The following is a 288,358-nucleotide window of genomic DNA, read 5'->3' as shown; positions in this document are numbered from 1 at the left end:
CTTGGACCTAAATAGAGAAAGCACCCGGAAAATGTTGAAACGACAGGCGTACTGTAAATCACTGCGTAGCCATTGCATAATGACGTTATTAATTTTGTTTTTCTTGAGTCTTTTAATAATTACTGCAAGTTTATTGTTGCACATATATTATCCTATTTCTAGACATGTTTACAATGTTACTGCTGAACATTCTTTTAGTGAATTACCTCCGCTTGAGTTGTCTTATAGATTTGCGCTGCGCAATAACACGTTTATCAGTATGTTACATCTTTTCCATCAGGTTAGCAATGCTACAAATTGTTGGATATGTGGCCGACTCCCTCCCTATCAGAATTATAAAGGAATTTTACCTCTCTTTCCATACCCGTTCACACACAACGGCTCCTGTGGAGCATGGTTTAGTTTAATTAATTCTCTCGATTCGAATTCTGCAGTTTATCGAGATAACTGGGTATGGGGAAATTTGAACTTAGTTTTGCTTGAGGTCTGCTACCCTAACAAGGAGGGACTTCCCCAGAGAACAGGAACTGATCTAGAAAATGAAGTGTATGGATTAGGTAATTTTACGCTTAATCTTATGATCCTAAATGTCGAATCCGAAGCTACTCCAATTTTGCCCGCTATGTCAATATTCCCAGTAAAGGGTGAACTGTGTGTAAGGAAAAATGGTTCCATACATATGGGCCATAGTAAATGCACCACTGTAGTAGAATTTAGTGATCAAGGCAAGTCCACATTTAGAGCTTCCCGCCATTCCTATTTCATATGTGGTCAGACGGCATATGTACGTTTGCCTCTAGATTGGGATGGTACTTGCTACATTGGATTCCTTTTGCCACCTGTTTTTCTAGCTCCACCTGATTATCACAGAAACACTCATTTAGTACATAATAGAGTAAGGAGAGACCTCCCGATAGTCGATTACACTGAAACAGCATGGGAAAAATACACAGATTTCAATAAAGGTCTTTTTCCTTATATAGGTACCGTTACTAATAGTAAGCTGATTCGTAGGTTAACTAGAACCCTTGAAGCAGTAGTAAATGAAACTATTTCCGCTTTAGGCAATTTAACAGAAGAGCAGTCTGCTATGCGGATTGTTGTGCTGCAAAATCGTCTTGTCCTTGACGTCATCCTGGCGGATAGGGGCGGAGCTTGTAGGGTCATCGGATCAAGCTGTTGCATTTTCATACCAGAAAATTCGCCATCTGTATATAAAGCCATAACCCGCCTTCATAAGATTGTAAGCCAGATACACCAGAACCCAGGCACTTGGACTTGGTCCGGTTGGTTTTGGAGTGTATTATCTACCTTTGGATGGAAGGTCCTATCTTTCCTAGGTATTGGCCTTCTCATACTATTCAGTTGCTGTCTATGTCTACAATGTGGACCAGCGATCTGTGGTCTGTGTGCCACATCGTGTATTCCACCACCAAGATTTCATTCATCACGGAAGAAGAAAGAAGAACAAATGATGCTATATGAACAAATCAATGAATTGATGAAGATTGATATCTCTTAACGGGCAAGTAGGGGACAAGGAGGGAATGTGGAAATATGGATTTTTCTGATCAGTTATGTCCCCTATCTTGGACCCCAACGGTTCCATGTATGAATCACAAGTACATGTATGTCCCCTCCAGTTCCAGTTATGAAGACGCAAACACATGTGGTTTGTTTTTGTAGCTTAATTCGCGCAAAACCTGGGGTTACCCATGTTCTGCGACGGCACCAGCACTTGTGAATTGCATCATAGGAGCTTGCGACTGATTTGGATTTAGCAATCTCTAGATCAGGACTTTCTGCAGTTGGGTAGGATTGACATTTTGTATTTGAACATCACTGACCACACGATTGGGATTTTGACGAAATTCTTGTTTCCAATGGCCCAGCTTATTATAATAATCAATCCCACACCCTGCATTGCACCAATATTTCCTACACGGCTGATTTTGGAAAAATGTCTGTGCTAGCTTAGTCTGCACCAACATAAACTTCTCTTTAATTCTCTTTTGCTTCATTTCTTGCTCATCACTACAGTAGTTCGCATACTCCAAAATCTCATCCATCAGCTTGAACTGCCAACAAATCACATACTGCAGGATACACTTTCTGATAGCCGGGTGCAATCTAAAATCAAACTGTGGAACAAAACTTCCCATATCACCCTTTTCATGATTCTTTTGTCCACTATGCTGTTTAAACACCTGCAACAATCACTTCTCTGCCTTTTGGCTAAGATCATGTGTAACAATCATTCACAATAGATGCACTGATTCTTTAGATTTCTGGGTCGTTCTGTTGATCTTAAGCCAATCGATATTCCTTGCCAGGACCTTTCCCTTAAAAGAATTTATCCACCTCTTCATACTTTGTCATCTCCGTAGGAGACAGCACGTGAGTCTGTGGATCGTCTGGGGTTCCGTACGAATACGCTCTATAGCTATAGTACATTCAGCCCATAAATCACTCAGGACCACAATGTTGACAAAAGTATTCAGATTTGCCCACAAAACCTTTGCAATCTTAACAAAGTTGTCAATTTAGGTGTACCATTGGGAAGGATTTTCTCTCAATTTCAGGAAATTGTTCATAAATGAAGCAAGGTGACCTCAACTCCTTTGCACATGAGCATATCCTCCGCCTGGTGTCTCGCTTATAGGAAATGTCTGAGCCTTATTTCCATCTGGGGGTGTTGGAGGCGGTTTCCCTTTCTCCCCTACACTATCTGTTCATTTCTTTTTCTTTCCTTGTTTCTTTGTCCACATGCTCTCCAACCTGCCAGAATCACTCCATTTTCAAATGCATTTAACCAGTTTGGTAATATGTAATCTCATCCCTCAAAATCACATAGTGACAATCACATCATCATCTAATGTAGCTCTGAAGCTCTTCTGCAAGGGAAGACCTTTAGAAAGATGCACATCATATTTTCCTGCCAATTATGACAGCTTTTCATGGGTCACAGCTGCACGTCTAGTGAAAAGTCTGGGCATCCTCTGATAATATCTTCCAGTACTACCTTTATCTTTGGTGCATCTAGGGATCTAATTTTTGTCTGACTTATGGAGTGTGACTCAATCTCATCTGTCTTTCTTCTCTCAGGATTCTCTATTCGAATCATGGGGGCAAGATTCGGTTATCAAAAGATCCCATCCCTCCTTTGGATAAAAGTGTCATGAAAACAAGAACCCCTCCTTCTCTCAGTGTCTGTAGATTTTGCGGTGTCGTCCAAAAAGTAACATGAACATGTTAAGATGTCAGTATAAAACCTGGTGTGCCCACTCCACCAACAGCTCCTGAAACTGTAAGAATCGGGGCAATGGTTACTGGAACAGGTACAGTGGGAACAGCTAAAGTTTGAGCTGCCATGGCTAGTGATATTGGAACAGGAACAGACACAACATGGGCAGGAACAACAGGGGCAGCTACCGTAGTAGCAGTCTTAATAGGTGCAGCTGCAACAGAAAGCGTTGGCGATGGTCCTCAATTCTGAACTGTATTTGGGTCAACAGGGGCAGTGGAAACTGTACTAATACTGGCACTATCACTTGATTGATTTGTGGACTGGGCAACTGTAGTGTAGCTCCTATAGTACCCCTGCAGGACCTGCGCTTTAGGATAACATACACTGTGAGCCTGGTAGCAGACTGATTCTGAGCACCCCCACTGCGTATGTTGGCCTGTTTGCATTAGCTAGCTCACAGTGCCACTAGAATCTCCTTTTTATCAGAGAGATTAGTTTTTGGCAACCTCAGAACACAACAACCCAGATTCCTCAGACTCGTGGAAACAATGTACAAGTTTTCACCCAGTCACTCGTGCTTGCTCATTTTGGTCTCAGATAGTTACACAGAAGAAACAGTTGATCGTGTTTACAATAAGAATTTATTGCACAGTTGTTCTTCTAGTGTAAAATATATGTGCTGCGACAACTGTTAAACAGTAGCAGAGATATATGATCAGCAGTATAGTGAATAAAAAGGAATAGTACAGTTCTACCATTTTGCAATAGCAATGAACATATACATGAATATAAAATGCATTTATCAAATAAATCGCATACTCCTACGATGCCTGTCTAGATGTACATAAGTGTATCTAACATGTGAGTAGGTGCGAAAAAGCCAAGAATCCAGCTGGGATTTAGTCAAACCCCATTACCTGACTAATTTGAGTGTGGGACCTGGTCCTGGTCTCGAGTTCGACACCCCGCAAGGGATGATTATACCACTGTCAGCTGGAGTGACTGTATGCAGGAGCCTCAGCATCTCTGGTCAGTGTGTTGTCCTGGAAGTCTTGGTTCCCTCTAACTACTGATAGCAAGAGGTGCTGTATTTATACAGAAAAGAATAGAGTCCCTTTGTCCCTTGTATGTTGTATTAGCCATTGTTGGGTATGAAGATGACGTATTGGATGAGCCATTTATGTAGATGTTTATGCAGGTGTATTCTTGCCGCTACCTGGTTTCCTAGTACTCTTATGAATATTTAATCATACTGGATGAGCACATCGAAGATGGTATAGGAGGCCATTGTTCGAGGAAAACCCTCCTTCTGCACCCAAATCACAGTCTAGATAAGGTTCAGCCCTCAGCGCCCGTTATTGTGGATAATAGGGAACTAATGTAGTTGAAAGATTATGCCTATATTAGGGCAGCTCAAACCATGCCTATATTAGGGCATCTATATGAAACATAACACCCACTTCTCTTAATAGTCAACAATAATAAACAATGACAGCAAACCTTTAATTCATACTAGATGTTAGCGCAAATAACTGTCAGTGAGCCACATAAAAACATTTTTATAGTCTTTAAAAGCATATTAAAAACATTTCTAAGAGGGGAAATATGTGTAGAGTCAGTATTCAAATTTGTTCTCAAGCTAAAGTGTAACTGAATTCCTTTACAGAATTTAAAACTTCTATATGCGTTTAGAAGGCCATGCTTTCTCTAGCGATAGTGTCAATTTAGGGGCCGATTCCGGCTGCAAAACTAACCGACCGACATGGACCCGGACCGAATACCGACCGACACGGACCAGCGCTGTACGACCCATGCAGTACGATGCAACGCGAGTGAATTACAACCGACACGTATGGAATACAAGCCGTACGACCGAGCCGTAGGGACAATAGTGATCCAGACGGAAAACCGATGTGAATTTCACCGACCGACACAAACCCGGAATTAACCCGACCGACCCGTAATCGCGATGTCTGATCCGCGCAGTACGATGCAATGCGTGTAAAACCAGACCGACTCATACGGAGACCAAGCCGCACGACCGACGCGCACAGACAACCGGGCCCACAAGTAATGGAGATCTCCGCGACCGACGCGTATGAAACACAGAAGATAGGCAGCGTGAACGAGGCAGAGAAGCCCGCACGAGACAACATCAGCGTCCGTCTCCGTCAGAAGAATGTCTCCTTCATGCCTGGAAAACCCAAAGGAAAAAAGACAAAAAAAGGACCAAACAAGCAATGACAAAGCCAATAAATATCAAATAAAAAAAAAATGGGACAAAGACACACCCACAACTCCAACTATATAAAGGACTACAATCACTATCATCATCCCTTGAAAACAGGAGACACAGCCAGCAGCAACCACCATTACACAGCAACCACAGACACACTCACAACTCACCCATCACACAACCCACACACCATCAGCACCTCATCCAAAAGCACACACACATACAGCCAGCAAAACCAACACCAACCCACCCTCACTTGCACCCTCACACACACATTCCTCACCACCACCACCCATCACCATGCCCTCAAAGAAGAATCCAAAGTTCACAGATAGTGAGTTAGAAGTGCTGGTAGACGAGATCATCAGAATAGAGCCACATTTGTTTGGTACATTGGTCCAAAGGACCCCCATCTCACAGAAAACAAAGATGTGGGTGAGGATTGTGGACAAGGTGAACGCTCAAGCACCAGCAAGGCGCACAAAGGACGATATCCAGAACAGGTGGTATGACGTGCGCAGGAGGGTCAAGAAACTCATAGAAAAAGATCATGCCCTGAGTCAGCGCACCGGCGGTGGCCCTCCTGCCAAACCAGTCTACTTCAGGACCTGGAAGGAGAAGGTGCGGGACATCCTAACACCAGAGAGCGTCCATGGGCTAACAGACATACCAGAGCCTGGTGAGCAGTGAGCACACAAACAACATATCCAAGATTGTGTGGCAAGGGGACAGTGAAACCATGCACCACAACCAAAGCTACAGTAACCAATAGATAATCATCCCAAGATGTGTATGCCAGTCGGACAAACACAATACCTGCCATCTCATAGTGACTCAGAACTGTGTCATGACATGCACCAACCTACAAACAAATAGAGCAAGCCAGTGGCACAAAGCTAAATCGACACTGCCAGACAGTTTGCCACCACAAACCCACTAACTCACAGGGCAACTAACTGACAGGAAGGAATAGTGGGGATGCAGGTGAAGTGAGTGTATCAAAAAAAATGATGGGGCCTGTAGTCACAGATAATGCTCCCCCTCCTGATTGGCCCATCAAGACCTCTCTGAAACATGCCCACATCACAGGGAGTGGAAAATAACTGACAAGATCGCTGACACTGGCTCCTGCTGTGGGGAGCACAAGGCCTCTAAGCCTGTTCAGGACAATGTCCTTTGTGCGCAACCCGTTCACCTTGTCCAATCGCACACAACTCACCCACGTGACATGGAGGGTTCATGTTGGGCCAATATAGCAGATGACTGTGGACTTTACTCTGGACATTTCATCTACCAGCACATCCAACTCTAATGTGAACTTTGGATTCCAAAACCAATGTACAGCACCCACCATCCTGTGCACTTTCCTCACACATTTTCGCAAATAAACTCACCAGTACACCATACTTGCCTCTGTTGTGATTCCAACTTGTCATGGGTCATGGAGATGGCGATCTGCTACACAGCACAGTGCATGCCAAATACTGCTACAATGTGACCAACGTTAGGTGAGTCATGGTGATGTGACACATGTGAGGGAGACACACCACCATGGCACCACAACACATACTCACCATGGCCATTTCACCCATCCCACACAATGATGTTGATCTGAAACACATTGGCATGCACAGACACAACACCAACCAGTGGTAACAAGTCCACAGGTGAGGTAAGCAGATGTCAGTCAGATGTGGGAAGACAGACAACGCACATAACAAAGCGTAGCACAGGTTCATTACACATCAGAAACATGTTTATTCCACAAAAGTTGCAAGGTAATTCTACGTAACAGTGGACACACGGTCACAAAGTGTCGGAGAATTGAAGTACAGGGATGTGTGGTACATCAGTTGATGTGAATTGACAACTTCCACCCTGGGGTTGGATTCTGGGCGTTGGGGGTCAGTGTTGACCAAACAACAGGCAAAGTACCCTGGGAAGGACAGACACAAGACACAGTCAAAAGCACAGCAGAACAGGAGAGAAATGCAATACACATGCACAAAACATATCGCAAGAAACCTACACAAAAACAAGTTAGCAGTACTACCCTATTGTGGAGTACACATCACCTGAATGGACACATCACTGCACGCATCCGGTCAAGTGGCACACAGACACACTCAGACAGCAACAGAGCAGCCACAACATATTCCAGGCTAACTCCATACATTGACATATCAACCCTGGAAACTCACATTCAGGTGAAGAATTTGATGAGCTGTGAGCGGACGTCACCCTCATCCTCATCATCACTGGCATCTTGGCCCAGGCCGGGATCCTCCACAGGTGCCGGAGGTTGGTCATCGTCATCCTGGATGAAAGGCACCTCCTTCCGCACTGCCATGTTGTGTAGTATGCAGCATACAAGGATTATTTTGCACACTTTTGCTGGATCATAGCAGCTTTTCAGGAGGCCGAATGTCCGCTCAATCACCCTCCTGCTCTGATCATGTGCCTCATTGTAGCGCTGCTCGGCTGGTGTCACAGGGTTCCGAAGGGGTGTCAGCAACCACGGCATGTTGGGGTATCCAGAGTCACCTACACACACAAAAATGAACAAGTAGCTGAGTATTGTAGGAGTGCGGAATACAACATTGACAAACACACACAATGAGAAACAGTCAGTACACACCGACAAGCCAGGCATGCTGAGCTGGCATCTGTGACATCAGCGTTGCAATGCGACTACTCCTCATTATGTAGGCATCGTGAGCAGAACCAGGGAACCGTGCACACACATGTGTGATGGACATGTCAGCAGCACATACCACCAGAGCATTGATGGAGTGGTAGTGCTTCCTGTTCCAGTATGCCTGCTCATGTGCCTGTGGTGGTATCAGGGCCACATGTGTCCCATCAATTGATCCGATGACGTTCGGCATCCGCCCCAGCGTATAAAAGGCATCCTTTATTTCAGGGAGTTCAGCTGGTCTCGGGAACTTTATGTACAGGTCTAGGATATAAATAAATACAGAAGTATGCAGTTCCTCAAGAGAGCTAATGGTGAGTTGAGAGATGTATGAGTCCACAAAGTCAGGAGGAAAATCCTCCTTAAGGAAAAAGACCCTCACACATCCGGCAGACTAGCTGTCATATATCGTCAGCACGTGGCCCAGATGTCAAGTTTCATCAATAGGTCTGCTCTGAATCGGGGCGGCGCTGCAATCCCCGATCGGTGACCTCAATGGCGCCTTTTAGTGGAGATCTTTATTCCTTAAAAATGCCGGTAGGTGAGTGCAGGTGAGGGCCCTAAAGTGAAAAAGTGTGTGGTGAAAGAGGTGTGTTAAAAGTAAGTAGTGGGGATCCTAAGTAACGAGGTTTATTAAATGAAAGGGGTCCCACTCTTAATTAAAAACAATAACGTGCATAATACTACAGTTAAGATGTCTGTTTTACGCTATAGTGATGTGTGGTCAACATGTTTCTTGCATTGGTTCAATATAACCGCAATTCTTCAGGACCAGGTGATTCACACACTTATTGGTAGTGGTAGCGACTAGTGGGGCACTTACCACAAGTACCGCACCCTAATAAGTGGTTACTAATGGAGGTGAGGTACAACGCCCTAAGGAGCAAGGCTACGAGTTCCAACGAGCTGGCGCTGGATGTTAACACCGAATAGTACAGTGTCAAAAGTCTGCAGTTCGGGACGCCTTCCCACCTACCCTGTGTCCGTGCAACATCCCCTGCAAGACATAGCGTAGCACCCGACTAAACATCGTTTGCGACACACCACCAGCAGTAGCCACAGTGTACTGGAAGGTACCAGTAGCAAAGAAGTGCAGGGCTGCCATCACCTTCACCTCTGGGGTCAGTGCTGTAGGGTATGTCCGGCCAGGTAGCAGATGTGGCGCCAACTGCTCCGCCAACTCCTCAATCACTGGCCTCGTGAAGCGGTACCGTCTGATGCAGTCGCGTTCCTGCATGGTCGCAAGGTCTGGGAACGGTCGATGGACAGCTGGTGCCCTGTAGTACAGAGATGCACAAGGAAAGATTGTCAGTTCATCCACCCATGTGGCCATGACCAGGCTCAATATCACATGATAGATAATGACATTATACAATGTATTGAGGTGTGTGCTGTTGGGCATGGACACATATGTCACCTACATGACCATCACCTCGCATCTCAATTCCACATGTCCACATGAGTCCCATGTAGTGCAATGGCCAATCATCTGCCTGTGTCACCCGACCTATGTACTGCTGTGAAGTTACAAACACACACCACAGTGACAAGTGAGGCCTGATGTCTCACAGGCATCACAGATCTTTGCCATGCAGAAACCCAGGGTCCCTGTATTGCCACATCGACACTGGCATGGACATAGCATATCACGTACACACCCCAAGACAAGCGTGAGTCCCACAGGTAGTGGCCACTGTTGTTTCTGCAGGCCCTACATGTACGTCTCTTAAACACACACACCATCAAGGTTGATGCATATACCAGATGGATGTGGAGACTGTCCCCCATTGGGCACATTTGATCAGACACATCTGAGACACTACATGCACACAGACTGTGGTTGCACATCAGTACTGTGGCTACAGGTCACACTGTGACGTACATGCCATCACCCCCTGGACGCAGGGTGTATGTGACATGGCCCAAACATATCCAACATGAAACTGTGTCCATGACTCATGCCCATTACTGTACAATTGCACATCATAGTGGTAATGTGCACAACACACAAAGAATTCTGCCCCCATGTACACGTGCATAGCCTGGGAGTGGCTGCACAAAAGTGCCCCCCAACAAACCAAATGTGGGCCCCCCCAAACACACAGGAAATGCAGCCTTACATGCCATGGGACACTGTGTGGTCAATGCTGTAGTGTGGTAGGTGTGCACATGTGTCCCTAGCTAGTAATTGTGTGTTGAATCCGTAGAATAGTCACACCAATGAGGTCAGACGCGGGTGACAATGCGTACGCATTGCACGGTTCATGACCGAGCCGTGCGTACGCTTTGCAATTGATTGCAAAGAGGTCCGACGCGGGTGACAATGGGTACGCATTGCACGGTTCATGACCGAGCCATGCGTACGCTTTGCTATTGACTGCAATGAGGTCCGACACGGATGACAATGCGTACGCATTGCACGGTTCATGACCGAGCCGTGCGTACGCTTTGCCATTCACTGCAATGAGGTCCAACGCGGGTGACAATGCGTACGCACGGCTCGGTCATGGACCGTGCAATGCGTACACTTTGCCATTCACTGCAATGAGGTCCGACGCGGGTGACAATGCGTATGCATTGCACGGTCCATGACCGAGCCGTGCGAAAGCTTTGTCATGGACTGCAATGAGGTCCGACGCGGGTGACAATGCATACGCATTGCACGGTCCATGACCGAGCCGTGCGTACGCTTTGTCATTGACTGCATTGAGGTCCGACGCGGGTGACAATGCGTACGCATTGCACGGTCCATGACTGATAGGGGTGGGCGGAATTTGCGGAATTGCGTTACGCAAATCTCCGCAAAACGGTAAAAAATCTCCGTGAACACGCAGAAATTCCGCGAACACGCGGAATTGCTTGTTCGCAATACTTTTTTCCTGTTCGCGATCGCTGTTTGCGTGCTCGGGGTGAAATATCCCGCGAACACGCATATTGAGAACGCGAACAAGCAAATAATTTCGCGAAGTCGCGGAACGCAGACTTTTGGACAATTTTGCGTTCTCCGCGGAACGCGAAATTACCCAAATTCCGCAAATTCCGCGAACGGAACGGAATTTACCGCCCAGGCCTAATGACCGAGCCGTGCGTACGCTTTGTCATTGACTGCAATGAGGTCCGACGTGGGTGACAATGCTTACGCATCAGGCAGGCATGGTCCGAGACAGGCGTACGCCTTGGCCATTGAATCGTATGGAGACGGGTGCATGTGTATTATCAAAATATGCGTTGTACAGTCAGTTGACCGAGCCGGGCACACCCATTGGCTCTGGACTGTCATGGAGACGGATGCGGATTCAAAACTTGTACGAGTTGTGCACAAGAAATTCTGGATAGGCAGCTGAAGGCCAGACAGCAGCAGGAAGTGGGTAAGTCCATGCATAATCTGTGTACTATGTCTGACATGCTTAATGCAGTCTTTTGGCCTGGTCACACTTCCACATTACGTAGGTCTTGTAGTCCAATACTCAGGTCCCTCAATTGTGTGATGCACCCTCCTCACCTGTTCCACAGGTGTGGTCCCTACAGTCTGTTGCTTGTGTCACTAGGGCACTGTGTCCCTGCAGTCAGCTATGCTTCATCTACCGGACAGCATTTGTTCCCGTGACTCTGTTGTGTGTTTCATGGGTGGGTCAATTGTTTGCCCAATGCCTGAGATCTGACATGTGATATGTGTGTGCCCTCGAGATTGCTGGTCTTACTCGCCACATGTGGCTGGGGTATTCCAAACAAACCCATGCAGAAAGGCACTCCAATTTTGGGGCCTCAGGAGTATGTGTATCAAGTATATCACACTTGCTTAGCCACCTGACTACTGTCCAGGGCCAAAAACAGTTTCATGTAGACCTGGCCAGTCATGCCTCCTCAAGGACATTTAGAAACACTCTGTAATCCCACTCCTGTGTATGATATTACGGTTTGTACTTAGTGACATGTGCCCTCAGGTGTCTGCATCTGTGTCATTAGAGTGTGGCTTGTTGTTACGTACAACTGGGGTGTCCATGATCCAGAGTGTCAGCTGGACATCTGAGATGTGACTGTGAGAGACAAGACCTGTGTGACATATAGGTGTGTGATCATCTGACAGCGCACAATGGTGTATGCAACTGTGTCCTTCATGCAGCTGGGTTACGTGCATGACAGACTGTGATGTGTTAATGTACAGGGAGTTGTGTTTGCAGAGACTCATATGTCTGATTTGCATGATGTGGGTTCTTCTGGGTCCTGTATATGTTGTTGGCAGGGGATGGACAAGTGCGCTGGTCATCTGCAGAGTTACCTTTACCCCTGAGCTAGGGTTGTGAGTCAGTGCATATTGTTGTTGTCTGGATGCCCCCCCCCTGTGACAGGAGACAGTGTTAACTGACTTTCAGGGCATGCCAGTGCCATGGCATTTAACTTGGAATGGGTGATCCTGCATTGTGTTCAAGTGTGCAGCATGCACCCCATTGTGGCATTGCACATCAGGACATGAGAACATCATAGGGTGTGTTGCTGACATGCATCACAAGCATGTGAAATGAGTCCCTGCCCATCCCTTCATCCGGACACCTGTACTGAGCCAGTAGCAAGAGATGTGCTGTGTGTATCGTGACATACTCCTACATGTTCACTTGCATGTCCAACAACTGTGTAGGTGGTGCATGTGGGCACATTGGGGTATTAGCATCCAACAGGCAACTGACATATGTGTGCAGGTCAAGGAGGGATATGTGTGCCATGGTTGATGTTGAGAATGACACTTGGCTTATTCTAAACAGTGTTAGCACTTTCAGCTGTGTTCAGCTGATGATGCCAGGGCTTGCCCTGTGATGTGATGTACTCACTGTGGTGTGTGCAGTCAGTGCATTTGACTGATGTTGTTCTCTTTCTTCCTATTCCTATCCAGATACATCCACGGCCACAGGAGGGGACAGCTCCATGGACCAGGAGGATCCACAGAGTCTGACAGGGACAGAAGGAGAGGAGTCGGGGGGACCCAGTGGCACGGAGGGCGAGTGGAGCCACACAGAGGAGTTGTCAGCATCATCACCCCCAGCTGAGGGCCACAGCAGCGATGAGGATGACTCCCTTGTGGAGGTGGGTGTCAGCAGCCACCAAACCCTCAGCTAGTGAGGCTGTCCCCACCACCGCCACCACCACCACCATCACCACCCTCCCATCGGCTCCCATCACAGAGGTCCCTGTAGGCTCCCCTGTTCGTGAGCATGTCTCCTTTGTACCAGGCACGGCACCCCCTGCCCCTGTGTCCCCTGCTACCCTGAGTGAGGAGTCTGTGGACTTAGACAGATCTATGTAGGGCAGACGTCGATGCTGAAGGTCCTCCATGCACACACAAGTCTGTTGACGCAACTGGTGTCATTCATGGAGGGCATTTCATCGGGCATGTCTGCCCTACAGAGGACCAATCAGTCCATGGCCTCCTCCCTGATGGCAGCAGTGTTCCTCCTCCAACAGTCCCGCACCCCTCCTACCCCTGCACCACCCATGATTCCTAGCAGCCTACCTGTCCCATGCACACAAACACCCAAACCAAGGGCTAGACGTGCACACAAGCAAGCGCAGGGGACTGATACCACACTCACAGGGGCTGGTTTGCAGACACACACACAGTCATCCACAACCACTCCGCAGTCCTCCGAAACCTCTCCCTCCCAGCCCCCTCCCCTTGCCTCACCTGCAACCCCATCTCCCCAGAAGCTCTTCCTCTGTGGCCTTGGCCTCTTCCCCACCGACCCAGCAGATCCAGATTACAAGGGGAAGAGGAAGTCCCCACACACAGAGGGGAGTGCCCCTCACACCCGGACACCCTCCCCCAGGCGCAGTCAGACTGAGACCCCCACCCGCAAGTCCCCCCGGAGCCGGAAGAGCAAGACCCCCCGCCACCACGCAGCTCCAAGGCAAAGTCTCCATCCTCCATCCTCCATCCCCCAGACCACCACTCCAGAGGTTCCCCTGCCACTCCCTTCCCCAGGTTCCCCCACCCACAGATACACCATCCCCAAAATGCTAAGGCCCTCCCCCCCTACCACTTGCTCCTCCACGCCTGGTCAGACGGTTAGTGCCACTGGTATGGGGACCGTGTTCCCCCCCAGTCCTGCCGACCTCACCTGCACCCCTTTCCTTTCCCATGGATGTAGGCACTGCAGTGGAGTCCATGACCACCCCGTCTGACTTGGGCACTGCAGAGGGGACCCAATCCACTCCATCTGACCTGCCCACTGGAGTTGTGCCGGCACCCATACCATCTGACTTGTGCCCCACATTTGTGACTGCACCCACCACGTCAGTCAGCTCCACTGCAGTTGCAAGTGTCTCACCTGCATCCACCACCTCTTCAGTGCCTCCTTCTGCTGTGCCCTGATCCTGTCCCTGTGGTGCCTGGCCTGCCCCCATGTATGCCCCTCCGAGGGGATGACCCCGGTCGTTAGCAGTGCAGGCAAGCAACGTGTGACAGTTGTCACTCTAGTTCACTCCTTGGCATTTGGACATGGACTGGCCATTGGCCTTTTGTTTGAACAGATGTTTAACTGTTAATATGCTGAATTTGTCACTCTAGTTCACTCCTTGGCATTTGGACATGGACTGGCCATTGGCCTTTAGTGTGAACAGACGTTTAACTTTTAATATGCTGAACAAAGATATTTTCTTTATCCCTGTGAACTTGATTTAGCTGTACATTATGTTGATGTTGTTTAACATGCCCTTGCACCTGTAATGCTTGGTTTCCAATGTTGAATACTGATGTGAGGTACTCCATGTGGTCCATGAGATATGTATCCTATTCTGGTGGGTATGCATGTCATCCTTTGCAGCTACCTGGGTGTGTCATGATCAACTATTTGTGGACATCTCTGTGAACATTTCATTTGCATGGTCACATCTCTGGCTTGCACCCATGCACATATGATGTGCTTCCCCTTGTCCAATTTGTCAATTTCACATACTTTGTGCGCATCACCACTGGACCTACAGGTGTGGGCATCATTGGTATAGTAGCAACTGGGTCCTCTGTGCAACTTGCTAGACATATGTTTTGAGTATGTGCAGATGACTTAGGGGAGACTCACGTACCCAGGCTGTTGTGACCAGAGTCTTCATTGTGTGGTAACTGATGGCTGACTGACCACGTGTTCTGCTGACATGAGTGAGACGTGCTGTGAATATGTTTGGCACAGCTGGTCTTCCACAGGAGTTGGGTCCCCTCAAGTAAGTGTGTTATCCCGTGACATAGCCTGGACCCATGGTGTGTGTTGTATGAGCATGTGTGTGTGTCCACATCCCTTTTCATACACAGGCAGTGTTCCCTTGATATGTTCCTGTTGTTGATGCTTGCTGAGTGATACTGGGTTCATCCCACTACTTTGCCATGGGCTACCAGATGTGTGGGTGCATGACACACTACTGTTAATAGGTGTATCATCATTGGGATTTGTCAGTTCTGAGTGGTGATGATGTTGTCAGACACAGATGGGACACTGTCAGGGTTCCCCGAGGTACTTGTTTATTTGCAATATCATGTAGTTGTCCCTAGATGGTACCTTTCAGTGATTGAGACATGTGTATGTGTGTGTGACTGCTCCCACTTGTCGGGTTCATGGCTGTCATGTTGGCAGGTGTCAGCATGTGTGCCTTGTGGTTCTCCTTGGCTTCTGCATTGTCCTGGGACTGTGGCAGGTATTCTGAAGGTTATGTGTGCTTTGACGTCATGGCCATGTACCCCATACTGTGCAGTATGTCTGTCATTCCCCAGGATTGCAAACTGTCCTTGTGTGATGAGTCTGTGCACCTTAGTTCCTCCCAACATTCCTGTGTTTGTCATGGGTGCATGTGCAATGTCAACTGTCCATGTGGGCTTCACAGATGCACCTTGTTGCAGTTCAGGGTGTGTGGTTTTGAGGGTGGACTGATTTAAATGTTTGCATGGATGGTCCCCTAGCTCCCGTTTGTCCATGGATGAGGGGCCATGCTGAGTGATTAGTGTTTGTGTATGTGTGATGTACGTTTGTGGAACAGGACACATGTCTGGGTTTCCCAGTTAGTGCGACATCTGCCTTTGTCATCACAGTGGAGGTGTCATGCACGCTTGTGTCACCCCAATGTCCGGTCACTGGGGGTAGTGCTGTTATGTGTCAGTCTCTTGCTGTGTTGGTTGGTATTCATTCCAGCTTGTGTCACATTTGTCTGTTGTGCTGCCCACTAAGGATGTCCCAATGATGGCTTACTTTTGTATGGCACTGTGTACACATCTGTGTCACTGTGGTTCAACCCCCCTCATGTGTTGTGTAGTTGCCTGGGGATACTGAGACACACACACACACACACATGTTGTGTCAGATGTGCAGTATGAGGTTGCCTGTTTGTGATTGTGCATCTGCATCAGTGCATTGGTATTGCTGTTGTGGGGCATTGTCTGGATGCTGTTTCTGTGATTTATCCTGCTGTCCCTGTGAGTCATATCACATCATTGTGCACATTCATACTGATTGTTAGGTGCCATTGCTGGCATGGAATGGGATTTTGTGAGCTGCCACCTACAGTCTACACAGGTTTTTTTGATTAGTGTGTCTATTTTCGAGATGTGTGTATGCTTTGTGATGGTCACTTCTGCTCTTGTGTCATTTTACACTGCATGCATTGCCAGCCCCATGTGTGGTGCCTGTCTGCACATGTCCGAGAGTGTGTTATGTTTTTACAGAACTGTTAGCCTCACCACATCTCTGTGGGAATGGGACACAACCACTACTTCGCCCCAGAAGTGTTTAATGTGTTGGGAGCAGGGATCATGCATGCTGTTTAGCATTTGCAGCTTTGACCATGATGACACTTACCTTTTGGTCACTGTGATGAGGGGGGGTTTGGACCCCATCACCACAATGCTCGACATTTGCTGCAGTTTGGAAGCCCACACTTAACTTTTGTTCTACACAGTGAGGGGGTGTTATTTTTACATTGACACAGTGCTATAGTGATGCTTGCCTTGTGTAGGCCACACTCATTTTTTGGTCACACATGTGCTGTTAGTAACATTGTATGTTCGAAGTCATATTCACTGTTGTGGGCATTTGTCACAGACTACACACTGTTGTCATGATTTTAGGGGGGATGTATTTTGCTGACATACCTAATGTTGGAGTATGATGGATGTGACGCGCATTACCCATCCTAGGGGTGGGGGTGGCAGGGGTGATGAGCAACAGGTCCCCTATGAGTGGGGGTGGCATGGGTGATGGGCAACAGGTCCCCTATGAGTGGGGGTGGCATTAGTGCTGCACAACAGGTCCTCTATGAGTGGGGGTGGCAGGGGTGATGGGCAACAGGTCCCCTATGAGTGGGGGTGGCAGGGGTGATGGGCAACAGGTCCCCTATGAGTGGAGGTGGCATTAGTGCTGGGCAACAGGTCCCCTATGAGTGGGGGTGGCAGGGGTGATGGGCAACATAAGCCCTATGAGTGGGGGTGGCAGGGGTGTTGGGCAACATAAGCCCTATGAGTGGGGGTGGCAGTAGTGATAATCAAAAGGTCCCCTATGGGTGGGGGGCAGTAGTGATGGGCAACATATGCCTTATGGCTGGGGGTAGCAGGGGTGATGGGCAACAGGTCCCCTATGAGTGAGGGTGGCATTAGTGCTGGGCAACAGGTCCCCTATGAGTGGGGGTGGCAGGGGTGATGGACAACAAGTCCCCTAAGAGTGAGGGTGGCAGGGCTGATGAGCAACAGGTCACCTATGAGTGGGGGTGGCAGGGGTGATGGGCACCAGGTCCCCTATGAGTGGGGGTGGCAGGGGTGATGGGCAACAGGTCCCCTATGAGTGGTGGTGGCAGGGGTGATGGGCAACATGAGCCCTATGAGTGGGGGTGGCATTAGTGCTGGGCAACAAGTCCCCTATGAGTGGGGGTGGCAGGGGTGATGGGCAACTTAAGCCCTATGAGAGGGGGTGGCAGTAGTGATGGGCAACATATGCCCTATGGCCGGGGTGGCAGGGGTGATGGGCAACAGGCCCCCTATGAGTGGGGATGGCAGTAGTGATGGGCAACATAAGCCCTATGGGTGGGGGTGGTAGTGGTGCTGGCGTACAACCCCATATGGTGGCCTGCTGTTAGTGGCCAGGATGTGGATCCCCTGTGTGTGTGTGCCATTATGCAGGTACGTGTTGTTTGTTTGTGTGGTAGGTGTCTGACTTACCGCCTGCACCGTCGGCGTCGGTTCCTGATCCAGTCGTAGATGTAGAGTACTGGTATGACCCGCGCAATGGGATTCATGTTGTGTTTGTGTAATACACGCTGCTTGTTGCTCCGTCTCGTAACCGCTGCAAGCTGGTCCGTCTCGTAGCCGTGGATTTAGTTGTGGCGCGTATCGTAGCTGAAATGCTTGTTTTCCGGATGCTGTGACGTGCCGTACGTGGCGACCCGTCCGGCGCGTAGGTAGTACGCATCGTACTTGTCAGTCTGGAAACTGCTATGGATACTGCTTCTGGCCGACTCGGTTCGGCGTTCGGAGTTACGGCTCGGACGGAGAATGGAGCTTGAATCACAGCCTACGTGTCGGTCGTGTTTTTGGCAGTTGTGCGCATCGTACTTCCTCTACAGGACAGACCGGCTACGGGTACGTGTCGGTCGCACGGTAAGGCTACAGACAGCTCTCGGAGTTCTGTCCGACCCGGCATCGCAATCGGCCCCTTAGTAGGAAATGTTCCAAATGTAATCAGAGTCAAAATGAAAAAGGAAAACTCTGAATTCTTTCCCAGCACACGATGAGCCAATTGTAGATTAAGGTGCCAATTACGATCCGGTAAAAAAAATTCCCGTATGACTCGTATCCGGTCTTTTTACCGTACGAATCGTACAAGTGCCGTACAAACTGGCAATCACGATTCGCATGGTAAAAAACCCATACGAGTCGCATTGGGAATAATTCCCCACACGTCCTCGGGTCGGAAAAAGTGTCCGACACGTCCTCGGACGATTTACCGTACAAACGTGAAAAGCGAAGTCTGACCGGGGAATCACGATCCGTCCCGGGCGTCCGAATGTACAACCGTATGGTTAAAAGACCGTCCGCACCGAACTCCTATAGCAACCATGGAGACGTCCAAACAGGTGCCCGGTACGCGCCGTACCCCCCCCAGCCCCCGCATGTACGCGCCATACCCCACCCCAGCCCCCGCATGTACGCGCCGTACCCCCCCAGCCCCCGCATGTACGCACCATCCCCCCCAGCCCCCGCATGTACGCGCCGTACCCCCCAGCCCCCGCATGTACGCGCCGTACCCCCCGTGTATGTACACCCCAGTACGTGTCGAACCCCCCGTGTATGTACACCCGAGTACGTGTTGAACTGTACGTGTCGAACCCCCCCGTGTATGTACACCCGAGTACGTGTTGAACCCCCCGTGTATGTACACCCGAATACGTGTCGAACTGTACGTGTCGAACCCCCCCGTGTAAGTACACCCGAATACGTGTCGAACCCCCCGTGTATGTACACCCGAGTACGTGTCGAACTGTATGTGTCGAACCCCCCGTGTATGTACACCAGTGTACGTTCGGGGGGGTTCGACACGTACTCGGGTGTACATACACAGGGGGGTTCGACACATACAGTTCGACACGTACTCGGGTGTACATATACGGGGGGGTTCGACACGTACTCGGGTGTACATACACGGGGGGGTTCGACACGTACTCGGGTGTACATACACGGGGGTTCGACACGTACAGTTCGACACGTACTCGGGTGTACATACACGGGGGGTTCGACACGTACTCGGGTGTACATACACGGGGGGGTTCGACACGTACAGTTCGACACGTACTCGGGTGTACATACACGGGGGGGTTCGACGCGTACATGCGGGGGCTGGGGGGCGGTACGGCGCATACATGCGGGGGCTGGGGGGGGTTACGGCGCTTACCCTGCCACCTACTCTGGTCGTTTCGCGCCGTACTTCGCATTTCCTGCACTTTTTGGGTGCCGTAAAAATATTGCCGTCCGGACTGCTGTCGGTTCGAATCGTACTTCCTGGGTCATGAAACGCTGCCTGGAAGCGTCCCGACGTCACGTCGCAGCATTCCCGGATCACATTCGTATGCATATTTTCGTCGGTCGGTGTTTTTTACGATTCGTACGGAAATGGTGTTTCCGTGCGAATCGTAATTCCATGTTTGTAATGTTTTACAACCGGGTACGAGTCGGACGGAGAATACGCTCCGACCGACGGTTCGTACCCGGTTTTTACCGGATCGTAATCGGCACCTTAGTGTCCTGGCTGGGAGATGCAACATCACAGTCACTTGCTGTAGGGGACGGAAATTGTAATATTTCACATAGTATGTCGATGGGGCACAGATGATATTTAGTACTGCCCATAATTGGCATATCGGCAGCCTGGGCTGTAGTCAATACCTCAGTGCCCGTAGTGCTAGTTGAAGCACTTGTGCTAGTGTCAGTGCTAGTGGTGGCTGAGCCGATGCTCACCCCAGTTGTAGCAAAAGGCACCTGCGGGTTTTCAAGGAATGCTTTCATCAGGATAAGAATACGCTGGGGACACAGCCGAGCTTGGGACCTCAGCAGTTCCAGCCTCGTGTTCAAGTCCATAGGCGTCTCCGTCTCAAGTGTCAGACAGATGTCCAACATGCATTCTTCACCACAGAACAGGCATTTAAGAACAGGTAAGATGCAATCCATCCAGACTGATCTAAACGATAAGAACCAAAAAGCACTCAGTTCTCGTAGGCGAGACACGCCCAGATGTTGTACCATGCGCTCACTGTATCTACGTTCCAGAAGTGCTTTTGCCATTTCGTTCTTGATTGGGCCATCCATTGCGTATCAGGAAAATCATGATCAGGATTCCAGCTATTAAAAGCAGTATCAGAAGTAAACCTCCAAAGATGCTTCCAAATACATAATGTATAAAATTTGGGGTAATGCTGAGGACTGTTTGGAAGGTGCTTAGAAAACATGACCCTGTGGTCTTAAATAGGTGTACAATACCACTCGTATCAGACATATAAAGATACGACCCACCATTTCTACAAAATGAAAGGGGCAGTTTGCACGAATAAGTACCTGTATCTCGGTCGGGGTCCTTGCAACTTGAAGAGCAAAGGTTTCTCGAGCGGAGGTTACGGGTACAGTTTGCTGTAGAAGCATAGCTTTCATTCTGCTCAAAGTGTCAAATTTTTATAAAAGATATGTTTAGCAAAGGCCACAAAGGCGCCTCCCTGACTGTACTTGTTGGGGTAAACAATACTTGCATACATCAAGTAACCCTGGCATCCACGGTGACCAGATAGGCGATGCCCGGAAGCATACAACAGCAACCTTGATCGTTCAGCATCAAGTAACTCCCATTCGACAGTAACTCGAAAACTGGTGTGATCACGGCAGCTGGAGTTCCTTTCATGTGGCAAGACAGATTCGCTATTGAACCATTACATGCTTCATGCAAAACAATATCTTGGCACATGAAAGAACCGCTTAAAGCATTCTTGCAGTTTGTACCACTTAGAAACACTTCTCAATCCCCACTCCAGAATCGAAATCTATATGGTAAATCCCAGGATTTCTTAACCCCTTCGCTGCCAGGCCTTTTCCCCCTCCTGTGCCAAGCCTTTTTTTGGCTATTTGGGGTAGTGCGCGATGAGGCCCCTGTAACTTTTTGACCACATAAGGTATCCACGCCAAATTTGTGTCCTTTTCTTACAACATCATGGGGATTCTAAAGGTACTCAGGGTTTGTGGATTCTCCTAGAGGGGTCACAGAAATGAGCCAAAATACAGCAACATTTAGTTTTTTTCGGAAAAATTGGAAAAACGGGCTGCAAATGAAAGCATCTGGGTTTTTCCCTGCAAATGTTATCAAAAAAGGGTTTGTGGGGTTGAAATCACCATTTTCCCAGCTTTTCGGGGATACCAGACTTTTGTCAGAAATCCAACATTTTTTACACAGTTTTGGCATTTTTCTGGGACATAGCCTATTTTTGCTATTTTTTGTGCTTTTGACCTCCTTCCAGTTAATGGCAGAAATGGGTACAAAAGCAATAATGGATCCTGGAAAGCTATACATTTTCGAGAAGAAGACAAAATTCTGAATTCAGCAAGGGGTCATTTGTGTAGATCCATCAAGGTTTTTTTGTAGAAACAAACAGTTAAATAGAGGATAAATTGAAAAGTAGTTGAAAAAAACAGCCTTTTGTGTCAACGTTTTCACCTGTAACTTCTTCTAATTATGACAGCTCTTTGAAAGCAATATACCGTTGCATCCGCTGGACATTACTGGTTGTGGGGATATATAGGACTTTTAGGTTCACCAACAACCCGACGAACCCAGAGCCAAAAACTGAGCTGTAACTTGCAATGATTTTTTATTATGTACCGGGTATAGAGTAATTATTCTGTAAAAATGTGTACATGGAAAAATCGTTATGAAAGACACCTATGTATTTCTGAAATGGGAACAAAATATAGAGTTTAGAAACAGTAGATATTTGCACATTTCTGAAATTGAGAATACTCATACTAGCATGAGAATTATCAGTCATTTTTTAGAATGACTTCTTTTTTACACAATATCTTTCATTTCGAAGGCAGAAATGCATCGAAAGTCAATAGATAATAACAGTTCCTTTACAAATCTGAATTACCCTAAGTCTCCCGATAAAAATGGTACCTCACTTGTGTGGGTAGGCATAGTGTCCACGACAGGAAACTGTGCAAAACGCAACGTGGTCACAACTCAATATCGCAGTGAAAATGTATCCATTTTTTGCAAAGTGCCTAGCTATAGTTTTTGAACCCTAGCTCTGCGGGCACCTTGGGACACCTAGCAAACCTATACATTTTTGAAAACTAGACACCCAGGGGAATCCAGGATGGGGTGACTTGACTGCCTCCCACCAGGGTATGTTACCCAGAATCCCTTGCAAACCTAAACAATTGTCAAAAAAAACACATTTCCCCCACATTTCTGTTGTGGAAAGTTCCGAAATCTGTGTGGATCCACGAATTCCTACTCACCCCGCATTCCCCAAAGTCTTACGAGAAAAACGGTACCTCACTTGTGTGGGTCGGCCTAGTGCCCGCGACAGGAAACGGCGCAAAACGCAACGTGGTCAAACCTCAATTTCGCAGTGAAAAATGACCCTTTTTTGGCAAAATGTCTAGCTGTAGTTTTTGAACCCTAGCTCTGCGGGCACCTTGGGAAACCTAGCAAACCTATACATTTTTGAAAACTAGATACCCAGGGGAATCCAGGATGGGGTGACTTGACTGCCTCCCACCAGGATCTGTTACCCAGAATCCCTTGCAAACCTAAAAAATTGTCAAAAAAAATACATTTTCCCCACACTTCTGTCGTGGAAAGTTCCGGAATCTGCGTGGATCCACAAATTTCCACCCACCCCACGTTCCCCAAAGTCTTACGAGAAAAACGGTACCTCACTTGTGTGGGTCGGCTTAGTGCCTGCGACAGGAAACGGCGAAAAACGCAACGTGGTCACACCTCAATTTCACAGTGAAAAATGACCCTTTTTTGGCAAAATGACTAGCTGTAGTTTTTGAACCCTAGCTCTGCGGGCACCATGGGAAACCTAGCAAAACTATACATTTTTGAAAACTAGACACCCAGGAGAATCCAGGATGGGGTGACCTAACTGCCTCCCACTAGGGTCTGTTACCCAGAATCCCTTGCAAACCTAAAAAATTGTCCAAAAAAAAAACATTTTCCCCACATTTCTGTCGTGGAAAGTTTCGGAATCTGCGTGGATCCACAAATTTCCACCCACCCCGCGTTCCCCAAAGTCTTATGAGAAAAACGGTACCTCACTTGTGTGGGTCGGCCTAGTGCCCGCGACAGGAAACGGCGCAAAACACAAAGTGGTCACACCTCAATTTCGCAGTGAAAAATGACCCTTTTTTGGCAAAATGACTAGCTGTAGTTTTTGAACCCTAGCTCTGCGGGCACCTTGGGAAACCTAGCAAACCTATACATTTTTGAAAACTAGACACCCAGGGGAATCCAGGATGGAGTGACTTGACTGCCTCCCACCAGGGTCTGTTACCCAGAATCCCTTGCAAACCTAAAAAATTGTCCAAAAAAACACATTTTCCCCACATTTCTGTCGTGGAAAGGTCCGGAATCTGCGTGGATCCACAAATTTCCACCCACCCCGCGTTCCCCAAAGTCTTACGCGAAAAACGGTACCTCACTTGTGTGGGTCGGCCTAGTGCCCGCGACAGGAAACGGCGCAAAACGCAACGTGGTCACACCTCAATTTCGCAGAGAAAAATGACCCTTTTTTGGCAAAATGACTAGCTGTAGTTTTTGAACCCTAGCTCTGCAGGCACCTTGGGAAACCTAGCAAACCTATACCTTTTTGAAAACTAGACACCCAGGGAATCCAGGATGGGGTGACTTGACTGCCTCCCACCAGGGTCTGTTACCCAGAATCCCTTGCAAACCTAAAAAATTGTCAAAAAAAACACATTTTCCCCACATTTCTGTCGTGGAAAATTCCGGAATCTGCGTGGATCCACAAATTTCCACCCACCCCGTGTTTCCCAAAGTCTTACGAGAAAAACGGTACCTCACTTGTGTGGGTCGGCCTAGTGCCCGCGACAGGAAATAGCGCAAAACGCAACGTGGTCACACCTCAACTTCGCAGTGAAAAATGACCCTTTTTTGGCAAAATGACTAGCTGTAGTTTTTGAACACTAGCTCTGCGGGCACCTTGGGAAACCTAGCAAACCTATACATTTTTGAAAACTAGACACCCAGGGGAATCCAGGATGGGGTGACTTGACTGCCTCCCACCAGGGTCTGTTACCCAGAATCCCTTGCAAACCTAAAAAATTATCAAAAAAAACACATTTTCCCCACATTTCTGTGGTGGAAAGTTCCGGAATCTGCGTGGATCCACAAATTTCCACCCACCCCGCATTCCTCAAAGTCTTACGAGAAAAATGGTACCTCACTTGTGTGTGTTGGCCTAGTGCCCGCGACAGGAAACGGCGCAAAACGTAGTGAGGTAACATCAAAATGGCCTATCTCAAATCCAAAATGTGTGAAAAAAGTGTTTTTTTCAGCTAAAATTGAGGTTTGCAGGGAATTCTGGGTAAGGAAACGTTGGGGGATCCACGCAAGCCATACCTCCCTGGAAGCCGCCGTGTGTCTAGTTTTCAGAAATGCGTGGGTTTGGTAGGTTTCCCTTGAGGGCCGCCGAGCACCGGACCAAAAACCCAAGTGACCCCCCTTGCAAAACCACGTGGTTTAGCGATAGGCCATTTTGATGTCGCCTCACTACGTTTTGGGCCCTTGCCTGCCGCGGGTACTTGGGCCTCCCACACAAGTGAGGCACCATTTTTACCGGGAGACCTGGGGGAATGCTGGGTGGTGGTAAATTTGTGTTAACCCGGTGATGCCTCAACTTTCCCACACCAAAATGTGTGAAAAAAGTGATTTTTTCAGCTAAAATTGAGGTTTGCAGGGGATTCTGGGTAAGGAAACGTTGGGGGATCCACTCAAGCCATACCTTCCTGGAAGCCGCCGGGTGTCTAGTTTTCAGAAATGCATGGGTTTGGTAGGTTTCCCTAGAGGGCCGCCGAGCACCGGGCCAAAAACCCAAGTGACCCCCATTGCAAAACCAGGTGGTTTAGCGATAGGCCATTTTGATGTCGCCTCACTACGTTTTGGGCCCTTGCCTGCCGCGGGTACTTGGGCCTCCCACACAAGTGAGGCACCATTTTTACCGGGAGACCTGGGGGAACGCTGGGTGGTGGTAAATTTTTGTGAGCCCGGTGATGCCAAAACTTTCCCACACCAAAATGTGTGAAAAAAGTATTTTTTTCAGCTAAAATTGTGGTTTGCAGGGGATTCTGGGTAAGGAAACGTTGGGGGATCCACGCAAGCCATACATCCCTGGAAGTCGCCGGGTGTCTAGTTTTCAGAAATGCGTGGGTTTGGTAGGTTTCCCTAGATGGCTGCCGAGCACCGGGCCAAAAACCGAAGTGACCCCCCTTGCAAAACCAGGTGGTTTAGCGATAGGCCATTTTGATGTCGCCTCACTACGTTTTGGGCCCTTGCCTGCCACGGGTACTTGGGCCTCCCACACAAGTGAGGCACCATATTTACCGGGAGACCTGGGGGAACGCTGGGTGGTGGTAAATTTGTGTGAGCCCGGTGATGCCACAACTGTCCCACACCAAAATGTGTGAAAAAAGTGATTTTTTCAGGTAAAATTGAGGTTTGCAGGGGATTCTGGGTAAGGAAACGTTGGGGGATCCACGCAAGACATACCTCCCTGGAAGCCGCCGGGTGTCTAGTTTTCAGAAATGCGTGGGTTTGGTAGGTTTCCCTAGATGGCCGCCGAGCACCGGGCCAAAAACCCAAGTGACCCCCTTGCAAAACCAGGTGGTTTAGCGATAGGCCATTTTGATGTCGCGTCACTACGTTTTGGGCCCTTGCCTGCCGCGGGTACTTGGGCCTCCCACACAAGTGAGGCACCATTTTTACTGGGAGACCTGGGGGAATGGTGGGTGGTGGTAAATTTGTGTGAGCCCGGTGATGCCACAACTTTCCCACACCAAAATGTGTGAAAAAAGTGATTTTTTCAGCTAAAATTGAGGTTTGCAGGGGATTCTGGGTAAGGAAACGTTGGGGATCCACGCAAGCCATACCTCCCTGGAAGCCCCCGGGTGTCTAGTTTTCAGAAATGTATGGGTTTGGTAGGTTTCCCTAGATGGCCGCCGAGCACCGGGCCAAAAACCCAAGTGACCCCCCTTGTAAAACCAGGTGGTTTTGAGATGGGCAATTTTGATATCGCCTCACTACGTTTTGGACCCTTGCCTGCCACGGGTACTTGGGCCTCCCATACAAGTGAGGCACCATATTTACCGGGAGACCTGGGGGAACGCTGGGTGGTGGTAAATTTGTGTGAGCCCGGTGATGCCACAACTGTCCCACACCAAAATGTGTGAAAAAAGTGATTTTTTCAGGTAAAATTGAGGTTTGCAGGGGATTCTGGGTAAGGAAACGTTGGGGGATCCACGCAAGACATACCTCCCTGGAAGCCGCCGGGTGTCTAGTTTTCAGAAATGCGTGGGTTTGGTAGGTTTCCCTAGATGGCCGCCGAGCACCGGGCCAAAAACCCAAGTGACCCCCTTGCAAAACCAGGTGGTTTAGCGATAGGCCATTTTGATGTCGCGTCACTACGTTTTGGGCCCTTGCCTGCCGTGGGTACTTGGGCCTTCCACACAAGTGAGGCACCATTTTTACTGGGAGACCTGGGGGAACGGTGGGTGGTGGTAAATTTGTGTGAGCCCGGTGATGCCACAACTTTCCCACACCAAAATGTGTGAAAAAAGTGATTTTTTCAGCTAAAATTGAGGTTTGCAGGGGATTCTGGGTAAGGAAACGTTGGGGATCCACGCAAGCCATACCTCCCTGGAAGCCCCCGGGTGTCTAGTTTTCAGAAATGTATGGGTTTGGTAGGTTTCCCTAGATGGCCGCCGAGCACCGGGCCAAAAACCCAAGTGACCCCCCTTGTAAAACCAGGTGGTTTTGAGATGGGCAATTTTGATATCGCCTCACTACGTTTTGGACCCTTGCCTGTCGCGGGTACTTGGGCCTCCCACACAAGTGAGGCACCATTTTTACCGGGAGACCCAGGGGAACGCTGGGAGGTGGGAAATTTGAGTGAGCCGGGTGCTGCCACAACTTTCCCACACCAAAATGTGTGAAAAAAGTGATTTTTTCAGCTAAAATTGAGGTTTGCAGGGGATTCTGGGTAAGGAAACGTTGGGGGATCCACGCAATCCATACCTCCCTCTCTGTCTAGTTTTCAGAAATTTATGGGTTTGGTAGGTTTCCCTAGATGGCCACCGAGCACGGGCCAAAAAGACAGTTGACCCCCTTGCAAAACCAGATCGTTTTGACATTGTTTGTTTCTACAGCGTGAGAATTTCGGCACAATATTGCAAGGAAAATGTGAAAGACATTTTGAGGTTTGCAGGATATTGTGGATAAAATAACTTTTTGGAATTCACAAGAGAGACATCACCATGAACTCCCGTGGGTTTACGACAATATCTACAGTTGGTGGGTTATTCTTACATGGAGCATACACCTTGGCAGAGAAACTAAAAAGACTAAGATTCCTGCACAGCCATCTATTCCTCAAACGCACACACATACTGGTTGGATTTGGAACGAGGGCAAGTGATGGTTCAGTATATTAAATTTTATTAACTAGAGATTTCACAAAAATGAAATGCACTGTCAATAATTAAATGGAGAAAAAACGGAACCAATGACTCGCAGCTCGTGAGCTGTAAAGCCACGGCAAGGCACCAACCGCTTTACAGGCCATTCACTCACCTTTCATACGTGATACACACAAGACCATTCGCACCACCAGGCACAAAAACAACACATTACAAAATTCACAAAAGGGACAAGGTACACCCTGCTTCAGAAAGGCAAATATTACTGCACAGCCATCTAATCCTCAAGCACACACACATACTGGTTGGATTTGGCACGAGGGTGAGCGATGGTTCAGTATATACAATTGTATTAGCAAGTGATTTCACAAAAATTAAATGCACTGTTAATAATTGAGAGGGCGAGAAACTGAACCATTGACTCACAGCTCGTGAGCTGTAAAGCCACGACAAGGCACCAACCTCATTACAGGCCATTCATACACCTTTCATACATGTGAGACATACAAAACCATTCACACCGCTAGCCGCGGGCCCATCACATAACAAAACTCACACCAGCACACAGCGCCATTCAAGGGCCCATCACTTTCACACGCCCACATTCCTGACACAGCAACTACACAAGCTGATGGATTGCGTGGAGTGGCACTTAGCTAGCAGTGTGTGTAGTGACCAGCAGCAAGTCACTACTCACACACAGCCAGCCGAGCGCCAGACCACGCACACCGCTAGCCGAGCGCCAGTCCACGCACACCGCTAGCTAAACACCAGTCAACTCACACCGCTAGCCAAGCGCCAGTCCAGGCACACCGCCAGCCAATCGCCAGTCCAGGCACACCGGCAGCCAAGTACCAGTCCACGCACACCGCCAGCCAAGCACCATTCCACGCAGACTGCCAACCAAGTGCCAGTCCACACACACCGCCAACACATTTAGGATTTTTTTTAGACAAAAATAAAAACACAAACAAATCGCAAATAGATACAAATCTACAAAAACAAAATCAGAAACTAAACACATTGTACTAACGCCAACCTTGAAACAGAATCAAATTTTTCAAAGAATACAGACCAGGACTTTACCACTCATGAATGCTCCCAAAAATGATTTTGCGTGTGGTATGCTCTAAAACAAGCAGGGACACACAGCCCAGGTTTAGAAGGACAGTCGGGGCAGTACATATGAATCTCCTTCCGCGTACCTCTTCGCCAACAGACTCTGCATCTCCTAGTGGGAAAATCTTTTGCCGGTGTGGGAGGGATGAAATCAGGAAAGTGGCGATCTTTCAATCGAACCACATCCTCCACCACTCCAAATCTAGGAACACTTGCCTGTTCCACAACAACAAGGCTAGCTATCACAGAGTGCTGAAACTGAAGAAATGTCAACTTTGACGCAGGAGAACACTCCTTGAACACAATAAAAGCATTGAAAATTGCTAATTCGAAGAAATGGATGGCCAACTTCTTATACCAAACATAAGCCTTCCCAATAGCAGAGTAAGGTTCCAACCTCTGATCTACCACCCATGTGCTTATTGTAGTCTAGAATGCACACAGGTTTGCGCACTTCAGCAACCTGACCCCAAACAGCCACAGGTGACGTACTCTCATCATGGATGGTAGTCAGCATGTACACATTCCTCCTGTCCACAAATTTTACAGCTAGTAGTTCATCACTACGCAAGGAACTGCACTGCCCCCTCTGAAGTTTTTTGCAAACAAGCTCTTTCGGATAACCTTTACGGTTAGAGCGGATTGTGCCACATGCAAAAGTGTCCACTTTATACAATTCCTTAAATAATTGCACAGCAGTATAGAAGTTATCAAGGTACAAATGGTGGCCTCTGTTAAACAGTCTTCTAGCAAGATCACACACAATTTTCTCTGAAACTCCAAAAGTGCACGGACAACCTGGGGGGTCAATAGTAGAATCTCTACCAGTGTACACACGAAAATTAAAAACATATCCTGTCCTACTCTCAGACAACATATACAGCTTAATTCCATAGCGTGCCCTCTTGCTAGGGATGTACTGCCTAAAAACCAAACGGCCCTTGAACAAGACCAAAGACTCATCAATAGATATTTCTTTCCCTGGAGTATAGATCTCAGAAAATCGATCTACAAAGTGATCAAGAACGTGCCGAATCTTAAAAAGACGGTCACAGTCAGGGTGATCTCGTGGCAACGCCATAGAATTATCAACAAAATGCAGCATACGTAGCAAAAGTAAATACCGATTACGAGTCATAACTGCAGGAAATATGGCAGTTGCCAACAAGGGGCTAGTAGACCAATATGAAGCCAAGGTTGGCTTCCTTATCACACCCATCAATAAAGTCAAACCCAAAAACTTCTTAATCTCTTCCAGATATGTGGGGGTCCACCGGGTAGCTCTAGACTGGGGCCTAAGTTTGTCGCTGTTGTCCCTCAAAAACTGTTCACCATACAAATTCGTCTGCTCAACAATCTCACCCAAAAATACATCATCCATAAACAACTGAAAAAACTGTATAGGCAAAAAGTGTTCACAATCCACTGTACACCCTGCATCACCGCTAAAGGCAGGCAACACCGGCTGCACCATGTTTGGATCAACCCAAAGTCCAGCACTTCCGATAGGAAGCCTAGCAGCCTCAGACTGCAATCCAGATGCCTCTTGCACCATCGGCACAGCAGTTTCCTCCTCTAAGACAGGCACTTCATCCGCACTGAGAGTTGCTTCATCCACACCAAGAGTACCTTCATCTGCACTGAGAGTACCTTCATCATCCGATGATTCCATATTGAGAGAAAACTCACTGCCAGAATCTTCCCCTCCCTCCTCTCCCTCAGACGCACTGTCAGTCTCATAATCATGCTCAGAGGAAGATTCAAGAAGCATACCAACCACCTGGTGAGCAGTCATTCTACGGCTAGCCATATTGCTTACTAATAAAAGTAACTTGTCAAACAAGTCAACAACAACAAACACTTTGTAAAATAAGTAATAAACAAAAAGCACCTTTATCAAAAACTCATATATACTCCAAAACAATACCACTCACTTGCCAGAGGCAGCTAAACTACTCACCACCACCTACTCTGTACAGACACAGTATGGATCAACAATATCCCACTAAAAAAGAAAGAGAAAAGCAATTACACATAAGACTATGCAAAACACATCGCAAAGAATTTCATGCTCAAACCACTAACTAAATATGCCGCCATTATAACATCACTTACAAAACAATTCATTCAGACATTACAATATTACTCATTTGGAGTAAATACAACAAAAAAAAATTCTTACCAAAACAATGCAACTACACAAAACTGCAGAACAAGCACTGTCGAAACCGGAATCAAAAGCTTTAGACTAGAATAAAAAGGAGAAAAAAACATTACTGTCAAGAAGGAAAGATCGATGGCCCAATCCTTTACAAGCAACGTGGCGAGAAGCTGGAACTCCGCCTCAGCTCCGGACCACCCCCTCCCTCTTCCCAGTCCTTCTAAACTGACCTCAAAGTTCTCCTCCTGCAAAGACACTTCTAAACTTAATTCACACCCTCTCTATTGTCTGCAGGAAGTCTTTACATTATAGGAAATTCTGTTCTCCATGCCCGTAGAAGTGCCTTCCCAGTGTGTTCCTGTGTTTTGAGTGTCTGCCATTTATTGCACTTTTATACCTCTACTTGTACTCTTTTGTAACTTGCACACATGTCACTTTTCCTCTTGTAACGTATTGTTTGCTACCTCTTGTATTTTGGTTGCTTTTGATACATGCACAATTACCACCATTGCCTCATGTAACATAACGTTTGCTCTTGTTTTCAGAGTGTCTGCCATTTATTGCAGTATTTTACCTCATGTGACATCCATCAGAGAGCTGCGTGAATAATTACCTGGTAATCCCCTCAGCACAATGCAAACACCCACCCGAAATAGGTACCCAGTGAGGTCACACTGTTCGCATCGCCCTAACCTGCTCAAGGTTCATGTGACCTCAGTGACAGTCACAGCGACTGGATCACTGTTGCTCTAGGGTGTGCTGCTTCGTAGGCCTGCCCGCAACACTGGAGATGAACTTCAGTATGGATTGTGGTGGACAGGCCTGCAAGGTTAACCCACAATTGACACCACTACAGTACACCTGCTTGTGCTAAGACATCAAGCCTTCTAAGTTCTAGTGGGGCCTTCTACGGTCTAGCATGGGAAAGTGCTCCCTCAGTACAGTGGTGTGGTGGACTGGTCATGAATGCTGAACCCGGTTCCCCAGTTCCAAATTCGACAGCTCTGGCCATAGTGCCACATCCCCACTGAACGCCATACTTGCCCACTGAGAGAAACTCGCACTGCCTTCAGCTATAACCTAATTGTACCCGCTATAAACACTTGGATGTGGCTCAATTCAAATTATGCACTTGATAAGAGTAATACGCTGCCAAAAAAAATAAAAAAAAGCAACCACTCATAGGGAATGCAAAGCATGTGAAATGTAAGCAGAAACAACATGGTTACCTAAACGATCTCTCACTAACTATTCAGAAATCAGCGAGTGGTTTCACCTGAAAAGTTATGGACATGACTAGAGGGCCCTGAAGGGAACCGTTTCATTGTCCATTGCTTACATCCTTACAAAACATAAGCAGTATGGTATAAAAAGACCACATCCATAAACACAGAGCCATGGTGCACATTGTGTTTTCCAATTCACCCATCAACCAGGTATTGCAGTACCTCCAGGAATGGTACACTCTCCCAACCTGGAAACAACAATGCTGTTCAAAGAAAGACGAGAAAACGAAAGTAGCACTTCACTGGCAAACTCTGTAAAGTGATGCTGGTGTATTTGGATGTAAAAAAAAACATTCTGGCCACTTTGCAACCCCTCTGTCTTGCTTTATTTAGTTGTGTATTTATTTCCCATATAATATCTTCTAACTCTCTCCATCCTGCTGCACTTTGTAACAGTAAAGATCAGAAGAAGGGCATTACTCGGCAGAGCACAATGCTGTTCAAAGAAAGACGAGAAAACGAAAGTAGCACTTCACTGGCAAACTCTGTAAAGTGATGCTGGTGTATTTGGATGTAAAAAAACCCAATCTGGCCACTTTGCAACCCCTCTGTCTTGCTTTATTTAGTTGTGTATTTATTTCCCATATAATATCTTCTAACTCTCTCCATCCTGCTGCACTTTGTAATAGTAAAGATCAGAAGAAGGGCATTACTCGGCAGAGCGTTTTCTTTTTTGGATCCATTTCACATGTAAGCAACAGACAAAAAACACGAACGAAGCCGAGCCTTGCAGCATGGCTTCGACCTCCCACTACATAGTGCCCCCACCATGAAAATAAAAAACCATCACAACGAAATCCCCCCTCCCCAGCCCCAAAACTCACCTTCAGTCTCCGACGCGCAGGAAGCAAATGGCTTCCTGCGCCTCGGAGAACCCAGGGGAAACCTCTGATGACGTCAGCGCGGCTTGCGCGCTGACGTCATTGATGACGCGGGGGTGGGGGGCGGGGGTGGAGGTAGGGGAACGTCTTCCCCTGCCTTCCCAATAAAAAAAAAAAAGATCGACCACTCACGGGGGGAGCGCCAGTGCTTCCCAAGTGGGTGGGTGTCATGACGAGCTGGACTCGTCATGGGCACAGCGCGACTGTGCTCCATGACGAGTCCAGCTCGTCATAGGCACAGAAGGGGTTAATGTATTTAACCTAATTTTTCATATCTGCCTGCCTGCCTGCCTTTGCTCAATGATTTTAAGCAAACAGTGGTCCTCAATTTGGTTTAAGGAATGGGGGGGATGAATATAGTACAGAATCGAAACTATATTTTTAGGAATGTCCAGCCGGACATCCAATTTAATTCTTCAATGAAAAAAGATAACAATACTCAACAGTAAAACAGAGGTGGGACACAGTCCTGTATCCGTAGGGGGAAGAAAACAAATACAGAGCAAACAAACAATACAGGCAGGACAAGCAGAGCTTAATTACGAAATCCAATGTTTTAAGCTTTTCTTTCTACAAACAGTGCACTTTTTTTCATAATGGACTGATGTGCATGCTGTCTAGATTGGGGTCGACGACGTTTCGATCCTATTACAAGGATACAAGGATCATCATCAGGACGAGACAATGAACAAGCCTGGTGTTTAAAGGAATTGCCTGGGGAAAAACATGGAAAAATGAAAGGAAGGAAGAGAGAGAAGGGAAAATTTAGGACCAGAATATGGCAGCGCGGAATAAATTACCGTCATGGTGTTCAGTGCACATGCTACATGTGACTTCATGCAGTTGCTAGAATGCAAACGAGTGAGCTAGTGAACTAAAATAAGACGATCTGGAATCCAAGGGTTGGCAGGCATTAGTTAAACGCCGGTGGAGGAGTCTTACTTTTGAGCGTAACGTGTGGCCGCAAGGAAATTACACAGACGGTGTCCAAGTGTACGCTTACCAGGAACAGACGGCGTGGTCATGTGCCAGAATAAAATAAACGTCTGGAGGTGCCAAAAGGTCTGGAAATATGCTGGCGTGTGCGGCTGGGACCGCGACAGCCGCTGGGGAAGGAAGGGAACCAATTAAGGCAAGGGAGCGAGTGAGGAGGGAAGGGGGAAAAAAGCCAGGGTGACGGCATGCGGATCAGGTACCTGTTAGAATATGGAGACGGGCAAAAGGGATTTCTAGCTCCGGTCCATGGTCAATGTAAACAGTTCCGGGGTAGGTAGGCAATCATGATAGAATTGCGGGTAAAACGGATCCGTGAAATTACACTAGAAGGGAAGATTACAGTTACCTCAAGGGATCAATTTATGAGTGAGCCAAAATGGGGTGGAGATTCAGGTGCTTACCGTTATCGCGCGGCGTCCTCAGTTGCAATGAACGAGTGAGCGGAAGGGCCAGAGAAGCGTGCAGATATACGAGCAACGTGTTCGTGTGGAACACTAGAGCGTGAGAGTACGGCGCCATGATGGAAGAGAATAGTAAAGATAGAGGAAAGACTGACCAAAAAGCGGAAAGTTTAAGAATACATAATTATTACGAATAGACATTTTTGCAAGTGAGACGAAAATACAATTAATTAGAAAGCGAAATTACAATTAAATATAAAGCGAACCAAGGCTCATCAGCATAATTACTGGGCAGAACCCAAGGAAAGCAGTGGAGCAAAATGAGCAAGACATAGGGAAATAATAACGTGCGAACATCAAGAACTGTGAGGAGTGTAGAAGCGAAACAATCCGTTATGTTAGAGTTAGGTATAGATGAGAGGCATCACGTGACATTAGTCACAGCTACCGGCGATCTGATTTACTTATCTCAGGAGACAGTATGAGACAGAATGTGGTCAAAGTTTGTTGTTTAGATGAGATTAGTCCAGTCCTCATTCCGATTGAGACCATCTTTGATGCTGTTCATACGAATGATCATTCTCAGCTCTTCTTTATTTAGAATCTTGGCGATGTCACCGCCCCTTGGGGGTAGTTTGACGCTCTTGATGATTGTCCACTTAATGTCATCCTCGGTGTGTCCCATTTCTGAAAAGTGTTCAACAAGAGGAGCATTGGGAGTTTTACAGCGCAGTCTGCTCCTGTGTTGGCCAATGCGTAGTTTAATCTTTTGGGTAGTTTGGCCTATATAAACTTTGTTACAGGGACAGGAAATCAGATAAATGACATTACTGGTATTGCAATTGGAAAATGACGTCAAGGTGATAAGTACATTATTAAAAAGAAAAGTTTTGCCTTCAATAGTCATGTTACATACATTGCAATTCCCACATTTAGCATGACCAATGAGGGGCGTGAGCCCCCAGTGTTCGTCCAAGGTAGTCAGGGGACGAGTGGTTGGCAGGGTGGCCCTTACCAGGTGATCCTTGAGATTGCGGCTCTTTCGGAAGGTAAACAGGGGTCGCTCTATGGAAAGATTGCCCGCATTTAGCACTGGCCAGTGTTGCAGGATAGATTTTCTGATTGGATTGGAGGCGGGGGAGAAGGTGGTGACACAGACAATCCGGTCCGTCTTGCTTTTGTTTTTAGGGGAAAGAAGGACTTCCCTAGGGCAATACCATGCTCGTTTTTTCGCATTGCTAACAAGTCTTTTAGGGTACCCTCGGTCTCTGAGTTTGTTGCTAAGGGTAGTAGCTTCAAGGAAAAAATCTTCCTTGGTGTAGCAGTTGCGTCTAATGCGCAGAAATTGCGAGTATGGTAATGAGTCTCTTAAGGCTCGCGGGTGATGACTCTCATAGCGTAGTAAGGTGTTTCTCTCTGTGCTTTTCCTAAAAAGTTTAGTGAGTAATTCACCATTGCAGTGGTATATGGTGAGGTCCAGGAAAGGAATGTGTGATCTGTCGTGTGTGTTGGTAAAATTGAGGCCTGAACAGTTATTGTTCAACCAATGATTGAACTGACAGAGTGTTGCTTCATTGTGATGCCAAATTAGAAAAATATCGTCTATGTATCGACGCCAGAGGGTGATACCAGAGAGGAAAGGGTTTGTGGGAGAGAGGATGGAAGACATTTCCAAGTGATCCATATAGAGAATGGCCAGATTCGGCGCGAAAACAGCCCCCATCGATGTACCCTTCACTTGTTGGTAAAATTCATTATCAAAAGAGAAGAAATTGCGAGTTAGACAGAGTTCTAATAACTGGATAATGAACAATGTAGGCACACAGTGAGGGCGTGGTCTGGAGTCTAGGACCTGTTGGATTACAAGGAGTGCTGGGATTTGGGGGATATTGGTGTAGAGGGATTCTACATCCATGGTGCATAGGAGATCACTGTCAGGATCGAACGGGTGGTGTTCAATGAGGTTAATCATGGACATGCTGTCTCTGATATAGCACTCAGTAAGGGGGACAAAGTCCTTAATGAAATGGTCAATATATTGGCCAAGTGGTTCGAGAATAGAGCCGCAACCCGAAACTATTGGGCGTCCGGGTGGGTTACTCTGGTTTTTGTGCACTTTGGGGAGGGTGTAGATGACAGGGGTACGGGGAGCCTTAACATTAAGGAAAAGAAATTCCTTGGGACTGAGGAAGCCCTGTCCTTTAGCTTCAGTGGTGAGTTGGAGAATTATGGTCTGTAATTCCTTGGTAGGATTAGTAAGCAGTCTGCAGTAGTGATCAGTGTTTGATAACTGTCTCAGAATTTCAGCTGTGTATGCATCCTTCTCTTGCAGCACGATACCACCACCCTTATCTGCTGATTTGATGATAAGTGATTGGTTCAGCTTCAACGAGGAGATTGCGTTTTTCTCGGGAAGAGTAATGTTATAAGGGATAAAACGCTCAAGGCAATAGTGAAACTGAAACGTCGTGACCGGGAGAGTGATATGGCCGTGGACTAGCCATTCAGTTGATAATGATTCCACCACTGTGAAGGGTAGACTGTCCGGTTTTTCAATTTGCAGCATTGTATATTTAGCTCCCCTTTGTGCCATTTCTATCTGTTTATCCGTTAGATTGTACTTGGAAAACAGAGACGTACTGTTTATAAAACGCCAAGGCACAAAGCCTGCACGCAAAGATTGCAGTGTCCAGTTTAATAACATAATAGAACGTAACTGAGATTGGCCGTGTTGTAATACGGCTAAATCCTGTTCCAGTATGTCGATAGATACAATGTTGCCCAACGAATATATCCTGGAGGTCAAAGTTGTTAACCCATTATCTACCACAGCTAAAGCTTTTTCTAAGTTGATACGGTCTATTTCCTGTATCCTCTCTGCAGCCTCTTGTTGGGAAATCTTCCAGATTATAGGCAGCATAAATGCCTGCATATATGAAACGTTTATGATGTGTTTTCCTGGGTCCTAGTAAAAAGTCCCTAAGATCCATGTCATGTGAGAGTAAAGATAAGTGTTGTTTCACTTCTGCAAGTCTTGAGGTTTCTAGCCAATCGAGGCACAACTTCCCAACACTATAGGATGTCACTACCCCTGGATGTTCTCTCTGTACATAACGCAGGTCTGGCCTATGGATACTGAGTCCCTCGGTGATGTTCAGGAATCGCTTATGACAGCTATTCGTGTCTAAGGGCCAAACCACCCACAGTTTCCAATTTGGGTTTGTTCTATTGTACTTTAGGATGTCATCTACTATTGCTCCTACTTGTGTAGTTGAATTTTGCTATCCTTGTGTTGGTGTTGAAAACCTAGGACTGTTCAGGTCCTTGTTCTTGGCTAGTCCAAGACATGATGTCTGTTGCACAGTATTATTTAAAAAGATAATCTGCTGTGGAATGAGGCATGCTTTAAATAACACTTCTGTTCCCTGGACTTGCCAGTCCCTCAAACCCCAAACTGATTTTAAGTCAATTTTGTCTTTCCATAGGTCGAAACCATGTGCAGACAATTGGGCCAAAAAGGAAGCAGAGTAAATCTGTTTAGTGTTTGTCAACATAATTTTCAGTGCTGATGTTGGTGCAACCTTATAGTAATATGAGGCTGGATCTGTGGTGTTAAACCCTGAAAAGTATGAAAGTTTCTGTGCAAACGTTTGTGAACTACTTTTTGGTGGTGCTGGGCAATGTTCCCACTGATGGTACTCAAAAACATTCCTAGGTGAAATGGATTTGTGCAGGAAATGATGACCATAATGTTGGTAACAGTACAATGTGTCATAATCTGAAGAACCCTCTAACATTTCATTATTAGAAAATGCAGCAGTTTTCTCTAAATCAGACAACATGTTATCAACTGTTTCAGTGTCCCAATCATCAGAAAATGTACTTGAGGTAATGATATCAATTAATGAAATTTTAAATATATGATTAATTTTCAAAAGCTCAGTCGGACCGAATATGTTAAAATCAACCTTGTCCCATACTATACCATCCGGAATAGAAACTGCTGTAATGTTCACTAATGACAAGACTCTTTCCTCACGATGTGATGATGGATGTGGCTTCAGTAGTATGTTGACCTTTTGGGCTGTGGAACTTCATTGAAGATAGTGTTCATTAATAAGCATACTAAAAGTTAGTACTAAGCCAAGCCAGAACAGAAAAAACAACATCCCAGAAATTACCCAGAGTTCAATCCAAGGCGATACCAGGTATGTCTTTTTTAGAAAGTGAAGAAAGTTCTTTATTTTTTGCTTGAATGGTGTTTTGGCTGGCGTTGTTTCCGGCTCGCTTGGATCCAGAGAAAACGTATCAAAGTTCATGAAATAGCCAGAAGCAGTTTGATCAATTGTAGGAATTGCATCGGGATTCGTTGAAATGTTATTTTGCTCTTGACGAGGCATGTTGATGTAGACTCTATATTAGGTCTAATTGCAACTTATGAATTATTCTGATCTTCATTTTGAATTTGAATGTCTGGTTCAAGTGGAACAAGTTTCATAGCATTAGTCCTTCATTCCTTACAGGTGGCTCTTCAAACGTGATGAGTATTTCTGTTTGAACTTCTTGGATTGTAGTGGGAGGAGAGCGCCTGCACCTGTGGAGACCACGAGGCCTACTGCTCATTATTGGCCACATAGTGTGGTTTGATGAGGTCGATTGAGACAAATATTTTCTCCTTTTTCCCGGCAAGAGGCGGCAAAAGTACAGTTCTTGTTCCTTGTACTGCAAAGACTGGTGCAGGTGTTCTGTATGAAGATCCAAATTGCTTTTCGTCCGCAATTTTCTCTCTGACCACATCCCCAATTTTTGGGATCCAGACAGGTCATGCTGTGTCTGCCTTGACTTCCCCAGTGGCGGTCTGCTTTGTTTTGTCCTGGATTCATTTAGATCCTGTAAAACAGCCAAACTATCATGGATATCAAATGGTTTTTCATCCCCCACTGCGCCTTCACAATCAAGATCAGGTACCCACATTCATGTGCCAAAGAGCACTTCATATGGAGTGACACCCCCTAGAGAGTTTCTTGACTGGTTGTTTAACACCCGCTGTACCCCATAAAGGTGTTTGACCCAACTACCGCCCTTGCCTAATAACCTAGCTGTTAAAGATTGCTTTAAGTCCCGGTTTTTCCTCTCCACAACCGAATTTCCCTTGGGATGGTACGGAGAGGAGTACCACAATGCTACACCCATTCCTTCCATGGCCTTTTTGGAAGCCCGAGAGCTAAACGTAGGTCCGCAGTCGGAATGTAACGTGCTAACTGCGTATGTGCCGATAAAGACTCGCAAATCTTTGATAACAGTTCAAGTGTCCGCCGAGCACTGAGGCCATACCCATAGAAATCTCGAGCAGGAATCCACTGTAACCATGATATATTTGTAAGCCTCATCCGTTTATAAGGGGCGGCAGTGGTGCAATTACACACATGCGAGAGGTTTGTCTGATATTAATAATGGCATCTGCGCGGGTTTTGCTACCGTGGAGCCTTTCATCTGCTGGCAGATGTTGCAATTCAAGACATTGTCTTTAGTTTGCTTAGTTAACCCTGGCCACCAATTGCGCTGTTTCAGTAAAGAAATAGTCGCTGTAACGCCTGTGTGCACAGAGCCCAAACCCCCATGTGCTGCTAGTATTAAAGAATAAATGTTGTTACTCAGCATACCGTTACTGTGCACGTTTTTATTACGAAGTTTTTACTTCACAATTACCATTCCTACGCATGATTTTAGTGTGCATGCTTTTACTTCTCAAAAGTATAGAAATCTATTAAAAATGCTTTTATTTCGCTCAAAATTACTACGCATACCAGTACAACGCGTTTTTTTCTCGTAATATTTACAAATGAATCGTAATTGTAACCTATCCCCTCTTCTCATTCTTCTTTAAACATTTCCTCAAATAATTTTTTTTTCTTTTTTTCTTACCTGTACAGCTATGATGCATGCTTCTCCTCCTCTCCCCGCCGATCCTCCGTATGACGTTTAGACGTTAAATCGTGTAGTTTTTGTTTAATTTCATTAAAATAGAAAACGGACAATTTTGACCATAGAAAATAATTGTAAACTGTGGGAAATCTTTAATATTATATATGCACATTCTTTTTAAAAATTTTATATTACTATTTATGATTCAATACTCTATTACATTACTCTAACAATACTGTACCTTTTAAAAAAAATATTTGACCTGCAATCTATTTCATAATTAAGCTATATGCGAAGTAACGGTATTCATAAAACGTTTTTTAATACATAACTGTATTACAATACTCTCACAATACTGTATGTTTTTTAAAAAACTTACCTGCACAGCTATGTTGCATGCATCTCCTCCTCTCCCCGCCAATCCTCCGTATGATGTTTATACGTTAATGCGTGCAGGATTTCTTATTTCATTAAAATCGAAAACGGACAATTATGACCATAGAAACTAATTGTAAACAGTGGTAAATCTTTAATATTATATACACACATTTTTTTTAACTCTATAATTCGATTTTTAATACAATACTGTATTACATTACTCTAACAATAGTGTATCATTTTTTTAAAAATATCCTGCAAACTATTTCCGAAGTAAGTTATATGCGAAGTAACGTTATTTATAAAACGCTTTAAAATACATAACTGTATTACATTACACTAACAATACTGCAGTATTTTTTATTAAACTTACCTGCATTGTATTTCAGAAGTAACGTATATGCGAAGTAACAGTTTTTGCATAGTAGTAGCTTGCGTAGTAAAAGCATGCTAACTAATAATAGCTGCGAACTAAAAGATGCGTAGAAATGGTAATTCGAAGTAGTGCCCACATAGTAAAGGTAGAATACCGTATTAAACCTTGCCTACGATCCATATTTGGTATTACCCTATCCCCCACTCCAGGAATCTGAGCATGTGGAATGTTTTGTGCATCTAACTTGTAGGAGTATTTGAGTGGAAACTTTTTAGGTACGTGAAGCGAAGACAGTTATCATAATATCACCGTCTATTCTCGTTTTTGAACGAGTGAGTGCAGCTACGGAAGCCGTGCGAACAGCCCCCTCTGCGGCTTCATCAGCCAATGAATTCCCTTCAACGTGAACGCCATCACGTTGATGACTCAGTGTATGGATCACATGAGTCCTTGGTAGCTCTTTTTTCAACTCTGCTACTTGTTCCCATAGCATTTTATGCTTAATTGTGCCACCTTATACATCTTTAAACCTGTTTTGCTCCCAATGATGTAAGTACTCATTGTACGACTATACAGAGTAAAAGGAATCACACACAAATAGTGTGGGATATTAGTGATGCGTATTTACAAGTGCTAGTATCGGCGCTTTTAACTCTGCCAACTGTGCAGTGCAGTCTCCTAGAGATTGCAGTTTTGTGCAACTTGGATAGAACTTTCCATCCCGCATGCGACCTTTAACGACTGCACATGCCGAGCTATATTGCTGCTTACTTTCTATGGCCGGTTGCGCAGATTCGTCAGTGTAAATTGTATTCATACTGATTTACAGGCAATATTTCATTAGGTAGAGGATATTCTAGTTCGTATTGCAGGAATGCCTGTGTTTTTAAACTTGGATCAAATCTGTATTCAACGTCCTTTGCAGTAAGAGAATCAGCCCATTGTATCCATCTTGGATGTAAGGCTTTTGCATTTGGAATGCTAGCCTTTTTAACAGCCTCTAAAGCCGATACCGTGGTTACGACAATTATGCATTTCCCCTGAGCCAGTGCTCTTTCTCTTGCCACAACAGTCGGAACAGCTGTCAGGATTTTTTCTGTTGAAGTGAAACACATTTCTGCATTTGTGTACAGGTGTGATTTGTATGCTATTGGTACTGTTTCTCCTTCATTAAAGGTTAAATAAGTGTACCCGCATTGACCTGCAATTATATCGATCACCAAGTGGTATACGTTTACGCTTGTCTGTAAGTGTTTGGAAGCAATCAGGTCTTCCTGGAGTGAACGAAGAATATTAGTATGTTCTTGTGTCCAATTTTGGGCTTAAAAGCCAGGTTTTATTAAGTTGTAGAAAGGTTTTACCCTTTGTGCGAAATCTAAAATGTATGTTCTGCCGAAATTTAGGAATCCCAGTATGAATTGTAAAAATGTTTATGATTTTGGAGGTTGGAGAAGCGCACACTTTTCTAAAAAGTTAGATGCCAGACTTTTCCCTTCACTTGACAGCTCATATGCCAAAAATAGGACATTGAGGTGGGCTATTTTAGATTTTTTAAAGTTACATTTATAGCCCTCAGTCGCGAATCCCATATTAATGGTGCTTACCCTGGTCATGTGCCTCTCCAAGTCGTCGTCCGTTAGATAAATATCATCCACATAGGACAACGCTTCTTCATCAAATTTTTAAAGTAACTCTGTTACCCTTGCTGAAAATACCCCGGGACTATTCTTATACCCTTGGGGGAGTCGACAAAATTGTCTCTGAGACCATAATGCTGAGAATCTGGTCAGACACCTGCTTTCAGGCGGTATATTTTGGCAAAAAAATCAATTTGAGATATCAAGTGTTGTTTTGTATTTTTTCCGCACAATGTTATTCATTAATGCGGCACTATGTGCATTTTGGACAGCAAATGTCTTTGTGCACGAGTTTAAATGTCTATAATCTAAAACGAGACAATATGTATTGTCGGGTTTAGAGACGGGAAACAAAGGATTGTTCATTGGAGAGGTACATTTTTCAATGGCCCCCTGACATTCAAGTTGATCTAAGATCTCTCTGACCTGTTTTTTAGCTTCTTGCTTTATCGGGTATTGCCTCTGAACATTAGGTGAAACTTTTACCTGAAACATGTGGTAGGTTGGGTCCTCATCCCACCCAGTGTAATTTTTGTACAATGCTGGAGCTTGGGCTACTGCCCACTCCCATGCATATGTAAGATTAACGGAAACATGGTCGGAAAATGCAGGAAAAATTATACTTTCTCCCCTGGGGCACTCCATTACGAATGCTGGCAGCCAATCTTTTTCGGCTAACAGGGTGTCATAACCAGATTATAAGTTCTTCCAAAAGAGACCTTTTACTTTCCTGGGCTTGTCCCCCTCCATCCGGAGTGTTATTTCATGTAACTTATGTGGGACGCTTACCCTTTTATCAGGTGTTTCCACCGTGATGTAATCATTCAAGTCTGCTGTCACCAGAAATTCCTTCAGGTTCTGGCGAGCTATTGTTGCTTCTGCTGTACTGTCTAGCATCATCAGAGCCCATTCCCCGTTCAGAAGTTGGGTGCCCAGAATTCTGGGCATGTCTGATTTTCAGACCAGCAACTTTCTTTTTCTTAAATTGTGGTTTTGATTTTGGCTTATCTTCTTCTACAGAAGTAAAGTCTTGAGCGCGCTGCTTGTCTCTGGACTGTGTGCACTCCTCTCTGTGTTCTGACCGTCCTTCTCTCTCTGAGTTTTTCTTCGAGTCCTGAAAGGAACGAGAGGAAACTGTATCAGTATCCTGATACCTGTCAGGTTTCCTAATATTATCCCTATTGCTAAAGTTGTACCTCTTTTGAGAGGGCTCCTGTGGAGGAGACCTACCTCGGGACTGAGATCTGTTGTCTTTAAACTTTTGTTGTTTTTTATTATCCCACTTCTTTTTAGAAGAAGTCGGTGTCTGCTTAGAAGTGTCCTTTTCTGGACTGCCCATTAGTTGAGGTTTTACAGCTTTTCCCCCCAAACTAACCCTGCCTAATTCTGCGTATGCAGTTTCAATTATTTTGGGTAGTTCATTCTCCTGTTCTAATGGAGAGAACTCCCATAGGCGTTGGCAGATTGCCACTGATGCTGTTTCCCCTTTAATGTTAGCTAGTATTATGGCTGATACCTGGTCGTAGTTATTTAATAACTTTATCCCTAGGTTCAGAGCAGGCTCTGCTCTGTACTCATTCTGGATTTGTCTCGGGTATCACTGCTAATGAAGGAATACCATGAGTTCTGGTATATATGGCAGCAAAGACTGTACCCCAAGAGGTACAATCCTTTAACTGTGGTGTAATCCCCATTGACAAACAGATTGTTAACATTCTGTGTTTTTCAAATGGTGTGGTATTTGGGAATACTGCTTCTAAGTGGGTTATTTCCTGAGCTACCCAGAAAGGAATTTGTTCACGTTTTGTGGGCATTTTATCCATTACCGCGTGTAATATTTGTGGAGTAATTTTAGTAGCTGTGCTCTGTGTAGGAGCTGCATTTGGTGTAATTACTGTTGGTTGGACCGCTAGTGTCCTCATGACGAATTGTGTCATGTTTCTGTAAAGTTTTATCAACTCTTTGTGTTGAACGAGCAATTCATTATTTGGCATTGTGTCAATGTCAGAATGTGAATCATAGGTCGCTAATATCAGCCATGTTGCTCTAGGTCTTCCTAATGGACCAAGTCTTGCTCATCTTCTTGAGTGGGGTAGGGCGCCATTAAACCAGAAACTATGTTCCTGGTAGGTGAGCGGAATTTCAATCTCCTCAAACGGAGTGTAGGCCGCTGAGTCTTCTTCATGTGTTTGATAATGAAAAGTTTTTGTTATAGCATTTGCTGCTGGGAATGTAACCCATGAATAGAACACCTTTGTTTGGAAATCTTCATGTGCCTCTATCACGAATAATACTATACCTCCTCTGGGTGGTACACCATTTTTGAGGAGTTTAACTGTGAGTGTGTGTCTTACATTGGGTGCAATCTGTATTGCATTGGCATCTTCCTCATCTGACTGATGTACTTGTGCCAGCGGGTCTAATTCTCCTTCTTCAGTAGTCATTGTGTTTGGGGAGAGGAATTGGCCTAACGGCTAGGGTGGTCGACTTCCAATCTGGGGAACTGGGTTTGAGTATGGGCAATGAAGCTGTGCATTCTGTGATTCTGGGCAAATCACTTAATCTCCCCGTGCCTAACAAAAAAACAAAAAAAATGAATGTGTCCTCATGTAATGCAACTGGTGCTATGTAAAGCGCTCTGATACCCGATTCGGGTCAAGTTTATATAAAACTCTGTTAAAAAAAAAATAAAGAGACCCTGAATAACTGTCCAAGGAAATTAAGATTAGGTGTTTTGCACAATTTTGGGAAAAATGTCCTTCAAGCTTGATTAACCAACAGCCAATAAATAAGATATCCTGCCTACTCAGTTGTGGTGGAGTTTTTGTGCCCACCCACTCCCACTCCAGACATCTCTGGTTTTTGTGAGTAGGGGTCTCTGAGAATAGGCACGACTGAACTACTCAGATTCTACTGTTAAATAAGTACCAAACCAACATTGGGCGCCATGTAGTGTAGTTCCTATAGTACCTTGCGCTTTTGGATAACATACACTGTGGGCCTAGTGGCAGACTGATTCTGAGCACCCCCACCGCGTATGTTAGCCCGTTTGCATTAGCTAGCTCACAGTGCCACTAGAATCTCCTTTTTATCAGGGAGATTAGTTTTTGGCAACCTCAGAACACAACAACCCTGATTCCTCAGACTCGTGGAAACAATTAACTACTTTTCACCTAGTCACTCTTGCTTGCTCATTTTGGTCTCAGATAGTTACACAGAAGAAACAGTCGAGCGTGTTTACAATAAGAAATTATTGCACAGTTCTTCTAGTGTAAGATATATGTGCTGCAACAACTGTTAAACAGTAGCAGAGATATATGATCAGCAGTACAGTGAATAAAAAGGAATAGTACAGTTCTACCGTTTTGCAATAGCCATGTACATATACATGAATATAAAATGCATTCATAAAAAAAAGCGCATAGTCCTTCGATGCCTGTCTAGATGTAACTAAGTGTACCTAGCATGTGAGTAGGTGCGAAAGAGCCAAGAATCCCGCTAGGATTTAGTCAAACCCCATTACCTGAATAATGAGAGTGTGGGACCTGGTCCTGGTCTCGAGTTGGACACCCCGCAAGGGATGATTAGACCAGTCAGCTTGTTCGACTGCATGCAGGAGCGTCAGCGTCTCCCGTCAGTGTGTCGGCCTGGAAATCTCGGTTCCCTCTAACTACTGATAGCAAGAGGTGCGTATTTATACAGAAAAGTATAGAGTCCCTTGTGTCTTGTGTTAGCCATTGTTGGGTATGAAGATGACGTATGGGATGAACCATTTACGTAGATGTTAATGCATGTGGATTTTAGCCCCTGCCTGGTTTCCTAGAACTCTTATGAATGTTTAATCATACTGGATGAGCACATCGAAGATGGTATAGGAGGTCATTGTTCGGGAAAAACCCTCCTTCTGTACCCAAACCACAGTCTAGATAAGGTTCAGCCCTCAGCGCCCGTTATTGTGGAGAATAGGGAACTAATGTAGGTGAAAGATTATGCCTATATTAGGGCATCTCAAACCATGCCTATATTAGGGCATCTATATGAAACATAACACAACATATGGTGGCAGACGTGAAGACAAGGCATCTAGAAGATCATCACTAGAGTCACTATCAGTGTTAGCATTTTCTTTATCACTGTGCTGTTTTCTTTTTATGCTTCTCTGTCATTAAAGCAGGGTACATCCTAGTTCCCTCAACTATACATCTCATCCACCTATGCTGTTCTTCATCCCCCTTAGCATCAGTGTAATTACACACTAATTTCTTAGCTCTAGCTTAGTATTTCTCTTTCTCTGTGCCATGTGCCCCACCCTCCAAACATTTAAAGCCTCAAATACTGCTGATCTAGGAGGAGGTTTCATATTCCCCTCAAGTTCTCAATAATTTTCCAAATAAATATGCCATATTGTGAGAATCTTAAAGGTCCTTTTTTCTGTGATGTTAGGTCCTTGACCAAGCCACAAGCATGTTTTAAGCCTTACACTTGTCGACATGTAGTAATGACCTGGTGTACATTCCGGTGGAGCTCCCTCGCCCTTACAGACAGGAACTCACACATCACCCATCATAAAATCTCTAAAGGCTCTGAAGCATTTCATAATTACAATGATTTGGCAATTCAAATATGCAGCATTTTATTCAAAATCACAATCTAATATAGATCGGCCCTTGTTTTCAAACCCAGCAAGGTTATAGTCTCCGTGGACCTATCACAGCGCGACAATTGATGTCACAAAAACTGTATAGCACACAAATGATAATGTGTGAAAATCAGGTTTCAGGTAATATTTATCATTGGTGCATCAGCAAATAAGTGTCTTGATTTGTTTCGACCCTATTAAAATCACTGTTTTCAGCACACTTCAGAAATACAAAAAAAATTCTTGATGGTTGTTTTCCTGACTGTTGGATTCATAGAGTTTATTTACAGATATTTACATTTCGTTGTGTTTTGCAATAACCAACATCCTATATTATCACATAACTCACTTCAAAAAATTCTCTCACTTTGTAGTCAGAGAAAGAAAAGCAAACACCAATACCAATGTTAAAAGACTAAAGCTTCCTGACATTTGGCCTCTGTTGTTGAATCACTACAAATATGGCAAGTTAAACACAGAATTTAAAAACATCTTTATTTATTACTCTGACTTTTGTGACCCACCAAAAATCAGTTCATGATGACCCACAGTTTGGGAAACACTACTCTAGAGAATAGAGTGATGCAGGAATGAATCCAAAGGGCAGCGGTATCACCAGCTCTGACCATCTTTATAAGGATGGCAATAAAAGAGGATGGTGACAATTGGCTTAATATTCTGAACCTTGAGGGTTATAATTTCGAGGAATCGGTTGTTAGTGCATATTAGACTGTCATAGATACACAGATGCGGTTTCGTAAATAAATGTTTAATGTTGACATGTATGCAGAGAAGGGTTCTTCTGTTCACTGTTCGTTGACCTAATCTTTATGTTTCTGAGACCATTGCTGTATCCATCCTGTCATCTTATGCTCCTTCTACACGATAGTTACAGTGACCATATGAAACGTTTAACAGTTGACTCTATGTTATCAGGAACACAGTGTTCCAAACCTGAGCTTTTTTAAGACTCAGGGCCTCATTTATGAGGTCACTAGTACCACTTCTGCGACGCCGGAGCGTCACTTTTTTGGCACTTCGGTAGCACAATGTGCTGCAGCATATTTACAAGGCGGCGCAAAGCCACTTTGCATGGCTTTTAATGGCCTTCTAAATACGTGCTCCTTTCACGCAAAACAATGCGTGAAAGGGGCCTTCCATGGGTGTTTCTGTGGTTGTTCTCATGCAATACCCATGGAATCTGATGCATTACCAGATTTACAAGGAATTGTGAACCTGGGAATGTGTCAGTTTCGGCATTTGGGGGGAGCGCGACGAAGATAAATATTATTATTTCTCCTTGTGCTTTCCTCTTTCTATGTGTGCTGCAGTCTGCTGCACACATAGAAAAAGGAAAACATCTCTCATGATTGTTTTTGTGCAGGAAGGTGTGCCTTCTTGCACAAAAACAATCACCCCTACAACGCAGGCACCCTTGTACCGTGGGGTAAGTTTGCCTGTGTTGGTGCATGGCAGCCCATTGTATGCTAGTGCAGGGGAAAAGGACATGAATGCGCCACATCTCATAGATGCGGTGCATTCCTGCCCTTTTCTTTTAATGCAAGATTCCTTGCAGCACTGCCCTGTGCCAAAACCTCATAAATGAGGCCCTCAATGAGTTCTGTGAATTGTAGTGCTGCTTATTCTCATTGAAACCAACTGAACTGAGGCAACACATTACTATGGGTTGTCGGAATAATAACTGGAATGGAATTGCTCTGTACTCATGACAAGTGATCTTTTGGTAATCTTATCAACATTTTCAAATTTGATGAGTGTTCTTAATGTGCAAAATGATGTTGTCGCCTCATGTCCTTCCTTTGGTCCAACAGCGTTGGAATGCTCCAGTTGCAGAATGGTGATCACCAACTCTTCAGGGTACTTCTCCACTCCCTGCTACCCGAAAGATTACCTCAACATTCTGTCCTGCCAGTGGTCCTTTCATGCACCCCCAGGATTTATTATCCAGATCACCTTTGTGGATTTTGATGTGGAGGAATCTCCGAACTGCGTTTTTGACTCTATGACAATTGACAATGGACAGAGCACAATGAGGTTCTGTGGGCTGATGACGAAAGGACTCTCATTCAGTTCAACTGGCAATGAGATGACCGTGCTGTTTACAAGTGACTTCAACATCCAGAAGAAAGGGTTTAACGCGTCGTACACTAGAAGTAAGTTCTGGGGTTACTGCGGCCCAATATGTCATTTTGTCAGCATTTACATGATCTGAAAGTTGTTATTATGGAGGGGGGGCACATTTTGTAGCTGATATTGTGATGTGATAGGCAGTGATACAACGTTGAATACCAATGTTAATATATAGTACATGAGTGCCACACACATCCACTACTTTATGCAAAGGTTTCTGTTGAAATATAACTCAGTACATACCTGATTTCTGTCTATGCCCACCTGTTCAGCTTGTCTATGCTCACTCCTTCCATGATTCCAGAAGCAGTGCTATAGTCCCACCACCAAAGGAAGTGGTGAGTTACTGAGTATGTGAAATGTCCTGGGTTGCATATTCTGCATGGAGTGCTGGTCATCCAAAGACAACATAGGGCAGCCACAAGACAGCCTATATAACTTGCCTGTACTTTAGGTTTTAACAAAATGCCCACCAGCTCTTTGTGGCTCTTCTAAACCTTCCCAGTACTTGCAGCGTGCCCATTGGACCTCCCTCCCTTAACCTTCGGCTATGATGAATAGCGTCCATTCTAAGAAAACTGTGCAGGGCTGCTGTCCACTGGGGTCCACCCCTGACTTATACCTAATTTGAGAACATTTGTGAATGGGTTAAGGAAGTCTCAACTTCTGAAGCACCAAATTACCTTTACAGACAATGACTGGGAGGCAGAATTACTCACACTTCTGTTAACCAGTTAGCCAAAAAGCAGGTATAAATTGTGTTTTACCAAATTAATCAGTGGTTACGCTAGATTCGATCCTGCTAAAAAAGCCATTACATATCACGGTCATGCGAGACATTAAGTAGACAACCAACATGGCTATTGTTACACTGCTCTGAATGGTTGCTTGGAATATCTGAAACATTTGTTGCTTTTCGGATATTAAGCTAATGCAATTCCTATGCACTTTCCAAATAACTTTTAATTACCTTCCATATGAATGATTCTTGCCTACGGTAAGTCATGCAAGGATTTATTTTCCAAGCATGATAATTTGAGGTTATGTTGACCCAAGGCTATACTTAGGTTACATCTGGAGTATTAGGTGAAAAATGTCAGAATCATTTGTAGAGAAGATATTGAAAAATGGATAAATGATATCAGAGCCGGACTGAGAACTGAAACCGAGGGGGTTGAGACGGTGGGGGAGGGGATGGAGAAAGCTTTGTGGTGCTTTTGTTGCTGGGGGCCGATATTGTCTGCTACGGCCAGACCAACCCTGAATGATATTCAAGTTAGTAGGCATGACTAAGCCATTTGCGCTGCTGCACGAATCTGGAAAAATTGTGTTAGGTCAACTAATGTGATTGGGATCAGGTTTGTGGGATTGTTTAAGGATTTGGATAATATGAAGAAGTCAATTCACAAACGCAAGGAAAGAAAGGGAAGGTTGATGGCATGATTGGAACTTTAGTCACTAGTTTAAATTTTGTTGCAGAAAGATATTGACCAATTTGATTTCTCGTGAAAGGATCTCTAAGATCCTCATTATCTGTTCATGTGCACATTTAGGGCCAGATGTACGACCCTTCCAATTTGTGAGTCGCAAATTGCTTCATTTTGCAACTCGCAATTTACGACTCGCAAATTGGAATTTCCAACAGTGTCTCAGAACTGTTTGCGATTCCTAATGGGGTGGAAATTGCCTGCCTCATTAATTTTCATGAGGCAGGTGCAATTTGCTTAGGAATGGCTAGCACTCCCAGGGATGGTGGCCTGCTGGGGTCAGCAGACCACCATGTCTGGGACTGTTTTTTAAATAAAGCAGTTTTTTAAAAATGCAGCCTGTTTTCCTTAAAGGAAAACGGGATGCATTTAAAAAAGAAAAATTAAACATTACTGTTTCATTTTTTAAGAGTAAGCAGTGGTCCATGGGACCACTTCCTGCTCTTTAAAAATATTTTCAATGCCAGTCACAAAGGGGAAGATGTTGCCTGGGTACCTGAAAAGATGGGGTCCACGGCATGGATACTTGAGCAGGAGCTTTGTTAGTGGAACTGATACATAGGTCTAACGGGCCCAGAGAATCAGCACTAACTGAAAGGCAAGGTGTTCTAATCCTCTGTACCCATACATTCTGATAAGGAATTACACTAGGTAGGAGGTCATTGCAATCTCATGATTCTATACCATAAAGAACATGAAAAAGGGACATAGCAATATGCAGAACACCACATATCTCCCCCCTTTTAAAATAATAATAATAATGATAATAATAATAAAGATAATAAATAAAACAACTACTAATTAAAATTACTAATCACGCAGTTTGCATGGAACATTTCTAGCTCTACAACTTCTCCTTAAAGTAGACTCAGCAGGAGGCAACGAGTTTGGCAACTTACCACATTGTGAGAACTTGGCTAGAAGTGAAACATTCCACCATTGGCCATTGTCAAGGCGAACAGCATGATTTTTCACTTCAACAATGTAGCAAAGTTTTCTGAATTTGGATTTTCTTTCTTGCAATGACCAAATCTCCAACAGTGAACCTAATTACTCTCTTTTTTCCAGAATGACAAAGTTTTTCATATTTAGAACAAATGGAATTATCGGAAGCAATCTTAGCCCTAGAAGCTTCAGAGGATACATTACAGTCACCTCTGATAGCGTCCAATTTCCAAATGGGGCATAAAGAAGAGGAAACCTTTCTGCCTCTCATCAACTCAAAAGGAATGGCACCAGAAACAGAGTGGGGAGTGGTTCTATATGCCCAAATCATGTTTCTGTCAGCAGTTTCACAATCACCATTGGTATTAAGCGTACTCTGCACACATTCAACCAGAACCCTATTAAGCCTCTTAACTTTACCATTCGATTAAGGGTGATAAAGAGGACTACGCAGATGTTTCACACCCAGTTTGGCCAGGAACTTTTGCATGGAGACAGAGGTAAACTGTACCCCATTGTCAGTTAGTAGTTCCTCCAGGACGCCTTCTCTGGAGAAAACATCCTGCAAGAAGTGAATGACAGCCTTGGAGTTGGGTTCAGAGACACCTCTTGTATGTATGTATGTAGAGAACTTATAAAGCGCAGGAATCACCCCCGAAGGGGTATCTCCGCGCTAACATAGAAAACAAGTCAGGCAGGCACGAACTCCCATAACTCAAGCCTTGAATAATTCCGCCTTCAGGAGTTTCCTGAAGCGAGCAGTACTAGGACATTTACGTAAATCCTCTGGCAAAGAATTCCAGTATTTCGGAGCCAAGTAGGCAACAGTTTTGCCTCCAGATCGTATTTTCTGATAGCGAAGGACCCTCAACAACCCTTTGACTTCCAATCTAAGACATCGGTTCGGGCAGTACATTTTGAACTTATCCGCCATATAGCTTGGGCTTGTACCATAAAGAGCTCTATGGACGCAACAACAGAGCTTGAACTTAATTCTCTGACGGATTGGAAGCCAATGGAGAAATTTCAGTAATGGCCCAGAGGAGGTGCAGGGTGGTTTATTAAGAGCTAGGCATGCGGCCACATTCTGGACGATCTGCAATCTGCTGAGAAGTGACTCGTTTGCGGATGCCAATAAAGCATTACGATAATCTAGGTGACTAATGATCAAAGCCTGAATTAAGGTTCTACGTACAGTGAGGGGCAGCCACATGAACACTCTGCGCAAAAGGCTCAAGGTATGATAGCAGGTCCCTGCAGTGGTCATGACTTGATCCTTCATGGATAACCGTACATCCAGCCGGACTCCTAGAATTTTAGCCACAGAGGTTGGAGAGGGGGCAGGGCCTAACACTGTCGGCCACCACTCAGGGGACCATGAAGTTAGTGCAGCACCAAACAGCAAGATTTCTGTTTTAGCCGCATTTAACTGCAAAAAGTGTTCTGTCATCCATTCTGCTATGGCTGACATGCCCTTAGCAAAACGCTAATCGACTAACTCCGTGTCCTCATCAAAGGATAGGAGTAATTGTGTATTGTCAGTGTAGGAGAACAGCGTAAAGCCGTACTCTCGGATGACTTTAGCAAGGGGGGCCACATAGATGTTAAACAAAGTAGGGCTCAGACAAGAGCCCTGGGGCACCCCCTTAGTAAGCTTCACAGTTTGAGATCGAACAGGGCCCAGATTGATGGTTTGCGTGTGCTGGTCTAAAAATCTGACAAGTCAATTGAAAGCCAGCCCCTGCAGACTGGCCTCTCTCAGTCGAAACATCATTTTCTGATGAGAGACCGTGTCGAAGGCTGCTGTTAGATTCAACAAGACCAACATTACTCCTTTGTTATCATCCAAGGCCATTTTAATATAATCAGTGACCCCTATGAGAGTTGTCTCTGTGGAGTAGTTGGATCTAAACCCAGACTGTGAAGGATCAAGGATGCCGTTGGCCTCAAGATAGTCCATTAAGTGAGTAGCTCTCTGCCATTTTGCTCATAAGCGGAAGGAGAGAAATGGGACGGTAATTGGAGAGCACTTCGGCAGGCACCTGATCTTTCTTCTTGATAGGTAGCACTTGGGCGACCTTCCAATCTAGAGGCACATAGCCTTCACTTAACGAAGTGTTCAGGATCTCAGCAATAGGGGCGGCCAGGAGAGGGGCGAGGAGGGCAAATTTGTGGGTGGGCATTATATCCATAGGAGGTCCGGATTTCGCCTTTTTTAGCATGGCTTCCACTTGCGAGACCTCAATATCCTTAAAATGTTTCAGACCTTCATCTGAGCCTTCTAGCGGAACAGATTCGGGTTTAGTCGGTAGCACCTGCCAAGCGTTTTGAAAGAATTGTTTATAAATCAGGTTAATTTTACCGTCGAAGTATACAGCTATCTTATCACACAGTCCCTGAAAGGGGATAACCAGCTGTGCGCATGCTGTAGGATTGGTGAGGGAGTTGCGAATTTTGTAGAGATCCTTTGATGAATTTCCTGCCTGATTAAGTTTAGTTTTGACATGATCTTTACGTGCCCTTTTCAAATTCTTATGGTAGTTAGTGAGGGCCAATTTGAATTTAAGTTTTTCTGTTTCCAGCTGGGATTTACGCCAGGATTTTTCTAGGTGTTTGTATCTAGATTTTTCACTGTGTAAGTCAGAAGTGTACCATTCTTCACTTGTTTTCTGAGAGTTACTGAGTTGATGTGTCATGGGAGCCAACCTGTCTATCACATCACTCATGGTATCAGTAAAAACCCTACGTTTCATGGTGCCGTCTATGTGCTCATTAAAAACAGGGGGTACGTAAACTTTACTAAAAGATTCGGACGTGACTTTGTGCCAGCGCCTTTAAAGACCATTCGAGGGGCATCCAACCATTTGGTGTCTAATGCTGCTGTTGATCCTAAAAGGAATCATAAAATGATCTGACCATATCAATGGGCATATTACAAAGAACAAGAGCGACCCATATGTCCTTGTGAACTGGGTAAGCACTAATGCCAAAGCGACAAATATTCACAAGGAACTAATGTAAACATTTTTAAATATGCAAAATAAAATTATTTGCTCTGATTTAATCTTAGTCACACTAATGATATCAAATAAGACCTCTAGATTTCATCACAGTACACTTTACCTTAAATTATGTCTAAAAAAGCCCATCACAGCAGTTAGTCAACTTTTACTTACTTCAGCCGAAGTTAAGTGACATTTATTTAACTTTTACAAGTTGTACCACAGATGCATTTCATTATATATAAAGCATTTGAAAATTACGCATATAGATACATTGTGAGTGATTTTTGAGTCCCAGTGGAGTGGCCATAACCTAACTTAGTGAATCATAAGTGAAAACAAGTGAAGAGTGGGGAATTGGTTATTGGAAAAACATCAGAAGGAGAGCTGTATACAATAGACAATGATTTATTTTAGGCTCTCTCTTCTATTTTTGTCGACTGCGTTTCGACCCTCTCTTGATACCGGGTCTCTTCAGGACAGCGTTTCTGGGGACAGTACATCACAGGGCATCTATTTCATGTAGATTCCTAGCAGTGCAGATGATTGCATGTAGATGGAGGGGAACCGAGGATCAGATCAGCATGATAGCTGAACTATTTCAAGGTTCTGTGGATCGCATAGGCATTTGTGGGTTGAACGATGAACCCCTCGGATGGTTCATCGTTCAACCCACAAATGTCTATGCCTAAAGTAACAGGATTCTTTTGACCAGGTCTAATAATCATACCAAATTCTGGCTGGTGCCAGCACCCCAGAACGTTAATACCTTTCAGAGCAACATTATCTTTGCCATGGATGGTTTTGTTTTGAAAAGAGATATCAGCCCAAAAATATCCAGCAAGATCAATCCTGCTACCCTCAAATGCAGTAGTGATGACATCAGGAAGTAGCAAGACCATGTGAGACCAGATTTGTTTATATTTATCAATGGAAATAATGGAAATTCTTGTACCTGAGTCAATGAGTAGTGGATTATTATGACACTGGATGGACACTTGGACAAAGGAATCTCCAAATTTCTTTTCTGTGTGTACATTATTTATGTCCAAAAATTCAACCGAGACAACAGATAAGGATAACTCTATGACTCCTTTATCCAACTCATCTGGAGTCCCATTGGGAACTAGCTCTTGAACACTTCTTATAGGGAAGCGTTTGCCCCCTCTACACACCTTCTCAAAATGACCAGTTTTTTTTACATTTATAACACTCTTGGGCAATAGCAGGGCAGTTTCTGAAATTTGAAAGATGGGAGGGTGAACCACATCTGTAACACTGGAAGCCAGAAAGAGGGCTTGCCGGAAACATATTCTTATTGTTTCTCTTAGGAAGATCTTCACGCTTTTTCAACATGACATCGCTGAGAGGCTGTTAAATGCTAGAAGAAGAACTAGTGGCAGCAACCATGGAATAAGTATTGGACTCCAACTGTTAGGAATCTAATTCTGAGCGTTCAATGCTCTTAGCGTTGTCAATAGTCTCATCCAAGGAAGGAGTTTTGCAGGAAAGTAACTTCTGTTGGATCTTCTTGGAATAACACCTGGAAACAATTTGATCTCTTATTAACTGAGAGGTAAAGTCATCAAAGTCGCAATAACTGGCTAAAACCTTTAAAACAATTACGTATGTTTTGATAGACTCAGTTGGTGCTTGGACACGAGTAAAGAATTTGCCCTCAAAGTAGGTACTAAGTAGTTTAAGGGCTAATTGGTATTCATCCATGTCACCACTGTCGTGGCCAGTGTAAGTGGGTAAATGATCAAACACATTTTGCCCCTCTATGCCCAAGTAGTAGTGTAGGAGACTGCGTTTCCTATCAGGTTTGAACTTCATGCCATCAATTGCACCCAAATAGGCATTAAATGTTCTGAACCAAAACCACCAATTTAAAGGAGGCTCTCCAGGATCCTGTAGAAAATAATGTGGAGGAGTGACAGATTGCATGGTGCAGCAATGAAAAGTACTAAGGCAAAGATGCGAGAGAAAGTGTGAAAAAATGAAGGAATCGGGAAGACAAGAAAGAATAAAGAACTGAAGAAAAACAAAATAACAGAGCAGAATAGAAAAAATGAACTTGGAAAAGATAAAATAGGAGGAATTAGTGAAATCAGAAATGCAGTGGAAAAAGAGAATGAAAAAATTTCAACAGCAATTGCAATTGCAATAAAATCTAACTGAGCAAAAATGAGGAAGACACTACAGTCCGCAGACTAGCCCTTTGAAACACTCTGTGGTCTTGGGTTCAAGATGGAAGTTGCAGGTCAAGTTCTTCTTCCCCAGGCGATAGGGCAGCAGGTCAGAACAATAGGGCAGCAGTTCCTTCAGAGTAGTAGTCTAGCTGAGTACCAGTCCTTGTAGCAGCACAGCAGTCTATCTTCTGGGCAGAGTATCCAAAGGTCCAGAAATGTACTGAAGTGGTGGTGTCTGAGGTTCTTCTTCTATAACCTGGTGCCCTGGTTCTGGAAGGTGGCAGAAGCTTCTAGACAGTGCTTTTCAAGTGCTTGGAATTTCTTACCTCCCCTGCCCTGGCTGCAAGCTGGTTGAAGTGACAATGCAGGGTTGTTAAGCCCTTTGTCTGGAGACAGAACACAGATGATTCAGGTGTAAGTGGGGCTGGGTCCAGTTCCTTCCTCCCAAACTGCCAGTGATGGCCCCTCCAGTCACACATAAGCTCCCATTGCTTTTTAGGAGGAATACACAAAACCCAGCTGCCAACTACACACAGTCATGTGGCCAGAGACAGACAGGCTGGAGGCACCAATTGGCTAAGACAAGAAAATAGCAATGTTTTAAAAGTAACCAAAAATGAGGGCAACCCAATAAACCCTTGTGGGCTTGGGTACCAAATATTATCAAGTAAAGGTGCCAAAAGGGGACTTTACTTCACAACAATTGTAAATTCATAAATACTTAGGATGCACTACTGTAGCATCATAAACTACTTTTCATAAACATATATTAACTTTCAACAAAAAAATAAATCTCAACAAAGCCAGGTGTATTTCTTCTTTTTGTGTTTATAACCTTTTACATGAGATTTCAGGTCACAAATGTTTCTTCAAGCACATTGGTGACAGATGTCTCACATTTGTATATTAATTATAGTCAACAATGTTGACTCATTTTTACAACATAAAAAAACCTGGCCTGTACATAGTGCCTGAATTTTTCATCTAATAACAATTCTTGAACAACAATTGAACAGAAAATTGGTTGATACATCAACGTTTCGGTCTTGCTTGAGGTTAATCTATAAAACCATCTTCAGGACAAAACAACCTCTTGAAGATTACCAACCCTTCTGTAAAGAATATATTTTACAGTTAATTTGTTAGCTAATACCTGAACAAACAAAGGCAAGAAGGATTCACACCCGGAAAAAGTGAAGAAACCTTTTTTTTTTTGTAAATTTGTTTATTCAGGTAGCAAGTCAAGTGCATTACAGTGGTGGACATACATAGTCCCAGCTATAACATGCGAGCTCTGAGCTAATCAGACACTGTAAATCAGCCGGTAAACAAGTATCGATTTTCTGTTACACCCCAATCCACTTTTGTGGGAACATAAACAAAACGAACAATGGTACAAACGGAAAGTAGCAGAGAAAGAACTTACTGCTCTAGCAATGAAGGAGCCAAAACCTGCGAAGGAATCATCTCATAGTTAGTAGTTGAATACAGCAGCAAAAAATACACCGATAGATCTAACTACGGGACAGTGCAATAGGCGCAGGCCTACGCACCTTGGTATACGAACTCCGGGACGGGCATTTTGCGGCAGTGCACCCCCTAGACGATGAAGTTCGGACTCAATCACACCACCCGCAAAAGACATCAATGAAATGTCAAAAATATCCAGGTCTCAGCAGCCCAGGCGAGCACATCCTCCCGACCAGCAGTGTCAACCCATATCATCAGAGACCCCTCCCGATACCGAACGCGTGGAACTGGGAGAGCCCGCTCCCTCTCGCGACCACTGGAGGAAGGGCTCCCAGATATCCACGGGTCGGGAAGCAGCCGGCATCAATTCCCAATAGCGTTCAAGTTGCGTGTTACCGTATGTCACATCCTTCACCCACTCAGTGAATTTCGGCAGTGATCTACGACCCCAGAACACCGCCACCTGTCTTTTAGCATAAAGGAGCAATAGCGCATGCAGTTTCCTACTCTTTGGTGGAGTATCCTGAACATACCCCAGTAGCCCGCGCTGCGGGGATGGCGCATCGGCTCTTAGTAAGATTTGATTAATAGCTGTGAAGATGTTTGACCAGTACTCCCCCAGACGTGGGCAGCTCCATGCCACATGTATAAAAGAAGCATTTTCGGATCCGCATTTCCAGCATGTATCGTTCTCCCTAAGACCCATGCGGTGCAGCGACCGTGGCGTACGGTAGTACCTATGTAAAAACTTGAAATGCACCAGCCGCAACCTGTAGTTAGGCGATAGCTCCGTTAGTTGTTTACAGCAGAAGGCCCACTGGTCCTCAGACAGGGGATCTTCCAATTCCGCATTCCATGCATGCATGGAAGTGGGTACAACGGCAGGGGCCTGTTCCTGCATACAGTTGTATAACCTGGAAACAAGTTTTTTGGGAGATGCTTTTGAGAGTAAATTTTGTAACGCCTGGAGCTGCGGGGGTTCCTCTGGGAACTGAGGCCACAGTGTTTTGCAGGATTCTTTGAGCTTATGGTAAGTGAAAAGGTCAGAAAAGGTCTCAGGGGGGTCGGCCCCCCCAGAATCGGGATCCCTGAAGGTGCCGTTGGGGTAAAGGTCGGTGAAAGTATGCAGGGGCTTCCCCCCAAGAGTAACGGCACCCCCTCCGACCTGCAGGCAGGTCATCATTGGATTGTTGCGCAGGGGGATGGCCGGCGCGTAAAGAAGAGGGAGTCGTGCCCGCCTCTGTAATTCCCGCCACGTCCATCGGAGCAGGGCCACTGTATCCACATCTTTTGAGGGACGAGGCGCCCTACCATACAGTGCCACGCTTAGCGGCAATGGAGCCGCGGCAGCCAATTCCACCGCAACATGCGGCTGACAAGGAGTGGGAAAAGCCCAAAAGTGTAGAAATTGCGCTTGCGCACATAGCGAGTATAGTTTCATATCAGGGGCCCCCAGTCCACCCTGCCTCAACGGGAGTGTAAGCAGCGCCCAGGATGATCTCGCCTGACCACCAGCCCAAACCAGCGTCAACAGCAGTGATCTCACTCGAGCGTGAAAATGCGCAGTCAGGGGTATCGGGAGGTTCACGTATAGATATAAGAATTTGGGAAGGACCACCATCTTTGCTAGGGCTATTCTCGCGACCAACGACAGGGGGAGCCTGTTCCAGAGTTCAATCTTTGCCTCCAGCCAGTCCACCCCCCTGCCATAATTCAGGGTCCACAAATCATTCAAGTTGCGGCTGATCCAGACCCCCAAGTACTTGACGGAGTCAGTTTCCCAGCGCAAAGGGTTATCAGACAGCACCTCCGATGTGGTATCTGTCAAAGGGAACGTGACAGACTTAGACCAGTTTATGGATACCCCCGCCAGACCCTCGAACCGGACGAACTCCCTCAGCAGTGGGTTTATGTTTTCAGCGGGGTTGGTGACATACAGCGTGACATCATCCGCATATAGGGAAATCAGTAGGCTGCGAGAGCTGAATCCAATACCCCTCGCTGTGTGGTGTTGCCGGACCCTGGCCGCAAGCGGCTCCATGGCTATAGCAAAGAGTAATGGGGATAGGGGGCACCCCTGTCTAGTCCCGCGGGAAATGGCAAATGGCTGAGATACCAGTCCGTTTACACGCACACGCGCCCTTGGAGCGGCGTATAACAACCTTATCAGATTTATGAAGAGGGGGCTAAAACCCATCCTACCAAGAATCCGAAAAAGATAGGGCCATTCCAGTGAATCAAACGCCTTCGTGGCGTCCAAGAAAATGACCGCCGGCTGTATGGAAGGATGTAAATAGTGTAAGACTGAAAATATCGTTCTGAGGTTGTGCGACGTGGCTCGGCCAGGGATAAACCCAGATTGATCGGGCAACCCCACCATTGGCAACAAGGGCTGGAGCCTGTCCGCGATGAGTTTAGCGTATATTTTAACATCCACATTAATTAGGGATAAGGGACGGTATGAATCCAGCACCTGGTGGTCCTTGTCTGGTTTTAGCAATGTTATTATTAATGCTTCGCGCATCGAGTCGGGCAGAGAACCAGTCTCCAGGGCCTTGGCAAAGACAGAGTGGAGTCTGGGGGCTAGTTCCACCACATAGGCCTTGTAGAAGGCTGCCGTCAGACCATCTGGGCCTAGGGCCTTATTTGCGGGCATACTTTTTATTACCTGCGCTACATCCCGGGCAGTAAATGGGACATCCATATACCGACGATGGAAGTCATTGAACCATGCAATGGCTATTGAGTCTAGGAAGTCGTCCAGGGATGCCGGAGTGGTAGCTTGTCTGGAGGTGTAGAGGGTCGAGTAAAACTCTGTAAATGTGTTAAGAACTGCTTCCTGCCCAACAATGAGTGTCCCCTCGCTGTTGTTAATGGAGTGGATATAGTTTGACTGCGAGCGTGGAGTTATGAGCCTCGCAAGGGTTCTGCTAGGTCTGTCCCCCTCCCCGTATGTGCGTGCCTTCGCTTGTTTACCTAGGAATTTCACTTCGCGTTGCGCCTCCTCGCAGAATTCCAGCAGTTTCGCCTTCACCTGCACCGCCAACCCGGGTGAGGGGTCAGTGCAAAAGCGCATGTCTAATTCCTTCACCTCCCTCTCCAAGTTGCTTAACGTAGAACGGATTGCTTTTAGGACCCCTGCCTGTCTAGTGATGCACTGGCCGCGGATCACGAACTTGAACGTGTCCCACAGGACGGCCTCGGTAGACACCGATCCCTCATTGTCTTCAAAATATTTCACAATGTCTGTCCTAATTTCCTCGGTGAAAGCGGAGTCGGCAAGTGCATGAGGGGGCAAACGCCAGGAGAACGCACGAGTGGGGGTATCAGGCACTTTTATCTCCAACAAGCAGGGGGCATGATCTGAGAGCGACCTGGCCTGAATGTCCACATCCACCACCCAGGAAGCCACATCTGGCGACACAAGCCAATAGTCCAGACGCGACCAAGCCACATGATGACTCGTGATGCACGACCCCACAGTTGCAGTGGGGTGCCTCGTTCTCCACACATCTGACAATAACCCCTCCTCCATTATATCCAAGATGGCCTGACGGGCTTTAATGTGCGTAGGCCTCCCTGCGCCCCCACGATCCAATACATCAGTAAGCACAACGTTAAAGTCTCCTCCCAGGACAATTGTGGAACAATCTAGTAACATGATCTGCGCCCATACCACCCTGAAGAATTCTGGGTCATCCACGTTAGGGCCGTACACGGCCACCAGCACTAGTGCCCTCCCCTGAAGTGTGCCCTGCGTGATAACGTAACGCCCCTCTTTGTCCAATATAGTGCGGTGTTCTTTCCAGTCTAGCCCATTGCGGATGAGGATCGCCACTCCTCTGGCGTAATTGGAGTATATGGCGGAGTGCACCTGTGCCCAGCGTGAGTGTTTCAGTCTAGGTGATGGAGTGGAGTTGATGTGTGTTTCCTGTAAAAAGCATATTTCCACGTTATGCCTCGAGAGGAACCCATGCATCAATCTAGCCTTTTTGTAGTCCCCGAGCCCTCGAATGTTCCATGTCAATAACCTAGCGCCTACCATCCCACTACCCGTCCTGCGCAATATTTGCTATGCCGCTGCGTAGCGTTATACATATCAACCAGGATGCACATCTCGCCTGCGGATAGAGCATAACTCTGCCATTTCATGAGGGAACATATCCGTCGTACCAGTACATAAATAACTTTAAACTTCTCAACTCCCCCCCTCCACCCCCCGCCCGCACCAACCCCCCCAAACAGGTTGTGACAAATCCCCTCCATAGACATGCAAAACGTGTTGGCAAACGAAACACAAAAACAGTGGGAGACACCCCATGGGGGCGTGGTGCTTCCCGGCATACACCCCCGCTTGCACAGGGTGGCTGCACTATAATAGGCCATCCACAGCACCAGCGCCGATCACCTCACACAGGGCACAGCCCGCACCCCGGAGGAACATTATAGTGCCAGCTTATTCCAGCAACAGAGCGCCAAGAACGGCGGCATCATCTCCGCGCCCACACATAGTCCAAATCAGGGACGCCAGAGCGGCTTTGGGTACAAATGAGCAGCTATCTGACCATCAGAGAAAGACAACCTAAGGGTATACTACACTTAACATATGTTCAACGTATTCAGTCATTGTCACTCAGAGGCCCTTCTTCCTCCCCCACCTTTGTCGACTTCTTTCTCGCCCCAGCACCTCCAATATGCTTGGCAAATTTCAGTGCCGACTTGGCGTCTGCGAAATGATGCTTGGTACCTTCATGTGTCACCCTCAATTTTGCAGGGTATAGCAGAGAGTACGGGACGTTGGCCTGCAGTAGCAGTTTTTTAGCAGGCAAAAATTCTTTCCGGGCGGCCTGCACCAAGGGAGTAAAGTCAGGGTAAAAGGAGATGTTGTTGCCTTTGTGTGTGATTTTACCCTTCTCTCGAGCCAGACGTAAGATAAGGTCCCTGTCCTGAAAGTTCAGAATCTTGGCAAGTATGGGGCGCGGTGCCGCTCCCACCGGCGGCTTTTTCCCCAGCGATCTGTGCGCCCTTTCAACCACGAATACTTGTGAGAGTGCAGGGTCATAGAGTTCGTGGAGTAGGTCGGACACGTACACCTCCATTCTGCCAGTGTTCGTCGTCTCGGGTATGCCCGTAATGCGAATGTTAGACCTACGAGAGCGTGCTTCCAAATCATCTGCTTTAGCACGGAGGAACTCCAGCTCCTTTTCTACAGAGGTGAGATGTCGTTTGGTGTCTTGTTGGAACTCACTGCACTCCGTGTGGCTGTTCTCAAGGCAGTCCAACCTGGTCTCGTGAGTGTCCACCTGCTTTTTTACCGATTCCAGCTGTGCGGACATGGCGTCAAGCTTCGTGTCTATGCTCTTTAGGCTCGATCTGACCTCCAGCATCAGTGACCTGAAATCGACGTCCGAACCTGCGCCCTGTGAGGAAGACTCCGCCGAGTCCAGGTCCGCCGCCTGTTGTCTGGCCTGGCGCTTCTGTTCAAAGTTGAGTTTGGGTTGTCTTGCATCATTCTTCCCCCCCATCTAATCGCGTTCACGTTCTGGGGTACACCCCAGGCGCGGCTATACACAAATGTCAAGCCTCTGTTTATTCACCCGGCAGCGACAAGGGCATCACCCGGCGCCCCAGGGGCGCACCCTGCCCCTCCGACGGTCACCGCTCAGCCACCACAGGGTTGCCAAGAGCATAGGGTGCAGACACAGGATTTATCAGTGAGTTGCGCGTTAGCGGCAGGGCTCCTCGGCTCGCGGGCAACAGGCCCCTGCAGCACCTCCGCAGACGCCTCAGTGCCTAGACTCCCAGGTCTGGCGCTGCGTTCAACGATCTCCACGCACCCGCTCAAGCTCCGAAATTGGTGCAGGATACAGCAGCGCCGCCCCCGGGGTGCCCCACGCCAGCGCCCCGCGGGGCCAAAGTCCCGACTCCGACCCGCCACAGCGACTCACCCCACGGCGGCGTTAGTAACTCCTGCCAGCACTCAGCTTAGAAGCGTATCCGCCATGTTTCCAGTGTCCCGCAGAAAGATCCTGCAGAGTGCAACACTCGCACCACACGTCCGAGGCGCCCTTCACAGGGAGGTGTCTAGCTATGGCGGCCGTCCACAAGGCTCTGACCCAAGTCCATACCCCACAGGTGTAGAGGGTGGTGCGTCGTGCAGGGCATGCACACCAGTGCCAGCCTCCTCCGAGCCCAAGCAGCAAAGGTCTCCCATATGCGCTGCTTCGGTTCCCACCAGGCTCGCGCTGCGTGGAGGTCGCAGGTAATCACCTAGTTCGGTCAGGCCGGGTGTCGCGCGGCTCCCCCCACAGCGTCGCCGCTACACAGATCCTGTCTCCAACCAAGGGGGGAATACCGCACCCGCTCACCCCTCACCTGCCTTCAGGCTGCAGGTCGCGTGAGGCCATCCTCCGGCGGTGAGCAGCCGCACCATCAGCCGCGCGAGTTCATCCCAGCGACTCCCCGGCTCACTGCACAGATCGTTCGCCCCAACGCAGGGCCGCCTCCAGGCCAGATCAGGGAGATCTACTCAGCGGCCCGCTACCCTCAAAGCGCAGGGCTGCCTCACAAAATGGCGGATCCGACTTCTGGGTCCTCTCAAGCTGGGTCTGGGGGGGGAGACAGCCGCGTCCCCACTCCCCACTGTCGGATATCGAAAGGCCGGTTCTACAGCCTCAGCGTATGAATGTCTCACCGGTGCCGCCTAGAATCTCTCCTCACACGTGTCCGGGCTTTTCTGTCACGGCCCGGTGATCTCCTTCAGGCCCTGTAATCCCCGGACTGCAGCATTTGTCCTCGCCCGCCCCAGGCTCCAGGGCGGCGGGCTTCCGGTTCACTGGCGACTCGGGCAGGCCCTCCAGGTTCGCAGCTCAGGTGCCTCCCAGCTGGTAACCGCCAAAGTCGGATCAATGAACCCCCGGGGCTTCCGCTGCCAGCTGGCGTGTAAATTGAGACGCTGTGTGTGTCTGGTGAAGGATTTTGGAAGGATTAATGAGTGCAGCCGGCGGAGCTCACTCACAGAGCGGCCATCTCGCTGCCCGGTTGGCCACGCCCCCCCCAGTGAAGAAACCTTTAAAATGTTTTGTGGACAGATCCTTAAGTACCAGTTCCACCATATTAAAAATATGAAAATGAGTGAACAGATACTAAGAGAATGAAAAACACCTTCACCTTTATTGAGTCAAATCTTGAGAATCTTACACATGAGCAGATCAGTATGGTAAATATGTAGATACCTACAAGTGAAATATTATTATTACCTTAATTAATGTATATCAAAATTCACTGACCCTGCTAATTAATAATAAGTATGACTTTCATATGGTGTTTTATTTGCAAAGGGATACTTATATAATAGAATTCAAGGAATCTTAATTCCCTCAATATTAGCTAATGTTTAACAAAGAACATCTTAAGACTTCGAAAACTTTGTGGCACATGAACTGTTGACCCATTTGAAAGAACACAGAGGGAAACGGCAGCAAATATAATGCTAGTAATTCCTAAAGCAGAATTGATTGTCAGTGAACCATATTACCCAATGTTTATACTGGTTGGCAGTAGGAAAGTGCAACCAACAAAAAATGAACTCAGCAAAAGTAAGAGAAGGAAGCAAAAGGTTTGGGGATGACCCTGAAGAGTGGGCCATTTCCAATAGTTCAAAAGACCTGTGGCAGACTGGTACAAACCTTCCAAGTCAATTCAACAAAGGTGCATAGTCACTGTACCAAAGATTCAGGTGACTACTGCTCTGACTTTTTTTGCAGCAGCAAATATGTTTTAGAGGGAATTCACAGAGAGAATATCCAGCCTCATGGAGCCCTGTTTAGTGAATTATTCCAGTTTGCCCTGCTGGGGGAATGCAAAGCTAAAAAAATGTTTCTAATTCCAAAGGTAGAAATGTTAACGGGGCAAAGGAGCCAAAGGTATGGAGCTGACGAGAGACCTTCAATGGGTGCAATTTTCAAATTTCTCCCACTCAGAGCATTCCCACTAAATGTCAGCAGCTTCATCAGAATCTCGTCTGATGCCTATCTGGCTTGTGGAGCCCTTCTCCGCCACAGCCGTGAACAGCTGAGGATTTTGAAAGTCCATTGCAGAGATTAAGGGCCTGATTATGAGTTTGGTGGTGTGGGAGCGGGCCGCCATGCCACCGCCCCGCTCCCAAATCGCATAACTCGACCGACCACCAGATTAGGGGGTTTTCGCCTGGTCTGGCGGGGGGGTCCTTTGGCGGTCTCATGATGGTTGGAAGCAAAATGCAAATGACTCATGAACAGACCAGTGGGTGAAGACGGCAGACCCAAACCTCCACAATATATGTATTTTTTATTTCTGAATAATTTGATAACATGAGTCTGGTGAGAAAGCTAAAGCTGTCTCTAGAACAAACCAAATGATGGAGAACAAACTTACTCCAACTCTACAAATAATGTCACATGGCTGTTTCTTGTAAGAAGATCATTATAACTTGGAAATAGAAAAACCTCGAACATCACCAGAAGAATTAAAATATTTGGTTCTGGCACTACACGAGCACCATGTAAATCATACAAAGTCTTGTTTTTTACACAGTTACGTATTTGCTGGACATAACGAGACCCTAGTAATTGCTAAGACCTGATTGGATTTGAATTTCATAGATTTTGGTAAATGTGCTTAGACTCAAGCAGTTTGTGGTCCTCACATCATCTGCATTTCAGCAGAAAGTTACAGCTGCAGGAGTCTGCAGGGGTTCATCCTTCTACTTATAGGAAAGTGACACAATGGCACAATCATCTGCATAGGTAGCATCACTCTCAGAAACTAAAACAGACAGACCCACAGGTGTTCTGGGTCAGCTAAATAAACTTCAAAACCTTGGCCATCGTGGTTTGAGTCAGTTGTTGATGGCAGAATTAAGTTATTGTTGTCTCACAACCTTTCAAGTATTTTATAAATATTGATAAATGTGCTCATTTGTCCACCACCTCACGCCATTTGCACCAACACTCCAGGAAGTTACAGCTGCAAGTGCATAGCGGGATTCACCCCTCCACCTGCAGGAAAGCAACAGAAGAGCACAGTCAACTGCATAGGTAACATCACTCCCAAAAACTAAAAGAGATGGCCAACCAAATGTTTTTGATTGATGCAAACTCGATACACCTCAAAACCTTGTCGTCCTGGTTTGAGTCTGTTGTTGATGCAAGGCATAGCTATGGTCTCATCATGAGCTAATTACTATTTTTCAGATATTGATAAATGTGCTCAGGCTCACATCGCCTGTGGTCCAAACACCATCTGCACCAACACTCTAGGAAATTACAGCTGCAGGTGCATGCCGGGGTTTATCTTTTATGCTGAAGGAGAGCAAACAAATGGGACAATCAACTGTACAGGTAACAATCACTCATCTACAGGAACTGAGATGTTGGAATTTTTAATCAGTCTTTTTTTCAAAACTTGAAAAAAGAAATGTTGAACTTTAGTTTAATTGTGATTGTAATGAAGAAGAGTTTATAATTGTTGCACAGGTGGCCTTTTCTTCCAGAATAGAGGTGCCAATGTCATACAACTAAATTGCAGATTAATTGTCGAGTGAAAGGATTCTGAGAGTTGACATCTGAGTAATCTAAGAAAGTCTGGCAAGTTGCTTTCCAGGCATCCTAACATGACACAGTCAGTGTTCTTCTCCCATTCAGCAATGTTTTTCCTGGGTCCAAACATATCCATAGCCATGGCTCAGCTCTGCTCTTAGCCAGCAGAGCCTTTTGAATCAAGTCAATGGGCTCCCTTGCCACCCTTTTGGGTACGCCCTTTATTAGAATATTTTTGCAGTCATTCACCTGTAATCAGGTCATATTGGGGCTTATCACCAAACTGCATTTTGTAGTATGTTTAGTAGACCTACAATAGTACTACTAAAGTACTACAAAATGCTATTCACATACTATGTGTGGAGGCCTGTGCCTTTCCTCTCTTTTCTCTGTTGAAATCTCTGTCTCGACTGTAGAGACCTCTGCACACATAATTCAGCGTTTTAGTAGTAAATGTGGGAGGGACAGAGGGGATTGGCTGGAAAACACTCACTACTAAAGGCGAATGATTAAGGGAGGAGTAAGGAGGGGCTCATGGAGGGATGGGGAGGGGGGAGGGGTGTGGGAAGGGACATGCACCCACCCCAAAAAAGTAAGCCCTTTCCTATTCATAGACTGCCTTTCTATAGTTACTACAGCTTAAAAGAACACAGATCAGTCATAAACGTTCTCCAGCTCAGAGCTGAAGTGTGTTCAGCTCCACACAGGATCCTTCTTGGGTACTACAATCCCCTCCCATAAAACATAATGGTGGTATGGACTTAATGTAAAACCCAATGGAGAGTAATGTTAAAATAAGTTACATTATTTAGACTATTTAAAAATATGCATACATTTAATGTAATATTAAAATACATAATAATAAATAAAACATATCGATCATTTAAAAAAATATATATTTTAATTGCTGTTTTTAATTGTAAAAAGTAATCTATCATTAATTAAGATCAAAAATACTTACAATATTTGAATGAAATATACAACACGTTTAATAATTGCTAATACATTATAAAGCCTGTCTTTATACTGTATAAGACAGCCTTCTTAAGAGGGTTCCTAAAACCTTCAGAAACACCATTATCCTGTGGCCATAAAGGTGTGCTTTTCTGATGCTTGATCTATGAATGATTAAGAAAGTATTTGAATTGATTTGAGAATGGACGGAACATCCCAGGTTGCTAATGAGCCTTCTAGTGTTTCAATTTCTCAATCATGAGTGATTGACAAAGGTCTCCCACTAGAGGAAACATGGAGTACTCATCTACTATTACAATGAGGTAATGACCATTTGCAAGGGGTCCAAAGAAATCAACTGCAGTTTTCTCCCAAACGTGTCTTGGAAGATCCAACATGTTCAACAGATGCTGTGATGTTTTGGGAGATAAACAGTTAACAAATGACAAGCCTGGAGCTCTCTCTCAACTAGCTCAAGCAGGATGTGGGAACAGACATGATCCAGGACAGCTTACTTAGTGGCGACAATTCCACGATGTGCCACTCCAATGATTTGCTGTTGTGGACTTACAGGAATGAAAGTTCTTTACCCTTGCAAGATAATCCCTTCTTCTGTAACTGACAGTCCACCACCCACTTTCTTGAATTTCTTATCTGCACTGTCATTATCAAGAGGTCAAGTATGTGTTCTCCAGAATTTGTGCTCGGTTCTCATTCCCACAGTCTTTACATCTGTCCAATGGCACGACATTTACCTTCATGTGGAAGGGAAATTCCACATTGATAACACAACTTCTTCTTCTTCAGAGACATCACTTCACAGCCTTCTAGCTTGTGTTTTTTCTCGAATTTCATACTCAGTGGCAATTCATTCTGAGCTCCTCCAGCCTCCATGTCAGCAGCTTGTTTGTAGGCACGTTCTTCAGCCCTGGCCGCTATGAGCACATGCTCCAGACTGAGTTTCTCTGTCAGCATTCGGCGTCTGAAGGAATTGGACAAGCACCCATCTATGACTTCAAGACGAATGGCTTCTTTGTAATTGAATTTGTGGAACTTACAGTGATAGATGAGCATTTCAAGTCTTTCAACAAAGTCATCCATCGTTTCACCATCTCTCTGTCTCTCCTGACTGAAGATGTACCTTTCAAAGTCAACGTTTGGCATTGTAGTGAGCTTGAGGTTCAATGCCGCCATGACATCCTGGTAAGATACTCTGTCCACCTGTGGTATTTTCCTTATCACTTCCTTTATTCTCTCTACTGCTAGGTTCTTAAGATGTTTGATGATATTTTTGTCATCGGTTCTTTCTAGCGTATCAATGAAATCATCGAAGGTTTCTATCCATGCAGTTTATCGGGTGCCAAGACAAATGTTTTTCTGATATGAAATCAATACGGCTTTTTTAAGAAAACAGCAGCATCTTACCTTGTGCTGTTTTCTGCAGCTGCTACCATGATTATATGCTTGTCAGTCAACACTGCACCGACAGCAGCCTCTGGCCCGGTGTCACAACTGTGAGCATCAGCCCACTGACTAGTGCTTGGGCCGTCGTGCACAACCGGAGGTGGTGAGACGCCATCTTCTTCTTTGACAGTGAGTAGCTGTTTTGTCTCTTGCTCTCATTCTTCACTACTCTCAACCTTTTGAATTGTACCTGATTTTCTCCACCTTCAGCCTTCCTTTGCACTTATCTGATTCACCTCACAGCGTTCTCATGCATCTCACTGTCATCGGTTTTTGCGCTTTCTGTACCTGGCAGTCACTGCCTTTAACATTACCGTACTGTATGAATGATGGCTCTGTGTTGCATCGCACTTCTTATCTTGGTCGTATTTGCAATTTTCAGACCACCATAAATTAAACTTTACATGTTGCCTTCACTTACTTCGAAGATCTCGTACTGACTGGAGTTGCGCTTTGACCCTACATACGCCAACCGTCGATTCTTCACTTCGACGCACGTGGCAAACACGAGCAGTTTGCTGGGCCTCGGCAAAGTGTCTGGGAGAGCACCCTCGACTCCTTGGGTAGTGGGGTTTTCATATCTTTTATCTCATCAACAGTTGTAGCATCCTCCCCTGCCAGGTTGTATGCAAATGAATTACGTCACACATGAAGCTCAGTATTACACATCGTTACCTCTCAGAGTGTAACCGGTAACTGACACCTACTGCATCATGAATTTTATTAATCACACCCAATCACTTATGTCACTAGACTACGGAGTCCGTTAGGGACCATAGGGGTCCCGCACTCTATAATACACAAGACACTACATCACCTAACAGGGTTCTGTTTGGAGATCTAAATCTCCTCATTCAAGGTGGCGCTCTGAGTTAATCTACAGCACAATTTGAAAGAATCTGCATCATGATTCTGCTCCATAGATGGATCATTTGTGGGATCATCAGCCTTTTTCTCAATGCTACTTACCAGGCACCCAGCATCACCCCTGCAAACCTGAGGAGTGTTTTTTTTCCCCACGTTGTGGTAGACAGAGTCAGTCTCTTCTGGGTTAGCCTTGATCTTAGCATTTGTTTACCAAGTGTTAAAATGATCATTGTGTCCTTTATCCTCCTGTTTTAACCTGTACTTATTTAGCTCCACTTTCACAGTGGTAATTTCAAGTATCGGGGACTCTTCAATCGACAATAAACCTTTACTGGATAAATGCAGAAATTCTGACTTCATACAAAGAATATGATTATAGAATAGCCCAGTTGAAGACTCAGTAAGGAAGCTCTCTTCTCTTACCAAATGAGGATCTCCACTTCTTGTTGCTTCAATGCATAAAGTTTGGCATTCATGAGTTTATGTTTAATAGCTAAAAGTCGCAGACAAAGTAACCTTCTGGGTAGCTCTGCTGCAGTATTAAGAACTTGACCCTGGAATTTTATGCCAGAAAAATAGTGACTCCTGCTTTTTTACTAGAGTCAGAAGCGAGATACTTATTGGGGAATGCATCTCATCACAAGTCTTTCTTTAGGAGATGAGTCATGCAGGGCAGTGCTTTTGATTTTTATTAGACTCTGCAATCGGAGTGTAGCAACATCAACAGCATTGCCTTGCATGTTGCTGGGGCATTGAGACCTCTGACATTGAAGCTTTATAAATCAACCATGATGCAATGTCAGTTGGTAAATGTGTTCAAATGACTGCCTATTAGCTTAGTAGTAGGGCCATAATGTTCTTGCATATGGGAGAACTTGCGTGAGCTAGTAAGTTTGTAGCCAAAGTCAGTGATGGGAGGGTATATTGAACTGGGTAAGAAACAACATGGTAAACTGCTCTCCCTAAAGGAGCGAGGTGCATTGATTACAGTAGGAGCATGGTGCCAGTCGAGGTGGAGGTGTGGGATCGGTTCAGGACTATAGTCCTCCTGTCCACCCCAAAAAATGTATACACAGAAACAGAGTAGGTGCCTATCTTGTCAAAGCCAGGACTCCCCGACAGGAAATGCAGAGGAATCCTCAATCACGTCAGGGAAGCTGATAGACGACCCTACTTTGCTAGGGTAGTTTGGGTCATGGAGGGATCAGTTCATGGTTCATGATCTGAGTCCTGGCTTTGACGTTGATAAAGCAGGGCCGACCTTTCATGGCAGCTCTCTTCAGATGTTGGCTTGTGAGCAGTTTTCCTAGAGGTTCATCTGGTCCATCGGCCATATCGCTTTGTCAGAGCACCTCTGTGTTCGGGAGAGATTGAGGGAGGGTATTGTGTGACTTCTGGTGGATCCAGTATTGAGTGGGCCTTCCTCAAGGTGCAGACTCTGTGGGTTTTGATTATTCCATGGAAACAAGGCAAAAGGAGAGGCCCCATGTGTATTTTATTCCCTTATCTTGCAGGAAAATAGATGCTGGTTGCAGGAGGTGGCATGTCTGAAATGTGATGGGGGAGAAATTCCTTTAGAGAGATGTTTTGTTTCCCTCATGAGTTGTTGGGTTAGTGCTACCTGCAGGATTCAATATGTTCTCCTTCTGTCTGAAATGATGAAGGTAGGTTAAGAAAACTTGTGAGGTGTTATAGGGGGCCTAAGAGCAACCCAACCCTGTGTGTAAGATCCAGATTCACTTCAGTCTCTGCAACACCGGAATTACATTGCCGAAGAGCTATGCCATGTATATCTCAATGTCATTCCCCTCTGCTCCTGACACTGGCATTGTATGTAATTACCGGAATAAGGGACACTCATTTCATAGACACACCAGAATGCTGGCCCTGGCACAATGGAGGTAATTATTGATACTGGGGGACACCCACTTTGAATGTATGAAGTTACAAAGCATACATTTACAATGCATGCCTTTACAACGCAGTTTTTACATCGCAATATCCTTGACAACGTATTCTTTTACATCGCATGCCATTACATCACATTTTCAGAAACTACCGTTACAATGCATTCCATTACATCACATTATACCTTTATAACGCATACCATTACAATGCATACCATTACATCGCATTTAAGGTGTGTTGGATAGTATAGGGGTAATAATTACTATTCTAACTCCAGTGAGTGCAACAGTAGGGCAAGTGTTGGATAGTGTAGGGGTAATAATTACTATTCTAACTCCAGTCAGTGCAATAGTAGGGCAAGTGTTGGATAGTATAAGGGTACTATGCGTTGTAATGGTATGCGTTGTTAATAACTTGCGATGTAATGCCTGCGTTGTAGTGACATGCATTGCAATGACATGCGTTGTAGTGACATGTGATGTAATGGCTGCGTTGTAATGACATGAAATGTAAAGGATGTTGCGATGTAATGACTGCTATGTAAAGGTAGTGAGATGTAACAACTGCATTGTAAAGGTTGTTTCCCCCCTCTGCACATTCTGGAAAAAATTGAGTCAACTCCGTTGCAATGTTAGGCCCCATTGTCTTTGCACACTAATGGGTTTTGAGCCCTTTTTTGTGAAAATTGTGCTTAGAATGCACTTTTTGACTCCATGTTGTTCAAAGATTTCTTAGAGGGAACAAAGCCACCACCACTTTAAAGGAAGGGGTTGCTTACGTAACTTTCTCACAGGAATTCTGGACTAGTATCATGCATCACCACTCTCAAAATTCACTGAACAGAACTGATGAGAACTGGTTACAGAACTTGAACAAATGCCTGCTGGTGCAAAAGCTTTGCCCAGTAAAATGGATGACAGAGAAGCTTTTGGGACATTGGAGACAAATGGATTGGGGATTGCTGTATGGTGAAAGGGAAAGACAGGGACTCCCTATTGGAGCATTTTTGATAGAAGCGTTGTTAGATTCTTAGATAAACTGTGATATATGTGTTGTAGTTTGAGGGCAGGGTTATCATACAAGTGCCAGGAGCCATTGAGGTAGGAGGTAAGCTCCTAATTCCATGTTAAACCCTTAGGTTACAATCAAAGCTGGTTGGTCTTGTTAGTGCTCCATTCTTTCCCCAACCATAATAAATTCCCAGGCTTCATCCAGCACACAGACCCATCACTCCATGCATCATCACATTCTCACAAAACCCACACCCAACCTTCTACTGGCCCAGTCAACCCATGTATACACTAATACATTCTGTCACTACAGTATGCTGGGCCCAAATCTCTTTGAGGGCTAGTAGATGATGTCTCACTTTCAATGTATTACATCTGCTTGTTGTTTTGTTGTTGATAGGAAAATCAAAACATGTTCATATAAAAAATAACGTTGATTTTAATTTTAATCAAACTGTACGAGTGTTTCCTAGCTGGCAGATGAACTTATGACAGATGGAACAGCTAGACAAAACAATTTAAGTTTTGTCTCACATCAAAGGGAATTGTGATTCTTATTGGCTCAAAGGAATACTGTAACCTAAAAACCTTTTAAACACACATGGATGAATAAAAAATAAGAAAATAATAAAGAAAGCACTGGCAAAGTAAGGTATTGGGTCACCAGTGCAGAAAACGAAGTGCACTTCTTTGTAGGCAGATGTGCATATGTAAATAGGTTCAGTAAAAAATGCACACAGTGATGATAGACAAAGGATGAAGTGGGTTGTCCTACTGACCATGCTGTATGCAAGTGTGGTTGGAAGAAAAATGTGAATGGCTGATGAACAGACCAATGTATGGAGACGTCAGACCCAAACCTCCTCTCTGTATGTATGTATTAAAATATTTATGAATAATTTGAAACAATGAGTCTAGCGACAAAGCTAAAGCTGTCTCTAGAACAGATCTAATGAAAGAGGTCAAACTTTTCAAATAATGTCACATGCCTAACTATTCTAAGAAGGTCGTTATTTACTCGGAAATAGAAAAACACCAAACATCACCAGGAGAATTAAAATATTTAGTCCTAGTACTACACGAGCACCATGTAAATCATACAAAGTCTTGTTTTCACCCAGTTTAATATTTTCTGGTGAGATCGAGACCCTGGTAATTGATAAGACCTGATTGGATTTGAATTGCTTAGATTTTGGTAAATGTGCTTAGACTCAAGCAGTTTGGGGCCCTAGCACCACCTGCATGAATACAGCAGACAGTCACAGCTGCAGGTGTCTGCAGCTGTTCGTCCTTCCGCCTGCAGGAAAACAACACAATGGCACAATCACCTGCATAGGTAGCATCACTCTCAGGCACTAAAACAGAGAGACCCCAAATGTTTGGGGTAGAAATACACTCAATACAATTCAAAACTTTGGCCTTCGTGGTTGAGTCTGTTGTTGATGACAAAATATATTATTAGTATCTCACAACCTTTCAAGTATTTTATAAATATTGATGAATGTGCTTGTTCGTCCACTGTCTGTGGACCTCACAGTATCTGCACCAACACACCAGGAAGTTACAGCTGCAAGTGCATGGCAGGGTTCACCCCTCCACCTGCAGAAGGCAAAAGAATAGCACCGTCAACTGCTTAGGTAACATCACACCCAAAAACAAAAAGAGATGGACACCCAAATGTTTTTGAGGGATGTAAACTTCAAACCCTTGTCCTCATGGTTTGAGTCTGTTGTTGATGAAAGGCACAGCTATGGTCTCATCACGAGCTAATAAATATTTTACAGATATTGATGAATGTGCTCAGACTCCCGCCGCCTGTGGACCAAACACCATCTGCACCAACACACCAGGAAATTACAGCTGCAGGTGCATGCCGGGGTTTATCTTTTCTGCTGAAGGAGAGCAGACAAATAGGACAATCAACTGTACAGGTAACAATTGCTAATCTATGGTAACTGAGATCTTGGATTTTTTTATCAGTCTTTGATTCAAAGTATGAAGATAGAAATGTTGAATCTTAGTTTAATTTTGATTGTAATGAGGAACAGTTTATATTTGTTGCACAGGTGGGATTTTCTTTCAGAATAGAGGTGCCATTGTCAGACAACTAAACTGTAGATTAATTGTAGAGTGGGAGGATTGTGGGATTTGACATCTGAGTAATCTAAGAAAGTCTGGCAAGTTGCTTTCCCGGCATCCTAACATGACACAGTCAGTGTTCTTCTCCCATTTAGCAATGTTTATCCCAGTTACAAATTTAAGGTCCGGGGTCCAAACACATCCATAGTAATGGACTAGCCCTGCTCTTAGCCAGTGGAGCCTTTTGCAGCAAAGTGAGTCAAGTGTCACCCTTTTGAGTATGTTGTTTATTCAGCTGCAGCTCCTCCGCTAAGGTGTTTCCCCACAGCAGTGCAAAAAAGGAAAAATAAAATGAGAATAACACGGGGCGGTGCGTGGCTGGGCAGGTCTGCCCACAGAGGAGATGGAGGAGTAGTAGGCACTTTCTAAGTATGCATGACGGGTTGGCCGGCCATCTGGGGCTGGCCAAACAGTTATGCGCATTTAGCATGTTCTCCACCCGGCAGGGTGGTGAACATGCATAGGCTCCCAGTCCCTGTCTGAGCGCTGAAGCATGGCGCTCAGACCAATCAAGACGCTGCTGTCATGCTGGTAACAGCAGCGTCGCGATTGGCTTAGGGGAGCCTGTGTGCTTCCTGCTTCTGTCCTAGGACTCGTCAGGAAGAAAAGCAGAGGATAGAAGCGACCGGGAAGAGGTAACTGTATTTTGTTTTCCTCACCCCGTCACACCACCCTGATCCGTGCCAGCCGCCACTGCGTTTATTAGAATATGTTTGCAGTCATTCACCTGTAATCAGGTCATATTGGGACCTATTACCAACTGAGTTTTGTAGTATGTTTAGTAGCGCTACAATAGTACTACAAAAGTATTACAAAATGCTTTTCAAATACTGTATGCGGAGGCCTGTGCCTCTGCCTCTTCTCTCTTTGTGTAGATCTCTGTCCCGACTGCAGAGATCACCGCACACATAATTCTACGTTTTAGTGGCTGGAAAATACTTACTACTAAAGGAGAAGGGTTAAGGGAGGAGTAAGGAGGGGCTTAGAGAGAGTTGTGGGAGGGTGTAGGAATGGACATGCATCCACACAGCAAAAAAGATACCAGAACAGTTGTAAACGTTGTCCAGCTCAGAGTTGAATTAAGTTCAGCAGCACACATGGTCCACCTCTGGTACTACAACATCCTCCCACAGAAAATAATGATGATAGGAACTTAATATAAAACTTCATGGATAGTAATGTTCAGATAAATGTAATTATGTAAACTATTTAAAAATATGCATACATTTAATGTAATGTTAAAGGAAAAGCCTATAGATAAAACATGTGTATTATTTTATTTTAAAATATTTTAATTGTTGCTTTTAATTGTAAAATGTAATGCAACATTGATTTTTTACTATAAGCACGAATTTTGTCTTAAGTAGTTTATTAATGCTGTAACATTTAAAATATTTATCTACATTTAAAATAAATATATAATAATAGATATATACAATTAATTCACATTAATATGTATCATGAAAATATTAGAAGTTTATACAAAATGTACACTATTCTCTGTACTTTACCATACAGAGAACTACACCCCGATTGCAGAGGTCTCTGCCTACCATGTGGAGTGTCAAATACGGTTGTAAAATCAATGCTGATACTAACTTTACAGCCATATTTGAAGTTTGTACTGGCTCCATACACTATTTCAGCGATGGGGATATGTAAGTCTACACTTTACATAACTTTACACTCATAAATAATGACTAGTAAAGTGAGTCAAATGTGTAAGAGTAAATTTACTTGCAGTAAATATACATGAGTAGATATACCTTGGTGGATAGGTCCCATAGCTCAATGTCCCTTTGTTGATTTCCCTACTAATTGAAGGGGGTTCATTGAATTCCCCTTCTTTGATAGTTCTCCTTTTGTTTTGTTTGTCACCCAACAGGGTTCTGTTTGGAAATCTAAATCTCCTCATTGATGGTGGCACTCTTTGCGCTGAGCTGATCCTCAGCTAAATTTAAAGAATCTACAGCATGATTCATCTCCATACGTGGATCATTTATAGGATAATTGGCCTTTTTCTCAATGCTACTTGTGAGGCACCCAGAATTGCCCCAGGACTCCTGAGGAGTGGGGTTTCTTCTGCGTGGTGATGGATACAGTCAGTCTCTTCCGGGTTAGCCTTGACCTTAATGCTTGTTTACCCAGTGTTAAAATGATCATTGTCTCCTTCACCTACTGTCTTTACCTGGACTTATTTAGCTTCACTTTCACAGTGATAATTTCAAGTATCAGGGACTTATCAATCTACAATAAATCATTATGGGATAAATGGAGAAATGTTGACTTCATAGAAAGAATACGATTATAGACAAGCCGAGTTGAAGACTCAGTGAGAAAGCTCTCTTCTCTTGCCAAATGAGGACCTCCACTTCTTGTTGGTGCTCCTTCAAGAGTGCCACAGAAATGTTTAACTTTGGTTTAGCACCTGTGTGTTCCTTTATCTCAATAGGCAATAGTCTTGACAGGTAGAGAAATGTCTTTTTTCTTCCTTTTAGCTTCAATGGAGAATGAAAACAAGGCTGGAAGGATGATCAACCATCAGGGCTAGGGGAGAATTTTAGTGAAAAATCACAGATAGGCAAATCCTTATTTGTTAGGTCCTTCATAGGTAAGCTTAGAGTGCAACTTTCCTCCTGTTCTGCCTCGTTTTCACCTCCAGCCATCTTCTCCTAATGCTCTTACCCTGGATTGTCTGAATGAGATTGCTGAAGGCAATCAGTGGGAAAGATGATTATCGGAAAGATGATGCATTGCAAGGTTCATTCCACATGGAACAGCTTTGACCCACAGCCTCCCTGTCACAGTAAAGGGATCTGCTATTAGATACACATCCAACCAGGGTGCTGTATTGATTGCATCTCACTTCATTGCCTCAGTTTGACTTGTTCCCATGTTGATATGCCCTCCATGAACTGGTCATATCATTATTGTTGATGTCTAAAGCCATAAGCTGTGTTTCTGGCTGTACTCCCAACCTACTTAAGGGCAGGAACAAATGTTTACTGGCTCCTCTTGTAAACACTGTTGGAATCTTTTTCTGGCCCAGTGTAATGGAACCTGCTGAGGGAGCTGCAGCTCAAATGGCAGAAGGCACAGCTACACTCACCAAATTGTCTGCCTTAGACTTACCAGAAACATGGATCAGAAAGACAGGGAGGGAATGTCATCTACAATGATAGCGGTGGGAAATTATTAGTTATTTATTGAGAAAGAGGGGGGAAGAGAGAAAATAGGTAAGCTTCTTGAAAAGTAGCCTGGAGACCCGCATAAGGTTTAAGTGCAAAACCAAATCCAAAAACATTGGTGAAGCACTTTGAGGTTGCCTCTTATCTTCTTGGCAGGTTTCCCATTTACCCGACAGTCATGCTGGACCCCTAAATAAAGGCACTAACAATGAGATAGCGGAAAACCCATTCAACTAGAATGGCAAGATTGGCCAAATGGCCTGAGCAGCTTGACCACCTACCCTGTCAGACTGTGAGAGTTCTCTTCTTCACTGCCCCTCCCGTCCTCAAGTGAATCCACCAGAAGGCATTTGGTAAAGGCAATGCCAGAAGTTGCGGAGAATGGGGGATGCCTCCCTGGGAGATTGCAGAAACCTGTTGAATGCTAGCAGGCTTGCTGCTTGCAAGCTGCCTCACACTTGTGCACTCCTACACCTGCAGTCATGCGCTCGAGCACGACCGCCCCATGAGTGAAAGCTGTGGCCACACCCACATTTCCGCCCCCACCTGACGGTTCACGAGGGAGAGGATGTTCAGTCAGAGAGTTGCATTGCTTGTATAGGTTAATTCAGCGCATATCATTTGACAGTAACAAAGCTAAGGGGTCAATTGTATTGTTGCTGTACCAGACTTGGTATTTAGCAATTTAAAAAAGAACTGAAACTCTTGTGTTCTAATGTATTTTTCCAATTTCCTCATTATGGCTGAAACTGTTATTTCTTTCTTTTTTCTTTGTTTGTTCTGCGTCATTTTCAATAGGATGCCTTGTTTTTTATGCTATCATTTTAGTCTTTCATGTTTTATATGTTTTCTCTTTATTGCTTTTGATCTCTTTTGTTTCTCTTTTAGTTTATGGGTAAAACAGTTGTGTTTTTCTTTTTTTTTTTTTTAAATAGCAGTGGCATTAAACTGTGATAGCGGAAAGATTGAAACATGCCGGAATCGGTCAAATGAGGTAGGTTTTAATGTTGTAAAGACTGATCCATTTGTACGGAATATTTATTTGTTATTTTATCAAATGACTAAATATGCAATAGAGTTTTAGGTTGATTGTTACTCAGAGGTGCGAAAATGAAAACAGTTTGGTAATACAAATTAAATATGTTTATGGGTATGAGTAACTGCACAATGTTAGCGATCCATCTAGCCACCAAGAATCCCATGAATTGAATTTTGAATTCCCATCCCCATTGCAGACCTCTGTTGAGGGCTTGTGCTGTCTTTTAGTCCAAACCCTCATCTTCAAAATGACAACGCTCCCTGTTTTGAAGCCTGCTGTATATGTCTAAAATGTCTTGACTGTGTCAAAGAGATGCAAGCTTCAAAGTAAAACCGTAGCCGGCTGTATTTCCTGCCATGCAAGTATTTGGACACGTGCCAGCAACACTGTAACAATCCTGCTTGAGCTGAACGGCACTTTAATTTCTACAAACCCAATTGCAAAAACCCACATCGCACAGCCACAATATCGCGCGACCCACATAGGGGTGGTAAATGCTATATAAATGCTGGAATACAAAAAATACAATACAACCCTACCAAACGTATGGGAAATTACTGTAAGACATTAATTAAACATGAAAATGTGCCCCGTGTTTTGTTTCAATAGAATAACTACCGGCTGAGCTGTAGGATCGGTAACTTTATTTAAAGAAATATGATTTGCCATAGGACCTATACTAATTCGCAGGTTGACCATCCTATTTGCAACCTTGCATCAGGAGCGTAACACAAGCCCCTTAAGCCCTTGGGGTGCTGGGGGGGTCAACGCTTCAGGGACCCCCGGACCCTTAAAAAACATTAATCTTAAGGCCAATGGATATCTGTGAAATATGGGATACTTATGGGCACCTCATGACTTGCTGGGTAGGTGGGCATCATTTTCCGTTTCAACATTGCCTCCATACACTTCTATTACCCTTTCACAGATCTCAGATGGTCTCCCAGTGGAACCCATTATAACGAATATTGGGGCATATTATCAATAGACTGCGATAAATATTGTAAAGCGCGCATAGTGCCTTTTTATTTATCGCCGGAATTTATCACCAGGTTAGCGCCTTATTAACAACGCGTATCACCGAGGCGATAAAAATTCCAGCGATAGCGGGCATATCGCCGTTTTCCATGGAACAACGCTCGTTTTCCAGCAATGTTCCATGGAAAACGGTGATATGGTTGATGATAGGGCCCTGTGGTCTTTGCCCCACAATCCACCTCCCATGTTATGTATGCCTTAGTCAGGAATTTAACAGACGTTAAATTCCTGCGTTAAGGCCGAGTTAGCGCGAAAAAGATCAGTGCTACACCGAACGCAGCCTTGTTGTAAATATCGCGAAGCCCTGTTAGCGATATTTTAACACTGAAGTTTTACGAGGCACGCCTACCTTGCATCTCATTAGCGATGCGAGAAGAAACCAGGCGCTAAGGCAAGGAAGCACGTGCTAGCGTGTCCTTGTTAATAAAGCGATGAAATTATCGCCGCTTTTTGCCCGAAAACGGACGCTAAAGCGGTGATAATGTTATCGCCAGCCCTTGATAATAAGCCCCATTTTTTGTTGTTGTTTTTTTTCTCTTCCACAGATGACTGAGAATGCACATTTTCATTTACCGCAGCCTTCTTGTAATGGATTTTCTTATTTTTTTTAAAATCTAATTCAAATGGCCACTGTGAAAGGACGCACATACGCTGCAGCAATCTTGCAATAGATTTTCTTAAAGTTTCGAGAATACATTACAAAGTTGCCACTGTGCATTTACCCACATACATTGCAATCATCCTGTAATGGTTTTTAAAAAATCATAAGGAAATCCATTACAAGATGGCCACTGTGAATGTGTGCTTTTGGATGGTAACAGTTTTGAATGATGTGCCTTTGCCAGTGTAGGTGGTGCAATTCAGCAAACATTGGCAAAGCCAAAGGTACAAGCAGGTCCAATCCCAGGTGCCGGGTGATGTCAGGTAGCAGAGATTGACAGCAGGGGCTATATTGTGCCCTGGGGAGTTTCAAGGGTAGCTTGGTGTGGCAAAGAGATAGTGATAGGGAGCAGATCAATGCAGGGGTAATAACAGTGGACCACTTAAAGATCCAAATAGCTTCCACAAGATGCCACAGTGTTAAAGACATCCCAATTAGTGAATGGCAACTACTAAAATTATGATAATGGCCAATGCCTGAAGAGGACGGCCAAAGGCCTCTGCTGTGTGTATGTATGTTGGATTGTGTTGGTAATTTGATGTCTCCGATAAGCAGCCACTGTAGGTGAGACCTAAAAGGGAGGGGTATGGAGGATAGGATTATACAGATCACTCCAAGTAACCAAGGATGTCATGATCCAGCACTTGGATTTTCTTTTACAAACCGTTGTTTTAGGTGTGTTAGCATAATTGGGTCAACTGAACTGAATCAGTATTATAACTCTCAGAAACTAAACCATATGAGTGTAGTGCTGCATACATGATGACATGTCCTTTTAACCTTAGCTTTGTGCTGACCTAGGCAAAAAGAACCTCAAATTCTTGCTACCGAGCTCTGCCAAGTCAATGTGTGACTGACAAATTCATAGAGGATCCGTGGGCACAAGCCCCTGAGAAAACAACTGCACATAACATATGTGGGTAGCAGATCACAATGTAGGATAACTGTCCTCAGGATCTATTTGGATAGGAAGTGAATGGACCCACACAGGGAGATTAAGCATTTTGAATATTAAAGGGGGAAAAGGGAATATAACTACGCTCGCTCTGGAGGAGAGAATTGGAAAGATCCGCAGTACAAATCCATGCACCTTTGATGAGGTGTGGAGGGACTCACTGCGCACTAGGCCAATCTTGAAATCTCAACCAACTGTCACCTTCCTGGTATTTCTGGTGAAAGGACAAAGAGCATTCAATGGTTTCTTGGGGTAAAATTGCTCTCTGATGATATATTAATAAGGCAAGATAGCACCTGTACATGCATTTGAGGTTCATTTTGTCTAGTTCAGTACAAAGGTAAGGTTGCAAGGACCATGCAGCACATTTCTGTCATACGTGACTCTCCCTGCTTGCCGATTTATTCTTTTCAATGAAAGTGCCAACATTGTGGAAACGTCTGGCGGCAGAGGGCATCGTGTGGAAAGGAGCACTTTTGAATTTGGTGTCTGCAACCCCCATCTGTTACCCTATGTTGGGGCAGGTTAGGTTAAGTTAAGTCATAGATTTTAAGAGCTCTGTTAACACAAAAGAGTGTCTAGGTTCTTTGGGATACAGAGGAAAGTTGAGAAGACAGCAATGCTAAGATTTGAACAGCCACGTTTTATTAGCTTTTTTGAAAGCAAGATGGTTGTTAAGAAGACAGATCCCGCTAGGGAGGTAGTCCTAGATTTGCGTGGCCAAAAAGGAGGACTGAATGCCAAACCAGTCAAGGTTGACTTTGGCAATATGCAAAAGGTTATAAAATGAAGAGTGGAGGACATGTGTGGGATAGTATGGAAATAAAAATTGTGACAAGTATGAAAGCCCTTGCTGGTGAAATGCTTAGAGGAAAATGTACACAGCCTTAGACATAGATAACTTGCCATGTTGGAAGCTACCTGTAAAGTTTAGTAAGATGAAAGCATAAAAAAGGAACATGCAAAGAAGCAAAGTTTCAGATGTGCAGCAGTATTTTGGATAAGCTGAAAGCCTTGAGCAAAATAGGATAGGATGGCATAGGTGTAGAGAACTGCAGCATTCAAGGTGGGATAAACTAACCGTTTGGACCACTGTTTTGTGGAAGGTGGCCAGAAGAAAGAAAATCACTTTCCTCAGTGTCTAAAGTAGCATGAATTACGTTACAAAAAGTTTGTTAATGTGAGCAATGAAGAAAAGCTTAGTCTCAAAGATGGCATCTAGCTTGCAAGTGGATGTAGAGGGAATGAGAATAATACCCAGATCAGGGGGCACCACGAGGTGGATGAGATGAAGGAGGAAGCGTTGTTATTCAGACTCATCCAAGATGTGACAGCAGCCATGTAGAACTGTACCCTAAATTAGGTGCCTACTATGTTCTTCCTGATGGATATGATATTCTGAGCATCATTAGCATGGGCTATCTGGGAGAACCTAAAAGATCTATTAATGCTGGCAAGTGGGCTGATATGAAGATCGAATAGAATAGAGACTCTGTAAACTAGAGATTTGAAGGAGGATTCAAAAGGAGGAATATATACAACTTGATGTCAGTTGGCATGAAATGACATGAGCAAATCATGAGCAGGTTCATGTATGCCCATCTGAAAAAAACAAGAACAAAGGTGTTGAACCTGGCAACCTTGGCGTGGTTTTCCCGTACTTTTTGCTTTCAATCTTTCTGAGTTTGCTGACTTTGTTTGGACTTTACCACATCTAACCAGTGCTAAAGTGCTTGTCCTCTTTCCCTAAAACATGGTAACATTGGGTTCCACCCAATTGGCCCATTTAATTTACTTGCAACTCCCACATAAGGTGGTATTGCCTGTATCCAGGACCCACAAATGAAATGCAACTAGTGGGCCTGCCGCACCTATTGTGCCATCCACTCACGTAACCTTTTAAACATGTCTCAGGGCTGCAATTGCAGCCTATGTGTGTAGTTTTAAACTGCCATTTCGGTCTTGAAAAATAGACTTTGGCTTTTGCCAGACCTAGCCCTTCTTTTTTATTACATATAGGTGACCCTTAGTGTAGGCCCTAAACAGCCAACAGGGCATGATGTAGTGTATTTAAAAAGTTGGATATAAACTTTTAAACTCTACATGCTCTGGTACTGAAAAACCCTTACATTTGTTTTTCACACCTACACATACCAAGGGCCTTTAAATTAAATGCTAATAGTGGACCTGCAGCACTTATAGTGCCACCCACTTAAGTAGCCCTTTTAAAACATGTCTCAGGCCTGTCACTGCAGTCTGATGTGCAGTTTTAAACTGCCATTTCGGCCTGACATAATAATAAACCTTCTGCTAGACCTAAACCTTCATTTTGAACACATTTAAGCCACCTATAATGTAGGCCCTAAACAGCCCATTTTGCAGGGTGCATGTTTAAAGTAGGGCATATGTTTATAGGTTTTACATGTCCTAGTAGTGAAAATCTCCTAAATTTGTTTTTCATGACTGTAAGCCCTGCCTCTCCCATAGGATAACATTGGGTTGCCTTATTACATTTAATTAGTGACAGCTTTTAATTGGGAGCAGTTGGGAATGTCGAGTTTGCTGTCTAAAGAATTGTAATTTAAAACCTACGTTAAGAGAGTCAAAACTCATAGAAAGGGACCCACAGCTCCATGGTTCACCAAAAGGTGAGATTATTGAGGCGGGTCAGCTGTCGGCAGGAACGCGGATGGAGGAAATAGTATAAAGACCAAGGCAACATTTTATGTAAGAATGCCATTAAAGAGTATAAAAACGCCATTAGAGAAGAAGAAATCTCTGTTCTGTACGAAATTGAATCCACAAGCTCCTACAAAGAGCTTTTTGAAGTTATCCATCAGCTTGCATCTCCTCCAGTTTACTCGGGAATTGAGGGCTTTAACAAGCTAGTAGGATTCTTCCATTCTAAGGTTACTAATATTTACTAATATTTACAAAGAATGTGTCCTGGCTAATCAAGAGGAGCTTCCAGACTCTTGTATTACTGACCCAGAGGCAGAGCTGCTTAGTCACCTTTGAGGTGGAGGAGTTACATCCAGTATCTTTGTTAGGGTTCCCCCTCTGACCTTAGATCAAACCGGAAACTTACTTCCTAAAACTGAAATCGGGACCGCCGTTAGAGCTATGCCCCCCTAAGATTCTCCAACTGGCAGCAAGCACAATAGTTCCGCCTCTCACTGATATTATGAATAAAGCAATTAATTCTGAGGGTTATTCCACGGCTGTGGCAGGAGGCAGCAGTCAAGCCTCTTCTCAAGAAACCCAATCTTGACCCCAATGACTTGAAGAACTATTGCCCTATCTTCCTGCTCCCTATCCTAGCTAAGATCTTGGAGAAGCATCTTAACCATCAAAGGGACTGCTGGACATCTCTCAGTTCAGTTTTAGAAGAGATCATGGTATGGAAACTGCCCTTATTTCAACAACAGACATCATCAGGTGTTAACACCATCTCCCCCACCTCACTTACTGACTGTTTGCAGGCCTTGGATATAGGGGATTTTGTTCTTCAGGTCAATCACATGGTAGCAAACTTTTTTTTGGATCAGTTGAACTTTGCAGAAGATTCTTCCTTTTATCTCTTCCCTTGCAAGGAAACAAGTGGTCTTAGCACTAATTTTATCCAGGACTGACTATTGTAACTGTTAGAAATGGGATTCCTGGTTAGCTGAGATATGCACCCAGGCCAGGCGGGATCCACCACTCTAGTCAGGGTAAGCTAGATACACACTAAAAGATTATCAGTGCACACCCTCTGGTAGCTTGGCACAGAGCAGTTAGGCTTATCTGCAAGGGCAATGTGTAAAGTATTTGTGCAACACACACATACACACAGTCACACAATGAATACACCACAAAAAGACTCCACGCAGGTTTAGAAAAATAGAGAACATGTATGTGAGCAAAATGAGACCAGAACAGCAAAATATACATTTAGTCGAGATATGAAGTTTTAAAGAATAAACCAAAAATAGTGCTTAGAAGTCACTAGCGGTCAAAAGGTTACTGAGGTCACGGGGGACTGGTGCAAATCCAAAGTTCAGGTAGACCGTGATGGAGAGCAGGCCAGCGACAGGACCCACGCAGGGCCCGCAGGAAAAATACCTTAGATAGAGTAAAGTGACGATGCTGAGGGATTTATGTGTCAATCTTTTCCACACAGTTGAGTCGCTGCGTTGTCATCGAGCTTTGCTGAAGTGAAGGCAATGCGTCATCATCGAGCTGTGCATGGCATCATTGTCAGCCACTCAGGCTATGGAACCGCTGTTGTCGGGCAGCAACTGCATCGGCATCAAATTGCAATGTGGCAGAATTTCTTCTGCAGTTTGTTCATGAAAACAGCTGCAGAACCACTTCTGAAGCCCGGAGCTTGGAAGGGGTACCTCAGACAAGGGTAGGACTCACAAAAGGAAGAGTCCAGCAGCACCAGGAGAATTGTAGGAAGTTGTTTGTGTATCTGAAACTTCAGAAAGCAGGAGGCAAGCTAGCAAGGTCTTGGAGATCAGGGAGTAGCAGGCAGCAGGGTAACAAGCAGAAAAGCAGTCCTTCCAGAAAAGCAGTCCAGTTGAGTCCTTTAAGCAGCACAGCAATCCTTCTGCCAGAGGCTTAGGTCAAGATCCAGAAGTGTCTTATTTTAGGGGGTCAGAGACCCAGTACATATACCCATAAGTGCCTTTTAAAGCAGCTCTCTGAAGTGCACAATGGTTCCTTTCAGCCCAGTCTTGTCTGCCAGGCTACCTGTGGGGGCAAATCAGTGCCTTGAGTGTGGACAGGACACTATCTATTAAAGTGTAAGTGTAAGCCCTTCCCATTCCTTCCTGCCCAGGAAGACTCATCAGAAAGCCTATGAGCCTCACCTTTCTGTGTTTGTGGATGACTAGAGGGAATGCACAAAGTGTAGCTGTCACCCAACCTGAATGTGTGTTGGAGAAAGGCTGCAAAGCACATAAGGTTATAAGCACAGATAAATGTACACTTTTTAAAGTGGCATTTCTAAAACAGAAATGTTAAATCCAACTCCACCAGTATGGAGGATTTATCATTACCATTACAAACATATGAAATATGAAAAAGCTACTTTTCTCTGATCAAGAATTACAACTTAAAAGTGTATTAAGGAACTCCCAATGCTAACCTAGAAGAGGAGTAGACTTCACAGTAGTGGAAACAAAATAGGCTGTTAATCACTACCAAGACATGCAAAACATAAAAGTACATGTCCTACCTTTTACTTACCTAGCTCCCTGCCCTTAGTGCTACCTAGGGCCTATCTTAGAGGTGACTTATATATAATAAAATGGGGTTTAAGGCCTGGCTTGTAGTTTTAAATGTCAAGTAGAAGTGGCAATAAACTGTACACACAGGGCCTGCGGTGGCAGGCCTGAGACAGGTTTGAAAGGCTACTTCTGTGGGTGGCCAATCAGTGCTGCAGGCCCACTAGTAGCATTTGAAATACAGTCCTGGGTATATGGTATACCATTTTACAAGGGACTTACAAGTAAATCAAAGATGCCAAACAGGTGTAAACCAATGATACCATGTTTAGAGTCAACAGCACATGCACGTTAGCACTGGTAAGCAGTGGTAAAGTGGCAGTCAACAAAACGAGGTCAGAAAAATTAGAAAAGGATGGCAAAAAGTTTGGGATGACCCTTCAGAGAGCGCCATTTTCCAACAGTAACGCACTCTATTTAGACGCTAATAAGACAACTCTAGCCAAACTACAACTGATGCAAAATGTGCCAGCAATGCTGACATAAGTTATTCCAAAATATATGTCACTCTCCAAAGGATTGTGTGACCTTCACTGGCTTCCTGTACAGAAGCCGGTCACATTTAAAGCCATGTGTATTATTCATAAAGCACTGTATAGGGCCAGTCCAGGTGTAATTAAAACCCTTCTCCAATGGTACTCTCCTTGTAGACTTCTCCGATCAGCAGCTCACAACCTAGATTTCATCCCCAAAGTTTGGAGGAAAGGATGGGGATTAGAGCCTTTTCGGTTGTGGCTGCCAAGATATGGATTTACCTCTCCCTTCTTTTAACTGGTATGAAACTGCATGCTCCTTTTAGGAAGACCTTAAAAACCTGACTTTTCTCTCTGTAACCTGGCCAGCATAATGGGCAGGGGTACTCTAAAGATTGGCATTCCACCACCTTGACACATTTGAGCATTGCTGCACTTTACACATTTTTGACATTTCATTTAAATGGACAAGTTGTGTTTTAAGTCACAGTTCTGAAAAAGCCACTTTTAGACAGTTTGCATTTTTTTTCATTTGTGCCTGCAGTCTGTTTCCTGGGTCACATGACTCGGTATAGCTGGCAATTAATCTTTGTGTATTACTCCCAGACAATGGGACAAAGGGGGTTGGCAGGATGGGCCCTCTCTTTCAGGATGAGGGGGTGGGTCTGTCAGCTACCACACTTGCACACCACAAGCACTCTGCCTTAGCACACTCACAAAGTGTTTCACACTAGTCTTTTGTGCCGACAGGCAAGCTGGGGCCATGACAGGGATGAAGGAAATTTCAGGCTCCTTTGTGGGAGGGACATTACAGAAGCTTCTCCCAATTCAAAGCTGGCACCAAGGATAAATAGTCAACTCTCAGACCCAACTCTTCAGATCACTTCTGGACCAGTGGACTCTGCGAGGAAGAAGGACTGAATAGCTGTGATGTCTGCCCTGATGACCTGCTTGCTGACAAAGGACTACTTTGCTGTCCAAAGCCTGCTGTAGTTGCACCAGGACTCTTCTGCTGCTGTGATCTTCCCTGCTGAATCCAGCCTGCCTGCGTGGACCTGGGACTCCAAGGAATCTCCAAGGATCAGTCGCTGGCCTCCTGTTCAAGACAGGCTTCTTTGACATTTGATGCAACTCCACACATCCAGACAGAGTGCTACGCAGCCCGCCATCAACTCCAGCCTAGCGCAACTCATCTCAGCGCAAATCCTTGCAAGCCCTGTGGGTGCCTTTGATGCAGACTCAGCCCGACGCTGACACCGGCCCAGTGTGATGCATTTCATCCCCTGTGCTGACACAGTGAAGCGCAAGTCTCCACAAGCCACACTGGTTCCTTCAATGACAATGCATCTCAACTCCGGACCTCTCCTCATTTATGGCTCCTCGACTTCAGCCTTTGCAGCTCACCACAAGGACTTCACATCTCAACACCCAGGCTTCAAGGTACTTTTCAGCAGACTGAACTTAGTCCTGTATCCAGCCCATGCTCCATCGAGGTCAGTCTGAACTTGTGATTCAGACCCGGCCTACTGTGACCAGATTCCAGCAGTTGGCACCTTTTGCTTTTTAGCGCTTAGTTGCCACAAAACCTTTAAAATGGCATACCTCCTATTCTACTAATTAGATTTTTGTCGTTTTAGTGTCAAATAATGTATTAAATGTTATTCTATTTTTTTAAATTGGTGCGAGATTGTTCTTACATTGTCTTTCCACTTTATTGCTGTTTGAAGTACTGCATAAATACTTTACACATGGCCTCTAAGTTGAGCCTGACTGCTTTTTGCCAAACTATGGAAAGGTAAAACACAGGTTGATTTGGTGTTTGCTTATATTTCACCCTGATAAGAATTGTGGTTGCTGCTTGAGTAGGGTTTCAAACCCCTCAACCAGTAACGCAATTTCCTACAAAAGGACATTGCCCAAATCTGCAATAGCTGGGCAAATGATGTCATGAATTTTGATAAGGATATATGTCAGACATGGGTCCAGAAAAGAGCCCTATTTAACTGTAAGCGTGAAAGAGGTAATGGAAGTAAAGTTAAGGAGCTTATAATGCACACAAACATAGGTAGAATGCATAAAGTTGAACAAAGAGGACAGGCAAAATAAAGCATGGATAGCATTAATCTTATTTGAAAAGAAGGTGGAGAGTGTTGGCTTGCTTAATTAGGACGTTATAACCTTTCAAGGAGCACATGAAGATGGTAAGATCTTTCAAGGAATATTTTGTGCTCCCCATTTTCTCTAGTGCTTTTTAAAAGAATGTTTAGCAGCCGCTAAGTTCACTGTAAACCAAGCTACAAAAGGAGTATGGCACTGAAGGTTACAATTTTTTAGTGGAACCAAACTGGAGTCACAGTGAGAAGAAAAAGAAGGAACATTTCTTGAAAGAGCTCAAAGAAAAATAGGGGGATAACCTTTGGCCATGTTGTAAACTGGATAAAAGAAGGGAAACTATTGTGAGAGCTGAACAGGAATGTATCCAAAATGAGAGAAAGTTAAATACTAAAATGATCCATCCAAGGAAGAGGGAGGTATGGGGGAAGGTAAGAGATATGACTGAGGCAAAGGAATGTATGACGTTACTACACCAGCAAATACCACCCGGTAGGTTACAACGCGATCGTTACAACGACCGCGTTGTTACCACGCGTGGCTTTACATTGCAAATCGTTTCTACCACTTGTGCTAGATGGCGCGCTGGACTTAGGAGTAGTATAAATTACTATTCCTACTCCAGTTAGCGCAACAGCAGGGAATGTGTTGGACTTAAAATCCAACACATTCCCTGGTGCTGCACGCCACCTAGTGCAAGTCATAGAAACGACTTCCGATGTAAAGCCAGGCGTGGTAACAACGCAGTCGTTGTAATGATCGCATTGTTACCTACCTGCGCGGTAAGAGCAGCGTTGTAAACGCTGTTTCCCGAGGAAAAGATATGGTCATGCAGATGGTTCACAATATGCTTGGGCAGATGAACCAAATAGTTGATGCTCGGCATAGACATAGAGTCTTGGGAGATAGTGGCTTCTTAGTAGGGCCATTCGGCCAGATATTAAGGTTACCTAGAAATATAAAATTGAAATATTTGAGAGTGACAGGGGACAGAAAGGAATAGAAAGGACAGCCAAAATTGTTGGAAAGGATAAACAAGTGCACCTGAGAAAGTGGTTTTGCTGTCAACTAAGAGCTTAGATAAAATAATTTCAGCTAATTCTACTCTGTAAATATTATTGGTATGTAATAACAAGGCTGCCACCAAGGAAAATGGTTTAGTTGTTACACTAAATATTGTATCCTGATGGCATAGCAAAAGCAAGATTGGGGCCAGGCGAATCATGCAACCAAGATTCTGAGAAAAAATAATGCATCTATTTTTGAGTTTCCAAGACTATAAAAACGTCATGTTTATAGTGCAAAGGAAAACATACAGTAAGTGTTTTATTTGTGAGTCAAGTATTGGAACTGCACTTGATACATGAATGGTCAGACATGGGCGCTGGAAGTAGGGGTCTGGAGGGTGTTGCTGCACCCCCAAAATAACCAGTCCAGGAGGTGAATTAGCAATAAAGATGTCTTTAAACTATGTGGTTTTTTTTTGCTTCATTTGCTGTGAGTCCAAAGACAAAGGCCAAAAGTTATTATATGTCTTCTGACCAATTGGACATTATTCTTTTGACATGGAGATTGGTGTTTACATTTCTTTCTCTCATTGCAACGTTAGTGGATATTTGTAAAGTGGACTAACTGACAATCTTGCTGGGGTACAGGAAGTGTGAAGGACAGGCTGTAGTATGTCAGTTTTATATAACACACATTTAACTTCCTGTAAATCAACTATACAAATATTTGAAATATTTCCACAGTTAGGAAAATGCAAATGAAGCACATTTGTTTTGTAATTCTGAACTGTAATGAAGCCGCAATATAAAAAGATGATGGACGGAATACTGAACATTGTCAAATGTTCACCCCATTCACAGAACTGGGTTAAATCCATGCCACCCCAGTTTGGACCCAGCTATATGCAAATCGGTCTTCAGCCAGCAGCCCATGGGAACTGTCAGGCCCGGTCCTCCCTGGACTGGAAAACAAGCATCCTGGGACCAGTTTCAGGGAGCAGGGTCAAGACTGATTTGCATATGCCTGGGTCCAAACTGGAATGGCATGGTGTGCAAAAAACAATGGATTTAGACTGAGATCTCTGTACATGGGGTGAAGGCAAGGTCCGGGGGCAGATCTTTCTTCTTCCTGGGCCCCTATTTGTGGAACAAAGATCCTCTGGAAGACTACCCCTTATTCCGAAAAAAGGGAAAAACTTGGCTTTTCCCTCAATTCTGAGTTGGTACCCTTATTCCCCCTCGATTAATCCCTCGTCTGCATTAGCGCCAGGACACTCCTTGGAGTAACAGCTGCGCTCTAGAAATCTCATACATACTTACATACATACAGTTTTTGACAATGTTCAGCATTCCGTCCATCATTTTTTTGTGTTGCTGTATTCATCCTAAATGGGAAGGGTATGCCCAGACATGGGTCCCGTGCTCACTATGCCATTGGATTCAAGTTAGCCTCGCTGATGAGCGGTGATACCCTTAAACAGTCCCAGGATGCTTGTTTCCGGCACAGGAAGCACCAGGCATGGCAGTTTGGGCTGGACTGTTCCCATGAGGAGCAGGGTCAACACTGATTTGCATATGGCCAGGTCTAAACTGGGGTGGCATGGTGAGCAAAAAACGATGCATTTAAGCCCAAATCTCAGTACTGGGTATAAAGGTTTGACAATGTTCATCATTCCGTCCTCCTCTATTTGTGTAATGAAAACAAACAGTTAATAGGATTCTAATCAAGACTCTTTACTTAGTGGCGTGTAGTGTAAATGATAAATATGTTTCTAACCAGTTTTCCACAAATTATTTTTGCACTATATAGTTGTATCAATAAAATTCCATGTCAGTGCTAATTCTGTGACCATTTCAATGGAAAATGAGTTGTCTGTAAATGACAGGCTGCTTCCTCACCATACTTTAGTAATATATATTTGCGACAGGGTGCTCCACAATGCAGTACCAGCTACATACCACACCATGCCACTCTTCTGCTGAATAATCATGGATCATTTGCCATAGTTGCTCTTTGTGTGTGGCACTTGGATTTTCCCAATCTCTGTGACTTCAGTGGTGTAACATGGATGGCAGCACCCCCACTCTGAATATTTTTCCATCACCACTAAACCAAAGTAAGGGAAAGTGGCTTTAAGGTGCTCCCTCCCGTTGTTAGCAGTAACAATGATTGCCCAAGGAGCCTGGAGTAAGTTGATAATAATTAATCATGTCAGAGTTGTTAGAACAAGTGGAAAAGACAGGGTTTACCAGTGAGCAGTCTCAGGGCCTGATTCACAGAACTAACTTAAGACAAAATCCTAAACTTACTACCATTTTGGTATTCACAGAAGGCACTTACTCATTTTGCTATTCACAGAAGGCAACTACTCATTTTGCTATTCACAGAAGGCACTTACTCATTTCGGTATTCACAGAAGTTAGGACTCCTAACTTTAGGACTCCTAAATGCCTTCTGTGGATACCGAAAGTCTTAAATTTAGGAGTTTTCTCTGTTTTGGAGTAGTAAAGTTAGGACTACTTACTTTAGGACTCCTAAATGCCTTCTGTGAATACAGAAAGTCTTAAAGTTAGGATTGTTCTCCATTTAGGAGTAGTAAAGTTAGGACTCCTAACTTTAGGACTCCTAAATGCCTTCTGTGAATACCAAAAGTCTTAAAGTTAGGATTTTTCTCAGTTTAGGAGTCCTAAAGTTAGGAGTCCTAACTTTACTACTCCTAAACTGAGAAAAATCCTAACTTTAAGACTTTTGGTATTCACAGAAGGCATTTAGGAGTCCTAAAGTTAGGACTCCTAACTTCTGCGAATACCGAAATGAGTAAGTGCCTTCTGTGAATACCAAAATGAGTAAGTGCCTTCTGTGAATACCAAAATGGTAGTAAGTTTAGGATTTTGTGCTTAACACGTCTGGGTTCCAGGCAGGTGCAAACGGTCTTGTCTTTGGCATACCCCTGGGGAGTAGCTACCATCGGTGCTGTGGATGCAGAGGCACAGGGACCCAGAGCCCTTAGGGCCCCACTGAAACCTGATAAGTGCTTTATTTTACTACCCCAAGAGCAGTCAAATCAGCTATTTTCTTGTTTTTGCCAGTGCCCATTGCATCTTTGCTATGCTACTGGCATGCCCACTTCGGTGCCAATTACGATCCGGTAAAAAAATTCCCCGTGCGACTCGTATCCGGTCTTTTTACCGTACGAATCGTACAAGTGCCGTACGAACTGGCAATCACGATTCGCATGGTAAAAAGTCCATACGAACCGCATTGGGAATATTTCCCCACACGTCCTCGGGTCGGAAAATGTGTCCGACACGTCCTCGTACGATTTACCGTACAAATGTGAAAGGTGAAGTCCGACCGAGGAATCACGATCCATCCCGTGCGTCCGAGGCCACAACCGTATGGAAAAAACACCGTCCGCACCGAACTCCCATAGCAACCATGGAGACATGTGCCCGCATATGCACCCAACACTCGTCCCAGCCCCCGTACGTCCGACACGTACCCCCCGTGTATGTACACCCCCACCCGTGTATGTACACCCCTGTACGTTCGAGTCCTACCCCCACCCCTGTACGTGTCGTACCACCGTCTATGTACACCCCCCACCCCTGTACGTGTCGTACCACCGTCTATGTACACCCCCCCACCCCTGTACGTGTCGTACCACCGTCAATGTACACCCCAGTACGTTCGAGTCGTACCCCCACCCCTGTACGTGTCGTACCACCGTGTACCTACACCCCAGTACGTTCGAGTCGTACCCCCACCCCTGTACGTGTCGTACCACCGTCTATGTACACCCCCCACCCCTGTACGTGTCGTACCACCATCTATGTACACCCCCCCACCCCTGTACGTGTCGTACCACCGTCTATGTACACCCCAGTACGTTCGAGTCGTACCCCCACCCCTGTACGTGTCGTACCACCGTCTATGTACACCCCAGTACGTTCGAGTCGAACCCCCACCCCTGTACGTGTCGTACCACCGTCTATGTACACCCCAGTACGTTCGAGTCGTACCCCCACCCCTGTACGAGTCGTACCACCGTCTATATACACCCCAGTACGTTCGAGTCGAACCCCCACCCCTGTACGTGTCGTACCACCGTCTATGTACACCCCAGTACGTTCGAGTCGAACCCCCACCCCTGTACGTGTCGTACCACCGTCTATGTACACCCCCACCCCTGTACGTGTCGTACCACCGTCTATGTACACCCCCCCACCCCTGTACTTGTCGTACCACCGTCAATGTACACCCCAGTACGTTCGAGTCGTACCCCCACCCCTGTACGTGTCGTACCACCGTCTATGTACACCCCCCACCCCTGTACATGTCGTACCACCGTCTATGTACACCCCCCCACCCCTGTACGTGTCGTACCACCGTCTATGTACACCCCAGTACGTTTGAGGCGTACCCCCACCCCTGTACGAGTCGTACCACCGTCTATGTACACCCCAGTACGTTCGAGTCGAACCCCCACCCCTGTACGTGTCGTACCACCGTCTATGTACACCCCAGTACGTTCGAGTCGTACCCCCACAGCTGTACGAGTCGTACCACCGTCTATGTACACCCCAGTACGTTCGAGTCGAACCCCCACCCCTGTACGTGTCGTACCACCGTGTACCTACACCCCAGTATGTTCGAGTCATACCCCCACCCCTGTACGAGTCGTACCACCGTCTATGTACACCCCAGTACGTTCGAGTCGAACCCCCACCCCTGTATGTGTTGTACCACCGTCTATGTACACCCCAGTACGTTCGAGTCGAACCCCCACCCCTGTACGTGTCGTACCACCGTGTACCTACACCCCAGTACGTTCGAGTCGTACCCCCACCCCTGTACGTGTCGTACCACCATCTATGTACACCCCCCCACCCCTGTACGTGTCGTGCCACCGTCTATGTACACCCCCCCACCCCTGTACGTGTCGTACCACCGTCTATGTACACCCCAGTACAATCGAGTCGTACCCCCACCCCTGTACGAGTCGTACCACCATCTATGTACACCCCAGTACGTTCGAGTCGAACCCCCACCCCTGTGCGTGTCGTACCACCGTGTACCTACACCCCAGTACGTTCGAGTCGTACCCCCACCCCTGTACGAGTCGTACCACCGTCTATGTACACCCCAGTACGTTCGAGTCGAACCCCCACCCCTGTACGTGTCGTACCACCGTGTACCTACACCCCAGTACGTTCGAGCCGTACCCCCACCCCTGTACGTGTCGTACCACCATCTATGTACACCCCCCCACCCCTGTACGTGTCGTGCCACCGTCTATGTACACCCCCCCACCCCTGTACGTGTCGTACCACCGTCTATGTACACCCCAATACGTTCGAGTCGAACCCCCACCCCTGTACGTGTCGTACCACCGTCTATGTACACCCCCCCACCCCTGTACGTGTCGTACCACCGTCAATGTACACCCCAGTACGTTCCCGTCGCACCCCCAACACAACCTCCTAAGTACGGAGCGCACCCCAGGCCCCAACATCACAACCGCATGTACGAGTCGTACCAATCCACACACAAGGACAGCACCGTACAACCAAATGGCCCATCTACACACCGTACACACGCTCAAAACGCACGTACACAACCAGGACAAAACTAAACAACACAACAATACACTATACGAATGGCACAAAGCCACTAAACATGGCCAACAAACACTACAAAAACACCTTCACTGACCTGCAACTGCCAAAAACAAACAGAGGCCCAAAACACCACCACTCCTTATAACACACCCACCCAAACTTCAAACACAGCCACACCCACCCATGGACCAATAAAAAGGGCCCACACACACAAACCATGAGCCTTTGCAACAGACTCACTGCTGCCAGACACCACAGAACCATACTACAAGCTTCACCACACCTTACACTTGCACACCTTCACACAACCACCTTCACAAACACACCCTCATCACATTCACACCCACACACACCTGCACAACCACACCCACACACCCACAACCATCCACACCCCCCCACCACCATCCACACCCACACCCCTCACCATGCCCACTAACAAGAATCCAAAGTTCAGTAACCAAGAGTTGGAGGTTCTTGTTGATGAAATCCTCAGAGTCGAGCCACAGCTCTTTGGAACATTGGTCAGACAGACCAGCATGGCAGCAAAAACAGCCATGTGGCAGACCATCGTCGATGCTGTGAATGCTGTTGCGGACACCAGAAGGACCAGGCAGGAATGCCAATCCAGGTGGTACGATCTGTGGAGGAGGGTCCGAGCCAAGATGCAGGAGGAACACAACCAGGCCAACGCCACTGGAGGAGGGCCCTCCCGCAGACCCGTACACTACCAGCCCTGGGAGGAGAGGGTGATGGCCATACTGCCGGTGGAGGCAGTGGAGGGATTAGAAGGACTCCGAGACCCGGGTGAGTCCACAAACAACGCACCTCACATGGGGGGAACGTCATCCACAACCAAAATCACTAACAGGCACGCAACCACCCGAAGCTATCGCATGACTCAACCACACTCCATGAACACGCACAGGCCACTACCGCCACCATGCCCCATGCACCCAGCTGGACAATGTCAAGTCACAGGCCACAGAAGACAACAACACATGACACGGTAACCCGGATGGCGGGAGGGTGGGCCCCAAAAATATCACATAGTGCAACTCAGAAGCAGACAACAATGCCCTCTGCCCATATGGCCTAGGTCACAGCCAGACAAACACTGTGTCCCCACACAGGAAATACTCGCCAGCAAATGGCGGACGCCTTGCATCAACACATGGGGGTGAAGGCACTGTTTTGCACATGACAGCAGCTAATGAACAGCCAACATTGTGAAAGAGTGGCAGCACACACCACCACAGCAGCAGCGCACACACAGACACTACACCCAATGGGTGCCTGGAGATCAGAAACAAACTCACATCAACAAGCCAAGGGCCATTCAAAGATCTGCTAACAGTGTGTGCACAGGAAGCTGGGCTGAGGTGACAGAGGGTGACACACAGAGGGAGGGAGAGGGGGACAGAGAGGGAGGGAGACACAGGGAAACGGACAGAGGGAGGAGGCTGACACACGGAGGGAGGGAGAGGGGGACAGAGAGGGAGGGAGACACAGGGAGACGGACAGAGGGAGGAGGCTGACACACAGAGGGAGGGAGAGGGGGACAGAGAGGGAGGGAGACACAGGGACACGGACAGAGGGAGGAGGCTGACACACGGAGGGAGGGAGAGGGGGACAGAGAGGGAGGGAGACACAGGGACACGGACAGAGGGAGGAGGCTGACACACGGAGGGAGGGAGAGGGGGACAGAGAGGGAGGGAGACACAGGGACACGGACAGAGGGAGGAGGCTGACACACGGAGGGAGGGAGAGGGGGACAGAGAGGGAGCGAGACACAGGGACACGGACAGAGGAAGGAGGCTGACACGCGGAGGGAGGGAGAGGGGGACAGAGAGGGAGGGAGACACAGGGACACGGACAGAGGGAGGAGGCTGCCACACGGAGGGAGGGAGAGGGGGACAGAGAGGGAGGGAGACACAGGGACACGGACAGAGGGAGGAGGCTGACACACGGAGGGAGGGAGAGGGGGACAGAGAGGGAGGGAGACACAGGGACACGGACAGAGGGAGGAGGCTGACACACGGAGGGAGGGAGAGGGGGACAGAGAGGGAGGGAGACACAGGGAGACGGACAGAGGGAGGAGGCTGACACACGGAGGGAGGGAGAGGGGGACAGAGAGGGAAGGAGACACAGGGAGACGGACAGAGGGAGGAGGCTGACACACGGAGGGAGGGAGAGGGGGACAGAGAGGGAGGGAGACACAGGGACACGGACAGAGGGAGGAGGCTGACACACGGAGGGAGGGAGAGGGGGACAGAGAGGGAGGGAGACACAGGGACACGGACAGAGGGAGGAGGCTGACACACGGAGGGAGGGAGAGGGGGACAGAGAGGGAGGGAGACACAGGGACACGGACAGAGGGAGGAGGCTGACACACAGAGGGAGGGAGAGGGGGACAGAGAGGGAGGGAGACACAGGGACACGGACAGAGGGAGGAGGCTGACACACAGAGGGAGGGAGAGGGGGACAGAGAGGGAGGGAGACACAGGGAGTGCAAATCAGCCGTGTGGTGTGTGGGAATGTCTGCTCGTCAGCAGGTAGACAGCGTGCATGTAGCCAAGGGTGGCCAGTGCCAGAACCCCCCCTCTTCCCCATGGCATAACACAGGCCCATGTCACAACCTGTTCACGAGCACAACGACAGCTACCTGCATTATATAAGTGTGTGGATCCACTCCATGTGCACATGTACAGTGCTACACGGAAGGCGCCAATGCATGGCTCGCCACACCTGCCCACTCCACTGCTGACTGCAGTCACACTTGACGCAGCAAGTAAGACTGTGCCACACATATTTAAAGGGGCCAAAGTGGTGTCCAAGGGACACACCCATGCACAAGTGCACTGTGAGTGGAATGCAAGACAGATCCTAATTCCAAGAGGAAAAGTGCCAACTGTGAAACTGATGAAACATGGATTTTGCATGGACCAAAATTAACATTGTCTCTCTCACACACAGGTCAATGTCGTGGTTCACCCCCCAACACTGGGGGGGAAGACTCACAGGACCCGGATCTACGGGAGCCCGATCCCACCGGCAGCGACGACTCTCACCACTCTGTGGACGACCCCGACCGACCTGGCCCCTCTGGTGTCCAACCACCTGCAGCACCTGCGTCAGGTACAACTGTGCCAACCACCACCCCCACTCCTGCCACATCCCAGGAGACACCCAGGATCCCTGCCCCACCACCACAATGCAGCCAGTCCGGCCAGGAGGGACACGGTGTCCCGGGCACCCAGGAGGAGGTAGGCGACAACGCCAATGCCACCCCTCAGGGGTCCCGGAGACCCGATGTACCCACAAGGGCAGGCCAGGTGCAAGTGGGCAATGGTGGTGGGAGTGGAGGACGGCGGAGGCGCGAGCCTGACCAGTTGGCTGGGGAACCGGTATTTGCCCATGTCCGTAACATCATGGACACACACCGGCAGGACACCATGGGCATGGCCCAGGTTGTGTCCACCCTCAATGAGATCAAGGGGACCCTCGATGACATAAAGACCCAGCAGGCCCAGCAACATGCGGAGCAACATGCCTGTCTACTGCAACACCAACGGAGGATGGAGGACAGACAGGCTGAGCAAGTGACGGTGTTCCAGGGGATTCACGATACACTCCGTCGGATGGCCGACAACATGGGCAACCCTCCCTGTGCCCGACGGCGTAGAACATCACCACCCACAGGGAGAGATCAGGAGGAGGAGGAGACATCCGACGGAGCATCCCATACATCGTCACGGCCTGCTGCTGAGGGTCCCCGCAGGAGGCCGGGTCGTCCACGGAAAGGACCGTGAGGGTCGGCGCTACATCACCATCTCCCAGGACACCTGGCCTGGCACCTGGCCCACTGGAGCAACAGCATCACAGCATCAAGAGACATTCTCTGTCACATGGCCCTGCTGGTCACTGTCTGACCAATGTTGACAAAGACTGTGGCATGGACTATGAGGATTTACATTGGCAAGGACACCAACTCCCCTACTGAACTTTGGATTCCAAACTCCCGGAAAGCCCTTCACTTTATCCCCCCCCCCCCCCCCAATAAAAATTCACACCATGAAGAGAAGATGCCTGCTGGTTGCATTATTACCTTACATGTGTGTTGTAAAGTCTAAACATGCCTGAGCTCTCTTTTGACTCTAACCATCCACACCCTGGGGCCTGAGTCTGGCAGAGGACACACGGGTCACAGTGTATTAGGCAAGACAGACATGGCGCACCATACACACCCGTGATGGGCCCAACCAGCTGAGGGGGTGGCCGCACAACCGTGCTGACAGACACATTGAGTACAGCAACAGTCATGCGCAGAGGTCAGGGATCATGTCCAGGGTCCTGGGGGGCACCCAGGTATGTGTAGACAGGTGGCAGAACCATGTCCTGCAAGCTTGAGTCCGGTGGATGCAGAGAATGGGGGCCTGGCCAACGTTGGATGCATGGGGATGGCACATGTCACAATACCCACACAGTCATGGACATCATGCCCAATACACAGTCTCAGCCCACACACACAGCTTGCATCTTGCTACTCGACACATCGACACATAGCCACTATCAGGGAAAACCATGCCAGACATGCTTGATGCACCGTGGCAACACACCAGCATTGACGGAGAAGAGGCACCTTGGAGGCATAGGGACACCTTTATTAGTCATGTTTTCGGGATTGCAGAGGCAACTTGAAGTACACATGAACACATCTTGTGGAGTAACATGTGGGTCCAACACTGGAACCCCCCTTCTGCAGCACAAATGCGTGTTAGCCATGGAACTGGCACACAATTGTCGGCTAACAGCTAAACACCCACAGCTGCTCACGGAGAGACTGCCATACACCATTGATCCGCTGATGTGGAAGTCCCACACCATGTCAAGCCAATGCTAACCGTATGTGTCCGAGGGCAGTGTCACACACATTGATGCCATCATCACAATCCACTATCCCATCACTGATGACTGTCAACCAGGCAGACCATCTAGTCAGGTGTACACAGCTGCATGTCGTGTCCCATGGGGATGCTACATGGCTGCAGAGGAACCAAACATCGACAGGGGCAGTGTGCATACATCGTGAACAACTGCCACACCCAATACACCCCAGATGCATCCCTTACCCTATGGAGACTTCCAAACGTGTCCGTGCCTGTAACGCTGAGTCAGCCCACGATGACGTGTCCATGAGGAATAGCAGTGCCACAACAATGCAAGCAGCAGACGGCATGCGCAAGTACCTGGGGAAGAGAGACACACAAGAAGTCAGCCACAAAAAGCACAGCCACTTGCATGTGCATTTACTCGAAACATGTATGGATGACAACATGCTAGGTCACAATTATGACTGGGGAAATACAACCATCACTGCCACCATCACTCCAGTGACACACCCACACACACCTCTGACTCACGTGCCATACATGCAGGTGGAGACACACATCACAACACATGCCACACGGGGACCAATGCGTGCACACTCAGACACTGGTACTCACCACTAAGCAAAGAAGTCGCGTATGAGCCGAGTCCGGATGTCCTCTTGCGGCTCCACATCCTCCACATCACTAGCCCCATTGCCAAGCCCTACGTCCTCCACGGGTGGATGGTCCTCGTCATGTTGATCCAGGATGAGTGGCACAGCTCTCTCAACTGCCATGTTGTGCAGCATGCAGCAGACCATGAAGATTTTGCAGACCTTCGCAGGGGCATATGGGAGCGCGCCGCCGGTCTTGTGTAGGCACCTAAATCGGCTCTTCAGCAGGCCAAACGTCCTCTCTATCACTCGCCTTGTCCGGCCATGGGCGGTGTTGTAGCGGAGCTGGGCCGGCGTGATGGGGTTGCGGAGAGGTGTGAGCAGCCATGGCATGTTGGGATAGCCAGCGTCCCCTACATGGGAAGCACATGGACATCGTTAGAACTGGTGAAGCGGTCGTGCTGGTAGGCTATGCAAATTACAGGACAGACAGACTGTACCCACCAACAACACATGCTCTTTCGTTGCGCAGCTGCATCATCATTTCAGGCATCCTGCTACGCCTCATGATGTAGGCATCGTGTGCTGATCCTGGAAAACGAGCACAGACATGTGAAATCACCATGTCGGACTGACACACCACAAGGGCATTGATGGAGTGGTAGTGCTTCCGATTGCGGTACGCCACCTCCCGTGCGTGTGGTGGTACCAAAGCTACATGTGTCCCATCTATGGACCCAATGACATGGGGCATCCCTCCCAGGGCATAGAATCCACGCTTGACTGCAGTCAACTGTTCAGGGGTTGGGAACTTGATGAAGTCATCCAGGTGAATCAACATGGCCTCTAAGAAATCATGCAGCACACGGCAGAACATGCTCTGGGACATGCCACCAACATGAGCTATGGTATTTTGAAAGGTACCCGTGGCAAGAAAATGTAGGTCAGCCATTACCTTCAGCTGGGGTGTCAGTGCCGTAGGATACCTGTGCTGCGGTTGCAGGTGTGGTGCCAGTCTCGCCGTCAACTCCAGAATCAACGGTTGGGTGAAGCGGTAGAGCAGGATGCTGTCATTCTCCTGCATGGCAGCCAAGTCCGGAATTGGTCGGGCAAGAGGCGGCGCTCTGCAGTAATTTGGAAGTGACAAGGAAGAGTGAGTGCACTAGGACAACAATTCATATGTACTGAGCACATGTTAATCTGTCAATACACATATGCTACATAGGGAGTCAGGTATGTGCTACATGCCCAGGACACGTATGGATGCAAGGTGACACTCCTACCAAGACCCAGCTACACACGGAGATTGAGAACCTCCCCATGCCACGCCATGGGAATAGCTGTGTCCCAGTGCAAGTGAACAGCCAGACGCAAGACAGGAGTGACATACGCCCACACATCAGCAGAAGTAGGATGCCGATTGCAGAGACTGGTAGCGGAACACTAGAGCCACAGGTCACATGACATTACACTAGGACAGCCCACACACCTTGCCATGAAGGTGCACATGTCATGACTCACCACACATTCATTGTGAGGATGCAGACATGTCCTTGTCACGCTACTCCGTGTCCCATGCATACATGTGCACCTCACATCCGATACCACATGTGGCATGGTGTGCGGAACAGTGTGAAATGACAATCTACACACAGACACATGTTGGTTGCTGCAACGGCTGCAGCTTTTGAGGGTGCTCCAACATTAACCTGATGGGAAGCCCCCACACATACATGACATAGTCACATTGTGCACCGTGGGTAGTGACAAGTCAGGTGTGATAACCCCTGTACCGTGCATCAGGGGACACTTCCGTGTGTTGGTGTCCGTGCCATGCCAGTGACGCTCACCCAAGTGTGCAGTACGACATGCACACATGTCAAAGGAGTAAAGGGCATGCCTGGCACACATTGCACCATCACACAGTACATCTGTAGACATCTCATCATACATCTGGTGCCTTCTCGACTCAGGAGTAATGTTCCACATCACAGGCCGTCACACCTGTGCCCCACACATGTAGTAATGCACAGACGATGCCTTGATGTCAATTAATGGACAAGTATGTCCATTCATGGACAAGTATGTCCATCCAAGGACAAGTATGTCCATCCATGGACAAGTATGTCCGCCCTATCCCTACCTCTGTGCCGCCTGTCACCACTGTGATGTGTGAAAACCGCTGTACTGCTGCGAAGAGGGCCTGTGTACGTTCCCATATCACTATGGGAGTGCTGCCGTATGTGTACCCATCGTGATGGCGAGCGTACAGGCATGTGTACGGCCCGTACCACTACGAGTAGGCATACGCAAGAACACCCATAGTGGTACGGGCCGTACACACGCCTGTACGCTCCCTATCACTATGGGTGTCCTCGCGTATGCGTACTCGTAGTGGTACGGGCCGTACACACGCCTGTATGCTCCCTATCACTATGGGTGTCCTCGCGTATGCGTACTCGTAGTGGTACGGGCCGTACACACGCCTGTACGCTCCCTATCACTATGGGTGTCCTCGCGTATGCGTACTCGTAGTGGTACGGGCCGTACACACGCCTGTACGCTCCCTATCACTATGGGTGTCCTCGCGTATGCGTACTCGTAGTGGTACGGGCCGTACACACGCCTGTACGCTCCCTATCACTATGGGTGTCCTCGCGTATGCGTACACGTAGTGATAGGGAGCGTACAGGCGTGTGTACGGCCCGTACCGCTACGAGTACGCATACGCGAGGACACCCATAGTGATAGGGAGCGTACAGGCGTGTGTACGGCCCGTACCACTACGAGTACGCATACGCGAGGACACCCATAGTGATAGGGAGCGTACAGGCGTGTGTACGGCCCATACCACTACGAGTACGCATACGCGAGGACACCCATAGTGGTAGTGAACGTAGGCACGCGTGTACGGTCCGTTGCAATGCATTTGGGGTGCCCTAGGGCCCCGGAACGCACCGTACCTGTGTGTGGAGCTCCAAATTACATAGGGGACACATGAGGGACAAGTATTAAGGCCTACATGCATGCTGGTTGTCATGGAGACCAAGTTCAAAATTTGAATGTGTTCTGGAAGGTGCACAGCAGTAGTCAGTTGGAATGAATCTACTTTGTTGCAATGTGTTTGTGGGGCTGACATCATGCAGGAGAATGAAACCGATAGAGAACACACAGACTGCTAGGTTTGAAGGGATTGGAGGAAACATAGGATGCAAATGTGAGTGACCAATCACTCTGTACTCCTGTGCATGAGATGGGCCAGCAAGGCAGATATAAGGCAGCCAGGTCCCATGAGGGAGCACTTGCCTGCACATCTTTGTATTCCACGACCCAGCTGCTGCTACTGATTCCCTGGAACCATGTCAAGGGCTGTGGAGAGGTCACAGCCATTCACCCTGGAGGAGGACATGGCGTTGGTGGATGTGATCCTCCCACGGTACCCCATGCTGTATGGGCAACCAGGTTATCAGGTGAGTTCAGTGTCCACTGGCACAGACTGTGTCCCTTTTTAGTGACTGTGACTTCTGCCATTGTGTCCAGGTGTGACACACATGCTTTGTACTGTAGGGGGGGTCCCAGGGGAGGGGAATGCCTGATGTCTCCCAGCAGTGCCCTGAGACAGGAGGGGTGGGGGCCTATTACTCCCAGCAGTGCCCTGAGACAGGAGGGGTGGGGGCCTATCACTCCCAGCAGTGCCCTGAGACAGGAGGGGTGGGGGCCTATCACTCCCAGCAGTGCCCTGAGACAGGAGGGGAGTGTGCAGAGTCCTCCCAGCAGTGCCCTGAGACAGGAGGGGTGGGGGCCTATCACTCCCAGCAGTGCCCTGAGACAGGAGGGGTGGGGGCCTATCACTCCCAACAGTGCCCTGAGACAGGAGGGGAGGGTGCCTATCACTCCCAGCAGTGCCCTGAGACAGGAGGGGTGGGGGCCTATCACTCCCAGCAGTGCCCTGAGACAGGAGGGGTGGGGGCCTATCACTCCCAGCAGTGCCCTGAGACAGGAGGGGAGTGTGCAGAGTCCTCCCAGCAGTGCACTGAGACAGGAGGGGTGGGGGCCTATCACTCCCAGCAGTGCCCTGAGACAGGAGGGGTGGGGGCCTATCACTCCCAGCAGTGCCCTGAGACAGGAGGGGAGGGTGCCTATCACTCCCAGCAGTGCCCTGAGACAGGAGGGGTGGGGGCCTATCACTCCCAGCAGTGCCCTGAGACAGGAGGGGAGTGTGCAGAGTCCTCCCAGCAGTGCCCTGAGACAGGAGGGGTGGGGGCCTATCACTCCCAGCAGTGCCCTGAGACAGGAGGGGTGGGGGCCTATCACTCCCAGCAGTGCCCTGAGACAGGAGGGGAGTGTGCAGAGTCCTCCCAGCAGTGCCCTGAGACAGGAGGGGTGGGGGCCTATCACTCCCAGCAGTGCCCTGAGACAGGAGGGGTGGGGGCCTATCACTCCCAACAGTGCCCTGAGACAGGAGGGGAGGGTGCCTATCACTCCCAGCAGTGCCCTGAGACAGGAGGGGTGGGGGCCTATCACTCCCAGCAGTGCCCTGAGACAGGAGGGGTGGGGGCCTATCACTCCCAGCAGTGCCCTGAGACAGGAGGGGTGGGGGCCTATCACTCCCAGCAGTGCCCTGAGACAGGAGGGGAGTGTGCAGAGTCCTCCCAGCAGTGCCCTGAGACAGGAGGGTTGGGGGCCTATCACTCCCAGCAGTGCCCTGAGACAGGAGGGGTGGGGGCCTATCACTCCCAGCAGTGCCCTGAGACAGGAGGGGAGGGTGCCTATCACTCCCAGCAGTGCCCTGAGACAGGAGGGGTGGGGGCCTATCACTCCCAGCAGTGCCCTGAGACAGGAGGGGAGTGTGCAGAGTCCTCCCAGCAGTGCCCTGAGACAGGAGGGGTGGGGGCCTATCACTCCCAGCAGTGCCCTGAGACAGGAGGGGTGGGGGCCTATCACTCCCAGCAGTGCCCTGAGACAGGAGGGGTGGGTGTGATGCACAGTGTGAGCCTGGATCATTGATTGTGTAGTTGCCCTCATTCCACCTGTGTCCTTTCAATGGCACGTACTGCTTTTGGCCTTCCCCCACAGGATCATGTCCCTATGACAAAGTTGCAATGCGTTGGATGCATACTATGCCTTGTTGTAAACAGCAAATGTGTTCTAATCTGTGTCCCCGTGACATGTGCAAGGTGTATTGATGTAGTGTCACTTGTTCATCCTCACAGGTAGACGCCTCTGCCAAGGAGCAGATATGGCTGGACGCCGTCAGCGCCGTGAGGAGTGCGGATGGTCGGAGGCGGCACCTGTCCCAGGTGAGGAAACGCTGGCATGATATCCGGTGCTGGACGCGGAGGATCGCACGGCTCCTGCTGGGGGACTCACCTGAGAGCCACAAGAACCGCGGGCGCCGCCGTCTCTCCCACATCCAGAAACGTGTGCTGGTGGTGGTCTTTCCTGACTTGGACAGGCGTCTACAGGACATGCAGCAGCCGGAAGGGGGTAGGTACATGTGTGTGTTTGTTGTGTTTCACCAGCATTTGTAAGTGCACTGTTCCATGGATACACTTCCAGGGTTTATGGTGCTGTGACGATCCTGTTACCCACAGTGTTGCAGGCCTCTCCTGCCTCCCTTCCCCACCTTGCAATGTGTTCCCTGGTCTCTGTGTAGTCACTCCATCACAAAGTTATGTAGCCTGACACCTTCTCCAAGTGTACAATGCCTGCAGCATCATGTGTGGGGGTGGTGTGTAAGAGGTTTAGTGACCTTGCCTGTGCCCTGTCCAGTTCTGGACTTGTGGGTTCCATGTCAGTTGGCACTAATGCTGATTTCAGATATGGGAGTTAATCTCTTGAGTGCGAGGCCTTCCAGCAGGCATGTCCCATGTGGTGGCCTGTCACATGATGTGCATGAGTGTGCGTTACGCATAGTGCTGGGATGTTAGCGTGTGTTGCAGTCATTTCCATTCAGGAGCATGGAGTTGTGTGGCCACTACTGTCCCCAGGGGCATCTTTTCCTAGGTATCATGTGTGTAATCCGAGAATGCCGACAATCTCTGTGTCTACAGCATAGGTTGTGCTCTGTGCCATTGTCCCCTGGCACCATGTTTATTGACGTGAGATGTATTACAAGTGTCCACTGTCCAGCCTGACATGATTTTCCAAGTACATACTCACGGTGGCCATTGCCTGTGTGTCTAGTAGCAATCATCTGATGATGCCCATTTGTACATGATTCTTTGGACAGGCGCACCTTGGGTATTTGGTGTGCAATCTTGAATTATTGCATCCCATGTGTATTTCACCCAGACTAAGAGATGTAAGTGCTTCCTGTGTCTCCACAGATGTGTCTCATGTAGGGGGTGGGTGGGGCGGCCATGGCCTACATGTCAAGACCTGTCATCTCCTTGCTCGGACTGGCCAGTGTGTGATGTTTGTCTGGACATACACTCAAGGTGCAGCGTGCCAGTCAGGGTGGGCATGTTATCAGTATTACCTATGCTGCATGTGCCTCTAGTTCCTGGATTTGGTCCCTGCTCATCCCAATTTCCTGCCACGCTGTGTGGTGCAGATGCAGTGCTGTATTGTCCCCAGGGCCTTGCTCCTCAGTCAGATTGCCATGTCATCTCATTTGCTATTGTGTCATGCTCTCCATAGTTTTTCCATGGCATGGTGGGTCACACAACTGTGTCTTGCAGGGCCTACGTATGTACCTTGTTTTGTAGTTGTAACTCATCCTTTGTTTCAGGCTATGCACTGTAACCTACGTAGATTGTACTCATGTGACATATGTATACAGGTGTATGATTACTTTCTGTCTCTTCACCCTGCCCACAGCATCGTCGGGGGACACGGTGGGAGACATGGACACAGACGGCGCGGAGGGCCCGAGCACCAGTGCCAGCGGTGACATCGGGGCTGGCACTTCGAGTGGGACAGAGGCGGTGGAGAGTGACCCCGGGGACCTGTCGACTGGCACAACAGACTATGAAGCGGACGGGTCCGAGGATGATCACTCCGAGTGGGCGGTGGCTGCACCACCATCTGACAGCAGCCCTACATCTGGCACCGCCCCCTCCATTGCCATCAGCCGCCTCCCACGTGCTCGTGTCCCTTCCCAACGTGCCCGGTCACCACATGTCTCCTTCCTGCCAGGCACCGCACCCCCTGCCCCTGTCTCCACTGCTGCCACCAATGCTGAGTCTGTGGACATCCAGCGGCAGTTGCAGATTGGTCAGACTGCGATCCTTAATGTCCTCCATGGCCACAGCCAGGTCCTCAACAACATGGAGGCATACTTGGAGGGCATTCATTCATCGCAGGCTGACCAACGCAATTTGCTGAGGTCCATAGACTCCACACTGACTGCAGCAGTGGGTCTCCTGCAGCGCTATGTCCCACCCCCTACCCCTGCTCCTTCCACACTTCCCACTCCCATGCCTGTCCAACATACACCCAGACGTAAGCATGCACCCACCACAACAGACACAGGCACCACACCAGCAGGGAAGGTCCACCGCACACCTCCTGACACGCACACACAGGGTGCAGTAGGCACACCCACTGGGTCGGGGGGCAAACGTGTGACACGCAGCCAGAGTGGGAGTCCGCATTTCACCCAATCCACTCCCTCCAAATCCCCTCCCCTCAGCTCTCCTGCCCACATCTCCCCCAAAGACTCCTTCATGGCCGCTCTGTCCCTGAGCCCCACAGTGACACCACCCCACAAGCGGTCACGGAGGTCCCCGGTCAGGGTGCTTGATTCCCCCCCCTGTCCACACCCTCCCACAGTGGCGCTGCGACCCATCCCTCTGACCCCCCCCTCCTTGGGGCCTGTGGTTCCTTCGGGTGCAGGGGAGTCCCTGGAGGACCTTGCCGAGGTGTGCAGCGTGCTCCTAGAATCCACCTTTAGTCCTGCCCCACCCCCTGTGGTGGAGTCCTCCATCCCTGCACCCACGTCGCCTACCCTTCGCACTCCTGTCCCTGCGGTGCCTGTTCATTCCCCCCCACTTGATGCCCTGACCCCTGTGGAAGACAATGGATTGTAACTGTGCAGGCAAGCTAGGGGACACACATCCCACTGTGTCCCCCATCCAGCTGGGACTCCTGGACTGCCCTATGGCCTTTGTTAAAATTGGACTCACGTCATACTAGTTTTTTTCTCATGCTGAATAAAGCTATTTATTTTTGCCCTTGGAACACTCCTGCATAGCTGGCCTTGCTGTTGGTGGGGCTGCTACATGGTTGTGGGTGTTGGTCATGTGTTGGGTGTGTGGGAAATGTAGTAGTGTGCTGCTCATAGGGGGGACCCTGGGATCTGTGTGCCATTTATTTATTTTTATTTATTTTTTATTTATTTTTGGTTTTTATAGAGCGCATAGTCACCCTTGAGTATCCCAGCGCTAAAACCTCGAACTCCTAAAGGGGGGCACAGGGAGACTTCGAAGAAAAATCAGGGAAAAAGGAGGGTTTTGAGGGATTTCCTAAATTTTAGGAGGTTTGGTTCAGCTCTGAGATTCGAGGGGAGAGCGTTCCATTTTCTGGCCGTGTTTACCGAAAATCTCCGGCCGCCGATGCGGGTTTTCTTCACCCTAGGGACAATAATAAGGTTTCCCTGTTCAGACCGGAGCGCTCTCGACGGTCTGTATGGAGTGATCCAAGTGCTCAGAATGGGGGGACCCGCGTTGTGCAGGACCTTGTGTGCCAGACAGAGGGCCTTGAAGGCGACTCTTTCCCTCACGGGGAGCCAGTGAAGTTTTCTCAGGGCAGGTTTGGCCGATGTTCTTGCTGGGGTGTTTGTGAGCAGGCGGGCTGCGGCATTTTGGGTTTTTTGTAGTGTTTGCAAGGTGGCTTCCGGTGCCCCGAGGTAAATAGCGTTGCTATAATCCAGCCTTGCTAGCACTAAACCTTGAATTAGCAGGAGGCGGGACTGGAATGGTAGTAGGGGGAGCACCTTTCTGCATGATCTCAGGAGCCCATAGCAGATGCCGGCTGTTTTCCTAGCCTGTGTCCGGAAAGTGAGATCTGTCTCTAGCCACACTCCCAGACTCTTAACCTCTGTCTTAGGGGAGGGGGGGTCACCCATACAGGCGGGCCAGATGTTAGGGGGGAGACTCGGAGTTTTGTGACCGAGGAGCAGGATCTCTGTTTTTGACCCGTTAAGTTTTAGGTCAGAGTCGCCCATCCATTGATGGACGGTGGATAGGCAGTCTTGCAGGTTGGAGGGCTTTAGCTTGGGGTGAGAGAGGGTCACTACCAGCTGAGTGTCGTCAGCGTAGCTGACGATCGTGACTCCGAATGGGGCGACCAGCTCCTCCAGTGGGGCCATATACACGTTGAAAAGTGTGGGGCTCAGTGAGGAGCCCTGGGGCACTCCACACTGGAGGGGGATTGAGGGAGAGCGGCTTTCTCCTTCCCAGACTTGGAAGGAGCGTCGGGAGAGAAAGGATGTGAGCCATCTCAGCGCACTGTCTTGTACGCCAGTGTTCTCCAGGCGCTGGGCTAGGACCTGGTGGCTGACAGTGTCGAATGCCGCGCTAAGGTCCAGGAGGACCACTGCCACTGATCCTCCTGAGTCCATGATTTCCCTCGCTTTTTCTACGGCCGCCAGGAGGGCGGTGTCTGTGCCCTGACCTGGTCTAAAACCTGTTTGGGAGTTTTTTAGGAGGTGGTTAACATCACACGGTGTTAGCTACCTTTCTCCATTCATGTCAGCAGTTGCTGCATGTTGCAATTGTCCCAAGGTGTATTCCTTCCTCTGTGTACCCTGACTTCTTCCCTGCAGGGTGTCCCCTGACTTTGGCACAGAGCTGTGTGTCCATTAGCTGGGTGTGTGACGTAGTCCTTCACCTTTGCACATGCATGCTGAGCGATGTCTCCACCTGCGTCATTCGTGGCATCCTTGGTAGTCATTGTACTTGTGTATGTGGCCTATTGACATGACTTCATGTGTACATGTTTTCTTTTCTGCGCTATGCATGCGTATACTCCCAGCCTCGAACACATGTGGTACATGTAATGCAGGGTCTTTGTGCACCTGACTGACATTTGTGGGCATGGTATCTGTGACCACTCCACCCTTTGCGTTCCATGGGCACTGCTGGGAGTGATGGGCCCCCACCCCCCCTGTCTCAGGGCACTGCTGGGAGGGATAGGCCCCCACCCCTCCTGTCTCAGGGCACTGCTGGGAGTGATAGGCCCCCACCCCTCCTGTCTCAGGGCACTGCTGGGAGTGATAGGCCCCCACCCCTCCTGTCTCAGGGCACTGCTGGGAGTGATAGGCCCCCACCCCTCCTGTCTCAGGGCACTGCTGGGTGGACTCTGCACACACCCCTCCTGTGTCTGGGCACTGCTGGGAGGACTCTGCACACACCCCTCCTGTCTCAGGGCACTGCTGGGAGTGATAGGCCCCCACCCCTCCTGTCTCAGGGCACTGCTGGGTGGACTCTGCACACACCCCTCCTGTGTCTGGGCACTGCTGAGAGGACTCTGCACACACCCCTCCTGTGTCTGGGCACTGCTGGGAGGACTCTGCACACACCCCTCCTGTGTCTGGGCACTGCTGGGAGGACTCTGCACCCACCCCTCCTGTGTCTGGGCACTGCTGGGAGGACTCTGCACACACCCCTCCTGTGTCTGGGCACTGCTGGGAGGACTCTGCACACACCCCTCCTGTCTCAGGGCACTGCTGGGAGTGATCGCCCCCCACCCCTCCTGTCTCAGGGCACTGCTGGGAGTGATAGGCCCCCACTCCTCCTGTCTCAGGGCACTGCTGGGTGGACTCTGCACACACCCCTCCTGTGTCTGGGCACTGCTGGGAGGACTCTGCACACACCCCTCCTGTGTCGGGGCACTGCTGGGAGGACTCTGCACACACCCCTCCTGTGTCTGGGCACTGCTGGGAGGACTCTGCACCCACCCCTCCTGTGTCTGGGCACTGCTGGGAGGACTCTGCACACACCCCTCCTGTGTCTGGGCACTGCTGGGAGGACTCTGCACACACCCCTCCTGTCTCAGGGCACTGCTGGGAGTGATAGGCCCCCACCCCTCCTGTCTCAGGGCACTGCTGGGTGGACTCTGCACACACCCCTCCTGTGTCTGGGCACTGCTGGGAGGACTCTGCACACGCCCCTCCTGTGTCTGGGCACTGCTGGGAGGACTCTGCACACACCCCTCCTGTGTCTGGGCACTGCTGGGAGGACTCTGCACACACCCCTCCTGTGTCTGGGCACTGCTGGGAGGACTCTGCACACACCCCTCCTGTCTCAGGGCACTGCTGGGAGTGATAGGCCCCCACCCCTCCTGTCTCAGGGCACTGCTAGGAGTGATAGGCCCCCACCCCTCCTGTCTCAGGGTACTGCTGGGTGGACTCTGCACACACCCCTCCTGTGTCTGGGCACTGCTGGGAGGACTCTGCACACACCCCTCCTGTCTCAGGCCACTGCTGGGAGGACTCTGCACACACCCCTCCTGTCTCAGGGCACTGCTGGGAGGACTCTTCCCACACCCCTCCTGTGTCTGGGCACTGCTGGGAGGACTCTGCACCCACCCCTCCTGTGTCTGGGCACTGCTGGGAGGACTCTGCACACACCCCTCCTGTGTCTGGGCACTGCTGGGAGGACTCTGCACACACCCCTCCTGTCTCAGGGCACTGCTGGGAGGACTCTGCACACACCCCTCCTGTCACAGGGCACTGCTGGGAGGACTCTGCACACACCCCTCCTGTCACAGGGCACTGCTGGGAGGACTCTGCACCCACCTCTCCAATTTCACAATATGTACGCTCATGACATTCACGGATGTGGGTACGCTCCATGCATTCGAGGTGGGGGTACGTGTCGTACTTACACTGTTGGGGTGGGGCTACGCTCCATGCATTCGAGGTGAGGGTACGAGTCGTACTTACACTGTTGGGGTGGGGGTACGCTCCATACGTACGCGGGTGGGTACGGGTTGTACTTACACTGTTGGGGTGGGGGTACGCTCCATACGTACGCGGGTGGGGGTACGAGTCGTACTTACACTGTTGGGGTGGGGGTACGCTCCATACGTACGCGGGTGGGGGTACGAGTCGTACTTACACTGTTGGGGTGGGGGTACGCTCCATACGTACGCGGGTGGGTACGGGTCGTACTTACACTGTTGGGGTGGGGGTACGCTCCATACGTACGCGGGTGTGGGTACGGGTCGTACTAACACTGTTGGGGTGGGGGTACGCTCCATACGTATGCGGGTGTGGGTACGGGTCGAACTTACACTGTTGGGGTGGGGCTACGCTCCATACGTATGCGGGTGGGGGTACGAGTCGTACTTACACTGTTGGGGTGGGGGTACGCTCCATTCGTACGCGGGTGGGGGTATGAGTCGTACTTACACTGTTGGGGTGGGGGTACGCTCCATACGTACGCGGGTGGGGGTACGAGTCGTACTTACACTGTTGGGGTGGGGGTACGCTCCATACGTACGCGGGTGGGGGTACGAGTCGTACTTACACTGTTGGGGTGGGGGTACGCTCCATACGCACGCGGGTGGGGGTACGAGTCGTACTTACACTGTTGGGGTGGGGGTACGCTCCATACGTACGCGGGTGGGGGTACGAGTCGTACTTACACTGTTGGGGTGGGGGTACGCTCCATACGTACGCGGGTGTGGGTACGGGTCGTACTTACACTGTTGGGGTGGGGGTACGCTCCATACGTACGCGGGTGTGGGTACGGGTCGTACTTACGCTGTTGGGGTGGGGGTACGCTCCATACGTACGCGGGTGTGGGTACGTGTCGTACTTACACTATTGGGGTGGGGGGTACGCTCCATGCATACGGGGTGGGGGTAGGGTCCATACATATCCGTCCCCATGCTATGTGATGCTTGTGCGGGCCGTACCCAGGCCTTTGCCACTTGGGTACGAGCCGTCCCGCCATTGTTGGGGTGACGTGGGTGTGGGCGTGGTTCGACTCGTACCCACGCTCTTCAGGCGTGGGTACGGGACGTACCTGTCTGGTTGTGTTGCCTGTTCGCGTCGTGACGGACTTCCGTTGTGGCGGTCGCTGGCTTATCTGGACACGCCCCCACCCCCTCGTAGTGACCAGGGCCTGGGAGTCAGGTATGTCCAGGGCATGTGTGCTGTGTGACTTTGGTGGGGGGTTTGTGGCCTGCCCTGGTCCTGCCACCCCCCCACCCCACTTTCCCCCCTCCCTTAGTTGTTCTGACCTTCTGCTGCGTCTGCGTCCGAACCTGTGGAGGAGGTCGACTGCTATGAGGGCCGGGATGACTCGTAGGTTCGGGTCCATGTCTGTCCGTCGCGTACTGGTCCTCCTTGTTCGCGTTGTCCTGTCGCGTACTGGTCCTCCTTGTTCGCGTCGTCCTGTCTGTCCGTCGCGTACTGGTACTCCTTGTTCGCGTCGTCCTGTCGCGTACTGGTCCTCCTTGTTCGCGTCGTCCTGTCTGTCCGTCGCGTACTGGTGGTCCTTGTTCGCGTCGTCCTGATTTCCCGGCAGTTTTTGGCTGCCCGAAAATATTCACCGTGCGGGATGACGTCGGTGCGAATCGTAATTCCTGGTCCGTGAATGGCTGGCTGCGAGCGTCCCGACGTCAGGTCGGCGCTTTCCCGGATCGCATTTGTAGGTTTATTTTGTTCGGTCGGGCTTTTTTACGATTCGTACGGAAATGGTGTTCCCGTGCGAATCGTAATTCCATGTTTGTACATTTTGACGACCGGGTACGCGTCGGACGGAGAATATGCTCCGTCCGACGGTTCGTACCCGGTTTTTACAGGATCGTGATCGGCGCCTTCATGTGCTCGCTGCATGTCTGCTTTGTTGAAGCTCTTGAAATGGACTCAAATATGTCCGAAGAGCAGGATGGAGCCTTGTAATACCAAGCACCCAAATCCTGAGCAAAAACCAGATGAAAAGAGGAGAAGAACGACTTGTCATCTCCTTCCACTTGGAAAGGTTGACTCCCCTTCTCTAAGTGGCCTTGGGAAAAGAAATGCTAATTAAAACAAAGGTGAGGCAAATAACTAATAAATACAAATATGGTTAATATTAAAAGCCCTCGAAAATAACTAAATTAAAGACATGGGAGTGAAGCTATGTCTCCAAATCCAAGAAAAATAAAGAATTAACCGCATCGCATCACAGTCCATCATTATTTTCCACGCCATGAATTGATTAATGTTTCTACAATATTTACTTTCGATTGCCAACTCATTAATCCGAAGCATAGTTGATTCTTATTCCTGTCACCCACAGAGAATGCTGAGGAAGGAATCCCGTCCAAAGACAATGATGAGAACTGTGTAAAAACAAATGGTTTCTGTAACTGAATAAATGCATTGCACCCTTTTGCACCTTTGTGTAATATTGTGAAGTAGGTTGCACTGTTGTAAAGATGAAGTCATCAGTTAGTAAACTTCAACTAAAAACCTGGAATTACTAGAGCTGGAAGGAATTGTCCAAAGCATCTATTCCAGGTCTGATTCTGCTGCCTGTTGTAGTCGGGTCTCATTCCTCCATGTCCAGTTCCCTCACTTAGCATCGTCATGAGATCAGAATCCTAATATGTTCTTGTCTCTTTTTCCTGATTCTCTGTGTATAGGATCCCTTCTGTTCCTTGCTCGAGTCGACCTATGGCGTCATCAGGCACCCGTGTGAGAACATAAATGCCCCCATTGAATTGAAGGTATGTCCCTTCTATTATATCTGAAACCAGACCCCATGCTGTAGAATTTAAAAGCGTGCAATTTGATAAACAAAAGACAAGCTCTAATCTGAAACCGTGTATTTGTGATATCCGGACAACAAACACTTTACATAACCCAAAAGGTGAGGCTAAGCTTGCTTCTTGGCCATGTAGCAAGTTGAGTTAATTAAGCTTATCTCCTGGTTTGAGGCTTCCAGTACTCTCCCAGGTACCCCGAAGAGTTACATTTTTAAAAGATCAACCACATCCACCTCATTGTTTTCAAGATGAATGGTACATCCAAAGATGAAACCCCATTGGCTTACATTGGCTTATACATCTAAATGGATCCTAAACCAAAGGTCAAGGCGTTATGAAAAACCTTATGCGGAAATTCTCTGAGTTGGTCCAGGTAACCACTGCTCCATGTTTCCGAAGTGTACCATCTGCAGATCAAGCACTAACTGAACATTTCCAAGTTAAGTGCATGTGCTATTGACAGACCCCTTTCTTGAAAACAGGCTCTCCATTGTGCTCTGCACCTCTACGTCTCCTCATGATATTGTTCCTGGTACCCATGAAGTTCAGTGCAGAGGCACAAGGCAGCCGACTACACAAGATGCAGTTCAGTAAAGAAAACATGATTGTTTATTATGTTGTAAAAAAACATCTTTAAATGGATTTGAAACTGTCCCCTTAACAAATGTGGTTTTCAAGATATAGTTATAGTTAACTTTGAAAAATACAGCACATTCCTAACTTTGCAGTCCCATGTTCATCTCTTCCCTAAGACATAGTTAAGGTCATGGTTAGACTCTAGTAATTTTCTTAATGGGCTCCAGGAAAGATTTTCACTGATGCCAAATGATTGTATGCAGCCTAGAAAAGACAATCTGCTGTGTGGGAACATGGATCAGTCAAGTCCCACGAGCGCAAACAAAAGCATACAGTCAGCATTAGTACACCTTTGAAAAGACTTCAGAATGTTGGAATGGGGGTTGATTCTGCTGGTTTGATCTGTTCTGATCTATCGCAGGCATTTGATCCTCTTGACTTCCAGCTCCTCTCAAATGAGTTGAAAGTTTTAGGACTGTGTCATTCGATCTTTTGTGGTACTAAGCAGCTGGCAGAGAATCTATCGATCGCATTCAACATTACGAAATTCCACAGAACTCTATATTATTTTGTTACCTTCACATTTTTCCATTCTTCCCCCTGGATTTCTCACGGAAGAACAATGTACATTCTTCGTGTCAACTGATCACAAATGCATTTCACTTGGAAGGGAGTAAAGCTGAAGCCAAGCATTTGCCAATGTAATCATTTGTTTGCAGAAAGTAGCTTCTCTTTTGTCAGGGACAGTCACCTGCCGAATGTAGCACTGATAAGGTTCTGTTCTCTTTAGGGAATGCAGTCAGTCAGTCAGTCAGTCAGTCAGTCAGAAAAACTTTATTTCGGCTACAAGCCATAAAAGTAATAAAATAGCATAGTATAATATTAACAAATTTAAAACGTGATTCTTAGAGGAGATACAATTCAGCAATTCACAAATTAAAACAGATTAATAACAATAATTGGTGCCAATATAATTGACTTAGTGAGGTAATAGTTGTCTTCTGGTTAGCCACATAGAAAAGAGAAATTTAGCTATCACAGTGACGTATAGGGGGGAAGGATCATATTTCAACAACCTGAAGAGATCTCTGTGGTTCGTAACCCCTATATTCTTAGCAAGTTGAATTATCCATTTCCTACGGGAGGTTTTATATGCCGAACAGAAGATTATAACATGGACCTCAGTTTCATCAGTGGCACCACACCCAGGACAAGATTGTCTGGGTGAGCCGGCCCATTTATTTGTTCTCGAAAAAAGGGGGATAGACCCATGCCTAAATTGTAGGTATAATTTTTTGGCCATTACCGGTTGAATCAAGTCTATTGCAGACTCGAAACTATAGCTAATTTTGACCTCGAGAAAAGCCGAGGTCAGATTTAGAGTATTGGCTGATCGAATGATCTGAGTCAACTTAAATTCCTTCAAAATTTTTGCCAATGATCTTTTTGGCAAAGAGGGACAAGTATCCTCAGGTGAGAGCCAAAGGTCTTCTCTCCCTATATCTCTGAGTGATTTTCTAACATGGGCTAACCAAGGGATAGCACCTGCCTTTGGTAGCAATAAAATGGACTTCAATTCCTCCTGAAAGATGGCGAGTTCAGGAGTGCTCCATAGTCGTCGCCAATACATTACTGGTCTGGAGGCGACCATGTCCGCAATTGGTTGGATACCCAGGTCCATCCTGAGCGGCTGTATAGGGGTACTCATCGGGAGTGCAAATAGCTGTCTAAGAAATTTGTTTTCTGACTTAGTTAAAATCAAAAATGGGTTGTGGCCCCATAGTTCCGCGCCATAGGCTGTCACCCCCCTTGCCTGGCTTTTGTAAATCTCTACCAATGGACTGATTAGTTTTAAGTGGCTGTTTTTAAGCATCTTTAGAATCCCCCCTGATATCTGGATGAGTTTTAAATTTACTTTTGAGATCTGGGCGGCCCAGGTCATTTTATTATTGAGGGTCAGACCAAGATAATCAAAAGTATTCACCCGTTCTAAGGGCAGTCCATCCAGTTTCGGTATGGGACGGTTGGTGGTATCTGCGTGAAACACCATGTATTTAGTCTTGTTCACGTTAATGATTAGGTTCCTTTTCCTACAAAAGGTGGCAAAGCCATCCAGGACTCTGACCATACCCATAGGTGATCTGGACAGAAGCAGAGTATCATCCGCAAACATAAGTACGGGAATTTTCCTGCCTGCCAACTTAGGGGAATCTATATCACTCAGGGCCAAGATGTCTTCAACCAGTCCATTCAAGAAGAGGGCAAAAAGTGTTGGGGCTAGAACGCAGCCCTGTCTAACTCCCTTTTCTACCCGGAAAGGATCTGTGAGTTCTCCATGGAGTCCGAACCTGACTCTAGCAAAGGTATCTTTATGGAGACGTTCTAATAGATCACAGAGGTAGAGAGGTACGCCCATCCCCTTTAGTAGCTCCCAAAGTTGGCTGCGGTCCACCATATCGAAGGCAGACTTTAAGTCAACAAACGTGAGGTAAAGACTGCCCCCTTCTAAAATTATACTTTTCCAGTGGATCATTTGCAGCCTAAACAATTGGTCCACAGTTGACATTCTAGCTCTAAATCCCACCTGGAGAGGAGTCAGAATGTTGGTTTCCTCCATCCAGGTTTGTAGTCTCCCTAAGAGAATGCGGGCAAAAATCTTCTGGGCAACATCTATTAGGCTAATAGGGCTGTAATGTGCCGGATCAAGTGGCGAGCCCTTTTTATATATTGGTATGATCTCGGCACCAGCCCAAGTAGGTGGTAACGGCATTCCTGCTAGAATTGCGTTAAAAAGACCAAATAGATAAGGAACCCAGATGTCGGGCTCACTTTTAAAAAGATCACCTGGGATCCTATCTAAGCCTGGAGCTTTATTGGGTTGGACTTTGCTAAGAGCAACTCTAACCTCACTGAGGGTGCACATCGGGGTCAAAGCCTGAGTTGGAGGTAGGCAAAAACTAGTGTGGGAAGGGGAGGTGGACAATGGTGAGGTCTGGATAGCGTATAATTCTTTAAAATAAGTACGCCATATTTCTTGCCCAAGATTAGGTTGGAGCGCTTGAGTTGGGCGTGACATTCCAGTTTTAATTAAGTTCCAGAATGATCTTTGGTCCCTGTTTTTTAGTGCATGGGAGATTTCCTCCCATCTGCTGATTTCCCACTCTTTTTTAGCTTCATAAATAATTTTCTTAAAAAGGGCCCTAGCTTCCTTAATTTTTAGGGAATGCAATTAGTCAGCCCCACACCCAACTCCAGGCTATAACACCATTGCTTTACCAGACCTTGGACCCAAAGTCAACCGCGGTGATGCTCCTCATATATCACCTACGTCATTCCTGGCCTCCATCTTTCTGAAGGCTCATTGGAAAATGCAAGAAATCCTGGTCTGCGGTAATCCAGCTATTTCAGTACCTGCACAAACACACATTCAGCCCACCACAATCTAAATTCACATCACCTCTTGCTAGTCCAATATTAAGACTAGTCCACGTAGGGCCATATTTATCATTATTTCAAGCAAAGCAGTGCAGCAGGGCACCTTGCTGCGCTGCGTGAAAGGGAGAGGGCATGAATGCGTTGTGTCTTTCAAGATATGGCACATTTCTGCTCTCTGCCTGCGCTGGTGCACAAGCTGCTGCCTAGCGCCTATGCTGGCACCCTTGCACCATGGTGCAAAGGAGCCTATGTTACTGCCAGGATTGCTTTTGTGCAGGTATGAACACTTTCCCGAACAAAATCAGTCCTCAAATGCTCTTTCCTCTTTCTATGTGTGCTGCGGAATGAAGAGGAGAAAACAAGTAGAAGTAAAGATATTTTACCTCGGTACTCCTCCCCTGGGAAGGCATAGCATTCTAACACATTCCCAGGTCCAAAGGTATTGGTAAATCTGGGAGTGCTCCAGAATCCATCGGTGGATGCGTGGGAAAACCCATGCCCTACCCATAGAACGTTTCCCTGGGGCAGAGTAATGCAAGGCAGTGACTTGCGCTACTCCAGATTTACCAAGCCACGCAGAGTCATGCAAGGTGGCCTTGCACGACTTGGTAAATCTCATTATGGGTTTTGCGTCACCTTGTGCCCCCGTGGCACAAAGTTGATGCAAAACCCTTGATAAATATGCCCCATAGTGTACATAGGTCCTTATAGGTAGCACACGTGGAATTCCCCATCAGACACTCACACACAACTTTGTCAATGCATATTAAGATCTACATGCTACTCAAATAATGAATCTCTAACACAGCTTTACCAATGCAGGTCAAATCCGAGCTTATTTTCAATATTTAAATATATGGGAACCCCAGAATGTATCAAAAGCAGTTTGCAAGGCAAGTCAAAGGATGTAATTTTTTTAAAAGAAGTGTCAGTTTCAATATATTTTGCTTCTTTTTTTAAGAAGTGGAAGGGTACACACTGCAGTGTATCTGGCAAGAATCACACATTCTACAGGAAAAGGCTCCTAACCTTGATTCACCAGGCTTGTAAAAAACACTTATTTCTGATGGCTAAATACATAACATCGTTCTGACCTTGTTTTCCCATTTTATTTGGAGATTTACACCTTCTGCTCATCTACTGTTGTGAGCTAAAGTGTGGGGCCCTGTCAGAGTGGAACTCAGTGCAGTTAGCCCCCACTGACCCCCTTATGATGGTGGGGGTGTTTTTGTCCTGCATTACTACAGACTCTAAATAGACCTAAAACTTAGATAACTCGCTTTAGACCTGCAATGGCACTAGAACCAAGACCAATACATATAGAGCAGGGATGCTATCAAATATGAACATGATCTAACAATCGTCAAACATGAACTATTTCAGGACTTCTGCCACATTGTGTCAGTGCACGCCAAGACCTTACCTCTCAAAACTGCCAGGATTTTCAGCACCACTCAAAATCAAGTAGCTTTCATTTCTACCCTAGTACTCTTTTGAAAAGCATGATAGCACCTAAGATTCTACTGAGAGAGGGCCTGATTCACAAAGGTAAACCTACGCTTTTTAGTAAGTTTATGATTGTTTGGTATTCACAAAGGGATTTAAGAGTAGTATCTTCACGAGTGTGGAGCCTCCACACAGAAAAAGATAGGATTGTCGTATCTTTTGATATATGGAGACTCTGCACTCATAAAGATACTACTTGTAAATCCCTTTGTGAATACCAAACAATCCCAAATATACACAAAACTGTAAGTTTACCTTTGTGAATCAGGCACACAGTGTTACTAACAAAATAATATTTGCTGAATCAACTTCTGACAGACCATTATATCTTTTCACAGAATGTGACTGAAGGTTTCAGACAGGTTTTGGAACAAATTTCCTCTTCATCCAATCTCAGCATCCAAGAAAGCTCCACTATAGCAACCGTCATCTTAGAAGCCATTGAGAGCACCATTTTGGCTTCTCTTTCTACAGTGGGTGGAAATGGAAGCAAGAGAATTGAAACTAAACAGCTTGGTAAGTACAAGTTCTTCATCCCACTTTGATTGCATTTTAAGCTGGGGGTGTTCTCCTAACTTTGCTTTCCTCTCTCCTGTCGGATTCCATTAATTTCCCAACTTTAACCTATCAGAGATCAGTGGCATTTTGATATTCCTTCTCACTATCTGGAGAAATGATTATTTTATGCTTTCTTAGGGGCAGATTTATAAGGATGTCCCGCCGCATGGCAACGCAAGTCCTCTGGCTGCGCCACGCTGTGGCACTTCCAAAGCACAGGAATGTGACATATTTACAATGATATGTCACATTCCTGTGCTTCCCCCTGTGCTGGCGCACAAACTGCTGCCATGCGCTGGCGCAGGCACCCTTGCACCATGGTGCAAGGATGCCTGCGTCATGGGGAGATTGTTTTTGTGCAGGAAGGGGCACCTTCCTGCACAAAAACAATACACTACAGGCATTTTCCTCTTTCAATGGTGGTGTAGAATGCAACACGCATTGAAAAAGGAAAAAACGAGGATAAATGAAAACATTTCTCCACGTTGCACCTCCCCACGCCTCCCCTGGGGAGGCGTAGCATTCACACACATTTCCAGATTTACGAATCCTCATAAATCTGGAAATGTGTCTTGTTCCATGGGTGTTGCGTGGGAACACCAACAGCAACACCCATGGAACGCCCCTTTCACGCAAAGTGCTGCGTGTAAAGGGGCCATATTTACAAGGACAGGAAAAGCCACGTAGGGTGGCTTTTCCTGATCTTGTAAATATGAAGCAGTAGAATACGCCACCATTACGTCACAAAAAGTGACGTACTGGTGGCGCAGAGGGCTTGTAAATCTGCCCCTTAGTTTTCAAGCATATAGTTATTTTTCAACAGTCATTACTGGTTGGAAGATAATAAACTACTACCTTCCAGCCATGTTGCCCTTATTATTTATTGTATGTCCTGTGCACATGTGTGTTTCAGTAGAGAACAGAACAGCCCCTCCCCTACATCACAAAACAAGTGTTTCCTAAGAGATAACTCCACACACAAACATTATTACACTAAATAATATTTTGATTTGAGGAGGTCAGACCGCCACCACTGTGCCCGGCATCTCCTGCGTCTGATAGCAACAAGGCAGTGGCCAGGAGTAGCTGAGGCCCACAGCCTACTTTCCTTCCTTGGTCCCTGCTCAGTGAAAGTGCTTGTGCTGTTACTTATCTGCCTTTGTGGCCCTATCCCCACCATGAGATCTTCCCTGCTTCCCACAGAGAGTTGATGCTGAGGCCTTGCCCCTCTTGGGGACCCCGTCTGGGTGGCTGTGTGGTGCTGGCCCGCCCAGTCTGAAGAGAGGCTGCAAGCGCTGGGTCTCCTGCTTTTCCTCACACCTGCTAGCGCTGGTGGTGACACTAGCTAAGCCCTCTTCCCGGGCTTGCATCGATTAGCAATCAATCAATCATGATTCATAGAGAGTGTGACTACTCACCTCTAAGGGTCTCAAGGTGCTGGGGGGGTGGGGGGGGGGCGTTCTAGAATTCAGTCAAAGAGCCAGGTCTTGAGGTCCTTCCTGAACTGAGGCAGTGATGGAGATTGCCTGAGGTGCAGTGGTAGAGAGTTCCAGGTCTTTGCAGTGAGGTAGGAGAAGGATCTTCCTCCAGCCGATGGCTTGCAGATTTGTGGGATAGTGGCCAGGGCCAGATGGGCTGAGCGGAGGTATCTGGTCGGTGAGTAGAAGGAGAGGCGGTGGCTGAGGTATTCGGGTCCAGTGTGCTGCAGGGCTTTGTAGGCTTGCGTGAGGAGCTTTGTAGGCGATTCTCTCATTGATCGAGAGCCAGTGGAGGTCTCTCAGGTGACCGGAGATATGGTTTAGTCGGTGGATGTCCAGGATAAGTCTGGCAGAGGTTTTCTGGATGCGCTGCAATTTGTTTTAGAGTTTTGATTCGGGCCGGCATCGAGTGCATTGCTGTAGTCGAATGTGCTGCTGACGAGCACCTGGGTGACAGTTCTCCTGTACTGTATGGTGGGGATCCATTCAAAGATCTTTCAGAGTAGGCAGAGCGTGTGGAAGCAGAAGGATGGTACTGTGTTGATTTTGCAGTTCATAGAGAGCCAGGAGGATGATGGCGAGCTTTTGTGGTCGTTGGGGGGGCGTTCTGAGTGCTGCTGGCCACCAGGTGCCGTATTACAATAAGTGCCCCAGGGGGCGCACTGGGCACTCGCACCCACTTTGCGTGCCCCGGGGCACTTTTGTATTATAGACGGGGGTTCAGATGCTTGTGCATCCCCTTCTATAATACCAATAACACTGGCGCACTTAAAGGGCCGGCGCTACCTTCTGAGGTTGTTACCTCATTTGCATAGGGGCGTGCCCTATGCAAATGAGGGAATTCCTGTGACTTTGTGCCCGCGCTATATTACAGATGTGGGCGCAGAGTCAAAGCAGCCCTCAGGAGGCGCACTGACAGTGTGCCATTTAAAAGGTGGCACTCTGTCAGTGCGCCCCCGGAGAGCAGCCCTCTACAGGGTGTAAGGGTCCCATGGACCCCCTCAGACATCCCCTTGCAGGCGGGTGCAGTCACTGACAAACAATCACAATGCTTAATACGGCAGTAGAACTCATCCCAAGTGGAGGGAGTGGAGCCAGGGATGAGGACATCAGTTTTGTAGGAGTTGAGTTTTAGGCAGCTCTTCTTCATCCAGGCATCTCGTCGGTGAGGGAGAGGGTCAGCTGTGTGTCATCAGCATAGGAGATGATGTTGATTCCATGGTTTCTGACAATGGCTGCGGATGGGGCCATGTAGATGTTGAAGAGGGTGGGACACAGGAAGGAGCTGAGGGCAATCCTCAGCTGATCTCTGGATTTGAGAATGATGGGAGCCTGACTCTGGGCTCGGTCGATGAGGAAGAAATGGATCCACTCTAATGCTTTCCCGTGGATGCCAGCATCGTGAAGTATTTGCAGAGGGTGTAGTGGGAGACAGTGTTGAAGGCAGCATAGAGGTCCAGGGGGATGAGGTCTGAGGTTTCGCCTCGGTCGATGAGAGAGCAGATGTCGTCAGTTGTGGTGAAGAGTGCAGTCTCGGTGCTGTGGTTGCTCCTGAAGTCAGATTGGGAGGGGTCCACGGTGTGGTTTGTTCTGATTAATTCTCTGAGTTGGGCGTTGATGGCCTTCTCAAAGACTTTGGCTGGGAAGGGGAGCAGAGAGATGGGCCTGTAGTTCTTGCGGTCCACCGGGTCGGCAGAGAGTTTCTTCAGCAGGGGGTTGATCTCTGCATGTTTCCAGTATTCAGGAAAGGTGGCAGATTTGATGGAGCAGTTGATGGTTTGGCACAGTTCAGGGGCAATGGCAGCACCTGTTAAGTTGAGAATGTGGTGGGGGCTGAGAGTGGATGGTTTTCATGATCCTTAGAGTGTAATCAGAAGTGAGGGACGGCCCAGTTTAGCAGTGTCGGCTGAGATCTGGAGACTTCGGGTGCGATGGTTGGGGTGGGCGAGTCCTGCATATTGCGGTGGAAAAAGGTGGTGAGGTTGTCACAGAGATCTTGGGAGGAGGGTGTCTGTGGGGTCCGTGCAGGGTTTGGTAAATTCTTTTATCACAGTGAAGAGTTCTTAGCTGTTGTGTGCACTGGCGTTGATGCGTTGCTGTATAGCATGTTTTCTAGGTGGTTCTGATGAGGTGGTGGTGTGCGGTGATGGCAGTCTTGAGGGCTGCGTGGTCCACCAAGGTAATACTGCTCCTCCATCTTGTTTTGAACCTTCTGAAGGTGTGTTTGGACTCATAAAGGGTGGGGTAGAACCAGATGGTTTTCCCAGAGGGCTGCTTGCCTGAGGGTTTCCTAAGGTGACCAGCATGTCAGCACAGTTGGAGATCCATCGGTGGAGGTTGCGTGCTGAAGCATTGGCATCCGTGGTGGTTGGCAGTGGGGCTTTGCTGAGGGAGGCGATGAGTTGGTCTTCATAGATCTTGTTCCAATTTCTGCACGGGTCGCAGTGGGCGCAGTGGTGTTCGGTAGGTTTGATGAAGGAGAAGTGCACGCAGTGGTGATCTGTCCAATGTTGTTCGGAGATGTGGCTGACGGAAATGTTGTTGCCTGTGGCGAAGATGGGGTGTCCTGCTGAGTGGACAGGGTAACATTGTATTGCGGGATTGGCTGGCACTCTCGTCTCTACCTGACTTTGGGATCTACTACTGCTGCTGCCCCCTCTGGCCGTTGATCCTGGTGTGTGCTCGATCCCGGGTTCATCAGACCTGCTGTCTATTTGAAGAGAAACTGGGAGGCTATAGTTCTGTTGTTCCCCCGGCGGCACTGACATCACAGCAAGATTGACTAACCATACCGGGCCCCTTGGCCTCATACTCATCTGTGGACACTGGGGTAGCCCGGGCCTCTTGCTGACTGCACAGCTGCACTGCACGCGACTTTCTAGGGTCTCACCTAGGCGATCCTGCAGCTGGTGGGCCTCTGAAAAAACGGTTCCCCCTCTGCATCCCTAAAATCTGTTTGTGGGCTCCTGTGAGTCTCTGGTAGGGGACCCGTCTGCCGCCTGTGCTGAGGGGTGTGGGGACTCTGCCTAGCTAACTCAGTGAGTGGACGGCTTGAGACCTGGGCTGCTCCGAGTTGGGCAGAGGGACACTCCTGGCCACCGCTGCCGACCAGACCATCCCTTACTGGTGGCCCTTACTTGGTGGCCCTTCACTATGTCCTTAGCCAAGTCAAAAAAGGACGGCTCCCTTAGGGAGTTGCTCACAAAGCCCACTGAGAAAGGTCGGGGTGAGGAGGTGTCTACGCCTGCTAAGGTTTCTCACGCTGAATCGGATGGTCCGGATCGCCCTGTGACAGAGTTGTTCTTAGAAGCTCTCTTTGTGTCACTCTGTGGTGACTTACAAGCAATGAAGAAAGATCTCTAGGTGGACTTGCATGACATTCGAAGAGATCTAGAGATCGGAGACAGGGAGTCAGCCCTTGAGGACTAGGACTCGGGATATGATGAGGAAGTGGAATTGCTCCAACAAGAAGACCTGTGCCTGAAAGTCAGCAACTTGACCTCCAAGCCCATGCATAGGAGCTTGAAAATCACTCTAGGTGAAATAATGTCTGCATTAAAGGGGTTCCTACCCACACAGAGGGCTCAGATCTACATCAATTTGTAGAAGCTCTCTTCTGTTACATTCTGGGTGCCTCAGATCACGTCGCAATAAAAATGGATCGTGTGCACCATGTCGACCTTCCATGGCCGGGGGGGAGGGGGGGGGGTGCCCCTAATCCTGGACATCTTGGTATGTGTCCGTAACTTCCAATTGAAGGAAACTCTTCTCCACAAGTCACAAAAAACCCATCCGTTCCAGTTCTGAGAGCACACACCCGTTTGGTACCAAGGCTTGGCGGCTATAACTCTTCAGAAACGCTGGGACTTTCACCTTATTACTGCTCATATCACAGATGGTGGCATAGCATATTCATGGTGCCACCCCTTTCAGATCTTTTTTTCGAGGCGACAGCTGCTTTATCAGCTCAAGTCCTTGATGGAAGCATGCAATGTCCTTGGAATTACAAATCCTCTAGCGGATAGCCACAGCTCAAACTCTCTGGATCATTCGAAGTGCAGGTGCCCCAATGGCATCTCATCAGATGCTCTAATGGCAACACAAAGCCAGGCCCTAAACCATAGCACAAGAAAGAAAATCAGTCCTAAAAACACTGACAGAGGCCACAGATAATTCTGACCCAGCTTGAGCTCCGCATCACACATATGCTACAGCTTTCCTCATCTTGGTAGAGGGGTATTTTGTTGACGGGGACAGGAGAAGACATTCATTTTGGTATTGTGCGTTAACTCACTGTTCACCTCCATGTGGTTATTAACCTCTCATGTGACTATGGAGGACTATACCCTCCCCTGTCTGGTTCACACTCTCAGTCAAGTATCATCCTATGATGGACTAAGTTTACTGTTTAATGTATATTTTACATCTTCATCTTTGGCAGTTGTGTTTTTTTTTGGGGGGGGGGGTTTGTCACTCCTTTGTGCAGGCTCAATCGAAGGCCATTCTTAGGGCGATATTTGAATGCTTCTCTGTTGAAGGGGCTTTTCACTGTCTGGCCCTTACCTTATACAGCACCACAGCTTATTCCCTCTGCCCAATATTACAAGACCGCAAGATCACTACCCTTAATTTTTGGGCCTAAATTATCCCGTTCAACAGTCTGCAGTGCTTTCATTGTTAGAACAATCTGGCAACGATATATGCCTACTGCAAGAGACACACCAAGACACCCCCAGAATGCAATCTTGCTGGTTTCCTGGATTCTGGGGGGAGATCTTGAACACAGTCACCGAAGTCAAAGGGTGACTGCTGGCAGTTAGACTCAAATTGGGTACCTTTCATTTTACATTGGTGAACATCTATGCACCTAACATAGCACAGGAGCCCTTCATCAAGGTTTCCCTGATGCATGTACTCTAAACTCTAGTCACAGCAATTCTAATTGGGGAAGACATGAATCTGGTAATGGACACTGATTTGGACCTATCTGGACAGTGCACTGGCCAAACAGGAGCTTTTTCCACATTGAGTTTATAGTGGTTGACTGACTGCGGTTTACAAGATGTCTGGCACCATCTCCATCCACTTTCTAGGGACTAAACATTTTACTCAGATGCCCACAAAACCTATGCATGCATTGATTATTTCCTAGCCACTTGACCCTTACTAGCTCTTATTATGGATCAATCAATCAAGCAATCAGGGGGTTTATAAAGCGTGCTACTCAAGGCACGGGGGATTATGGATGCAGCCATTGCTCCACGCTCTTTATCAGACCATGCCCCTCTTTCTCTATCTCTATGGCTCAATGTTACCCAACCACAAACCTCTTGTTGGCGACTTTGCCATTCCTTATTGTAGTCCACAGTTAGGCCTGACTTTCTCCGCAACACTACAATGAATCATCTTCGTGTTTATGATTCTGGGACGGTGCCCTTGACATCAGTCTGGGAAGCCCTGAAACTAGTCATGATAAGTGACAGCTCATAGAATGCTCATTCACCAAACTCGAAGCTATACACTGGTGGAGAAGTGTGGCTCACTGGTTAGAGGAGGCATACCCTGAAGCAGAGGTCAGACCCGGGACCAGGGTTCAATTCCTGACGCGCAGGGTCTGAGCCCAAGTGTCCACGGACTCGATAATTCTCACTTCGGTGCCTACTCGAATCATGGGTTCACACTCTGCAACTCTGGGCAATAGCTTGCTTAATCTCCACTACGCCCCCCCCCCCGTGGCGGGATGCCTGGCTTTCACCTTGGGGATGCCCAGTACGGGTTATCTCACAGGGAAAAAGCCAGGACGGGTTCCCGATGCAAGCGCCGAGATGCCCAAGGGTAAGTCGAGCGCTATATAAGAACACACATACATATACACAAGCGGATAGGCCCCCCTAGGTTCTGGATGGAGCTTGAGAAGACGAGGTTTCTCCTTAAGCGTCTTGATCTTGATTGGGCAGAATATGCCCTAGTACGCGTCAAACATACATTTTACCTTGGCAGCAATTGCTGCAGGAGGATGCCAGCGTACTGCCTCCATAGTAAAACCCATGCCTGAGTGGTCAAGGAGATACGCACAGGCCCTCACTCCGATGCGGAGAACACCGCTCCTTTTCAGGTCTTCTATGGTTCCCCATAGTCTACCACAGTGACCCCCATGGGGATTCTCTCCCTTATCTTATCGGACCAATCTTATTACTCTCCCGCCTACAAAGGCTGATGCTTTAGACCAACCTATACGTATCGAAGAAATGTCTCAGCTATTGCCCACCTAAAGCTGTTAAAAGCTCCATGTCCTGATGGTTTTAGCGCCCTATTCTACAAGATCTGTTGTCAAGAGCTTGCACCCCTACTTACGCGGCTCTATAATTCTTTTTCTGACTCCGGTTCCATCACTGACTCTATGTTAGAAGCTGCTATCTTGGTTCTCCCGTAGCTGGGCAAGGATCCGGCCCTTTGTGGATCTTATAGACCCAACTCTTTATTAAACATAGATGTCAAACTGTTTACCAGCATCTTAGCACATCGCAAAAAACAATTATGTTGGGTCTGAAAGAGCTGGACCAAGCTGGATTTATTCCAACTCATCAATGCGGCGATAACATCAAGCGTCTCCTCCATATTTTAGATAAGATCCACATCTCCCGGAAAGAAGCATTTCTCCTCGCCATAGGTGCTGAAAAGGCATTTGACCTCGTTCACTGGCCCTATCTCTTCTCGATCCTACAAAGATTTAGCTTTGGGAGTAAATTCTGTTGTTGGATTAGCTGCCTAACCAGGACACTTTGGGCGTCGGTTACGGTTAATGGTTTCTCCTCTGCTACTTTTCTGATATCGCGGGGCACGTGGCAGGGATGTTCCCTATCCCCCCTTTTCTTCACCCTATATCTAGAACCCTTCACGCAGTGGGTGCAGGAAGACCAGAGTATCTCTGGTGTCCCCTTTGGGGATAAACAACATCTTATTAGCCTATATGCTGCTTATGTCATCTTGTCAATAACCAACCCTATGTCCTAACTACCTGAACTGGTCTCAGAATCTAACTATTCGGTGAGGTCTCAGGCTTCGAGGTAAACTTACAGAAATCCCAAATTCTGAACCTCTCTGTCACCCCTAACCACAGATTTGCCCTGCACGCTCAATTTCCTTTGAATGGACAAAGGATTCCATTGACTACTTGGGTATCAAACTGGCCAGGACTCTGCCCAAGACTTTGTCTCATTATTAAACTGGTCTCACCTCTCAGACACGCATGGAGATGGTTACGTCTCTCTTGGACTGGCCAGATATCTGCGATCAAAAAGGCTAAACTACCATTTAGTATATCCATGTTCCAGACGCTATCACTGACCCCTCCACCCAAGGCTCTACACTCCCAGCAACTAGCAATTAATGAATTTATATGGGACAGGCAAAGACCTTGCGTGAATCAACGAGTACTCTATCGCCCAAAACAAGATGGGGGCCAGTGGTCCCTACGATACCTTGCTATTTTCAAGCAGCACAACTTAATTTTCTGGTGGAGTGGAATTGCCCACATTAATGAAAAGCACTGGTCCTTCATGGATCAGGCTGTTGCGAGCTCTAACATTTGGAAAGAGGTCTGGCTACAGCGCAAAATTGAGCTTAGGGCTTATATTCCTCACCAGTAACAAGCTTGACTCTTACAGTGTGGGATGCAGTGGTGGTACAGTTGGGTCTTCTCTGAGGACCTCGATCTTGGCTAATCCCGACTTCCCTCTGGGGTAGGCCCCGTGGATGTTTAGGCAGTGGCAGGAGGTGGGCTGCAAGAGAGTAGGTTTCCTTTTTGATCAGACCGGGATTATTCCCTTTGACCAACTAAAAATGTACTATTCTATGACAGAAACTGACCATATTCAATATCTACAGCCCTTCCGAAGGTCCGGATCACCAAAAAGCATGGCTCCACTAGATCGCCTTGGTACTCGGCTGAACTGCACAATTTGAAACAGAGTTGCAAAACTTTAGAAAAAAGATGGAGGAAAGATTTTGCGGCTGAAAGCAAGTTCATTTACAGGGAAGCTATACGCACTTACAGAAAGGAATCGAGAAAGGTCCAGGCAGCCTATTACGAGGCAAAAATCCAGCAAGCGGCGAATTCCCCCAGAGAGGCTTTTGCCATTATAAATAGACTTCTTAAATGCCCAGCCCCCCCCCCGTCCTCACGGACCCCCATGGAACTCGTTGCGAAAACCAGACCGAGTTCTTTGATAACAAAATTCAGAACATTTTAAAAACCCTCCATCCAATTGACCCTCCAGCGATGTGCTCCCCAACAGACCCCCCCTCTACCACTCACCACCTGGAATGTTTTCCCCCTCTTTCCCTGGAAACGCTCCTGACGCTTCTGCCCACAGTAAAAAGTGGCTCACCAAGAGACCCGGCGCCTATGAACATCCTAACCAAAGCTGCTTCTATAATCGGTCCTACAATCACCCAAACTATCAATACCTCTCTCTGCACAGGAATAGTCCCCCCACTTTGGAAGGAAGCTATGGTTAAGACCCTTCTCAAAAAACCACACCTGATCCCGCAGATTTGGGCAACTATCGCCCTATCTCCCTTCTACCTGGAATCTCAAAAATCGCAGAGAAGTATGTAAATCACACCTTCTCCGAGCTCCTGGAAACCTCCAACCAGCTACATCCCTCCCAAACAGGCTTCCGGCCTAGGCAGAGCACGGAGACTGCATTGCTGGCGGTTGTGGAAGAGAGCAGGAAACTTCTGGATGCAGGAGGCACGGCAGCCATCATCTTATTAGACCTGAGCGCAGCCTTTGGCATTGTGAATCACCAGGTCCTGAGCCATCGTCTTGGCAAGCTGGGAGTAGCCGGTACAGCCTTGAGATGGCTGCGCTCCTTCCTGGAAGGTCGCACATTCCAGGTGTTTGAAGAAGGCACGAGCTCCAAACCCCGGCCTCTCCAGTGTGGTGTGCCACAGGGCTCGTCTCTGAGCCCGATGCTTTTCAACGTGTACATGCTTCCCTTGGCATCAATTGTGGCCCCCTTTGGGATTCATATGGTCACCTATGCCGACGACACCCAACTGGTCGTAGCTCTAAACCAGTCCACACCATACTCAACGACCCTGAAAGTCTGTCTCACGGAAGTGGTAAACTGGATGGGGTCCTCCCACCTGAAACTGAATGGAGGAAAGACCGAGGTCATGACCCTGGGCAAATTTGACAACATGGCACTTAGAACCATCTGGCCATCATGAATGGGGCCATCTCCAACTCCTAAATCCGAAATAAAGAGCCTAGGCATCTGGCTAGACCACAACCTGACTTTCCAAGTGCAAGCCAGCAAGACAGGGGCAACTTGCTTCGGCCTGATCAGAACGGCAAGGAAAGTGCTCCCTTTGCTCCCTCCCCAAGCTAAGAAAACCATGGTCCCGTCTATTTTGCTCTAGACTGGACTATGGCAATGCTCTCTATCTGGGAGCCCCCACTTCGGTAATCCATAAACTACAGGTCATCCAAAACTATGCAGCCAGATTGTTGACGGGAGCGCCCAGATCAGTCTCCGCAAAACCATCCCTCCGCCTCCTTCACTGGCTGCCAGCAAAAGAGCGAATCAGTTTTAAATCACTCTGCATTGTTCATAAATCCCTCCAAGGGACAGGTCCCGCCCTGATCTCAGCCATAATTCAGCCATACAAAGCTAGGAGAAAGCTCAGCTCGGATGACCTCCATCTCATCACTATCCCCAGAATCAAACGAGCCAGAAGTGGCGGTAGACTCTTCTCATTGGATGCAGGCAGACTCTGGAACGCCCTGCCACTCCATCTCCGAAATAAACCTAGTCACCGCTCCTTCAGGAAATAGCTTAAAACCTCTCTATTCCCTTAACTCCCTCATTCTTTCTGTCCACTCGCTCAGTAGTCTTGCCTAGCACTGGGAGGCCTCCGGGTAGCCATGCGCTTTACAAATGCCCTTTCATTTCATTTCATTCATTTCATTTCATTCATTTCAATACTGGGTGACTTCCCCAGGTATAGACTAGATGCTGGCAGGCCCCTGACTCCTTTTGAGAAATGACTGCTGCTTAAAATGGCCAATAAACGTCTTAGATCTTAATTATTGTACACTTTACTAGCTAAAAAAAGTCCCTAGCAAAAATCAAGGGACAAATTCGCTGGGAGGCAGAGATTGGGTGGGCCCTACTACCAAGGAATAGGAAGATATATTTTATAGAGCTCAGCACACAGCACATAATCCGGCCAGCACTGAAACTGCTGAACTCATTGACCTATTCTCTACGTTTCATCCGCCGTAGATAAATGTCACTAGCCTTCGGAGTTGCTCATCAAGTGATCTTAGCCCCTTGGGGAACAGATAGAATTCCTGACCACACCTCCTGGTTACCCAAACTCTAATTCATCCTAGGAATGGAGAAACTCTCCCTAGCACTGGACCCCCCAAATACCTCATATTCCGACAGATGGGCACCATTCCTTCAAAATTTGTCCTCTGAATTCAATGAACTTATGTCTGTCTTATCTGCGGATACTTCCCTTAATTCCTCACTTCGTCCCAGTTACTGCCTAGATATCACTGGTGTTTATTTAGTTGTACCCTCTTCCCTTTTCGCTATGGTCTTGAGTTCTATGATATATACCTTAGCACTGCTGTACAGAGAAGCATGTGTGGGCGGGGTGTTGACCTGATTTACGCTGCCAGCCCCTGAGTTGTAAGCAATCAGCTGTGTTATTTGACTCATCCTTTATGTCACTGCTGGGCTGGCCATTGGTTGTAGGCATGAAGCTGTGTATCGTACCAAGCAAGCTTATTAAACAGATCGGTTCCATAAAGTAGACATAGTTCATTATAAAAAGCTTCAGCCAGTATTCACAATTCTGAAATTGCTCAGAATCAATGTGAGCCAGTCACTCAAAATTGTAGACATAAATGTAGGGTGTGTCCAAATGATTATAGTGTCCACTTTAACATCCGGAGGTAGTACACAAAGTAAAAGACTCTGTAGTGCTTTGACAAGCCTTAGTCCCTAGAAACTCGAAAAGAGTCCTTTAAGTCACATTAGGTATTATATGACTCCTCCATAATTGTAGTTGAGGAGTTCTGCCCTTCAATGCATTGGGGCCTCCTCAAGATGGTTAGAATTAAAGGTTATTCCTAAAAATATATACATAATTACCACATGTTTATGGTGTCATATAAAGACTTCCAGCACAATGAGGTTTATATTATGCGAGACACTCTTCATCGCTATTTATAAGTCATATGGAGAAAACCACTTGCTGATTGCATTAAAAACTCATAAGTATACAAAAACATAGTACAGTTGCATGCTCTCCAAGAAAAATCTCAGATCTAGATATATAGGTACAGGTACATAAAGAGAAGTTGATACATCTTGCCTGCTACAGCTTTATCTCATATCATATCACATAATTGGCATTAAAAACAAGGTTGTTCACCCTCTAAGGCATGCGCATTCTTTAATCCTGCTCTCTGTAACATAGCTATTAAGATTGGTAACAGCGCCAGGACACCCTTGGGTAACCGTTGCGCTTTATAAGTTAATTTAACATAACATAACATAACATAACATAACATAATAAAACAAACACTCACTCGTTGTTTTGACTACTTATGTCTATAAAGCAAGCAACCGGTTGGCTACATATTGTAGCAGGCAAGTCTTCATATGTCCAAATCCACTCATTGTTTTAACTACTCATGTTTACTTATATTTCCAGACCTACTTATTGTTTTGACTACCCACGGGTCTACCAGAAGTAACCGGATGTCCTAAAAGGCATGTCTTCATATATCATCAGCGTAGGCCTTTTAAGTCTGCTCAAAACATGGAAAATCTCAGAGATAGTGCAAGTGCTACAGACAATAAAGCTCAGAGACACAGAGGCCCATGAAGAGTGGCTTGTTAACTCAATTGCACCTCAGACTATTGGGACACCTGAGTGTGCTTTTAACACCTCGGGAAAAACTGATTTTCAAACTAAGGACCTAAGTAGTTGAGTGGGCATGTCTCCGCCTGTTTGGTTTCCCGAACTACATTTGCTCACCAATCATATGTTCGCAGCAGGCTTTCATATTTGTGTTTTTTGTGACTATTTTCTTCTTGGTGGATGTGTTTCCTCCCTTAACCCCTTGTGTGCCACGCCCTTTCCCCGCCCTGTGCCGGCCGTTGCATTAGCGGGCGGGGTTCATGACGAGCTGGACTCGTCATGGGCACAGCGCAACCGCGGCCCATGACGAGTCCAGCTCGTCATGGGCACAGAAGGGGTTAAGTTGGCTACAAGAGCAGAAAAGCGAGACCCTGAATCTCGTTTTTTTGTTTGCTTTGATAATGAAAACCTAGGGGCAGATTTACAAGCCCCTTGCGCCACTTTTGCGTCACTTTTAACATGGGAAAAGTGACGCAAAAGTGGCGCAAGGGGCTTGTAAATCTGCCCCCTAGTTGTTTTACCTTAATTTAAACTATAGCAAAAGACAGGCCCTTCAAAATCACCATCTAACTTTGTTCAAGCAACTCAATTGCTTTTGTCTTCCTGAAGAGCAGAGCCTAGCTTGAGCAGAGCCAGCAAACGTGCCGACTTGTTTAATGACATTATGGTGAACATAAAATAAACACTTCAGAGCCTCTTTAAGGAATAACCCACTACATACAGTCATTGCAGAAGACAGAAACGTGAGCTATGGTGGCTTGTGCAACACTTTCCTTCCCCTTTACTGATCTACGGATAAGATGTGTTGTATTTTATTTACAAGTCTGTAAAACTCCTATCTTAGCTTCAAACATGAGCCAGCCAACAGGCGATATCTTTATCAGTGTTTACAAAAGCTATAAGTGCCCGCATAGTCTCCTTGCAACACTAATCTGTGTGCTTTTCGTTTCGAGAAAGAAAAAGGGGCATATTAACAAGGGCCAGCGATAATTATCGCTGGCCCCACATAGCGGTAGAAATATTATCGCCGGCTATCGCTGAAAATTATCGCCATGATAACGCTATATTAACAATACATAGCACTATGGCGATAATATTTCAGCGATAGCAGTGTTTTCCATGGAACATCGCTGGTTTTCCAGCGATGTTCCATGGAAAACAGCGATAACATTGCTGATACGACCCTGTGGTCGTAGCAGCATAATCCATCTACCATTATTAGTATGCCTTAGTCTGGAATTTAACAGACGTTAGATTCCAGCGTTAAGGTCGCGGTAGCGCGATTTTTTTTATCGCTGCACCTCCTTGTTAATATCGCGAAGCTGCCTTCGCAATATTTTCATGTGTTGTTTTCACAGCCACGCACTCCTTTGCATCTCACAAGCGAGGCTGTGAGAAAACGGCCTCTACATCAAAGAAACAGCCGCTAGCGTGTCCTTGATGATATTGCGATATAATTATCGCTGCTTATCGCCCGAAAACGGACGCTAAAGCGGCGCTAATTATATCGCCAGCCCTTGCTAATATGCCCCAAAGAGTGTTAATCCTATTTTCGCCCTCTGCTCGGCGCACCATCGCCCTTTAGTTTGTCGTTACAGAATCACTAGTAAAAGTGAACACTGCTCTCTTCATGTCTGTTCGCTTCTTCTGTGAAAATAAGTTGTAGTTCAGCGAATTTCAGGCGGCTTGAACATCTGAATTCCATGTTCGATACGCATTTGTGGGTTTCAACATGAAGGCTAGTATTTGTTTTCATTCACACCAGCATCGAGCCTCTCCTGGCCGAGTAAATGTGGATCCAGATGAGTGTTCACAAGCTTTGTTAAAACAAGCTGTGAATGGGGCGAGGAATCTTTGTTTTATGTTTATTCTAAGAGGGTGGGGGTGCACACTCCTGGATCCACCTAAGATTGCTCGTACGGTGAAGGACCAGAAGAAAAACAGATGCACGTCCCTCTAAACAAAGAGAAAGGATGGGCCACGTACACAGTGTGATGGCCAAACAAAATGTCCACTAAGTGAAATCGCCACAAGCACACAAGGGAGGGACACTTGCAAAACTGCACCAATAAAAAGCCTGCATTTCTGACTGGCACAAGCAACAGCCAATATAAAGCACATAAAGTTTTAAAACCCAGTGAATACAATACAACAGGTCTTGCAGACAGCGTAAGCGCTGTAGAGGCTCAACCTAAAAAGGAACAACCGGCCGGCTGCTTTCTATAAATGAACTGCTGTGACGGCGCACTCATATTTCGCATTCCCCAAACCTCAAAAGATTATAAGGACAATGCTGCGTACTAGTGTGGTCCATTCAAGTCCGCTACTGTGAGATTTGCATAAACACTGTTTGAATGTTAGTTGAAGTAATTCCATGATCCTGTGTGGGTCAAAAACATGATGAAAGTAACTGATCGCGAAAAACTGAAAATAAATAAAACAGGGAACAATCGGCAGGGTAAGCCATCTACATATTCTTAACATTCTCTAAACAAAATAAATTGACAATGTGCTCGAATTTCGTATTCACCAAACTAGCAAAGAACTATGAAAACAAAACTCAAGATTGCGTGAACCGGGCATCCTCACTGGGTAACTTACTGAAAACACCCGCTTTCGGCGTGTCATATGGCACTGATGGCGTTCACATTGATTGCCATATTGTTGCTCTTAAGTACCCTATGTATACGGGCCATAGATAGAAGACTGGGTGTGTCAAGGATGGAGCTGTAAACATCAGCACCATGCTGGTTAAAAGCCTCTGTTTAGAATGGTGCATTTGAAAACGAATGTAAGTGGAATGGCCATGAAACTGTTCCAAATGATTGTATTGAGATCTGCTCTGTAGTTTCTTTGGATTCTTTAACCTGGGTTGATACTTTTCCAGCAAGAAAGCAGCACATCCTTTTAGTTCCAATGCCAACCAGCCATCTATCATTGTACAAAGTGATAAAATGCCATTACTCCACCTCTTCAACTACTGAAGACACTAGGCACCCCAAACTTGTGGCCATGTCCGTAGATCATATATTGGAAGTGTTTAATGAAATTTGAAAACGCTAATGCTGCTAGAAGACCAGTTGAACGGTACATGGAGACCAACACTGCTTGAAACGTTTCCTGCTTAACAATGTATGAATGGTCACATACAGTATTTCAAAGTTGGATTTTACTGTTCTTCCTACTTTTCCTGTTCATTTGAGTTCTGTTATTGGCAAATGCAAACTGATTTTTTTTTGTGTGATCTTATCTATTGTGTAAATTGTGCATATTAAACATTTATATTACCTAGAAACACTATTCCAAGACATGACATATGCACCTTGTAGCAGTGAAATCATAGTTTGATTCATCAAAACACAATGTTTACTCACTATTGGTAACTGTATTGACTTTACTTGAAAATAAGGACCACAAACTATACAATGCACTCCAAAGCAAAGAAATAGCAAGTTTGTGAAACCATATCTGTAGGATCCCTAGAATTAATTGGTGTTTGTTTGTTGTGTGTTGTTTTTGTGGGCTTGTGTTGCTGTTTAGAGGCAGCGCCACACACTTGGCAAATTTTAAAGAACAGCTTCACTGCAAGCATTTGAGATAGAAGACAGGGCACAGGCACAGAAAGAGACAGGTTACACAGAGCCATTGTGCACAGACTAGTTGGGTGTGTATGCTATGGCACATTAATGTTATACCTATTGTATTTGATAGTGCTCGATCGATTTATTGAATTATTACCCCAAAGTAAAATAAAATTAGCTAGCAGTGTTGCACTGCCCTGTTGGCTGTCTAACAGTCTTGCACTGCCAACTGAGCCAGCTCAAAAGGACCAGCATATGGGCAGCTTTGTCCTTTCAAGCTATCCCATATGGGTAGTTGTGATTGGGTGAGACAAGCTGCTGTACTCTGTGGGAGTTTGCAAAGGTAAGCTATGCAATACAGGTGGAGAGCAGCAAGAAAGAAGGATTTACTAGCGGTACAGGTCACTCGGAGAAGACCATCAAAGTAAGAGAGGGTGCCGGGCAGCAGGTAGAACACCAACTTTCACAGTATGGATTCTCCTGACATCACAGAAGAGAAGGAAGCAGTCAATTCAGGTAACTGTGGTGAGAAAAGAATAGTGATTGAAGTTGTTCAGCTCACCGACGAATAATAGAGTTTTTGTTAGGTCTCACCTAGACAGCGCTTGCGCTGTCTCTTCGAGACATGCTGTATTTAGAACATGGGCTTGAAGTACCTCCCAAGTTTTCGATTAGCTCCTGATAATGCCCTTTGTAAATGGCTGCTTGTGATTGGTGGCTATGTTTAATTTGTCCCGCCTCTTGCTGTTTTGGAGCCTCCCAGCAGACTGCCCCTGTTACATGTGTTCTTCTTTTTTTAATTTAGTTTAGTTTCTGGCACCATTTTCTTTTTTATTTGCCTTTAGAGCTCACTCCCGCCTGGCCAGCAAAGACTACGCATAGGAGGCCGCAGCAGCATGCAGCATGACTCTGTGCAGGCTCCTCGCTGAGCTGCAACAAAAGCTCTATGTGATGGGTGCTCAGCCACGGAGGGCATTTCTCCAAAAGAAATGTATTCTAAGGCTTGGCTTGGCAGTGTCTTCCTGCACTATTATTGGCTCTTGCCCGGAACCACTGTTGTAGGCGTTTCTCTTTTCCTTACCCAATGCTCACCAAACAGAAGCTGTATTTTATTTTATACCACTTGGCTGTTTAATCATCGCTGTGCTTCCAATCAGGTTCCTCAGCATTGCAGGGTGCAGCACCACGGGTTGTTACCAGGTGTCCCCCTTGAGTTCTAAAGGGACCTCTATTAGCCACATAAGGTACCACACCCTGAAATCCTAAAGAATCCAATAGGAAGCACTGCAATAATTAAAAAGCCATGCAGTATAAAACGAAATACAGATACTGTTTGGTGGGCATTGTGTCAGGAAAAGAGAAACACTTACTGTTTTGTCATGATTTTTTGTAAAACTTTATTTTTGGGAGAGCTGCATGGCAATCGCAATATATAACCAGCAGTAGCCTAAGCAAGAATAGAAAATCTGTGACGCAGGGAAAGGGCGCAGTACCACAGGTAGTTACTAGGTGTCCCTCTGGAGTTCTAAAGGGACCTCTATAACCAACATCAGGTACTGCACCCTTTCCCTGCTTCGTTGATTTTTTTTATTACTGCTTAGGCTACTGCTTGTTATATATTGGTGATTGCCATGCAGCTCTTCCAAAAAGATAGTTTTACAAAAAATCATTACAAAACAAAAGAAGCATTGCCAAATCCAAAAGTCAGTGGAGACCGCCAGACCTATTGGAATGTGCTGGGTGCATTTTTCGCACTATTGGGATATTTATCTTCACTCTATGGAGAAATCTGATGGTAAACAACGCTGGTTAATTAGTTGGATAAACAGGGCGGCATTTAAACCGTAGAAGTGACGCTGTGTACACAGTTGGCTTTGCAATTCAAAGCCAGTCAACGGCTTCCTTTGTTTAAATTAACAACACTTGCTCAGTCCCATACAAGCCCCGTCCTTATGAATGCACACACAATGGGTAAGTCTTGAAAATACTATCAATATGCGCTCTCTGCCCCATGACTGTGTCCCTCTTCGCTAGCCTTGCTAAGCGGGTGGAATACCCGCGGGCTGTTTCAAACCAAACCCACAGGAAAACCAGATGCAACTGGAAAGTAAGCAAAACCCGTTAATGCAAAAAGTACTTCATGTGCAGCCTGGAAACATCAATTACAAATATAGGTCTGGGTTTGTTGACAAGGTCCTGGTAAAGAGTCCTCTATAAAATGCATCCAAGAAGTTGTTTGGCACAGATGGCACAAGCTAATGGTGGCAGGACGACGACCCCCCCAAAATTTCTGACTAACGACTTATAGGAAGGGATGGTGCACCCAACCATACCAATACAGGTAAGTAAATCAGGGCCCATGCCCAGATATCTTTATAGAGCCTAATACATGCATTTCAGTTAGTTTGTGAGTGCCTAAAGGCTGGTAAACACGGAAACTGACGCCACAGGGAGCCCTCCACATAGTGACCTCCAGGTCATGAGTTTTAATCCTTGTTTAACCAGTATTTCCTCATTCCAAGTTTAATAAATATGTATTACTGAGCTGGCTAATGAGCTGTATTCAGATTGCATTGTTTGCCATGTTTCTTCCTTCCCTCTCTTTCTGCTCTGTCTTACGCCTTCTTACTTGTCGAAAACTGTGACTTCAATAAACTGCACTTACCCTCTGTTTCCTCTCCTTTCCTTTATTTTTTCCCCTGTGAAAGGGATTTAACCCCTTCCGTGCTCGCGTCGGCCAACGGCCGTCGTGAGCACTACCTCCCTGGTGCTGCGCACGTCTGTTGGCCGACGCGGCCCCACCCACTCATTAATTCTCCTGCACTGCGGGAGAATTCGTGCCGCGGTTCAGCAGTTAAAAAAACGAAAGACACACTTTTGCTGCAAATGTCGTCTTTTTCTGACATTTATCTATTCCAAAGTGCAGCCTCGGGACAGAGAGAAAAAAGGTTCAAAATACAAAAAATAAACATAAAACTAAATAAAACAAGACAGAGTGGTTGCAAAGTGGCCAGATTGGTTTTAGTCACACCTACACACATTAGTACCTCTTTACAGAGTTTTCTAGTGAAGCGCCACTTTCGTTTTCTCGTCTTTCTTTGAACAACATTGTTTTTCCCAGGCCAGGAAGTGCACCATCCCTTGAGGTGCTGCAATATCTGGTTGATGCATAGAGGGGAAAACGCTTATTGTGATCCTTATCAGCCATTTTCCTTATTTTAGTTTATAAAATGTGTATCAAAGCTCTGTGTTCAGGGATCTGGTCTTTTTAAACCATACTGCTTCCGTTTTGTATAGACCTTGAAACGAGTCCATTCTGGGCCCTGTGGTTATGTCCTAAACTTTTCAGGCAAAAACACTCATAGATTTCTGAATAGTAAGTGTAAAAGAGTTAAGGTAACCATGTTGTTTTGTGTACATTTCACATGATTTACTCAATCTTGCATTCCCCATGAGTGTTTGCTTTTTTCAAGTTTTTTTACTTTTTTTTCAGGCAGCATATTACTCTCGTCTCCCCTCCCTCATAACCTACTTCCCATTTTCTGGGTCTCCAGCGCCAGGAGGTCATACAAATGGCAATTGCTCTATGAAAATGTGATCACTCCACTGTAAATAAAAAACATTAAAAAAGAAAAAATACATTGTCAGTTTCAACACCAAGAGCTCTAACTTTCACAAATGGGAGACCAATTGCATTTAAAATGCTTGTATTAGATTGGTGCCGACTTTACTGAGGACAGCTTGTACAGATTGCAGACTGCGATTAAAGATGGAGGAACAAGATTTGTCAAAGCCAATAGTTCTAGGCTCTCAATAGCCAAGCTATTATCTTTAACAATACATTTTTCCATTGCAATTTGCATGCAAGTGCATTTACCATGATGTGCAGGGGAAACAAGCTGTGGAAATAACAAAGGAACACATGCACTCCAGTTGAGTGCTAAATGCCAAAGCAAAAAAGAAATGTGCAGTGAAAGGATACAACTCAAATCAGAATACTGTGAGAAAAATGCTCCTGGGCAAGAAAAAAACAAGAATGGGGAGAAAAAGCCATTAAGTCAATAGGAGGCACTGAGACAAATAACAAAGCCATCCAATCATAAACAAAAGGCTTACTCACTCTAACTGTATGTTATGTATTGGGCACAAAAGATCAGCCAACATGTACCTGAGACCTAAAATAGCTGAAGATTGAAAAATAGCAAAAGAATGTCAACCCAGAATTCTGATAGGAATGAAATTAAACTGTGAAGTGGGCTTAAGAATGTGTCATCAATGGTAAAGAGTGAATGAGGTTGGAATGTAGTGTAACCCTGTACTGCTCCTGAGCTCTCAGGGAATTGTAGTGCCAAACTAGCACAGGGGCACTGGCTGTTGTAGAGGCTGGATTGGTGCTTCAAGATAGAGAATATTGCCTTCTCTGCACCTTCGATTTCCCTCAGCCACACCGTTCACCGATTTGGGAGCAAATTGTACCCCAATATTTAGACATCTGCAAATGTACCTCAGTTAGTCCTCCTAGCGTTTACTGGATCGTAGGCAATGTTAAACTTCAATATCATGAGGCAATGTGCCCTGTTTTCGGACAGCCTCCCAAATCTTCAAAATCAATAAAAATACAGTTCATTAAAAATGATTGAATTGAAGGAGTGCAATAAATAACCGAGTTCTAGATGAATAAAAAATTACAGGGCTTTATTGGAAATTCAAAAATAAATGATATGGAGAAAATGCCATCAAGGCTCTCAAATGCAGACTTATGCAAAAGTCCGAAAATATTATGTCTCAATGGACGGCAAAATCAGAAGAAAATCTGGCAGCATATCCAGCAGAATAAAACAGACTTCTACCTCACACCCAAAATTAAGGGTTTTATACGCAATTCTTGCATGGAAAATCAGAACTTTTGCAGATTCATCCTCATCGAGGTGTGAGCAAATGTATCATTTCTTCAGCAAATCTGAGCATGAGAAAATTAAATGTCATTACCTTGGCACCAGAGCGCTATCTAATTTTCTTGAATAGTTATTCAGCACCCTCTATGCTAATGGCATCCAGAGATATGTGACCAAATATGACACATGGACAAAAATACTTTCTGCGAATGAATAGGTCTAGTGAAGAAATAGAAAAAATAGCTACATGTAACAATATCACAACTGCACTGCGGAAGGTTCACAGTGAGCAGAAAAATATCAAAAGTAGAAATACATTATTATAACTTTAGTTTGAATGTGTGCAGTGGAGCCTATGGGGAAAGGATGAGCGAGTGAGGCACAAGAGAGTGGCATGGCTGACTTCCATCTTGTTCAACACAGAAATGTGGCCTAACTAAAACACATTAGAAAATATACTTAGATGTACATCACAGGAAATTTGTTTTAAAGGCAATCGTCTTAATTCAGTCTATAAATCATTTATAAAAAAATACACAGTACACGTTGTTAATGATGTACAAAAATATGAATCCACAACATACTCCTACACCTACAGCAGGAGATATCCTACTTCCATTGCTAGTCGTCCAACAGTAGAAAGAAAAGTGGGACTATAATGTGGCAGATATGACAGTCTAAGTTTAACTTAATAAAATATTGACATTTTCATGAAAATAAATATCATACCCCATCTAGCCCTGTCCTTCCCCTACTCTTTGTTTATTGTCACATTCCCCCAACATTTACCTTCCTCCCAATATGCAGCAATACTGCAATGCATAGTGGGTCATTGAAAATCTGATGAGCCGGACCGGCCACTCATCTGGTATTCACTTTCCCACTATGCAGTGTGAAATAATGCCCATGACAGTCGATGGCACAGATAGAGTTGGCGGTATGAGGAAGCCATGGTGCCAGGTCATTGGGTTGGCCTCGTCAAAGTGGAAGCAGCTGTTGTGGGTGCTGACGCAGCAGGACATGGCATCCTGCCAGCAACACACAGGGTAAGCTTACATGCAGAGAGTGAGGGAGACAGTGATAGAATGGGCACAGAGAGAGTGAGAAACTGGGAATGCCATGAAGAAGGCCGACATTCCTGAGAGGGGCTACTTATTACCTAGTCACCAATGGAAAATGTACAGAAATAAAAACAAACATCCACAAAAAGCCGCGGGTGATTGACAACTCACTGCGCCAATGCCTGAATGGGACTTGCCCAAAGAGATGAATGGAACAATGGCCCTGACTCAAAGCCTCTATCTATATTTGAATGGTTTTATATAGCGCTGGCTCGACCCGGGGGTATCAGAGCGCTTTACATGAGCAAATAACATTACAGGAACAAAAACGGATTGTTCAATGCTAAATATTAAGAAACAGGACGATAAAAACAAATGGGCACCAAAGGAATGTACATTAGAAAGGCAGCCAGGGAAAGCAATTATTACACAGTAAACAAGAAAAGAAGATAAGGTTCAGCATAGAGTGAGGGGGGTGGTAAAAAATCTTGGGAGGGACTGCAGGTCGAGGGGAGATTAGACAGAAAGTAGGTGAAATGTACAAAGAGAGGCTTTTGGATGAGCTGGGTAAGGGTAGGAGAAGGAGGAGAGGGGTAAGAAGGGGATAGGAAGAGAGAAAACAGGGTGAAATATAGAAAAAGAGAGGTAGGAGTGAAATGAGGGAGAACGGAACAGAACAGAAGAGTGTAGGGTCAAAAGTCCCTCAATACTTTCTGAGAAGGAGATATTTGAGGTCTTTTTCAAAGCTGAGCTAGGAGGGGTTACATCGCAGGGCCTTGGGAAGAGTATTCCAGATGATCGGGGCGTTTCCGGAGAAGGAGCGTGATTGTGTGGTTTTCATATTTAACAGGGGGGGACGAGGAGGAGAGTTTTAGTGCTTCTCATCGTTCTGGAGCAGCCAGCTTTATTTTGTTTGTTTGTGAGGTACAGCGGGGTCTTATGAGGGAGAGCTTTGTGTGTAATGCATGCTGCCTTGTAGAAGGATCCACCTTCAACGGGTAGCCAATTGAGGGCTTTAATGGCTGGGGAGATGTGTTTACAGTCAGTGATTAGTCTGGCCGCTAAGTTGAGCACAGATGTGAGGGGGGGCTAGGTGTACTTTGGAGGTTCCTGTGAGGAATGGCGTTACCGTAGTCAATTTTCAAGAGGACTAGTGATTGTACAACCCATTTTGAAGTCGTCAACTGGGATGATGGGTTTAATTTTCTTAAGATGACAGAGAGTGAAGAGAGCAACTTTTGCTGAGTTTTTTATGTGGTCGTTGAGAGTAAGGTTTTTGTCAATAGAGATACCAAGAGATTTCACTGTTTTAGATAAGGAAAGAGAACAATTGAGGGCATTGAGGTCAGAGATCCATGATTCAATGGGGAGTCCGTTGTGTTATGGTGAGAAGAGAATTATTAAAGTTTTTTTAGGGTAAGTTTGAGATGATTGGAGTAGAACCGGGATTGGATCTTACTCAGGGTGTTGTTTAGATGAAGTACACTAGAGTGGGATCTAATCTGATAGTAAAGTTGAGTGTCGTCAGCGTAGAGGGAATAGTTGATTCCAGCTTGTTTCAGAATGAGGGAGAGGGGTTTCATAGAGAGGTTAAAGAGAGGGGGAGAGAATAGAGCCCTGAGTGACACCTAGGGAGACAGGTGAGGGGTTTCAGAGGCAGTCATTTATTTTGATTTGTTGTGTTTTGTGTTGGAGATAAGAGGAGAACCATTTAAAGACAAGACTGTTGAGGCCAAAGCGAGTTTTGAGCGAGTGAAGTAGGGAAGAGTGGTTAACAGTAGCAAAGGCGGCAGAGAGGTCAAGGAGAATAAGTTGGCAGGATTCACCGTTGTCAAGGGAACAATGGATGTCATACACTATATTAAGCAAGGCAGTTTCAGTGCTGCAGCCTTTGCTGAAGCCGGATTGCGGGAGTCAAGTAAATTAAAGTTGCTAATGTGTTTGTCCAGTTGGAATAGAGCACACTTTTTAAGGGCTTTTGAAAGAAGGGGTAGGTTAGAGATAGGGCAGAGACTGTTTGGGTCATTAGGGTCAGCAGTGATGGTTTTAAGAATGGGGGTGATTTGTCCAAGTTGGATGGAATCAGGGACACATCCTGTGGCAAAGGAGGTGTTGATGATAGTAGTCCAGTAAGGGGCAATGATGTGGTTTAAATCTTGGACAAGGTTGGAGGTGAGCGGGTCTTTTGTGTGTGAACTCGGCTTTAGATTAGCAATGATGTTAAAGACTTCAAGATCAGTCACGGGGTGGAAATTCCACCAGGATGCGTTGTTTTTCAGCAGTGAGTTGGGAGGTCTAGAGTCAGGAGGGGTTTTAACGTGCCGGTGAAAGGAGGAATCAGGGGGTAGAGTCAGCATGGGAGAAGAGTCTAAGGAAGCATCAACAGCAAATAAGGGGCTGGGTGAGATCTGAGTTAGATGGAAGGATTGATACATTTTGGCGAGTTTATCAGAGAAGTTGGCAATTTCCTCACATCTGTTGAGGCCATTAGCTTTAGGGGGGAAGAAGAAGTTTGTTTTTTAACAATGTTAAATAGTTCTGTGGGTCTATTTTTGTCACGATCCAATTGTGCTTGGAAGAAGGTTGCCTTTTCATTGAAAATGTGTTTCTTGCAAGTGGATCTCGTACCTCGGAGGAGGGCGAGATGGGAGGGAGAGGGGTGTTGCCTCCAATTTCTTTCCATCAGTCTAAGTGAGCGTCTTTAGTTGTTAAGCTCAGTGTTGAACCAAGATTTGGAGAGGTTATTTCTTTGTTTTTTTTAGTTTAGGAAAGGCTAATTGGTCTAAGACATCAGAGATGGTCTTATTGAAATAAATGTTGTATGCTACATGTTCTATTGTGTTGCAGGGGCAGCTCCTCCGCTAAGATGGAGTAGCATCGCCCCACTAGTTAAAATGCCCCCAGTGAAAAATAACATGGAAATAAACATTAATACCATTTTGTTTTTTCATTGGCTCTGCAAAACCTTGCCCGAGCCGAATCTCATGACGGGGCGGGACTGCTGCTGAGTGGAAGCAGGAGAGAGGAGTGATTGGCTGGGCACTTTAAAGTGTGCATGTCTCTTTGACCAGCCAGACATGAGCACTTTAAACCTCTCAACCCAGCTGTCCTGGACAGCTGGGGTTGATACCGAGCAAATGCCTCCAGAGCTCTTTGGAGAGCTGAGAGCATACAGCATGAGAGCAGTGCCAGGATTGGTTAGAGGACTTTACTGGGCTCGCTGGAGGAAAGAAGAACAACAGACCGAGTACAGAGGTAAGTGATTTTATTTTCTGTTTATTTTTATGTATTTTATGTCTGTTTGCGTCCCTAAATCGCCGACATGCATTACATTTTAACTTCAAAGCGATAATGTAATGCATGTCCACATGAAGTTAATCTAGTTTACTGTTTTGCCTGCCCTACCACTCTCCATTGCAGGCAGCCGCCACCGTTATGTTGACATGAGCCATGGCAGACATATCCTTAAAGGACGAATTGATCCATATCACAACTCAGCAAAAAGGATATTCCTTACAAGGGCCTCCTTTAAATAGCTGCTACAGCTGGGAATGCAGGTGCATTTACTGAGTTGTTGTCGTATACTGCCCTTGATGTTTCTTGAAGGAAAGTCTTCCTCTCTTAGGTTGTTCCGTTCCAGTTTTATAAGAGCCAAAGTTACTGTAGATCCCAATTAGGTCCATTGAGAGAGCTGGGTGGGAATCTTAAGTACTGCCCATCGATTGTATATGCAAGAACCACAAAAAATATTGCAGCTGCTGGAAGATTCTTACAGTGAGGTGGCTTTAGCTGACAGGTTAGGAGAGAGGCCATTTTGTAGTGCTCACAATAGTCAAGGGCTGGTTCAGAAACAGCAAAAGATCTTCCAATATCATTACGGTCTTACATTAGAATAGGTAGCAGGAGAGAGGTGGAGGGTTCCTGTACTGGAACAGCAGCAGGTACATTAGTTGTCAAGTGCATCAGTTGTAAAGTGTGCTTCCAGGGTGTATATACGTGTGTCTGTTCATACGTGTTCATTCCTGCTTGTATGTGTATTTGTTTTTGTAAATACTTTGTTCACCTAAACGTTCCGTAACGCACAGTGTGTGCAACAAACTGAAAGGAATATGATGAGAGACACTTTTTTTAACAATGTATTTGCGTGTGTCCGTGTGAAAGGTCTCTGATTCCGTTGACTTGTCGTTCTTAACGCTAGTTTATTTCCTCCTCTGACAGGTGTGGAGCTGAAGGCGGTGGAGGGCGGCTGCAATGAGAGGAACTCTCTGATTCACCTGTCTGCCAAACAGGACCAAATGCACATTTGCTGCAGAACCGTCACTGGAAACAGATACCAAGGTATGCCCAGAATTGCTTCTTTATTCACTGCCTTCAAATTGATCCTGCAACTTTGAACAGGATTTACAGTAAATGTACCGCAATCTAACACTGAAGCCGTTCTCAGCCCATTCAAACATGAGCCTCACTCTGTTATTACCTCAAGATCAAAGCACAGGATTGTCAGCAACAGTCAAACAGGCAGCTGAGGGCTGATACTGGTCTTGTCCTAGTGGATGCTAACGTGAGTGAGCACCGATGTGGCCGGGCATGCCATCCTGACAGCCATGCATAGAGTAGAGTGGGGGAGTCAGTGAAGCAGAGGCACAGAAAATACGGAAAAAGTGCCTGTCCGGAAGATGCGCGTGGTAGATTTCCGAGAGAGACCACTTTTAACCTAGTCCAATGGAATAAATACATCCACAAAATAGCCTGGAGCTGTTTGCCAATGCACGTCTGTCTATAGGTTGGTACAGTCCCAGCACTTGAACTTCCAATGATGCATAGCTAGCAAGCTTGACCCTACCATGACCTAGCAAAAGCCCACGTCTGCCAGTGAGTTTTTCTCTAGCCTTGCAGTCCCAGTTGAGCTCTGTTCCCAGTTTTACACTTCCAGTCAACCCGACATCTGCTTTGTATTACCAACAAGCCTTTCCAGCAGATGTTCAATTGCAGTGAACCTAAACCCTGAATTGTGCACTGCTCGCGATACAGGCCCTACAACTTTGAACTGATTTCTAGACAACAAACCACATTAACTTCATTCTGGTTCACATCCTAGTCAAACCTAAATTCCAAGTCCAGTCTGACACTTGTAGAAAAATGGCTCCTCTGCTGGTGTAGTAATTGGGGATGACATCAATCTCTTAAGATAAGGTGTGATCTCTGCGAGTCCACTTTGTGTAGCCTCTGCTGGGGTCTAGGAGGAGAATTTTCTTTCAGCATGGTGGGCTGTGAGCCTCCCGTATGGCATTCTAGTCTTTCTTATACTTAGCATCTTGTTCAACTTCTGGTTTATAGAGCATGTACATGAGAGTGGTGGGTTTATCACTGAGCATGTCCATTGTAAACACAACATCTGCCATACTCGATTTGTAGATCTAGGACCCGGGCCTGAGATGAACCATCGTCATCCATACTTGGGCTAGTGAGCTTGCTCCTTCGTTCTTTACACATTCCTATAGACAGCAGTTTAATCCTGTGGGTGTAGCTCTGTGATCCTAATCCAGTCCCAAAAGGGACAGTTGCATCAATGTGGGCTTTTGCGATTCCTTAATTGCGATTATTAAGGAATCGCAATTAAGGAATTGCAAAAGCCTATGCATGTAGGAATCGCTATAAAATTAGCGATTCCCAAACATTCCTTAATTGCGACTCGCAAATTGCGAGTCGCAATTAAGGAATGCTTTCCCATTCATTCCTATGGGCCTAGAGGCCCATAGAAATGAATGAGAGATTGAATGCGCAATTTGCGAGTACCAATAGATACTCGCAAACAGGGCCGGACGGCCTACCGGGCGTTGTGGCATACTGCCGAGCTGGGGGCTGATGTCACTGCGGTGGGGGCTAATTTAGTTGATGGAGAACTGCGTGTGCTTCGAAATAAAAAAAGCAAAACGAATTTTGTTCAGCACCCGCACGTTCCCATCAATGAAATCAGCCCCCAGCTCAGCAGCATGCCAAAACGCCCGGTAGGCAGTCCGGCCCTGCTCGCAAATTGAGCATGCAATTTCAAGGGTGCAAGGGTGTCAAAAGGACACCCTGTTGCACCCCTGAAATTGATCTGTGCACACATGTTGCACACGCACATGCCCCAAGTACAAATTGATGGTAATTTGCGTCACCTATTAGCAAAATGGCAATTTGCGATATCATCATGCATAGCATTTAAGGAATCGCAATTTGCAATTCCTTAAATGCAACCGCAATTTAAGAAATCTCAAAAATGTGCAATTTCTTAAATTGCGAGAGGCTGACTGGTTGATTCATGTGCCATGGATCTCATTGCCCCCTTATACAATGGTTCAGTTCAAGCAGCCCTACTTCATTTAGTACCAACTTTGGTGATCTTAACCAATAAGGGTGGTGAAAGATACTTGTACTTCCGTTATATAGTTAGCTTGGAAGAGCTGTGCCGAAACTCCACTGACCCTCAGCTCCCACACCTTGGACTATAGTCTTGCCCCCTCTAACTGGTGAACCAAAACATTCACTATTTCCTGTCGGCTTTTCAACATTTATGTGGGATTTTGTATAGTGCTTTGCAAATGAGCTAGCCAGTTCTTGAGTCTATGACATACAGAAATGTTACATGTCACTAGGGTGAGGAACAGTGCACTACCATGTAACATGCAGAAGCTTTATCTAGCATGGTTGACAAACAAAATTGTCATGGAACAGAAACCTGGCACAAGAGCAATCTTGTTGAGCGTGCCAAAGACACAGCCTGAAGCACTACCAGGTTGTTATTACATCCATGTGCTGTAGTCTAGGTGCATATTTTTAGACAGAGACACTTGGATGTCTTCTAACTTTATAAGTCCAGTCATAAGAAAACTACATTGTTTTTCTTCCTATTGCTGATCATATTTTTCTTTTGCATTGTATAAGTTTATAAGCCTTTTTACCTCTACTGCTCAAAATGTATGTTTTCTTTGTAATGTGTCGTAGGACAAAATTGACCACATTTCCACATTTATAAGGTCTGCCTTATACATCCATTACTATTTAAAAGGCTAAGGGTTTCACGGTCCACCATGGTGGCAGAGGTCATTATCTTCTATACCCTCGCGGACGTCCTCCTGCCGTATTCGAAAATCTTTGCCAAGTTGGTAGAGATCTCTATGGCTTCCCTGGAGCTGATGTTTTATTCCAAACTTAATTTTTTTTCTATTTTGTGTTTAAATGTATTAGTTGTCTTGCTGGATGTATGTACTCTGCTCAAGCATCTCTGTGAACAGAAGCCATTCGCCGTAGATCTCTTTGCTCTTCCTGCCTTTGTTGGTTATTCGGCCAAGTTTTCCTGTGCATCTGCTCGTTTTCATTCTTTTACACTTGTGGCACCTTTACTCTATGATAATTTCCAGATTGAGGTCAGCTCTCCAGTATCAATGGCAGTACAATTATTTTCGCAGAGGTTAGTGATGAGTCTTAATCAGTTGAGGAGCTATCTGGTTTCACTGATTGGTGATGCTATCTACCGGAGTGATCTGAAAAGTTACTATCATCCTCATGTGAGTGCCATTGTTTTTTCTGCCGTTAACACAAGACTGCACTGATCAGTCACTAAGTCTCCTAGGTGGTGGAACAGGACGTCTACCGACAAAGCATTGGCTCTGAGGAATCAAAATCAGGTCGAAAGGTTGCATGTAATTTATACTTTTCAAGTCAAAACTTGGAATATGAGATATCTCGGTATCTGGTAAATAACACATCCTTTAATGAGGCCTTGTAATCACGGCCTTCAAACAAAAATTATGAAACACAGAAACAACAATGTGCATTGTCAACACAGTTGAAGTGTGCTGTAAGCTCGGACTAAGGAAGCACAGTCTGAAAACAAGATACTCTAGCAAGGTGCGAAGGAGGATGGCAGTGTCATAATGGAAAATGATGAGGTCCCTTGCAGAATGTGATGCGGGGCCTCTGAGTCCCCTATATCTTACAGATACAAATTGGTCTGGGCTGAAAGGGGGCCCCTGAAGGGTTGGGGACCCCTTGAAGGGTTGTGGGCCCTTCTGCAGCACAGGGGCAACATGGGTCTGCGTTATGCCTCTGGAGGAAGGATGCAAGCAATCCTGCGGACAGGCAATCATAAAATCACAAAGGACTTAACATTTGATTGTCAGAAAAAAGGTAGCTATTAACACTACTAGTTAAGTGGAGCTTGAATTAGCTGAATCAGATGCAAATTGGAGGACCTAATGATCAAGCCTGGGGTACGAACCACTACATACATTTTAAAATTAGACAGCCCAGCAATCACTTTGGGTCCCACAAGTGGTAAGATAGTGCTATATAAGTACCAATACAATACAGTACAGTTTCAGGTACCCACTGTCAGAGCCTGACTGCTTACAGCCCATAGGTGCAGAAGAACCTTTAGAATTCTTGTTTTTTACTCATAGCCTTGTCCAATAATGAGTCTTTAAAAAGTTAGGGATGAGGGATGCTTAGTCTCCATACATTATTGCAATTGGATGGTGATGCGAATATGATCTCTGGGCAATGAGTAGATCTAGTCTCTAACGTGTGCAGCAACTATTGGACACCACTATGTTTGTGGCTTATTCTTGAAAAACTACAATCAGGGATCCCTAATTGCAGGATCATGATGCAAGCATTCCATATATTTGTCATGAGGGCCTTCTAATCTGTGCTGATTAATTTGGGAGCACTGCTCCTTACGTGCTTAGAGTGATTCCTTTAGAGGAAATATGATTCTGATGCAGCTCTTTGGATGAACCCTCTTACCATTCGTCCTCCAATGGACTTTTTCTTTTCCAACTGAGAGATAATGGAAGTTAACATTACATCAATCAATTTCAATCAACAGTGTAACCCATTTGGCTACACAATAAGGACAGGGAATCAATTGCTATAGTTAAGAAGGTTTATTACAATATAGTAGTTAAGTTAAAGTACACAAATCTTAGCACCATGCTATAAAGATACAGAATAACAACTGGAAAACCCAACCTCCTAAAGAAGTTTAGGTGTACCAGTATTAGGCAAATAAGAAGTTCAGTCACAGCAATACAAAAGATCAGTAGTAAGATCTGGTGCTCAGAGAAGAGTTTCTGGTCCTCTCTTCTATACATGAATAAATCTAGAATCATCAAAGTTAAAGTCCAAACTAAGAAGATAGTTCATCAGTCTAAAGAATCTAAAAATTCAGGGTAATGCAGAAAAATAGGAAAAACAGGAAATAAAAGGAATAGTGAGGGTGTCAGCATTGCAGAAGCTCGGTTAAGAGTCTTCTTGGGTCAGGGGAATTTTTAGTATTAGCCTAAGCCACACTCACCAAGAATCAAAGGGAATAATCATAGTCCAAGAAAATTGGCTCTAGCAACAGGCACGGTATACTCCAGTTATTCGCACTAGCATCTCTCAGGTATCACCCTTCTGTTGGCATCATCAGGAGCTCCATTGTCTCTTCCCATTATCATGTTGCAATCTGCAACATTCATGAAGGGTCCCACACTGAACATGGGAACAGCATCATCTTTGCTCAACCAAGCCATGTTGTAACATTGGTGAAAAGGACTCTTCAGTTAACGCTCTGACTCTACATGTTCCTTCGTCAAGGTCTTCTTCTTAGACTCTCTCTCTCAATTGCTAATACAGTTTTGTATCTATTCTCAAACTTACAATGTGTCTGAACGCACCTCCAAGGGAAAAGTCATGCAAGCAGAAATAGAAAAAAGTATTTTATGCAACATGGAAATCAGGCCTAGTAAGGGCAATTTTAGAATATTAAATCAATGGGTTACCTTTAATATGCCTGTACACTTTCGAACATAAATGAATATAACTTGCCAATACAATATATTCATATTGCATGTGACATACAGTAAATATATAAAAAGCATGTGTAAGTATGGTTAAAAACTACCTTTTATATGAAATATATGTGAAACATTAGTGCACACATTACATAAATCCATTATCGTTTCTAGAGTAAACATATTCGAAATATGTGAGGATGGTATATTCATCATATCTCCCAAGGATATCTCATTTAATATGGTTAAGGCACCCATAAATATATATGAATTTTCTAATTCTACAGTGAATGCACTTCAATAATGATATCAAGTGCGACATTTCATATTAATTGTCTTTAGGCCACACAGGAACCATGTGTTAAATGTACTTTCATGGTAAGCATTTGTGAGGTGCAAAGGTGGAGCTAAAATTACACTGTTACAACTCCATATAGCCATTTAACCATCCTATCTGTACATTATCACACAAACACATTCATTTACTGTTGGTCTTTTTGATACTGGGGTGTCTGTTTTTGGTAAATAGTGTCTAATGATTGCATATCTTGCATAACAAGGAGTCAAAGTCTAGTTAGTGATGTGATAGCTGCATGAGTTAGTAGCATTACCGATCTTGGGATTTAGCTAATTCTAGTTACTGGTTTACATAGTTCTCTTATATTTGACATGTTTTTTGTTCTTCTTCTTGTTCTCATGTTCCAGCCTCCATTGGTGTAGGGTTCATATCTTTCACAGACATGAACCTCATCTTGAATGGGAGTTTTTTCAAAGGTAACAACACAGATTCACCAAAAACTCTTCGTGACATCGAAGTAAACTCAAGAGTAGTCAGTGGTCAAATCACCAGTGACAAAAGGAGCAACTTCTCAGATCCCGTCATCTTCACCCTGGAACATTTAAAGGTTTGTGGCACTGCTGATGTTAAGAGTTGGAATATGATGATGAGGTTGGGTAATTTTCAGAGGAAAGACGGATATATGCAGAGGAGGCACTGGGCGCTCACAGTGATGGCTGCCAAAGCAGAGGTTCAAAGAGACTTCTGCTTATTCTACACACCTTTAAATCACAAATAAAATTAAGAGATCATTAAATGATCACCACCAGGATAGATTTACCTGAAACTCAGAAGCAGCCTGTAAGGGAAAAGCTATTGAAAATAGGAGCAAGGATAAATGTAATCATGGTCACATAGAGAGTTCCAACAATTATATCTCCTCCCTGACAAAGGTCTGTTGTTTTACATTTGTAAACAATGTCTAATTTAGGTACTCCTGTAGAGTTTGGTAACTTCTTTTCCCCCCTACCTTTTGATCACCATAAACTTGCTCAGGTTGTTATATTGCAAACTGCCTTATCTTAGCTACCCCTTCCTACCAATGCTCTAGAATATAGCTCTATGAATTAGTCACTTAGTAGCTACTATGTTGAATTTAAAAGCTGGTGTGCCTACCCTCCTGATTATAACCTAACATGAATACCATCATCCATTGAAAGACGATTACTGTGCTAGACCTGGAATATGACCCATGTCCAACTACAGACATTGGGCCGGATTCACAACAAAAGCTCGAAAAATAGGGGCAGAGATCTCCACCTCCGTCCGAGCGTCTTTTTCCAATTTCTTTCTATTCACTAGCACTCCAAGCATTCTCCTGGGAAGGTCATGTGACTTTCTGTACGACCATCTATGCCTGCTTAATGTATTTCTCCATAGCAGAGAAATATGCACATCTGGAGTAGGATCCCCTGTTCAAAAGCACTTTTTTTCTGCAGACAAAATACTTTTCCATGCCATCAGTCATGAATCTCAGTTCGTGTGACAATAGGATGTTTATGGTAAAGAGAAGGCTGCGCCCTCCCACAGCACTGTCAGTACCAAGGATCACATATCTTCCCCTTCCAGAATTAATTCCCTTGCATTCATCTGTGTGCACCTTTAGAGAAGGGATGCTTCCTGGATATTATGTGAATAGTAAGTGTGTTGGCAGAGACAGCTGGGAAACAAGGATCTGTTGAACATTTCAAGGCTCAGCTGAAACAGAGAGAAGGGAAGAATTCTCATTTGCTTCCTTGCTGATTCCCTCAGATGGACAAAGAGACAGGGTTCCCATAAGCTGCTGAGTAGTTGTCCACCAGGCATAGGCCACACATACATCTCACCTGATACAGTGTTGATCAAGTGCCTAGTATCCACTGGCAATCAAAGACAGGCACTACATTCTTTCTTGTTTGCATACAGTAGGAGGAATTGACAGTCAACATTTTCACAGCTGGGCTGCTGCTGCTGATGTAGGACAGTGAGAAACTGCGAGACATATCATCACTTCTTCCTGAAAAAGTTCGAAACACAAGAAGATCAACTAATCTAATTCAGAATTTTAAACACGTTCATTCCCAGTGCTCTGGCTGTTATCTTAGCCCATAGGGATCTTTCATTTATTAATTCCATGCAGCTTTCCCTATATTGAGCATCTTTAAATTGGCTTTTGACCAGTGCTTAATTTGTAATAAAATATGTTCCAGGGCCATCGTCAGGAGGCTGCTATATCTTGCACTACCCACTGCCCCTGCCAGCAGTGCCACTGACAGTACCAACACAACTACTAAGCATTACACTCGTACAAGTGTGACAATTCATACTATGCCGGCCGCCCCCTAAGCTATAGGAATGGCTTGGGCGGCAGGTATTAGTTATTTTTAATGTTTATGGAATTAATAAACAACTGTAGCTGTGCTTATCTCTAAATTAGTCAAAAAGCGCCTTCATGTGGCAGATTGTCATAAGTGCCTGTGCTAACAATTAAGTGCCCGTGCCCAGCACCGAAAACTACTGGCTCAAATTAAGCACTGCTTGTTGACATGTTTAAATGGGTGTTGAGTTTATCCAGTATTGGGGTATCTTTCATAGATTCACATGCCTGAATCATTCCCCGTCGCCGAGGCGGGAGTCCCCGGTAAATAAAGAAGTAGTGCCAAAAATGTTAGTAGTAGTAGTAGGCCCAAAGAAAAGGCCTAAAGCCTATATCTTAGCAGCCTATCTACCTCATTATGCAAAAGAACCAAGAATTTTGGTAACAACCAATCAGACACCAGCACCCTTCTAGAACCCTCTCAGCAGAGCCAGTTCTCCTCAGATTTTCACCGCACGTTGTGTGGAAGGGAGTCTCCCTGAGTGCCACTCAGTTTTCAACGTTCTTCAGCATGTCTGATAAGAAGGCCTTGTTTAAGTCCTGCAGAACCTGCGCCAGGAAGAGAGTCCATGTTGATGATCAACATTTGGACTGCATCTACTGCCTCTACCCCAAACATGAGGCAAATGATTGCAAGATTTGCCGCACCTTCCCTACCAAGACTCTTAGGGATAGGGAGGCGAGAGTGCTGTTGTGGCTTAAATCCTCTTCGGCTGAGGAGGATGACAGAGCCTCTACTTCTAGCAAGAGAGCTAGATTGCATGACAGCTCTTCCAGTGAAGGGAAGAAACGCCTTAAATCTTCCCATTGTACTTCTGATTCTGTTCAGAGGAGTCCCATCATTTCCTCTGAATCAGCGCACTCTCCTCAGGATTCTGCTGTCAAGGACTCTAAGACGCAAACTGTGAGTAAAAGCCTTTCAAAATCTCTGGCTTTCTCTCCGTCTACGATTTCTGTCACCTCTTCTGCTCCTTCATTGACGGAAACCATCTCGACCACGGCCATTACCTCTCCTATTCTGTTGACGAGGATTACTATCCTGTCAAAAAAGCCCGTCGTCGAGGTATCGTCGACGAAGTCCTCGTCGACGAAGCCAGCATCGAAAACCATATCGACGACGACGCCGTCGACTAAGCTTTCGTCGTCGAAGAGAGAAGTGTCGACGAAGATCTCGCCGTCGAAGGTCCCGTCGACGACGATTCCGCAAGCAAAAAGCCTGTCGATGTCGAGCCCGTCGACGAAGAGCTCGTCGACGAAGACCCCGTCGACGTCGAGCCCGTCGACGAAGACCCCGTCGGCGTCGAGCCCGTCGACGAAGACCCCGTCGACGATGATCCCATCGACGATAGCCCGTCGACGTCGGCCACGTCGATGATGACCTCGTCGACGATGGACACTAAAAGCCTATTAACATCAAAAGTATCCACATCTACTACGATGCCAGGAGATTTACCTGTTCAGTCTCAGACATTTACAATGGCGCCCGCTCATTCCACTCCTATTTCCACCAGGAGTTTTCAACTAAAGACTTTTCAAAGGCATGATTGTAGCGATATTTCACCGCTTACTCCCTCACATCTCCTAGAAACATATGTGCAGGGTGAGGATGATGACTATGAGGATGACGAGGACGAGGGGCCCTTTGGAGTTGCTCGCCATCCTTCTGAACTGCACATCAAGTGTCAAGATGACGATGATGATGAGGAGGCGGACAATTATCAGGAGCATTACTATCAGGAAAACATTGTCGGCCCGCATCATAGACCTTACTACAAACAACCTCGTCAAAGTGAGATGTCACATCTGCCTCCGACTCTGATTCAAGACCTGATTATAAACAGCGTTTTCCACCACAGCCAGTCATGCCACAGGTTCCGCTAACTGCGCCGCAGCCGGACCCATTGCCCTTGCCTGAGGATCCAGTCCCAACACCTCAACTGCCTGATCCTCCACAGGACCCGCGTCAGGCTCAAGATTCAACCTCTGACGAAGAATTTGAAGAGGGTGAACTACCAGATCCAGCAGATTCTTGGGATTCGCCACCTACCTCTCTACCATCTGATTCGCCCCCAGAGGATATAAGGAGATTTCATAACCTTATGCAGTGGGCTGCGACTAGGTTCCACTTGCCGGTTACCATTGAACAGTACGACTGTTTTCTTCATGATTTTAAGGAGGAGTCAAGGAAGATCACAAGAGCTATCCCAATCATTGACTACATTTGGAAGGAAGGAGTCAAAATTATGAAAAACCCTGCATCAGTGCCAGCGGTGCTTCCACGGATAGACAAAAAATACCGTGCTCCAGCCAATAGTCCTTCCTGTCTCATTGGCCATCCTTGGCCAGATTCGGTTATCTCACAGGCAGCCCAACAAAAATCTATGAATCCGGCAGCACCTATTACTACACCGCCGGATAGGGTGGGGCGACACCTGGATCTAATTGGCAAGAAATTTTACACAATGGCAGCTGCATCCATCAGGGCAGCCAACTCGTTAGCGATAATAGGGCGTTATGACCGCCAGATGTGGTCAGAAATGGCAAGCTTTATTGAGCTCATTCCAGAGGACAACAGGCAAGATGTTTGAAAGGTTTTGTTGGAGGGTGAGCGTGCAGCATCCGAGACTATTGACTGCACTCTGGATATTGTAAATACTAATTTTCGCCAGTTGACTGGGGCAGCTGTTCTCAGATGCCAGGGTTGTCTTAAGGCCACCACCTTCAGACCAGAAGTCCAAACGAAAATATTGGATATGGCCTATGATGGCGAATCGTTGTTTGGAAAGCATATAGATGACGCACTCCAAGCAATAAAGACCGATACCGGTACCGCAAGATCCTTGGGCTTCTTGCAGTACAAACGCGGTACCTTTAGAGGAGCAAGAGGCCGTGATTTTTCGTCCAGAGGAGGGTATCACAACCAACAGAATAGGTACCAGCCTCAATATCGACAATCCTATCAGTCTTCGTACAGACAAACCAACACATCTGGTTTCTCTCGTCAAGGCGGACGAAAAAGGTTGCAGAATCAAGGAAGAGACACCACAAGGAAGCAATGATTTCTGCAGGGCGCCTTCCACTCCTTTTCCCCTCCCTGTGGGTGCGAAAATTTCAACTTTTGTGAACAAGTGGCAAGAAATTATGTCAGACCAGTGGGTTCTGGACCTGGTTCGCAACGGTCATACCTTAGAGTTTGTCACCAAGCCACCCAACACACCACCCAAGGGACCCCCTCCCCCTCGTCATCACTTACTATTCAAAGAAGCTTTAACGATGCTCCTCAAGAATGCAATCGAGAAGGTTCCCGCACTTCAAAAGGGAACGGGTTTCTATTCCCGCTTTTTTCTCATCAAGAAGAAATCAGGGGAGTGGCGTCCAATCTTAGACCTTCGCAATCTGAACAGATTCCTCAAGAAGCAGGGATTTCGCATGGTCACTCTGGCGGAAATTCTAGGTTGTCTCAACAAGGGAGATTTTCTAGCTTCTTTGGATATGGAAGACGCTTACTTTCACATCCCAATACATCCGAAGCATCGCAAGTATCTTCGCTTCACAGTGGCTGGCGCCCATTATCAGTTCAAAGTGCTCCCGTTTGGGCTAAAATCTGCCCCAAGGATATTTACTAAGTGCCTAGCTCCCGTGGCAGCAGCGTTACAATCCCAAGGAATCCAGGTCTTCCCGTATTTGGACGACTGGTTACTAAAACGTCCTTCGGAAAGCTCAGTCAAGACTGCTGTGACCACATCTCTTCGCCTGTTCCACTCTCTGGGGCTTACGGTGAACAGGAGCAAATCTCAATTACACCCAAGGCAGGTCCTTCCTTTTCTGGGAGCTCTGCTAGACATCATCCACTGCAGGGCATTCTTATCTCACGAACGGCAGGTTCGTCTTAAAAAATTAGCAATCCTGATTTCCAAAAGAAGGTCAGTTTCTGTCCGGATGTTCGCGTCGCTCCTAGGGATGTGCTCCTCTGCAATACATCTTGTCCCTCTGGCACGGCTTCAGATGCGACCCTTGCAGGAGGAGTTACACCTTCAGTGGCAGCAGGCTCTGGGTTCCTTCGACGACATCCTCAGAGTCACTGCAGGCATGAAGAGCGCTCTAGGTTGGTGGTCCTGCATACCCAACTTAGCAGAAGGGCTCACTTTCATACAGAAGGTTCCAGACTTTGTCCTCACTACGGATGCTTCCATGGAAGGATGGGGAGGTCATCTCCAAGACTTACAGATACAGGGGAAATGGTCTCCAGAGTACAAGAACAAGCACATCAACAGTCTAGAATTGCGAGCAATTTTCCTGTCTCTGCAAGCTTTTCTTCCAAGGATTGCAGGTTCTTCGGTTCTGGTTCGGACCGACAACACCACCAGCATGTTTTACGTGAACAAGCAAGGAGGGACAAGATCGGCAACTCTATCCACAGAGGCTCAGGAGTTGTGGGAATGGGTCACACTCCACAACATAACCATCAGAGCAGAACATGTCAGGGGCTCTGCAATACATTAGCGGACACGCTCAGCAGATCCCAATCGGATTGCCACGAATGGGAGCTAGAGCAAGCTCAAGTGCTCAGAGTATTCAGAGCTTGGGGCACACCAACACTGGATTTGTTCGCCACAAAAGAAAACAAGAAATGCCCCTTTTATGCCAGCAGATACCCTCAACAGGGGTCAAGGGGGAATGCCCTGTCCATGCGATGGTCAGGGATTTGTGCTTACGCTTTTCCCCCGATACCTCTAATACCGAGAGTCATACGCAAGATGAAGTTGGAGGGCTGTCGACTCATCTTGATTGCACCCAGATGGCCACGCCAGTACTGGTTTCAGGAGCTTCAATTATTATCCCAGGACCAGCCGATCCGTCTTCTCCCGACGCCCACAATGCTGTCAAGGAACAGAGGTCAGGTTCTCCACCCAGACCCTCAGTCCCTACATTTACACGCATGGCTCCTGACTTCTTAGAATTTAAGGACCTGGATATCCCTCAAGACTGTAGGGATATATTAACGAAATCACAAGCTCACAGCACGATAAAAACTTACCGTCTAAAATGGAAATGGTTTTGCTGTTGGTGTGAAACAATTGTAATAAAAAAATGGGGGGGAGCTAGAAGAAGCAGTCATCCATTCTACTTCCTGTCATGTACTCAAAATCAAAGGGAATGGATCACTTGTAACTGAAAAAAGGGGGGTTCTTAAACCGTTTCTATCCGTCAATACCTAAAGAAGGTGTTATGAGAACCCTCAATCACGTATCATTGATGGTGTGGCGGTTTATCTTGATTCTCCGCCTTATTTATACGTGTCAGCATTTTCATTGGGTCTCTTTTGTACTATGCTTCCTCCACCTGGAGGGAACCACTGATTTTTCAGTAGTGATCAGGAATGGTTGTGCAAAAAAGTGAAATTGTGACGTTAAAAATGTCTTTCTCACACTGCCCCAAAGTTCATATTTATTCTGTCCGGTGTGTGAGGAGACTTGTTTTTAAAAATATAAAAAATGTGCGTGCAATAGGTCAGATAATGTGGCCAATGCACTTGTTAGTGTCCAAATCAAAGGAAGGTCGACATGTTTCTGCCCATCCAGTGCCCCAGGAGGGGGTCGTAGGGCGTTCTTCAGGACCTAGTGGTTGTGAGAACCGGTGATGCCCAGTTCTAAGGAGAGTTTATCGATTAGCTTCATAAACAAGAGGTCTAAAAGTACCTCAAGGTTAGTGTTACCTAAGAACGAAAAGAGGTGGAAGCTCCTGCAGAACAGACCCTCCCTTATTTGTTACATCTGGCAAGATCTGGGCTTTCTTTCCCTTCAGTCAAAGTCCATTTAGCTGCACTTTCCAGATTCAGAAAGGGTGCTCATGGCCCTTCTCTGTGGTCATCCTCTTTAATTAAGCAGTTTATGAAAGGGCTTTTCCGGGAGTTTCCTCCGATCAGACTTCCGCCACCGGAGTGGGAACTCAACACAGTCTTAATGCAATTAATGAAGCATCCATTCGAGCCTATCCACGAGGCTGATCTTAAATTCCTTACCTGGAAAGTTGCCTTACTTCTGGCCTTAACATCAGCTAGACGATTGAGTGAAATTCAGGCGTTCACTGTAAAGTAACCTTTTCTACACTTCACTCAAGACTACGTGCAACTCCGAACTAATCCGACTTTTATCCCTAAGGTGCCGTCACAGTTTCATCTTAATAAACTGGTGAAGTTAAAAACTTTCTTTCCTAACCCATCTACTCCAGTGGAGCGAGCCTTACATTCTCTCGCTATCAAGAGATGTCTCAAATTCTATCTTCAAAAAACAAAGAACCTTAGAAAGTCCGACCAATTTTTCGTGGCTTATGGTCAAACTACCCTGGGAAAGGCAGTGACAAAATCCACCATTGCCAGATGGATAGCATCAACAATCCTTTTCTGCCATGTCAAAGCTCACAGGCCGTTGTTACGGAAACCCAAGGCCCATTCCACGAGAACAGTAGCAGCGTCTACAGCATTGCTGGAGTGACTCTGGAGAATATCTGCCGTGCTGCGACATGGAAAAATGTCCACACTTTTACGAGACATTACTGCCTCCAATCTACGCATCAAGACGATGCAGCAGTCGGACAAGCTGTCCTGCGACATCTTTTCCTTTGAGATAATTTCAGGTCCTTTTTTTCATACTTTTAACATGTAATATGTTGATATCTTTTAGTATGACAATGCAATGTTTTACAATGATGAATTGTTGCATTTTTTCAAGGTTATCGCATTACATGCTGTTTTCTCTTTGTAGCTTGCATGTTTCGAATTTTAAGATTGTTTTCTTATACCTCTTGTCAACGAGTTGTGGATGCAATTGGGGAGTATCAGCACTAGTCTCCCACCATCCGCAAACAACTGTATACTTGGTATACTGCTAGCTATTCTGATTCAGGCATGTGAATCTATGAAAGATACCCCAATACTGGATAAGAAAACAAGTTACTTACCTGTAACTACAGTTATCCAGTATTGGTATCTTTCATAGATTCACATGCACCCACCCTCCTCCCCGTAGAGTCAGTTCTCTATATTTTGGGACGTTTACTTCCCACTTGTGCTAGGAAAATCTGAGGAGAACTGGCTCTGCTGAGAGGGTTCTAGAAGGGTGCTGGTGTCTGATTGGTTGTTACCAAAATTCTTGGTTCTTTTGCATAATGAGGTAGATAGGCTGCTAAGATATAGGCTTTAGGCATTTTCTTTGGGTCTACTACTACTACTAACATTTTTGGCACTACTTCTTTATTTACCGGGGACTCCCGCCTCGGCGATGGGGAATGATTCAGGCATGTGAATCTATGAAAGATACCAATACTGGATAACTTTAGTTACAGGTAAGTAACTTGTTTTCTTATTCTAGGACATGGGCCTAGAACATCCATGAAGTAGCAAATAATCCATCCACAAATGCACCTTTGTCAAATGCAATACACCACAATAAAACTATACAACAGTTGCTGGTAACTCTAACAAAAGATGCACCGGTAGTGTCTCGGTAGCTAATAATGTAAGCATTCTTGCAAATTTTCTAAAAGGGGTTACTCCAGTGAGAGATGTGCACAATGTTCATTGAAATTCTAATCATTCAAAAATATAAACCCATACATTTGAATTGGACTCATGTTTGCCCCAACCCTTAGTGCATCATTACTTGGGGTGGCTGGTAATCAGCCACCAGTACCTTAAGTGCAGATAGGGTAAGGTGGCATCCCTTTTGGGATTACAGGGTGGGGACACAATTTAGGGTCTCCACTCTTAGTTCTCATTGAAAGAGTGACACTGAAGAGCACTAATCTACAGTTTGAGGGATCCCACAAACTAGTACCAATAACAGAAATGCAGGGGGAACTTCAGGCACAAAATGAAACATGGAGAGTCGGACAGTTTCACAATGCCTTTGGAAATGTCACCCTTACCCGTAGAAAAGACGAATACTTGTTCATTAATTTATTACAAATGATGTATTATTTTGTTTATTAATTACCATATTTAAGCAATTTGTAAGATGTTATATGGCACTCATTGGTTGCAGGAAAGAAATGAAAGAGGGATATTGAACGGATTTGAGGAAAACATAATTGAAGACAATGCTGACACAGATGGAACATTTTTCTTGGTCATTTCCAGCTAATTACTCTTTAGTGCATGGTCCGTTGTCAGTGAAACCTTGGTGGAAAAATGTAACATAATTCAAATTCTTTAGTGACTAGGTATCACTGCTGGCGTATACTTAGAGTGTCAAAAAATAGGTGGCCGCCAAACAACCTTTGTAAACCATACAAGTTCAAAACATTCAAAAAGACCCCTCGAGTACACAAAATCAAGAAGTGCACTGAAATTCTATAAACAATCCATCATTTAATATATTCTTCATGCTTCCAGTTGTCATGCTTTGGGCCAAGTCTTAAACCATTTTAGCCAATGCGTGTTTCGTCCAGATGGGGTATTGCTCACGACTTCATCAGGACTCAAAGTAAATAGGATCATTATTTTAACACATAATTATCTCCTCAATAAACATTAACAAATGTTGTTGTTACCCATCACCTCCTGATAGAAACAAATAACAGTAAGAATTGCAATCATATTGAAACACCCCTACGCGGAAATCCTACAAAACATCATTTTAAGTGGGTATACAAATCACAATGTTTATATTCATACAAGACGATCACTCAAGCGACCCTGAACTTGTATGTTTCACTAAAAATGTAGCAGGTTTCAACTCCTAGAATGTCAATTGACTGTTTTTTTGTTTCATGGGGTTCCATGGTTCAACATCTCCTGTGCCTAATTTGTGTGAAAAAAAAAGTGCCAGGGCCCTTGTCGGGATGCCACTGCAGCTTGTACCACGCATTGCTCCCACTAGCACTGCCAATGACAATACTCCCACTACCAGCCATCACACTCATACAAGTGTGACAATTCAGACTTTCAATATACATTAAAATGACTAATATATGCCGCCCAAGCTATTCTTATGGCTTTGGGTGGCAGGTATTAGTGATTTTAATGCTTATTTAATTATTAAACAACAGCTATTGTGCTCCTCAAAAATTATACAACCAGCGCCACCATGTGTCAGGCCGTCATAAGAGCCAGTGTTGACAATAAAGTGTCGGAAACTACTGGCTCAAATTGAGCATTGTCTAAATCTTATGTTTCAAGGGTTGTGAGACTGCAGCTTTTTCTCTTCCATGTACCAGGTGAGGTGTTATCTTTTTCGGCAGATCTCAGGTTTCAAACAGACTTGTGTTGCTGTGCATTTTAACATAGGTACAGGTGGCTTTATGTCCAGTTCGCCTTGTAGATCATACCCATCTTAATGATGGTTTTGTTCTGATGTGAATGTCTGCATTTTCGCTGCAGTCATGGAGCTCATCTACAAACTTGATTTGGTTTTTTTGTACATACTGTTGCATTTTTCTAGAGCAGACAGTACTTTTCTAGATCTGTTTTTGTTGGAAAGGTAGCTTTTTGACACGACTGCTGAGCAGGTGAATGTGTAACTGTGTGGTCTTTGTTACAGCATTTACTTGTGGAAGGAAGGATAATGAAAAGTTAAATAGAAGACACAGTGTTATGCCTTTGTATATTGGTTTTGGGGTACTACACAAACAGGGGGCAATGCATTTGTATCTGGTCCTGGCAGACGTTGCTGAGAGGTAGCTGGATTACTTTCTATATATCAGTGCACGTTATGTTTTGCATTGTTACCTAGGATGGATTCATGAAACTCTGGTATGAAACTCACTGCCAAGCTATCAATCTGTTGCATGATGACCCACGTTCAGTTCATTTCATCCCAGTCCTACTGTCAGAGTGTTCTACGTTTGACTGTTAGTTAACTGAGGGAAGGCTTAAGTGTGATTGGGTCTGTATATTCCTAATAATTAAGTGGGTATTGCTGTATCTGCTTTAATTTAAAAAACAGCAACAGGTAGAACCCAGAGCACCCACTATCCAACTGTTGTTGGTTGCAGTTCTCCTCCAGATATTAGCTAGGAGCCTCTAGTCAGAAGCGGCCCCTGCAGGTAAGAACGGTGGGGCGGTGGGGCTGGGTTGGGAGGGATTTCGACAGGCTACCATGAGGGAAAATTAAATAAATAATTGATTTTCCCTTGTCTCCGTCTGTTGAAATCCCCCCACCCAGCGTCACCGCTCTTACCTGCATGGTGGGCCACTCCTGGCTCTAGTGTTTCCGCTCAGCAGTGTCTTCCTCTGCTGAGGGCTTGTGTCTGCGCCTTTGCTCTCTTTGTTCAGTGGGTCTTTCATGCTTCTGGGAGGTGAGTTGTTTCTATCCAAGCCATCAGTGCCGGACCGATGTCAGCATCATGCGCTGTGTAACAGTCTGCAGTTCCTGAGGCACGCTGGAAGACGACAGCAACACAACACGAGCATCCTGAACGTGCAACTGTCTTTAAGTGCTCTGCAGTCACCCAGTGGCGCTGCCACCAGTGTGTTTAAGACGTATATTGGTCTAAGTGGAGCCAATCAACAAGTATCATAACTTCATACCTGACTTCTGACAATTACAGAGTTGGGGATGGTTTGAGTTGCTTACCCCACCACTATCAGACATGAGTTTCTTTATATATCAACAGCCTTAAAGTTAGGATTGTCACTATCTCTGGCTTCAACGTTCCCCATGTGTTCACTTAACATTGCAGTCATATTTTAATTAAAGCCTTTGCTCCCACTACTCTTCAGTCAACATATCTGGTGAAAGCCTCAAAATGCCACGCAGTGATCAGCCTCTTCCTTTCATGCACAATCAACAAGTATCTTCCTTAACTGGAGGTAGTGGTTAAGGCTTTTCAAAAGGCACATGCAAGTTATAGATGGGACAACACTTGAACCATCAAGGAGGAAGTTCATGTTACTCAGCATTTGGGGGTTGAAGGGCAAAATGTGTTTGAACATTTGCCTCCCAGTTCACCACTGGCAGAGACTTTAGCAGTGTGCAAGATATATTTACTGAAACATAGGACAGAATGAAGACGCACCTAACAATGCACTCCATATTAATAATGGAGACAGACAATTTTTACATCAGTTGTCAAGTAATTATTAAATTCATAGAAGCCTATGTAAATGCCTTGAGGGTACTAATTGGTAATTATTATTTTTGTGACGTTGCCTATAAGTGTCCAGATAATTTTACATTGCACTAACAACTCAATCCAAGAAAATTTACAACAGCATCTTGATCCCACTCTCGTCAAGACTATAGGCATTGTGAAAAGTGTGGAACAATGCTTATTCAGGCCAAGGTGGAACGTTCAGAGGAAGCTTTGTTGATAATGAGATAACCAGTGAAAAAACATCTGGTTATAAATGTAAGGAGGACACAATGTCAGGAATATCAAATGTACATGCCAAGTACTTTAAATATGGGGCTAAGAACCAGGTAGCGGGTCAATAGGCAAGGAAATGTTTTGATCTAAAGTCACTTTGCCAAAATCTGCAACTGGTCTAAAAGTAAAGTTAGGGACTTATTTGGAATTTGGAGGACAGTATATTCCATCACAAATGTGGGTGATGTCCCATCTGCCGTATTCCAAGTGCGTTGTGACCTAATGCACTTGCAATAAAACAGGTGGAATATCCTTCACATTTTGATGGAGTATCCCATCTCCTAAACTCTAATTAAGGCCCTAATTTGGTACAAGAAAATAGAATGGTTAAGGAGAGAAAGCAAGGTTAATTTTGTACTAATATTTTAATAAGTGTTGGAAGATAATGAAAAGAAGATTTGTGTCGATCTTAAAAAATACATTTTTTGAGAGTGGATAAGGAATATTACAGAGTACTCAAATGTATTATCAATATTGATGGAAGGACATTAGACATTTTTTCCAAATCTGGCCAAAATAATCAGGACATATTTGCTGAAAGTGACATAGACAAATGTATCACATCTAAAGGAGAGTGGCTCTCTGATGGCTATGGAAATAATCAATTCAAGCCTTAGGGTTGCCTCACATAAGTTAAACTCATTGGACTCATGAATTCTATACCATTTCATTGTAGACAGTTGAAGTTCAACATTTGTGATGCATAGGATCTTAGTGAAGATGATCTAAGGTCTTTGAAGACTTATGGACATTTTTGCAAAACTGGATCATCATTTTGTAGGTATTTCGATTATATTTTAGATCCAGGAGGGATACAACCAATTGGGCATATTGGAACTGCTTGGGTAGAGTTTCCTGTTTTATTCAATCCGTTAAGGAACTCTTGCAGCTCCCTGACTGCTATAGGCAAGGTCATGAAGAATCCTGTAAATTCACATATTATTGAGCTCTACACAATCAGTATTCCTGCCCTAACTACCCCTTCTTCTTTCTAATGCTGATACTTAATGTGTTTTCTGAGCTATACAGCATTAGAATCAGTACTCACCCCCAATTGCCTTAAAACTCAGTTCTGTCAAACCAATTTGCAAGGCATTTCTTAAAATTCCATTGGAAGCTCTGCAACTTAAGTACTATTTGCCCACAGAAACTTTGATATTTTATCTACAACAATGAAATCACAAATGTAGCATTTTTGTCAAAGATTTAACCAGTGGATACAGCATTGGGTTTCATCTACCAATCTTAAATCACTTTGATTTGAAGAGAAAGTATAGGGAATCAGCTTTCACAATGAAAACCTCTCCATATTTATGTGCATCAGGATGTAGATTCTCTTCAGGATGATGTGGCCTGATAGCTGGTAACAATCCACATTATCCCTCTTTAAAAACATGTGATGAAGGGGTAAACTTGTTAGGGTTCATGCTCTTTCACCCAAAATACGGCAAAGAAAACTTTATATATTTCATTCAGTCATCATTGGACAGCTCGCAACCTGATCTACTGTTTTTTTTTACTGAGTACTACTCCTCCTTGATGAGACAAGCTTAGACAAATTAGTTTATTGTATCAATTCTTTAAAAACTCACTAAAATCATTAAGGGACTGCCTAATGAGAAGTATACCATTCCTAATTGACTGAGGGTCAGGTTTGTGCAGTAAATCTGCTACCTCTTATATTTACTAGTATTAGAGAACCTAAGACACGGAAGCTGTAACCCCTCTTGAGAAACTGCTAAATTGATTGGTTTTCCTATAAAAAAAAGAATCTCTAATGCTGTTTAGGTCTTAACATCCTAGCTCACTTTTAAATGACGATGCACATCTATACATAACGATATTGGCTCTATGAACCAAACATGCCACCGGACCATGGCTCTATTTGACTGGGTAAGGGAAACCAAGAAAGCAACTTCTGAAATATAATTAGATGTTGAATAGGTGTTTAATCACTTGGGATGGAATTTCAAAAGATAATATGATGGGCATGGAGATTCTCCAACTTTCCTAGATGGAACACAACTCTTATATAGACTACCTCTAACAATTGTTTAAAGTAATGACTTTCTCGCTTTCCCAATATAAGTGCCTCAAGTGTCACACCACTTATGCCCTCTCTTTATTTATTTTTTTATTAAATCTTTTTATTGAACTCAAGGAATTACATTCGAAAAAAAGCATGATACACCCACATTGACAACAGGGATGCGGAGAAGGAGCATCGAATAACAAGGTAATGGCAACACATTAGTACAATGTACATATCATAGTGCGATGAGGGCTCGTGTGACTGCTTCTTCCCTCGTTTCAGCTGGCTCACAGATTCCTCCCTATAAGTGTTCCACTTATCCCATATTTGGGTCCACTTGGCGGGGCATCCCCTAGCCACATAGATGGGTTTTTCTGTAACCATGCACCAGTCCATGTCTTTGCTCCAATCCCTTATGGCCGGCGGGTTCTGGGCCTTCCACAGTCTTACAATTTTACGCTTTGCCACCATCAAGCCCAAGGTCACCCAAATACGTTCTTTGGAATTTAGGTCAGTGGGGCCCCAAACATTTAGGATAGCCAGTTTTATATTACAGTCTATGTTTTACCCCAATACTCTTTCCATTAGTATCACCACCGCCGCCCAATACCTTTGAATGATTGTGCATTCCCAGAGTGTGTGAATGAAGGCATCCTCCTGTCCGCAATGCCTAAAGCAACCACCATCTGAACTGTATCCCATACGAACCAGCAACGGGCCAGACAGATATGACCTATGCAAGTGCTTCAGCTGTATTGAGGGAGCCTTGAGGAAATGGCCACCTCGCAAGGAGAGGCCACAGCTGCCATCCACTCCTCATCGTCCAAGCCTGCCACGTCATGGTCCCATTTCGCCCTCTACTGGACCAGGGGATCAGGCGTATTATTGATCAGCTTCTTATAGATCAAGGAGATGGCCTTCTCCGGCAAGTTGCCGTCCAGTACTCTGTCCTCCAGCGGGGAGGACTCGGGGATTGACTCTCCCCTGGGGAGCACAGCGAGTAAGGCATGTCTAATCTGCAGGTACCGAAAATATTCAGACTGTGCCAGTTCGAATTCCCGTCGCAACTGCTCAAAGGGAATGAAATCGACCGACTTCCAAAGGTCCCCCACCCAGGAGATACCAATAAGATTCCACCAATCAAAACCCTTTGAGAGGATCAGCCTACCCAGTTGCTCGTTGTGCCAGAGTGGTGTGGCCTGTGTAATCCTGCCCTCCCACCCCAAGCCCATCTCTATGTCGAATACCACCCAGTTGGCCTGGTCTCTACGGTCCAGCCAAGCAGCGGCGTCACTATGGGGGTGCGGGGGGTGCGGACCGCACCGGGTGACACCCTTACATGGGGTGACACCAACAGGGCCGGTGTGCGTAGAGCAACCAAACCTTTTAGGAGGAGGAGGTGCCTGTGCGCAGTGCGCACTGTCTCCTCTCCTTTCTTTTATTTGCTTCCCTGTGAAATGGATCCAAAATAGAAAATCACTTTTGCTGGAAATCAATGTCGTATTTTTCTGACATTTAATTCCAAAATGCAGCATCGGGAATAAAAGTTTAAAAATATGAAAAATAAATAACTTTATAAAGTAAGACAGAGTGGTAGCAAACTGTCCAGATTGATTTTATTCACACCCAAACACATTAGCGTCACTTTTACAGAGTTTGCCAGTGAAGCGCTATTTTTGTTGACTTGGCTTTGATTTCCCTGGGCTTGGAACTAGTGCACCAATCCTGGAGGTACTGCAATGTGAGGATTGAAAAACAACATTTGTACTGCTGCTTTGTATCTAGGGGATGTTGTCTTTTTTTACCATACTGCTTACGTTTTGTAAGGATATAAGCAATAGCCATTGAAATGGGTCCATTCAGGGCCCTGTTGTCATGTCCTTAACTTTTCAGGCAAAAGCACTCACTGATTTCTGAACAGTGAGTGTAAAAGCGTTAAGGTAACCATGTTGTTCCTGCTTACATTTCACATGCTTTGCAAAATTTTGCATTCCCTATGATTGTTTGCTTTTTCCAGGATGCTGTCACTTTTTTTTGTAGGCCACATATTGCTTTTGCCCAGTGCGTAATTTAAATTGAGCCGCATCCAGGTGTTTATAGCTGGCAACAATTGGGTTGTAGTTGAAGGCAGTCTGAGTTTTTCTCAGTGGGGCAGTATGATGTTCAGTGGGGGAGAGGATGTGACACTATGGCCAGAGCTGCTGAATTTGGAACTGGGGAGCCAGGTTCAGCCTTAATAACCAGTCCGCCAGACCACTCTCCTGAGAGAGCACTATCTCATGCTAGACCTTAGAAGGCTTCGCAAGACATTAGAAGCCCCGGTGTCGTAGCACCAGCAGGTGGACCCTAGCATGACAAGTGTAGGTTAACCTTCAAGGCTTGTCCACCACTATTCATACTGAAGTTCACCTCCAGTCTTGCGGGCAGGCCTATGAAGCAGTACACCCTAGAACAGTGACCCTTTCACTGAGATTACAGGACCCTTGAGAAGGGCCAGCTCTAGGGCGGTGCAACCGGTGTGACCGCACCAGGTGCTCACTTTAGGTGGAGGCATCATTTTTGCAAGTATATTATGGTTTTAAAAGCGCTTGCTGCCTCCTTCCTGGCCTCCAGTAATAAAATTGTCATGATGACTCTGGTGATTAATGTTCTTCCTAGAGAGAGATCGGAATTTTGTCTAATGGAAGATTTGACTCATGTACCTGCTGCAAAGAACATGTACCATGCAGATCACAAAGTGCACATAATGTAAATAGGCCAGTGGGCTACTGCTTTTGTCAGAGAGATCCTTTTGTTACGTGCAGTTTATAAGTTAAAATCCTAACATAGAACAGTGAGCTATTAACTGTCATCTACTCCGCAGCAACACAAGTCACATTTTTTATTAACTTTTGATACGTTTGAGCTACAAACAATTTATTAGTTTAAATGGTCAGATCATGCTGCAGATCTTGCATTATGAGGCAAATATGGCAGAGCCATTATTGTTTAGAAAACATTTGTAAACTAGGATTTTTAGCCATTCATGTTTGAACTGCTGTTTTGGAAAAGGGAGAAGTGCTGATTACAGAAACTCCATGGCTCGAAGACAAATGGCTTGTGCTTCCACATTTTATCGTATTTGGGGACATTCTGTGATTCGAAGCATATCCCACTTTGTGAACACATTTTACCTTCAATAACTCATTATAACCTTAAATAATCATGTGTATCCATTGGTTGATAAAACTGGGCAGTGAAACCAAACAAATACAAAAAATTGGGATGTTTGCGCATTCTGGCCACGCCTCAGGCTCTGCCCACTGATCCAATCCTTGGGTTATTCCCGCCCTCTGATTCTCCGCCCACAGTTCCCCTACTTTTTTTCCCCCACTTCGACCACTGATATATCGTGTTGCTGGATAGTGGGAACGCCACACCAGTAAAAAGTACCATACCTATGATATTATAAATTCCAATAAACTGTTGACTAGCAGGTAGCCCACTGTACAACCTGATTAATGAATCATTATCACACTGTTGGTAACAGGCACATTTTGTAAATATAGGACCTACATTTACAAACGTTACTAAGGATTCTGTATGGTCCCGTTATTTGCCAACTGTGTCCACTGGCGGACTCGGGGTGGAGGAGGTCCATGCGGTAAGTCGTGAGGGGGTGACACCATGAGTTACCCGCACCGGGTGACACCAAGCCTAGTGACGCCACTGCAGCCAAGCCAGTAGTTTGCCAGCTTTGTCGCCTACGTCGTAGATCTTACTGAGTGTTGCTCTGTGGTGAGTTTTGGCGGCATCAGTAGCTAAGTCAGTGTATTCTTTGATTTTAATTAGCAGTTCTTGTCATGTTTCTTCGGTATGTTGCTGACCTAGTGACCCCTTCAGTTGTAAATTGTCCACCACCAAGTGGAGCAAATCAGCACGCCGCTCTTTCCTCAGGCCCGCAATTTGGGCCAATGCCACCCTCGAATAGCCGTCATATAGGCCTCCCAAAGCATTGCTGATGAGGCAAGATTTTGTCTCCAATCTGGGGAATCTTGAGAAACCAAGGGTTGATCGGGGCCGTGCGGCCCACGGTGGGTTAGCCCACCTCCAGGCGAAACAGGATCGGTGAGTGGTCAGAAATTCCCCTGGCTAAATGCTGAATTTCTTTGACGCTGTCTATCTGGTGAGCAGGCGTCAGGACATAATCGATACGGGACATACTACGGTGTGCGCCCAAATAGAATGTGTATTGTTGCTCGTCAGTGTGTAGTTCCCTCCAAACGTCTACCAGGCTCCGTGCTCCCAGGAAGCTGTGGATCTGAATTCGGGAGGGGGGCAGTACCCTCCGGGACCAACGATCTAGGGAGTCAGATACAATGGAGTTGAAATCCCCACCGATGAATACTCTGCCTTCTGGTAGCCCCAACAGGAGATTTCCAAGGTCAGTGAATGCCTGGGCTTGTAGGCCCGGCTGCATATAGACACTTATGCCCTCTCTTAATAATCCAGTGTGTTATAGATAAAGAGGAATTTGTCTAACACTTAATAAAATGCAGCAATATGCTGCATGTTATACTTGCAGTATATACGAATGACATTGTTTTCTTCTTGCCACACCTTGCAGAGGTTTTAGAGGCTACTGAAAGTCATGTGAACCAATTGACACAGGATTCTCAGAAAAAAAGTCCAGTTACCCCAAATTCTTCCAGTGTAGAATAATTAATTGAAAGACACCAATGTGTCAGGACAGGTGGGGCTCCTAGAGGTGAATCTGATGAGAAGCATATTGAGATTTCCAGCCGTAACTGCAATCCACTACGGAAAGATTGTTCTAAAATAATAAAACATTGGGCAGTCTACTCTTTTCCTTAATGTTGCAAGTACATCTGAATTAAATCCTCATTTACCTGGACATTCTACACTCATTTCATGATCTCCCTTTCTATGTGCCTCCACATTTAGACCGAGTCAATTCATTCTCTATCTGGGCACAACGGAAACCCTGTCCAGTGTTATGATTAATCCACCTGGCTGCTCTTTGTGGAGCATGCGCACTGCCAAACTGTCAGTTGTAGTACCGGGTTGAAAGAGAGTAAGCACTTGGTGGCACAAAATCAATCCAACCTGCTCCACTTTTCATCTATTTACCTTAATATGTACAATATCCAAGCTACTTAAATTTATTAATGTTTAGACATCTGAAACAGTTTTGATTTACAAATGAATACAAGGTACCACGCACCATTTGTCAAATCTGGAATGATATTCTTTTGAGAACTTAGGGGCATATTTACAAGCAGGCGTTAAAAAATTATCGCCGCTTTTGCGGCCGTTTTCGGCCGAAAAGCGTCGATAATTTTATCGCCTAATTAGCAAGGCCACGCTAACGCGTGAAACCTTGCTTTAGCATGGGGATTCTTTACGCCCATATTTGCATCTCTAATGAGATGCAAAGTGGGCATTCCTGACCTAACATGACAGGAGAAATGTCGCTATGCGACATTTCTCCTATCATCAAGCCCCACGCTATGAAGCATAGCATTAGGAAAAGTAGCGATAACCCCTGTTATCGCTACTTTCCTTACGCCTGCTTCAGGACTGACTTAGCCATGATATCCTATGGAGGGTGGATATCATGGCTAGGTTTGTGAGTCCCTATCAGCAAGTTAACGCCACATTGCGTGAGATTATCGCTGGGTTTCCAGCGATAATCTCACGTTAGGCAGTTAGCGTGAGGATTTTTATCGCTGAGGAGATAAGCGTTGCTGATAGCACGCTATCTCAGCAATAAAAAACCACGTTACCCGGCGATAATTATCCTCACGCTAAGAGCGCTGAACGATAATTATCGCCAGGTGTTGCTGATATGCCCCCTAGATTTCAATGAAGCAGTATTGTAGGTGAACTGGATTGTTTCCTGATTTCTTCTCTCCCAGGGCTTGTTGTAGTTTAACGCAAGATCCTTTGCTGTTTGCCTTGCAATTTCAATCTTGAATGAATGTTTACAAACATATTTACCCTTTTTAGACCAGTCATAAATTGACAATGAAATTCCTGGTAGGCGTAAACTGATTTAAGGTATGGGGATCTCTGCCACGAGGGCAAAGAGGTAATGGGATAAGTTGGAGTGTCCAAAGACCTCCTCAACAGCACCTGAAGAATGCCCAGAACATAGGCTGAAGACAAGGGCCCCAAATATAGGTTGTTGTGAGCTGCCTAAGATGAAGAAGTAATAGCAGTGAGTTTACCTCTACTCCTTTGGCTCTTCTTCCTCTCCTGTATTACGTGAATTGTCCATGCAATATGTAGGAACAAAAAATGCATGCATGGAACTAAGGTCAGAAGCAGTAAATTTGAGGCAACTTTGTAAGGAACCACTATGTTAAAAATCATGGTGAAAATTTTCAATGGGATTGTGCCACCGGAACGTCACCTTTACTGATGGCGCAAATCCCTGCACCAGATTTACAAAGTGGCGCTAAGCCACTTTTTGTGAATAAATGTCGCTTCGTAAATATGGGACCCTTTCACGCAGGTATCCCGGTGAAAAGGGTGTGCAATGGGTGTTGCTGTAGGTGTTCCACCACAACACCTATTGTTTTTTAATGGCTGCCCAGATTTACAAGGATCTGTAAATCTGAGGCAACGCCTAAAAAACTAATGCCATGTAGTAGCAGGCATTAGAATGGCGCAACAAGCAGAAATACTTTTATTTCTCCTCGTTTTTGCTTTTACTATGTGAGCTGCATTCTCCGGCACACATAGAATAGAGCAAAACGCTATTAATGATTGTTCATGTGCAAGAAGGTGTCCCTTCCTGAACATAAACAATCCTTAAATAATGACAATTTGCTACTTCTATATGTGCTCAGAATGCACCACATATAGAAGAAAAGAATCACCATTATTGATTGTTTATGTGCAGAAAGGGACACCTTCCTGTTCATAAACCATCATTCCCTGCAACGCAGGCACCCTTGCACTATGGCGCAAGGGTGTCTGTGTTGGTGCTAGGCACCTATTTGTAGCGCGCGCGCTAGGGAAAACACAGGGGTGCACCGTATTATTGTAAATACGGCGCATCCCAGCATTTTGGAAATGTCCGAGCTTGCTTCGGCAAAATTTGAGACAGCGCTCACCCTGACATTTCCTTGTAAGTAAGCCCCCATATTTGATGAATATACTGAAATAGAGCAAATTTTGTCTGTGATTCATCCTCCCCATTATGATCCATTATGTAAATTTGAAGACTAAAACAATAAAGTTCACTGATACATCGAGAGAAGCTGAAGCCATAGAAAATTGCACTCAAAATGTAAACACAATTTAAATATACCGAGCTTCTATGTGCTCCACAACGAGATTAATCAAGACTAGATTTTGGTAGCAGATGCTCATGATAGAGGTTCCCTGAAAGCATTCTTTACGCATTTTCATACCATTAATAAAATCCCACTACTGGGAAGAAGTGAACAAAAGGCTTTAGGCACTAATTCACAGTGATGCATTGCATTATGACCACAATGTATTCTGCAGAGAAGGAGTCATAAACAGTAATGATCCTGTGAAGATTTCGGGCCAGATGTAGGAAGCATTTTACTGCTTGCAAATGGCCCCTCAGGCCGTTTGCGACTGGTAAAATGCTTTTTGGCATGTACCAACCCTATTTTACGAGCGGGCGTCCCTTCCTAATAGAGAGTCGCACTGGTATGAAGGAATGTGTTGCGACCAGGAATGTGGTCTCAAAACTTCAAATTGGTGGTAAACCAGTTGCAAATGGGAAGGGGTTCCATTTTGTGAATGTGGGCATCAAAATCTTTTAAGAGCAGGCAGTGGCTCCACAGACCACTGCCTACTTTAAAAAATGAAACAGCAGCTTTTCATTTTTATTTTTGAATTGCATCCTGTTTTCCTTTAAGTAAAATGGGCTGCATTACAACAACAAAATTGCTTTATTTCAAAAGCAATCACATACATGGTGGTCTTCTGACCCCAGTAGGCCACCATCCCTGTGATTCTAGCCATTCACAATTCGACGCAAAAAGGAGGTCCATTTGCGACCCACTGCCAATCGCTAACAGGGTCAAACACACTGTTGTACATCGCAGATTGCAATTTCCTAATAGCGAATCACTAAAATTTCTCTATTAGGAAATCGCAAAGTTATGATTTTGTACATCTGGCCCTTCATTTTCAAGTAAGAATCCTGTTTTCATTTTGTTCAAAAAGCTAAAGTATGCATTCGCACCACCTGCTAATTCAGGATTTGTGGCTAATGGTCCGAATAAAATGGGTCATAAAAGAGGTGATGAAAACAGAGAAGAGACATGCTTTGGTGGAATGAAGAAGGGAGTCCTGCAGGGGGCAATACCAACCATTAAAGGCTCGCTCCAGCATTACTGCCCTAAATAAAAGGCTGCCTCCCCCTTGTTTCTACATGATGATCCATGTGGGATATACGTGTGATTTTACTCTCTAGCCTATAATATTCCCTATTTCCCTGTCTCCTATTTTTAGATGAGAACCGAGGACATATATTTCTGCTCATTGCTCAAGTCTTTCCTTTGCATGGACAATTCTGCACTGTTGTGCAGCTTCACTGATATTATGAGGGAGGCCTTGTACATTGACAAGACTTCTAAGTGCTGTACATCTTTTTCTATTTGAACCTGAAAATACTTAGGGGCTCATTACAATGGCGGGCGGACATCAGTCAGACGTGCAGCGGTCCCACCACTGCGCTTAGGATGCGCCCGTCATACTGGCGGGCGCATCCTGGGCTTTTCACATTGCGGGCGGTACTGCTGGCTGCAGCACTGCACGCAATGTGAAAAGTGCGTGCACAGCATTTCCCTGCACTACGTGGCAGGCACCACGCGGTGCCTGCCACTTGGTGCATGGAAATGAGGGGGGTACCATGGGTACACCCCAGTGCAGCAACACCCCCCCACACAAGGGGGGCCCGCAATGGGCCCCCAAACCTAATCCCCGCCAGACCGATGCAGTCATGGAAAGGCCTTCCTAAACCCACATCCTGATTTGTGTGGACGGTGCCTGCTAGGCACCGCCACCATTACAGGGGCCCTACACCGTCTGCCAGGCAATTGGTGTGATTGCCACTGGCGAATATGCGGCAGACGGGCTATGCGTTCACCACGATACCCACCACCATCCTGATTTTGCAGTGGGTAATGAGCTTGGTGATGGTGGAAGGACCGCCACCACCGACCCGACGAAGGAGATCCTTATGCCATCATAATGACCCCCTAAGTAACATAGAGCAGCTAACTCTGCTTGGCCACAGTTTTATGTTTAAGTGTAGACTGGAAGCAATAGTATAATTCCCTCCTTTGTCACATTAAACCTTTGCTTGCAATGTTGTGTGCCCTTAATAAATTCAGATCTTATATCTTTTTGATGGCAGTTTGAATGAGTTCTTCGATGAAACATGCCTTGAACAATTTATAAGTTCCCTCTATTTAAACTCTTATTTTCTGAAGCAGATTTTTCTAAAAATTATTTTTAATCTGTATACTGATTACGTTACCTTCTAAAAACTTCCCTACCAGATAGTCTTTTATTAATTCAAATTAGGGCTTGGTTGTCAAGATAGAAACATCAGTATCTCGCAAAAAAAACTTTGAGAACCCCCTGACATTCTAATTTCAGCATAGAAAAAAACTGTGAACCCCCAGTTAATCACTGCTGGAGGCCAGGGACCCCCGCCATAGCGAATTCTAGGTTTTGAACAGCAAAACAATGCATGTAAATATTGAAACAAGTATATATCCAAAATGCACAAACTCTGAAATATTTTACTTAATTCACGAACAAAAAAATGCAAAAAAATGAAATTTTAATTAAAATGGGATGGTTGAACTTTTTACAAAATGCACTTTTATTTCTACAAAGATGAAGCAATATGCTAGACTCTAGCATATCACATTGGCTCAGACTTGCAAAGAATTTGCATCATGTTTGCATTTTTTAACAGAGACCACTTGCAAAGTGTAGGTTGTTATTTACAAACCAATTCAAATCTCGATTTACGCTGGTTTGCAACCAAAAATAATGCAAGGCAATACAATTAGCTGCCTAGCATTACTTTGCATCAAGGGGGTGTTCCAGAGGTGTTGGATGGCCGTTTACGTGCATCCACCCATGGGTTTTGATGCAAATCCTTATTTACAAACAGCAGTAGACCGGGATTTGTACCAAAATCCATTTCCTCACTATGGCAGGTGTAACAAGGAGAAATATTTTTCTTTTCCCTTTCCACCCCAGCTCTGGAGCATGCAAATGATCATGCCACACACAGAGTTCAGTAGTACATGTCTTTATTCTTCGGCATTCAATCATTAACGGAACGCACTACATCATTGACTTTATTGACCGCACCCAGACAGACCCAAATACCTCCCAACTGATTACATACCTTTTTTTTTTTAATAGAAGGGGGTGCACCGTTCAAAAAAGTCAAAAGTCAAATAGTTGTAGAAAAATAACTTCTTTATTCTAGCTTTAAAGATTCCATCTGATGTAAAATCGTCCAGCCAACGCATTTAGAATAAAGAAGTTATTTTTCTACAACTATTTGACTTTTGACTTTTTTGAACGGTGCACCCCCTTCTATTCAAAAAGTTATTTTGATCTGGAGCACCGTTACGCCTTTCAACGGCTGGCGTAGGGGTTGTTTTGCACAATCACTCTAAATATTGGTATTGGTGTGAGGTCCGGCAAGAAAGGTCCACCGTTGTTGCAATTGGAATATTATGATTACATACCTTTGTAAGGAGGAGTCGAGGACCACAAGAGTCCTGCTGCGCATGATCACATGACTCCCCCTTTGTTAAATAAAGAGTACGAACAACATATATATATTGAATTACCTCAATTGGTAGTTGCGGTGCTCACACCAATCTTCCAGATCGAGTTGTACAAGGTGAAAGAGTTGCACTGTCATTTGGTATTGTAGATGTAGACTCAGGGGCTTGACTTGGGCACTCAGGTGGACTGGTATCACTCGTAAGGTCTGGAGCCAACAAACATCGAGGCAGATGCTTGAAATATGATGCGTCTCTCTTAATGGACTTTCCGGTTTGTTGAGCGGACCCCATATGCCCTTTACTTGTCACGACTCTCAATGGATCAGCATCAAACGGAGCATCAGTCTTGTGTTTCCATTTTCGTTTGACTATGACCCAGTCTCCTTCTTCGAAATCCCTGTTCTGAGAGCATCTGCTTTTATCTGCATAGGTCTTCATCTTTCTTTTGCGAGAAGGGTTGGTGACCCGAATCTCGCCAGTGTCCATTGGTCGTCTTGTGGTCCACTGTGGTAGCTTTATTCCAATGACTCTCCCAAACATCAAGGTAGTGGGATTTCACCTGTTGTAGAATGAGAAGTTGACTGATAGGCACAAAGGGCTGAACATAAGGCTAAGTTAGATCAATTACTGTGAGCACAGCTCGCTGAACCACTTTCTTCAGGGTACCCATAAATCATTAAACAACCCCATTTGACTGTGGCCTGGGAGGGGACCCTTTCTGATGCTTGGCATTCAAGCAACTAAGCATGTCTGTAAACTCTCTGCTATTGAAGGGTGCCCCGTTGTCAGATTTGAGAATGGAAGGAACACCATGCACTGTGAAAATATCATCCAGCCTCTCTATGACTTTGTAATGGGCGGTTAATGATAAATCTTTCACTAAGGGAAAACAGTACTCATCAAAAACTACCATGAGTTGATGGTCATTGTTTAAGGGTCCATAGAAATCAACTGCAATTTCTCCCATGCTTGTTTAAGAAGGCCAGACATATTTACCAGATGCTGTGTTGTTTTGAGAGATAAGCACTTGCATAGCTTACATGCTTTCAGTTCCTTCACAACTTTTTATCAAGGCAAGGAAACAACACTAAGTCCCTGAGAGCTTTCTTGGTGGCAACCATGCCACAATGTTCATTTTCTGTCAGTTCAATGACTTGTTACTTCAAGCTCTCAGGTAGGAAAATTAACAAACCTCTTAGTATAATACCTTCCTGCGTGATGGAAGGTGCTTCCTGCAAATTTTAAAATTTGTGATAATCAATTACATCTGTGAGAGGTTGAGTATGTTTCCTCCATGATTACATTACAATGATATCCTTGAGTGTAAGCATGTTTCTGTGGATGTTAGCAGCAGCAATGATTTGCTCAATGGATAAAGCTGCAGCAGTACTAGACCCCACTATGAAGTTGGCATATGCTTCAGCCACTTTAGACATTGCACTGTGACACTGTGATGACACTCGTGAAAAGTAATCTGCCGAGTTTTGATCCTTCCCTGGCTTATGCATAATAGTGTAGTCATAATCTTGCAATCTCAACCCCCACCTATCGGCGTAAGGAAAGATCTTGGCTTTTGATTTTCCAAAAATGGTAAGCAATGCCTGGTGGTCAGTGACAAAGGTAAAATTGCTAACATACAGAAACACAAGAAAATGCTCATAAGCCCACACTACAGTCAGGCTCTCTGTTTCTGGCTGAGAATAGGCACGTTCAGTCTGAGATAAAAGTTTTCCAGCATATGCCAAATGTGTCTCTGAGCATTTGTATGTCCATTTTGTTGAGCAAGGATCGCACTCAACCCCACTAGGCTTGCATCTACTATGATCTCAATAGCAACTTTGGATCAAAATAGACCATTACAGTTGCATTTTCGATTGTGTGTTTAATTTCCTTGAAACTCTGGTCACATTCAAAGGACCACTTGATAGGAATATTCTTCTTTGGCAGCTCTCAGAATGGGGCACTAACCATGGCAAGTCACGAATTTATCTGGAGCAATAGCTGGCCATGCCTAAGAAGGATCACAGCATAGTTACATCCTGAGAGGGACAAGTAAATCACAATGATTATACCTTTTCAGGGTCAGGAATCATTCCCATTTAAGAGAAACTATGCTAAAAAAAAGTGACACCTGCATCAGCAAGCAGATGGCATACTTTTGTAAGAGCTTTGTCATGACCCTCTCGTTTGGCCTCAAACACTAGTATATCAATGCAGTTAAAAGCATGTGTGACAGGCTGAATTAATTGACGAATGGCATCCTGAAAGATTTCTGCAGCTGACGTCATACCAAAACTGAGTCTTTTGTATCTGAGCAGACCAACATGAGTTGAAAAAGTAGTAGTGTAACTACAGTTCTCTTCCAGCTGGAGTGGATGGTATACTTTGTTCAAATCAAGACGGGAGAATATTTTGGTACCATTCAGCTTCATAACCATGTTTGCTGAGTGTGGGCCTTGATGTCTTTCTCTCTTTGTTGGCCAGCAAATATTAACACAAATACGCACGGCACCTACACTGTCCTTATTTGGCACTACCACTATGGATGAAACCCATGGCATCGGGCCAGAATAGCACTCGATGGGGTCATGCTTTAAAATGTCTCTAGTTCTCTCACAACGGCGTCGTGTAAATAAAAAGCAATCTGATTGTGTTGCTACGCAACAGGACAAATACCCTCATTAATGTGGAGTTGCACCTTCATTGTCTTAAGTTTCCCTAGTCCATGAAATAACAGGGTAAATTGAATTACTATTTCAGAATGTGCATTGAAGTTGTAGTTGACGGATGTCAGCGGCAGTTCTGAAGCTGGGTAAACAGGCACTTGACAAAGTACCTTGGAGGACTTGAATTGGTGCTTGTAATGTAATTTTCCTATACCTCATGGTCTCTTTGAATGACCCTTGTCTTTGTAATGGCATAGAAGTAGCCAATGTGTACACCTTTATTTTCGATGGTGTTAGACACTGTATGGGATACTGTTTGTTATATTTTTTTCACCCGCATGATATTGATCGGTGCACCACTGTCTATGATAAAGGTTAAAGGGCAGCCATTCGCCTTTAACGTGATCTTGGGACAGTTTCAAAGGGAGTTTGGTCACTTCTCATGGCAATCTCTTTTTGACTTGTGTTCTTCTTTGCAAACCAGTCTTATATGTTCACATTGTTCTGCAGTTGACATCACCATTGCACGTCTATCTTCTTCCCTGTCACTCACTGATGTCGTTGACTATTCTTTGGAAGATGAAGTTGATGACGATCAACGTATTAACTTCGTTTAGCCTCAATTGATATTTCCGTTTTGCCTTGGCTAGAATGCTTCTGGAACTTTCTGGTGCCCATTTTCTCTTCTCGTTGTGACACACTTGATCTCTTTCCCATTGCAGACTGTTATGAAGTGGTTTTCTTTCCCACAGTCTTTGCATATCTGTCCAATGGCGGGACATTTACTTTCATGTGGGAATAAGAATCAATATCGAAAACACAATTTGTTTTTCTTTGGAGACATCGTCTTTTGGGCTTACCGTTTGAGTTTCTACGTACTTTTCATGGTCAACACTGCTTATTTCTGGGTTGTTCCAGCTTTCATATCAGCAGCTTGTAGATCTTCACATTCCTCAGCTTTTGCAGCCATGAGTACCTTTTTTAGACTGAGTGTCTCTCTCAGCATTTGTCGTCTGAATTAATTGGCCAGGCACCCATTGATAACTCTGAGACTAATTGCTTCTTCGTCATTGAATACACTGAACTTCCAGTGCCTGATAAGGGCATCAAGTCTTTGACAAATTCATCCATTGTTTCACCAGTTTTCTGTCTTACCTGGTTGAGATGTACCTTTCATAGTCAACGTTTGGCATTAGAGTGAACTTGGCTTCCTACGTTTCTTTGATTTGACAATACTGTCCTTTCTTGGCTTGTGGTATTTTCTTTATCACTTCTTTCACTCCACCCCCTGCAAGGCTATTTAAGATTTTGATGATCTTTTTGTCATCTGCTTCTTATAGAGCATCTATAAAATCATCAAACATTTTGATCCAGGCAGTTCACTTGGCACCCATAGTCTGCTTTTTGGTGCTATCGAATGGCAGTAGTAGTGTCAAAAATACAGCAGCATCATAGCTCGTGTTGGAACTCACTGATGTTGAGAGTATATGCTGTCCCGATGATGGTTGCTGCTCACTCGGACCTGCACCTACTGTAAGCATCAGTCGTGTGCTTATATCTGGGTCGTTGCGCCCAGGCTGATGTTGTACGGCGCCATCATTCTTCTTAACGGTCTCTTGCACATGTTTGTCATCACTCTCAACTGCATCGTACCTGGTTGTCACTGTGTTCCCACCCTCGTCGCCAGTGTAATGATGAAAGATGTCTCGTAGACAGGTGGCTTAGAACAGGTTAAAGGTTTATTCCATAAGTTACAAAGTCCAAGTAAAACACCAGAAAGGCCACAGCTAAGATCCTATATGAGCCCCACCAGGAGCAGCCTCCCTGCTGCTCAGCCCATCTCTTCCAACTGCCAACTCCTCCAGTCCCACACACCAACATTCCAAGTGACATCACTCATGGCTGAGCAGCAAGGGACAGGACAGTAATGAGAAAGATGTACAACAACAACAATAGATTATAGCACACTGCTTTAGAGTCTCTTTGCTCCTGGTCATCTCTGCCTTTAACACTTTCTTACAAATGGTTGTTGCTGCCTTTAGCTATTCTTCGTACCTGGTTGTCACTGCCTTTAGCGCTTCTGCTTTTTATGGACGATGGCTCTGTGTTACACTGTGGTGCAGTACCTCTTGTTTCTGTCTTACCAGTAGGCTTCTGGCAGACTTTGACTGGGCTGCTCTTTAGGACTTCCCCTTATTTGAGGGCCTTGTAAGAGACAGAGCAGCGCTTTGACTCCACATACACCAATCATAGACCATTTCTTAGGGTGCACGTGGAACACACAAGCAGTTTGCTGGACCTTGGCAAACTCTCAAGGAGAGCAGTCTTGTTCCTTCGGGGCACGTATCCCCTACTCGTCGCCAGTTGTCACGTCCACCCCAGCTTTGAAGCACACAAATGATCATGTCAAACAGGTAGTGGCGGCTGGTGACATTTGGAAGTGGTGAGACATAAACATTGGGTATAATTTTTATATAGCAAGTGATGTGAACAAGTTCAATGAACAAACCTGGGGTCCAGGGGGAGACCCTCTCCTGAAAAAGAAATGAAAAAAAGATTGACAAATGGTGCATTTTAAAGCAAATTAATGTAGCGATAAAACAAGGCTTATTAAGTAGTGGGAACGTATAGTCTTGAAATATTAAACAAATTAAAAACTGCCCCATATCTTCTTGCATTCATTTGCTCAACAGTTACTGTAATGTGTAAATTGTTCTGCGTGACAACTTTAGCCCTTTAAAATGTATGCTTGCCAAGTGTCTTGCACTGCATGCAGCATTAACATTGGAAAATATGCTCTAACCAGACTTTGAGAAGCACCCACATATGCTAGCTGTAACCAGTCATATAGAAATATATGTAGACAGGTCTTTAAGTGAGATGAAATAAGTGGGTGCTCTCCATAAAGTAACATGCCAAATATATTTCTGATTCCCATAGTGTGCCATCAGATAAATGGCACAGCAACTGACATATGCCTAAAGCCTGTCAGTATGATTGGCTTTGTCACTGGGTGTTAGCTGTTTAAGATAAATGAGTAACAACAATGATTTCTTATAAATAATTAACATTGGAAATGTTTAAATTCTGATATAGTGAGTCTGTGAATTAAATACCATTGAGGCCTGTGACAGGAGTTTTGACCTTCAATTACGTGTGCTTTATGTTAGATATGTATCCTCTTTTTCTCTGCATATCTTGTCCATCTACACATCTTCAACCCCCTCTCTTTCCTCTTCAGCATCCTCTTTTCACTCTTCCCTGAATGCCCTTCCTCGCATCTCTGTCACTTCACTGCCCCCAACATGCACTGCACTCCCTCAAACTTGAGCACGTTAATTTTTCTAACTTTTGCCTTGCAAATATTTTGACATCTGTGTACCCCCTTCACACACATATCTACAGAATTTCAGTTGCAAATGGAATACACAAATATTGTTCTGTGTGCTCTGCAGAGAGGCCAAGCCATTGACAGGCACATTGTTTGGCTTCAACCTTAGCGCCTGAGCGCTCAATCAAAGCCCCACATAAACACCTGGCATTGCTCAAGCTTCAAAGTATGCACAGAAAAAAATATGAATAAACAACAACATTATAAAATAGCTAACTCATGGGGAATGCAAGACTAAGTAAAGCATGTAAAATAGGGGAGGAACTAAATCCCTGAAATGCATTCCCTTGACATTTTTAACATTCATTGTTTGCAAGTCAATCCATGCTTTTAGCATCAGTGTTAACTTAGGGGCATGTACACAGGGCCAGTTTTCATGCCATACATCAGAGAACTGGCCACTGTAAGCACATGTTCCACAGTAAGCACATATCTCTTGCTTTGGGCCTGACTCGGATTTGGTTCCATTTCACAAGGGAACAAGAGCAAACCCTGCTTCTTATTTGGATCCATTTCATAAGGGAGTAAACGCCGCAGCTCCACTTCTAAAGTAGTGAGCAATGTGCAATGAGGGCCTGGGGTGTCACAGTGGGGGAGGTTAGAGTGATGAGGGGACTCAGCACAATATACATAACACAGCATTAGCTTGCAATCACTTACAGTTACTGAGAACAAGGTACCGTAATAGACGTGCTTGCATCCACTTTCACATAAGAGGAAAGAGTGCCATCTACTCCTTTGAATGAAGGACGTCTGATAACATGCAGGGATGAAGTCTCCTACGCCCGAAACCATGATGCTTATTGCGTCACTGGCCTACAATGTGCATGCAACTAGAGACCCCAATGGCAATGAAGGTCTTTAAAACAGAAAGACCTGGGTTGTGCATCACATTAAGAAAGTTGATTTACTGCCTGTCTTCTGTATCCTGCTTCAGAGTGAGGCAGGGCAGGCAGCCTGAAACACACAACCCAGACTTAAATACATCAATTTATTTAGAAATATGATTTTATCTCTAAATAAATCAATCTTTTTTATCTATTTTAGACACACAGCCCTAATGGAGAAACCGTTCCTGCACACACGGAGCTTGGTAGAACATGTCTTTATTCTTTGGCATGCAACCGTTAACTGAACGCACTAGGTCATAGACTTTATTGATAACATTCTGATACACCCAAACACCTGCCAACTGATTATGTAACTTTATTAGGAATCCGTCAAGGACTACACCTGTCCTGCTGCACATGATCGCACAACACTGCTCATGTGTGCTGCATTCTACAGCACACATACAAAGAGGGAAATGCTTTAAAGTTTGGTTCTTGTACAGGAAGGAATGTTATCCATCTGTTCACATATTCATCAATCTTTTCACCCATCCATATTTTCATCTTTCATTTCCCAATCCATCCATCCATTAAATGACCGTTTTTTTCACACATAGATCTATCTTTCCTTTCACTTTTTAACCCCTTCGGTGCTCATGACGGAACGGTTCCGTCATGAGCGTCGGTTGAGCTGTGCTCATGACGGAACCGTTCCGTCATGACCACGCCCGCGCAAGAAACGGTCAGCGCTGAGCGGGAATCGGCGCCGCATCGAAGGGGTTAAGCCATGCATCCTTTCACTCTTCTGTCCATCCTTCCATCTCTTCATCAATCATTTCCACATTTCTTTAATCCTTTCCCCAGGTGCTCCTTCCACCCTTCTATCCATCCTTTCAGCTAACCATCCTTGCACTCAGTCCTCTATTGTCTTTTTGCCTACAATTACTTTAACTTGCCTTTCACATTTCGTTTTTTTCTCATATTTCCTTCCTTGTACCATTCATACTTTCACCTTCTCCCTTTCTTTTCACCTTCTCACTTTGCTACTGTCCGTTTTCTAACTACCACAATTATTTCTTATTTCAACCTGATTTCCACACATTATAATTTGTGTGCAATATAGTTTTCTCACAGTAAAACTGTATGTCTGTGCATACAGATGGTTGGAATTTTAAATGGACGAGAATAATAATGGAATAATAGAAGAATGATGAGTGGATGGAGGAGTGGTAGGATGGATGGAGAGATGAGTGGATGTAATGGTGAAGAGAACAATTCAAGGAAGGTTGTGCTTACTTGATTCATTTACTCTGTTTCATCACAACTTTGATTCAATGTGGGGAGTATTTTCATCTTCTGGCTACTCCCTTGTCCACCTTATGTTCTGTACGACATATCTTACGTTTATCCCAATGATGAATGTCAGCTGACCCATCATTTTTACCCTTTGTTGGTTCCTCAAGCCTTGAATTTGAAAATGTTAGTGACATCTCATGAAAACTTGATTTATTTCTATTTTGGGAAATATTATATTCATACACAAGCTAAACAATGATTGGACCAAAAAGGTTTTCGGTTATTACAATTACTAATATACATTTTCATTGGGTAGTGTTTGCACTAAAGACTATGATACGAAAAAGTCACTCACTTACTCCCAATTTTGGTGGAAATTTCTCATATTTTTAGAGTTCACAATGATTTCCCGGGTTCTCGTGATACAATTTGAGATTCTAAAATTCCCAGGAATGCACTGGATAGACTTCAATGAATTCCAGTTTGTGAACACGCAAAGGCACATCTGCATTATTAAATGCCATACATTTACACATGTGAAAATCTATCGAATTAAGGATATTAGACATTTTTTATCTCCACAAGGAAATTATTTTTCCCTGTGGAGAACCACCTTTGCATTCCCACCGATTTCAGGGCTGATTCCTTTCCATCCCCACCCGGATTTATTCCTGGCCTTCACAGAAGATAATCTTCAACTGTGTCCAGAGTGGAAATGGGCCCTGTGAATGTTTGTGAATGCATATATGAAGGTCATTTGTGGTTTTTCCAAGGGGGCCCTCTCCTGTATTGTCCCATCCTTGGTGGAAGAATTCCTCACACAAAGGTGCCGATTCCGATCCGGTAAAAAGGCCCTACGAATCGTCGTACGGAGCGTTTTCTCCGTACGACTCGTACCCGGTAAACTGTCCGTACAACCTAGGAAGTACGATTCGTACAGAAAGCCCATTTTTGTACGAATCGTACAAAAGACCGTACGGGTAAAAAAAACTACGATTCAGATCCGGAACAGCCTGTACGTGCCGTCCGAACGGATGTAAGCAGCGTTTTACGGCCCAGCAAGTACGATCCGTCCCTACTGCACTCCGTACGGCTCTTTTTTTACGGGAGCCCAAAACAGCTGTAAAAGCTGATTCCCCAGGGGTACGAGTCGTAAAGGCCCCCCAACCCCACCCCCCGTATGTACGTACCGTACCCCCGCCACCCCCCATATGTACGCACCGTACCCCCCGTATGTACGCACCGTACCCCCTATGTATGCACTGTACTCCCCCCAAATGTACACACCGTACCTCCCGTATGTACGCACCGTACCCCCACCCCCCATATGTACGCACCGTACCCCCACCCCCCTATGTACACACCGTACCCCCACCCCCGTATGTACGCACCGTACCCCCACCCCCGTATGTATGCACCGTACTCCCACCCCCGTATGTACGCACCATACCCCCATCCCCCGTATGTACGCACCGTACCCCCACCCCCGGTATGTACGCACCGTACCCCCCCTGTATGTACGCACCGTACCCCCAGCGCGTAGTGCTGGGGGTACGGTGCGTACATACGGGGGTGGGGGTACGGTGCGTACATACGGGGGGTGGTGGGGGTACGGTGCATATATACGGGGGGTTGTGGGGGTACGGTGCGTACACACGGGGGTGGGGGTATGGTGCGTACATACGGGGGTGGGGGTACAGTGCGTACATACGGGGGTGGTGGGGGTATGGTGCGTACATAGGGGAGGTGGTGGGGGGGCCTGTACGACTCGTACCCCGGGAACAACTTTTCCCGGGCTACGAGTCGTACAAACTTCGCCTCATAGCGGGTAGAGTCATTCCCCGTGTACGGGCCGTTTTCCGTACGATTCGTAAATCGGATAGCCGGTCCGATCGTACTTGCACGCTCGGACTGTCATTTTACGAATTGTATGGAAAAGTGACCGGGTACGTCTCGTACAACTTTTCCCGCTACGATTCGTACGGAGCGGGCCGATCCGTACGTACTTTTTCCCGTACGAATCGTACTTCACGGGTCGGACGTGACTTGTACGATTCGTACGGAAAAAAATACGGATTCGAGTCGTACGGAAATATTTTTTAACGGATCGGAATCGGCACCAAAATGTATGTCTTAGTAAATCTTTTTTACAAATATAACCCTCAATTTTTGAGAATCTCAAAAATGACTAAAAAGGCCATTATTACGGAAAGTCTTTGGAGGAAGTAGTAAAGCAATATTACTTGTCTTGTTAGTAACCATTATATTTTTGGGCTATTTATCTACCGAAGGGAAGTTATTTTTGTTATTAGACAATCTTTCCACCCTATTTTCTGTCTTATCAGTTTACAATATAAAATACATCAACCCACATGAATATAATTTTCCACTGTTCCAAAAGAAATGGCCCTTAAAAGCTCTTATAGTAGACGCCCTAATTTTTAAATAAAACTAGCATCTCTCTAATTTATTTTTTCTGAAATGTGCTTATTGGAGCTGTGATCTTTAGTTCTTATGGAAAATTATCACATCTCTGAAACAGATAATCCATTCCACAAATTTTGAGATCCGTACCTTAAGATCTACGTATATTTCATGTGCACACTCTGTTCCTTACACGTACTTTCAAGTAATTGATACATTTATTGCAAAATAAGTTAAATCCTAAAATAGCCTATTTCATATATACAGGGGCGGCTCCACCGCTAAGGTAAAAATGCTATACTGCAAAAAAGTTGATAAATCCTATTAAAGACAGTGGCAACCACAAATGCACTGGCATCAATGCAATACAAAGCCTATTTATATACATGTATTTTTATTTTATTGTTTTGCCAAAAAGTCGTTGAAATTGCTTTTGCTTAAAGTTTTTCCATTTATTTAGTTTTGGGGCTTTCCTTTACTGTGGGCAGGCAAAAGTTGTGATTTTTTTTGCAACGTTCACAAAAGTCTGTAATAGGCTCTGCAACTTGAAATGTTTGGAATTTTTCAACAGGTCAAATTATGTGAACATTATGATTTTTGTAACAAATTTAGAAGCATATGTCTTTATCTAAGATTAACCAAATGGTTCGACTTTCATTTGGAGTACATTGGAATTTCTGATTCAGAGGTGGGGGGAGGGGTTTAAGGAAATTTTCACCACAATTGGTATTCCGAGACTTGCTGCATTAACTTATTCGGGGTTTTCCAATGACACATTTGACCTGATACAACATAGAGGAATATTGTCATGAAAACGGCCTGGACTTTGGGGATTAGATGCACATATACCAGTTTCTGCTTTAATTTCCCATCCTGCAAGGAACACCATACTGGGGTCATACTGCACCTAGAAATGACCACACCCAACAGTAGAGGTGTTGGAAATGTGCCCTTGCTGCACGGTCACCTGGGATTTCTTTTTGCCTTTTTATTGAAACTTATGTTTATTGGCTGTAGAACTCTGTGCACTTTACCCTGTGCTCTCCCTATTAAACATGGTAAAATTGGTATCCACCTGGTTGCCATATTTAATTTACTTAAAAGTCCCTGCGTGTACCCAGGGTGTGAAAATTAGATGCAACCTATTGGTTGCAGCACGCATTGTGCAATCCACTACAGTAGGACTGCAACAGAAAGTCTGCTGCAGCTTGGATATGCAGTTTTAAACTGCCCTTTATACCTCACAAAATACATCTTTTTCCCAGGCCTAAAACTTCATTTTTAATATTTATAAGACATCGCTTTGGTATGCCTAAAAAAGCCAATAGGGTAGAGTACATGGTATTTAAAAAGTAAAACATGATATTTAATCCCATATTTATCAAGGTTTTGCATCGCCTGTATGCTACACAAGGGGTCACAATGGTGATGCAAAGCCTAAGTGAGATTTGTCAAGCCACCCAAGACCAACTTGCTTGGTCCTGCATGGCCTAATAAAACTAGAGTAATGGAGTGCAGGCCAAATCGCTGCCTTGAGTTACTCTGCCACCAGGAGGCGTGCCATGGGTTCCAACTCATCCACCTATGGATTATAGTCTTTCCCAGAATAAACATTAGTGGGAGACTTGGTAATGCGTCAAAATGCTATGCCTCCCCAGTTGAGGAGCAACTAGGAAAATTATCTTTATTTACCCTTGTGTTTTCCTCTTTCTATGTAAAGAGAAAAATGCCTCTCAGGGTTGTTTTTGTACAGGAAGTTGTTCCTTCCAGCATAAAAACAAACCTGCCTACAACGCAGGCACCCTCGCAACATGAAGGAAGGGTGCCTACATCGGCGCTGGGTTGCCAAATGTGCACCATTGCAAGGAAAGGACAGGAATGCGCCATATAAAGCACCATGCTACCCTTTCCTTTTCACACAACACCGCAAGGTGGCTTGCTGGGTTGCACTGCATGAAAGATTTGATAAACCTGCCCCTTAATGTTTTCCTTGTCCTGGCAGTGAAAAACCTCCAACGTCAATTTTCAATGTGACATGGCTGGTTCTCCTGTAGCTTACCACTGGTATGCACTATTTACCTTGATAAGTGTTAAGTTCAGTTTAGGAATAGCCAGAAAAATAGTTTAACCCCTTCGCCGCGCGGCAAATTCTGCTGCGGTGCGAGGGGGGGTGGGGCTGGGCGTGGCGCTCAGGTACCCAGGACGGCTCCCGGCCATCATAAATCACGGTGGGCGTGTGCTCATGACGGCCGGGAACCGTCCGAACTCCGCCCACTAATTAATTCGCCCGCACAGGCGGGGAATTAGCAGCGCATGGGCGGAGCGGCAACGGTCAGACGGCTCCCAGCTGTCATGAGCACACGACTACCGTGACTCATGACGGCCAGGAGCCGTCCTGAGCACCCATGGGGTTAAGGACTCATTTTCATTGTAATGGTCTAGTCAGATTTTATAATAGTATTTTGGAAATTGCACTTTTAGAAAGTTGTAATTTTCCTGTCTAAAACCAACAGGCTTTCCTGCTAATGTCCAATGAGCACCTGATTACTGATGGTCGGTGCTGAGATGTGTATTGGTCCCATCAGTGGCAAAAGACTCTGGGCGTGAGGAGGGGAACTCCTCCTTTAATAAGATAACCTGGGGGCTGTGCCCAGCCCTTTCCTGAGCTTCAAAGAATGCCTATCTTGTCATTGGCAGATGGAGCTCACACCTACACTTGCATGATGTTTTCTCTCTAGTGAGGCTGGTGCCAAACCCAGTGGGAGAGGAGGAACTGACAAGAACTGGTGTAAGGTGGTGACAAAGACTTGCCATCCACCCACAAGCTGGCACTGAGCATAAAAGTGGGCCTCCCAAAACACTACTCATAACACTCCTGGACCTGCGAAGACCAGAAGGACTGCTGTCTGAAACCTGAAAAATTAGAGGACCAGTTTGCCTTGAAACCAGGACCCCAGAAGTAAATCTATGGGTCAGTTGGCTGACCTCCTGTTTAAACTACAGGGACACAGCAAGCTTCCAGAAGCCCCTCTCCCTGCAGCTGCCTAGCTGACCAGAACCATCTGGACCTGCCCTGGACACTGCTGCTGGCCTCTGTTGTAATAGGTCCTAAACCCCCAAGGGTGCCCCCAGGTCCTGGACCCTTGGCTGGTATTAGAGTGCACTCCTCCTGTTACCCAAAAACTGCAATAAGTGGGATTAAGAACATGTTTGCCAACGTTTTACCTGAATAATCCACGGATGCTAGGATCACTGTAGTAGCCGCAGGCATTGACAATGAATCGCCAGTTGGCCTCAACTTCCTGGTTTGCCCCGCTAAAGGAGATCTGACTTCCAGGAAAGGTTTCTAAGTCTCAATGTAGAAGTCTTCCTCAAAAACGATGCATAGTAGTATACAATCGACATTAAATTTGCCTGCTCAGAGCTTTCTTCCCTTCATCGACTGTTGCACCGGGACCCGGCTCTTCAGAAGCTCGCTGTTGTCGAGCCACGCTTTGGATTCAGCTTACAGCTTGCCCTGGCGGTGATACATCAACCATCACTTTATTTCCATAAAAGTTTTTAAGTCTGAAGCTTCAACGGGATGAACCATGTCCCTCCTTTCGTCCCGTGTACCATCACGGTCAGCCATAACTTAACTCTTGACTCTGACCTGGACTAGCGCAACTATATAACCGTGGTTGGTGCTTTGTGCTTTTTGGTGTTATATTTCAAATTCAAAGTTTAAAAATTCATATCTCTGGTCCTACCTATTGGACTTTTGTTATTTTGGTGTCATTTCATTTATTTAACTGTACGCTATTTGTGCTGTGTTTTCACTTTAATACTGCAGAAAATACTTTACCCATTGCCTGTCAGTTAAGCCTGACTGCTTTGTGTGAAGCTACCAGAGGGTTAAGCACATGTGCATTTAGTGACTTTTGTAGTTCACTCTGACAAAAATTGAGATTATTTTTTGAGATGGGTTCTCACCCCCTTTACTAATACTCCAGTTTCTTACAATAATGATTTCAGCATGTGGTATTATCACACTGGTAGTCATGTGAAGGTTGTATTGACGAATTGCCAGAATGCAGCACACATAGATAGAGGAAGCTACGAGGAGAAATAAAGATGTATCTCCTCATTACACCTCTCCTGGGAAGGCGTATCTTTTTGGCGCATGCCCAGGTTTACCAGTTCTGGTAAATCTGGGAATGCGTCAAAAACCATGGACGTTGCGTTGGAAACAGCCACGCAACGCCCATGGAATGCCTCTCTAGTGCAGAGTAAGGTACAAGTGCGACACATCTGAGGTCATAAATATGGCTCTTAGTGTTCTTCTCCTGCAAAGTTATATCGGGCACAGAACAACTCAGAAAAAGGAAACTGGCTGAGACAAATTCTTTATGCTTTTCCAGGTTCTCTGGGTTTGATAAAGTGAATATTAGCTTGCAATTTAAGGAAAATTATTTTGCTATCTGGTTAAAACTGTGAAACGCTCTGCAGAAGTAAAATCAGAAACATAGCAAAATTTTGCTAGTAGAAAAAGGTTTGCACATCATATCTGCAGCACTCCATTCTTCAGGCAGGCATATGGCGTGCTTTTACCCTCTATAGCATCATGGGATTGAACAGCATATGGAGTGGGCAGTCCCAAAATGTTGAGTTTAAGAGTACATTCTTTTGTTTATAAATTTGCCTTCTATGCTTACTTTTTTGTTCTTGGTAAACAGTATTAAGTATTAAGTAAGATGCCCGATTGTAGATGCTTCAAAGTTTTTTTGGGGGGGAATTTAGGATTTCTCTCTGCAATCCCCAGAGCAGTGGGTGTATTCTCATTACAGGAATAGCAGACTCAAACTTCCATGTGTATTCCAGGGAAATTCATGACACACATGCGCACTTATGTCATTATCATCATCAGAAGCTTTAATGGATTCGAAAAAAACAAATCATAATAATGTTACAAAATTACATAAAGTTCAATAAAAACTTCCAAAATCTTGTTGTAATCACTAAAATAAAAACACTTACAATACAAATCACAGTATTGGCCAAATGGTCACAACTATAATCTTACACTAATTTAATACCTTCCCCGTCTCGCTTATGAAATCTCTAAATCGAAACACATTGGCAAGAAACTGGAAAACCCTAAGACAAGTATACGCATCATTCAGATCATATAAATATTTGAAAGCGTCCTGTTGATATATAACTCTTTCTTTTCAAAATCAGGGCTTAAAATAATACTTTCTAGAAGATTAATAAAACCCACAACAAAGTGCAAGATGTCACAAGGGATCCTAACTTTACTACTCCTAAATGCCTTTTGTGAATACCGAAAGTCGTAAAGTTAAGATTTTGTCTCAGTTTAGGAGTAGTAAAGTTAGGAATCCTAACTTTACTACTCCCAAATGCCTTTTGTGAATACCAAAAATCGTAAAGTTAGTATTTGTCTCAGATTACTTTTGTGAATCGGGCCCAGGGTGCGTAAATTGTGTAATGTGGCTCACCCAGGGATGAACCCCGATTCATACGGTCTAACTAGAAATGTCATTAAGAGACTAAGACAATTGGCCAGGATCTTGACCAATATCTTAGCACCACAATTGATAAGGAACAGGGGCTGGTATGAGTCACAAGTGTCTGCTAGTTTATCAGGTTTAAGTAGGATGATTATCATGGCTTCCCTCATGGAGAGTAGAAGTAGGCCATCCTGTATCACCTCACAATAAACAGCCTTCAGCAGTGGTGTGAGGATATCAATATAGGTTCTATAAACATCTTCAGCAGGGCGTCCTGGACAGAGGCTTATTGCCGATTGTAACTGCATTATAGCCCACTATATATCATCCTTCTCTATATTCTCTGCCAGGAATTCTCTCTGCTCGTCTCTAAATCACCTCACTGCTACCGCCCCCAAGTAGGCATCCGCATCATCCTCTTGAGTCCTTGTAGAGGTGTATAGGTTGCCATAGAATATAGCAAACACTCACAATATTTCCGGTGTATCCCACACTAATGATACGCCTTTATCTCAAATCTTACATACAGTTTTTGTAAAACAGGGTTTTCGCGTCATGGATGCCAAGTCATGACCTGGCCGCTCTCCCTCTCCGTACGCCTACATCCTAGTGTATTTTCTGCAATACAGGCATTCACAATATGCGGTTTCTTGAAATTCCATCTGGGTGGTACTAACCTTCCTGGCCACCTCTGGATCTGTTGGAGTTCTCTAAGGATTTGATGCCCCCCTCTTATCTCTTAAGATTATCTCTAAGGGCACGTAAAATTTGTCCACTCTTAGCCAGACATAGCTCCCTCACTGTGATTTTAAAGGCCTCCCAAATGGTACCCAACTTTGGGACTGAATCCTTGTTCCTGTCGAAGAAGCCCCTAATTTCTTGTCCCATTTCCTCCCAAAAATTGACATCTAGTAAGAGCATGGGAGACAGTTGCCATGTTTCTTACGGGTAGAGTTCATCGGGAGCTCAGTTCGAGGAGGAATGGAGACTTGACTGAGTAAGTGCACGCTACATATGCAACCCTCTGCATCCATGCACCCAGACCTCAGGATAGGAGCCAGTAGTCTAACCTAGACCAACTTGCGTGCACTCCAGAGTAGAAAGCCCCCTCAACCACCGGCGAATGGAGAGTTCGCCAGGCATCCAGCATCCCATGCTCCTCCATAATGGTGAGAACATATCGGGCTGCTGAATTATGAGAAGTGGAGGAGGAATGCAATCTATCCATCTCTACATTCAGCACCACATTAAAATCCCCTCCCTAAAGAATATGAGTGGAGCCAATGTCCACAATTTGGCCCCAAAGTCTATTGAAGATGGTGGGGTCATCAGTGTTTGGTCCATAGCAGTTAACAATGGGGCCCACATGCACCATATCAAGGTATAGCGCCCTTGGGGGTCATTTCTAGGGCCCTGCGGAATATACGGTGTGCCCTTGTGCACTATTGTCATGCTACCCCATGCGTATGATGAATACGTAGCAAACTGCCTGCAGAAGGCCCACTGCATGGTGAAGGTGGTGTGTGCAGTGTCAACAAAGTGATTCTCCTTCAGTACGGCGATATGAATGTTATGCCTATCTAGATAAGTGAGAATGTGCCTTTTGATTGGGTCTCCCAAGCCCTCAACATTCCATGTTAGGCAACTGATGCAGACTGGTGTGGCGTGGACTGCATGGGACCTTTGCCAATCATCCCTGAGTGAGTAGCGAAGTGCTAAAATGGCAGTCCAGTTATTGAAATATAGTTTTGGTAGTTTCAACAATTCTGGCAGGGACAATGTAGATAGGTGCACAAAAGAAACAGTACATTACCCTTCCCACCCTCCTCTCACACTGGCATCCCAATCCTGCCAGGGATAAATCTCCCACGCAATCCACAACAATGTAAGACAACACCTCAATATCGCCAGTGTTAGCAGAAATTGAGTAAAGCCTTTTTTTCATGATAATATATTGTCAGTGGTAAGACAAAGAAGGGAGGAAAGAAAAAAGAAAGATTAAGAGAACAGTGAGCAATGCAGTACAAAGTGGCAGTAAGAGAGGAAGTAATCTCGCTGCTAGAAGGTAGCGTAAGAACGATATAGAGCCAAGCAGTGACGGAGGGGAGTAACCCCTGAAAGACAAACGGCAAATTGCATAAAAGAAAGTGACATACAACCAAGTAACCTAATCAATGGTATCCTACAGGGGGTCACCCACAGACCTTGCCTAGACGAGGGTGCCCAGGGAGGCGCTTCAGGTGCCCCAGAGATCCCCAAGGCATCATATCATGGTCTGCAAAACAATAAATGCAATTAGGCACAATCAAATTGCTCAATGCAAAAGTAACAACGAAGCATGGACATAAGATAGTGACAGCGTGATATGATCTGATCACCATGCCACCCAACAGGGCCAGGTCGGACATTTCAAGACAGAAGCCTGCCAAGTATACTTAGCCAGTCCTTATGAGGCAGTTCTAGCCTTTCTCTGACAGAGGGGCTGAGGGTCTTGACAAAGGCCAGTGGGGGAGGTACGAGCAGCATTCTGTTGCATAAAGTCACCTGGCTGCAGTGGAGTAGTAAACATCTGATCTTTACCCAGATGTGAGATGCGAAGGCGTGCAGGGTATAGCATCGTGTAGGAGATGTTGACTTGCCTTAACGTCTGCTTGACGGGTATAAGTAGGGGGATGTGCTCTCTGTTCCTTTGAATCTACGCTGCTGAGGGTCAGATCTAGTCACCTTCTGGACCAGCGTGATGAGCTTCACTTGTGCCCTGCTTGTTTGTACCAAAGGGGAGAGCCATCGTGGAGTCAAACGTGACCGGGACTCCAAGTCCTACAAGCCCTTGCTGGGTTACCACATGGCAGTGATGGGCATCCCTATTAAAGCGTGAAGGAGTCCCGCTGCACGGGCCGCACCCGGGCGGGCCCATTCCGTGCCCGTCAACGTTAACCAGAGGCTGGCCTGGGCCACCCCTCTTACCTCCACCATCGGGAAGAAATCATGGATAAGTGTAAATTACTTTGTAATTCGGACACTGAAAGATCAAAGCTCCCTTGCATATGTGCATCAATTATCTCCTACCTCACAACAACCGTGGGAGCCCTCTCAGAAGAAATTCGGAGTGCGGAGGAGAAATTAGGCCTGGCGACTGCCAGAACAGTATCTCACACAGTATCTAACAAAGATGAGCAGCTGGTGAAGGGAGATGAGGCTGGGACAGCTAACCTAGTTGATGGTCAGGGAGACTGCTGCAAAATATACTATCCCTAAGAACACTAACATCAGATGGAATCAATCATATAGTGGATTCACCATCCCCAGAATGAGTAGCACCCACAGAAAAAAAGGAAGAAAAGGGGACCAAAGGCTTGTACCTCCATGAAAGGGTTATCATCAACAGCGAAGAATGTCTCTATCCTCCATCTGGGTGTGGAAATGACTTCGGAAAAAGAAAACTTGCTGCACCCATCCATGATAACTGTTGTGGCCAGCCTTATTCAGTCACTATTAGAACCATTGTTCGTGACTCTATATGAGAATTTAGTAAAGTCTTTGACTTCACAAAAGAGAGTTTGGTGGGGAACATGTGTCAAGTAGAGTCTTTAGTGGTTGATCTGAATCCATGGCTTTCTGAAAATGGCCCTCATATTGCGGCAGATCTATCAAATGCTTCCCAAAGCAAACAGAAAGATTGTGCTGTTAGAGGGGGCAACGCCAATGTATTTACTGAGGCCATGCCGCACCCAAGTCCGATAAGGCTAAGTCTAGAATTGGGCCTGTACCAAGGATGTCTGAAAATAGCTTAACCCACTCTGTAGCTTATCTTCCATCTCCTACAGGGAATTTACCTTATTCGCCGCACAGGAAAGCATCACGATAAACAGATACTAGCCGTCCAGTTTAGTGACTACCTAGAGAGGGCAGCATGTGTAGATTACAGATACCCACTGAGCCTACACCCCTGGTAGCTGTACTGGTAGGGGGACCCCGGTTAAAAGCAGAAACAGCAGAATCTACTTCAGAGCTTATACGAAAAACAAGATATTGGTGTAAATATTTGTCAGGACACAGGGCACAGGCTCCCCCTCATATTATCATGGCTATATGGATGGGATTGTAGGTTTGAGAACTAAATTGGTAAAGTGGGATTGTATTGTAATTAATTTTGATCAGCCTGACATTGCAGGGAGGTTATTTTATGCATGTTTAAACCTGGGCCCTGGAGGTATAAGAGCACTGCCACTTTTTTTTTCTGTCCCCCAAGAGAAACAGCGAAGGCTGGACCCTCTATACACCCTCGAAGACCAGTTTCAACTCAATTGAGGGTGCCATCTGAATACAGCATAGAAACATCAAATAGATTTTTACCATTGATTCAGTTGGATAACAAGGACTGCCTTATATAGATTCCAACATCTCTTTCGCAGACCAAGGATAAACCAGAAACTGATAGACCCCAGTTTGTAAATGAGGTGGTAGTCAATCCAGTTGGGCACCTAAATGTCCTTTGTAGGAACATTGCTGAGTTAAATTACAAAAGAGAAGACGTAGGATGGGTTGATAGTTTAAGCGAACACCATGTGGTGGGTTTACAAGGAACTTGGGAAATTGAAAACACACTTTTTATGGATGGTTCTATGACCTACTTTGAACCCACATGACCTTCACAGGCAGGTAGAGAAAAAGGGGGTTTACTTACCCTTATCTCCCTCAATAATCTATGTACCCACTGTAAGCTTGATTCGGGCTCCACCAACCTCTTGGTGGTCAAATAACCCCCATAAACGCACCAATATGACTCATTGTTTACTTTTATAACTCTTTTGAGAGAACGTTTATGAATGAACACTTGCTAAGTTTAAAATCTAGGGATAAGCAAAATACTTTGTATTCAGTTTTAATTTTGTGGGATTTTCATGTGCACCAATGCCAGAGTGATTGCCATGTATTTAACGATCTTGGCCCTGGAAACTGTTCAAATCTGCATTTTGAGCATACACAGCAAGGAGGGTTACTGGAGGATATTATGGCTGAGATTGACCTACAGTACCCGAGGGAAGAGAAGGTAGGGGATAGTATTCCTTCTTTTAATGGAAGAGGATCAAACATCACAATTTATTATATTTTTATTACTGCATGTTTGTCCCCCCAGGTTGTATCCTACACAGTTAAGTGGTCCCAATTCAGTGACCATAAACCTATATGTTTAAGGCTGAAATGGGGGTTTGAGGAGAATGCAATCCTTATTAATAGTGGTGATATTACGCAACAGGATCAAGCTAATAGTCTTACATGGAATAAGGTAGTTCCTGAGTTTTTCATCATTGTTTTATTAAAAACTTCCAGGGATGATATCGGACTTTCTTTAGTTGGAACTACCTGAGGGGATATATTGTTAAAGGCTTATGCCAGGATATGCCATCAGGTGGTCAAATCCCTCACGCAACCCGTAAGTAAAACCAGGGAAGGTAGGGAAAGATGGTTAGACCACAAATGTACAGAGGCCCATCTGAAATTAATAAATGCCCTGAAGGGAGTACCTCAAGATAAAGCCTAAATAGTTATATGTAGAAAATTGTTTTAGCAAGCCCCGGAAACCCGCAAAGCAGAAATCAAAAGAGAATCTTTGAATGAGTTATTGTCCACGGATTTCATTAAAAACAGTGCTAGTTTCTGGGAGAGTGTTACTAGACCGGTCTTTTCGGGAGCTAGAAACAGCCAGATTGATTGTACTATACCAGCGGATCAGTCGGTTACACACTTTCAAAACATAAATGGTAATCCTGCTGCAATTTCTTCTCCCCCGATACCGGATGGTGGCAAATATGTTCTGGTTTTCAACGAAGAGGAAGTAAGTGAAGCTGTTTCATTAATGTCAAATAACAAAGCATGCGGACCAGACGGTGTGCTGGCTGATCTCTATAAGTTAAATCTGACATTATGGTCTTTAATTTTGACCCATGTATTTATGCTGCTTCTTCGATTGGTTTGCCTAGGTCTTGGTCACAGTCTATTATCATCCCAGTTTTTAAGAAAGGGCAGAGAGATCTTCCATGATGTTATAAGCATATCTCTCTGATCGATTCAGCAGTAAAAGTCATGGGCAGAGTGATACTTAAAAAATTGACTGACTGGCTAGAAGAGCAAATGGTAATGTCTAATGTACAATATGGGTTTAGGACAGGGGAACGATAGACCAGTGCCTCAATTTACATCTGATAGTGGGGAAGTTTATTGAAGTTAAGAGGGGGTCAATGCATTTGACTTTCATTGGATCCATCCTCTGCTATCGACCATGTGAATAGATCCAAATAATGGACATTACTGTTTAATACAGGAGTGGACCAGAATATTGTTAATTTCTTGTCTGACTTGTTTAGGGATCTTTCTGCTGTGGTGATATACGATCAAAGGGGTAATCTCTTGAAATATATAAAGAATATAAGGAGAGTCAGAGAGGGATGAATTTTAGCTCCCTTATTGTTTATGTTATATATTAATATTTTGACTCATCTCTGTGCTCAGCTTGTAAAGAAATGCCTAGTGCAGGGGATTGGTTAATTCCTGCGCTCCTTTATGCGGACAACACAGTGCGTATGGCGAGGACAGTGACGGGGCTGCTTTTGTCAATTTCATGCCCTCACTGGACTTAAGTACTAATTTTTCCAAATGACATACAATGATATTGCGACCAAGAGTTAGAAAACAAAAAAACTCAATTCGATGAAGGAAATGAAATAGCAAGAGTGACTACTTTTTCTTACTAAGGGGTATTGTTTGATGAAAGCGGCACATGGGCCTCACAAAGAAAGGCAAAAAGAAATGCCATGGCAAGAGCTACTGTAGCTGTACTTGATTTTGCAAAAGGTATAGAGGTCAAACTAACTCAAGCTATGGTAAATATATATAGAGCCAAGTGTATTTCTATTTCTTGCTATAGGTCTAACATTTGATGGTATAAGGAGGCAGGAGAGCTCCAAATACTGGAGAACAAGTTTTTTAGAAATCTGCTTTCAGTTCTGCAATCTGTACCCTCCTATGTTATCCACCAGGAAGTGGGGGTTGGTTTTGTTTCAGACCTGGTAGCCATGGCTCCACTCCTGCGCTGGATTATGATATGGATCAACCCAGAAGTGGAGCTGAATCGTAAAATTGTTCAGGACTGACTCTCTTTAGGCAGAGCAAGCAATATCCCCTGGATACACTATATAAAGAGTTTAGCTGATAAATTAGGGCATCCTGCCTAATTAGAGAGGACTTGTCCTGGGTTAAAAAATGATCCCTGCCTATGGTGCACGCAGAGAGAAGCCAGAGAGCTCCTGAAACCTATGGTAAAAGCCTATATATTACTAAAAATGACCCAGCTGATGGAACCCTACTTAATTGAAATGACAATCCCCTATCATTGTTTCCTTTTAACAAGGTTCAGATCAAACCTTTTACAATCCATGCTCGCGGAACCTCAGTGGTGGTGTAAGATGAAAGACGTAGGCCCCTGTTCATGTGATAATTTTTCGACTCAAGATTCACTGCACTTTATGATGTTCTGTGATTATGAACATTGAATTTGTAAACATTTTATACTGCGGTTATAAATGATAAAGGTTTCTTGCAAGTAAGACCTGCGTTAACATATCTCCAGATGTTAAAAAATCCTTGGGAATGTTTTAACCTTGCTAGTTTTTTAGTTGCGGCTGTTAGAAAAAGGAAAAAACTGCTTCTTTGATTATGTGTATATATGGTTACTATGTGGTATTGTCTGGAAGTGATTTTACTTTAGGTACCCTGTTATTTGTATATTTGAGATTTGAGGAAATATATTTTTATATTTAAAATGCATTTATTAGATTTTACTGCTTGTTTTTTTATGGCTTTGGTTAACCGAATAAAGTATTTTGATTGACTAGGTGTGAACTTTCTGCGAGCTTCCTATACCGGGACAGTGAAGTCTGGGTAAATGGCCACTGCATTTCCCTCGAACTGCAGAGTGCATTTTTCCCATGCTAATCGAAAGGCTGTGTCTCTGTCATTGTAGTTTAGTATCATGGCAATTATCTGTTGAGACAGAGTACCCGGCAGCGGGTGGGTCATCCGCACTTGGTGGGCTCGCTCCACAATCAGCATCCTCGAGAATGATTCCTCGCCGAATAGGGTAGTGAGCACTTGCGCTCCACAAAGTCCTCCATCCTGCCCGTATTTGTGGACTCAAGAATCCCAATTTTTTGTAGATTATTCCCACGGGATCTCACCTCCAAGTCTTCATTTTGGCAGAGATTATTTTGTGCACTTTCTCCATGCTTAGCAGCTGGGCACCATGGGTTGATACAGTGTCCTCAATCGCGGAAATTCTGTGTTCTGTGGCCATCCTGTCTTTTCACTTTGAGGGTGATAACAACCATTCTGGTGCACATGTTATTCATTTTGTTTTCAATGTACGCAAGGCTTTGCTGCATAACAATGTGCAGTGACTACATATCTGCCACCTCAATCACTCCTTCTAGGGGAGGGGGTCTTCTGATTCTATTTGGTCAATGCTGCCACCCAGTGCATGGGGCAGATTTATAGGCATTATACTGCAGCTTGGTTTGGCGTCATTTTTCCCATGCTTATATCTGGCCGCACGTCCTAGCCTAAATATCCGGTTGTGTAGTGCTGCAGTCGCTGGCACTTGATTGACGTTACAGCCATGCTGATATCTTCAGCAACTCCCGGATCCCCCTCACCCCTCCACAAAACTGGGGGACTAGCCAAGATGTCCCCCAGACACTCAGTCCCGCAATGCCTTAGCAAGACAGCCAGAGGGGCACGAGCAGACGCAGGCAGAGTAAGAAGCCGGTATGTTTGTCGCACTGTACTGTGTATTGCAGTGTAGACCCAGCCAGAACAGGGACACAACAGCTTTTCGCAGGCCGGTGAAATGGCACCCCAATACCAGCACCCAGCACCTCACAGCTGAGCAGGGCCAAGTGCCTTTAGAATCCACACCCACTTTGCAAATGTATATCAGGCAGAAAGGCAAGGGGGGTGCTCAGCAGCAATCAGGCCCCAATTCTCCGACCTCGGGCAGCAGCCCTCACCAAGGATTCCAGTAACTCAGGCGTTGATGTATTGTGTCTCACTTGCGTTAGTCCAAAGTAGCGCTATGTGAGCTAAATCCCTGTCAGAGCCGGCTTAGGCCCCAGTGTCCCATTAAGTCCTATTTGTGTATGCACAGTGTCCAGAAATGTAGGGACTTCACACCACGCCCAACCAAGTGCATCGCATGGGGTCAGCTGCTGCTAGGGGCCGTGTGCCTTACTTGTGTATTCGGGTGCTGATGTTTCCTCTATCAGCCTGCCCAGGGGTAGGGCGTCCCGCTCCTCAGCCAGGTTGTAGCTTCCCGCCAGCAGCCCCCGTCAAGAATACAATGTCCCTGCAAAGGTGGGGGGGCTGCCACAACTTGGTCAGGGTCCATCACAGAGTGGGAGGAGGGGGAGGGCCTATCTCTGCGCTAATGCAGATCACTCTGGGACGACAAAAACTCCGTCCCCACCTGCAGATGTAGACAAGCTCCAGAGTCACAGTCAGAGAGGCCTGCCGACCAGGTGCAGCCAACCGCTTGCACCGATCCACCCCTCAAGGGAGCAAAGGCACCATGCGGTCCTCCACCAGGGCAAGGGGGATCAGAAGGGGTTCGAATTCAGTTCTCATGCAGTGCCTTGCACCGCCACTCCCAGTCCATCTCTCAGGCCACTGTAGCCTCATGGCGCCAGAGCAGGCGGACAGGGCCTTGTTCTCTGCAAGGTGGGTAAGGAGTCAGTTTGTGCCCAAAATTGCCAAAATGTGTTCTCTCGCAGCTTCTAGTCCCCCTACAGCAGTTTTTTTGCAGTGCAATCTGGCTATTTGAGGCAGGATAATAAGAGATAATGGGGCCTAGCGCGCAACCAAGATGGCCGCGTAGGTGCGAGGCTCCCGAGGACCTCCGCGACCTCCTGAATTAATCCTGGCGATATCCTGTCCTTGTTGAGGGGACTGTGTCGGGGAACCCGAGCTGAGGCGCCACCCGTTTTTTGGGCTCGAATTGGACCCCGGACACCGGTGGGAGCACCGATCGAAGGTTGCGGCCTTCTCCTCGCCGGCCCCCCGGATTGGAGTAGTGGGGCGATCCGGGGACAAAGTGAACAACAGCGGCGGGCAAGGCTGGGCGACTCGCGTACCCCGCACTTTCACTTTCGCTTTTGCGCCCTCCTTGCCCTCAAGCGAGGTAGGGTTGCGGAGCGGGGTGCGGTGGTGTGGTCTTGTCTAAGTGCCCGGCTGACCCGCCGGCTGTGGGTTGACCTGCGGTTCGGTGGTCGCCCCCGCCCCCCCCCCGGCGCCCGTGAATCGGTATAGCGGCCCGTTCGAGGAGATTGGCACGACGGTGGGAGAGCAAGCATGTCCACCAAACAAGATGGCGACCGGGCGAAGGTGAAGACGACCCGCCGTGGCACGGCGCACCAAGCTAACAGTATGGACCGCTACACTCTCCAGAAGGGTTCTCCGGAGACATCGCGCACATCCCCGGCGGGCCCGACGGAGGCATCTGCTCAGCCTGTGGATCTGACCCTCCGGGACGTCATGGGCGCCATCGCAGAGATGAAGGCCTCGGTGGACCAGCGTTTCGACACCCTAGCGCAAAAAATAGACTCGGTCCTGGTGGATGTGAGCCTTGTGAGGGCAGACTTGTCCAAAACGAACGACCGGGTTGATTCCCTGGCCCACACCGCAACGAGCCTCACGACGGATGTGGTGGCCCTCCAAGAGGAGGTGCGCCGGCTTGGCCAGGCGAGCGCCCTGATGGACCGGCGACTGGAGGATTCCGAGGGTCGGGCCCGGAGGAATAATGTCCGTATTGTGGGGGTGCCGGAGGGACGAGAGGCGGAGGCGGCGGATCTTTTTGTGGAAGAATTGATCCTTACCCATCTCCAGCCCCGGGGGCTGAGTAAGCTTTTTGCGGTGGAGCGTGCTCACCGGGTCCCTGGGGGCAGACCTAAGGCCGGTGCCCCGCCGCGGCCTCTCATTGCCCGGATTTTTAACTTTCGGGACAGAGATGCTATCCTCCAGACCTCCAGGCAACAGGGACCGGTCAAGCTTGACAACATGGATGTGCATTTCTACCCAGACTTTACTCCGGCGGTTCAGAAGCAGAGACAGAGCTTTCTTGGTGTTAAACGTCGCCTACGGGACCTGAACCTTAAGTACTCAATGCTTTTTCCAGCTAAGCTGAGGGTGGAGGTGGATGGTCGCACGCACTTCTTTGACCGGCCCGAGGCGGCTGGGGACTGGTTGGACACTCTGCCTGGAGATCGGGGCCGGGGGGGCGGGGGGGGCGCGGCTGGCGAGGAGGGCCCGCCGGATCAGAATTGAGGGGTGACTGAATAGGCCTTGCTCTGGACGATGTTCCTTCCCCATTTACTGATTGCATATGTTCCCCTCCTATGGAGGTCGTGCGGGGTCTGTTGGGGGCTTCCCTCCTCCTCTGGGGGACTAGTTAGTTTTTAGCTATGGGGCGACAGGCACACTGCACTTTGGGGGGGCTGTCTGGGCTCATGCAGGGGTGCAGGGAGGGGGGAGTTCTGTTGGGATGGGGGGGTGGGGGGTGTGTGTTGTTTGTTTGCACCGCAAGGCAAACCCGCTACTATATTGTTGTTTTTAAGATGCTCTGTGGGGGACGACCGATTGTTTCGACGTATGATGGGGGGTAGGGATTTGACTGTGTTGTCATGGAATGTTAACGGCCTGGGGGATAGGATTAAGCGTGGTGTGGTCCTGCAGTACTTGAAACGTATTTCACCAGATGTTGTCTTCCTGCAGGAGACACACCTTATAGGTAACTCCTTTCAGGCAATGAATCGGCGGGGTTATCGTTTGGCGGCCCATTCTGGCTTCACTTCGGGCTCGCGGGGGGTGGGTATTATGATCAAGAACTCGCTCCCGTTGGAGATCGATGAGGTGCGCCATGATGAGAGGGGACGCTACACTGTCCTGGTGGGAAGAATGGAGGGTAGAGTGTTTATTTTGATATCAGTGTACGTCCCGCCTGGGTTACAAGCCACCACATTTGCGGACCTGGGGCACCTCCTCCTGGACCTTCCGAGTGGCCTGCTGGTGGTTGGAGGGGACTTTAATGCGGTAGCTTCTGGGTCTATGGATCGCCATCCCCCCAGGGACCTCCCCCGGGCACAGGCGTGGCTGCCCGGCCTTTTAGACACGTTGGGCCTGGTGGATTGCTGGCGACTAAAGCATCCCGCACAGCGGCAATACACCTTCCACTCGGGTGCCCATGGTAGCCTCTCGCGGCTTGATTACATCCTTGTCCCGGCGGCCCATGCAGGGAGGGTGGGGGAGGTGCGCCATCTGGCACGGGGTATCTCAGACCACTCCCCATTGCTGTTACATTTCGATGTCTTCCCGAGGGGGGATGGCAGGGTGGCTCCAATCAATGCATGGTATTTGCGCGACCCCACCATTCGTGCCGATTTGATCAAATCCTTACAGCGTTATTTCGACGAGAATGTGGGGTCGGTCCCTTCGGCCATCTCCCTGTGGGAGGCTTTTAAGGTAGTTCTTAGAGGGGAGGCCCTCTCCTTTATCTCCCATGCCTGGCGGCGCGAGCGGGAGGAGGTGACCCGGGTAGAGGCCGAGATTGCAGAACTGGAGGGTGACCTGGGGAGTGGGGTAACAGATGCCAAGCTGCATGTTCTACACCTAAAGCAGGCGGCTTATCGGGCCCTCGTCGCGGAGGCGGCCAGGGGCCTCAGTCGAGAGCAGCAGGGGCGATTGTATGATGTGGGTGATAAGGCTGGCAAATTGATTGCGTGGTTGGACAAGAGGGAGAGAGCGAGTCGCGTGGTTCCTTTGATTGAGAGTGCGGATGGTGCGTATGTCACCGAGCCGGAAGCCATTGTCTCCTGCTTTGCGGATTATTTCCGCGAAGTCTACTCCCCGGTTTCCCCCTGCTCGGAGGAAGATTCCCATGCCCTGCTTCGGGACATCGCACTGCCCTCCCTTACGGTGGAGGACAGGGATTCGCTGGACGCTCCTCCCACCTCGGACGAAATTGCCTTGGCCATTCGCTCGGTTGCATCCGGCAAGGCCATGGGCCCCAATGGTATCCCCATCGAACTATACAAGCTACGCCCGGATGTGTTGGCGCCCCACCTGCGTGCGATGTTCCTGGCGGCACACTCGCAGGGTTCCCTCCCGCCGGACCAGCGTCTGGCTACAATCGTGGTGATCCACAAGGAGGGGAAGCCCCGTGAACGGGTCGCATCCTATAGGCCGATCTCGCTCTTGAACGCGGAGCCCAAAATCCTCGCCAAGGTGTTGGCCAACCGGTTGGTTGGCGTGGTGGGCGACTTGGTCCACCAAGACCAATCTGGCTTTATACCACACCGCAACACGGCGCTCAATCTACGGCGCTTGCACGGTGTGCTCGCGCGTGTCCCATTTGTGCGGGAGCCGGCCATCTTGGCGTCCTTGGACGCCACCATGGCGTTTGACACGCTTGAGTGGCCATACATCTGGGCGATGCTGGAGAAATTTGGATTTGGACCGGGCTTTATTAGCTGGGTCAAATTGTTGTACTCGGGCCCCTTGGCGCAGGTGGTGGTGAATGGGCGAGTCTCGGCCCCATTCGCGCTGGGGCGGGGCACGCGACAGGGTTGCCCCTTGTCACCTCTCCTGTTTGCACTGGCCCTGGAGCCCCTGGCGGAGTGGCTGCGGTGGCACCCTTCCATCCGTGGTCTCCGCTGGACCCCCGAGCATGAGGACCGTGTGTCCCTCTATGCTGATGATATCCTCCTCTATCTCGCCTCCCCGCGTAAATCACTGATCGTCCTGGTTGATGTTTTGCGCTCATTCGGTCGCAACTCAGGCCTTGTCATCAACTGGGCGAAATCCTGTGTATATGTGCTTTCCGGGGAGGCTCCGGTCCTACCACGGGACTGTCCGATCCAGATTGCCTCCCAGGGGTTTCGGTACCTGGGGATATATATCACTCTTGACCCGGAGGCCCGTTATGAGCGGAATTTGCTGCCCCCCCTCCAGCGCTTGAAGGAGGACGTGGTGCGCTGGCGGCGTCTGCCGCTTTCGCCGCTCGGCCGAGCGGCCTTGTTCAAAATGATGTCCTTGCCGCGCTTCCTCTACGCCCTCCAGAATACTATGGACTTGGTTCCGGCACGCTACTTCCGTGAGGTGGAGGGCCTCCAGCGGCGCCTGTTCTGGGACGGGAGGCCGCGCATTGCTCTGGCTAAATTGACGCTCCCGTGGTACGATGGGGGGGTCGCCCTCCCGGACATTAAACGGTATTACTGGGCCACCCAACTGGCTGCAATTAATCATGGCCTTTACGGGCCCGCCTTGAACCCGGCGTTTGAGATGGACAAGATGCTCCTGCCCGGTGGCGACTACAATCGAGCGCTTTTACTCTGCCGCGCCCGACCCCCGTCTGACGGGACCGACGCGTGTCATGGTGCGTGTCTGGCACGCGGCTAATGCAGCTATGGGGTGGAAGGACCGTTTGACCCGGGCGTCACCGCTATATGCGTCAGAGAGGTTGGGCTCCCTGTGGACATCGAAGGGCTTTGAGAAGTGGGACACGATCGGAATCAGCACTGTGGGAGATCTCTGGACGAGGGGGGGATTCAAGACTTTTGCGACGCTGCAGACGGAGTTTCAGCTGCAGGGCAGTGAGTACTTTCGGTACCTACAAGTCCGCCATGCGCTGGGCTCCGTCTTCCCGGATGTCGCGTCCATTCCGGAGTCTTCCCCCCTGGAGGACAGAGTGCTGGATGGCCATGTCCCAGACAGCACGATCTCCCTCATCTATAAAAAACTGATCAACGACAGATCGTGCCTGCTGACTAGTCTCGGCGAGGCCTGGGTTGCCGACGGGCTAGAGCTGGACGACGAGGATTGGATTTCCGCGGTGGCCTCTCCAAAAGAAGTGGCCATCCCGGCTCGCCTTCGTTTCGTCCAGCTTAAGATCCTTCACCGGGTTTACGTGACGGGGCCAAGGCTTCTACGTATGGGCTTTGCTGGTGACGGAATGTGTAAGCGTGGCTGTGGCGCGTTGGCAACTTTCATGCATATACTGTGGGAGTGCCCAAAGGTGGAGCGATTCTGGCGTGGTGTGCATGAGGTCCTGCGTGTGGTTACGCGTGTCGCGCTGTTGCCTGAAGCGAGGAGATGCTTGCTGAATGTGTGGGAACCAAATGACTATTCGGTCCCGCAGACGCGGTGGGTGACTCTGGGATACATGATAGCTAAGCGTGACATTGCTCAATTGTGGGGATCCCAGAGGCCCCCTGCGGTGTTGGCCTGGAAAGAACATATGGATTGGTGTATGCTTCGTGAAAAGGTGGTGTATGTGGCGAGGGGTAAGCCTGGGGCGTGGGTGAAAATCTGGGGCCCCTGGAACGCCTACCGCGGGGGTATTTGTGAGCCGCCACAGCTACCGGCTGCCTCGCCTGCTCCGTCTCCCTAGATGGCCCCCCTCCCTCGGCCTTGGGCACGCGGTCCCCCAGTCCCTGATCTATTCCCATTCCCCTCTTCAGAGTTCTGCTGCTGGTTGGGATCCCCCACTTATGGAGCACGTGCTGTCACTTTGGATCGCGGGTTGCCTTGCGGGTGTGGTTTTTTTGTGTTGTTTTGTTTTGATAAAAGGGAACCGTACTGTGGGCATGGAGCTATGCGGCCTGCAACATTGATTTCTCCTGTTTTGCTAATCTGCACTGCCAAGAGACTCTTACTGTATGTATGCAATATGCTTTTGTCACTCTAGCGGCCGGCCGAGTGGTTGTAGGCCCATACCTGTAACTTTTTCAAACTGCAATAAACGGTTTCAAAAAAAAATAAAAAATAAGAGATAATGGCCCCCAGACTGAAGAAGCCTCCCATCCATGCGGCCATCCTGCTCACCGGCTCTCTGGCGCCCCCTGCTCTATATTCCTTACACTGTCAGACCTATATCAAAATATGTATGGGTGAGCTAAAAAATATTTTACTGGTGTCTCCCTACGACAAGATTAAAAGCAGGAGGGTTAAGCAAATGACCCTGCTTCTTCTATTTGTCAAAATATTTGATGTTTGGATATTTCCCTTACAGGGTCAAGTTTTTTTAAGGGCTACATACAGCCTAGATTTACAAACCTGGCACACAATGCAGTGCAGCATCCAAAGTTGCTGCACCGCGTGCACAGCAGGAAAAAAGCAGGAAAGTGCCATATCTACTAAGATATGGCGCTTTTCCGCTCTCTCTTTAGCGCTGGCACACAAATAGACTACCGAGCGCAACACATATACCATAGCGACATAATGCAAAGACGTCTGATTGTGTTTGGCATAGGTCTTGTACTGGAAGGCTATCCTTCCAGTACAAAATACTACACCTAGACAAACATAAAAACCTTTCCCACGTTGGATGTGTGGTGCACTGTGCAGCACACAAGCAAATAAGGAAATGTAGGAGAAATAAAAGCATTCTCATTTTTAACAGTTGCTTTCAAGTGAAGTTTTTTTTGGTGCAAAACCCTGTCGACCTGTCTAGGATTGTTAGTAGATAGGGTTTTGCGTCAAAAACGATGTGTGATTGCACGGGAACACCAATGTACGCCTAATGCAGAGTAACGCAAAGCAGTGTCATGCACGGCTTTGTGTTGTTTTGGATTACATTCATGCAACTTTCCAGCACCAAACAAGTTTTGCGCTGGAAAGTAAATCCAAAAACAACATTTGACACAAACTTAGTGCAAATGTTTGCAAATCTACCCCAGCGTATATATATCAAATCCACTATTGTGAAACAGTCCCTGATTTAATGAGCATTCTAGGCAAGTATATTCAATAGAACCTTTGTTTTTTCATACGATGAGGCAACAGCAGGAGAAACAGTCCTTCTTCAAAGAACAGGTACAGGTTGCGTAGAAACACTGCAACTTTTCCACCTTCATAGTAAAGAAACAGCTAGCACAGCAGCAGCGAAAACTGTTGGTATTACAGAATAGGTACAGCATGGCAGTAGCAGATCAAGCTTCCCTCTGTCAAAGAATGTAGCAGGTGAAATCTTCCATTCCCTTTTAGAACAGATCAAGAAGGACAGATTTGTGCAAGCTTTCATCACTCACAGAACAGGTAAGCTTAAGGCAAAAGTGATATGTAGATAACAGAGAGATCTTTGGACTGGGTGCTTAACTGACTGAGAGGAATGAAGAGTAGGATAAACTAGTGAATATGCAAGATCTGACACCATTCTCACCTAGGTGATATTCAACATTAGTAGTCATTAACTAGTAGGTCATTGTTGGAGCGACCCAGCCACAGCCTAAATAACTATGCTGTTGATAACCACAATGGTTACGACCTCTTTAAAAACATTTTGAATGACGCACACCAGATGCTGTGCTATCCCCGCCCTGGTACAGATCCTGTTGAAAATGTTGAGGGATCCAATGCCATTGAGAAACCTTTTCCTGTACACCCCATTGAATCAGGGATGATCAGTCGTACACCTATATTTAGAACTGAGTTTACCTTGTTGAATAGGGGCCTAAATTTACTTCTTTTTCAAATGACTTTAATGAACATATAAACCAGTGGTCACCTGTCATTACCCTTAGCTCGAGGGATTGCGAGGCTAATCCCACCTTCTCCTTTTAGAAGCGATCCCACTCCCTGTATCAGTATTCAGAGAGGAACGTAGGGGTAAAGGGGAAAGGGAGAAGAGAGAGAGACAGCATGACCTTTGTTTCCAGCAGGATGGACCTGGACTGGACTTGCAGAGGCACAGGGTGGCCCAGCATTGCAGAGGCATACTGTGACTCACTGTCAAGATGAAAAAACAAGGACCAGTATGTATTTAAGTAACTGTTCAGAACTCTAGATTAGGAACATTTGTAGTCATAAGCTTGAGCGGCTTATCCGCTGAGCTGTGTCATTGTAACTAGCACCAGGCGAAGCAGTAAACTTGCCTGAAGATGAAAGTCACTCCTTTGTACTTGTAGATAGAGTCCCAATCACCAAAGCCAAACAGGGGAGATTCTTAGCAAGTTTAACAGCATATTCCAGATAGTCATGCCCAATCACAAGGGAAGACAAGGGGTGCGTGAAAAACTGTAACGGAGTCTAAAACAAGTGCACTGTCCAAGACAAAGAAAAAGGTAAATCCAGGGAGCAGGTTGGGGGGAAACTGAGGGAACTGATAAAGGGATAAAACAACTAAGGTGGGGTATGGAGATAGGTGTGCGAACAAAAGCATCAAGCGAAAAGGTCAAAACAGCTGATATTACCAGACGCACTCTTTAGTATCAAGTCAAGGGATAGCTTGTATTGGAACTGACCTTGGAAGCTGCTGTCCTCCATGTTTATAGCATCCACTGCCCTATTCATAATGTCCTCCGTGTGCTTTGCTTCCTGACGCCCTTATGCTGTACCTTCTTTTGAAGACCCACTTAAGCTCTGTTGGTTTCTGTGTAGTTTACACTGCACTTTCTCTGCTGAACTTTACATCTGTAAATACTTTTTCTGTTGGACAACTTTCAATATATATGGGTACACTGAATTTTGTTGTGCTTAGAAGATCTTGGCATTAGGCCATTGACCAAATAATTCTACATCACCACAAATTCAATGATAGAGCATCCTCCCCAAAAAGATAACCTATGATATTGTTGGACCAAGCATGCTCCAATTACAACAATCTCATAAAGAAGGTAATGTAAGGGAGTGCAAGGATACCACAGCTGTTCTCTCTTTAATTGCAGATGACATCATTAAATGAGAAGAACAGAATGTTCCAATCTGTGTTTTGTCATGAATGGTTGAGTAGGCTGTGCAACGTGTAAAAATGCATGTGTGTTTATGTCACAAGACCCATATTGTGCAGGATACTGATCTGCATGCTTTGGAAATTTTGGTAATGAGACAAGATTATTTTTTTCAAAGTCTGTTCAGTATAATAATGTGTGATGATAAAGTTGTGCCCATTCATGAGTGAACTGTGTTGCTGTACACAACCCCAAGTAATGTGAGCCCTAAACATAAACATATTTGTATGAATACTTTTTGGCCCACCCTTGGAAGCCTGGGTAAGCGGCAAGCTTTTCCTCTGATAAATGCTTGTGGTTCTGTGCAACAATTAGGTAAAATAACCATACATTTAAGAATAAAGAGCCTTATGAATCCAAACCAGGTTAGTTAATAGAGAGTCAGGTCATGAGCGAAATGCCACAAACATGAAGAATAACTAATGTAAGGATCACATGTTATAATTAAACCACAAGGCTGTCCACAAAAATAGTAAGAAATGAATATCCCAATCTTACTCTCTGGAATGCAGTAGATTGGGACCAGGAACGTATTAGCTGCCAACTTGCAAGAGACTACCACAGGTGTAAATATGGGGGTTCATCGGAGTCACAAATTCTACTTTCAGCTGTACAGCCTTTTTCTGAAAGTTGACGATCTTCAGTGGGCAACCCTGAAAGCTATAACCTAGAAGGACTCTACAAGGTCAGTAATGTTTGTTGAGTGATCCCACTATAGCCTTGAAATTCCCATTAATAATCTCATAGAGGGAAATACTGGTAAGACACTGGCACTTGTATGTAACAATTTCCATATCAATCCCAGAATGCCACCTATCTTTTCATAATCAATTGCATTATTACATTTTGATTTGCATGTTTCGCTTTTAATAGGAAAAGAGTAGCAGTCATGTTGTGATCTGCGTTTTCTGGAATTTTGCTGAGGGAGCAGGGAGCTGGTCCCGCCAAGGCTGTACACTAAGTAACACTAACCGGACTCACACAGCATGCAGCTGCACCCACCTATCAAGCTTTGCCATAATCATGGCTATTCAGGAGACAGAGGACGCCCAAGGCCAGGTAAATAGATCAATAACTTATTCAGGAGGGATTCAGAGGGAGGTTCTTGATGTGTGATTTATCCAGTGGTAAGAAACCTATGAATGTCAATTACTTTGACAGGAGTGATTGAATATGTACCTTATTTGAGGAGCTAACAAAGGGTTCACCACAAAGTAGAGAGTAGGGAGTTTACTAATTCCCCTGCCCCAAGAGATTAATACATTAAATGCATAATTAGAATTGAAGTAATTGATGTAGCACCTGGTAGTCATTGAAAGGTAGTGCCACATTTTGGCTTGCCTTAACTAAACAATTCATTTCATATGTCTTCCAATAGCATAAACGAAAACATAATCATGTGTGTTTTTGATGTTTTTTGTATAGGATAATTTTCCTTTGCTGGTCCTCACCTATGTTGGGCTCACATTCTCTCTGCTGTGCCTCAGCCTTGCTATCCTCACCTTCCTCTTCTGCAGTTCCAGCCGCAACACAAGCACCCCCATGCATTTGCAGCTCTGTATCTGCCTCTTCCTGGCAGAGCTTCTGCTGCTCACTGGACTGGACAGGACAAGCAATAGGGTAAGGAATTTCACAGAATGTTCTGGAATTCACACCGCTATTTTAAACTACACTCCCTAAATAAATTCCTGCCCTCACATCCACTTAAGTGAGATTTCTTGTTCTGACTTCCCAGTTCATTGCAAACTCCCACTGTAGGGTAATTTTACAAAAGCACTATGAGTATAGGAAGTTTTACTACCTGAGTATTATTTTGGGGCCTGGTACATGGCTTTGTGAAATGGTCCTGAAATGTCCAACTCCTTATCAATAAATGAGTAAAGAGGGTACAGTCTCTTCTATTTGTAGTAATTGTATATGAAAAGTCTCTGAATATTTACAGTTGATTCTAGTTTTAGATATTTGGGGCTAATTCGCAGAGGTATGTAAGAGTATGTAAAAGAGTATTACAGGAGAACTACTTCATATACTCATAAATGCTGGTGTGAATCAGCTCCAATAATTCTTAAATTCCTCCCTCTTGCAATCGTCCATCAGTTCAAACAAATATTATCCATCGACTGATTCATCTACTTGCATCCACCTATTCTTCAATTTGTCAATTTATTTAAGGTGTTCAAATAAATTCTCTTACCGATCAAAAAATAGTCCTTTGCAGAATTGTGTCATGGTACAGAATACACAAATTCCTGAATCATAACACAGAGTGGTGTGTTAGAATGGGTGGTTTCTCAACGCAGGGTTGCATTAACTGCCTCTTGATGACTCTTGTGGGGATGGGCACATCACCCAAACTTGCATGGTAACCACAATGCCACAAATTATGAGGCTGGGTTGAAACCAACAGATGACAGCAAGTGTCCAAAATCTTAAGGAATGGGACATTTATGGTCCTACAAACCTGTTCACCCATAAAAGTGAAATATGATTTGACTTTTACAAGAGTATAAATTAGACGGATGGCAAACAGGTAGAATTGGTGCATTTTACCAATACAATTTTTTTCAAACAAGAGTCGATGTTGAAAAGCAAAATCGTTGCAAGTTTATAATGAGCACCCACACTTGACTTGTATATTTTGCACGTTCACACATTTTGCCTTGAGTCCCAGTGGTGCTAGTGCAGTAAGCTTGTGATACAGACCCATTAGTATTAACTTAGGTTAGGCTCATCCGTGAATCGTATTGTCAAGTGATCTACTGAGCACACAGTGATTTTTCAACACTTGGAGATTGCTGTAATTTGGAACTGCTGCTCCTTAGTGCCCCATTTCTATCATTTCAAACAAGAGGGCTAATTGATCAAGCCGCACTGTTCTCATCATAGGTGCCACAAAGTCAAGAATATAGTTATGAATCACAAGCCATCTGAAGGAGTCTAGAGCAATATGACAAAATATCTGCCATATCGGCTGTGATTAGTACCACAATGACTGAAGTGACAAAAGTACTCGCCACCACCCTCTGGAGGGTTCTTATCACTAATCTGTCCTGCTATGGATTCCTATCTATAAATCAGGCTAATGGTATCAGTGGTCAATCACAAAATAACATAACGTATATTTATAAAGCGCACGTTCACCCAAGGGTATCTTGACGCTGAATAACAGATGTTTATTGTTACCCAACTCAATGGTACTCTATCTGTTGAGGAGGAAAAAAGCTCTGTAGCTGAAACAGATGATAGCAGATCAGGTGGAGCTAAATAACTTCACACTCCCAATTCCTTTGAAAGTAGATGTCTAAAATGTGCTGATTTAAAATACAAAATGAATACCTAGCAACTATTATCCAGGGTTGTAGTGTAACATGAACTAAACTACTATGCTTACTGTGGGACTTGGCCCTTTTTGCAGGGTCATCCCTAAACTTTTTGCCTTTCTCCCAGCCTTTTTTAGGTCTCGGGCCTAGCGTTGTTGTGCGTAGCACTGCTTGCACAGCGTGAGACCTCATGTATGGGGTTCTGAAAGCTTACCACAGGCTTGTGCGTGTGCTTTTGTTTTTGTCAGCTGCTATTGGCTTTTGCGTGCGTCTCTGTAAAAAAGGCAGCACGCCATTGGTGAAAGGCGTGTGCATGTCCCAGCTTCTTTAGAAATGCAACCGCCCATTTCCCAGTGGTGTCTGTTACGCGCGGCAGCGGCATCTGAGACCTAATACTAAACATGTGTTTCTAATTAGCACGCGTTCGCTTTGCTGCCACGCTCCCTCGCCCCTGCTCCTCTGTGTTTAACTTTCAGCGCACTTTACAGCATTAAAACGGCGCCTCTGCCTCATCTCGGTTCTTTCTTGTTTACAAAGTGCTTGCTTATTGGATATGTGCTTTGGGATTCACGCATTGCTTTCAGTTTCACAAATATTCAAATGTTATTCTTTGATGTGCCCCTTGTTTGTTTTTTTGGCCATTTGCATTTTTACCGCATCTTGCCCAATAGCTTTTTAGTAGTCGGCTCTTATATCTTATGCTGCTTTCACTTACCGGGCCTTGGCGCTTCGATTTGGGTTTTGAGGTTCTAAATCTTTACAGCGCTTTCGTTTGAGCAACACCAGGCATTGTAGCAAGTCGACTCATGTTATGGTCCTGGTTGGGGTTCTCCTGTGTGTAGCTTCATCTATTTTCACGGCGCTTCCATGTTACCACAGCACTACCTATTAATGTGCTAATGCCCGTGCACACCTATTCCTTGGGTTGCCATGGCAATTTCTTCACACTTGGCATGTAGGTGCAGCCCGGAAATAAAGTAAAGAGGGGGATGAAAAACAGCGTGGACAGTCAGTATATACCAAGCACACCAATGCCAATAATACCACAGCGAGGGTCACCCAGGAGGCGTTATGGGAAATATTCTCATACTTGACATCTTGCCAAAGCCTGGTAATAAAGTACAAGTGGGACAAAGAAGAGCGTGCACTGTCATGAAATACTGAGCATGCAGTGCCTACTATGAACAGAGCGAGGGTCCTCACAAGGGTTTTAAGGAAACATTAGAATGGATTGCAAAAGTTGTGATAGTGCACAACGCGTGCAGTGATATGTGGTCCACCTAATAGTGACAAGCTAAAATACGTGCACGTCCGCTCTGTTTATGAGCTTCCCTAATTAAATACAATTTTTAAATTACTCTCTCACGACGCGTAATCACCAACTGGTTAAACACATGCCAAGCTATTTTAAACACGTTTTACATATACAACTATGTATACTTGGTTACATTTGCATGGCACCAACGCAACTTTAGCTACAGGTCTGCCTGTTGTTTTCTAAACACCTTGCGATGTCCTACAAGCAGGGGTTTGTTTGTTTATCAGCCTGTGGATGTAGGGAATAGTTCATAATTACAATAAAGTACAGCATGCGGCTTATACATTAATTGATGAAATATAGGGAAGTGTGTGGTTTTTTTTGGTGTTTCATATCTAGACTGCATGTATGTGTCCATCCAGGTAGAGCCGCTAAATAAAGTGCCGGCCGCACGTTGCTAAATGCTGGAAATACATTTGGGGGTTGCGGGAGCAGCGCACATACATGGTGGATTTTAACACGGTAGCGCTTACAAAGAACACAGCTACGGTCACATAGGGTGTGTTTAAGAAGCAGTACACAATTTATAATGTATACAAAAGTTGTAATCCACCTTTAAGGCATCCTCAGGACGTTTGGAATATAAAAGTCACCATCTGTTAAACGTTTGCCTAACGTGGGGCCCAATTCACAGAACTAACTTAAGACAAAATCCTAAACTTACTACCGTTTTGGTATTCACAGAAGGCACTTACTCATTTTGGTATTCACAGAAGGCGCTTACTCATTTCGGTATTCACAGGAGTTAAGAGACCTAACTTTAGGACTCCTAAATGCCTTCTGTGAATACCGAAAGTCTTAAAGTTAGGATTTTTCTCAGTTTAGGAGTAGTAAAGTTAGGACTCCTAACTTTAGGACTCCTAAATGCCTTCTGTGAATACCGAAAGTCCTAAAGTTAGGATTTTTTTCAGTTTAGGAGTAGTAAAGTTAGAACTCCTAAGGACTCCTAACTTTAGGACTCCTAAATGCCTTCTATGAATACCGAAAGTCTTAAAATTAGGATTTTTCTCAGTTTAGGAGTAGTAAAGTTAGGACTCCTAACTTTAGGACTCCTAAATGCCTTCTGTGAATACCGAAAGTCTTAAAGTTAGGATTTTTCTCAGTTTAGGAGTAGTAAAGTTAGGACTCCTTTTTTCATGTCTGTGAAACCGTTACCTTAAGAATTGCAAACAAGGGAACAGCAGACTGGAAGGAGACTTATTAGTTACTCACCTGTGGCTACGCGCTATTGCATTATGAAACATATTATAAGCGTGCATTAAAATATTATATTTACTGGCAGGAATTTGGGGCAGCTCACTGCAAAACAGATACCATCAATTGCAACGTTCCAAAAATGCAATGGCGTTTATTAAGAAGCACTACCTATTAATGTGCTAATGTCCATGCACAACCATTCCCTGGATTGCCATGGCGACTCCTTCACACTTGGTGTCTGGGTGCAGCCTGGAAATACTGTAAGGGGGGGACCAGTGCGAAGAGTCAGTATATACCAAGCACATCAGTGCCAATAATTACACCCGTCACAAATGCAATAAAACCTATATTTAAAGATAATTCACTAACTTTTTCATAAACATTTTTGGTTACCTGCATATTGCACATGTGTGATAAATAAACATTAAAAATAAAACATTTGTACTGCGTCCATTACTATACACACAACACATAACTATAACACACTCAAGAGGCATAGAATAGTCTTTACACTACTATACTAAAAACAAATTACAAATTCTAAAACCTCTACACACTACTACAGCTGCTTCTCTACAACAACTATCGTCCACATTATCACAATCTTAGTAATGCTACAGATGCTTTTATCATTACAACTATTCATCCCAAATACGCAAACATTGCACACTACTGCTACCTACTTCTCTTGCTACCACCATTACCACTTACTTTACAGTTCAAAATACACATACTTAGTGAACTGCAAAACCTGCAGCTATATATCTTTACATAAATACTCTAAACTGAAAACAAAACAATATAGCCGTATTATATTTACAATGCCAATAACTCTAACTCTAACTAATGCGAGACCTGTTGCATTGTAAATGCTTGTTCCGACATGGTGTTGGTGGTTTTAGGCCTCTGGGCACTTTAGCACTGCTGTCCAGTATAAAGTGTGTGCACTCTCTGTGTGAAATATGGTAAGATTGGTCTACACCTGTTTGGCCTATTTAATTTACCTGTCAGTCCCTTGTAAAGTGGTATCTCAGATACCCAGGACTGGTAAATTAAATGCTACTGGTGGGCTTGCAGTGCTGATTGCACTACCCACCAAAGTAGCCTTTCAAATCTATCTCAGGCCTCTGCCATTGCAGGGCCTGTGCGCGCAGTGCTACTGCCGCTGTGACGTGGCACCTAAAGGGTGTGCCATGTCTGTGACCCCCTTTTTACTGCAGGTCAGTCACCCATAAGGTAGGCCCTAGATAGCCCTATGGACAGGGTGCATTGTAGGTAAAAGATAGGACATGTACCTTAAGTGTGTGACATGTCCTGGTAGTGACAAACAGCCATTTTGGTTTCTCACTACTGTGGCGCTGCATTGGAGATTCCCTGATAAGTGTTTCAGTGGTAATTCCTGTTATGAGAGTAGCAGCGTGGTCAAGTTTGGTATGTTTGGAATAGTGATAATAAATGCTACGCAATGCGCAGATTTATCATAACTATTTTAGAAATGCCACTTTTAAAAGTTGACATTTCTGTGTGCTTTGTGTCTGCCTGCCTGATGTGAATTGCATGTCTGGCTTTTGAGTGACAGGGGCTGGGAGGCGTGTGTGGCTCCAGGAGGGGCACAGTGAGTCAGCGCTTGGCGGAATGGGACATCTGCATTTGGAGTGGTGGGAGGAGAAGTCCCTGGTCCCTGAACAGGATGGTGCCTGCCCTAGTGAATGCTGGCTCCACCCCCCTGTTGTGTGTCTGATGACGAGCCCTCACCTAACAATAGGGAAGAGGAGCCTGGTAAACAGAGTGCTCCCGAACCAGTTGGGACTGGTTTCCCCAAGCCCTGTGTTTTGTAGACAATGGGGAAAAGTAGTATAAAGATAGGGGCTGTGACCACATGAAAAAAGGTTGTTCTTGTGCTTACCTGGGCTGGGGGGGACACTCTGCCAGGAGGAACCTCTGTGGGACCCAGCTGCAGCTTCTTGGGGGACCCTGCGCGCTGGCCTGCCTGGCTGTACCCTGCTAGGGTGTCCCCAGACCCAAGGACTTTTTCCTGACTGCTGGACTCCTTGCCCAGCCTTGTGCCCCTAGAAACTTTACTGCTGGAGCATTGGCTCCTAGCGCCTCATGAGCACTATATGTAAATTACCAAACAGAGGAGCGTTTGGTTTGTGACTGCAGCGCTGAGCTGCGTGGAGAGAGGGAATCCCCAGCGTAGGGATTCCCCCAAGTTGTGCAGGAATCAAGCGGGAGCCCACCCCACATTGTGGTGTGCTTCGGTGGGTGCCCACCCCGCTCTATGCTTTATTTCTTGACGGGAGCCCACTCAGCATTTCAAAATTGCTAAAGGAGCCCCCACGTTCTAGCGCAACGACCCGGAAGCCAGGCAGCCTTGCCTGGTTGTGGGTGGGGCCTACCGCTTATCACCGGAAGTCTATGAGGGGCTCCCGTGAGGTTGGGAGAGCCTCGCAGTACTGGGAAGAGGAAGCCCGGTGCTTTGTGACAGAGCCTCACGGGCTCCAGTGGTGGCGTCTTCAGCCTTCCCTCACCTCGCAGAGGGGGAGGAAGACCACAGAGATCACCGAACGCGAGGAGAGACTCCGGAGTCCTGAACCAGCGTGGTGAGTGGGGCTGGCTCTAAAAGTATTTTGGGTGCGGGGATTGGCACCAGAGGAGCTCAGTGATGTGGGGCTCCCTGAGGCACATTGTCGGTGCCTGAGTGGTCCCACAGGAGAGCGGGCCACTCAAATGGTGGGGGCCATTGCTTACAAAGCCCCAGAGGGGGGCTTCCAAGGCACCGTGGTGCCTGGGCTCATTTTCTCTACAGCTGCCCCACCGGACAGTGGGCAGCTGCAACGGTTGGCTAGTCTTGGGTTCCGAGCCCCAGAGTGGGGCTCCCCAAGCAGCACAGTTCTGCCAGGGCCATTTGTCTTGAAGAGTCCCAGTGGGGGATTCCGGGCCAGGAGCCCCAGTGCCTGTTATTTTGTCCAGTTGCGCCGCTGTAGTGGGCAACTGCAACGTTGGGGGCCAGTTCTTTTGTCAGTAAAGAAGGGGTGAGTTGCACCCCCCACCCCAGCGCCGGTGCGCACTTTGTGTTTGCTGGCAAAGCAGCCAGGGGGCCCTTTGAGAGGTCCCCTTAGCACCCTGACTTTCAGGACATATGGCAGTGGGGGCCCCAGTGAAAGGCCAGTTGGTCTGGGGGTCAGTTGAGAGTGTTGGTAGGGCGCCAGGCCCTAACGTGATGACCAATGCATAAGGTTCATGCCTACAGTGGTTGCATACCTTATTTATGCTTAGGATATCTATGCGCAATGTTCTGGCCTAATTGTGATTCAGACATAATGTGTTTAGGCTTGTGATGCCTATGACATAATGTACTTATGTTTAGGATTTTTATGCACAATGTGTTTATGCTTGTGAGGCCTAGTGCGTAATGTCTTTATGCTAATGAGGATTGGGCCTAATGTGATTTATTGCCTAATGTCATGTTATGATATTTCAGGATGGTGTCTAATGCTAATGTGATAATGCTTAGTTCATTATGGTGCCAGTAGTTACTGGTTGTGTTTTGCATTCACTTACCTGTTCTGATGGTTCTGACCGTACCCTGATTGGCCTGGTCCTGTAGATAATCCCCTGTGAATATTGCCCAGTGCCAGTTGGCACAGTATAAATGTGTGATTACGTTTCTAATGAGTTTATGATAATACAAAGGCTATTTTTAATATAACCTTGTGTGGGGATTCTTTTGTGGTGTGCCTAGTGTGTTGCTGCTGTGTGTGTGTGTTGCGCAAACGCTTTACACATTGCCTCTGAGATAAGCCTGACTGCTCGTGCCAAGCTACCAAGGGGGTGAGCCTGGGTTATCATCAGTGTGTAACTTCCTTGCCCTGACTAGAGTGGTGGTTTCTGCCTGGCTTTGGCGCAAGCCTTAGCAAACCAGAAATCCCATTTCTAACACTTTTTTCCTTTTTTTAAAACACAAATGACCTCATGTAGATTTGGAGGATATAAAAAGCATCCCATTTCTGGAGGAAACTCTAAATATGCAGTACAATCCAATACGGAATATCCCCCATGGTAAGATTAGTTTGGTGGAGGAAATTTCACTAGTGGATTGCGTTCTTCCAAAAAATGGGATTTTCAGTTCCCTCCTAACCCTAAATAAGGCTCCAGATGTTTATGCCCATAGCCAACCGACATGATTAAACCTAAATTCTTCAAGTATGCTACCCCCTGAAAGTAAAAAAAAAGCAGGAACTTTGAAACTCAGTGATCTTGCAGCAGTATCTAGCTCCTGTGGTCCCAGGACAATTGCAGTACTTGTCAGAAGAAATGGGTACATGCTATTGACTTTCCTAAGTTTCAGATAACTGCCTGACAGTCTTCATCTTGGTTGTTCTTCCTAAATCAGAGTTCTTTGATGACTACGTTTTTCCTTTGGAGGTAGACTACTCAAGTTCCTGTTGGTCGCCTCGGTGTGGAGATAATTAATTCCTGCCACCTAGGCACATGAACTGCAAATCAAAGAAGTCAAAATGTGTACAAGGTCTCCTCGGTTATTCTTTCAGCATTTTCAATTTCTATGGAAACAAAATAAGTACGTAATTGAAATTAAAGGTGTGAATGTCAAATTACATCAATTTACCACCAATGTTTCTAGCACAAAGGGCTCATTGCTCAGTCTTTGCACGTAAATATTCTGTAGCGTTCTATGGAACCCATATTTAAATCACTATGTGAAAAATATGAAACTATATTAAAAGAATACAATAATCACAAATCTAAAATGAAGCAATGAAATAATGAACACCAGTCACGTCAAAAAGATTAACATCAAAGCAGTGTACATTTTTTAATATTTTTTAAAATAGTAATGGAATATACAGAGAAAAAAGATTAGAGTTGAATTTAGGGATAAGGTAAGGATTAAAAATAGAGGTTGATTTAGGGTTAGAAGTGGGATTAGGAATAAGGTTATGGAAAGAAAAAGATTTAGCAGTAAGGTAGGAGTTAACATAAGGGATAGGATTAGGGTAAGGGTGTTTTTAAGGGTTGGGGTTTGAACAAGGCCAGTGTTAGAGTAAATTAAAGGAGTAAGGATAAGGAGTTAGAGTGGCATTAGGTTTAAGGTGTGGGGTAGATTATCAAATTCAGTACAAAACAGGAAAAAGTATGGCTGCACTTTTGCCATTATAAAGTTGCTGTTTTGTTGTTTTCCATTGTGGAAATCTTTTCATGCACAAAGATCCAGATTTGAACAGCTTGTGTTATTAGTATTTGATTCACTCTAACCTGATATCATCACTACCAGAACTATGTTTAACTAAAATCGAGATCCTGATTTAGAGGTTCGCCACTCTGATTGACTCTCCGCCTCTAGATTTAGAGAAGACTGCCGACCTAGTGGTCATTACTGTGTATTGAAGGGGATCACATTCAGGAAAGTTCCTTTAAATGAACTAAACATTTGGTTGACAGCAACAGTGGGTTTTGACTGCCATTCACCAAATCTTTAACTTTTTGTTTTTGTTTACAAACAAAGAGCCTGATTTATATTTTGCCAGGCAGGTTACAATTTCAAGGGAGTACCCTGCCCATTAATTCTCAGTCCTCCTGCCTAATGTAGAGCCTGGTGGAACTTAAGGATGCCACAGATGGAGCTTTCATTGACTCCAATAGAATACTTCCTACGACGGCCTAACGGACTAGGTGCCATCGGAGGATGTACATAAAATTTCTGCCTGTCCGTCATTTTTTGGAAAAACCTGGAAGTGAGGGACACAGGAAACTATAACTACCCCGACACCGTGGGAGAAAACTTCTAGTGTGTGGGAGTCATTAGTTGTTTTTTTTTTCAAAATTAAACTCCTGTGTTGGGAGTTTGTTACTGAAAGACAACAAAAGTTAAACAATTGGGCATGGCCATAAAAACTGACAGCGGCCATCCACCAACCTATTAGTTTCTTGAAAAGAACTGATGTAATGGTGGTTCCCTTCAGTCTACAGAAATTACTGCTTGGCTCCCAGTCATCTCTAAATTTGGTTAGCAAAGTACAGTCGAGATGGGGTAGGCAATGTGCTCTGCAATCCCGATGGTCATTACTCCGTCCTCCAAACTCTAAATCAGACCCAAACTCCTAAAGTGGAAGTTTGTTTTTTGAAAACAAATAACCCTTTCATTTAGGGAGTTTTCTTTCATGGTGTGGGGTCGTTCATTTTTTTCCTGTCCTTCATGGCCAGGTGTTTCTTGGTGGTGATGGACATGAACTATAAAAAACATTACACTGTCCCCCGCAAATAGGGTGAGGAGTGTAATGTCCTTCCTCTGATGGCCACAACTTTGCTGGGCCATCGGACAAAGTATTCCATTGTTGGAGCCAAAAGGGGCTCTTTCAACAGAATACTTAAGGTCCACCCATCTCAAAATGATGCAGACGTACCAAGGGTTTGGTGGGCAAGGTGCTCCATCATGTATGCGATGTCGCACGCTCTCTGCCAAACTTTAAATTAGGCCCTAAACTATTGGCCCAGAATTTATGTTTGTGTGCTTTATGTCATAATACATTAGTTATAGTTCAATCAAATGGTTAACCTAATACACATGCACATACAACAGTGGATGAATAGTTATTGTAAGCAATGTAATTGACATTTGACACAAATCTGTACATTGCTAAATACAGACTGTAAGCAAAACATTGAAAAAGAACAACTAAAACAAAAAAAAACTCCTTAACCTTGTTTATAATACTTGAGAATGCAGCAGTTATCTACAAAGAATCGCTAGCAAGGCGTAGAGTAAATGGACAATTGTAGGGAGTGCATTGGAAGTGGACCAAGCAATGCTGAATCTGTCATCTACTGTGTTACCAAAGGCATTGAACCTGTGTAAGGCTGATACACAAAGTCTCTAGTCTCAAGGATTCCAATGGCCTTGGGCATGGGGAGAAATTATTTTGTTATGTGTGGTGCATCTTCTCAGTTCTCTAGGTCATGTGCAGTTCTCAGGTCTTTAGACTGTGGAAAGTAAACAGAGTATGGAAAATGCACTACAAACTAAGGCTCATAAAAACACTAATAAATAATATTTCTGGTTCAGAGAAGAGATGTGGAGAGCCCAAAGTTTGCGAAATGAAAATAGAAATAGATAGATTCAAATAGGACAGAGTACAAGTTAAATTACATAAAGATTGATTTGTGGAAGTCCAATTTGACTTTGGAAATAGAGTCCTTGCAGCAGAATATAGACATTAGGATAATTATAGGCAGATCAGTATTTAAAAAACAATCAAGATTTCTGCATGAGGAGCTGAAGAAACTATGATATTTGTGAAGGCACATGACAATAGTGATATCTACTCACTGCAAATCAGTCGGTGACGGCAGCTAGTTCTCAAAGTTTTGTTTTGGAGATCACCACAAATTTTAGCAACATTTTAGTCACTGAGCCAACTTGCTGGTTGTATGGAACCATCTGTCCCTTTACCAGTAAGGAGCTGTATGGGGGGGACATTTACATGATTCTTTGATGTGGATGACATTTCCAAGAGGCTTTCCTGTTCACAAATAGACACGTTCTTCCCTCCCCAAACCCTAACCATAAACTTACAACAGTAAGTAACTGGCATTCTTGCAATCCTCCTAAATGATGAGGTAGGCTCTCCTCCCGACTGCCTGGGTGCCCTCTCCCAATTGTCTTGTAACAGTTGTAAATTTGTTCCTTGCAGCCGCTAAACTGACTTGGCTAAGTTTCCATCACTTTTGGCCAATATCTACCAAACTCTCTTAGACATGGAAAAACAGAGGTAAGCCATGCTTACTCACAGGAACTGCTTTGTGAATCAAGCTCATGGTCACTAAGCATCTTTTTAAAGCAATTTCTGTTTTCATATTTGCAGTCATGATTAGAGCAGGACTTCCACAAAAATTGTCACTTGTTGAGTGGGCTCTAAGTGTTTTTTATCTCTCCTCAGATTGGGTGTGCCATCATCGCTGGGCTCCTTCAGTATTTCTTCTTGGCCTCTTTCTCATGGATGTTTGTGGAGGCTTTGATGCTCTTCCTCACAGTCAGGAACCTGAATGTTGCAAATTACTTCAACACTCGCAAGATCAAAACTCTGCACCTGTGCCTCTTTGGCTATGGCTTCCCACTGCTCATTGTCATAATTTCGGCAGCATCCAAACCTGACAGCTATGGGACTTCAAGACAGTATGTACAAGAATGTCTGCTATCATCATACTGTATCCCTTTGTATAAGATTAATTCTCAATAACATATTGCTGTGTTTGTAAATAGAAGTAACTACTGTATTATTCAGTAGGCCCATGATGACACTGAAACATTTCAGTTGTTTATCATTCAAGAATACAAAGATTTGTCGGTGGCAGTTGTCTAATATTATTACTGCAGTATTGTTGATGACCATAAAGACAGTAGGATTGTTAGATCTCCTTGAATCTTGGTTGTCTCACAACATCTTCTCAGTGATGTATACAGTAGTGCACTAGAGGTTGACAAAGATCTTCAGTCACCAGGAAGCAAGCAGTGGTGGATTTATTGTTTTTGGCCTTCAAGTGTTTTTGAAATGGAAGATAATCAGAAGCAAAATCTTGGAAAATACTTGAGTATCCGTACCAATGGATGTTAATGTTTATTCAATGTACTCAGAATTTGTTGGGCTAAAAGTGTGTCATTTTTTTCTCTGTCATACAAATTAATTAACTCACTCATTCACTCACACTACTAGACAGGCTTTTAAAGCTGGAGTTGTTCCAGCTTGATCGATCTAGTCACTGTTGGTACAGATCAAATATGGACATCAGTATACAAACATTAGAAATGCAAGTAAGCAACCTGTGTTCTCTCATAGTGTCCAATGTGACCCTAGAACTAGAAACATGTTGTTTGCCTCCGTCGGATCTTTTCTGCATAGTCACCCAGGATTTGTCATGTTTTTTGCTGGACCATATATTTTGCTGGCTTTAGAACTTTATGCACTTTGCCCCTGCTAACCATAAAAGTGCTTGTGCTCCCCCTTAACCTTAATTGTCATTTTAAACTTACCTACAAGTGCTTAAAATATGGTACAAGGTGTACCAAGGGCATATACGTTAAATGTCACTAGTGAACTGCAGCAGGTATTGTGCCATCCACTACCGTAGCAGTGCAATCATGGCTTCAGGCCTACCATTGTAGCCTGACTGTAGCAGTTTAAAACTGTAATTGGACCTGTCAAAATGCCCCTTTTCACAGGTCAAAGTATTTCATGTTAGGACATGTAACTCACAAGGGTTGCATGGTATTTAAAAGCAGGACATGTAGAAATGTAATGCTAATCTGTCCTGTGCAGTGGCTAGCACTGAAACGCTATTTTCACTGTAGGAGAACTGGCTGACTCACAGAAAAACACTGGGAATCAATATTTCAATATTAAATATTAATTTTGCTATCTGAGGATAGGGACCAGCTAGAGAGTTGAATAAACCACTATTTTTAATATTTATTACAAGCACAACTTAATGGTGAAGTCAGACGTTTAATAAATATTAAGAAAAATTAACTTTGAGAAAGTTGCCTTTGCCATGCCTAAAGCCTTCGGAGACAAATTTGCATTGGCTTCCTGCTGCAGTACTCTGGGTACTCAAGCCCTGATGAGGAGTGAAAACTGCTCCTAGAGCAGAGGCAAAGGCCTGTGGAGTTGTTTTTGTTCTTCCAACAGAATGGTCAGTTGGGGTGGACCCAGAAACTTAATTTGCTTCAAAGTAGCCTCCATTGTCGCAACCAGATGTTAGCTGGCATCCGGAGGGCCAGTTCCTTTCTTCCCCCAGTCAGGCTGGCACCAATTTCTAGTGGGAGAGGAGTTGTCCCTAAGGGTGGGTGTAGTTGGCAGAGTACCACTACACGGAATTCTGCGGAATTGAACAAAAACTCTGTGAACTCCGTTCCGCAACTCTGTTCCGTCTCATCCCCATTAATAAAACAGAAATCTCACATACCCTTGATTACACAACAAGTAACTCTATCAATTTCAATTTCAAGTCTTTATTTCGATTTGCATAATAAAAGACAACATTAAAATATTTCACAATAATAAAAGAGAAAATACAAAAAGGAGGAAAAAAGAACATAATTTCATCATAAATTACAAAAGATGGCGTATATAGCAGCAACAGGTACAGACAAACGACTCATTCCTAAAAGTCATAAAATGTTAAAAAATAGCTACAAAATCAAATAAGGCGTAGTTTATGAGCGCGAATTACCCAAATCCAATGGAGAAATTTTGCAACAGCAATAATCACAGATTGAGAAGTATTAGTTTTGAGACACCGCAATGCCTCAACACCTGTCTGAAGACCCAATAGAAGGCAAATAGGTTTAAGCCAAACCCGCCTTGGAGTTTTATACTCTGGACAAATAAACAAGATGTGTGCAATATTTTCCCGTTGTGTTGGACAAAAGGGACAGTCAGGGTTAAGGCCTCCTCGCCATTTGGCAACAAAAGAGTTGATAGGAAGGGTGCCCGCCCTGAATTGATGGTATCTCTTTCTATCTTCCACAACTGTAATATAATCCCAAACAGGGGCCTGTCCTTGAGTGCCATATAGTCCGACGATAAAGATGGGCCAATGCTTGAACCAAATCTTCTTTCTGTCACCACCCGCCAATATAAATCTTTTAGAACTTTTCTAGGGGGAAAAATATGTACTGTAGGATCTTCCTATAGACTTGCTAGGCCCATAGCAGAATAGAGTAGCTTGACCTCCTGCATCCATAAAATCTTTTGCGCCTTATCAACTCCCCTAACATCCAAAAAAGCCCGGGCGTACTGAGAGAGCTCTGGGGTAACCCAGATCCGCCTCCAGTAAGACACAGGTCTATATCGTGCGATATCCTCTAGGGGCATAACCCCTAAATCGTAATAAAGAGGAATCAGGGGAGTGGATGCTGGAAGTCCAGTAATTGTACGCAAGAACTTGTTTTGGGCCCTAGTCATCTGAGTAAGGTTACTATAACCCCACAGTTCAGCCCCATAAAGAATTGCCGAGCCTATCTTAGCATCATATATTTTAAGTGCTGGTATCATAGGTCTAGTATGAGACAAATGGAGTTCTTTTATTAATGCACCAGTTAACTGAGCATGCTTTATTATCGACTGGGCTATATGCGGTTTCCATTCTAACTTCGACGCGAGGGTTATACCCAAATATGAGAAGACCTTAGTCTGCTCTAATGTAGATCCATTCATTAGAACGTTCCCTCTAACATGTTTGGGCTTGTGTAAAACCATAAACTTCGTTTTGTTTACATTAACAATAAGCCCATAATCTTTGCAAAAGACCTCAAACACATCAATGGCTTTTTGTAGGCCCTGTTGTGTCTTGGAGATTAATAAGGTATCATCTGCAAACATCAGCAGAGGAATCAACTTACCATCCAACTTTGGGGCATAAGTAGGAGTTTCATTAAAGTAGTTGATCACTCTGTTGATGTATAAAGAAAAAAGAGTCGGAGCTAGAACGCACCCTTGGCGTACTCCCCTGTCAATTGGAAATTTATCTGTGACGCTGCCTGATTGATTCCATCTAACTTGCGCAAAATTGTCCTCATGTAATTTCATTAAAATAGTTAAAATATCTAGTGGCATTCCTTGATCCTTAAAAACTGCCCACATTTTTGCTCGAGGAACCAAATCAAAAGCTTATTTAAGGTCAACAAAGGCTGCAAATAACATACCCTCTCCCAACTGAACCACCCGCCAGTATATTAACAAGAACCTAAATACCTGACCTATAGTACTTATGTGGCTACGAAAGCCTACCTGGAGTGGTGACAAAACTTCCTCCTCCTCAATCCATCCTTGTATTCTTAGTAAAACAAGCCTAGCTACCACTTTCTGAATACAATCGATCAGGCTTATAGGCCTATAAATTCCTGGGTCAGAGCGCTCTCCCTTTTTATAGACCGGAATGATCTGGGCGCCCTTCCAGGTATTTGGTATGGGTAAACCGTTGGAAATGCAGTTAGCTAGGCATAAGATGTAGGGTGCCCAAAGTTCCTTGTCATACATAAAGAGGTCTGCTGGAACCGAATCTAAGCCTGGTGCTCTACCACCAGGGATGGAATTCAGTACCTTTCATACCTCATTTAACTCGAATTTCAAGGGGGTTATATCCATGGTAGGGTAAATAATTACTTTACTACTCCCCACATGGGCATCAGTAGATGCAAACTGAGATGCATAATGCGAGACCCACAGGTTAGGTGGCACATAATTGGTTGGTTCTTCTCTTTTTATCCCCCTACCCCACCTGACCATGTCCCAAAAGGTGCACATTGATCGTTCTTTACTAGCAGAGTGGAGATCCCTCCAATAATCCTGGTCCCAAGCTCGTTTAGCATCATACTGACCTTTTTTGTAGGATATACGAGCACTCCTAACCCGAGCTATGTCTTTTGTTTTTACTGCATCAGACAGGGCCTGGTATGCAGTCCTACATGTTTTCCCATACCATTGATCCTCTTTTCTAGGTGGCTTATTGGATTTAACATGAGTCTGTTTAGTAAAAAAAACCCTAAGTTGGTTAAAAAAATTTGTGTGGATTATACTTGCTTTTCCCATGTCCTCCTTCTGAGCAGAACATTTTTGTAGGTCATTGGTCGCCTTAATAGTTAAATTCCTGATAAATAAAATCTGACTCTCATTCCGTAGACAATTAACCCATTTGACACGCCTGGAATCATTAGATTGGACAATTTCCGTCTTCCTAGAAGGAACATCCTGACAATTAAACTTGAATAGTTTGAATGATAGAAGTAGGGGATCATGATCGCTTTCCAAGTAACTCTATCTTTACATGCAAAAATACATATAGTCATCTCACAAAAGTGAAAATTAAAATACAGCAAGCAGTGAGAGAGGTGATGCTTTTGGTGTCCTCCCTAACTTAGAGCACATCATGCTGAACGATTCGGTGGTAGTCCTATCCTCCTAGGACCAACTCAAGCACAGTTATGGGCAAAAATACAATCCCAACCAAAGGCCCTGCAAAGCATTATGGGACGAGATTCTAGAGTGCAGTGAATATTACAGTATCCAATATCAAAACATTCCTCAAGGGGCAGGCTCTCGAGCTCAGCTGAGAGCTAATACTATAATATTCACTGCACTCTAGAATCTCGCCCCCTAATGCTTTGCTGGGCCTTTGGTTGGCATTGAATTTTTGCCCATAACTTTGTTTGGGTTGGTCCTAGGAGGATGGGACCACCACAATCGTTGAGCATGATCTGCTCTTTGTGTTCAAGGCGTCTGCTTGGTCCTCCCCCCAAAATCATCACCTCTCTCATTGCCTGATAATTTTCAAAGCTCACTTTTGTGAATTGGTTATATGCTTTTTAGCATGTAAAGGTAAAGTTGTTTTATCAAAGGGTTGTTGGTGCAATAACTAACTCTGCTACGTGGCAGAGTCGGAATTATTAATTGCATGGATTCCGTCTTTTCAATGTAATGTGTAGTTAACAAATCTCCGCAGTCTCCGTGAGCAGAGTTCATTGCCCACGATTAGTTGTCCCCAGAACTGAGTTAGAGTGACCACAGAGGAGGGGTTGCTCATTTCACTGGCCCTACATCTGGATGACCACACAGCCTCTGCAGAATGGGAAAGGGTCTCTCCAGCTCGGATTTAGGTTGTGAAGGGCACTGTGGGATTGTTTGCAGTAGGGTAAGAAGAAGCCACTGCAAAAGTGGGTATGATACCCCTGAAAATGCTACCATAGTTATGGAAAGGGTAAGAGTCTCCCCCATAATAGCTAGGACAGGAATAAATGTGGCATACCCAGTACCCTCCAGAGCATACTACTGGACCTGAGGAAGTTCAGAAAAGGATTGAACCTGCTGTCTATGACTTGAGAGGAGCCATGACCCACAGCACCTGCTGTCTCTTGTACCCAGGACAAGGAGGTGGACTCCTAGGGTCAAAAGACTGATGCATTTAAGCTACAAGGAAACAACAAGCTACAAGAGGCCTTTTTCCGCAATAGCCCAGTTAACCAATTCCAGCTGGACCTACCCTTCACCCTGCTGTTCGCCTCTTCTGGCGTGAGTCTGACCCCCAAGTGCTGCTTCAGAGGTCCTGGAAACCGTGGCTGTGTGTAGCTACACTTCTCCTACCATCTCTGAAAACCTGGGACTTTCAGACTTTTCGAACTTCAAGAACTCCAGACAACCAAAATAAACCTGCCAAGCAGGTCCAGCTGGAGGGTAGGTCCAGCTGGAATTTATCCCTCCCGAAACATGCTGCAGACATCTGGCTATTATTGGAGACTCATGATTGGGACCTACTGTTCGTGACAGAAACGTGGCTGAGAGAGTGCTCTAATCCCGATATTAGCTTAGCGGTCCCTATGGGCTATAGGTTGTTCAATGTAAATAGGGGGGACAATAGGTTGGGAGGAGGGCTCGCTATAATTTTAAGGGAAGACTGGGATATGAATTACATGAAAATTGAAGGCCTGGGACCTATTGAAACCATGGCCTTTCACATTAAATTCTCCAACAAATCCTCGATGGCGGGACTACTGGTTTACAGACCCCCTAATACATTGGCCACCTATTGGCCAGTGCTATTTGACTGCATCGCCAACTTGTCCTTACGCTATTCTAACTTCACCGTTCTTGGTGATTTTAATGTCCACATGGACAATGCTAGCTGCCCTCTAGCCAACCAATTAGAAGACTCCCTAAACAGTCTTAACTTAGCGCAAAACATATCTTCTCCTACTCACGCAGCTGGCCATACCTTAGACCTTCTCTTCACCAATGATCCCCTTCTTAAGGTGGAAGAGGTGTTTCCTGTTACATGGTCTGACCATATGATGGTCTTGTTTAGGCTGAGTCATAAGCGTGAAAGCAATCTCAGCAGACCTATGACAGAAAACAGGAGAAACTGCAAGAAAGTTACGCTGCAATCCATGAGAGAAGAACTAGATAAGACCTCCCCTACACTGTCTGGGAATCCCAATTTGGATACCTCCCTTGTTAGTACATGGATTGTGGAAGCCTTAGACAAATCGGCTCCGATTAAACCTTGCAAGGTGGTTAGGAATAAACCATCTGCACCCTGGTTCAATACAGGACTCCGTAGCGGAAAGATCCGATGTAAGAGACTTGAGCGTATCTGGAGAAAGAAATATGAATCCACTGCAAAAGAAGTATATAAGACAGCCCTAAAAAAATTCCATGCACTAAAACGTAAGGTGATGAGAGATTACATGGCTAAACAAATTCTGAACACGGACAATCCATCCAGAGAGATTTTCAGGATAGTAGAGGACTTTTTGAAACCTTCAGCCCTAAAGAGTACTATCTCACCCTCTCTGAATCTCTGCGAGCAATTGGCCACTTTTTTTCAGGACAAAATTTTGACTATCTATTCCACCTTTCCATCAACTGGTAATCGGGATCTACCTCTGATCAGTACAGCAGTCAACTGGACATCCTTTCGCAGATTTGAGAAGGCAGCCTCTCTGAAGGAACTTTTGAAAATTAAGTCTGGCTCCCCTCTGGACCCCTGCCCGGCCAGAGTGTTTAAACTTTTAGCTCCTCTTCTTAATGATACCTTGAATTCGCTTTGGAACTCTTCCTTGGAAACTGGTATCTTCCCTTCTGAGTGGAAAAAGGCATTGGTCCGACCCATTCTTAAAAAAGAGGGCGCGGACCCTTCGGAACTAAAACATTTTAGGCCTATATCATTAGTGCCAGCCCCTGCAAAAATCCTTGAAAAAGAAGTCCAGAGACAACTCTCGGACTTCCTTGAATCCAACAAGCACCTACACGATTCGCAATCAGGATTTAGGGCTGGATATAGCACGGAAACTGCCCTACTGGAAGTCACTGAGTCTATCCGTGAAACCCTTGATCAAGGTAGATGTGCAATGCTGGTATTGTTGGATCTATCGGCAGCGTTTGGCACGGTCTCCCACGAGATCCTCCTAAATAGATTACTCCGGATAGGTGTGACGGGGACCGTGTTGAATTGGTTTCAGTCTTTCTTGGAAGGTAGGTCACAACAGGTTACTCTACACCCCCATGTTTCTAGTTCTAGATCTTTGGCGCAGGGGGTGCCACAGGGCTCGGCATTGAGTCCGACGCTCTTTAATGTCTATCTCGCGCCCCTCGCTGCCATCATTGAGAAATGGGGTGTGCAAGTTGTCTCGTATGCAGACGACACACAGCTGATTTTCTCTTTTAAGGAACATGGTGACATAGATTTCATCAACTTTAAGCAATGCCTACTAAATATCTCCTGCTGGATGACTGAAAATTGTCTTAAATTAAATGCTGATAAGACGGAGGTCCTATTTTTTAATCAACCTTCTCCTCCACGGACGGAGCTGTGGTGGCCAGCAGAACTGAACCCGCCCCCGACACCGGTAACGGCGGCAAGGAACTTAGGGGTCAGGTTTGACTCGCAACTGTCTGGCAAGGCTCAAATCATGCATATCTCCTCCCAATGTTTTTGGAGACTGAAGACACTTAGAAGATTCTTACGCTTCCTTCCTATGAACTGTAGGAAGGCAGTGGTGCATGCCCTTATCACCTCCCAACTCTACTACGCCAACAGCTTGTACATTGGCCTTCCGGATTACTTGATGGGAAGACTGCAGCGTATCCAAAACACTGCAGCCAGGCTTCTGAGGAATGTGCCTTTACGGTATCACATCTCGCTTCATCTGCAAAGCTTGCACTGGTTACCGGTAAGGAAAAGAGTGCAGTTTAAGGCCCTTGTGTTGGCTCATAAAGCAACGAGAGGGGTAGGCCCCCGCTATCTGAAACAGAGACTGCAGAAATATTTTCCCCCTAGAACTCTTAGATCCTGCAATCAAAATCTTCTGATCATTTCGCGGTTTAGAAAGGCTAGGACAGGTGGACGTGCGTTCTCAGTGAAAACGGCAACGTTATGGAATACCCTACCCAATGATCTCAGACAGTTTGATAAGGAACTTCCGTTCAGAAAGGCCCTCAAGACTTGGTTATTCAGAATGCCTTAGAGACTGCTGCTATCCTCTCCTTGCTTTATCCCCTGTGCCTGTAGGACGCTAGCGCCGGGACACTTCCGTTGGAAGTAGCTGTCGCGCTTTATAAATATTAATAATAATAATAATAATGCAGATGGGCAGAAGATTCAGGTTTCTCCCACTTAAAGCTTTTCCCCAGCATAAAATTTGGTTCAGCTGCATATCGCATGGAAAGTATGTGGCCTTGTGGATCACTTTTCGGCCTACAGCCTGCAGCCTTGCCCTGCTGAAGGATACCAAGCTTCAAAAAAGTCACTTCAAACTGTGAAATCCTGACCGGGTAAAGGCACAGAAAGCATATGGAGTGTGAGAGGACAACCTTGGCCACAAAATTTGAAATTCTTCTGCTGTGAGACTGAGTCACGAGATAAACCCTCTGATGGGTCAAATCTGGTTTCTGTATATGACCCAAACTCCATTGCCTTCACCCTCAAATCATGCCTAAGTCCCGATCTACTGTGACCAGTTGACTGCAGTTGGAGCTTAATGTTTTTAAGCGCTATTTTAATGGAAGACCTTAAAAATTCACATCTAGGTTCCCCTTTTTGTCTTTTCTTGTGTCATTTTATGTATTAAAATCTACTCTTTCTAATTCATTTTGTCTTTTTTATTGTGTTGTGTTTCAACTCTATTACTGTTTTAGTATTGCATAAATGCTTTACATATTGCACATTTGGAGCCTGTTGGCTCTATTCCTTAACTACCGGGGATAGAGCTCATGTTATTTTAGTGACTTTGGAGCTTTACCCTGACAAGAAATGTGTTACTCAAGGCGGGCAGTTACTCCTCTTGACGGATAGCTACATTTCTTACAAGACCCATGGTCCTACTGGGCCACCTTCTTAGGAACAAAAGACAATAACTGAGGTATAGTGTTTCCTTAGGTGATCAAATCAATGGCCTGTGTTTGGGATATCTCTACAAAAAATGTTAGATAACATGAATTCAGTCTGGAATTCTAAATCCCACTTGCTTAAATCCAAGATGGAATAGAAGATTGTAACACCTCACTTAATTGAAGGATACATACTCCAAGTAACATAAGGGCCATGTTCGGTGTTTGATAGGAATAGAAAAAGCAGCGTATTGACCTTTACTAATTAATGAGAGAAAATATTTGATTAACATCTGTTTGCATCTCCCTTTGCTAATGCCCATCTTCTTGTTGCTCAAATTATTAGATGGGACACTATACAAGACTTAGGATCAGTCAAAATGAAGGGCACTATATATGGGGGGAAATGGTGGTGTGATGTCTTCAGTGAAACTGGCAATGTCTGGAAAGCAGTGACTGAAAGGATTTCCTAAACTTCATCAAATGCTTGCTGTTCTCCTGTATGTTATTGACCTGCTGTTTTGTGTACCTCCAGTTTGAAAACACACTAGGGAATTTAATGCACAGATGATCTAAGCTAGACTTTACTAAGTGAGATGTAATCCTTCATCCTACTGCTTGCAATAAGTATAATAGGTGCAGTTGCTGTAAAGTAACAAAATAAATTGGCAGAAATTGACAACTAATTCTTCTATATTTTCATAGCTGCTGGCTCAAGTCAAGTACTGGGCATGTATGGAGTTTCCTTGGGCCTGTTTGCGCTTTTATATTGGTAGGTTTACATATCTGTTTTCTGTCTCTTTCATTTGCTTAAGCTCCTCCTTATTTTTCTCATATTGTTTTTGATTTATCCATTCTTTAAGTGTTAATGACAGAACAGTCAAATCAATACTGATATTGAGTATGTGCATTGTGTAATTTAAAATATTCAAGGAGTTATATGGCTGATCCTTTCTCAGTCAGCAAAGAAACTGGATGAGTACTCAGAAACAAGGATGCTTAGATCAATGAAAGGCATATGTAACTGAGTCAGAGATATACTGTTTAAGTGCTTGCACAGATGGTCAAGGATTGTTTATAGATGTGTAGCTGTCAATAACAGGTTGGTTCATCTGTGGGGTCCAAGTTACACTTGCAAATTGAGAGAAAAGCTGTCTGAAATGCCACATGGAACCCCAAGGATAAAAACTCTGAACTATTGGTGGTTAACTATGCATCCATGTGTGCTGTGTACGGCACCCATGGACATAGCTCCCTCTTTTGGGATTGCACAATCTGTTCAAGTATCTTAGACAATGTCAATTCCAAAACCTTAATAAAAATACTTTATAGTCTGAGCTAAGGCTAAGCAAAGTGATGTGTTGACAACACAACATTGAACCACATTCTCATTTGGTTTGAGAAAGATTGTCAAAACAACTTTATTGATTGAAATTGGATAACCACTGCTCTGGAAAACTACATCAACCAACTCTCTCACTGGAACTTCTAGCTCAATGTAAAATCAATTTGCTTGTCCATCCTCTGTGCACTCTTTTACCGCAAATAATTTTTATTGACTATCGCAATTTCTCAGTTTTCTACTGGTTGTCTAAATATTTTTGCGCTCAGCTGCTGCTAGTCTAGACAATGAAATGTAATTTTTTTAAAACTCACTTTATCAGGCCTGGTTTTGCTGATGTTATTAGCACACAACCTTGCAAATATATCTTACCAACTGTAGTTCCCTAGCCCATGCAATAGACGTATTTTCTTCAAATTCTTCCATTACTAAAATTATTATGGCCATGATTTAATTTTGGACAGACTGCCTGCCGTTCCGCCATGGGGATGATTAAATTACTCCATCACTGTGGCCAAGGGACCACCCATCAAATTTATAAATAACCTCCAAGGAAGCAGTCATTAATAATGCGTTGGCAGGAACCGCTGTCCTGGTGGTTCCTGCCAGACAGTGCATATCGCTGTTTGATACAGAGCTGCATCAGCATGATGCAACCCTGCAGCAAACATTTTTTTTTTTCAAAAAGAAAATCCCAAAACAGGATTTTCTTTTTTAAACTAAAAAAAGTAACGCTTTCCTCGCCATGAGAGTAATCTTCCATGGCTGGGAGAGCATTAGTTGCTTTTTACTGCCCTCCAGAGTTTTTCTGGCATTGATGGATAGTAAAAGAAATTACTACATGTCCGCCCATCCAGATTGGCCATTTCTCTGATGCCCTTACTCTGTCAGGCCTTCAAAGAGGTGTGTCTCTGGTGGTGGCAGAGTAGTAACCACCGTAGCCAAACCCAACATCCACCAGCAATTAAATTGGGCTGGTGCACCGTTATGTTGGTGGTGTGCTTACTCCATCATGTTGAGACAAAGTATAGATACCATCAAGGTATAAATCAGCTCCTATGTTTGCATAACTCCACTTCATGCAGTTATAGGGCTTAATCACTTATTATGCCATGTACTATGAATATCTCACCCTTTTCCACTGATCCAGCTGACACATTTCATGTAAAAATCCTTAAATTGCCTTTCCCTGTCCTGTGCATTAGTTATGCTGAATGAAGTTGCCACCCCTTGTATGCACACTTTAAAACAATTAAAGACCACTGAGGCTACAGCTATTTCCCTGTTGATATCAAAGCAATGTAATATATGTTACTTCTTGGTACAACCAAATTAGAATTAGGAGTAGGCCTAACTCGTGTAATTCCATTTATCGTGATCACACAGAATTTCCTAAAAATTCTGCAATAATACTTTGAATCAAACAAGAAAAATAACACTGCATTCTAGCCCTATTTTCTTTCAGCAAAAATACCCCCTTGCACCCAAAACGGGCGCAAGGATACATTTTGCGCCACGAAATAGCACTAAATACAACATAACGAATAGCAGCGCCAACAGTCACTTGTGTTCTCTAAATGTCCACTTGGAGTAGGATTTTCACCCAAATTACTCCCGGCATTTAGCACTAGTTACTGAACACAAAATTCACTTTTGCCTCCAAATTGCACTCTAGGATTCATTTTTCTCTAAGAAAATAACTCTAAATGCATCCGAACATAAACAGCTGAGTGAGCAGCCATTTGGGAGCACTAAATGTGCTCTTGTGGTAGAATTATATTCCCCCAAATTGCTCACAATCACACGAGCAGGCGTAATTGCATTATTATCAGTAATTGGACGGCAACGAGTAAAGTGGAATTACCGAAATTAGTCAAATTATTCAGGCATAATTAAAATTACTCCGGGCCTATTTAGAATCTTTGAATCTAGATATTGGGATTGAAATGTTCCCTTCATTAGTATACAGGCGTGTACCACTGGGGTGCACTCCTGGATATATTTGAACCCGGCATTCTGATTTTTCTTTTGGACTTGGAGTCAGGCTAATTTAGCGTGGGTATAGAGACCATGGCCTGTCCCTGTTTATGCAATGTCCAGGATGTGTCTTATGACCTGGAGGGGAGCACCAAACATGCAATGAAGCAACATCAAGCAAAGGTAAGAACATTTTCTGAACCTTTACAGTAATCACACCTTTTTATCAGTGTCAGTGAGAGAGCGTGACCTACTGATCATCTTGTATACAGTTCCTTGGTATGTTAAAACCGTAACCTTCTGGTGACATCCTGTGTGCATGTGCATGTACAGTGGGCATGTGATATAAGCAGCAGTAGGACTGTGTGTGTGTGGCTGTGTTTGTGAGTCTGAGTATTGAACCCAGTGGTATACATTGTGTATGCCCCTGATGGTACCCTGGCTCAAGATGGAGGAATAGGATATCTTCCCCAGACAGTGGAAGTGTATTGCCTACATTCATATGAACGGAGGGTGATAATAAGAGCATTGAAGATTAGAGGACAGAGGCAGGGCTATCTTTAGTGAACACATTGTTAGCTGGTGGTTAATTCCTCCTGACCAGTATCATTTGGCAGATGGTAGGGTTGATGGGTGGAACTGCAGTTTTTGTTGTTAAAAGTGAGAATCTTTTTTGTCTGGGCTTTTCCTTTTGTTTGTCTTTAATGCAGCTGCAGGAAGGCTAATACAAACTAGGGGCAGGAAGCTTGCACCTCATTGTGTCCATATTGTGGGTACTCCTACTTGAAGTCAGCCCCAGTGCTACTTACCGTGAGAAGCATCAATTTGCACAAAGGCTGTGTCTAGTTTGAGAGAGTGGATCCACATCCTCGGTCAAATATATATATATGACAATGGATGTAGATCCACTCTCTCAAACTAGACACCGCCTTTGTACACACATCTAAACATAGTTCATCTTGTTTAATATATGATGCTCGCAGGCATACACTGAATGAACATACAGACAGACACTGCATGAACATATCTGGCAAAATCACAATGTTTGGTTGTTAGAACGTTTAACCTTTGGGTGGTCTTCCCCCACACTTTTTGCCTTCTCCCCTCCTGTTTTGCTGATTTAATTTTTGTTGGCCCTAAAAAAGCGGTAAAATTGGCTTACACCTGATTTGCATAATCAATTGACTTTCAAGTCCCTAGTAACGGGATATACCACATACCCAGGGCTGGTAAATGCTACTAGTTAGCCTGCAGCACTCATTCTACCAACCACCCAAGTAGCCCCTTAAACCATCTCAGGCCTGGTATTGCAGCCTGTATACAGTTTTAATCTGCCAATTCAACCTGGAAAAATAAACCACTTGCCAGGCCTAAAACTTCCTTTCTATTACGTATAAGTCACCACTAAGTGAGGACCTAGGCAGCCCGCTAGGGCAGGATGCATTGTATTTTAAAAAAAGGACAGATAAGTTTAAGTTTCACACGTCCTGGTAGTGAAAGCCTCCCAAATGCGTTTTTCACTACTGTGAGGCCAACCTCCCCCATAGGATAACACTGGGTTAACTTATTACATTTACTAAAATAAACTTTTATTTGAGAATTGACAGAAATAACATGCATGGTGTCTAAGGAATTGCAATTAAAAAACTTCTTTAATGATAAAGTCAGATTTTAAGTCATAATTTTGAAAATGCCACTTTTAGAACGTTCCGTAGCAGCAAATCTTGTTTAGTAGCTTCACACAAAAGGGGTATCAGGCCTTGTGGAGCCCTCATAGGCTACAGCCTGTAACTTTGTCCTACTGGAGATCTTTGCCTTCCAAAAAAGAGACTAAGTCCAAACTAAAAAATCTCCACCGCAACCTCGTCCAGCGGCTCCCTGACAAAGTTGCCTCCTCCTCGGACACCGGACACCACCTGCTGCCTTGTCTCTCTGAACTTCACCTTTCAGATATTTTCTTTCAAAATTTCTTTGAAGTCCAAACGTAAGTGGAAACTAGCCCCAATCCACTTCATGGATCCGACCCTTGCTCCATCTCTGTCGACCATAACTTTCGATTTTGCCCCGGTCTCGCGCGACTAGATAAACGTGGTTATCGCTTTGATCCCTGTTCTACTGATTGAGTTTTTGTAATTTTGGTGTCAAATAATGTAGGAAGGTGGAATCTGACTGCATGGTTGCCCCCATTTTTTTCCTGGTGTTTGAATTGTTTTTGACTAGTCTGGCTGTGATCCTGCTATCCAGGACCCCAGCCTATCTGCTTTCTCCCTTAAATGACTGGAGTGCATATTAGATGCACTAGTGATTGGATACTGTGGTACCTTATGAGCCCCTAGTATATGGTACCCTTGGTACCAAGGGCATAGGTACTTCACAGGCCTACCACGGGCTGAAGCATGTATTATACCACCCGTGGGAAGCAGACTAAATCTGACACCACAGGCCTGCTATTGCAGCCTGGGTGAGGTAGTGTTAGCACTCCTCACTGAGGTATAGGTTCCTATATCTCACCATACACACACATATAAACCTATCAGTCACCCATAAGGCAGGCCCTATCAATCCTGAGGGCAGGGTGCTTGGTTTACAATGTGAGGGGGTGCCTCTGCATGAGCAGGACCCCTCTTCAGCTGGCAGAGTCTATTCTCTGTGGCTGTTTGTGGATGCGGTTAAACCATATAGTCTTAAGTATAACCTACCGGTAAATGCTAACTTTGGAATGACTGCATCAAAACATGTCATGTCATTCAACTTGGAATCATACCCCCACACCAGTAACTGGTGTGGGAGTATGATCCCACCCTTCTAGAGGGGACGACATGTACCCACTGTGGAAACACAGTAGAAATCTGTAAGAGCCCTGGCATCACAAAATTGATGCCACCAGCACAGACACTGGGCTGCCCTCCTGCTGCTTACTGAAACTCGCAGTGGAGGAGGCCCAACAATAGGCATCCTGTCACAGGGAGGTGTCACCACCTTCCAGACAGGATTTAGTGTATTGGGGCTGGGTGGGTGCACTCCTAGAGTGCTTTGAAGTCCTGCACTGGGGGAGCAGTAGGCTCCTCTGTGCATATGCCAGCTCAAACCGGTTCAGGGGCTACCTGTCCCTGCTCTGGCACAAAACTGGACAAAGGGAAGTGGGTGTAACCCCCCCTACCCTGAACCTCCCAGAGGAGTGGTCATAAAGCTAGTCCCTCCCTTTCTTTTAGTATAAGATAGGGAACCCTTGCCATTGCAAACTAGATATCCCTGGACGATGCTTTACAAGAAGAATCCTGGTCCTTCGACGTTCCACTACCTTTGGAAGACGGAAGAATCTCCCTTGGAGTCAAGGAGTGACTCCCCTGCTTGGCAGGCACCAAACACTGTAATCAATGGTTGCAAATGTTCCCGCTCCCGCTGGTGTCCGAAGTCCCTGCAGCCCTGGAAGTGGATTTCCTGACTTCTCGATGGCCATTGTGAGTCCCCAGCAGAGCTGAGGCGAGTGGACCCCACGAGTGATGAGGAACAGCAATACCTGGGTACCGTGCACTATTGTCAAGTGCAACCCCTTCACGACGTTCTACGAACTTGTGCTTTGGACCATTTGTGGCCCAAGCCTCCAGCAGGTTGTGCACCGAATATCAGAGGCCTAGCCCGTCCCGAGTGACCGTGGGCTCCTGTGAAGCATTTCCTCACGAGGCATCTTTGCAATCCCTTGCCCGTTGGCTTGTGGGTCCCCTGAAGACCTTCTGATCAAACCAAAGGGCTCCTCTGGTTGCTCCAGGCCTGTCTGATCAAACCAAAGGGCTCCTCTGGTTGCTCCAGGCCTGTCCTTACTTACCCTCGTTGGGTGAGTCCCTCAGACCTTGCTGGTCTGCACCATTGACTTTATTCACTTTCCACAAGACTTGCTGTTGCCAAGGCTTGTTGGCTCCAATCCGGTTGCGAGACCTCAGTAAGCTGCAGACGTTGTGGGGCACTCCGAATCCAGCTGCTGGTCATCGTCAATGCTTCCTGGTCCTCGTGAGCGAAGAGTCAAAACACCCTTGATCACCTGAAATCACCCGACTTCCGTGGGCATCCATCTTCCTGGCCCCGGGTCACTGGCAAGTGACTGTGAACACTGTCCCTTCTGCTTTCAGGTCATCTTCATCTTGAATCCGGACACTTCTTCAGGCTTCGCAAGCAGCAAATCTTCTTTGGCTTCCATAGAAAACAGCGACGCGACCCGACACCAAAAGACACCTATGCACCCGGCTTCCCTGGGTGAGGTAACTCGAGCACTCAGGTGCCCTAGTGTGTGTTGGCCCTCGAATTACTTACCTTGTAAGTGGCTTGCTTGTAGACTTCCTCGAAGTACCCTAAAACTTTAAAAATCCAACCGCGACTTGCTCACACTGCACGCGTCTCCCATGGGTCCTTTACTTACCTGCCTTGGGTGCATTAGTGAAGCCCCAGCAATTCTACAGGCCCTAGGCCTTGTCCCTCTGCAAGTCGACTTTCCTAAACCTCTTTTATAGTATATGGTCTGGTACGCCCCTAGGGCCCCAGCCATATTTGTGCTTAACTTATTGTGAAACGTTGATATTTGAATGTGTTCCTGACTTCTAATCTCATAAAGAGAGTAGTAGAGTGTGTCTAGAAATAAATACATATATATTTGATATATATACCTGTGTGGTGTCCTTTCATTTGGTAATTCAAGAGATTATAAGGTAAAACAAGCTGCTTTACATTCCTCAGAGACTTAGCCTGAAGGCTGCTCTCCACAGCTACCACTAGGATAGCTTTCTTTAAAAGGTTGTCTTAAACCTATCTACCATAAGAGTCGAATTGGACTGGTGCAAGGTGGCCACTATAACTAGTGACCTGCATATGCCAGGCCAACTTCTCACAAATAATTTGTTAAAATCTACTCTATTTTTCGAAACTAGCCTGTGTATTGTCCGGTGTTGTGTTGTAACTGTATTACTGTTTAAGTGCTGGCTGCAAACATTCTTGACACCTCACCTCTAAATTAAGCCTCCCCGATTTGGTGTCAAGCTACCAGAGGCTTAAGCACAGGTTAATTTGGTGACCTTTTTTGGTTCACCCATACAAGGTTTGTGGCTGATGCTTGAGTAGGATGTCCTCATCCAACAACCCACTTTCTCACATTGGTTAAAAATAATACCAATCACACACAAATGCATTTATTTAAAATATATTCCATTTTGTAAAATGCTGTTTTGCTTTGGAGTCTAAAGCCTCAGTTAGAAATGCCCATGAAATTCTGATATGTGCGGTAACCCATGTTACTGCACACAAAGCAATTATAAGTAATGATGTCATTAACACACCTGCTGTATTTTTCCCTCTGTACATTTTTGGAGGGCAAACCTGCTGATATTAACAGATCAAAAAATACCTTCTAAAGTCCAATGCACTGCCGATTTGTTGGTTTGATATTTGTTTTGTAATGTGTAAACTGAAAAATAAAGTATATAAAAAAAATGTTTTTAAAGTCCAATGCATGCGCAAGTTGGTATGAAAACCCTCAATTATAGGCGTAATTTCAAGCAAATTCTCTGAATGGAACGAATTTACCATATCCAAACAATACCTCTCCCTAGGTTAAGTGTTCAGTAGGAGCAGTAGGTAGCGACCTGCATTGTGGCTCCTCCCCAACCCCTCAAACACACTCACATGAACAAATAAAGCTGCATATAATTGATTAGGGTAAAATCAGTCCGACACTTCATAGGCATAGACATATATCAGTCTGCCATATGCATCACTATCAGAAATGTAATACTAAAAACCTAATTGTTTTTCTATTTTCTTTATCTTAGATTAACTCATCTCTATTTGTCACAACTTTAGTTATTTTGGCAAGGAAGCTTTCATCTGTCAATGCAAATGTGTCAACTATCAAAGACACAAGGTATAGTATTAATAGCTCAGAATTATACCTATATGTTTGGGTGACTTTCTGGTGTTGATGCATGTTTTGTATCCATCACAATCGTTCTTCAGAAGATTTATCTGGTATAGAACTAATAATTCTTAAACCATCATCTTGAATAGTACACATATCAATAAATGTACTCTGTTTTTCAACATTACCATATTGAAATGTTTAGCTACAGTGTCTTGGCTCCTCCAATTTCTTTACTAATGAGTTCAGTTTGTCCCATATGTACCATGTCACTACAAAATTATGCTCTCTGAGGATAATTGAAAGACTACTAGAAAATATATGCTAATTCACATGTACAATTTACTCTTCCATTAGTTGTGTCACTGGAACCAAACTATACCTGGCTGATGAGCCTTAACTAGGGCAAAAACGTTCCTGGCTTGCTTGTGTTCTGGATCACGGAGGACCTGGCCTGGCAGTTCTGGCTGGACTTTTCCTACTGGATCAGGGTCAAAATTGATTTTCATATGGCTCAGTCCAAACTGAGGTGGCATGGTGTGGAAAATAATGATGGACTGGAGTGTGGCTGAGAATAATCAAGCATACCATCCATCACTTTTTTGTATATTTTACTGTGTCACCCTAAGTTAGACCAATATGCTCATACGTGGGTCCAATGCACACTGTGTTGTTGGAACCAAGCAATACCTGACTGATGAGCCCTAACTAGGGTGAAACTGGTCCTTGGATGCTTGTGTTCCGGTTCAGTGAGGATCAAGATCGGCATGTTTGGACTGGACTGTTCCCATTGGAGCAGGGTCAAATCTGGTTTGCATATGGCTGCATCCAAACTGAGGTGGCATGGTGTGCAAAATAACGATGGACTGGGATGCTGCCTCTGTAATTACCAGTGACTGAGATTAATTCAAGAATTCCACCCATCCCTTTTTTGTATATTTTACAATGCTGAGGGATGTCTCAATAGTGCTGGGTCACCGAGGTGGTATGAGCCTGTGACCTGACTTTGCTAATGCTCTTACAGTGCCATTGCCACTTAGAGGACCAATGTGACCCAAGACATGTAAAGGGTTTCCTCTGGGGCATAAGGCTGTGACTGTATGATGCAGGTACCACCGCTTAGAGTTCTCCCTGCAAATCCACTCCTTCCCTTCAGAACACAACCCAGACCCCAAACCTTTTACTCTAATAATGTAGTAAAATGCTGCAGTGGAATATGTTTTGCAGAGCACTTTCTCAGCTATCTACATAAAGCAAGGCAAGGTATGGATGTAGAAGAAAAGACGATATTGTGAGAAGTAAAGGATGTAAGTGGAACACATGATTTAGGAGAGCTGATGCTTTTTTGGGGGGTTTCACCTTGATATAATTATCACATTGCTTTCAACCCATGTTGCTTCTCACTATCCCAACTTCAATACATAGGTCAACAGCCCTGATCTATTTACTTTCTCGGTTACCAATTCCGGAGTTATTACTTTATTGATGAACCATTGCCAAACCAATTGTCTCACCTGTTCTTGTTTTGCCCAGCTCCCTTCTGAGACAGAAAGCTTTGGGTCTTGATGGAGTACCAAGCAAGATATATAATGTGCATGACATAAATAGGAACCCCATGGCAGCATGGATTTGTCACTAAACGAGATGCCACAGCTCAAAGGAATATGGCAATGTTACATAAAAAATGGCAGTTATTGAATGTCAAAAGACATTTAATCTGGTAGGTGGGGAATTCCTCTGGGCCACTTTGGCCAGATACAAAGGGTGCAATCGTTATTTTGAGAAACAAAAGTGGTTATGTCTGAGAATTCCAGGTATCAGAGCCCATCAAGGATGACTGAGGGACGCAGAAGGGCTGTTCCCTGTCACTGATATTATGCACCTCAAATATAGAGCCTCATATCTTCTACATATCTAGTTCTAGTGATAGTCTCTCTTTATTGTGTGGCTCATATCAGATAAACTACTTATGCTGACAATGTTGCAATGGGTTTCCTGACTCCTATCTGGTCCTCCCAGGTATGACACCTGGGCACAGGAGCTGGGCCAGGTCGTGATATAAGCTGAAAATGTATAAAACACAGATTTTGCTAGTAGGAAACATCAATCTGGAAGAACTCCAAGTTACACAACCAGGGTATGAACCATGAACATTTGACAGCTAATTATGATGATTTGTTGCAAGAGTGTTTTAAAGATTTTTTTAAAAGTGTGAGGCTATATCTTTATCTTTCATTGGATGAGTGATCACCTCAAAATGGGGACATTCCCAAACATTTGCCCTTATTACAAATTTATATGCGTTCACGTTTTTTTCAAAATTAGATCTGGTTATTTCTTCAGTCATTTACTTCAATTCATGTATACCCTTGAAACCTAGGTCTTGATACTTGATTGCTTTAACAGAGTATATTGGTAAAACCCATTAAGCTCTATGATTTTTGCAGCTTGCCCTCTTCCATGGATGATGGGCCTTCCCAGATCTCAGGCTTTGTTACTGGGCAGTAAAGGAAAGTATAAGGATGGAATTCATGCAGTAGGATATTTTCTTCTTCGTAAATATCTTTTTAGATGAACCACTTTCTCTTTCACCCTTCTGAAAATTGTGGGTTCAAACTAATTAAATGAATGTCAATATATAGTTAGTTTTATTTCCGGTTTTGTATGATCCCTATAATTATGTATAATGCCAAGATATCATGGTGGGTCAGCACCCTGTTGCAATCCATCACTCCTGCATTCAATTGTTCAGTTATATAAATGGAGGAAGAGTTCAAATCATTTTCAGAGATGCAAAAAAAGTATAATTTGGTACAAAGGGAATTATATAATACTACACATTTGAAACTATTTTCTTTATTGAGACTTGTGTTGTAAAGGTCATGTCTTCCAGTGCAGAGGCCTCTTTTCCATTTCAGTTTGAAGAGATGTGTTATTGAACATGTAACAAGGTATGAATTACTTTTTCATCAAATGCACATTTCTGGCATGTACTTTTATTCTGTAAATGTGTAATGAGTATGTCATGAAGGTTTGATAAGCAAGATCAATCAAAAACACATTCAGTGACTAGTGATTGCTTAGTTCAGAACCTATTCCATAAATGTCTTAGATCTTATGACAGTTTCCCTCCCTATTTCTATTATTTAATATATTGTATTCATTTGGTTTTAGGCTTCTTTATTTTAGTTTTAGTTTCTTGAAAACATACATGTAGACTACATTTTGTGCAGGCCGATACTCCATTTTGCCAGAGGCCTCTCTAGAAAATGGTGGTCTTTAACTTACTAGCTCTAAAACATAGTGGCCTTTATCTTCCTGAGGAATTGAAAATATTCCACATCCCTTTGACCTCTAAATATGTTTTATTCCCATTAATAACACAGACAAAACACTGAGTGCAGCATTGGTCTAGGATAGGTGCCTTTTTCTAGATCAAATAAGAGCAATAGCCAAAATAATTTAGTCTGAATTGTTGAATTTTACCTTATTTATGTAAAGGAATCCATTTAGACAAGCATGTGGATGCTGTTTGTTTATACCAGACATTCCTAAGGTGATGTTGGAAATTCCATCTTAGAAAAAATATAGTATAAAAGGACAGCCACTGACCACTGGTCAGGAGAGAAACTTCACCCAAGTCACAGGCACAGATCGCAAATCCAGATGAGCAGAACACCAGATTGAATATTGAAGCCTCCAGCAAGACTCTCTGAGGCTCTGCAAAGTGTCTGCCTTCACTAACTGGTGCCAGGTTTGTGTTCTTGCATAGATACAATCTGCTTGCCCTTGTGCTCAAAATAGCTGTCAAGCTATTCCAAACAGACAACAAATCACATTGTCCAGGAATGCTTACCACCTCTGAATCTCTGGCTTATTATTTATTCATATGCTAGAACTAGCAAAGCACTTGCAGATAGCACAGTGAGGGTGTTAAGGGCTATAAATTGTGATGTTACATTTTTTTCCTCTTTTCACTGTTATTGAAAAGCCTTGCTGCTTTTTATCTTCTGTGATGTTACCATTATTGGGCCTGATTCACAAAAGTAATCTGAGACAAAATCCTAACTTTACGACTTTTGGTATTCACAAAAGGCATTTAGGAGTAGTAAAGTTGGGAATCCTAACTTTACTACTCCTAAATTAATACAAAATCCTAACTTTATGACTTTCGGTATTCACAAAAGGCATTTAAGAGTAGTAAAGTTAGGAATCCTGACTTTACTACTTCTAAATGCCTTTTGGGAATACCGAAAGTCGTAAAGTTAGGATTTTGTCTCAGATTACTTTTGTGAATCTGGCCCAATGTGTGCACTTGATTCTGTCATTTTAAAATAAACATGTTGAAATGCATATTATGTGTCTAGTGCTCTTGAGTGTGTAAATCATTAATGAACAATCGTTTGACTTACCACTGCTCCCTGTTAGTAACCCCAAAGCATTGACACCACGGCTCTGCTGGCAGTCAACAAAAGGAGGCAGCCAATCCACCCCAGATCCGATCCTTTTCTGGATTGGAAGGCCCAAACTATTTTGACTGATCCTCCTGATCAGTAGATTCCTAGGTATGGTCTGCATAAGGCATGGCAAATGCAGACACAAAGTGGAAAAGTTAATCGAGGCACATCAAGTTTTGAGTGCAAATAATTGGGAAAGTGTTTTTAAAAGTATTCCTATTCCGTTATTTGATGTTTAGAGAAAAAGCTTTCACTTATTCCCCAAAATTCAGTGCTCACTTTCTCTTGCTTTACAGCATTACAGCGGTCACTGCCCTGATTGGTTCTTACTTGAGCAATTGTAATACATTGTATCTCAGGTTAAGTAGAATTGCTGTGGATCGAATACAGATTATATTGAGCCTTGATGATACATCTAGAAACTTTGGACCTCATTTATGAGGCTCTTACGCCTCCGTTGCATCACTTTTTGTGATGCTGCAGTGGCTTAAAATATGCGCCTCACTGCACCATACTTACAAAGTGACACATCTAGGCAAATGCGTCACTTGGTAAACCCCTGCACTACATTATACCTGCAACAGGTATAATGTATGCAGGCTGGGCTTTTCAATGCAGAAAAGCCTCGTAAAGTGGGGCTGTAAAATCTATGAGATTTCACGGTTTCACTTATACTGCGTCACTGCGTCAAATCCTTACACCTGCTTGCAGCAGGGGTGTGCGGTGACGCTCCCCTTTTCACATGGAGCTTGCCCAATGTGATATGGCACTTTGCTGGATGTGCATCTGTTTCCAGACACACTCCAATAATGCGCCACTTTTGTACCAAGAGATATGTCCGGATTCCTGACGTATATGTAAATCCTTATGACATGGAGAGCTGTGCAGTAAATACGGCGCATCTATGGTGTTGCATGGATGGCGCACTGAAAAGTGTCCCATTGCTATTTCAACCCAGCTATGTAACACTTTTCATAAATAAGGCCCTTTGATTGCACACACACTCCATTCTCTCCAGACATAACATCTCCCATTTGACACTCTACATGTTTTTGTATTTTAGGCTTCTGACCTTTAAAGCCAGTGCTCAGCTCCTCATTTTGGGCTGTACATGGATTATTGGCCTGTTTCAGTTTGGGAGCGCCGCTCAGATCATGGCATACTTATTCACCATCATCAATAGCCTCCAGGGAGCCTTCATCCTGTTGGTTCACTGTATCCTAAACCGCCAGGTAATCTTTCCTCAGAAATATTTGGAAAAATTACTTTCTAATGATTTCAAATTTCTCTTCACGATTACTTCCTAGTTTGTATTTAATCTCATCCTCATCTCAATGGTTAAATGTTCTTTTCTCATGTCACCCTATCTTTTCTTATATTTTCAGTTCTTTTTGTTGTGGGTTTCTTTCACCTGACATAATTACTTCCTTCTCTCCGTCTGATATTTTAATAAAATATGGAAGCTTGAGGTACTTATCGAAGTTCTTGTAGTAGATTATTTTTTTACAACAGCCTGTGAAATAATCAAACATAAAATAAGTATTCCTCTATTAAACCGTAATATTGTATTACAGATTATTTTCTGATTTTGTATTGCCAGGTGTCAGAGCCAGCAGGCAATAAAAACAACTACTTGAGCAGAAAACCATTTTAAGTGGGTGCCCAACTTTTGAGATTCCATTGTAATTGTCTTAATCTCTCTGACACTTCAGTTAATAAGTAATATGGAGACATGATTATTGATGAATTACTACACTACTAGTGATCAGAAAAAAAGTGTGGAAATCACCCTATTGAGATCTCATAAGCCTCTTTGAAACGGGTAACATTATGTTGAAATAAAATTGTCAAACATGTTTTTTCCAGAAAATCTATGATATATATCCATGTATGTATCTTCACTAGAGGTGTGCAAAAACAATTTCTGTGTAATTACGTGAAATTTTGTCGAAATTATGCGAAATTGCACAAAACGCAAATCTATAATTTTGCTCTATATTTTACCACAAAATGTGTCAATTATTTGTGTGAGGGTGTATTTAAACATTGTTCTCATGCATTCACTGTAAATGTTTACAGTGACTTTTACTTTGCACAGTAGGTTTTTGCAGCAAATTGCACGTAATTCTGCAAAAGGCCGAAGCCGCATAATTTCATTAATTCAACAAGCGTAATGGAAAGTTCCTGGATTTATGTGAATTAAGCCCGCGTCATTTAAATTTCTCCCAGGCCTAACATGATTGAATGAGGACTTCTGTTGTCTGTGGGTGGAATCATAGCACTGCAATATTTGACCTCTTTGTAATCTCAGTGAGGGTACCTGTTAGCTGACTAAGTGATTTATTAAGGCAACTTTAAACAGACACCAAATGGCACCACAAAAAAAGGGCCACACAAGGGTGCCAGATGACAACAAATTTGTTAAAATATGGTCTTTTTGCCAGAAAAAGGGGAAGACCCTGGTTTTGTCTGAACCAGCGAAAAATCTTGAACTGAGGCTGACTCCAGGTCGTCATCTCCATGTAAATTCTGTGGAATAGCAACCTTTGGGCTCCATTAAAAGCTCAATGAAAACATTATTTGGATGTCACTGCAAACGGGCATTTCATCAACATGCCATCTCCTTGAGGATATCCCTTCCTTCCTCCATCCCTCTGCTGGGATCACCCACACTCCCTTTCTGTTTGAGTACTTCTTTCAATTCTAGCAAGATCTGTTATTTCAATAACATGTCTGTCTCTCTTTAAATGAAACAGTGCTTAGTATGTTCTGAATCTCTCTTTAAAACTGTTGTGAAGTGATCTTCCTGTCCCTTATTTTGACTTTTCAATGTTGATCCTCATTTCTTCCCTCTATCTTTTCAGGTGAGAGAAGAGTACCTGAGGTGGTTTAGGCGGATGCAAAAGACCACAAGTGAATCACAATCTTCCGGTATCATGTCCTCTGCAGCTGTTCCCTTGAAGTCACTTACAGGTACTTTTAAGTACTAGTTAAGGGGCTGTTTGAAAATGTGTCTTACCTATTCACTGATGCTTGGAATGGGACAGGTGGTCCTGTTTATACCACATGTGGAGAAAAAGGTGCTTAGATTTCTGTTTTTAAGGGACATCTCTTTCAGCATTCGAAAAAGTGTTTTTCCATGTGATATGACCTGGGTTTTGAATTACTGGTAGTGAGAGAGGATTGTGAGTGAGGGAGATGTGGTCCTTCTAAGTTCCTCATTATGAGTGACCCAATAATTTCCAATAAGTGATGTAACACTTTTTACGGCAGATACTGGAATTAACAGTTTTGCATTTTTAATGCACCTGGTAAATATGGGGAACCCAGATTACAAGTACCACGGTTAATTCCGATATATGAGGTAACTCCTGTTACTGCACATATCGCAGTTAGGAGTTTGACATCTAACACCACACCCCGCAGTTTTCCCCGAATAGATTTCGGCAGATCAAACCAGCTGAAATTCATCAGGTGAAAAATTCCCAATATTTATCTAGACATGTGAATTCTGGTGTGTTGAGCACATAAATGTGCGTGTTATTCTCCCTTTTCCAAGACAAACTCTTAGGCCCTGATTATGAGTTAGGCGTAATGATAATTACCACATGCAGGGGTAAATAGTGCAACAAATCCTTTGATTGTGAGCTAAAAAACATGTGTGTTATTTAGCACGTGTGCTAAATACCACGTCTGTTGTCTATATGCGCTATTGAACATATGTACTATTTAACGCATGCCCTATTTTACACATGTGCTATTTACCACATGTGATAAATAACACATGTGGTAAATAACGCTCAACAATAAGTACCAGAGGTCATTAAAAACTAGTAAAAAAATACCTCCTTAAAACGACACCAGTTAAAACCAGGTTATACAATTCATGAAAGTGCGGCGAATGGAAGAAAAGTTGTAAAACAATAAAAGAAATTCAAATACTAACACAATATTGCAAAACAATGCAGTACGTGCACTGTTTGAGCTGAAAATAGTACAATATCACACACACCTGCACACTGGGCCAGATTACATAACAGCCAGAGACAGGTGAAGCTATCACAGATTGCTTGCAGCAGCTCACACTTCTATTCTCTAGTCCGCCGAAATGGATACAACACTCTTAGGCCACTATACAATGCTATGCCAGATCCATGTTCTGCAACAAAAAAAACATGCAGCATGAGAATGCAAACCAGGCCACCATGACGTTAAAGGGTGCAGAAGGCAGGAGAAGAGCCTGGATTGACATAGTGTGGCTGGAACCTATAAACATGAGTCTGCTTGGAATCCAGAGGTTACACAGGCTCAATTCGGGCACCAGACAAACATATTTTCACCATTACGGATACAATGGAGCCCAACAAAGGAATCCGCTGCCATTCCCCCTTTATGAAAATGCTAAAAGAACTGGAATTCTTGGCAAACTGCACCACACAGCAGGCAGTAGGATTGGTGTGTGGCACTTAGTCAACCTTTAGCTAAATTCTCTGCTAAGTGATTGATGCTTTGCAGAGAGTGAGTGAGCAGCATATACAATTCCTCTTGAACAGCCACACAGCTAATGACAGCAAAGAAAACATCTATGCTACAGCAGGATTTTCTGATATCCTAGGGTCAACTGGCTTCAATAAGGTACATGTGGTGACCTCAGGTAGACAGGAACAAGTGTGCTGAAGCTGCTATATTCATATACAAATGGTCTGTGATGTGGATCTGTGTATTTTGAACTGGTGTGTTAGGTGCTCTGTACGAAACTACAATGTTATGATGCTGACGAGAAGCCACATTAGCTATACTGTGGTAACAAATGCTTAAGGTACTGGACAGACAATTCAAACCTTCATCATCAATGTTATAATATATGATGATTGTTGTAGCCTAATCTCAATACATGTCAGCAGTACCATTAGAGAGCTGTTAGCCCCTATGAAATATTATTATGAATTGAAGTCCATTAAAAAATAAAGTTGAAGTATTTATTTGGTATCACGTTCAATAGGTACAAGCATCTCCCAAGTTAAAGTAGCCACAATGCCTCCAACAACCTTTCTTACTCAACTGACCTCCCACTAGTGGAATGTGGAACTCTCTTGGAAACATAACATGTCGCATGCAAAGGCATGCGGCAGAGTACAAGTAAATTAAAGGAACACAGTCATCATATTAAACAGAGAATGCAACAAATATGCATGGATCAATGTGAATATATCAGCCACTCTTCACAACAATGATGATTCTCAGCTAAGTCAACTTTTTAACAACCACATGCACTTCCAATACGGCTCTCATGACTGTTAACTTGGATTGTTCTGACCTCCTTTTTATGTTGTCCACTATCGACATGTTGAGAGTGGTCACAATTGGTTCTTCCCACAGTTTGAGGTAGAGCTGAGGTGGAGAACTAGCACTCGATGCCATGTTTTCGGGCTTGTGGTTGGCAACTCACTTAAGTACCTAGAATTTCCAGGTTTAGAACCTTTTTTTAATGTTCTCAACATCAAGTGGATATATTGATTCAGTATTGATTTTGGCCAATATCTCAGTCAACAAACATGCTTTTCTTTCCTTTTGGTGTTTGCTGCAGCATGAGATGGCACATTAGATGGTCATGGTGACTTACAACCTCTTTGTCCAAGATGTCCTGTTCAGCATCCGTAAACTTGTAATTCTTTTCCATACCTGGGTCTATGATGGAAAGGTTTGGCAGGTTTCTACTTGTGATGACTGAGTGATATCAGTTCCGTTTGTAAACTATAGTCAGTTGCAGAAAGAATACAACCATAAAAGTACATAGCTAAAATACATATAAAAGTATAAATACAAACGATTAAATTCACAGTCCTTCATCCAAATCTCATGGTTATTTAGTACATAAAACACAGTGAATACAATAAAATATCCACCCCCAATTCTATTACAGCGATATTGTATAAAAGGGTACGGTTAAAACACGTCTAAAAATAATATGTACAGTTAATCTTACAGATCAATACTACAAGTCAGTAATGAAAATATATCAATGTCTTGTATATTGAAGAACAATAAAATATATGATACTCAATCCATTAACTATTGTGATACTCATTCTTTGTTTTGATAGCATTCATTATAAATAATGCAATATTGTAGCACACACAGGGGCCACCTAGTGACAAGAAAAAGTTCAGTGCAGCTTTATGAGATTGGACTTTCTTGTCAGCAAACATAGGTTTCAAATAACGGAGCCTCAGATTCTGAAACAGTTTACAGAACAATAGAAAGTGCAGTGTGCTTCGTTTGCTATGACCATCAAGGGGACACAGATTTGCTTCAGAGGGGCAGGACCTCATATGAGGAAAAGCAACTAGGTGGTGCACAATACCACATCTCAGCCTTGTCAGCACAGAACGGTGTTTCATAATGTTTACATATGTCAGGTAATGGTTAGCCCACTCTTCCTTATCCTAGGACCTTTAGAATATTACTAGCGATTTTTTCCCCTCATCCAACTCGCATTTGTCCAGCCTGGCTTGGAAAAATATTTGTTTAATCCTATTCTTGGTAAGTAATGTAAACTGGGTGATATCAGTCCAGACAGACGCACTACTTTAAATGTTGGCGTGCATTCTCCTTGAGGGATGAAACGTACTTGACTAGATAACTTCTCATAGAGGCGTGAGACTGATATCAGAGATGGCTGTGGACTTTGTCTAGTTTCAAAGTTCTTTGTCCCTACAAAATTAATGTCTGCACATTCCCACACAGGAAGGAGTTGTTGGTGTACTTTTAGGTGTCCTAAGATCGGTTTGAGTGTTGCTTCGGCTGTTTCTGTTCTCTAGGGATTAATATCCGCACTCTAGCAACTTCCACTGCACCATAAGACATCTTAAGTATGGAGATGCACAGAAGGACACTGATCATTAATTTGGAATGGGGTAAAACAAGTTCCTATCTTCACAATGAAGTTTAAGAATACACTTGCCGCGTTTAACTAATCCTTTCTTTTTTCAGATGGAAACACACACTGTACAGAACATTCCGTCGCCTCTCAAAATACCACTTCAAGCACAACTATCAAAGGGAACTGAACAACTGATCTGAAAGACTGTTAAATTCTTCTGCCTGTGACAGCACCAATACAATTCAAATGTAACAGGGTGCAATAGCTAAGAAGAGCTAACTACATTTAATTTCTGCAGGCCATTATTGATAGGTATAAAATGCTGGCTTTAATTGTATTTTGAGAGTTTGATTTTCACTATTCCCTCACAATTTCTCAGGGAGTTTACAACGTATTAAATTATCAGTAAATGCTCTTGGTCTCAGGTTCTTTAACAATTTCAATGTCAATATATATTCTTTAGGACTGTCATTCACATTCAGTTTTCTGATATCTCACTGGCATCAGCACAGTGGTTTTGCTCTCCAACATTCCCTTTACTCTTTCCTTTTAACGAGACCCCAATTTTGGTTTCACACTTTATCTAATTCCTTCATCAATTGTGCCTGCACCTCCCCTGATAAAGGAGGTTCCTCACGTTTACCCCCATTTTTGTGATGAATGTCCTTACTGTGTTATGTAGAACAAATCTTATTCCTTGACACTTTTTTTTCTATACTGACACTTCTTTAATGTTCCCATATTCATAATGATCATCATCATTTCAACTTTATTCTGCTAGTTTACAGCCATGAAAGTACATAAATATGATAAAACATCAAGAAATTGTATAAAATAAAATGCATAATTCCAGATAATACATAAATTCCACAATCCAACATAATATATTGTTTGATAGATCTGCAGCTAATAAAATCTAATACCTAAAACTATTCCTTAAATTCATTGCCTGCAAAATAAAAGTAGCAACTTTAAAACACACTGGATGGTCAATTAAAAATAGCAGAAACTTCAAGGCCACATTATAGTGTCTAATACTCGGTGCAACAAAGATGGGTTTGAGATAGTACAGTTGATATTCTGAGTAAAAACTACAGAATAGCATAACGTGGTTTGTGCTCTGCTTGCTCATTCCATTGCATGACCAAGGAGTCGATTCTGGAGGACATACCTTCATAGAAGGGAAGGCTACCAGATGGTGTACCATACCAAGCTGAAACCTAGACAGCACATATCGGTGTTGATTATCATTGACACAAGACAAATAAATGTGATAACCCTCCTCCAAGGAAAGAGACTTAGACATACGGACTGTAGATTTCATCCTTTCCGAATCTATCCTCAGATCTGCCCTATGCCTAAAAAAGGTAACTTTAATCAAATTCTTATTGAGTTTCAGGACCGTTAAGGGGTCACTACACACTGACAATTTTAAAAGGGTACTAAAAGATGAATTAATTTACAACAGTCATGGAATGCGAAAAGCATTATCCAGGTTTAGACAGTCTATAATGATTGATTTAGTAAAACTAGTCTCCACTTTGGACCAAATAGAAAACCAAAGGAGTAAAGGTTTAACCAAGTGTAAGTCTTCTAAATATTTTAATCCAAGTTCTTGGTGAGTAATGCAATTAGAAGCAGAAGGGGAAGACATAGTAAACATTTAATAAAACAGTTTTTCTCAAGTTGCAATGGCTTACTAGGGGAATGAACCCAAAGGCCAGCCCCTTCATTAGTGGTACCCACCCCCCTAGCCTTATATATCTTTACCATTTCTTTGATTGGCCGGCTACCCAACTTGGATGAAAACGTTAAGATTCCATTCGAGTTTCTAGCCATTTTAAATTTAGCATTAATAACCTGTTGGTCCCAACAACAATTGATCATTAGGAGGATTCCCAAATAATGAAACAAATTTACCCCAACAATAGGCACATTATCAATAAAAAAGATCTGCAATTTTTTGGGTTGTGCCCGCAGATCATTGCGACTGTTTTGGATTCATTAATCTTCATACACTTATCATCCATGAACTCAGCAAAGGCATTCAACAATTTCTGGAGGCCAACCAGGGTCCTAGATATCAACACAGCGTCATGGGCGTATATTAATAACTCTGGTATAGGACGTGTGGAAACACTGGGGGCATCAGCTTGTATGGCCTGTAGAAAGGAGTCTTCTCTATTAATAAAACGGTCCAGAACACATCCTTGCCAAATGCATTGTTCTACTTTAAAAGTGGGTGAGCATTCACCCTGCGGTCCATCGCGCACTTTACTTGATAACTTGAAGTAATGACGTGCAAGGAGATTAACAATAGCTACAGGAGCACCAAGGGAAATCAACGCTGACCATATAAGGAATGATTGACTAAATCAAATGCACTACTTAGATCCGCAAGACAAAGATATAGGGAGCCTGTTTTGGCCTCAACATATTTCCCTATCCAGAGATCTAAGTTTACACATTGCTCAATTGTCCCTGAACCCTTTCTAAAAACCGAACTGTTCGGAGGATAGGGCACAATTTTCCTCAGTCCATTCCTCAAGTCTCATGAGTAGAATTCTTCTCATCGCTTTCACTGAAGAATCCAATAATGAAATAGGGTGGTAGTTATTTGGGTTAGATCAATCACCCTTCTTAAAAAGTAGCACCACAATATAGGGATCCCGTGAAGATGGAATCATACAAGTATTGACAGCATTGAACACCCTGGCTAGGATGGGTCCCCATAGATCTATAAGTTTTAAAAACATCTACAGGTACCCCATCAGGGCCTTGAGCCCTACCCCCAGCACTTGCATGTAGGGCTAGGATCACCTCTTCAACTCAGATATCTAGTGGGAGGGGATTCTGATTATAATCGTCACATGAGCCTCTACTCCACCCTCCTTATGCCTACATTTGAGGATGCTGAAAAAATGCTCCACCCATGCTTCGCAAGAAATAAATGAGGTTAACTCGGGAGTGTCCTAATTGTTTAGAAACGGGGCATTTACCGTATCCCAAAATAGTTTGCTATCATTCGATTCTGCCGCTAACAACCCAGTCCATGCCTCTTCCTGGAGAGACTTTTTCTTCAAGGCAATTGCCTGTTAGTAATCAGTGCGATGGGATTTATTGAATTCATTATCCCGAGGGGAACTATGTAGGGCTACCTTCAGGCACCGGGCTGGCAGAGTACATGAATGGTCAAACCATCCCTTGTTTTTGGCATGAGAGGAATGCACTTTACGCATCAAGAGTGCATTGATGGAACTTACTATATAATTAAATTGTTCTAGTAACATGGAAATAATTAATGCTTGATTTAAACAATATTTAAATTCCAGAGAGTTGCTAGCTAAAATATTTTGGGTTAAACAGCATGGATTAACTCCTGCCTATGTAATTCTCATCCCATTAGGTCTTGTGGGAGCAATAATACTAACTACAGATGAAACTGGACTTTTAATGCCCAAAAATAAAAAAGGAATCATAACTGGATTATGGTCACTAATAGAAGCCTGACCACACTAGACAGGCCACTTTGAGAACTTACCGAGGCAGACACCATTGCGTGGTCAATAATCGCCCTAAAAGTAGAGACTACATCCCCATTCTCTTCCCTTTTGTATGTCAATAACTGCAGGTCATATTTGGCAATAAGTAAGTTTAAAGCATTCCCATAGTCGGTATGATGGAAGTGGGTGGAATCAGCCCAACCTTGATCGGCGAATCCACACACAAATAACGCCATAAAAGGTTAAAATCACCTGCCCAAAGAATTACATAATTAGAATTAATAGATCAGAGGAATATTTCCAGTCCAGTATCAAGAGCATAGACTGCCTTACTATGTGTTGAATCAAACACGTTATTTTAAACGTTTATCTGGACCAAATCACTCTCTGACTTAATTATAAGCCACATCACTTGGAAATTAGGTCTGACCAATAGGCTCTTTTTTACAATTACAGGGAGCCTATTAGAAATTAGGTTTTGTAAACCTCCTTTGGTCTGCCTGGCACAGGAGGGTATCGCATCTAGGAAATATGAGGAAAAACCCACAACATGTATCGATTTCACACTCCATGATTCATGTATACAAAGGACATCAAAAGCAGATGAAATACATACCAACTCAGGACTTCCTATTTTATTCGATAACCCTCCCACATTCCATGATGAAAATGATAACAACATTTTCATGCCTTTATTGGTGTCCCTGACAGCTAGGGTAGTAGAGGACGAGCACCTAGGGCTAAGATTATCAACACATTTAGTATTAGTAGCAGTGTCAATACTATCAGTGGGCATATGGATAACACTAGTGTTACAGTATCTTATCTCAAGCAACCCGGGAATAGGTTCATAGGCTTCACTATCAGTAAAATAGCATCTCCCGGGCAGATTTATTGTGTACGCACCTATTCCAGCATTAGACACCTTTAGTTCCTCTGGAAATACCCAACCTGACCTCACAGTAAAGCTGCTTTCCATGAGTCATTCGTTATCATGGAGAGAATTCAACCTCTGGAACCTATTGGACGTAGTCAAAGGGGAAACAGACAAGCATCTAGACCATACCCTCCCTGGGAGTTATAACTCACTGTGTGTGTTCTATCGGAGGAACGTAAATGGCTGTAAAAAAAACCAGCCGGTATAGCGCCATAGTTCTGGCAAATGGGGAGGGCAAAGATGATTTGGCCAAAATATCTCTGGCATAGCTAGGATGAGGAAAATGAATGATAATAAAGACCCCTTTAAAACTTTTCCTTAATGGCCCAATCCACTCCATTCTCCTGACTAACAACATTTGATGCTCATGCTCTATAGGAAATTGAAGGTTCCTATTCAGCCAATGCAAAACATTTTTCTTGAGGGTTGTTTTAGATTCCCGTTGTTCTGGGTTCAGAGAGGGTACGTTAATCAAAACGGTCACATATGGGCAACATGCAAGTGGCAAGTTAATTATTGTGGAATCACAAGAGAATGACTGATGACTGGAGGCAGGAGAATATACCCCTAAATTGGGCAGTTTCAGTGGGTTCAACTGCTGTTGGTTTAAGTAAGGACGATAATTTCATGCTGATTAACTATGGGGACGCGCGATTGCGGCACTATTACATTTTGGGCTGCCATTCTATCACTTCCTGAGTTTCCACTACAGTGAGGGGAAAGGCATACCGGCAACAAGGCTCCCTGCTCCCGCCGTGAGGGAAACGGCACCGGGCAGCGAAGGGACTACACTTCCCAGAGTTCCCTGCAAGGCGCCTTCTACCAGCATCATCAGAGGGCGCCGGAGGTCCACTTAACCAGCAGTGACCTCTCGCAGCGCGGGACGCGCGATTGCGGCACTATTACCTTTTGGGCTGCCATTCTATCACTTCCTGAGTTTCCACTGCCGTGAGGGGAACGGCATACCGGCAACAAGGCTCCCTGCTCCCGCCGTGAGGGAAACGGCACCGGGCAGCGAAGGGACTACACTTCCCAGAGTTCCCTGCAAGGCGCCTTCTACCAGCATCATCAGAGGGCGCCGGAGGTCCACTTAACCAGCAGTGACCTCTCGCAGCGCAGGACGCATGCGGGCGTGCCCGGGCCAAGGGCGGGCCCGTCCGCACCCGTCAAAGCCCGTCGAAGACTGGACTGGGCCTCCCCTCTAACGCCTCAAGATGGGTAAGCGTAAGCTCATGGGGGATGCTGATAAAGGGGGTATAAAAGCGAAAATACCTAGACAATCCCCCTCTATTATCTCCTATTTGACCTCTGCGGTGGGTGCCTTGAATAAAGGAATCGCTAATGCCGAAAAAGAACTAGGATTGGACACAGATGTTGTGCCCAGAGTCGGGTTGGCGGATCTGGAAGCGGCTCCTATCCCTTTGGAACCCGAGGTAGTGATCATTGCCCCAGATTTACCTCAGGATGTTCCAGTACCTGTTATGGCCAACCTGGGTGACCAGACTAGCCCACAGAGTCATCACAGCCCCTTGTGTCCAGGGGTCCCTAGGGTTGGGCCGTCTGATGTAAAACGGTCACAAAAGAAAAAACCAGTAAAGCGTGGCAAAGGCCCTAAGGTTGGTCCAATTAGTACTTTCCTAGGAATTGATGTTTCTATCCAGCAGTCCTTACGGCTCCTTATTGAGGATATTTTTGGCACAAGATTTGAATCCATGCTGTCCTCCATTGCAAATGATATTATTGAAACTATGAACTGCTGTGTCGCTGACCTTAAAAAAAAAGTGTGATCATTTACACTGTATTTTGGATTCCCGTTTAAAAGACAATCTCTGTCCGCCGTTTACTAACTTTAGTGATGCGACACCAGTAGTGACTGGATCAGTTACCAGAGGGTCTATTCAAACTTGTGTCCAGTCGAACTCATTGGGGCCGGGTGGTCTTGTGAATTTGGAGGGTAGGATGGTCCCTTCCCCTATTATAAGGCAAAATGTATCCATAGCCCCTCATGGCGCCGTTCCTATGCAACCTAGAGGTTTGGGTTCTGTAACAAGGGAGAGCCCTGTGTCACACAATAGTTCTATCTCTAACAACTGTAACAGGATTGATCTCCCCCCTGAAGCTACCCCTCTTGTTGCGGTCCTTGTTGGGGTTCCCTCCCTTGACCACACCGTTCAGGAATCTACAGATGGTTTCTTACGTAAAACAAGAAATTGGTGTAATCACTATTGTACGGGCCCGCACGATATTTCAGACCACATTATTATGGCTAGACGATTGTCGTGGGTGGGCAACCAGCCTAAAAATATTGTAGGGGACTGCATAATTGTAAATTTTAACAAACCCGACATAGCAGATAGGTTGTTTTGGGATACTTCTGCCCTTAATTCAGAAGGTATAAGGGCTGTACCATTGGGCTATTTCTACCCTCCCCCAAATCTGGGGGTGGCCTCTAGCAGGCCACATGCTAATATTAAGTTTTATCCACCCCAGTATTGGCATAGAAATAGATCGGGAGGAGTTGGTTCTCTATCCTCTAATACTATAATTGCCCAGTCAGGGGGTGAGGAGGTGGGCTTACCACTGACTAATAGATTTTCTCCCTTAAACATGTTGGACTCAAATGATTGACTCTTTGAACCTGACACCATACCGTCTCTCTTTGTTTCCAATGATGTGGAGGGTCTAGGCCTCGAGAATAATAATTGCCTATCTGTTACCCCCTGCACAATTAATATGGAACCAGATGTTATTTTGCCTCCTTCTGCTCCCAATGATTTGGTGGGATTAGGCATGGAGAGTAACAACTGCCTATTTGTTAGCCCTTGTCCAACTAATTTGGAAATAGACATTGGCGTGGTAAATGCCCCTTTTTGTAGAGCTGTTAGCTGGAACATTGCGGGCCTAAGAAGTAAAAGAGATAATCCTCAGTGGCTAGCGTTTTAAAAATCTTTTGATATAATCGCCATCCAGGAATCTTGGGATAAGGAGGAGATTTCTGGGTGGATGGTTTCAGTTCCTTTTTTCTCCCAGCTCAAGCCACCATAGTCGGTAGAGCAAAAGGTGGGCTTTTGTTACTTTTATCTTTAAATATACAGGGACCTATAAATAGGATTCATGTAGATTCTTTCAACTGTTTGGCAATCGAAATCTGCTCTACCTCTCAACCTAAGATACTTTTGGTGAACTTTTATAATTCTGGGGAAGTTATTTTTAGGCATCAACACTTGATTAATTTGAACTTGTTTTTAGAAAAATATAGGGCTTCGCAAACTACTGCGTTCTTTGTCGTACTCATGGGCGATTTTATTATTCATCTTTGCCAACAAAATTGCCTCATTGCCGATGATCTTGGCCATAATTATGCCTCATCGCCCCATTTTGAACACACTGGGGAGGGGGAGGCCTTAGAGTCCCTCTTGTCTGATGCTGACCTTTTTGAACCGGGCTTCGCTAATAAGCTTGAGCGGTGCCCGACCTTTAAATCCAATACTAAAGATACCATTATTGATTACATTTTTTTGTCTCCAGGGCTATTGGATAAAGTTGTTTTTTACAATGCAAGAGAATCGCCCTTTAGCGACCATAACCCTGTCATTCTGGAACTCAATATATGTTGCAGCTCACGATCTAGTGACAAGACCCAAACTGCACCTTGTTTCGTATCCACCTGTGACCAAGGGAGACGGCTTAGGTGGCCTAAGGTGATCCCGGATATCTTTTTTAACGAACTTCGCACGAAATGCGAGGGGCACTTTTCAATCTGCGATAACCCATTGAGTTCAAAAGATGAAATATTTAGAGCTTTCGAGGGTATTTGTAAACAAATTGCCAGTGAACTCACAGTCAAACATATCTCGAGACCGGCACATGGCCCTAAGTGGTTTGACAGCAATTGCTCTCTCGCCCATCGCCTTTTAAACGAAGCGCTGAAAACAAAACCTCGAGATAGATCCCTGATAGCGGTCCTGCGCAAACAGTATAAGTTGGCAACTTATAAGCGGAAATCCGAGATTAAGGCTGAGGCGTGGCATGCGTTGCTATCAGTAGACGTCATCAGGGATAGCTCAAAATTTTGGGGGATTATCAATACTCCTTTTTTCTCCGGTTTGGATAATGAAATTCAGGACTGCCACATCACTGAGGCCCAATGGTTGTCTCATTTTGAGGCAATATATGCCTCTCCTGAGAATTTGGATCTCTGCCCTAGCGTCCCATTTGTTGAGTCACGAACTACACTCGTGTTCTGCGAAACAGATGTGGAGAAAGCTATAAGAGAAACTATCAGTGACAAGGCTCCTGGCCCTGATTTAGTCCTGGCTGATGTATTTAAATCAAACCCTAAATTTTGGGCGAAGATCCTGGCCAATGTTTTTAACGTCTCTGGCTCCATAGGGTTACCCGCATCATGGTCCTGTTCTACAATTATCCCAATTTTTAAGAAAGGCCAGAGAGGGGACCCGCGGTGCTACAGACCTATATCCTTGATCGATTCTTCCGTGAAGATTTTAGGCAAAGTAATTTTAATGAAAATTTCTGACTGGGCTGTTGATAAGAACATTATTTCAGACCTACAATATGGCTTTAGAAAAAACAGAAGTACCATTGATCAGTGCCTTAACCTGTCAATATTAATCAACAAATATACCGTGGCGAAGGAAGGCTGTATTAGACTGGCTTTCATGGACTTATCCTCAGCTTTTGACCTGGTTAACAGGTCTAAGCTGTGGACCATTCTGTTAGAAAAAGGTCTTGATCCTCCCCTGGTGCACTTTTTGTCCGATCTTCACCAGGATCTTTTCGCCTCGGTCAGAATTTCACGGGATGGTAAATGTACAAGTTCTTTTAGATCTACCCGTGGTGTTCGGCAAGGGTGTATTTTGGCACCAGTTCTTTTTACCCTCTATATTAATGACCTAGACAGATCACTCTTATCAGCAACCCCGGATATTCCGCGTGTAGGAGACTATTCCATCCCGGTCCTCCTATACGCAGATGACGCGTTCCTTATTGCCCGCACTGCGGTTGCTTTACAGCGGCTTCTGGATGCGTTTGGGGCCCATATGAAATCGTTGGACCTAGTTGTGAATAACAGTAAGTCTCATATCTTGTCAATTGGTGGTAAAACAAGAAAACCCCACCCCTTTTTTTGTAATGGCCAAGAGGTGACCTCGGTCTCCTCTTTTACTTACTTAGGGGTAGTCTTCGATGAGAAGTTTTCCTGGATCCCGCAGCAGAAAATTAAAAAGAATTCTGTCACACGTTCTGCTATAGGACTTATGGGGTTTGCCAAACGCTTGGGGGCAAGACCAATTAAGAGCATATTGAAAATATATAGCGCCAAGTGTGTCGCAATTGCAACTTATGGTTCCTCGATCTGGGGCTATAAGGATCAACCAGGCATCCAAATAGCCGAAAATAAATTTTTACGCAGTCTTTTATCAGTTCCACAATCAACACCAGTCTTTTCTATACACCAGGAACTTGGAATTGGTTACATCTCAGACACTTTGAGCCTAGCTCCGTTGCTTTGCTGGCTCAAAGTGTGGTTTCAATTCTGAACTAACTTTGAACCATAAAATCCTAAGTGACTGTGTACGTTTGGACAACTCTAATAAAATTAAGTGGTTGACCTATGTTAAAAGCGGGCTAACTAAGCTGGGACGGCCTGAGCTATTTGAATCCCCCGAAAAGATACGGAAGGAGGATGTTATATGGGTAAAAAATAATTTCAAAAAGATATTGTCTGCAGAACGGGAGGTTACAGAGCTGCAGAAACCACTTGTAAGGGCTCATTTCCTAACAAAAACTAACATCTGTATCGAACCCTATTTGATATTAGTTAATATCCCATACCATCGCTGGCTTTTAACTAGGTTTCGTTTTAATCCAGTTCCATTCCTACTAGGCGATTTCCAGGAGTGGAGTAACCCAGAGTCTTCAATACCCTGCACATGTGATAATTTTTCTACCCAGAATACCCTTCATTTTATGATGTTTTGTCCCTTTTATTCCACTATGCGGAATAAGTACTTAATTCCAATTTTGAAAGGGAAGGGCTTCATGCAGGTTAGACCAGCATTACTTTACCTGCAGTTACTAAGTACACCATGGGATATTTTTAACATTGCCAGCTTTCTGGTCTCAGCCACACGTTCTAAAAATATGAGAAATAGACTTCCGCTACCTGACTGTCTAGATTTTTAAAGGTTATATTGTAATTTTAGTTTTGTACTTTTGTACGCTCAGCACATTGCACATAGTACTTTCCTTGGTCTTGCCTTTGCTTGACGCTTTGCACTCAGTATATCCTATGATTGTACTGTTTGATATGTTTGCACTTTAATCTGCATGTGACATTTGCACTATGCATTAAGCACTTTATGTATCATGTGATAGGTATTGTGCATAATTTCCCTTAGAACTCGCTTGTATCTCGTATATTTTATGCTTAGAAATGCACTGTTTTTATCTTTGAAATCCTGTTTTAAACTGTTTAGTAATTCACCATGAGTTTGTAGACAATACCCTGTATTTTTATTTGTAATTGTACTATATGATTGTTTGAATTGTTTACTTTTATGACATTCATTTGTCGAATAAAGTATTTGAACTGAACTGAACTATGGCTGCTGGCTGCCCAAGTGGGGGCCCAGGAATAGGAGGAACAAAACCAGAAGTAGCCTCCGGTGCACACCCAGTTCCAGGCCCACCCACAGCAGTCCCAGAAAAACTGCCACCCGAGATGATACCCCAGCAGGTTGCCTAATAAGGATAGACTTTGTGGCAGAGCAGTTCTGGCCTATGGTTGTAGGTGGGGGAGCACTATGGGGCATATCAGCAACAACCGGCGATAATTATCGCTAAGCGCACTTAGCGCTAGGATAATTATCGCCGGCTAGCGTGGATTTTTATCTCTGAGATAGCGTGCTATTAGCAACGCTTATCTCAAAAGCAATAAAAATCCTAGCGCTAACTGCCTAACGTGAGATTATCGCTGGAAACCCAGCGATAATCTCACGAAATGTGGCGTTAGCTTGTTGATAGGGCCTCACAAACTTAGCCATGATATCCACCTTCCTTAGGATATCATGGCTAAGTCAGTCCTGAAGCAGGCATAAGGAAAGTAGCGATAACAGGGGTTATCGCTACTTTTCCTGCCGCTCTGCTTCATAGCATGGGGCTTGAAGATAGGAGAAATGTCGCTTAGCGACATTTCTCCTGTCATGTCAGGTCAGGAATGCCCACTTTGCATCTCATTAGAGATGCAAAGCTGGTCGTTAAGAATTCCTGCGCTAATGCAAGGTTTAACGCGTTAGCGCGACCTTGCTAATTAGGCGATAAAAGTATCGCCGAAAACGGCCGCAAAAGTGGCGATTATTTTCTATCGCCGCCTTGTAGATATGCCCCTATATTAGTAATGGCATTAGCTGTTCTCCTATTAGTCATACTACTACATAATAAAGTTATTTTATCAATTTTCTTTTCCAGATGCTCCAATTTCTCCTTTAGAGGTAGGACTAAATCCTTAACGATGGTGACAAGGTTCCACAAGGCAGGGCCACAACACCATTCATCCGTTGGGGCGAGATGGTTATTCGACCTATCACAGGATTGTACTACCGATACAGTAGGATCTGTACTAGCAGCCACCACCCTCTTGGACTTTCTCTTAGGTTTGGCTATTGGTGAACAGACCACAGAAACATGGGCCACTGGGGGAGAGGCTACCTCTGCCACTATAGGCGACTCCTGTAAAATACTACGAGCCACTGCTTCTTGACTAACATAATGTCCAGTTGTAGGTGGTACATCGATTGAGTCGGGCTCTCCGGGGATTAACGCCTGACCACTTGGCCCAGTCATACCCAAGGATAAACGGCATTCAGCCAAGTCAATGTCTTTGGAAATAACTCCCACAGCTTGGGCAAGGAATGAGTCAATAGTGGTACTTTTTGTAGCCACTCCCTCTTTGGATCCTCCAGCCTTGTGCTTTCTCATGTTATCAATGATAAAATACAATTAAGTTCACTTGATTCCCTTAGCACCCTTAATTTAAGGCTGTTAGAATACCACTCATTAAAACTCGATAAAACGAATAACTGCTCAGTGATTATCGAAGTCCACTTAATTCGTAAGGTAAATAAATAGCATGAAAGGTCTCACTATTGCAACATTGGGATGGTGCCACACCACATCCAGGGGTGAGCAAAACGTGACTTGACTTGAGGCCAAGAGGGTAGGCCCAGCCCAGCGTATTCCAGGCACGGACGTGAGCAGACTGCCCAGCTCTTCGCCTGGTTCCACCCGGGCCACCCCCAGGCGTGCCCTGCATGCGTCCCATGCTGCAGGAATCCTCTAGTTGATTTATGGTGCTCCGGCACCTCCCGCCGCCACCGCGGCCTCTTGGTTCGAAATGCTTGGAATGATGGGTAGTGTAGTTCTCTTTCCCCCCAACAAGCTGCCAAGGTCCATTACTGCAGACAAAAGTCTCCCAAGAGGGTCCCGCACTGCAGGACTACTCTAGTTGATTTATGATGCTCCGGCGCGTCCCATCACCGCCTCCTGACCAGATATGCTTGGAATGCTGGGGGATGTAGTTCTCTCCCTCCAGCAGGCTGCTAAGGTCTGTAACTGCAGATAAAAGTCTCCCGAGAGGGTCCCATCGTCACGTTTATAGACCTGGAGTATTTAATTTAAATGTCTCTATCATGTCTTTTATCTTTTACAGCTCTTAAATATAAGACTAGGCTAGACGCTACTCGTCAGTACCCGTCAACCTTTCCAAGAAAGTGGGTCTTTGAATTCTTAGTAAGAACCAGCATCAAGAGCTAGAAGAACCAATTTGGCACAAATGTATGTCAATATCTTAAATTAGACTTTAGCATCTGGGCAAATCATAAGAAGCATGACAATGAATCAGCATATGGCAAGAATGCTAGCTACAAGGTGGTGAGTAGGCAACTAAGGCCCAAATATTGAGCCGTTATATAGTCCCTTTACAGTTTCCAGTACTCTTCCTGCCAAAGTAACTCTGATCAGGGTTCCAGGGTGTACATTTTACAAAGGTCAGTAAGGGTGTGTGGGTGATGAGTTCTTGCAGCATGCCAGTAATGGGAGGGTGAGATACCGGAAAGTGAGCATGTGAAACCTGCACTTTCTGGAACTTGAACTGACAAGGGTGAGCAGGATTTGATTCTCTCTTCCAGGAGACGAGATGAACTACCTGGTAACTGGGGATAAGAAATTTACCAGACTCATAATTGACCTTCCATAAGTCGGTGCTGACATTGTAAAGGGAATCCTTGACAGCCCCCTGTCTCCCATTTTTCTACTTTTTCTGCTAGTCACCCCTGCATCTTAGCATTTTGAGCAATGCACACAAACATCAACACACCCAAACACACTTTATATATAGACACACACACACACACACATCAAGTTGTTTGTAGTCTCCTAAACATTTGCTCACTGCTGAGCCAACTACTTTAGATTGTGTAGCTATATGGACCTGTCCAACAAGAGTAACTGCCCTGTCTATTAAGTGCCTTTTCTTCCCGAACCAAAGCATTCCTGTGCTGCTTGAGTTTAGAGGCTCATTGTAGTGCTTAGAGCTTCAAGTCCCATATCCTACCCAGTGCCACGGGCTTCAGCTGTCATCCAGCTCTGTATTTTATTGTACCTCCACTTTGTCTGGGTTTTGAGTAGTAGACAAGAAAACTACCCACATGTAACATCAGGAGCAAACAGTAGAAATCATTAATCACACCAGGTTTGGCTGACTAATTTGCTGTTGCTTATATTTAAATCTTTTTAAAAACTAATTGCCAAGCTAATTTCTTGTTTAGATGCTAAAGTGCAAACCGTGCATTCTTTTATTAAGTAGGGCATCTGTGGGGGCTGGCAGGCTTTCTGCGTCATAACACTGTTATTGATGTGGTTATTAATGTTTTCTTGTGAGCAGTTTTTACTTGGAAGATGTGATCAATACATGTTTCATTCAGCCATGTTGGCTTGGACCATTGTCGATACCATTTTGTTCACCAAGTTTGTGAGAAACCCTTTCTTATGAGTCAAACTATTGCATTATATTCATTTACGTATTTGGCATATTCGCATTAATAAATCTAGACCACCAAGAGAGTGGCTCATATCACTTGTCATATCTAGAACAGTTAAATACAAAAAGGTAGGTTTGCTTGCATTGCAATAGCCTTGAGAATTTACTATAAGAATGAGATGTTTATTATTCTCTCTCTCACTGGCTATCAGTAGCGGCTGGTGAGATTTGAAAGTGGTAAGGCGTAAAAAAAAATTATTATACTGCTCTGCAGCGAGCAAGCGAGCCCGAACCACCTACGGAGGGTTCGGGGGGTTCTCCCCCCAGAAAATTTTCAAAAAAGAGTGTACAAGTGGTGCATTTTCAAGCAAATTTGAGAAAGCAGGAAGGTTAATAAAGCAATTGTTAATTGCCTTCCTATTTCCCTGTCAAGCAGCATAACACCCTGTACATCTCCCTTCTATGTTCATTGCCTTGCTATGTCCCTGTCAACCACCAGCACAACCTTGTATGTCTCTCTTAAATGTTTATCGCCTTCCAGGTGTATGCGTTAATTTGATAATTTTTATATGGTTTGCTGGTGTATAAGACTACTCAATAACTATTCCTGTTGTATATCTACAAGGTTATTCTCTGTGTAAGCTTTACTAGTAACTAATTATAAATCTACAATAACTATCAGTTTCTTGCACATAACTATAAGATTACATAAAGTATAAATCTTCCTTGTGTATAGCTGTAGGATTACACTTTGTGTAACACTTCTTGATGCCTAAATGTGAGACTTGACTGTGTAAGTCTTTCTGGTGTATAATTATAATACTACAGGATGTGTAGGAGTCTCTAATTGATCACTTTAGTATTAGACTTGATGTGCAACTTCTTGATTAAAAAACGTATAGCTAAACAGTTAATAAAACAAATCTTGATTTCGTATTTGCCAATATTATAAAAAGTAGGGTGCATGCTGTTGCATCAACTCTGTTTCTAAGAACTAAAGAATTGAGACATGTAAACGTAGTGATATTAAATGCTTTGTGTTAACAAATTTAAGACGCAAAGGGTTACTTCGGTTTTGACCCAGCACTGTGTAATAAGAGAAGGTTATTCAAAATCTATTCAAGGATTTTGAAATTTCGCCATGTGATAACTCATCCTAGCAAGCATAGCACAGCAAAGCATATCAAACATAATTCAACGAAGCCCAACAAAATAACATACCACAACCCAGTATAGCCCACTGTGACTTAAAATAACATAGGTTAATATGACATGTCACAACACATTAACATAACAAATGGCTCGGCATAGCATAACGAAGCATGGTATAGTTTAAGTAACTTACCATAGCACAGCATAGCATAGCTTAAAGCAGCATAACAAAATGTCACATAATATACCACCTCAACATACCGCACAACTCAATAGAACACAACCCAACATAAGAGAAGCCGGCACCGGATTCAGCTTACATTTCCTGCTGTTTTAACCACAAGCAACTGCGAGGCCGAAATGCAGGACACATCTTGCATTTGCCCAGCCCTAAATGAATGTTGTGAAGTCAGACAGTGGCCACTATGGGACATCAGTGTTGACACAGTACATATCACCGTGGATGTTGGTTATAGACGATAACGTGTTTACAGCGAGCGGGGCAGCAGCAGCGGCTTTTAAAGGGAGTTTGGGGAGAGTTGGAGTATCACCATGTGGCATGTGTGTGATAACAAATAATAAAATAACAGCGTCAACATTAAGCGGACACTCATACCAAGACCAACAACAGGATCTGAACATGAATAACCATAGAAATGTATGAATTCAATATATTTAATGCCACCATTTTGTCCCCAAACATTAGCTTTCCAGTTTATACAAATACACATGCTTTGCTATCAGAAACAGCGGAGAAGGCGCTATTGGGATCTTTACTTATAAAAAAAAACACACTGCAGGAACTATGAATTCAATTTCAACATTGCCATGAAGTTGGGTGGCTTGTGGCAACAAATGGTGCTTAAATAATTCATCTATGCACATTTTCTTAGCCTTCACTTGGAGTTCCACAACTGTTGTTTTTGTTCTTCAAGTACTTTACACAAATGTACCTCATTATTTTTTTACAATTAAACTGACTAGCGCAATTTGGCGAGTACCTGTACTTATTTTTTACCATTTAAAGCACTGAACACTTTTTACCATTTAAAGCACTGAACACAAGCGTAGCAGCCTAGCTGAGGAATGATGGTGCTTTTCCACTGTAATCATTCTATCTCTTAAAAGATGTGGCAGTCCTATAGAGAATTACTGGCAATGCATCACTGAAAACACACAAGGCCTTCTGAGAAATCCTGGTACTGTCCCATTATTATGCCAAAACCCCAAAGGATTAGGTCTCGTGTTGACCATTTTTTGTTGTTGTTGCATTTTTATATAGCGCAAACTTGACCCGAACGTATCAGAGCGCTTTACATGAGCAACAGCATTACAGAAGAACACATTCATTTTTAGGGACGGGGAGATTACTTGATTTGAGCAGAATCACTGGATGTTTGAGCCTCCTGCCAGACTCGTACCTGATTCCCCAGCATCAAAATCGCCTGCTCTAGTAGGTGAAGCCACATCCTCTCCCCTTTATCTGCATAGAATCTCTATTCTAATTTTGAAGCATGGTGGTTTTAAGACTGAGAGTACTAATACAGTGACAAGATGAGGCACTTAAATGCAATGCATTTCGACTTCTAATATTCATGAAATATTAGTCACACTGTTATCCAACTGAGCGACAACAACTCTGGGGGTGCATGATTTCCATTTCCCACAATGATGTTTTTGGTCTTGAGGATTATGAGCACATCCCCGCCCCCACATTCAGCCTTTTTATCTTGGCTTTCTCCCGTACCTGCGAGCCTTGAGGATCATTATGCAGTTAGCACAGCTGTCGTTTTGATATAAGTTTATTCCCGCCACTGTCACGCTGGCTGTAAACCTGTCTCACCTTGCCGCTGCCGGCAGGGCCCATCAACAACTGGGCTTAACGAGGCATTGCTGCGGCCTGCAAAGCACTGGTCCCGCTATGACAGGACACTTCACCCGGTCGAGCGCTGCTCAATCCCATCCGACACCTGAACCAAGCTTCCACAAGCAGAGAACCGACAATTGCGGCTCATGTACGGACATAAAAGAAGGACTGCTTAAACTTAGTCCACGGTAACAATTGCCTGGGACACGAAGCACGTTCATCGTAGATCATAGTAAAGATGTCGGCCTGGCCATCTTTAATTTTCTAACAATAACAGTATTTCCATACGGTTTGTAAGAAATATTAAAAAATGCTGCTACACATGAGATAATTAATGGAGGTTATTCTTTCGAATGCCCTTTCTTTTACATGTAAAAGTAACACTAAACGGCTTATAAAAATATGCTACTGTAATGACACTATAGATATACTAATATAATAATTGCTATCGTTCATAAAGTTTATAACTTTTGATGGCTGTTAAAGAAAATCTATGCTTGTCCGATTCCCAAAAGTACCGAAAGGCAGTCACCTCATACAAGTATGCCACCCAATTAGACGCAACAAGTTTAGGGTGATATTGTAGCCCTCTTAATTTAGATCGTGGCAACATGCAACAAGATGGCACGAGCGTGGCGTTTTGAGACTCAGAAAAGTCGCGGCCGGTGGAACATGGCAGTCGCAGGTAGGGGTCACGGGGGGTTATAATTAAAAAGAAATCTTACCTTACCGCCTCAGCTCCTGGCAGTGGCGGTGTCCCAACAGGAAGCAACCACAGGCAGCCTTCCTCCCCTCCCCTAAACCAATCACAACGCTTCAATGGCAGCGTTGTTATTGGTGAGGCGCAGCGGAGACCGCCCCAGCCGGGCCATTCTCTCTATGTAGGCTGCTGCATAGAGAAAAAGGGAGAGTGCTCATGACTGGGTTGGTTGGCCCTGGGACCGACCAAACAGTCAGTACCCACAACAGTGGGCAAGTCACTCCCCCCTGCCCTCGAGAAGGACCTCCCACCCGCCCGCCCCCAACCAGGCACTCCAGGCACCTCTGCTTTCTCGCAGTGCGAGAATCAGAAACATAAAATGGTAGTTTTACCATTTTATGTTTCTGCTTTTTGCACTGCGAGAAAGCAGTGAGGCAACACCCCCACGCCCCTATGGTGGAGCCGCCACTGCTGGCTATTGTAAAGATGACCAGTAGCGTAACATAAGCCCCCGCAGTCCCTGCTGTAAGGGAGGATCCCGAGCTCCATGGGGCCCACTCAGCAAAAGTTCTAGGTGGTGGACCGGGAGGGGGCATCCGTTAACTTTGCGGCGGGGTGGGGGGGCTCAAGTTTTGTTACACCACTGAAGACGACAAACTGTATGAAATGAATATGCATGCGTATCATTGTCTGGGGTTTTTAGAGAGCACTTAAATGCTGCCAAAGTCTTTCTGAACTTAAATGTTTTGTGTGCATGTTTTCATCTGAGTTTTCAAGACAGTATCATGTCTCTCCTTTGCATTTCATATCCTTTCGGCTCACACACAGTCCATTTACTCTGTCATTCATTCTGTACTTCATTCATTCAGGAGTCTGTCAGCATCGTGACATCATTTTTCTAGTGATGCCTAAACAAATATCAATAGTAAACCCATAGTTTTTTAATTATAAAATGTGACTCTCAGCTGGTTCCCATCCCTGAAATAATAAACAGCTCAACCAGTCCAGACCATGGACATGGTGCCTGCCTCCCTGGTGAATGAGCAGCATCAGTACGGCCCACTTCACACATTAATCAGTCTCCAAGATTTTACACCCTCAGGGAATTCCCTATAGGGCTAAGTAGACATGGTTGATTTGCTCCTTTCTCAGCCTCCTTATTTCCAGTCACACAGCAGCTTTACACTGAGCGTTCTATTTGTGACGTCATGAGCTCATCCCTAGTCAGGTTAAGTCACAAGATAAATGCAGCAGCTCCAAGCATACACCAGCAATGACATATCAAAGATGATGAATGCTTCTCCCTGGCTCATCCTCATTGAAACTGCATAGGCCCCATAAGCAGGATATATAAGGTAAAGTCGTCTACCAGCACACACTGATATCCCCCCGTTAGAGTGTATTAATGTACAAAAAAACTATGAAATAATCCAAGCTGCTGCATGAGGAAAAGGCAAGGTGTGGGATGAGCAAGTGAGGGACAGGTGGATTGTCTTGACAGAATGGATTATCCCAGACTGGGACAAGATGTCCCAAGACACTCTAACATTGCCAACAGACCTGACCTAGAAAAGGTGAAGAGGCAGCTCCTTGGCAAATCAGGCAGGCCCAGCACTGGGCCCAGGTCTCCACTAGCTCAGCAATATGAGATGGGTAATCACTGTTTGGAACAACAAAAGAGTGTCCTGAGCAAAGGCAAAGCCTGAGAACAGATTTGCTGTCGCTCTGTACTTGCACCCTATTAGTACTTCACATGCACATTTGGGGCACCTATCATTGTACACAACATGCGTTTTGTTATCAGTTTCTGATAAGTTACACAAACCTTCCTGGAAATCTGTTTTACCATTGTGTGTGAAGCATGAGCAGGACAAGAAAAGCTGTAGTTTGTGAGTGCTTTTCCCTGAATGTAAGCACCCCAATGTGCCCTTTATGAGGGAATCAAATTCCAAAAATTCTGGAGAACGAAATTCTAACTATCAAGGTTATGTGGATCATCAGCACTTCACTCCAAATTTTCACATGCTCTTTAATCGCATTGTGCTTGCTTTGTTCATTTGCACACATGTTATTGCCAATGGTTACCTGGGGAAGAGAAGCTCAGGACATCTCTAGGGGAATGATGTGCTCCAGGGACCAGGAAGCCCAGAGATTGGTTAATTTGTGCACAGGACAGTGAGTCAGTTTGATGTCACTCCCTGTTGGCTGGTGGTCCTGAGAGGTTGCGCTGCAGTTTTCTGGCTCTTCCCCCTTGTTCAACGTAGTGCAAGTTCACTCTTATGGGGAAGAGATATTGCTTCTATTGCTCTATTTTCTCTCCTATATTCCCCAAGTTTCACTCCTCACTTCTCTTTTTTTATTGGTGATGGGGTCATTTAATTGAGTTTATTTGCTACAGTTTTGTCAAACAGATGTGGGGTTGGCTGCTTGCTCCTGTTGGGACAGAGTGCACTCCTTTTGTCGGGAAGACAAAAAGACGGAAGGCTTGGTGGTCAACAGGGGGCATTGGAGGATGGGACACATGAATAAACATTTGGGGTAGGTTGGAAGAATGGTGGTTGCAAAAGTGATTGAGTGGAGTGGATTAAAGGATCATTTAATTGGGGATGTTTGTCAGGTTTGAGGGGAGGATTATGGGTGGAAAGAGATCATTTTTGATATGTATTAGTGAGGCGGGATTCTTATTATCATTTTATTGTTTTGAGACTTAGTGCACACCTGTCCTTATTAAGTCGCCTTTTGCTCCTAAATGCGGCTCTTATTGCAAACCGTCTACTTCTTTGTAAGATCTTAATACTAATACAGTATACAATAAAAGACAGCTGTGTAACAAAGCATGTGGGCCCTATCTTTTCATTTTAATGTTTGCAGTAGGTTCTGGACAATTGTAATTATTAGGGATGAGTGAAAAATTCCACTCCGCCGGTGGAGTTCGCTGAGTTGTACAAAATCCCCGCTCCGCTTCCAGCACAGACTTCGGAGAAAACCCCACCATCCACCACATGGTGGAGGTTTTACCCACAAGTGACTCACCAACGTTACATTTACTAAGAGCCCTACAGTTACTGCACCAGGACACATGGGTCAGGATAAAGATTGGCGATGGTTCCAGACTGTCACGACCAATTTTTACAACGAAAGGTCTCAAACAAGGATGTGTCTTGGCCCCTACACTTTTTAATTTATTTTTATCAGATCTCCTAGAAGCCCTAAACACAGTCAACTCTCATGCTCCCAACTTAGGTAGCCTACAGCTATCAAACCTATTATATGCCGACGACGTGGTCCTCCTAGGTAACACAAAGATAGGTTTACAAAGGCTCATGGACACAACTGCCGCTTACTCAAATAAGAACGAGCTCCAGATAAATAAAAAGAAAACAAAAATCTTGGCGGTTCTCCCGGGAAGGCCAAAGAAGTTGGCATGGGTCTTAAATTCGGAAAGTATCATAGAATCCAAATGCCACAAGTACTTAGGAGTCTTCTTTATCAACAACTGAAGATATAAAAGCCATCTGGGAGAGCAAAAAAAGAAAGGAACAGCGCTAGCATTTGCTCTCAGTTCTATCCATAAGAAATTACTTGGCCATACATTTGCTCCAACACTTCAGGTGGCACAGGCAAAAGTCATCGCAACCTTAACATACGGAAGCGAGATGCTAAAAGGACTGGATAGTGGCCAATTAGACAAAATCATGGCAAAAATCTTTAGAACAGTCTTCCAGCTACCATCTTTCACGTCACCGGCACAAATCAGGCTGGAACTGGGTATTTGCAAACAATCGCTCGGCAGAATGATGAATTTTCTAATGTGCTGCCACAAGCTGAGGACATCAAAAGAGGGCAGCCTAGCGGAACACCTATGGTCGAAACTGAATACAAAACGATGGCTAGCGGGGCATGGCTATTTGTCAAGCGGGTTAAAAACCCTAGGCCTGAACGAAGTTTGGGACCTACACGTTAGTTCAAAAGGCTAGCAAAAATAAGTGCAAAAAAGCTCTCCTCTATGGAAGACAAGGCGAGTCTTGCAAGAAGAAGCCATGGCTGGATGACCCTCATATCATATGATCAGCTGACACCTCAGAGTTTCTTAACCTGTCCTTTCAACGCACATACTAAACCCTGTTTCTTAAAACTAAGATTGGGGTGATCAACCTGTCCTGCCATCTTCCCAAATGGAAAAGAGAACAAGTCCCGGAACCATGTCGATTGTGTGGCAACCATAAGGAAGACATAATTAATGTTCTGTACCTGTGTCCAAGTCTCCTGAAAGAAAGAAGGACCCTCCTACGGAGGGCATGGAACAACAAGAAAGCCACATTGTGCAGATCTGCAGTATTGGCTTGCTTTGACCCACGGAATACATACTTAAACTGTGCGCTGGTGAGGTTTATGGACTGTGCAGCAAAAAAACTAGGGGAGGGGAGATGTCGACCGCTACCTCAGCTAGAGGCGCAGATCCACGGACCACTACAATAGTAGCAAACGCTGCCTTGCGGGCACCCAGACATACGTAACTGTCGGAACACCAAACCAAAACGGATACTAAAAAGGGACAGGCGTATAAGCTGGACAATTTTGGGTCTTAAAACACAACCTTGGTCACGACCAAAATTGCCTTGAAGGGATCGTCTTCAAAGGCATTTGCGGCGCAACGCACCTACAAGAGAGCTTGGACATGTGGGGGGGCTGGGTGTTCTATTTTATCAAACTTAATAAGTGTCATATTTTTATCAATTTAATAAGTGTCATAATTGTATCTTTTGTACTTTGCAAAGGTTTCCTTTGAAATCATGCAATGAACTTGCTTACGTTAAGTGGGCAAGTGAGAATTTGCATCCCCTAGAGTGATTTTCAAGTGGTCGAGAACCTCCATGTAAGAGTTCTCAATGCAGGCTGTCACGGCAGGTTGTTACAGTTGGTGTTAAGAAAGGTGTAGTGGAAAGAAGCAGTGCCCTCTGGTGCGCAGTGTGGTACTGTTTGCGCTGGTATTTTGCAGTGTGGAACAAGTTCCCGGCGCTAAAAACCAGTGCAAGCAGCACAAAGGTCAATGTTCCGCAACTCGCTGCATCTCAAGGATTTTTTAGGTAACTCCGCAGAATTCCATGGATTAAAACTCTGCAAGTTCCATCCACCAGAGTGATTATTTATATCAATTTATTTTTGACTTTGAAAAATGTTTATGTGCTCTGGTCCATCGAGCTGTGACTGCAAATCACATTTTATAAGCTTAAAACAAGCTTAATACAGTATCTTAAAAATAAGAAATATATTTGTGATTCACTTCTGTATTAATAGGAAACAACTGTACAATTATACATTTGACTCAAGCTATACTTACAATGAACCTGACGGTGTATCAGAAGAACTACAGATACTGTTCTTGATTCTGTGGAACACACTTCCTCACTGACTTTCCTGCAAGGCAATGAAATTGTCTTTCACAGTGGGTTATGTTCATTGCACCTGCTACATCTGCTAAAGCTCTACCCTTTGGAATTCTGAAGGTTAAGTAGTGCTAGACAGAAGATGTTTGAACATGTGGAGAGGTAATTTACTTCATTTATGAAAGATTGCCAAGAACAAGGTATTCCTAGTCTTAGACAATACTTAGAATTATGTACCCCCAATGGTGCAGATCAGGATATTACAAGCCAACATGAGGACACCGACAGAATATCTCTATATGGCTGAAAAACTCTAGGCTGACTTGAATACTCTCATTATTTGCAAGTGGTGGTATTTTATTCCTTATAATATATGGGCTCACAAAAATGCTGGACATGGATAAAAAAAATGATTATCAATACATATTTACTAGGTGTCTATGTGCACACATTTTGTATGCAGTATGATTACTTATAACATGATTTAAAAATAAGAGGTTTAGTATTTCCTAGCAACTTGCTGCAGGAGAATTGCTGCTACTGAGGTTTGGGTTGCAAATGGAGAGCAGGTTGCTTCTGATCCAGCGATCAGGGATCGATAATTTTTCATTAACAAAGGCCCATTTACATTTACCCAATTGATCCCTTCATGCTGGGTGTCAGTGTGATGCAAGTTTATACCTAATTTACCAATTACAAAATAGAACCTGCATTTCTCCTTACAACATGTATTACTTGACTCGATGAATTTGTGTGTAGTTGAGAAGTTGATGGCAATAATATGTACCTATCTGTAAATACTAAATAATCAACAGACTCAGTGTGAATTTTTAT

The 288,358-nt window shown here is 45.0% G+C and overlaps 1 protein-coding gene across 1 annotated transcript; it reads left to right on the top strand.

Moving 5' to 3' along the window:
• The first annotated feature begins 50,053 nt into the window (after window positions 1-50,053).
• Window positions 50,054-277,193, top strand: LOC146831504 (adhesion G protein-coupled receptor E1-like). The gene is made up of 16 exons (XM_085603927.1): window positions 50,054-50,372; window positions 68,679-68,825; window positions 77,011-77,157; window positions 81,489-81,547; window positions 118,799-118,882; window positions 124,777-124,954; window positions 152,179-152,298; window positions 158,487-158,686; window positions 220,502-220,687; window positions 221,054-221,248; window positions 233,422-233,657; window positions 244,066-244,132; window positions 252,496-252,587; window positions 258,102-258,270; window positions 259,903-260,011; window positions 277,090-277,193. The coding sequence occupies exons 1-16, from the start codon at window positions 50,054-50,056 to the stop codon at window positions 277,191-277,193; spliced, it is 2,412 nt and encodes an 803-aa protein (XP_085460053.1).
• The last annotated feature ends 11,165 nt before the right edge of the window (window positions 277,194-288,358 follow it).

This window comes from Triturus cristatus, chromosome 5_1 (assembly GCF_964204655.1).
Source record: "Triturus cristatus chromosome 5_1, aTriCri1.1, whole genome shotgun sequence".
NCBI lineage: Eukaryota > Metazoa > Chordata > Amphibia > Caudata > Salamandridae > Triturus > Triturus cristatus.
The sequence above is the reverse complement of the archived record's forward strand: the minus strand, read 5'-3'. Positions and strand labels throughout refer to the sequence as shown.

What these genes read in the sequence shown, in the direction of transcription:
- LOC146831504 (XM_085603927.1), top strand. Translation starts at nt 50,054, where the DNA reads ATGGTGATCACCAACTCTTCAGGGTACTTCTCCACTCCCTGCTACCCG. An exon ending in CAGAGGACGCCCAAGGCCAG is followed by an intron (nt 220,688 to 221,053) that starts GTAAATAGATCA and finishes TTTTTTGTATAG; the next exon opens with GATAATTTTCCTTTGCTGGT. An exon ending in TCAACTATCAAAGACACAAG is followed by an intron (nt 252,588 to 258,101) that starts GTATAGTATTAA and finishes TTTGTATTTTAG; the next exon opens with GCTTCTGACCTTTAAAGCCA.